Source organism: Bos taurus, chromosome 8 (genome assembly GCF_002263795.3).
Source record: "Bos taurus isolate L1 Dominette 01449 registration number 42190680 breed Hereford chromosome 8, ARS-UCD2.0, whole genome shotgun sequence".
NCBI lineage: Eukaryota > Metazoa > Chordata > Mammalia > Artiodactyla > Bovidae > Bos > Bos taurus.
This window is the reverse complement of record NC_037335.1, coordinates 85484037-85768852: the sequence shown is the minus strand read 5'-3', so window position 1 is coordinate 85768852 and position 284816 is coordinate 85484037. Positions and strand designations below refer to the sequence as shown.

Sequence of the window (284816 nt, the reverse complement as noted above, 5' to 3'; positions counted from 1 at the left end):
AGGGAGAAAATAAGGGAAGAAAATTCCAAGATGACAGCTGTGGGCAGGGCTAAGTGTGACTAGGCCAAATTGGATTAAAATGATGAAGGGCAGAAGGAATGGACCAAAGTAGGTCCAACATCAAGGAAAGAAAAAAAAACTGAAAAAAGAAAAATGTTGTAGAGATGAATCACTGTTTGGCTTGACAGTGAACAGTGTATAAAGTCATTTTGTAATAGAAACACTATGAATGAACTTCATTGAAAAATGGAAAGATTGCATTTGGTGAAATGTGTATGAGAGAGAATATAAGACACATTACCTGGAGGTAAGGTAAGCTCTTAACAAACAACAGCAAAATGAAAACATCATAGCAGAATAGCATGAATAAATAGCAGAACAGTATGCTGTTTAAAACCAGAAAGCAATTTTTAGAAATAACTTTGTCTTTTGGAAATGGGAATCTGGGGTGAGGAGGGGTGAACCAGGACTGATTTTTTTAAAAAATAAATCTTGTTCTTTTATCTGAATTCTCAAGATATAATGTACATGCTACTGCTGATGCTGCTAAGTCGCTTCAGTCGTGTCCAACTCTGTGCGACCCCAGAGATGGCAGCCCACTAGGCTCCTCTGTCCCTGGGATTCTCCAGGCAAGAATACTGGAGTGGGTTGCCATTTCCCTCTCCAATGCATGAAAGTGAAAAGTGAAGTGCAGTTGCTCAGTCGTGTCGGACTCTTAGCGACCCCATGGACTGCAGCCCACCAGGCTCCTCTGTCCATGGGATTTTCCAGGCAAGAGTACTGGAGTGGGGTGCCATTGCCTTCTCCGATAATATACATAAGCATGTATATAAGTATAGAAGATTATCTGGAGAGGGAATGGCACCCCACTCCAGTATTCTTACCTTGGAAATCCCATGGACAGAGGAGCCTGGTGGGCTATAGTCCATTGGGTCTGAAAGAGTCGAACACAACCAAACAACTGAGCACACACATACACACACGTATATATGAATATGTACTAAATTGGAAAAAGCAAAAAAGTTGTATCCTTAACTGTCCTTCACAATATTTTACCTAACATTTAGCATTATGTGTCAGTTGGTGTTTTTGGTAATTTCTGTGAATTGCACAGTGGAATATCTTATTTTGGGATGTAGAAAGATTGCTGTTTGTATCTAAAATCAAATAGATTTGTTGGCATAATGAAATTAACTCTGAAAATTCCTTAAATCTCATCATTCAAATAATTTGTGAGAAATTTAAAAAGTGAAGTTCAGGTCATCCCTGAATAGCTCTCGTCCTGTAACTCAATAAAGCCATTGAGGACTCTGATTTTTCTGAGACCCGTGTTCCACTATCCGGAGCAGAAATTCTTTGTAAGACCAGTATCAAGGTAATTTTAAGACCAGTATTCCTCACTGGTTATAAGACAGCAGCTGATGGTAATCAGTTCTGCGTGATTCCACATTCACATCCAGGCAAAGAAAGACTGGCTTCCTGAGGTTTTTTTTCTTACGGGCAAGGAAGCAACTTTTTCAGAGATCCTGAGAGCTCTGCTTGGCCCACACTGGCTTGGATCTGCCCACTCTTGAATAACTAGGTGTAAAGGAGCAAAGAGGTGATTCACTGGTACACAGTGGGAAGAACAGAATGGATATTGGAGTCAATCACAGTCCCTTTCACTGGTCTCCTCATTTTATCTTCTTTTTCACCAATCTATTCAATATAGTAGCTATCTGACTATGCCACTTATCACTTAAAATCCATAAACAGGATGGAAACTAGTCTTCAAAGATTACCTTCCTATTGAATTACACCTCCTGGTATTCACATCTTGAATCTGAGCTGGCTTTGCAATTTGACTTTGACCAGTGATTCCATGTAACATCTGAAGGTGCGTCATAAAGAGCTTTACTTTTTCAGCCTAAACCTCTAGGAACAGTCTTTTTTGAGAATACTCCCTGTAGGAAACCACTCTACTGTGAGTTTTTTAAGACCAGTATTCCTCACTGGTTATAAGACAGCAGCTGATGGTCATCAGTTCTGCATGATTCCATGTTCATATCCAAGCAAAGAAAGACTGGTTTCCTGAGGTTTTTTTCTTAAGAGCAGGGAAGCAACTTTGATTCCATGATGCTGAAGCCACATGTAGAGGTCATGGATGCTAAAGGTTCCGTGATGGTAAAGCCACATATAGAGGCATGATGGTTGACAGCCCCAGTTGAGCTCCCAGGCAACAGCACACCATTGAGCCACTTGGGGCAGCTGGCCCAGCTGAGCCTTCACATGACTGCAAGTCCCAGCTTCTAAACTTATGCAACCTCCTCTAAGGTCGCAAGTGATAACGGCCCAGCTGGGCACAATTAACCTACAAACTGTGAGATAATAATAAATTGGTGCTTTTTGCCATTAAGTTCTGAGGTGATTGATGACTTAACAACTGATTACTGAAACAAATGCCTTCCCAAACATATCAGTTTTGGTTGCATTTGGCTGTAAGTAAGAGGACTGACCAACAGTGACTTAAACGATGGCCTTAAATGATCCTACATATCATAAAGCCTGGGGGAGGCAGTTCCAGGATTTGCTCAGAGGCTCAGCAAAGTCAAGGACCCAGATGCTACTTTTCCATTCGGCCATCTTCAGCCTGGTGGCTTTGTGTTGTTAAGATTGTTATGGGTTCCAGATGACCAGTGTCACCCTGTCACATAGAGTCAGGACAAGAGGGGCAAGGTGAAAAGGACGTCTTCTCTTGACCTCTGAAGTTTTGCTTGAAAATCTGATTTTTCCCAGTGACCCTCCAGCATTCTTCCATTTTTTTCTTTATTGATTAGAACTGGTCACTTGCCAGCTCCTCACTGGTCACTGGGAAAGGAGGCATAGAATTAGCCAACCAATTATAACAAATATTTTGAACCTTGGACCTGGGCCTACCTTCACTGAGATCAAGGGGTCTCTCCCCATTGCCTCAATAAAATGGGGTTCTCTTTTTAGGAAATAAGGTATAGAATTGGATGTGCCATGGTACCTGCCACATCATTACATAAAGCCCAGTCCTCAACCATCCTTTGTTCTGTGCCCTATTCCCCACTAACCTTTTCCTTCTTCTTGTCCATATATCTTGGCAGGATGTAGCTAGAATGCTGTCTTCTCCCAGCAAGACATATATCCTTCAGATCTCAGCTCAAACACTACTTTCTCAGGGAGTTCCCCGCTCCCCGAGTTATATGGTCTCTACTTCTTTTTTATTTTTTCTTTTTAGAACTCTGCACTTCTTGATTCCTTGTAATAAAACCTAAGTATGTAGTTGTGTATGTTTGAATTAATGCCTGCCTTCTCCATTGACTAAAGAGCTGTGAAAATATTTTTGTCCCTGTTTTCCCAAGAATCTAGTGGATATTCAACACATAATTAAGAAATATGTGAAAGACTGTGTTTTACTCCCTCACCTGCACCCATACCTCCCTACACTGTTACTGTATAAACACTGAGTCATTTAAAAAATTATTCTGGATCCTAAATCCTGTAAAGCTTCAACAGGGTGATCTTAGATTGTCCCAACGGTAAGTTCCATTTTACTTAAACAAGAGTTTATTTTATGCTTGGTGAAATTATTGTTTCAGTTCAGGATACTATAAATAAACAATTCTTAATGTCATAGAATCCTATTTATCTTTCAAGTCTTAGATAACTATTACACATTTTTCTAAAAGTCCAGATTAACATAATTAGGAGAGTCCTCTTAAAGAAGGATAAATTAATTTTTTAGAAACTAATGTATTTTATCACATACTCAACCTAAGCATCCTGAGATGACCCTGTAACTTGAGTTTCTTAGGGAACAGAATCTTAGAGGAAGTCTTAAAGGGTAGATGATTTGGTAGGGAACAGTCTTCTGTGCCAATAGTCTACAGAGATACATGTGAAAAAACAGTATTTCCATACTGTATTTTAAAGGAGAAACCCTGTTTTAAGTTATTGTCTGTGCTTATGAATTTCCCTCCTATATATACCAACTCTTTAACCTTGGGTTGCTTAACTTCTCTGTGCCCTAGTTTCCCCAGTTGTGAAATGGGATGAGACTGTTGTGAGGATTAGGTGAGTTAGCATATGTAAAGTGCTTTGAACAGTGGGCTGGCCTGTGGTAACTGCTGTGCAACTGGGTTATTACTCCAGTGTCTAGCATAGTGGCAGGATCTCACTGCGGAGCCACCAAAAGCATACGTTTTCAAAGTTTGAACCCAAGCTCTACCACTTAACCAGCTCTAGGACCCTTGGTAAATCATTTATTCTCTTTAAACCTCTGTATTCTCATCTGTGTAATAGGAAGAATATCTAGCTTATGAGATACAGGTTAAGTTAAATTAAATCAAGTTGTGGCTGCAAGTACCTGGTAGACAATACTGCTCTATTTGATGTCTCAGCCACCAAGAAGCCATCATACCTGCGTAACAGGCCAGAGTGCCTAGGACTGCAGGGCACAAAGGGAATTAAGAAACCATTAAGCTCAAGTTTGATCATTTTTCAGAGGGAAAAAAATCCAGGCCGGAAGGAGAGGAGATAAAGTGACTTGTTCAAAGTCATCCAGGTAGTTAGAGACAGAGACCTGTTGTAAAAGAAAAACAATTGTGCACCTCTCTGTTTTATAATGACATACTTTTGTTTTATTATATTTACGTTGGGTTAATTTGTAATCACCTTCTTTTCTAGGAGTTGCAAATATCATTACTTCCTGTAGTCCAGCTGTTACCCATCAAGGTAAGAGAAGCAGGGATAAGTTAGTTGCATAAGCTGGGACCCCTTAACCCTTCACTGTTTTTTAGGAGACCTGTTACAGACAGGTCTTCTGAATAGGTGGAGTCGATGGATTAAAGCTAGTCTGGGGAACCCTGGGGAGAGGCTGTCCTGGTTCGGAGGCCAGTGTAAGGGCCCAGGGTCAAGAGTTAAATTCTATCTCTGTTCCCTATAATGAGCAAAACAGAAACATTTTTTCAAATGACTGTATTAGTTTTTAATGAGAATCAGCCTTCTCTTGGGCTTCCCAGGTGGCCCCAGTGGTAAAGAATCGTTTGCTAAAGCAGGAGATGTAAGAGGTGCCAGTTTGATTCCTGGGTCAGTAAGATCCCCTAGAGAAAGGAATGGCAATCCACTCCAGTATTCTTGCCTGGAAAATCCCATGGACAGAGGACCCTGGTGGGCTACAGTCCATGGGATCACAAAGAATCAGACATGACTGAGCACCCCTGTACACACACACACACATGTAAGGTCTTATCTTAATGGGTGATCTTTAATACTACCATTATGTACCTCTCAAAGGTCATATCAGATAAATATCCGGAAGGCAGAAAGTGATCCTATTGGCCTAATTTCTTGAAGGTTCATTGAGCCAAATGGGAGAGCCCTGAGTGGCCCCTCAGTGACTCCTGAGTGAGCTTGCTGTGTCTGAACTGGAAGCAGCTCCAGCACCCATTGCAGGGCAGTGTGTGGAGCTGCCAGGAGTGAACATTGGGCCAGACATGCATCTGGGCCATCAGGGGAGACTCACCCCAGCAGCAGTTGTGGGATTTTCATCTCTCAGACAGACAGTTGCTCAGCGTATTTGTCCCTGTATCAGGCACCAAGGGTGACCCAGTGCCAACCTAGAATTAGCCCAGATCTATGCTGGCTTCTACTGATGAACTTTTGTCCACTTCCTCTGAAGAATAGAATTTTACCCACTTAAAAGTGGTTTGGGAGAGAATGGATACAAGTATATGTGTGGCTGAATCCCTTCACTGTTCACCTGAAACTACCACAGCATTGTTAATAGGTATGTGCTGTGCTATGCTTGGTCACTCAGTCGTGTCTGACTCTTTGCGACCCCATGGGCTGTAGCTTGCCAGGCTCCTCTATGGGGATTCTCCAGGCCAGAATACTGGAGTGGGTTGTCATGCCCTCCTCCAGGGGATCTTCCCAACCCAGGGATCAAAGCCAGGTCTCCCACATTGCAGGCAGATTCTTTACCGTCTGAGCCACCAGGGAAGCCAAAGAATAGTTGAGTGGGTAGCCTAGCCCTTTTCCAGGGGATCTTTGTGACTCAGGAATCAAACTGGGGACCTCTGCATTGCAGGCGACTTCTTGACCAGCTGAGCTACCAGAGAAGCCCCATTAATAGGCTATATCCCAATACAAAATAAAAAGTTTAAAGCTTGGGGAAAAAAGGAAAAAATAAAAGAAAGTGTTTATTCTTTCACAGGAAACAAAATTTAACCAAAAACCTATTTCCAGAACAAAACAAAATAGAACATCAGTTCAGTCGCTCGGTCGTGTCCAACTCTGCGACCCAATGAATCTCAGCACGCCAGGCCTCCCTGTACATCACCAACTCCTGGAGTTTACTCAAACTCATGTCCATTGAGTCAGTGATGCCATCCAGCCATCTCATCCTCTGTTGTCCCCTTCTCCTCCTGCCCCCAATCCCTCCCAGCATCAGGGTCTTTTCCAATGAGTCAACTCTTCACATGAGGTGGCCAAAGTATTGGAGATTCAGCTTTAGCATAATTCCTCCCAATGAACACCCAGGACTGATCTCCCTTATAATGGAGTGGTTGGATCTCCTTGCAGTCCAAGGCACTCTCAAGAGTCTTCTCCAACACCACAGTTCAAAAGCATCAATTCTTCAGTGCTAGGGTTTCTTTACATTCCAACTCTCACATCCATACATGACCACAGGAAAAACCATAGCCTTGACTAGACGGGCCTTTGTTGGCAAAGTAATGTCTCTACTTTTTAATATGCTATCTAGGTTGATCATAACTTTCCTTCCAAGGAGTAAGCGGCTTTTAATTTCATGGCTGCAGTCACCATCTGCAGTGATTTTGGAGCCCCCCCGAAAATAAAATCTGACACTGTTTCCACTGTTTCCCCACTCTATTTGCCATGAAGTGATGGGACCAGATGCCATGATCTTAGTTTTCTGGATGTTGAGCTTTAGGCCAACTTTTTCACTCTCCTCTTTCACTTTCATCAAGAGGCTTTTGAGTTCCTCTTCACTTTCTGCCATAAGGGTGGTGTCATCTGCATATCTTAGGTTATTGATATTTCTCCCGGCAATCTTGATTCCTGCTTGTGCTTCTTCCAGCCCAGCGTTTCCATGATGTATTCTGCATATAAGTTAAACAAAGCAGGGTGACAATATACAGCCTTGACGTACTCCTTTCCCTATTTGGAACCAGTCTGTTGTTCCATGTCCAGTTCTAACTGTTGCTTCCTGACCTGCATATAGGTTTCTCAAGAGGCAGGTCAGGTGGTCTAGTATTCCCATCCCTTTCAGAATTTTCCACAGTTTATTGTGATCCACACAGTCAAAGGCTTTGGCATAGTCAATAAGGCAGAAATAAATGTTTTGCTGGAACTCTCTTGCTTTTTCAATGATCCATAGGACGTTGGCAATTTGATCTCTGGTTCCTCTGCCTTTTCTAAAACCAGCTTGAACATCTGGAAGTTCGTGGTTCACGTATTGCTAAAGCCTGGCTTGGAGAATTTTGAGCACTACTTTACTAGCGTGTGAGATGAGTGCAATTGTGCAGTAGTTTGAGCATTCTTTGGCATTGCCTTTCTTTGTGATTGGAATGAAAACTGACCTTTTCCAGTCCTGTGGCCACTGCTGAGTTTTCCAAATTTGCTGGCATATTGAGTGCAGCACTTCCACAGCATCATCTTCCAGGATTTGAAATAGCTCAACTGGAATTCCATCACCTCCACTAGCTTTGTTCGTAGCAATGCTTTCTAAGGCCCACTTGACTTCACATTCCAAGATGTCTGGCTCTAGGTGAGTGATCACACCATCGTGATTATCTGGATCATGAAGATCTTTTTTGTACAGTTCTTCTGTGTATTCTTGCCATCTCTTCTTAATATCTTCTGCTTCTGTTAGGTCCATACCATTTCTGTCCTTTATCGAGCCCATCTTTGCATGAAATGTTCCCTTGGTATCTCTGATTTTCTTGAAGAGATCTCTAGTCTTTCCCATTCTGTTGTTCTCCTCTATTTCTTTGCATTGATCGCTGAGGAAGGCTTTTTTATCTCTCCTTGCTATTCTTTGGAACTCTGCATTCAGATGCTTATATCTTTCCTTTTCTCCTTTGCTTTTCACTTCTCTTCTTTTCACAGCTATTTGTAAGGCTTCCTCAGACAGCCATTTTGCTTTTTTCCATTTGTTTTCCATGGGGATGGTCTTGATCCCTGTCTTCTGTATAATGTCACGAACCTCCATCTAGCAAATCTAATTTACTAGGGAAGAAAAAAAGAGTGAAGAGTTCATGTGAGGTCTGAGGAGTCAAATTTAACAAAGAAGCTGCTGGTAGGAAACTTGAAAATGAATATGAACCACTAAAATGAATATGCTCAAGAGAAAAAACCCTGTTGATAGTATTTGTTGCACTCTGGTGTTGTGTCTTTGTGTTAGGTGGTGGGAAGTGTGTTGTTTAGAGAGAAGTCCCAGGAACACTGCACTTCTCAGCTCTGCTGCTCATAAAAACAGAACCCTGAGCTTAAAACCACCAGGGGCCTTGGGCTTAGACAAAAGGAAGTTCTATTTTAGATGCAAACTATGGTGACTACAGCCATGAAATGAAAAGACGCTTACTCCTTGGAAGGAAAGTTATGACCAACCTAGATAGCATATTGAAAAGCAGAGACATTACTTTGCCAACAAAGGTCCGTCTAGTCAAGGCTATGGTTTTTCCTGTGGTCATGTATGGATGCGAGAGTTGGACTGTGAAGAAAGCTGAGCGTTGAAGAATTGATGCTTTTGAACTGTGTTGTTGGAGAAGACTCTTGAGAGTCTCTTGGACTGCAAGGAGATCCAACCAGTCCATTCTAAGGGAGATCAGCTCTGGGTGTTCATTGGAAGAAATGATGCTAAAGCTGAAACTCCAGTACTTTGGCCACCTCATGCGAAGAGTTGACTCATTGGAAAAGACTCTGATGCTGGGAGGAATTGGGGGCAGGAGGAGAAGGGGACGACAGAGGATGAGATGGCTGGATGCCATCACCAACTCGATGGATGTGAGTTTGCGTGAACTCCGGGAGTTGGTGATGGACAGGGAGGCCTGGTATGTTGTGATTCATGGGATCGCAAAGAGTCGGACGCGACTGAGCAACTGAACTGAACTGAACTTATTATATCTAGGATGGATAAACAACAAGATCCTACTTTTAGCACAGGGGATGGGTTGACCAGAAAAGTTCGTCTGAGTTTTCTATGTTACAGGAAAATCCGAACAAACTTTTTGGCCAACCCAGTATAGTTACTGTCCTATGATAAACTATAATGGAAAAGAATATGAAAAATAATATTTATATGTATAACTGAGTCACTTTGCTGTACAGCAGAAATTAAAGTTTGGGGGGAAAAGGAAGTTTGCCCAACACTGTAAATCCACAAAATTTGTAAAAATGTTTTTAAAAAGAAAAGGCTATCTTGCAAGTGAGGCTTCTGACCTTTTAAGATCTATGCTTAGTGTTGGGGAGATAAAGAGGGTGCAGGGTGGTTAGGAGGATGAGTTAAGCCCCACATACACCCTTCCTAGCTGTGTGCCTCATTTCCCTATCTGTCAAGCTGGGATGATGGTGGAAATCATTTCCATGGGTGACTGTGGAATAATAACTGGACAGAACAAGACAGAACATGCTAAGTGCTCAGAACTGTGCCTGGCACATAACCTAAATTCACTTAGACCCTGTTTTTGAGTACCTGTCATGTTTTAGACTTAGTGCTGGGAGCTTACCTCCAAACTCCTCATAGCAACCTCAACATAGTAACAGTAGAGAAGAGCTTATTGTATAGAGTTTCAGACAAGAGAAAAATTGTGAGCTTGTGTTGATCAGGGAAAATATTCCTGGAGTAGGAAGACTTAAGCTGGGCCACTTAAGGAGAAAGAGAATGAACTGAGGGGTTGAGTAGGCAGTTGGTGATGAGGTTTTCAGGAAATGGGAACATCATGGGCAGCGGCACAGGGGCAGGGATAGGGCACTTCCCACCCAGCACAGTTAGAGACATTCCTTGATGACAGGAAAGAAGAGAAGTCAGAGCTACTCAGATCCCACCAGGTAGTCACAGGATGCACAAGCATCCTCTCTTCCAGTTCTACTGGTTGAGATGGATGACTTGCATTTGTCATTCAGGAAGCATCTTTTCACATGCATTTAGTTTCAGTGACTCACAATCATGTACAACCAATCCTTATCAGTTTTATACATTAGAGTCACATATATACATTACCTATATATTTATGTCTGCACACTCCTGCATATATACATGCATTTGTGTGTATGTGTGTGTGTATACATGTATATATCTATACACTACTTTGCATTATTTTGAATACCCCCAGGGTAGTGAGATAAGCAGTATAGTTTCTTTTTTTCTCTCCCTTCCTCACTTCTCCTTTCTTCTGTTTTTCATCTATTACATTCTTTTATTAGATGAAGACTTGGAACCAAGTAATCATATCAGTCCTCTCTATTAGACAGTCAAGGATCCCTAGGCTGTGAATCCAGCTTGGGTTCCATGTGTGATGCATTCATGGAATAAAAAAAGATTTAAGTTTGATTCTTTGGGAGGGCTGCAGGCACATGTCTGAGAACGGGAATGGGGGCAGGAAGTGACAGTCCACAGAATGGGGGAATGACTGTAGTCCAAGCCCAGTTGAATGGATCTGGTCTCCTGTCTTAGCTTTCACACTCTCAGCACATTAAAACGAATCCCTCTGCTTTCTTAGTTTTCTTATCTGTACCATGGGAATAGTAATTTCCTCTTAGATTGTCATGAAGATAAGATGATTTCATAAATATGAAGCATCTAGCATAGTAATAGACAGTAATAACTGACATTTGCTATCATCATTGGGGAAGTTCCAGTTTCAGTGGGGACAAAGGGCAGGGACCCTTTACCAGGAAGTTGAAGTCTGCATTCAGAGGCAATGTAGAGGGTGACGAGATGACTCGCCAGGATTCCCAGCTGAGATGGACCAAACACATATACCTATAGCTTCATCTGGGTCATCTAGGGTGAAAAAAGCATTCATATGTACCCTGAACAAAAATATAATCAGGGCATAAGGCAAAAAGACTCTCCAAGCCATACTTATGATTTCACCTCCTTTCTTCCTCCCACGTCAACCACCAAAGTGAAAGGAAGGAGTTAGAGAATTGACGCAATTCATCTTGGCACAGTGAACAAGGGTGACCTATTGGTGACTGACCTCCCTTCTGTTCAGTTCAGTTCAGTCACTCAGTCGTGTCCTACTCTGTGACTCCGTGGACTGCAGCACGCCAGGCTTCCCTGTCCATCACCAGCTCCTGAAGCTTGCTCAAACTCATGTCCATCAAAGTCAGTGATGCCCTCCAACCATCTCATCCTCTGTCGTCCCCTTCTCCTCCTGCCTTCAATCTTTCCCAGCATAGGGTCTTTTCCAATGAGTCAGTTCTTTGCATCAGGTGGCCAAAGTATTGGAGTTTCAGCTTCAACATCAGTCCTTCCAATGAATACTCAGGACTGATTTCCTTTAGGATGGACTGGTTGGATCTCCTTGCAGTCCAAGGGACTCTCAAGAGTCTTCTACAACACCTTTTCCAACAACACTCCCTTCTGTACTTGTTACTTATTCAGTTGATGTCCTCAGGTGAGTCATTCGGCCTTTCCTGACCTCAGTTTCCTGATATGTATGCAAAAGGGTTTGACAAGGTGCTTACTATGATTGCTGGGGTCATTGGAAATAGTAAATAAACACATTTATGATAAGAATAGAGGAGAGTTTTATTCTACTCAAACTGGGGACAATAGCTCAGAAGACATCTTCTCAAATTGCTCTGAGCAAATCCTCCAGGGAAACGTAGTTTTCAGGACAGTTTTATATTTTGTCAGAACAAAACATCAGGCATGATGGGGGTATATTTCTTCAAGGTTTCAAAAAAGGCTGGCATATGCACAGTGAGTCAGTATGACCTCAGCGTCTGGGAAGGGAGAGCCCATTATGAGCTGCCATTGGTCCAAGTGCTAGGGACTCAGAGAGGAGCTCACAAAGGTGGTGGAATCAGGGCAGTGCCAAGTGGAGGCCAACGGGGGTGCTAAACTCCTTAGAGTCCCTATTCTCCTCACTTCTCATCATTACTTGATTTGAAAGTCAGCTTGTTCTCCACCTTGTACAAAGTGCCCTCCAAATGCACAGTCCAGGACCTCCTCGGTGGAACCACGAAACCCTTCCTTCACCCAAATTCTGGACCAAGTTAGGTTTAGTTAGATTCTTAAGATGAAATCCTACTTTGCTTTTTGTCTGCAACCTCAAGCTCTCAAACTGAGTTTGTTTGTTTTTTAATGTCACAGACTGGAGATCATTAATAACCACTCTTTCTTTATTTTAAACATGGAAGAGTTTAGGTGTGTGGTAATGCTAGTTCTGAGCCCAGAGTGCATCTTGTTTTGGTGGAAAATGGTGACAGAGCCAAGGAAAGTAGGCATGTTCTGTATCTTCTTGAAAATCTTGATTAAAATTAAGTGCCAGGTTTCTGGAGTCAAGCATTCAGGATCCACAAGAAGTAGGACAAGTTTGACAACATGTTGATCTCCTTTGCTGGATTTCTCTTAGCTGGATTTCTCAATGATAGGCTTGCACAATAGCATATCAGAGGTTTACCAGGCTACCCACTTTAATGCTGTGTTCCTTTTTATTTCTGTGATTAAATGTGGATTTAAGTCCTAAAACTGTATTTTGATGAAGAGTAAGTAGGTTTCCCAATGAGTTATAAAATCCCAAGGGAATGAGCAGGCGGTTAGAAATTTATTAACATATCTAAAACACGTCTTCACTCTCTATAAGGAAAATCAGCAATGTAATCACCATACAGATAACAGCAGAACACTGTTGTTCATGTCTTTGCTACTTGTGGTTGTTTTTGTTTGTTTTTTCAAGGAATATGCTATTTTTTAGAGTAGTTTTAGGTTCACAGCAAAACTGAGCAGAAAGTACAGAAATTTCACATTTACTCTCTGTTCATACAAGGCACAGTCTACTCCACTGTAAAAATCAATTATTAACACCCACCACCAGATAGGTATGTTTGTTGCAATTGATGAACCTACATGGATACATCATTATCACACAAAGCCAACAGGCTATATTAGAGTTCATTTTTGATGTAGATTCTATGGGTTTTGATGAATTTATAATAACATGTATACAGCATTATAGTATCATATAGAATAGCTTTACTGCTCTAAAAGTCTCTTGTGCTCGAAACTGTTCATCCATTGCTCTTTTCTAAACTTGGGCAGTTCCAGTTCATTTGCTCAGTCATGTCTGACTCTTTGTGACCCCATGAACTGCAGCACGCCAGGCTTCCCTGTCCATCACCAACTCCCAGAGTCCACCCAAACCCATGTCCATTGAGTCGGTGATGCCATCCAACCATCTCATCCTTTGTTGTCCCCTTCTCCCCCTGCCCTCAATCTTTCCCAGCATCAGGGTCTTTTCAAATGAGTCAGCTCTTTGCATCAAGTGGCCAAAGTATTGGAGTTTCAGCTCCATAGTTTTGCATTTCCAGAATGTCATAAAGTTGGAATCGTAGGGTTTGTGGCCTTTTCAGATTGCCTCCTTTCATTCAGTGTTATGCATTTAGGGTTCCTCAACATCTTTTCATAGCTTCATAGGTCATTTACCTTTAGTGCTGAATAATATTCCATTATCTGGATGTATCACAGTTTATTAATCTGTTCTCCTTCTTGAGGATGTCTTGATTGCTTCCAAGTTTTGGCAATTATGAATGATGGCCTTAGAAAGCATCACTACGAACAAAGCTAGTGGAGGCGATGGAATTCCAGTTGAGCTATTTCAAATCCTGAAAGATGATGCTGTGAAAGTGCTGCACTCAATATGCCAGCAAATTTGGAAAACTCAGCAATGGCCACAGGACTGGAAAAGGTCAGTTTTCATTCCAATCCCAAAGAAAGGCAATGCCAAAGAATGCTCAAACTACTGCACAATTGCACTCATCTCATACGCTAGTAAAGTAATGCTCAAAATTCTCCAAGCCAGGCTTCAGCTATACGTGAACTGTGAAATTCCAGATGTTCAAGCTGGTTTTAGAAAAGGCAGAGGAACCAGAGATCAACTTGCCAACATCCGCTGGATCATGGAAAAAGCAAGAGAGTTCCAGAAAAACATTTATTTCTGCTTTATTGATTATGCCAAAGCCTTTGACTGTGTGGATCACATAAACTGTGGAAAATTCTGAAAGAGATGCGAATACCAGACCACCTGACCTGCCTCTTGAGAAACCTATATGCAGGTCAGGAAGCAACAGTTAGAACTGGACATGGAACAACAAACTGGTTCCAAATAGGGAAAGGAGTACATCAAAGCTGTATATTGTCACCCTGTTTATTTAACTTATATGCAGAGTACATCATGGAAATGCTGGGCTGGATGAAGCTCAAGCTGGAATCAAGATTGCTGGGAGAAATGTCAATAACCTCAGATATGCAGATGACACCACCCTTATGGCAGAAAGAAAAGAAGAACTAAAGAGCCTCTTGATGAAAGTGAAAGAGGAGAGTGAAAAAGTTGGCTTCAAGCTCAACATTCAGAAAACTAAGATCTTGGCATCTGGTCCCATCACTTTATGGCAAATAAATGGGGAAACAGTGGAAACAGTGTCAGACTTTATTTTTTGGGGCTCCAAATTCACTGCAGAGGGTGACTTCAGCCATGAAATTAAAAGATGCTTACTCCTTGGAAGAAAAGCTACGACCAACCTAGACAGGATATTAAAAAGCAGAGACATTACTTTGCCAACAAAGGTCCTTGTTGTCAAGGCTATAGTTTTCCCAGTAGCCATATATGAATGTGAGAGTTGGACTACAAAGAAAGCTGAGCACCGAAGAATTGATGCTTTTGAACTGTGGTGTTGGAGAAGACTCTTGAGAGTCCCTTGGACTGCAAGGAGATCCAACCAGTCCATCCTAAAGGAAATCAGTCCTGAGTGTTCATTGGAAGGACTGATGTTGAAGTTGAAACTCCAATACTTTGGCCACTTGATGTGAAGACGTGACTCATTGGAAAAGACCCTGATGCTGGGAAAGATTGAAGGTGCGAGGAGAAGTGGACGACATAGGATGAGATGGTTGGATGGCATTACTGACTCGATGGACATGAGTTTGAGTAAACTCTGGGAGTTGGTGATGGACAGGGAGACCTGGCATGCTGCAGTCCATTGGGTCGCAGAGAATCGGACACAACTGAGAGGCTGAACTGAACTGAGGTGATATGTGGTAGGAAAAAGCTAAGGTCTGTCTAAAGGGGAATGATTGTGAATGATGCTGTAGCAGAGGCTGTTTGTACCTCCCCCCCCACTCCACAACACCCCGCACTTACCATTTCTCCGCCAGCGCCTGTGGGACTTCATCTGGTTTGCTTTGCCTGTTTTCAGGGCAGGCCAGAAGTGCCACGGAAGGAGCTGATTTGGCAACATGCCCTTCACCAACTTCCTTCTCTCTCTTGCCCACTTCCCCACTGCGATCAGGGGTTTATAGGGGTCATCTCCTAAATCAGCCACTTGAACCCTCATTCTGAGATGCACTCACATCTCAGGGTCTTCCTTGAAGGGATCTTCAATAAGACAGATGCATACTAGAATCTCACTTGGTTGCTAAAATATCCCCCCTCCACACACACTCAACATGGATATAACTTTAAAATTAAGTACTAGATGATAAAAGTAGGACATAAAACAAACTTTTAAAGCACATGCCATTTGTATAAACAAAAAAAATCTTACAAATAAAACTAAAAAACAGGATATACTTTTTGAGACTACATATATAACCAACTGCAAAGAGTCGGACATGACTGAGCAACTTCACTTTCACTTTTCACTTTCATGCGTTGGAGAAGGAAATGGCAACCCACTCCAGTGTTCTTGCCTGGAGAATTCCAGGGATGGGGGAGCCTGGTGGGCTGCCGTCTATGGGGTCGCACAGAGTCGGACACAACTGAAGCGACTTAGCAGCAGCAGTAGCAGCATATAACCAAACACTTATACTAAACACGTTATAGAAAGAAACAGGAGTTAAGCTATCAGGAATGAAATGTAAACACCATGCTGTGAACTGAAATTTACATTTATATATATATTTATTTCTATAAATATATGTTTTATATAGGGCTTCCTGGTGGTACAGTGGTAAAGAATCCACATGCCAATGAGGAGACACAAGAGACACAGGTTCGATCCCTGGGTCGGGAAGATCTCCTGGAGAAGAAAATGGCAATCCACTCCAATATTCTTGCCTGGAAAATTCCAGGGACAGAGGAGCCTAGTGGGCTAGAGTCCATGGGATCACAAAGAGTTGGACACAACTGAGCTACACACACACACATTTTATATAATACATATATTTATTTTTTGTATTAATATGCATTTATATACCATATTAATATAAAATATAAATATATATATTATATAAAACGTGTGTGTGTGTAGCTCAGTTGTGCATTTATATACCATATTGGAGAAGGAAATGGCAACCCACTCCAGTACTTCTTGCCTTGAAAATCCCATGGACGGAGGAGCTTGGTGCAGGCTACTATTCATGTGGTCGCAAAGAGTCGGGTACGACTGAGCGACTTCACTTCACTTCACTTATATACCATATTATATTTATATGGGCTACAAACTATTGTACATTTATATATAGTATATAATATACATGTATTTGTGGCTTCATTGATAGCTCAGTTGGTAAAGAATCCGCCTGCAATGCAGGAGACCCCGGTTCAATTCCTGGGTCGGGAAGATCCGCTAGAGAAGGGATAGGCTACCCACTCCAGTATTCTTGGATTTCCCTTGTTGGCTCAGCTGGTAAAGAATCTGCCTGCAATGCAGGAGACCCTGGTTCAATTCCTAGGTTGGGAAGATCCCCTGGAGAAGGGAAAGGCTACCCACTCTAGTATTCTGGCCTGGAGAATTCCATGGACTGTATAGTCCATGGGGTCGCAGAGTCAGACACGACTGAGTGACTTTCACTTTCATAAATTTATTCATATAAAACATATTTTATATAAGTTATGGATTTGTATATTATATACATTTGCATTTATGTATATTATGTATTTCCACATAAATAAACTTTTAATTTTTCAAGGGCTAAAGAAAAGATAAAAAGGGAAACATATATCCTTTTTCTTATTTCATGGTCTTTTTGATGATCAGCCTACTCTGCTGCTCTGACCCTTAATGCCCATGTCTCAGACACATATTCCAAACATGCAGCTTGGCACACAGCATAATTGCTTTAGTTCTGACTTAGGAGCCTGAGGGCTTCCCTGGTGGCTTGGATGGTAAAAAATCTGCCTGCAATGCAGGAGGCCCAGCTTTCGTCCCTGGGTCAGGAAGATCCCCTGGAGAAGGGAATGGCTACCCACTCCAGTATTCTTGCCTGGAGAATTCCATGGACAGAAGAGCCTGGCGGGCTACAATTCATGGGGTCACAAAAGAGTCAGACACAACTGAGCGACTTGCACTTTCACTTTGGGAGCCTGTGGGTGTGTTGTTTCACCATCCCTCCTCCTTGGCTCCTTGGATCTGCTTTACATGGCAGCTCACACTAACACTTTAGGGCTCCAGGGATCTAGTCCTCCAGCTCATCCTGCCATGTTATGCATGGCAAAATTGGGGTTCTGGTCTCCCCCATGTTGCCAACTTTGGGCAAACGCAGTGTGGGGGGAGACTGAAAGGTTGTTGTTGAATCACGCGAATACACCGGGATTCTTGGCCCCCGGGGGAGAAGAATTCAATCCAGGGCCAGAGACGAGGCTTGATCGCTCAGAGCTTTTGTGTAATAAAGTTTTATTTTTATTAAAGTATAAAGGAGATAGAGTAAGCTTCTGACATAGGCATCAGAAGGGGGTAGAAAGAGTACCCGCCTGCTAGTCTTCAGCTGGATGTTATATAGTCACTAGTAGTCTGTTAATAAAAGAAAGGAATGTCTTAAAATTCAGAATGGCACCAGGCCCCTCACCCATAAGATGCATTTTGGGATAATCTTGGCACCAAATGGTTTATCCTGGGCCATAAAATGATTAACTTGAATCTTGAAGAAGAGCAGACTACTATAAAAATAGTTTCATTTACATAGATTAGGGGAACAATATCCATACTGGTTTGTCAAGTAGGTTCTGGGCCAAGAGGCAGAACCGACTTGGAGACAGAGTTTGGGGTGAAGGCATAGTATATTAGCATAGCTTAAGATGAACATTTCCATAAGAAAAAGGCATTGGTTATCTCTCCGCGAAACCAGGTGTCATTATGGCAACACAGTATTTTAAGAGAAACCTCCCTTTAAATTTGTATAGAGAAGGAAAAAATATTGCTAGTTTGTTTCCTCCTGCCGCTTAAGAGAGATAAAAATGTCTGACACTTGCAGGCTATTTCCTTCATTTGGAGACCCCTGGCCTTCCTGCCTGTTACCCTCTCAAGACTATGGATGCAGTTTCCCGAGTTGCCTGTGTAAGTTCAAGTCCTGATTGCATCTCTTTCTAGTTGAACAGATGTGGTGAGCTAATTAACCCTGTGTCCCTTAGAAGAACTGGGGAGTCTGTATGTTCTACTACCCAGGGTAGCTGTGGGGATAGAACAAAACTAGCCTTGTAAAGTGTTTCCTGGTGCATGATACATGCTCAATAATACTCACCTCTTAGCCCAGGGCTTCTGAGATGTTCGCAGTGCTCTAGCCAATGCTTGGCCTGGACCCTGATCTGTTCTTGTCCTAACAAAGGTTTGCTTCAGTTTCTGTTACATGCACTCTGTAAGGAAAGGCTGAAAATGCTAACAGTGCCATAAACCGGTTAGGCCAGTGGGTACAGAACATTCTTTCGTCCATTTTGGCTTCAGTTTGAAAAATCACAGTGGAAGTCCCAGGTTTGTTTGTTTTTTTTTTTTTTTTTCAGGTTCCTAATGTTTAAAATGGAGAATTAAGGATCTACCTTCTTCACAGAGTGACTGTGAGGTCCAAGCAAAATCATCCACATGCAAGCACACAGAAGACTACACTCCAGAGTGCATACTTCTGAGCTCTGAAGGCTTGAGCAGTCCCATCACCCACACACCTATTTTCAGAAACTCAGCTACTCCCCTGCCCCTTTTTTATTATGGTAAAATACACATTATATAATTTTTGCCATCTCAGCCATTTTTGAAGTGTACCGTAGTCCAAAACTCTTTTCATCTTGCAAAATCAAAACTCTGTACCTACTAAACAATAAGTCCTCATTCCTCCTTTCTCTCAGGCCCCCAGGAACCCCATTCTACTTTCTGTTTTTGTGAATTTGACTGCTCTAGATACTTCATGAGTGGAATCACACAGAATTTGTCTTTCTGTGGCTGGCTTATTTCACTTAGAATAATGTCCTCTAGGTTCATCTATGTTGGAGCCTGTGTCAATACTTCCTTTTTAAGGCTGAAGAATTCCATTGTATGCATACACCGTGTTTTGTTTATCCATTCATCTTTCAGTGATCACAGTCGTGTTTCTTTCATGTTCTGTTTTCTTTGTGATTACCATGGTGATTACATTTAAAACCCTCACATTAAATCACTCTAATTTGAATTTGCCTGTGTGCCTGCCAAGTCGCTTCAGTTGTGTCCAACTCTTTGTGACTCTGTGGACCTTAGCCCACCAGGCTCCTCTGTCTATAGTATTCTCCAAGAAGACTGGAGTAGGTTGCCATGCCCTCCTCCAGGGGATCTTCTCCACTCAGGGATCAAATGGTTCTTTACCATTAGCACCACCCAGGAAGGCTTAATTTGAATTTATGTCAGCTTTAATTCAATAGCATAAAATAACTCTGCTCCTTTACAGCTCTGTCCCCACTATTTTCAGTTACTGATGTGAAAAAAATGTGTTAAAATACTTGTGATGTAAGATTTACCATCTTGACTACTTTTAAGTGTACAGTGAAGTGGTATTAAATCACGTTCACACTGATGTGTAACCAGCACATCATCCATTCCCACAAATCTTACAAATCTGAAACTCTGTGCCTACTAAATAACAGCTCCCTCTTTTCCCTTCCCTCTAGCCCCTGCCAACTGCTATTCTACTTTCTCCATGATTTTGGCAACTTTTAAGTACTTCATATGGGCTTCCCTGGTAGCTCAGCAGTAAAGAATCCACCTGCCAATGCAGGAGACCCACACTGGGATTTTCATAAATCCCAGTTGTCTGCTATTACTTTTGTTGCCTGTGCCTTTGCATCCCTAGGTCAGGAAGATCCCCTGGAGAAGGCAATGGCAACCCGCTCCGGTATTCTTGCGTGGGAAATCCCATGGACAGGGGAGCCTGGTGGGCTGCAGTCCATGGGGTTGCATAAGAGTTGGACCTGACTTTAGTGACTAAATAACAACAAGTACCTTATATAGGTGGGATCCTATGTTTATTTTTTTGTGACTGGCTTATTTTACTTAGCATAATATCCTTAACGCTCATCCATGTTGTAGCATATTGCAGAAGTTCCTTCCTTTTTAAGGCTGAAAAATATTTCACTGCATGTATATACCACATTTTGCTTATCCATTCATTGGTAATGGACATTTGAATTTCTTCCATATTTTAGCTATTGTGAATGGTGCTGCTGTGTACATGGATGTAAAAATATTCCTTTGAGACTCTGCTTTCATTTCTTTTGGGTATATACCCAAATATGATACTACCAGATCATATGCTAATTCTATTTTTCATTTTTTGAAGTACCCCCATAGTGTTTTCCTCAGTAACTTTCCCATTTTGCCCTCCCAGCAACACCGCCGTTCAGTTCAGTTGCTCAGTCGTGTCCAACTCTTTGCAACCCCATAAATCGCAGCACACCAGGCCTCCATGTCCATCACCAACTCCCAGAATTCACCCAGACTCACGTCCATCGAGTCAGTGATGCCATCCAGCCATCTCATCCTCTGTCGTCCCCTTCTCCTCCTGCCCCCAATCCCTCCCAACATCAGAGTCTTTTCCAATGAGTCAACTCTTCGCATGAGGTGGCCAAAGTACTGGAGTTTCAGCTTTAGCATCACTCCTTCCAAAGAAATCCCACGGCTGATCTCCTTCAGAATGGACTGGTTGGATCTCCTTGCAGTCCAAGGGACTCTCAAGAGTCTTCTCCAACACCACAGTTCAAAAGCATCAATTCTTTGGCACTCAGCTTTCTTCACAGTCCAACTCTCACATCCATACATGACCACAGGAAAAATGATAGCCTTGACTAGACGGACCTTTGTTGGCAAAGTGATGTCTCTGCTTTTCAATATGCTATCTAGGTTGATCATAACTTTTCTTCCAAGGAGTAAGCGTCTTTTAATTTCATGGCTGCAGTCACCATCTGCAGTGATTTTGGAGCCCCAAAAAATAAAGTCTGACACTGTTTCCACTGTTTCCCCATCTATTTCCCATGAAGTGATGGGACCAGATGCCATGATCTTCATTTTCTGAATGTTGAGTTTTAAGCCAACTTTTTCACTCTCCACTTTCACCTTCATCAAGAGGCTTTTTAGTTCCTCTTCACTTTCTGCCATAAGGGTGGTGTCATCTGCATATCTGAGGTGATTGATATTTCTCCCAGCAATCTTGATTCCAGCTTGTGCTTCTTCCAGCCCAGCATTTCTCATGATGTACTCTGCATATAAGTTAAATAAACAGGGTGACAATATACAGCCTTGATGTACTCCTTTTCCTATTTGGAACCAGTCTGTTGTTCCATGTCCAGTTCTAACTGTTGCTTCCTGACCTGCGTACAGGTTTCTCAAGAGGCAGGTCAGGTGGTCTGGTATTCCCATCTCTTTCAGAATTTTCCACAGTTTATTGTGATCCACACAGTCAAAGGCTTTGGCATAGTCAATAAGGCAGAAATAAATGTTTTTCTGGAACTCTCTTGCTTTTTCCATGATCCAACGGATATTGGCAATTTGATCTCTGGTTCCTCTGACTTTTCTAAAACCAGCTTGAACATCTGGAAGTTCATGGTTCACGTATTGCTGAAGCCTGGCTTGGAGAATTTTGAGCATTACTTTACTAGCGTGTGAGATGAGTGCAATTGTATGGTAGTTTGAGCATTTTTTGGCATTGCCTTTCTTTGGGATTGGAATAAAAACTGACCTTTTCCAGTCCTGTGGCCACTGCTGAGGTTTACAAATGTGCTGGCATATTGAGTGCAGCTCTTTCACAGCACCATCTTTCAGGATTTGAAATAGCTCAACTGGAATTCCATCAGCTCCACTAGCTTTGTTCGTAGTGATGCTTCCTAAGGCCCACTTGACTTCACATTCCAGGATGTCTGGCTCTAGGTCAGTGATCACATCATCGTGATTATCTGGGTCGTGAAGATCTTTTTTGTACAGTTCTTCTGTGTATTCTTGCCACCTCTTCTTAATATCTTCTGCTTCTGTTAGGTCCATACCATTTCTGTCCTTTATCGAGCCCATCTTTGCATGAAATGTTCCCTTGGTAGCTCTAATTTTCTTGAAGAGGTCTCTGCTCTTTCCCATTCTGTTGTTTTCCTCTATTTCTTTGCATTGATCGCTGAGGAAGGCTTTCTTATCTCTCCTTGCTATTCTTTGGAATTCTGCATTCAGATGCTTATATCTTTCCTTTTCTCCTTTGCTTTTCGTTTCTCTTCTTTTCACAGCTATTTGTAAGGTCTCCCCAGACAGCCATTTTCCTTTTTTGCATTTCTTTTCCATGGGGATGGTCTTGATCCCTGTCTCCTGTACAGTGTCACGAACCTCAGTCCATAGTTCATCAGGCACTCTATGTATCAGATCTGCTGTAATTTGTCTACTTCACCACGAAAACGTTGTCATTGTTGTTTTAGAATGTAGCCATGTTAATGAGTGTGGGGTGGCATCTCGGTGCAGTTTTTATTTGCGTTTCCTGAATGATTAGTGAAACTGATCACCTTTTCAGATGCTGATTGACCTTTTGTGTAGTTTTTTTTCAGAGAAATACCTGTTAAAGTCCTTTGCCCATTTTTAAAGCACGTTGTTTGTTTTTAGTTGTTGAGTTTTAGGAGTTATAGATGTATTCTGGATAATTATCCCTTATCAGATATATAATTTGCAAATATTTTTTCTGAATCTGTAGGCTGACTTTTTACTCTGTGAATAGTGTCTCTTGATATACAAATAAAAATAATTTAACATTTTCATAAATCCCAGTTGTCTGTTATTAACTTTTGTTGCCTGTGCCTTTGGTGTCATATCCAAGAAATCATTGACAAATATAACATTGTGAAGATTTTATTCTGTATATTTTTTCAGAGTTTCATTGTTTTGGGTCTTATATTAAATGTTTGATCCATTTGGAGCTAATTTTTATATATGGTGTTGAGTAAGGATCCAACTTTCCAACTTTATTCTTTTGCACATGGATATCCAGTTTTCCCAGGACTTTTAGTTGAAAAGACTTTTCTTTATTGAATGATTGGCACCATGGTCAAAAATCATTTGGCCAAATATAGAAGAGCTTATTTCTGGATCGTTATTCTGTTACACTGACCTGTGTGTCTGTGTTTATCCCTGTGACACACTGTTTGATTACCACGGCTTTGTCGTAAGTATTGAAATTAGGACATGTGAGTTCTCTAGTTTTGTTGTTGTTTTCAATATTGTTTTTGGTTATTTGGGCTCTGTTGAAACTCAATATGAATTTTAGGGTGAGTTTATCTAATTCTACAAACAATATCTTTGGGATTTAAATAGGGATTGCATTGAATTTGGGGAATACTGACATTTTAAAAATATTAAGTCTTCTAATCCATGAACATAGAATGTGTTTCCATTTATTTTTGTCATCTTCATTTCTATTTGCAATATTTTGCAGTTTTTCTTATATAAGTTTTTCACTTCCTTGGTGAAGATAGTTCCTAAGTATTTAATACTTTTTGATGTCAGTATAAATTTGCCTTTGTAATTTCCTTTTCATATTATTCCTTATTTGTATGTAGAGATGCAGTTAATTTTGTGTGTTGACTTTGTATCACTTTATTGAATTCATTTATTCTAACAGCTTTTTGGGAGAATCTTTAGGATTTTCTACATAAGATCATATCATCTGCAAACAGAGATAATTTTAATTTTCCCATTCCAATTTAGATGTTTTTTCCTTCTTTTTCTTGTCTATCTGCTCTAGCTAGAACTTCTAGTACTCTGTTGAATAGAAGTGGTGAAAGGGGGTGTCTTTGTCTTGTTTCTGATCTTGGAGAGAAAGCTTTCAGTCTTTAACCACATGTTTGCTGTGAGTTTTTCATATGTGGCTTTTATCATGTGGAGGTAGTTTCCTTATTTTGTTGAAGGTTATTTATCACAAAAGAATGTTCAATTACTTCCAAATAAATTTTCTGCATCAAATTAAATGATCATGTTTTTTCCTTCATTTTGTAATGTGACATATTACATTGATTTTCACATTTTGAGCCATCCTTGTGTGAGTGAAGTGAAGTTGCTCAGTCGTGTCTGACTCTTTGCGACCCCATGGACTGTAGCCTACAAGGCTTCTCTGTCCATGGGATTTTCCAGGTGAGAGTACCAGAGTGGGTTGCCTTTTCCTTCTCCAGGGGATCTTCCCGACCCAAGAATCGAACCGAGGTCTCCCGCATTGCGGGCAGACGCTTTACCCTCTGAACCACCAGGGAAGCCCTGAGCCATCCTTGTATTCCAAGGATAAATTTTGCCTGGTTAAGGTGTATAATCCATTTAGTGTGCTGCTGAATTGTGTTTGGTAGTATTTTGTTGATGATTTTGCATCAAGTTTCATAAGGGATATTGATCTATAGTTTTCTCTTCTGGTAGTATGCTTGTCTTGCTTTTGTGTCAAAGTTATGTTGTCCTCATAGAATGAGTTAGGAACTGTTCCCTCCTCTTTAATATTCTGATAAATTTGAGAAGGATTGGTATTAGTGCTTTCTTAAATGTTTGGCAGAATTCACAGTGGAGCCGTAAGATCCAGGGCTTTTATTTATTGGGAGATTTTTGATGCAGTCTCCTTACTAGTTACAGGTCTAATCTATTTCTATTACTTTGTGATTCAGTCTTGGTAGATTTTGTGTTTCTAGGAATTTTTATTTTAGGTTATTTAGTATTTCGGGGTATAATCATTCACAATACAATCTTTTTTATTTCTATAGAATTGGTAGTGATGTCTATACTTTCACTTCTGATTTTAGTAATTTGAGTTTTTTCTCTTTTTTAGTGGCCCATCTAGTTAGATCTTGCCAATTTTGTTGCTCTTGTCAAAGAATCAACTTTTGGTTTTATTAATTTTCTCCATTGTTTATATGTACTGTATTTCATTTATCTCACCTAATCTTTATTATTTCCTTCCTTCTGTTAGCTTTAATTTTAGCTTGTTCTGTTGATCATAGATCTTTCTTGTTTTTTAATGTAAGAACTTATAGCTATACATTTCCCCCTTAATACCACTTTTGTTGGGAACTATAAGTTTTAGTATGTTATGTTTCTGTTTTCATCTACCTCTAATTATTTTTGAATATCCCTTGTGATTTCTTATTTTATCCACTGATTGTTTAAAAGATTGTTGTTTAATTTCCACAGTTTTGTGAATTTTCCAACTTTGTTATTGATTTCTAACTTCATCCTCTTGCATTAGTCTCTAAATGTATAGAAAACAAAAAGTAAAGTTACAAACCAATGTTACAATAATACTAGCTTTTATATTTGTCCTTGTATTTTATATTTATTCATACAGCTTTGTGTTATGGTCTTTGTCCTTTCATTTTACCTCACAGGACTCCCTTGACCATTTCTTGCAGGGCAGGTCCTGTGGTCACAAACTTGCTAAGCTTTACTTTCTCTGGGAAGGTCTTGATTTTCACCTCGTTTATGAAGAACACTGTGCTTGAGAGATTTTTGGGGTTTTTTTTCCCCCCTTTTAACCCACTTTCTTCTGGCCTCCAGAGTTTCTGATGGGAAATCTGCTTATAAACTTATTGAGGATCACTTGGAACTGATGCTTCATTTCTCTCACTGCTTTCAAGATTTGCTTTTTATTTTTAGCTCTTGAAAGTTTGATTATAATATATCTTGGTGCGGGTCTCTTTGTGTTCATATTAGTTGTAGTATAGCATATTCTTGCCTTTCTTCAAATTTGAGATCTCAATCATTATTTCTCTGTTCATTTCTCTCTATTCTACTTCTTCCTCTAAGACTTCCCTGATGTTAATGTTTGTTATTTTGATGATGTTCCTATTTCTCCCAGGCTCTGTTTAATCTTTTTTTCTTTTTCTCCTCAGTCTTGATAATTTCCATTGTCCTGTTTTTAAGTTTACAGATTCTTTTTTCTGCCTGCTCAAAACTGTCTTTGAATCCTTCTAGTAAATTTTTAAATTTTAATTTTTGTACTGTTCATTTCCAGAATTTCTTTTTGGTTTCTTTTAGGTTTTCTCTTTATTACTATTTTTATTTTGTTCATACTTTGTTTTCTTGACTCTCTCCACATTTTCCTTTAGTTTCCTGTATGTACACTAGTTTTTGAATGTTTTAGTCTTTAATGTCTGACTTCTGAATGAAGAAAAGCAAAATATGTAGGGGTAGTAAAATGGCACCTGCCTTTGAAATCTCCCGGAAATCACATTAGTCAAAGGAGGGTTTTGCAACAATGGGAAGAGGTACAACAATGATGACTTGTACCTATTCATCTGTGCCTATGTGATCAGAAGCAGCAATTAATAATCAAAGCACAAATTATCCTGTAATTGGAGAATATAAACCTTTTTGCACATCCCATATCCCACAAGTTGTGTTCAGGTTGCTCAAAGAATACCTGCACAGCTGCCTGCCACATGGCTGGAGTTGGGGGGATGGGTAACTGCTACTGTGTTAAGAGCTGAAATTGGCCCAAATTGACTGCAATTTACTGTCCAAGACTTTCCGTGGAAGTTGCAAGCCTTCAATAGGCTCCAGATTTCCAAAATAGTTACATCAGACAGATTCTGTCAGTGCAATTTTTGTCTAGATAGAGAGACAGATTCCTGGCACATCCTAATTCTCTGTGTTCCCTGAAATCCCTCCTGCCAGAATTTTTTCTCCAGCTGCACCATTGCATATTCCCACTGGCAATGTATGAAGGTTCCAGTTTCTTCACATCCTTGCCAACACTTGTTATTATCTCTCTCAACAAGTGTCTTTTGATCAATGACCAAGTGACGGGAGGGAACTAAAGAAACAGAAAAGAACTGTTGAGAAGAAAAAGGCTTGAGTGAAAATTCTGAAAAAATTGAGTAGGGGAAATAGGGAGAAGTGCTAGAGACTGGGTAGGAAGAAGGTTGGAGGAAACCTAGTATGAATAGTGGGTTCAAACATAGTATGAACCCACTCCCACAAATATGAAGTAAGGAGAAAGACAAAGCAAATATGTGGGCTGGGAAAGGCCACAAAAGTGGGAATCACTGGCCAGATGTGAGTGTATGGGGTGCCAGCTGGGGGACTATGAGGACAGAAGCCTTGGCTGTAGCTACACTGGCAATGGTTTGGGATTTTATTAAGGAAACTCAAACCTGCTCTGTGTTCAGTTCCTTGGAAAATAACTCTTTACAGGACAAGATTTTTGGCCATTTGTGATGTAACAATTCTTTTATTACTGAAAAGATAGCTCTGCTAAGCTGTCACTTGAGAATTCCATGAGGCTGGACCATTGTTTTCCCCAAAGGGAATTTACATGAGTTATAAGAGGGAATAAAACCATAAGAGGCCTGATGAAATCCATATATCTGTTCTATGCTCTGTAAACTTTTATATGCTTCATTCAGTTCAGTTCACTTCAGTCACTCAGCCATGTCTGACTCTTTGCAATCCAATGGACTGCAGCACACCAGGCTTCCCTGTTAATCACCAAAACACAGAGCTTACTCAAACTCATGTCCATAGCGTCGGTGATGCCATCCAACCATCTCATCCTCTGTCATCCACTTCTCCTCCAGCCTTCAATTTTTCTCAGCATCAGGGTCTTTTCCAATGAGTCTGTTCTTCACATCAGGTGGCCAAAATATTGGAGTTTCAGCTTCAGCATCAGTCCTTCCAATGAATATTCAGGACTGATTTCCTTTAGGATGGGCTGGTTGGGTCATGAAGATCTTTTTTGTATAGTTCTTCTGTGTATTCTTGCCACCTCTTCTTAATATCTTCTGCTTCTGTTAGGCCCATACCATTTCTGTCTTTTATTGTGCTCTTTTCTGCATGAAATGTACCCTTGGTATCTCTAACTTTCTTGAAGAGATCTCTAGTCTTTCCCATTCTGTTGTTTTCCTCTATTTCTTTGCACTGATCACCGAGGAAGGCTTTCTTATCTCTCCTTTCTATTCTTTGGAACTCTGCACTCAAATGGATTTATCTTTCCTTTTCTCCTTTGCCTTTCACTTCTCTTCTTTTCTCAGCTATTTGTAAGGCCTCCTCAGACAACCATTTTGCCTTTTTGCATTCTTTTTCTTGGGGATGGTCTTGATCTCTGCCTCCTGTGCAATGTCACGAACCTCCATCCATAGTTCTTCAGGCACTCTGTCTATCAGATCTAATCTCTTGAGTCTATTTGTCACTTCCACTGTATAATCGTAAGGGATTTGGTTTAGGTCATACCTGAATGGTCAAGTGGCTTTCCCTACTTTCTTCAATTTAAGTCTGAATTTGATAATAAGGAATTCATGATCTGAGCCCCAGTCAGCTCCCAATCTTGTTTTTGCTGACTGTATAGAGCTTCTCCATCTTTAGCTGGAAAGAATATAATCAATCTGATTTTAGTATTGACCATCTGGTGATGCTTCCTACTTGGTGATATTTCTTTAATAGATGGCCCACTTCCCTGAGTGCCAAATGAGAAAGGAGTTAGAATCAGATGTCATTACTGTTTGTCATCTCAGACATGAATGAGTGAGGCAGGAGCCTGGTCTCCTCATCATGCTTACAGAGTTGTGTCAACACAGTCTGCCTCTTTGCCTGTCTCAGGATAGGTGAGTAGTGACTTTTACCATAAACCATTCAAGGGAGGAAATATCACCAATAGACTATCTGATGATTACTAATGTTGAGTTGAAAATTAAAGAAAGTTTTCCTGAAAAATTCTTGTGACACTGCCTGTCCTTTGCTGTACTTCATCTTTCACTCCTTACCTTACCAGGAGAAATGAACCTCTCTTACATATAGTCAGTTGATCTCAAACCTTCTGGTACCGTTGGGCTGCAGCAAAAGGCTCTGAGAGACCTTAGCACCTTAGCTGTGGGACTGGCCCTTCTATAAGTTGATGTTAGTGTGTAAAATATGGTGGGTGCACAGGTTAGTATGTTTCTCTTTTCTCCTTTCTTGTATTTAGTTTTCTTTTAGCACAGTAAAAATGTAAGACATTGGACAAGGTGAAAAGGAAAGTCCAATGAGAATTTCCATTTTCTAGTGGTCAATTATGAGATTGGTTCACTGAACGAGAAATGAGCCAAAAGGAGAATGATTCCTAGTTTACTCCCAAATGTAGGGAATTTTTTTTTTTAAAGAATTCAGAGAAGGACCAGGACAAAACACACACTATCAATTGAAAAGTCTTCAAAGAATCCTTTTACTTCTTGGCTACAACTGCATTTGCATTATTTATTTTAATTTATGCTATTTTAAAATTTTACATATAGTAAGTTAACTTTCTTTTGTGTACAGTTGTATGAGTTTGAATACTTGTAGAGTACTGTAAAAATGGAATCATATAGTGATTTTTTGAGGTTGGATTTTTGCACTCAGTGTAACGTCCTTATGCTTTATCAAAGTTCTTTTTTTAATATAAATTTATTTATTTTAATTAGAGGCTAATTACTTTACAATATTGTATTGCTTTTGCCATACATTGACATGAATCCACCACGGGTGTACACGTGTTCCCCATCCTGAACCACCCTCCCACCTCCCTCCCCATACCATCCCTCTGGGTCATCCCAGTGCACCAGCCCCGAGCATCCTGTATCATGCATTGAATCTGGACTGGCGATTCATTTCACATATGATAATATACATGTTTCAATGCCATTCTCCCAATCATCCCACCCTCGCCCTCTCCCACAGAGTCCATAAGACTGTTCTATATATCTATGTCTCTTTTGCTGTCTCGCATACAGGGTTATTGTTACCATCTTTCTAAATTCCATATATATGCGTTAGTATAATGTATTGGTGTTTTTCTTTCTGGCTTACTTCACTCCGTATAATAGGTTTCAGTTTCATCCACCTCATTAGAACTGATTCAAATGTATTCTTTTTAATAGCTGAGTAATACTCCATTGTGTATATGTACCACAGCTTTCTTATCCATTCGTCTGCTGATGGACATCTAGGTTGCTTCCATGTCCTGGCTATTATAAACAGTGCTGCGATGAACATTGGGGTACATGTGTCTCTTTCAATTCTGGTTTCCTCGGTGTGTATGCCCAGCAGTGGGATTGCTGGGTTGTGTGACAGTTCTATTTCCAGATTTTTAAGGAATCTCCACACTGTTGTCCATAGTGGCTCTACTAGTTTGCATTCCCACCAACAGTGTAAGAGGGTTCCTTTTTTTCCACACCCTCTCCAGCATTTATTGCTTGTAGACTTTTGGATAGCAGCCATTCTGACTGGTGTGAAATTGTACCTCAGAGTGGTTTTGATTTGCATTTCTCTGATAATGAGTGATGTTGAGCATCTTTTCATGTGTTTGTTAGCCATCTGTATGTCTTCTTTGGAGAAATATCTGTTTAGTTCTTTGGCCCATTTTTTGATTGGGTCATTTATTTTTCTGGAATTGAGCTGCAGGAGTTGCTTGTATATTTTTGAGATTAGTTGTTTGTCAGTTGCTTCATTTGCTATTATTTTCTCCCATTCTGAAGGCTGTCTTTTCACCTTGCTTATAGTTTCCTTTGTTGTGCAGAAGCTTTTAATTTTAATTAGGTCCCATTTGTTTATTTTTGCTTTTATTTCCAATATTCTGGGAGGTGGGTCATAGAGGATCCTGCTGTGATTTATGTCAGAGAGTGTTTTGCCTATGTTCTCCTCTAGGAGTTTTATAGTTTCTGGTCTTACATTTAAATCTTTAATCCATTTTGAGTTTATTTTTGTGTATGGTGTTAGAAAGTATTCTAGTTTCATTCCTTTACAAGTGGTTGACCAGTTTTCCCGGTTAAAGAGATTGTCTTTTCTCCATTGTATATTCTTGCCTCCTTTGTCAAAGATAAGGTGTTCATAGGTGCACGGGTTTATCTCTGGGCTTTCTATTTTGTTCCATTGATTTATATTTCTGTCTTTGTGCCAGTACCATACTGTCTTGATGACTGTGGCTTTGTAGTAGAGCCTGAAGTCAGGCAGGTTGATTCCTCCAGTTCCATTCTTCTTTCTCAAGATTGCTTTGGCTATTTGAGGTCTTTTGTATTTCCATACAAATTGTGAAATTATTTGTTCTAGCTCTGTGAAAAATACCGTTGGTAGCTTGATAGGGATTCCATTGAATCTATAGATTGCTTGGGTAGTATACTCATTTTCACTATATTGATTCTTCCAATCCATGAACACGGTATATTTTCCCATCTGTTTGGGACCCCATGGACTGCAGCCTACCAGGCTCCTCCGTCCATGGGATTTTCCAGGCAAAAGTACTGGAGTGGGGTGCCATTGCCGTCTCCCTCCATCTATTAGTGTCCTCTTTGATTTCTTTCACCAGTGTTTTATAGTTTCCTATATATAGGTCTTTTGTTTCTTTAGGTAGATATATTTCTAAGTATTTTATTCTTTTCATTGCAATGGTGAATGGAATTGTTTCCTTAATTTCTCTATTTTCTCATTATTAGTGTATAGGAATGCAAGGGATTTCTGTGTGTTGATTTTATATCCTGCAACTTTACTATAGTCATTGATTAGCTCTAGTAATTTTCTGGTGGAGTCTTTAGGGTTTTCTAGAGGACCATGTCATCTGCAAACAGTGAGAGTTTTACTTCTTCTTTTCCAATTTGGATTCCTTTTATTTCTTTTTCTGCTCTGATTGCTGTGGCCAAAACTTCCAAAACTATGTTGAATAGTAGTGGTGAAAGTGGGCACCCTTGTCTTGTTCCTGACTTTAGGGGAAATGCTTTCAATTTTTCACCATTGAGGATAATGTTTGCTGTGGGTTTGTCATATATAGCTTTTATTATGTTGAGGTATGTTCCTTCTATTCCTGCTTTCTGGAGAGTTTTTATCATAAATGGATGTTGAATTTTGTCAAAGGCTTTCTCTGCATCTATTGAGATAACCATGTGGCTTTTATTTTTCAATTTGTTAATGTGGTGTATTACATTGATTGATTTGAGGATATTGAAGAATCCTTGCATCCCTGGGATAAAGCCCACTTGGTCATGGTGTATGATCTTTTTAATATGTTGTTGGATTCTGATTGCTAGAATTTTGTTTAGGATTTTTGCATCTATGTTCATCAGTGATATTGGCCTGTAGTTTTCTTTTTTTGTGGGATCTTTGTCAGGTTTTGGTATTAGGGTGATGGTGGCCTCATAGAATGGGTTTGGAAGTTTACTTTCCTCTGCAATTTTCTGGAAGAGTTTGAGTAGCATAGGTGTTAGCTCTTCTATAAATTTTTGGTAGAATTTAGCTGTGAAGCCGTCTGGACCTGGGCTTTTGTTTCCCCAGGTCTGATTACAGTGTCAATTTCCGTGCTTGTGATGGGTCTGTTAAGATTGTCTATTTCTTCCTGGTTCAGTTTTGGAAAGTTGTACTTTTCTAAGAATTTGTCCATTTCTTCCAAGTTGTCCATTTTACTGGCATATAATTGCTGATAATAGTCTCTTATGATCCTTTGTATTTCTGTGTTGTCTGTTGTGATCTCTCCATTTTCATTTCTAATTTTATTGATTTGATTTTTCTCCCTTTGTTTCTTGATGAGTCTGGCTAATGGTTTGTCAATTTTATTTATCCTCTCAAAGAACCAGCTTTTGGCTTTGTTGATTTTTGCTATGGTCTCTTTTGTTTCTTTTGCATTTATTTCTGCCCTAATTTTTAAGATTTCTTTCCTTCTACTAACCCTGGGGTTCTTCATTTCTTCCTTTTCTAGTTGCTTTAGGTGTAGAGTTAGGTTATTTATTTGACTTTTTTCTTGTTTCTTGAGGTATGCCTGTATTGCTATGAACCTTCCCCTTAGCACTGCTTTTACAGTGTCCCACAGGTTTGGTGTTGTTGTGTTTTCATTTTCATTTCTATGCATATTTTGATTTCTTTTTTTTAAATTTTATTTTATTTTTAAACTTTACAATATTGTATTAGTTTTGCCAAATATCAAAATGAATCCGCCACAGGTAAACCTGTGTTCCTCATCCTGAACCCTCCTCCCTCCTCCCTCCCCATACCCTCCCTCTGGGTCGTCCCAGTAAACCAGCCCCAAGCATCCAGTATCGTGCATCGAACCTGGACTGGTGACTCGTTTCATACATGATATTGTACATGTTTCAATGCCATTCTCCCAAGTCTCCCCACCCTCTCCCTCTCCCACAGAGTCCATAAGACTGATCTATACATCAGTGTCTCTTTTGCTGTCTCGTACACAGGGTTATTGTTACCATCTTTCTAAATTCCATATATATGCGTTAGTATACTGTATTGGTGTTTTTCTTTCTGGCTTACTTCACTCCGTATAATAGGTTTCAGTTTCATCCACCTCATTAGAACTGATTCAAATGTATTCTTTTTAATGGCTGAGTAATACTCATTGTGTATATGTACCACAGCTTTCTTATCCATTCATCTGCTGATGGGCATCTAGGTTGCTTCCATGTCCTGGCTATTATAAACAGTGCTGCGATGAACATTGGGGTACATGTGTCTCTTTCAATTCTGGTTTCCTCGGTGTGTATGCCCAGCAGTGGGATTGCTGGGTTGTGTGACAGTTCTATTTCCAGATTTTTAAGGAATCTCCACACTGTTGTCCATAGTGGCTCTACTAGTTTGCATTCCCACCAACAGTGTAAGAGAGTTCCCTTTTCTCCACACCCTCTCCAGCATTTATTGTTTGTAGACTTATGGATTGCAGCCATTCTGACTGGCGTGAAATGAAACCTCAGAGTGGTTTTGATTTGCATTTTCTGATAATGAGTGATGTTGAGCATCTTTTCATGTGTTTGTTAGCCATCTGTATGTCTTCTTTGGAGAAATATCTGTTTAGTTCTTTGGCCCATTTTTTGATTGGGTCATTTATTTTTCTGGAATTGAGCTGCAGGAGTTGCTTGTATATTTTTGAGATTAGTTGTTGTCAGTTGCTTCATTTGCTATTATTTTCTCCCATTTTGAAGGCTGTCTTTTCACCTTGCTTATAGTTTCCTTTGTTGTGCAGAAGCTTTTAATTTTAATTAGGTCCCATTTGTTTATTTTTGCTTTTATTTCCAATATTCTGGGAGGTGGGTCATAGAGGATCCTGCTGTGATTTATGTCAGAGAGTGTTTTGCCTATGTTCTCCTCTAGGAGTTTTATAGTTTCTGGCCTTACGTTTAGATCTTTAATCCATTTTGAGTTTATTTTTGTGTATGGTGTTAGAAAGTGTTCTAGTTTCATTCTTTTACAAGTGGTTGACCAATTTTCCCATTCTTCTGTGATTTGTTGGTTATTCAGCAGCGTGTTGTTCAGCCTCCATATGTTGGAATTTTTAATAGTTTTTCTCCTGTAATTGAGATCTAATCTTACTGCATTGTGGTCAGAAAAGATGCTTGGAATGATTTCTATTTTTTTGAATTTACTAAGGCTAGATTTATGGCCCAGGATGTGATCTATCCTGGAGAAGGTTCCGTGTGCGCTTGAGAAAAAGGTGAAATTCATTGTTTTGGGGTGAAATGTTCTATAGATATCAATTAGGTCTAACTGGTCTGTTGTATCATTTAAAGTTTGTGTTTCCTTGTTAATTTTTTGTTTAGTTGATCTATCCATAAATGTGAGTGGGGTATTAAAGTCTCCCACTATTATTGTGTTATTGTAAATTTCCCCTTTTGTACTTATTAGCATTTGTCTTACATATTGCAGTGCTCTTATGTTGGGTGCATATATATTTATAATTGTTATATCTTCTTGGATTGATCCTTTGATCATTATGTAGTGTCCTTCTTTTTCTCTTTTCACAGCCTTTGTTTTAAAGTCTATTTTATCTGATATTAGTATTGCTACCCCTGCTTTCTTTTGGTCTCTATTTGCATGGAATCTTTTCCCAGCCCTTCACTTTCAGTCTGTATGTGTCCCTTGTTTTGATGTGGGTCTCTTGTAGACAACATATATAGGGGTCTTGTTTTTGTATCCATTCATCCAGTCTTTGTCTTTTGGTTGGGGCATTCAACCCATTTATGTTTAAGGTAATTATTTATAAGTATGATCCCATTGCCATGTACTTTATTATTTTGGATTCAAGTTTATACTTCCCTTTTGTATTTCCTGTCTAGAGAAGATCCTTTAGCATTTGTTTGAGAGCTGGTTTGGTGGTGCTGAATTCTCTCAGCTTTTGCTTGTCTGTAAAGCTTTGATTTCTCCTTCATATTTGAATGTGATCCTTGCTGGGTACAGTAATCTTGGCTGTAGGTTATTTTCTTTCATCACTTTAAGTATGTCCTGCCATTCCCTCCTGGCCTGAAGAATTTATATTGAAAGATCAGCTGTTATCCTTATGGGAATCCCCTTGTGTGTTATTTGTTGTTTTTCCCTTAGTGCCTTTAATATTTGTTCTTTGTGTTTGCTTTGTTAATTTGATTAATATGTGTCTTGGGGTGTTTTGTCTTGGGTTGATCCTGTTTGGGACTCTCTGGGTTTCTTGGACTTGGGTGATTATTTCCTTCCCCATTTTAGGGAAGTTTTCAACTATTATTTCCTTAAGTCTTTTCTCATAGTCTTTCTTTTTGTCTTCTTCTTCTGGGACTCCTATGATTCTGATGTTGGGGCATTTAACATTGTTCCAGAGGTCTCTGAAATTGTCCTCATTTCTTTTATTTGTTTTTTTTTTTTTTCTCTCTCTCTGCTTCATTTATTTCTACTATTCTGTCTTCTACCTCACTAATCTTATCTTCTGCCTCCATTATTCTACTATTTGTTCCCTCCAGAGTGTTTTTGATCTCATTTATTGCATTATTCATTATATATTGACTCTTTTTTTATTTCTTCTAGGTCTTTGTTAAACCTTTCTTGCATCTTAAAATCCTTGTCTCCAGGCTATTTAATCTGTGATTCCATTTTGTTTTCAAGATTTGGGATCATTTTCACTATCATTATTCAGAATTCTTTATCAGGTAGATTCCCTGTCTCTTCTTTTCATTGGTTTGGTGGGCATTTATCCTGTTCCTTTACCTGCTGGGTATTCCTCTGTCTCTTCATCTTGTTTATATTGCTGTGTTTGGGGTGGCCTTTCTGTATTCTGGCAGTTTGTGGAGTTCTCTTTATTGTGGAGTTTCCTTGCTGTAGGTGGAGTTGTACGGGTGGCTTGTCAAGGCTTCCTGGTTAGGGAAGCTTGTGTTGGTGTTCTGGTGGGTGGATCTGGATTTCTTCTCTCTGGAATGCAATTAAGTGTCCAGTAATGAGTTATGAGGTGTCAATGGGTTTGGAGTGACTTTGGGCAGCCTGTATATTGAAGTTCAGGGCTGTGTTCCTGTGTTGCTGGAGAATTTTCATGGTATGTCTTGCTCTGGAACTTGTTGGCCCTTGGGTGGTGCTTGGTTTCAGTGTAGGTATGGAGGCTTTTGGTGAGCTCCTCTCAGTTAATGTTCCCTGGAGTCAGGAGTTCTCTGGTGTTCTCAGGATTTGAACTTAAGCCTCCTGCTTCTGGTTTTCAGTCTTATTTTTACAGTAGTCTGAAGACTTCTCCATCTATACAGCACCATTGATAAAACATCTAGGTTAAAGATGAAAAGTTTCTCCACAGTGAGGGACACCCAGAGAGGTTCACAGAGTTACATGGAGATGAGAAGAGGGAGGAGGGAGATAGATGTGACCAGGATGAGACGAGGTGGAATCAAAAGAGGAGAGAGCAAGCTAGCCAGTTATCACTTCCTTATGTGCACTCCACAGTCTCGACCACTCAGAGATGTTCACAGAGAAGAGAAGAGGGAGGAAGGAAACTGAGGTGGCCAGGAGGATAAAGTGGGGAATCAAAAGGAGAGAGACAGATCCAGCCAGTAATCAGTTCCCTAAGTATTCTCCATCATATGGTACACACAAAGAGCTTCACAGAGTTGGGTAGAGAAGAGAAGGGGGAGGGAGGAGATAGAGGCGACCTGGTGGAGAAAAAGGAGAGTCCAAAGAGGAAGAAAGCAATCAGGCCAGTAATCTCGCTCCCAAGTAAAAGTGGGTACTGAAGATTGGGTTCTTAAAGGTACAAAATTGATAACAAATACCGAAAAGCAAAGATTGAAAATCTAGAGTGGAGGTTGGATTTTCAAAAATTCAATATTAAAGAAAAAAAGTCACAAAATTAGAAAAAAAATATACATATGAAGTTTGCTTTAAAAAATAGGGTGTCTCTCTCTCTTTTTTTTTTTTTTGCAAAGTAATAGTAGGTTATAAAAATGAAAATTAAAGGAGTAATAGAGGACTTAAATTTTTTTTTAAAGATTTAAAAAAAAGAATGATAGTAAAAATAGTAAAAATATATCTAGGACTTTCTCTGGTGGTGTTGTGGACAGTGTGGGGTCAGTTCATTTTCAGATAGTTCCTTGATCCGGCTTATATTTCTCAAGATCTATAGGCCCCTTCCTATGTAGTCAGCACTAACTACAGGGTTTTAATCTATTGCACCTGTCACTTCCAAGGCGGTTCCCTCTGTTTTAGCTGCTTCTGTTTGCTGGTCTCTTCTAATTTCTGTCCTGACACAAGGGGGAGGTGGTGGACACTTTTTCAGGCTCACTTGTTCAGTCGTGTTATGGGGAGGGAGGGACACAGCAAACAAATAACACTGGCGTGTGCTCGCAGTGTCTCGGCCACACTGGGTTTGCCCCTGCTCACGGCATGTGTGCTTTTCCTGTCTACACTGCTTTGCCGGGAACTGTCTGAGGCCGGCCCTGAGTTGTATGCACTTCCCAGGTCTAAGCTGCTCAGGTTCAGGTACTCAGGTACTCCTCAAGGGCGCAGACTTGGTTGGACCTGCGTTTTGTGCCCTTCCCAGGTCCGAGCAGCTCAGGTGACCAGGTGTTTGGCGAGCGCGGTCGCTGCGACTTATCGTGTCCCCGGTCCCTGCTGCTCGGTTTTCTGAGTGTACAACCGGCGCACCTTCTCAGGTGGATGTTGACTGTCCAGAATCCCAAGAAGTCTTTGTTAGCAATGAAGCCTGCCTGCAGTTTGGTAAATAATGCCTCTCTGGGGCCGTGATTGCCCCCTTCTGGCTCTGGCTGCCCTCGCCTGCCTGTCACTGGAGGGGGATGGGCCGGCCTGTAGCCATCTTGCTTGCTTACTTGCTAAGTCGCTTCAGTCGTGTCCAACTCTGTGCGACCCCATAGATGGCAGCCCACCAGGCTTCCCCATCCCTGGGATTCTCCAGGCAAGAACACGAGTGGGTTGCCATTTCCTTCTCCAATGCATGAAAGTGAAAAGTGAAAGTGAAGTCTCTCAGTCGTGTCCGACTCTAGCAACCCCATGGACTGCATCCTACCAAGCTCCTCCATCCTTGGGATTTTCTAGGCAAAAGTACTGGAGTGGGGTGCCATTGCCTTCTCCGTCTACCTCTGCTCAATCCTTTGTTCTGTGAGCAGGCCTGGCGGTGTCTTAGGTCAACGCTTTTTACATGGTAGCTATCCCACAGTCTGGTTTGCTATCCCAAGTTAGTTCCCTCAGATTGCCCTCGGGGCATTTAGGCCCATCCTTACTCTAAGCAATGCAGCCCACACCTGCCTGCCCAGCCCCGCTTGCTAGTGGTGGATGCAGGCATCTGTGCTGCTCCTCCGCTAGGGGAGTTACTGTTGGGCACATAATCTGTGGGTTTTAATTATTTATTTATTTTTCCTCCCAGTTACCCTCTGTGGTTCCAAGGCTCATCACAGACTCAGCAGTGAGAGTGTTTCCTGGTGTTTGGAAACATCTCTCTTTTGTAAGACTCCTTTCCTGGGACAGAGCTCCGTCCCTATCTCTTTTGTCTCTCTTTTTATCTTTTATATTTTTTCCTACCTCCTTTTGAAGACAATGGGCTGCTTTTCTGGGTGCCTAATGTTCTGTGCTGGCATTCAGAAGTTGTTTTGTGGAATTTACTCAGCATTCAAATGTTCTTTTGATGAATTTGTGGGGGAGAAAGTGGTCTCCCTGTCCTATTCCTCTGCTATCTTAGGACCGCCTCTATCAAAATTCTATATTTTGTAGCTTGTTTTCTTATTGCTATGCAATATTATATTATATGAATGTACCAGAATTTACTGAATAACCCATTAAAGGATATTTGACTAGTTGACAGCTTTTGATGATTTATAAAGAGTCCTGTTATAGACAATTGTGTGTAGATTTTCTGTCAACATGAATTTATTTATCAAAAGCGAATACATAGGAGTAGGATTATCAGATCATATAGTGTGTGTATATTTAATTTCATGAACTTGCCCAGCGATTTTCCACTGTGGTTGCATTATTTTTCATTCTTACTAATGCATGAGAGTTCCAGTTACTCAGTGTTCTTGCCAGACAAGGTATTGACTATTAAAAATATTTAAGCTATTATAATGTGTGAAATTGTATCTCATTAGAGGAGCCTGGTAGGCTGCAGTCCATGGGGTCACTAAGAGTTGGGCACGACTGAGCAACTTCGCTTTCACGTTTCACTCTCATGCATTGGAGAAGGAAATGGCAACCCACTCCAGTATTCTTGCCTGGAGAATCCTGGGGACAGAGGAACCTAGTGGGCTGCCATCTATGGGGTCACACAGAGTTGGACACGACTGAAGAGACTTAGCAGCAGCAGCAGCATGGTTTTAATTTGCATTTCCCAAATAGCTAATGGCTAATGCATTGAGCATGTTTTCATGAGCTTATTTGACAACAATACATCTTCTTTGATGAAATGTCTGTTCAAATGTTTTTCCATTTTAACAAGTTCCTTTGTTTTCTTATTGTTGAGATTTGGGAATTCTGGATACAAGTTCATTGTCAGATAAGTGTTTTGCAAATGTTTATCCCAGCCTGTACCTTGTTTCTTCATTCTCTTAATAGTGTCTTTAACAGGTTTTAATTTTGATGAAGTCCAGTTTATTATTTTTCTTTTGAAACATGCCAAGTATACTTTGCTCAACCAAGGTAATTAAATTTTCTCCTGTTTTCTTCTGTATGTTTTATAGTTTTATACCTTACAGTTAAATCTGTGATGCATTTTTGAGTTAATTTTGTATAAGGTGTGAAGTTTAGTTTGAGTCTTTTTTCTTTTGCATACAGATAAGGAATTGCTCTGGAACCATTTATAAAGATTTATTTCTTCATTAACGATTTGATAGAATCTTCCAGTGAAATTATTGGGACCTGCAGTTTTCTTTTGGATTAAATTTTAAATATTTAAATATTCTTAAAGTATACTTTTAATTTCCTTGCTAGATATAGTACTCTTTGACTTGTTTATTTTTTCTTGGGTGATCTTTGGTATAGTTTATGGCTTTCAGGGAAGTGGTCCATTTTATCTAAGTCTAATTTATGTGCCTAGAATGGTTATAGTTCTCTTATTATCCTTTTAATGTCTGTGAGGTCTGGGGTGATATCTTTTTTTTTCCATTTCTGATATTGGTAATTTATATATTTGTTTTTCTGGCTAGAGGTTTTATGAAGTTATTAATTTGAGATTTTACTTCTTTTCTTATATAAGCAGTTAAATCTATAAATTTCTCTCTACTGCTTTAGATCACAAATATTGATGAGCTATATTTTCATCTTCATTCAGTTCAAAATATTTTCTAATTTCCCTTGAGACTTCCTTTTTGGCACATATCTATTTAAAAGTATGGCTTTTGTTTCTAAGTATTTAAGAATTTTTAATTTATCTTTTTGTAAGTGATTTCTAGTTTACTTTCACTATGGTCAGAGAACACATTCTGTTTTAATTTTTTTTTTTTTAATTTGTCAAGGCTTGTTTTATGACCTAGGATATGATCTCTCTTGACAAATTATTCCATGTGTATTTGAAAACTATGAATTCTGCTTCTCTTGAATGAAGTGTTCTATAAATACTAGATGAAGTTGGTAGATGATGTTGTTCAGTTCTTTTGTATTCATACTGATTTTCTACCTGCCCATTGTATTGAGTATTGAGAACAGAATATTGAGGTTTTCATCTATAACTGTAGATCTGCCCATTCTTTCAGTTTCACTTCATGTAGTTTGAATCTCTGTTGTTTGGTGCATATACATTTAGAACTGTAATGTATCCTTGTTATTTGACACTTTCATCATTGTGTAATGTTCTTCTCTATCCACACTATTTTTTATTGCTCAGAGATTTAATTTGTCTGATGTCAGTGTAATGACTTCTGCTTTCACCAGTGTTGGCAAGGCTTATGTTTTTCCATCCTTTTCTATTTAACCTGTGTGTATCATTCATTTAAAGTGCACTTCTCACTAGCAGCATAAAGTCATTTGAAAATCCATTCTGACTATCTGTCTTTTAATATGTGTGTTTATACTATTAACATTTAACATAATATTGATAAGTGTGTATTTAGGCCTACAATCCTATTACTTGTTTTCTGTTTATTCACTCTGTTTTCTGTTCCTGCTTACTCTTTCTTAACTTCTTTTGGAGTATTTGAATTGTTTTTAGATTTCCATTTTTAATTATTTATTGATTTAAAAAATACTTAAATTGGTTGCTCTAGGTATCATGATGGGCTTCCCTAGTGGCCCACATGGTAAAGAATCTGCCTACAATACAGGAGACCTGGGTTCGATCCCTGGGTTGGGAAGATCCCCTGGAGAAGGGAATGGCTACTCACTCCAGTATTATGATACACATATTTACCTTTTCATATTATGCTAAAACTTTAATATTTCAACACTTCAAATTGAATATAGAAACTCTTTACCACCATATAAGCCCATTAACTCTTCCTCTTTATATTACTGACATCATCAAAATTCTTTAAGACAATGTTATAATTTCTGATTAGAGTTGTCACACATATTTAAAAGAACTTGAGAGAAAATGTAAAAATATTTAAATAGATACTATTTCTTTTTCTCTTTTTTGTATTCCTGAAATTCTACCTTTTTTGTCAGTTATTCTTTCGTAAAAATTTCTTTTAGCATTTATTTTAGAGCAATTTGCTAGAATGGATTCTCTTAGTTTTCCTTCATCTCCGAATATGTCTATGTTGCCTTTATTCCTGAATAACATTTTAAATGCACATAGATTTCTTTTCTCCCAGTTTAACATATGTTCCACCGTCTTCTGACCTCCATGGTTTTTGATGAAAAGCATCTCCTGATCCTGATTCAAATCACTATTCCTCTCCATGTAATGCCTGCTTTTTTTTTTTTTTTTTTTTTGGCATTTTGCTTATGATGTATTGGGGCATGGATTTATTTGGATTCACTGAGATTCTTGAATGTGGAAGTTTATGTTTTTGCCAATGTTGGGAAGGTTTTAGTATTTAAAATTTTTTTCCTCACATAGTCTCTTCTATGAATAAAGTGACACAAACATTTAACATTAAAGGTTTTGATGTATCCAGTAAGTCTGATACTCTGTTCCTTTTTTGTTTTCAAATCTATTTTTTCTCTGTTGTACAGTGCACTTCATTCCACTATGTTCAGTTTTCTACTTCTGCACAACCAATGGCCTTAAGTTTAGGGGCTAAAACACGACGTACATTTATTATCTCAGAGGTCATGTGAGTCAGAGGAATCTGGACACAATTTAGATGGGTCTTTGGCTTAGTGTCTTGCACATTTAATTTGTCTTGGCTTCTATTTTTTTAGTAGGCCACAGTAACACTAAATCTTTTTAAAATCCCAGTTTACTTTTATCTACCTTTCATATTTTATATATCTTCTTGAGCATGTGATGTGTACCCAGATTCCCTGTTCACTGAAAGGTTTGTTGGCTCCACTGCTGGGAATTCTGTCAGCAGACAACATTCAGCTCTCAGCAACTCCAGGGATTACCTCAGCTCCAGAAAGTCACTTTGTCAAGGTCTCGGCCCTTTTAAGGTAGCCCACATCTATTGACTGATGAAGAGCATAAAAGCCTACCCTTCTTTGCCCAAGGTGACATACGTTGGAAAGCTCATTCTTGCTCTAGAGTTCTTCATGTTGTCAGTTTAGACTATCATCAGGGATTCTTGCTGACTCAGCCTCTCTCTCTTCCCAGTCCTGTCTCTGTACCCTTCCTTCCATAAGTATTGCTCACAAGTGCATCTGAGTAAACTCTGACTCACAGTTGGCTTCTGGGAGATCCAGGGCATGACAGGGTATGGTTTACCTGTGGGTTTTTGCTCTTGTCTGTTTTTACTTTTGTATTTTCGATTACCTGACCATGTTTCCTCAATTTTTAGTTTACTAAATTTTCATTAAATGGCAGAACATTTGATAAGCAGTTATATAGGCTCAGGATGAAGTTGTTTTTCTTTAGATAGGTTTCTCTACTGGTAGGCAGATAGAGAGTGAGTAATTCCCCTGAATCTTGTTCAGATAGTATTTCCACATTGTTAAAACTGGTCTTTCTGGTTTGTTCTGAGTTCCATGGTGAAGACTTTCTGAAGTCTCAAATGAAAGCTTAGAATGTTAACCAGGATTTCTGCTCTTTGATAGGCTCTGAACTCCAGCTTCTATTACTCCAGCAATATTAGATAGCTGAAACTCTGCTTTTGTTTTATTAATCTCTTAAAAGTGCTTTTCTGCTTGTCTTATGCGAGACAGCAAAAGAGACACAGGTGTATAAAACAGTCTTTTGGACTCTGTGGGAGAGGGTGAGGGTGGGATGATTTGGGAGAATGGCATTGAAACATGTATATTATTATATGTGAAACAAATTGCCAGTCCAGGTTCGATGCATGATACAGGATGCTCAGGGTTGGTGCACTGGGATGACCCAGAGGGATGGTATGGGGAGGGAGGCAGGAGGGGGCTTCAGGATGGGGAACGCATGTACACCCATGGTGGATTCATGTCAATGTATGGCAAAACCAATACAATATTGTAAAGTAATTAGCCTCCAATTAAAATAAATAAATTTATTCTAAAAGAAAGAAAGAAAGAAAGAAACCTGCTTTTCTGCTTATCTTTTCATATGTATGCATCCAGCCTGTTTTTGTTCAGTTGCCAACTCTTAGTGACCTCATGGACTGCAGCACGCTAGGCTTCCCTATCCCTCACCATCTACCGGAGTTTGCCCAAGTTCATGTCTGTTGAATCAGTGATGCTATCCAGTCATCTCATACTCTGTTGCCCTATTCTCCTTCTGCCTTCAATCTTTCACAGCGTCAGGGTCTTTTCCAATGAGTTGGCTCTTCACATCAGGTGGACAAAGTATTGGAGCTTCAGCATCAGACTTTCCAAAGAGTATTCAGGGTTGATTTCTTTAAGATTGACTGGTTTGATCTTCTTGCTTTCCAAGGGACTCTCAAGAGTCTTTTCCAGCACCACAGTCCAAAAGCATTAATTATTCAGCTTCTGCCTTCTTTATTGTCCAGTTTTCACATCATACATGACTACTGGAGAGACAGTAACCTTGGCTATATGAACCTTTGTTGGCAAAGTGATATCTTTGCTTTTTAACACACTATTGTTGCTCAGATGGTAAAGAGTATGCCTGCAATGCAGGAGACCTGGGTTCAATCCCTGGGTCGGAAAGATCTCCTGGAGAAGATTCGGTAACCTACTCTAGCATTCTTGCCTAGGGAAGTCTGTGGACAGAGGAGTCTGGCGGGCTACAGTCCATGGGGTCACAAAGAGTCGAACATGACTCAGTGACTTTCACTTTCAGATTTATTATAGCTGTCCTGCCAAGAGCAATCATCTTCTAATTTCATGGCTGCAGTCACCATCTGCAGTGATTTTAGAGTCCAAGAAGAGGAAATGGGTCACTGGTTCTATCTTTTCCCCTTCTATTTGCCATGAAGTGATGGGACCAGATGCCATGATCTTAGTATTTTTAATATTTAGTTTTAAGCCAGCTTTTTCACTCTCCTCTTTCACCCTCATCAGGAGGCTCTTTAGTTCCTCTTCACCTTCTCCCATTAGGGTGGTATCATTCACATATCTGAAGTTGTTGATACTTCTCCTGGCAATCTTGATTCCAGTTTGTAACTCATCCAGCCTGGAATTTCACATGATGTGCTCTGCGTATAAGTTAAACACAGTGACAGTAACAGCCTTGTTGTACTCCTTTCTCAATTCTGAACCAGTCAGTTGTTCCATACAGGATTCTAACTCTTGCTTCTTGACCCGCATATAGGTTTCTCTGGAGACAGATAAGATGCTCTGGTATTCCCATCTCTTTAAGAGGTTTCCACAGTTTGTTATGATCCACACAGTCAAAGGCTTTAGCGCAGTCAATGAAAGAGAGGTAGATGTTATTCTGGAATTCCCTTGCTTTCTTTATGATCCAGCAAATGTTGGCAATTTGATCTCTGGTTCCTCTGACTTTTCCTAATTCCCAAGAAGGGCAATACTAAAGAATGTTCAAACTACTGGACAATTGCACTCATCTCCCATGCTAGTAAGGTTATGCTCAAAATCCTCCAAGCTAGGCTTCAGCATTACGTGAACCAAGAACTTCCAGATACTCAACCTGGGTTTAGAAAAGGCATCCAGCTTAGGAATTAACAAGTGCCCTTGTACCTCAGTTGGTAAAGAATCTGCCTGCAATGTAGGAGACCTGGGTTCAATTCCTGGGTTGGGAAGATCTCCTGGAGAAGGAAATTGCAACCCACTCCAGTATTCTACCCTGGGAAATCCCATGGACAGAGGAGCCTGGTGGGCTACAGTCCATGGGGTCTAAAGAGTTGGACACAACTTAGCTACTAAACTAACTAGCTAACTAACTATGAAGAAGGAAGTTGCAATGCAGAATGTCAGGTCCTTTTTGGCTGCCTTTCTTCTCAAATTTTGGCCATCATCTCCTTCAGTCCAGTGAGATTGCTATAAGCTCTGGGCTGCTAACTTTTTGTTCTGTGTGTGTCCAGCATGGCAAACTAACAAATTCTCTGAAGGGAAATGTTGCGGTGAACATAAGCCCCACTCTATGTATTTCCCTTTACTCTGGCATCTTGGTGGCCTTGGTTGACTGTCAAAGACGTAGGTTTTTGTTTTAGGTTATTTTAGTCTTATTTTATAGTCGTTCTGGGTAAACTTACCTGATAACTGAAGTCTTATCATTTTTCTTTTTGGTTTAAGATGGGAAGAAGCTTGAGCTTGTTGGAAGAGTTTAAAGGAATTTGTATAGGATTTCTATACAGGTCCTCTTATCCAGATGTGTTAGTGAAGACAGGATTCTGAAAATAAGGATTTTTAAATTTTTTTCAATAGTATTTTGTATGTGTGTGTGTATGTGTGTATGATCCTTCATTAATAACAAAAGTTCACATGGAGATACACAATCAGTTATCTTCCTTGAATTAAAGTAAACTTTCCTAAAACAGTTTGGTGTGTATAGAATATTTTCCAATTACACTTTCAAATTAACTGATCCTTATTTACCCTTGTCCTGGAAAACATCATCTGAAATGTCCCTGATCATCCAGTGCCCACATTGGATGACCCCATTGATGACATCCATCATTCAGCAAGCCTTGATACAGTATTCTGCCAAACTGCCTTCTAGTCTTCTCTTGGCATATTTCAGGAAATCCAATAAAAATTTATGAGTGTATCTATCCTGCTCTCAAAGGTTACATTGTAAAAAGAGTTATAATATAGAATACTTCCTATTAATTTAATATAGCTAGAAGAATTGAATGAACTGATATAATTTTCATATAGCTGAGAATTTCTACATGGTCCAGAGTTGAGATTAAGAGACTTGTTTGTGCCTTGTGGAGCCTTGCCTCCCCTTTGCCCCCTACTTGCTTTTTTCTACATTGTTCTGTATGTTGTTGTTTAGTAGCTGTAGTGTCTGACCATTTGCCACCCCATGGGCTGCAGCATGCCAGCCTTCCCTGTTCTTCTCTATCTCCCAGAGTTTGCTCAAACTCATGTCCATTGAGTTGGTGATTGTTCAGTATGAGCCCAACAAAATGAGGGCCCTGCAGCCTCTTTAATGAATGGTGCTGGGAACACTGGACAGCTACATGTAAAAGAATGAAATTAGAACACTTCCTAACATCATACACAAAGATAACTCAAAATGGATTAAAGACCCTAAATGTAAGACCAGAAACTATAAAACTCTTAGAGGAAAACATAGACAGAACACTCGATGACATAAATCAAAGCAAGATCCTCTATGACCCACCTCCTAGAGTAATGGAAATAAAAGTGAAAGTAAACATGTGGGATCTGATTAAACTTAAAAACTTTTGCACAGAAAAGGAAACTATAAACAAGGTGAAAAGACAACCCTCAGAATGGAAGAAAATTTTAGCAAATGAAACAACTGACAAAGGATTAATTTCCAAAATATACAAGCAGCTCATACAACTCAATACCAGAAAAACAAACAACCCAATCAAAAAGTGAGCAAAAGACCTAAACAGACATTTCTCCAAAGAAGACATACAGATTGCTAACAAACACATGAAAAGATGCTCAACATTGCTCATTAGTAGAGAAATGCAAATCAAAACTACAATGAGATATCACTTCACACCAGTCAGAATGGCCATCATCAAAATGTCTATAAACAATAAATGCTGGAGAGGGTGTGGAGAAAAGGGAACACCCTTGCAATATTGATGGGAATGTAAACTGATACAGGCACTATGTAAGATTCCTTTAAAAAATTCCTTTAAAAAATCAGAATAAAATCACCATATGACCCAGCAGTCCCACTCATAGGCACATATCCCAAGGAAACCAAAATTGAAAAAGACACATGTATCCCATTGTTCATTGGCACTATTTACAACAGCTGGAACATGAAAGCAACCTAGATGTCCATCGACAGATGAATGGATAAAGAAGTTGTGGTACATATACACAATGGAATATTTCTCAGCCATAAAAAGGAACACATTTGAGTCAGTTCTAATGAAGTGGATGAACCTAGAACCTATTATACAGAGTGAAGTAAGTCAGAAAGATAAATATTGTATTCTAACACATATATACAGAATCTAGAAAAATGGTACTGAAGAATTTATTTACAGGGCAGCAATGGAGAAACAGACCTAGAGAATAGACTTATTGGCATGAAGAGAGGGGAGAGGGTGAGATGTATGGGAAGAGTAACAGGGAAACTTACATTGCCATATGTATAATAGATAGCCAGCGGGAATTTGCTGTATGGCTCAGGAAACTCAAACAGGGGCTCTGTACCAATCTAAAGGGATGGGGTGGGGAGGGAGATGGGAGGGAGGTTCAAAAGGGAGGGGATGTATGTATACCTATGGCTGATTCATGTTGAGGTTTGACAGAAAACAACAAAATTCTGTAAAGCAATTATCCTTCACTTAATAAATTAAAACATAGTGGAAAAAAAAAAAAATGAGGGCCCTGAATAGCAAAGTCCTCATGGAAAGCAGGTATTCATCTCTGTTTTACAAACTAAGAATTGTTATTATATTTATTTATATTTATTCCAACATTAGAGTAAATGTGTATGACCTTTGTGACTTTAGGAATAGAGATTTTGAACACAGCACATTTAGGACTCAAGCTATTACTCAGAGATACAGCAGTCACTCAGTGTAGCATGCCCCATGGCTGTTTCTCAGGTGAACAGGTATGTAACGGACTGTAACTCCTGATTTTAAGAGCTTTGTGGGCCATGTTCCTTGACTCTTATTCCATTTCCTAAGAGGTAAGGTTCTGTGATGGTGTCAGGCACAAGAATATTAAAAATGTCTATTTTGTGTATTTTATTATTTTTACAAAGCTTGTATACATGTATATACGTTTGTGCCTCTGTGTCTGTGGATGTATGTGTGTGTTCATGTGTAGTATGTTTATAGGCATGTGTGTGAAGCATATGTGTATTTGTGTGGTATATGGATGTGTATATGTATGTATGTATGTGTATATGTATGTATGTGTCTGTATGGTCATTTAGTTCTTTCTGCCAAGAGGTCCTAGAAGCACTTATTAGCCAGTAGTAACGAGCACACAGTAGCATGCTGTTTTCTAAATACCACTCCCCATAAAATAAAAACAAAGGTCCTTGGAAAATTCTTGATTCCATGTTTCAGACAGTGAAAGAACAAGATGACCTTGGGATGTCTTATGCCAGAAAGCAAAAAAGTCTTCAAATAATACTGGAGCTTGTGAAAAGGACTTAAGAGTTGTTTTGAAGTCTTTCGCTTTGGCCAACAGGAGATGATTGTCTAGATGGAATGAACATTTTATCCCCTCCTAAATTCATATGAGGAAATTCTAACCACCAATGAGATGGGCTTTGAGGTGGGGCTTTTGAGAGGTAACTAGGTTTGATGAGATCGTGAGGGTGAAACACTTGCAAGAAACATTGAAACACCCCTCCTTTTTCCAAGTGCACATTAAGAAGAGCCCATATGAGCACACAGTGAGACAGCAGTAACCTACAAGCCCAGAGAATCCCCAGGATGAAACCTGCCTTTACAATGCCTTGTTCCTGAACTTGTAACTTCCAGAACTGTGAGAAATACATTTGTGTCATCCAAGTCAACCAACCTATGGTGTTTTGTTATAGTACCCTGCACTGACTAATAAAGGAGACAACTAAGCTTCAAAATAAGTAAGGAATAAAATTAAATAGGAGCCCATGAGTATATACTGATGTAAATAAATTAATGAATACATAATAAATGAGAGAAAAGGAAAAGCTGTTTCTTACAGTGAATGCTAATTAACAAATGTAGAAGAAATGATGGCATTGGAGATGTGTATTCAGAGCATTGGGCTTCCCAGGTGGCGCTAGTGGTAAAGAACCTTCCTGCAAATGCAGAAGTTCTAAGAGACTCAAGTTCGATCCTTGGGTCAGAAAGATCCCCTGGAGGAGAGCGTGGAAACCCACTCCAGTATCCTTACCTGGAGAATCCCTTGGACAGAGGAGCCTGGCGGGCTACAGCCCATAGCATCTCACAGAGTCAGACACAACTGAAGCAACTTAGCATGTACACTTACTTCAGAGCATATTAAGGATGACCAATGAGTGAAAGTTTTATGAAGAACAGGATAACTGCTTAGTTTTGAGATATTTTCCCTACCAAACAGCTTATTAGTTAGAAATGGAGACAAGAAAATTTATACTCAAGAAACAATCTGCTTACCCAAACAATGTTAATATCACCAACAATGAGGCAAATGGCCATTAAGTGTCCCTGGGGTTCTTGGTGTTGGAGTATGTGCCATCCTACAGGGTACTATAGGACATAACATCAGTTTTATGGAATTCCTCCCCAAGCTGCTAACATGTATCTAATCATGTGGAAACCAAACTAAAAATAATCGGTTCATCTTTTTCAAAGTTTCCAGGTCATGAAAGACAAAGACAGACTGAGGAAAGTCTCCAGACTAAATATATATGACTTAAATGAAATGAGCAGTCCCAGATTCTATCCTGAACCTAGAGAAACATAATTATGAAGGACATTATTAGGACAAATAACAAAATTTGAATATAGGATATGTTTTAGTTAAAAGTGTTGTGATGATGATGAATGTCCAGGTTTTTAGTTCTGTGGTTATGTAATAAGTGTATTCTTAAGTGTTTCAGTTCAGTTCAGTCGCTCAGTTGTGTCCGACTCTTTGCAACCCCATGGATTGCAGCACACCAGGCCTCCCTGTCCATCATCAACTCCCAGAGTCCACCCAAACCCATGTCCATTGAGTTGGTGATGCCATCCAACCATCTTATCCTCTGTCGTCCCCTTCTCCTGCCCCTAATCCCTCCCAGCATCAGAGTCTTTTCCAATGAGTCAACTCTTTGCATGAGGTGGCCAAAGTATTGGAGTTTCAGCTTTAGGATCAGTCCTTCCAATGAATATCTAGGACTGATCTCCTTTAGAATGGACTGGTTGGATCTCCTTGCAGTCCAAGGGACTCTCAAGAGTCTTCTCTAACACCACAGTTCAAAAGCATCAATTCTTTGGTGCTCAGCTTTCTTTATAGTCCAACTCTCAATGACCACTGGAAAAACCATACCCTTGACTAGATGGACCTTTGTTGACAAAGTAATATCTCTGCTTTTCAATATGCTGTCTAGGTTGGTCATAACTTTCCTTCCAAGGAGGAAGCATCTTTTAATAAAGTCTAGTGTCTTTGACTTATTTTCAGATGATTCAGGAAAAAAAAATGGAGAAAAAGAGAGTGAAAGAGAGATAAAGTATGTGGGACAAAATGTTTAAAATGTTAAATTTGATAAACAATTTACAGGACCTCTTTGTCTAGTCTTATGATTTTCTACAAGTTTCAAATTTTATCAAAATTGACAGTTACCAAAAGGAAGTATCTCAACAAAACAAAACAGAATAAAAAATTGTAAAACAACTTATAACAATTCCTTCTTATTATATATATATATATATTTGTGGGCTTCCCAGGTAGCGCTAGTGGTAAAGAACTCACCTGCCAATGCAGGAGACATGAGACGCGTGTTTGACCCCTGGGTCGGGAAGATCCCCTGGAGGAAGGGCATGGCAACCCGCTCCAGTATTCTTGCCTGGAGAATCCTATGGACAGAGCAGCCTGGTGGGCTACAGTCCATAGGGTCACACAGAGTTGGACACAACTGAAGTGACTTAGCACGCATACATATATATATTCATATATATATAAGGGCAGGAGGAGAACGGGGCAACAGAGTATGAAATGGTTGGATAACATCACTGATTCAATGGACATGAGTTTGAGCAAACTCTGGGAGATAGTGAAGGACAGGGCAGCCTGGAGTGTTGCAGTCCATGAGGTCACAAAGAATCAGACACAACTTAGTGACTGAACAACAACAATATAAATTCATATCTATTTCATATATGTGTGTTATATATGAAAGTTCAAGTCATAGATAATGTCTAATGATCTAATATCACAGTGTCATCACCAGAATACCCTCCTGGATGACTCTCATTCTGTGTTCCAGGGAATGATTTCCTCCTTTCTCACAGGCTGGACCATTACACATGGATGCCCATCAAGCCTGCACAGTTGAGTCTTCTCACTTAACTGCCACTGAAGTCAGAACTGACCTTGGAACCCTGGGGCAGGACCCTTCCAGCCCCAGGGAGCAGCAGTTGGCCTCACACCGGCAGATCCTTTGGACAAGTGGATGACTTAGAGCTAGACTTTCCGGCCTTTCTTCTCCATCAAGATCTCCAGGAGGGGAAACCCTGGGACTTTTCATGTCACTATGAGCAAAGACAGAACGTCCTTATTCTACAGGTTGAATGATTATAAGCCTTTAAAGAACGCATCAGGAAGGTATGTCAGGCCCATCTACAGTTTTTTTCCTGTTAATTTACCAGTTGTTGCTGAATCACTAAGTCGTGTCCAACTCTTTGCAACCACGTGGATAGTAGCACGCCAGACTCCATGGGGTTATCAAGGCAAGAATACTGGAGTGGGTTGCCATTTCCTTCTCCAAATTTACCAGTAATAACTCAATTATACTTTTTAAAAATATACACTATATAGCATTTATACTTAGAGCTGGATCTCTGGACTTCTGCTTTCAAAATGTTTTTTAAGCTAAATTTCTAATTTCTTTTCTCACTAATTATAACAAGAAATGGTGCTTAGAAATACAGGTCACACTATTTTTAAATACATCATGAAATTAATGAACTAGGAAACTAACTGTGTTTATCAAACATCCTTCAATTTATTTTCTTGATTTATCAAGTTTAAGGTTTTGAATGAGACTTAGAATTATGACACTTTCTGTGAACTCTTTTTTGGTGTATGTTTAAAAATAACAACAAAAAAGTTGTGTGTCCACAATACGCAAATATAAATATGTATACACAAACATACATACATATGTGTGTATATACAAACATACGTAAATATATTTTAGGGCAATTTTTTAAAATTTGAATATAGTCTATATTTTAGTTAATAGTGTGTCAATGTTGAATTTCTAGTTTTTTATTTTTGTACTGTGATTATATGAGAACTGTTCTTATATTTAAGTATTTAAGGGTAATAAATCCTTGTGTCTGCAACTTAATAATTTAGAAAAAAATATGGAGAGTGAGTGATAGACAAAGTAAATGAGGCAAAATTTATATATATATATATATATACACACACACACACACACATGTATATATGTATCTATATATCTTTTGAGGTTTGGGTATATTGTTCAGTTGCCAAGTCATGTCTGACTCTTTGCAACTCCATGAACTGCAGCATGCCAGGCTTCCCTGTCCTTTACTATCTCCTGGAGTTTGCTTAAATTCATGTCTATTGAGTCACTGATGCCATCCAACCATCTCATCCCTGTCTTCCCCTTCTCTTCTTGCCCTTAATCTTTCCCAGCATCAGGGTCTTTTCTAATGAGTCGGCTCTTCACATCAGGTGGCCAAAGTATTGGTGTTTTAGTTTCAGCATCAGTCCTTCCAGTGAATATTCAGGGTTGATTTCCCATAGGATTGACTGGTTTGATCTCCTTGCTGTCCAAGGGACTCTCAAGAGTCTTCTCCAGCACCACAATTTGAAAGCATCAATTTGGCACTCGGCCTTCTTTATGATCCAGCTCTCACATCCATTCATCACTACTGGCAAAAGCCATAGCTCAGACGATAAAGTGTCTGTCTACAATGCGGGAGACCCGGGTTCAATCCCTGGGTTGGGAAGATCCCCTGGAGAAGGAAATGGCAATCTACTCCAGTACTACTGCCTGGAAAAATCCCATGGACAGAGGAGCCTGGTAGGCTACAGTCCATGGGGTCGAAAAGAGTCGGACACGACTGAGGCACTTCACTATTGGCAAAATAATATGTTTTTTAATATGCTATCTGAGTTTGTCGTAGCTTTTCTTCCAAGGAGCAAATGTCTTTTCATTTCGTGGCTACAGTCACTGTTCTCAGTGATTTTGGAGCCCAAGAAAATAAAACCTGTTACTGTTTCCACTTTCCCCCCATTTATTTGTCATGATTTTTTGAATGTATATATTTCAGATGCTTTTAACTCCTCAGCCAGCTAAATAAATAATCATTTTCCATTTGTGTCTTAATTCTCAGATGCGTTTAATACATTTAGACTCACATTAGTCCTAGGAGGTAGAACCTAATTGGTTCCCAGGAATATGTAACCAGTGCCTACACTAGTCTCACTGTTATGTTTCTTCCTTGCACGTATTTTGGTTTGTGTGTTCTGTCTAAACTCTTTTCATTATGATTTGTTCGTTGGCAATTATTTCCTTTTAATTTCCCTAAGAATTTGTTCAAACATTGCATCCTGTTTGCTTCTTTGATTATTAACATGCAGGAAAGCCACACTAGAAAAAATTTTTTTTCTCTTAAAAGCCCTTCATATATATCATGCATCACATGTAAGTATATATGAGATGTATGCTTGTTTCAAAAAGTTCCACTATAAGTAAGTCAGAAAGAAAAACACCAATACAGTATATTAATGCATATATATGGAATTTAGAAAAAATGGTAATGATGACCCTATATGTGAGACAGCAAAAGAAACACAGATAGAAAAAACAGACTTTTGGACTCTATGGGAGAAGGCGAAGGTGGGATGATTTGAGAGAATAGAAGTGAAACATGTATATTACCATAAGTGAAATAGGTCACCAGTCCAAGTTTGATGCATGGAACAGGGCACTGAAAGCCAGTGCACTGGGACAACCCTGAGGGATGGGATGAGGAGAGAGCGGGGAGGAGGGTTCAGGATGGGGGACAACCATGTACACCTATGGCTGATTCATGTCAATGTATGGCAAAACCCACCATAATATTGTAAAGTAATTAGCCTCCAATTAAAATAAATAAATTAATTTTTTAAAAAGAATTCTGATAGTTCCACTCCAGTTCTAACTCTGGCATCATATGGGAGTTTAGATCCAGTTTATTATTTACTGACAATACTTTAGATGTAATCATAAGTTACTAATTATGTTTCCGTGTTCTTGTGTTTCCTGTCTTCCCTCTCTCTTTTTTATTTTTTTTTTATTTTTTTTTTCATTAATTTAAACTTCTTTTCTCCCAAATCTTCCCACCCTCTCCCTCTCCCACAGAGTCCATAAGCCTGTTCTATACATCAGTGTCTCTTTTGCTGTCTCGTATACAGGGTTATCGTTACCATCTTTCTAAATTCCATATATATGCATTAGTATACTGTATTGGTGTTTTTCCTTCTGGCTTACTTCACTCTGTATAATAGGCTCCAGTTTCATCCACCTCATTAGAACTGATTCAAATGTATTCTTTTTAATGGCTGAGTAATACTCCATTGTGTATATGTACCACTGCTTTCTTATCCATTCATCTGCTGATGGACATCTAGGTTGCTTCCATGTCCTGGCTATTATAAACAGTGCTGCGATGAACATTGGGGTACACGTGTCTCTTTCCCTTCTGGTTTCCTCAGTGTGTATGCCCAGCAGTGGGATTGCTGGATCATAAGGCAGTTCTATTTCCAGTTTTTTAAGGAATCTCCACACTGTTCTCCATAGTGGCTGTACTAGTTTGCATTCCCACCAACAGTGTAAGAGGGTTCCCTTTTCTCCACACCCTCTCCAGCATTTATTATTTGTAGACTTTTGGATCGCAGCCATTCTGACTGGTGTGAAATGGTATCTCATAGTGGTTTTGATTTGCATTTCTCTGATAATGAGTGACGTTGAGCATCTTTTCATGTGTTTGTTAGCCATCTGTATGTCTTCTTTGGAGAAATGTCTATTTAGATCTTTGGCCCATTTTTTGATTGGGTCATTTATTTTTCTGGAGTTGAGCTGTAGGAGTTGCTTGTATATTTTTGAGATTAGTTGTTTGTCGGTTGCTTCATTTGCTATTATTTTCTCCCATTCTGAAGGCTGTCTTTTCACCTTGCTAATAGTTTCCTTTGATGTGTAGAAGCTTTTAATTTTAATTAGGTCCCATTTGTTTATTTTTGCTTTTATTTCCAATATTCTGGGAGGTGGGTCATAGAGGATCCTGCTGTGATGTATGTCAGAGAGTGTTTTGCCTATGTTCTCCTCTAGGAGTTTTATAGTTTCTGGTCTTACGTTGAGATCTTTAATCCATTTTGAGTTTATTTTTGTATATGGTGTTAGAAAGTGTTCTAGTTTCATTCTTTTACAAGTGGTTAACCAGATTTCCCAGCACCACTTGTTAAAGAGATTGTCTTTAATCCATTGTATATTCTTGCCTCCTTTGTCAAAGATAAGGTGTCCATATGTGCGTGGATTTATCTCTGGGCTTTCTATTTTGTTCCATTGATCTATATTTCTGTCTTTGTGCCAGTACCATACTGTCTTGATAACTGTGGCTTTGTAGTAGAGCCTAAAGTCAGGTAGGTTGATTCCTCCAGTTCCATTTTTCTTTCTCAAGATCGCTTTGGCTATTCGAGGTTTTTTGTATTTCCATACAAATTGTGAAATTATTTGTTCTAGCTCTGTGAAGAATACTGTTGGTAGCTTGATAGGGATTGCACTGAATCTATAAATTGCTTTGGGTAGTATACTCATTTTCACTATATTGATTCTTCCAATCCATGGACATGGTATATTTCTCCATCTATTAGTGTCCTCTTTGATTTCTTTCACCAGTGTTTTATAGTTTTCTATATATAGGTCTTTAGTTTCTTTAGGTAGATATATTCCTAAGTATTTTATTCTTTTCATTGCAATGGTGAATGGAATTGTTTCCTTAATTTCTCTTTCTGTTTTCTCATTATTAGTGTATAGGAATGCAAGGGATTTCTGTGTGTTGATTTTATATCCTGCAACTTTACTATAATCATTGATTAGTTCTAGTAATTTTCTGGTGGAGTCTTTAGGGTTTTCTATGTAGAGGATCATGTCATCTGCAAACAGTGAGAGTTTTACTTCTTTTCCAATTTGGATTCCTTTTATTTCTTTTTCTGCTCTGATTGCTGTGGCCAAAACTTCCAAAACTATGTTGAATAGTAATGGTGAAAGTGGGCACCCTTGTCTTGTTCCTGACTTTAGGGGAAATGCTTTCAATTTTTCACCATTGAGGATAATGTTTGCTGTGGGTTTGTCATATATAGCTTTTATTATGTTGAGGTATGTTCCTTCTATTCCTGCTTTCTGGAGAGTTTTTATCATAAATGGGTATTGAATTTTGTCAAAGGCTTTCTCTGCATCTATTGAGATAATCATATGGTTTTTGTTTTTCAATTTGTTAATGTGGTGTATTACATTGATTGATTTGCGGATATTGAAGAATCCTTGCATCCCTGGGATAAAGCCCACTTGGTCATGCTGTATGATCTTTTTAATGTGTTGTTGGATTCTGATTGCTAGAATTTTGTTTAGGATTTTTGCATCTATATTCATCAGTGATATTGGCCTGTAGTTTTCTTTTTTTGTGGGATCTTTGTCAGGTTTTGGTATTAGGGTGATGGTGGCCTCATAGAATGAGTTTGGAAGTTTACCTTCCTCTGCAATTTTCTGGAAGAGTTTGAGCAGGATAGGTGTTAGCTCTTCTCTAAATTTTCGGTAGAATTCAGCTGTGAAGCCGTCTGGACCTGGGCTTTTGTTTGCTGGAAGATTTTTGATTACAGTTTCAATTTCCGTGCTTGTGATGGGTCTGTTAAGGTTTTCTATTTCTTCCTGGTCGAGTTTTGGAAAGTTGTACTTTTCTAAGAATTTGTCCATTTCTTCCTCGTTGTCCGTTTTATTGGCATATAATTGTTGATAATAGTCTCTTATGATCCTTTGTATTCCTGTGTTGTCTGTTGTGATCTCTCCATTTTCATTTCTAATTTTATTGATTTGATTTTTCTCCCTTTGTTTCTTGATGAGTCTGGCTAATGGTTTATCAATTTTATTTATCCTTTCAAAGAACCAGCTTTTGGCTTTGTTGATTTTTGCTATGGTCTCTTTTGTTTCTTTTGCATTTATTTCTGCTCTAATTTTTAAGATTTCTTTCCTTCTACTAACCCTGGGGTTCTTCATTTCTTCCTTTTCTAGTTGATTTAGGTGTAGAGTTAGGTTATTTATTTGACTTTTTTCTTGTTTCTTGAGGTGTGCCTGTATTGCTATGAACTTTCCCCTTAGGACTGCTTTTACCGTGTCCCACAGGTTTTGGGTTGTTGTGTTTTCATTTTCATTTGTTTCTATGCAAATTTTGATTTCTTTTTTGATTTCTTCTGTGATTTGTTGGTTATTCAGCAGGGTGTTGTTCAGCCTCCATATGTTGGAATTTTTAATAGTTTTTCTCCTGTAATTGAGGTCTAATCTTACTGCATTGTGGTCAGAAAAGATGCTTGGAATGATTTCTATTTTTTTGAATTTACCAAGGCTAGCTTTATGGCCCAGGATGTGATCTATCCTGGAGAAGGTTCCATGTGCGCTTGAGAAAAAGGTGAAATTCATTGTTTTGGGATGAAATGTCCTATAGATATCAATTAGGTCTAACTGGTCTATTGTATCGTTTAAAGTTTGTGTTTCCTTGTTAATTTTCTGTTTAGTTGATCTATCCATAGGTGTGAGTGGGGTATTAAAGTCTCCCACTATTATTGTGTTATTGTTAATTTCTCCTTTCATACTTGTTAGCATTTGTCTTACATACTGCGGTGCTCCCGTGTTGGGTGCATATATATTTATAATTGTTATGTCTTCTTCTTGGATTGATCCTTTGATCATTATGTAGTGACCTTCTTTGTCTCTTTTCACAGCCTTTGTTTTAAAGTCTATTTTATCTGATATGAGTATTGCTACTCCTGCTTTCTTTTGGTCCCTACCTCTCTCTTGAATTTAGTGTTTGTCTTGCACTAGAGAACATCCTGGAAGACTTCTTTCAGAAAAGTCTGTGTTGTACACTTCCTACCTCTTTGTATGTCCAAAATTTTCTTTCATTTGCTTTTATACTTGCATTTTTTATTTGCCAGCCTCAGCATTTCCTAGAGAGTGATAGGACTAACTATCCCATTAACTGAGTGATCCTCTGGGAATGGAGGTTTAATGCTGTTATATTAATAAAGTAGTGTAGACTGTATGTAATGCTTGTGTGTGTGTGTGCATGTTCAGTCGTGTCTGACTCTTTGGAATTTTCCAGTCAAGAATACTGGAGCAGGTTGCCATTTCTTTCTCCAAGTTATCTTTTTGACCCAGGGATCAAATCTGTTTTTTGTGTCTCCTGCATTAGCTGGCAGGTTCTTTACCAGCTTAGCCACCAAGGGACTCATACACTATGCTTACCAGTAAGCTATTTTACATATGGGCGTAGTGTGGATTTTCAATGATTACATTAATATTTTAATTAGTCTCTAAGAAGAAACAGTTTGAAATAGTGACCTTCCTTAACTAAGTCAGTAAAACTATAAGCTGAGCACCAAAGAACTGATGCTTTTGAACTGTGGTGTTGAAGACTCTTGAAAGTCCGTGGGACTGCAAAGAGAACAAACCAGTCCATCCTAAAAGAAATCAGTCCTGAATATTCACTGGAAGGACTGATGCTAAAGCTGAAACTCCAATACTTTGGTCACTTTGGCAAAGAACTGATTCATTTGAAAAGACCCTGATGCTGGGAAAGATTGAAGGTGGGAGGAGAAGGGGACGACAGAGGATGAGATGGTTGGATGGCATCACCGACTCAATCGACATGAGTTTGAGAAAACTCTGGGAGTTGGTGATGGACAGGGAGCCTTGGCATGCTGCAGTCCATGGGGTCACAAAGAGTCAGACACGACTGAGCGACTGAACTGAACTGACTGAAAACTATCTTTGCCTTGAATTAATTGTTTCTCCAACAACATGATCTGAACCTGGAAGAAGTCTACTGTTGTCCAGTGTGCCCTAAATCTGGTCAACCATTTCACATTTTTTAATGAGCATTATAAAAATCCAGGATAACATATATTTTAGAGGTATCTCTAGATTTTTACCCTTTTCTGTTGGTCAGAAATTATTTGTTATGACTCCTTAAATACTTTGTGCTAAGATTCACTGTCCTGTATCTTTCTTTATTCTCATTAGGTTGGTTAATTTTTTTCCATGTTTGCCATTATCTGTCTTTTACTTTCTATATTATAGCAGCAAGGATGAAAAAGAGGCTCAGGACTTGGTGTTAGAAAAAACCGAAGAAGAGGAGTCTTTAAGAAATTCCAGCTTGGTTTTAGGAGCAAGAGTGAGTGTCAATCACAGCCCAGAAAGGCTCATAAAATGGAAAAAAGGAAAGCTAAAATGATGATAATAAACTTGCTGAATAATCTCAGTTCATTGGATTTCAACCTGAAATATGCCTTTTCATATGAGATCAGTCCTACTTTTTTTGGAAAGGGAGGCAGTTACCAGAATTATAAGAATAAAAATGAGACTGTTCACATGAATTTTTAATACTATCCCCAAATTTATTGAAAAATAATACATTTTAACAGTCAGTTTTCTGTTTACTATTCAAGAAAACTAATAGTCCCCAGCACCTCCGAACTTTTTCTAGAGGTGATTTAAAATTTTGTAAACTTAAGATGGAACTCAAACCTACTTACCTGATTTTGTAGAAAATGCCAGGGGCAATGGAGCGATGTGATAAACTGGATATGTCAGCTATGATTATGTTGGAGTCAGCTTTGGACAGAGAGAAAATTTCCAGAAAGATCCTCCCAGAGGCTGTGCCAGTCACTCTAAACTGGTGAGACCAACTGATACCATTTTTTAAATGATTGTTTTATAATCTGGTTGCAAAGTGTTGTGTTTAGTTTCTTCCTAAGACAAGTCGGAGAAGGCAATGGCACCCCACTCCAGTACTCTTGCCTGGAAAATCCCATGGAGGGAGGAGCCTGGTAGGCTGCAGTCCACGGGGTCGCTAAGGGTCGGACACGACTGAGCGACTTCACTTTCACTTTTCACTTTCCTGCATTGGAGAAGGCAGTGGCACCCCACTCCGTGTTCTTGCCTGGAGAATCCCAGGGACGGGGGAGCCTCGTGGGCTGCCGTCTATGGGGTCGCACAGAGTCGGACACGACTGAGGCGACTTAGTAGTAGTAGTAGTAAGACATAAAGTATGGGTTTTTTTTAAAGAATAGATTTATTTCTATGAAAAATGATGAAAGTTTGAAACCAATTAGTTACTTTTAACATATGTACTTTCAACAGGCTTTAATTGATTCCAGTATCTCTACAAAATGATATCAATAATACTAAAAACTAAATCATCTGTGAATGAAATTTCTGTTGTTCTCTCCTTATTTGCAAAATTTCCTTGATTCACAGGTTCCCCAAATCCTCTAGTAAGAAATACCTTGTATACGTAGAAAAAAATCTTTTGAATAGTAATAGAATGAGGTAAACTCAAAATGAGGCATATTTCCCATGGACCTTTAACTATTAAATGACCTTTAACTTCTACTGAGGTTAGTTTCCATATATTTTTAATTATAGCTGTAACTTGCACATGGCAATATGTGTATTTTTTAAAGGCTGCCTCTCTCCATTCTGTTTGCTGGTCAGTAAAGCAGTTTGTTTTATTCTTACCACAAACATAGAGCAAATTAAACTCCAACAATGTGTATGCTGCTGCTGCTGCTAAGTCACTTCAGTCGTGTCTGACTCTCTGCGACTCCATAGATGGTAGCCCACCAGGCTCCCCCGTCCCTGGGATTCTCCAGGCAAGAACAATGTGTATGACAATATGATAATCATACAAATAGACAGTAAACATAGCTAATAAATACATCAGTGTATTTGAGGTGGTATAGTATCAGAGAGTGGAGAAGGCAATGGCACCCCACTCCAGTACTCTTGCCTGGAAAATCCCATGGATGGAGGAGCCTGGTAGGCTGTAGTCCGTGGGATCACTAAGAGTCGGGCACGACTGAGTGACTTCACTTTCACTTTTCACTTTCCTGCATTGGAGAAGAAAATGGCAGCCCGCTCCAGTGTTCTTGCCTGGAGAATCCCAGTGATGGGGGAGCCTGGTGGGCTGCCGTCTCTAGGGTCGCACAGAGTCGGACACGACTGAAGCAACTTAGCAGCAGCAGCAGCAGTATCAGAGAGTAAAAGGAAAAAAAGCAAGAAAATTCAAAACCAGTGTGAAAATATAAACATGACAGCAGTTTCCTACATCAGTGTGCTCAAAAAGAGTCATTTTAATGAGTCAAGAAGAAATATAAGCCTCTGAGGGCCTCTGAGGGCTTAAAGACTAATTCATTTAACTGTAGTTATTAACATTTGAATCAGTTTCAATGTAAAAGTTGAAATACTTAAAGTCAAAAGCTTCATATGTTACAAATGATCCAGTTATACAGTATACTTCATTTAAAAATGAAAAAGACATTCCTCAGTATGTGGATGATACAATGTAAACAGCTATCTGTATAATCTTCCAGAAAAAAACACATTATTTCATCTTATGCACAGAGCATCTCAGTTCACACATTTGCTTAAAAGTAGGCATGTAAATCAGACAGAAAATAGTATATGTATATACATTTATTTGCTCCACTATTTCAATTCCCTATGAAATAAATCCAGATACATTTTATCTGGAATGTTATAAGTAATAAATTCAGCTTGACTGAAGTCTCTAATTGCATTAGCCCTACATTCCAGTTAAGTGAGATCCACTTATAGGTCAGTCTCCTGCACTTTGCATTTAATGGTGTCTTCCCTTTTCTCTGCCTCTTTTAGTAAAATGAAAGCCAGAGAGAAGTACCAGTCTGATATGTGGTTAGAAATTGAACACCCGAATAAAGGTGAGACACTCAGATCTAAAAGGGTATGGGGCTAACTTTTGCCTAAATCAGTACCTATTGCACTCCATGTCCATGAGTCCAGTTAACTAGGCAACCAGTTTACTATGCAAGTGGAAGATTAGCTCTCATAAGCCAGCTTGGAGCCAAGGTTAAGGTTTGTGTGTGTGTCTACTCTTGTTTGATAAAATGTTCAAAGAGTCATTTTGTTTGGTTTTATTTTATACAACTTAAGAGATTTTTCTATCACAGTGGAAGCAAAGTATTTTATTTTAAGTGGAATTACCTTTTATAAAGACCTTTTGTAATACAATTTTTTTCATTTTGTTCCAGTCACATCCCAGTTTTGGGAAGCTCCCATGTGTCACAGCATAAGGCAAAGCCACTCTGGCAATGGGAAAATCTGCTATTCAAATTAAACAGAGTCAAGGCAGCGCATGTCTGTGTGTTTAGAGCTGTAGGAATCAAAGTGGGGAGATGGCGAAGTGCAGCTGAGAAGACATCATCATGGGAGATGCCTCAGATTTGCATCAGGATGCTCCTGATCCTCCTCCACTTTTTTCCCATGGTGCATTTTTAAAAATCTTTTAATTGGAGGATAATTGCATTATAATGTTATGTTGGTTTCTGCCATACAACAATGTAAATCAGCCATAAGTATCTCTGGTTCCTCTGCCTTTTCTAAAACCAGCTTGAACATCTGGAAGTTCACAGTTCACGTGTTGCTGAAGCCTGGCTTGGAGAATTTTGAGCATTACTTTGCTAGCATGTGAGATGAGTGCAATTGTGCGGTAGTTTGAGCATTCTTTGGCATTGCCTTTCTTTGGGATTGAAATGAAAACTGAACTTTTCCAGTCCTGTGGCCACTGCTGAGTTTTCCAAATTTGGTGGCATATTGAGTGCAGCACTTTCACAGCATCATCTTTTAGGATTTGAAATAGCTCAACTGGAATTCCATCACCTCCACTAGCTTTGTTCGTAGTGATACTTCCTAAGGCCCACTTGACTTCACATTGAGGATGTCTGGCTCTACGTGAGCACAGAAGAATTGATGCTTTTGATCTGTGGTCTTGGAGAAGATTCTTGAGAGTCCCTTGGACTGTAAGGAGATCCAACCAGTCCATCCTAAAGAAAATCAGTCCTGGGTGTTCATTAGAAGGACTGATGTTGAAGCTAAACTCCAATATTTTGGCCACCTGATGTGAAGAGCTGACTCATTTGAAAAGACCCTGGTGCTGGGAAAGATTGAGGGCAGGAGGAGAAGGGGACAACAGAGGATGAGATGAATGATAGATGGCATCACCAACTCAATGGCCATGAGTTTGGGTAAACTCTGGGAGTTGGTGATGGACAGGGAGGTCTGGCATACTGCGGTTCATGGGGTTGCAAAGAGTCGGACACGACTGAACGACTGAACTGAACTGAACTGATACATAAGGGGCTTCCCTCTAAAACCTTCCTCCCACTCCCCACCCCTCTAGGTTGTTACAGACCATCAGGTTGAGCTCCTGTGTTATACAGCGACTTCCTACTAGCTACCTTTTTTATACATAGAAGTGTATATATGTCAATGCTACTCTCTTAGTTCATCCCATCCTCTTCTTCCCCCACTGTGTCATCAAGTCTATTCTCTATGTCTACATCTCTATTCCTGCCCTGAAACTAGATTCATCAGTACCATTTTTCTAGATTCCATATATATGCATGAATATATATTTGCTTTTCTATTTCTGACTTACTTCACTCTGTATGACAGACTCTGGATTCATCCACATCACTACAAATGACCCAATTTCATTCTTTTTTATGGCTGAGTAATACTCCATTTTATATAGAATGTATTAAAAAAAAATACACTGTGGGTGTTACCTTTAATCCTTTGAAGGGATATTTCATTTTCTCAATAGAAGCTGCTTCTTATGCAAATATGTTAGTGGAGCTTCCGCCTGTCTGAGTTCACCATTCCTTTCATTCCACAGTTTTTTGGTTCACATTGGATTGTATCAGAGTGAGATGAACCTGCAAGAGCTGATCAACATTCTGGAGGGGAAGGAATAGGTGAATCAGGAATTCAAGATAGGCAAACTCTGGAAGTAAATATTTGTCTAATAAATATTTGTGGGTTGACTTTTTATGGACAGTAGAAGAAACAATTAAAAAGAACTTGAGTATCCTTATAAAGACAAGAACCAAGATAGGTCCTAATTCAAGAGAGAGGTAGAATAAGTGATGCACTGAATACAGAATAAGTGATATAGCAAGTTCAGATGGTAGTGGCCTCAGGGCAGATGCTCCAGCAAAGGAATCAAGGCAAGGGTATTGCTCACTACAGAGAACCAGTAGATGGGGTCCTTCAGGACCCCAAAACCTTGATAAGTGGGAGTAGTGCTAAGCTTGACATTTTTTTGAAGGAACCTAAAAACAAAGACTATATATTATCACAATACTTTATCAAGTTAACATTTTAAGCTTTACACATGAAGTTTTATTTCTCAGTTCAGTCACTCAGTCGTGTCCGACTCTTTGCAACCCCATGGACTGCAGCACACCAGGCCTCCCTGTCCATCATCAACTCCCAGAGTTTACTCAAACTCATGTCCATTGAGTCAGTGATGCCATCCAACCATCTCATCCTCTGTCGTCCCCTTCTCCTCCCACCTTCAATCTTTCCCAGCATCAGAGTCTTTCCCAATGAGTCAGTTCTTTGTATCAGGTGGCCAAAGTATTGGTTTCAGCTTCAACATCCGTCCTTCTAATGAATATTCAGGACTGATTTCTTTTAGGATGGACTGGTTGGATCTTCTTGCAGTCCCAGGGACTCTCAAGAGTCTTCTTCAACACCACAGTTCAAAAGCATCAATTCTTCAGCACTCAGCTTTCTTCACAGTCCAACTCTCACATCCGTACATAACTACTGGAAAAACCATAGCCTTGACTAGGCAGACCTTTGTTGGCAAAGTAACGTCTCTGCTTTTCAATATGCTGTCTAGCTTTGTTATAACTTTTCTTCCAAGGAGCAAGCGTCTTTTAATTTCATGGCTGCAGTCACCACCTGCAGTGATTTTGAAGCCCAAAAAAATGAAGTCTGTCATTGTTTCATTTTTATTTGTCACAGTTTTATTTTTACCATTATTTTTTCCCTGAATGCTGTAGAGCAGTACAATCCTTATGCAGTATTATGTGACATTTCTGAACACATTTCCTTACTTGACTATTAAGAAATTGTGTTGGCAATTTAGAGCTGGAAAATTCACACTCATGGCAATATCAGTTGTTAAATGTATGCTTATTGGAGAACGTCTAAATTCCTACTTTTTCTTCTCTTGTATTTAAATAAAGTTATACTCATACCATAAGGTTTTATTTTTTAGTATATTTAAAGTTCATACAATTGCTAAATGACAATGTATGGAATTTCTTTAAAATTCCTTTAAGGGAAAAAATAAACTTGTAGTTGGCTATTTTATTTTGTCTAAATAAATAAAGCCTTGATACTATCATAAAAGTTTTAAGTATAATTAATATTTGTTTTATATCTGCCTGTGTTCTTCTTATAGATAACTTAAGCTAAGAAATGCATACATTTGACCCTCCATATCTGTGAGTTCCATGTCTGTGGATTTGCCCAAACTCAGATAAAAAATACAAAACAAAAGATTTATGGAAAGTTCCAAAAAGGAAAACTTGACTTTGCTGTGCACCATTCTATTTACATAGAATTTATATTGAATTTGCCAGCTTCCAGCAACTATTAACATAGCATTTACATTTTATTCAGTACTATAAGTAACCTAGAGATGATTTAAAGCATAGAGGAGGATGTGGGTAGGTTATTACATGCAAATACTACATTACTTCATGTAAAGAACTCGAGCATCGGAGGACTTTGGTATCTGCAAGGGGTACTGGAAGCCATATCCTATGGATACTAACAGATAATTGTACTAGGTACCTGGGTTAGGAGGTTAGGAAATTGATTCCTGCTGTGGGGAGAAGCTAACATAGAAAAAGCATCTATCATTGGCATGACTATATTGCTGAAATCCCCTTGAGGCTTCTAAAAATGTTTCAAAATTTATTTAAATGTAATACTATTAAGGAAAAGAAAGCAATGACTTGACACGCAGGAGTTAATTCATGAAAACTTACATAATTTATTTATATAATTTCATTATAAGTTTGCATAAATTTGCTAAAATTATTTCATTTGAGATGCATAATTCTCAGATATATTTAATATATAAAAATAAATATAAACCTATTTTGATTTAAATATGTACACAAGGACTTCCCAGGTGGCACTAGTTTTAAAGAACCTGCCTGCCAATGCAGGAGACATAAGAGACGTGGTTTCCAGGGCATGGCAACCCACTCCAGTATTCTTGCCTGGAGAATTCCTCAGACAGGGAAACCTTGTGGGCTACAGCTCATAGGGTTGCACAGAGTCAGACACAACTGAAGCAACTTAGCACGCACACACTCACATAAATCAGGTTATCTCCAAAAATATGGTCTGAAAACAATTTTAAAGAGATTAAGGTTGAAAAAGGCATGAATGCTGGTTTCAGTTTTCTCATTTATAAACTGCTTGCTGTTGTCTTCCAGGTTTAGTGCTACAAGACCCAAGTTCGTCTTCCTTGGCACTTTTTAATACAACTTCTAATGCTGTGGCTCAGTGTGAAGTAAGTACTAAAATTCTTGGGTATGTGCTGCCGCCACTTCAGAAGTCACTGGTGCTTTCAGAGTAGCACTTCCGTTTGCAATAAAACTCTTTTTTTTTTTTTACTATAAATTTATTTATTTTAATTGGAGGTTAATTACTTTACAATATTGTACTGGTTTTGCCATACTTCAGCATGAATCCACCACAGGTATACACGTGTTCCCCATCCTGAACCCCCCTCCCTCCTCCCTCCCCGTACCATCCCTCTGGGTTGTCCCAGTGCACCAGCCCCAAGCATCCAGTATCATGCATCGAAAACTCTTTTAATATTCCGTGGGAGAGAACTGGAGGCTTGACATAAGCACATAACAAAGAAACAGTTTTCATGGAAATAAGGCTGCAAGGTTATGTAGGCTGTAAAGTCATCTATATTAGAATTAAAATAAAATATTTTACATCGTGAATTCTGACACACATAGAGAAAAGTACGTACCTCTGTTACCTGCTCTCAGGTGAAAATCGGAAACATGACTGATGCCCCACAAGTGTGTCCGTCCTCAGAAACAGCAAGCCCTCTCTTTCTGCTGGGGGCAATTGCTACTCTGCCACTCACCTTGCATTTTGTAATGTTTTTACACTCAGTGAATGTATGCATCCCTAAACAAGAGGATTTAATTTTAGTATATAAGTAGAATCACCCTGTACAGATTCTTTCGTATCACAGCTTTGAGTGGGTGAGTCTCATTTATGTGTAGTAATAATATGTTCAACTGTATTTCAATATATGTGATCATCCATTATGTGAATATACAGTAGTTTATTTACCCATTCTGTTTTTGGGGAATCCTTGGATATGTGTCTGGTTCCAGTCAGGAAACTAAGAACTGTAACAGTTAATGGAGATGTTTCACTTTATCTATTTATTTTTAAAACCTTTATTTAGGTGCAATTGATGTATAACTGATGTACATATTTAATGTATGTACAATTTGATGACTTTGTACATACTCATACACTCATGAAACTATCACCACAATCAAAGTAATACATACATCCATTACCTCAAAAAATTTCCTTGTGCTTCTTTTTATTGTTAAACACTTTTGTCCCCACATTGCTTGCTGGATCTTAGTTCTCTGACCAGGGATTGAACCGAGGCCCTCAGCAGTGGAAGCAGGGAGTCCTAACTACTGGACTGCCATCCCTGGCAGAAATATGGTCTCTTACTGCCATTCCTGTAAGAACACTTAACATAAACCCTCTTAACAAGTTTTCAAGTACACAATGCAATATGGCTAGCTATTAGCACAACTTTGTACAGCAGATCTCCAGAATTTATTCATCTTGCATAAGTGAAACTTTGTACTCATTGACCGATGTTTCCCCACTTTTCCTCTCCTCTAGTTATTGGCAACCAGCATTCCACTCTCTACTTCTATGAGTTTGACTTTAGAATTTTCCCATAAGTGGAATCATGTAGTATTTGTCTTCTGTAACTGGCTTATTTCACTTACCATAGTGTCCTATGGGTTCATTCATGTGAAAGTGGAAGTGTTAGTCACTCAGTCATGTCTGACTCTTTGTGACCCCACGGACTATGAAGGTCCAGGATTTGTTTCCTTTAGAATTGACTGGTTTGATCTCCTTGCAGTCCACGGGCCTCTCAAGAGTCTTCTCCAAGTCCACAGTTCAAAAGCATCAATTCTTTGGTGCTCAGCCTTCTTTATGGTCCAACTCTCACATCTATACATGACTACTGGAAAAACTATAGCTTTGACTATACGGACCATTGTTGGCAATGTCTCTGCTTTTTAATATGTTGTCTAGGTTTGTCATAGCTTTCCTTCCAAAGAGCAATTGGCTTTTAATTTCATGGCTGCAGTCACCATCTGCAGTGATTTTGGAGCCCCCCAAAATAAAATCTTTCACTGTTTCCATTGTTTCCCCATCTATTTGCCATGAAGTGATGGGTCTGGATGCCATGATCTTAGTTTTTTGAATGTTGAGTTTCAAGCCAGTTTTTTCACTCTCCTCTTTCACCTTCATCAAGAAGCTCTTTAGTTCCTCTTCACTTTCTGCCATAAGGGTGGTGTCATCTGCATATCTGAGGTTATTGATATTTCTCCTGGCAATCTTGATTCCAGCTTGTGCTTCATCCAGACAAGCATTTTGCATAATGTACTCTGCATATAAGTTAAATAAGCAGGGTAATAATATACAGCCTTGACATAATCCTTTCCCAATTTGGAACCAGTCTCTTCTCAGCACCAAAATCTGGTTTAAGGTTCTCCAGAGGAACAAAACCAACAGGGATTTATATCACTATCTATTTGTGTATCAATATCTCCTTCTGGTTATATTCCATAATCATGTGAGCCAATTCCTTGTATCTGTATCTTTTTATATGTCCTTATGTTTATATATATATATGTATATATTTTAATCTTTTATTTACTTAAGGAAATTATTTATGATCTATTTATGTGAGACAATTCCTTATAATGTCTGTATCTTTTTATCTATCCTTATGTATATTTATGGGCTTCCCAGGTGATGCTAGTGGTAAAGAACCCACTCATCAATGCAGGAACCATTAAGAGATGAGGGTTCAATCCCTGGGTCACAAAGATCCCCTGGCGGAGGGCATGGCAACCCACTCCAGTATTCTTGCCAGGACAGTCCCATAGACAGAGGAGCCTGGCAGGCTATAGTCCATAGGGTCAGAAAGAATTGAACACAACTAGCGACTAAACAGTTAAATGAGATTGTGAGAGTGAGACCCTTGTCTGATATTATTGGTGGCCTCTATGAGGGCACAGTGAGGAGCTGGCTGTCTGCAAGCTAGAAAGAAAATTCTTACCAGAAGCCAACCACACTGGCACCCTGATCTAAAACATCCAGCCTCCAGAACTATGAGAAATATATGCCTGCTGTTTAGTCACCTAATCCATGTATTTTGTTTTGACAGCAGTAGTTGACTAAGACACTCCCCAAATTATTTTATGTGGTTAGTGTAACCTGATACCTAAACCTGATAAGGAATATTTTAGAAGGAAGAAGTCTAATCTTACTGGTGAACATACAGAATTCTACTTTTGACATTAATGAGTATTTTGTTGGTTCTATACCTGTTATGAAAAATATAGGTTTTGTCTTAACTGAACACACAGCTTTAAATTTTAGCCACTCATTAAAAGATTATCGAGGGTAAGGCTAAGATAATGATGCTCATGTGTTTGTTAAAGACAAAGGTATACAATCCACTATTTTGGCTGAAGTTACAGAAGCATTCTTTGAACTTTAGTTTGAAATTTAACAAGAACATCCATGGCTTCAGCTGTGCTGATTGCCATGTCCTTGGAACAGTTCAAAGATTATATACACTGTTTTCATTATACTTCATCACTATTGCCCAGTAGTAAAACATCTGCACCATACACATGGCAAATCTGACCTTTTGTATACTCTTAGCTGTACAGTGGGAATTCTCATGAAATCCTGCAATTGTTGAAAAAATTTTTAAGTCTTTAAAAAAAGTTGCTAAACAGAATAAAAAGAATAACTCAGCATGACCATTTTGGTATAAGACCCTGATGCTGGAAAAGATTGAAGGCAGGAGGAGAAGGGGACGACAAAGGATGAGACAGTTGGATGGCATCACCAACTCGGACATGAGTTTGAGCTATGTCCGGGAGTGGATGTTGGACAGGGAAGCCTGGCAGGCTGCAGTCCATGGGGTTGCAAAGAGTCAGACACAACAGAGTGACTGAACTGAACTGAACAGATACACAAAGTTTCACTTTCAGTTCAGTTCAGTCCAGTCGTTCAGTCGTGTCCGACTCTTTGTGATCCCATGAATTGCAGCACGCCAGGCCTCCCTGTCCATCACCAACTCCCAGAGTTCACTCAAACTCATGTCCATCGAGTCGGTGATGCCATCCAGTACCGGGGTCCAGCCCCGGTGGATCCAGGGAATTCGAAGCGGGGACAGCGTCGGTGAGGATCAGGAAACAACTGCTTAATTAAATGTTAATTAAGGATATAAAGAGTAATAGAATAAGGATAGCTCAGTGAGGAAATTCAGGGGAGAAAAGAGGCTGAATAATTCAGCCAGAAGGTGAGAGAAAGAACGACATGGGGAGACCAAGTTTCTGTGAACAAGGCCCACACTTTATTTTCCAAAGTAGTTTTTATACCTTAAGTTATGCATAGAGGATAATGGGGGAAGGGATAGAGTCATGCAGTAAGCCAGGCTTTCTTCCTGCAAACTTATCATATGCAAAAGTTTAGGTGATTTGCATCATCTTCTGGCCCAGAGGCCTGTTAACATTTTAAGACCCTTTCTTCAGAAAACTTATTTTTCTCTAAAGGTGACTAGTCAGGCGCCACCCTCCAAAAGCATTAAAGTTGCATTCCTATAGGGCAAAGGTGTGGTGGGCTGTAACAAGAAAAAGAATTAATTCAAGGTTACAAGATTTCAAAAATTAAAGCTACTACTTACACCAATTATATTAATCAATACACTGCCAGGGACACAGCAGGTAAGGGATATGGAAACTTAGCAGCAAACGTTGTCCCAACAGGTGAAAATCCCTTCACCAATACAATTTCTAATCAATCTTTTAACTGCTCAAAGGAATCTGTATTCAGACAGTTTAGAACATCTCATGCCTCTCACAGTTGGAAGGCTCTGAACAATCACATGTGGCCGGAAAAACCTATTCAGGCAGGCTAGAGGACTTCCAAAGGAGTTTGTAGGTTGAAACACTGTCACACCCAGGAATTATTAACTGGAGCTGTAAGTTAACTTTTTTCAGAGAGAGGTAATGGGGGACAGCCCCCCGTAAAGTCAGAGGTGTAGGTGAGAGCACAAAGCAGAAAGTAGGCAGACTCTGGTTTTGGGGGTAGATGCTCGAGAATTTCCAGAGGGACTCCTGGGGCTCCATCCCGCCTTTGCGTATGCCGAACCTCCTTCCTCATGACCTTTGCCATGGGCGGAGTTCCTCACGCTGGCTCCCGGCAGTGATAGAATTCCAGTTGAGCTATTCCAGATCCTGAAAGATGATGCTGTGGAAAGTGCTGCACTCAATATGCAATATGCACTCAATATGCAATATGCCGGCTCCCGGCAATCCAGCCATCTCATCCTCTGTCATCCCCTTTTCCTTCTGGAAAATGAATCAACATAACACAGTAACACATTAAAAATATAACACAGTAACAGATTAAAAATATTAAAAGTCTGGCTCAGTCTCTTGTGGGGTCACTGCTCGTTTCTCCTGGGTCCTGGTGCGCACAAGGTATTGTTTGGCCCTCCAAGACTCTGTTTCCCCAGTCCTATGGAAGTTCTGTAATCAAATCCCACTGCCCTTCAAAGTCAAATTCTCAGAGGGTTCTCAGATCCCCAGGTTGGAAACTCTGTTTTGGGCCCTAGAACTTTTGCAACAGTGCAAGAAGGCAATGGCACCCCACTCCAGTACTCTTGCCTGGAAAATCCCATGGATGGAGGAGCCTGGTAGGCTGCAGTCCACGGGATCGCTAAGAGTCGGACACGACTGAGCGACTTCACTTTCACTTTTCACTTTCATGCATTGGAGAAGGAAATGGCAACCCACTCCAGTGTTCTTGCCTGGAGAATCCCAGGGACGGGGGAGCCTGGTGGGCTGCCATCTATGGGGTCATGCAGAGTCGGACACGACTGAAGTGACTTAGCAGTAGCAGCAAGAACTTCTTTGGTATAATTGTTCTCCAGTTTGTAGGCTCAGTGGCTCTATGGTGGGGCTAATGGCAACCTCCTCCAAGACGACTTATGCCACACAACTGTGCCTCCCAGGTCTGCGGCACCCAGAACCCCTGTCCCCACAGCAGGCCATTGCTGACCTGTGCCTCCACAGGAGACCCTCAAACACTCAAAGGCAGGTCTGGTTCAGTCTCTTGTGGGGGTCACTGCACCTTTCCCTGGGTCCTGGTGAGCATGAGGTTTTGTTTGTACCCTCTGAGCATCTCTAGCAGTTATGAGATTTGATTCTAAATGTGATTACACCACTCATACCATCTTGTTGGGACTTCTTTGCCCTTGGACATGGGGTATCTTTCTTTTGTGGGATCCAACATTATCCTGTTGATGGTTGTTCAGCAGCTAGTTGCAATTTCGGTGTTCTTGCAAGAGAAGATGAGCATACATCCCTCTAGTCCACCATCTTGATTTTCATGGATTAAAAATATAAATCATATCATTTCAATAAAAGCATAAGAACATCTGAAAAATTTCAACAGCCTTTTATGATAGAAAAGCAAAACCCTTCTTCCCAATCTAGAAATAGAAAACAACTTTCTTTATCTGATCAAAGATATCAGCACCAGCAACAAAAGTCATATATAATAATAGTATTTAATATTATATAATTATCATTATATGTTGTATAATATTATTATCCTCCATCCTAAGTCACTTCAGTCATGTCTGACTCTGCAACCCTATGGACCAAAGTCCACCAGGCTCCTCTGTCCATGGGATTCTCCAGGCAAGAATACTGAAGTGGGTTGCCATGCCCTCCTCCAGGGGCTTTTCCCAACCCAGGGATCAAACCCATGTCTCGTACCTTCTCCTGCACTGGCAGTTAGGTTCTTTACCACTAGCACCACCTGGGAAGCCCTCTTTACCAGTAGTGCCGCCATTATATATAATAATAATTATATACTCCAGTACTTTGGCCACGTCATGCGAAGAGTTGACTCATTGGAAAAGATTCTGATGCTGGAAGGGCTTGGGGGCAGGAGGAGAAGGGGACGACAGAGGATGAGATGGCTGGATGGCATCACTGACTCGATGGACCTGAGTCTGATGGACAGGGAGGCCTGGCGTGCTGTGATTCATGGGGTCGCAAAGAGTCGGACATGACTGAGCAACTGATCTGATCTGATGTATATAACTGTATAATGGTGAAATACTGAAGCTTTTCTATTTTTATATTTATGAACAAAGTATAAAAATGAAAAGTATGAAGTGCAAAAAAGTATAAAAATGAAAAAATAAAAAAATTTATGTTTATGAACATAAAATTCATTATGAAATTGAGGATCTTTTCAATAAATTATTAGAATTATTAATAGTTTAGCAAGGTGGTTGACTACCATATCAGTATATAAAAATCAATATACAGAGTATATTATATGTACAGAATATGTTGACTGCAATGTCAATATACAGAAACAAATATATGTCACATCAATATACTCAAATCAAATGCATCTCTCTATATGAATATTAAATAATATGAAGTAATTATATTAGAATATTAAATAATTATCTTTTGAAACATACACCATTTACAATAGCATAAGGAATCAAATATTTAGAAGCAAATCTAACAATAGCTAGAAGGCTTCTAGGAAGAAATATTATAAAATTTAAAGAGGGATATTTGAAAAGGCCTAAGTTAAATAGTCTATAACACTAGATTGAAAGACACAATATTATAAAGATATTAATTCATTTTTTTATTAATTTATTTTTTAATTGAAGGATAATTGCTTTACAGAATTTTGTTGTTTTCTGTCAAGCCTCAACATGAATCAGCCATAGATATACATATATCCCCCTCCCTTTTGAACCTCCCTCCCATCTCCCTCCCCACCCCACCCATCTAGGTTGATACAGAGCCCCTGTTTGAGTTTACTGATAATACATCAATTCAATCAAGATTCCATCAAGATTAAAGATCTAATATAAAATATCAAGATTAAATATAATCCTGATTAAATTCTATTCTCTTCATGAAATTTGCAATGTGGTCACACATCTCTTCTCTACGTCTGCATGTCCATTCCTTCCCTGCAAATAGGTTCATCAGTACTGTTTTTCTAGATTCCATATATATGCATTAACATACTATATTTGTTTTTCTCTTTCTGACTTACTTCACACTGTATAACAAGCTCTGGGTTCATCCACCTCACTACAATTGAGGTGTAGTTGTACAAACATAAAAATTTGTTCCTTTTTATGGCTGAGTAATAGTCCATTATATATATATATAATATATATATGTATGCATATATGTATATGTATCACATGTTCTTTATCCATTCATCTGTCAATGGACATCTAGGTTGCTTCCATGTCCTGGCTAGTATGAATAGTGTTGCAGTAAACACTGGGGTACATGTGTCTTTTTGAATTGTGATTTTCTCAGGGTATATGCCCATAGTGGGATTGCTGGGTGATATGGTAGTTTTATTTCTAGTTTGTTAAGGAATCTCCATGTTGTTCTCTGATGTTTTTGATGTGGACCATTTTTAAAGTCTTTATTGAATTTGTTACAATATTGCTTCTGTTTTATGTTTTTGGTGTTTTGGCCACAAGCCTTGTGGGATCTTAGCTGCTCAGCCCAGAGATGGAATAGGCACGTCTTGCACTAGAAGGTGAAGTCTTAACCACTGGACTGCCAGAGAAGTCCCAGAAATTCAGGATTTATTATAAAACTACAATCTGTAAATTAAAACAGTATGGTATTTGCAAAAACATAGATACATAGACCAGTGGTGTATGACAGTGCCCAGAAAAATTTGTATTAGAAATGCTTAATTTATTATAAAACTGGGACTATAGAACAGTGAAAAATGATCATCCAAACACAAGCCTTAGAGTAGAAATAGATGTTTACAACACTACAAATAACAAAAGCTCATATCTAGAATATATAAGGAATTTATAAGGCAATAATAAAAAGACAGTGAACCTGATGGGAAAGTGGCAAGAAATTTAACAGGCTATTCATAAAAGAGGAAATCCAAATAGACAATGAACATATTAAAAGTTCTAAACCTCATGAGATGCCACTAGAGAAAATAAATAGCTAACACAGAATGATTACAAAAGCAAGTGTTGGTGAGTATTTGAAGAAATATGAATCTGCATATTGTATAATTCCATTTCTAGAAATATATCCTGTAGGAATGCTTGCATATTTTATGCCGGGAGGTATGTAGAAGAATGATTGTAATAGCTAAAACACAAATGTCCATCAAAATGAATGAATAAAGAAATTAGGCTATATTAATGTAATGAAATACACTATATCAATAACAATGAATAAATTACAGCTATACACAACACCATGAATGAATCTCATTAGCATAATGTTGAGTGAAAAAGTCAAGCACAAAAGACAACACACTATGAGCAAAATTAAACTCTGTGTTTTGTAGTCTCAGCTGGTTGGTAGTGATGCTCTTGGATAGGAATGCCCAGAGCATTCACCTGAGCCATAGTACTGGTAGTGAGTGCCACACACAATCCTCTCCATCACCACAGGGACCACTGTATGTCTGGCCCGAGCCTAGTGATTCTTATTATGATAGCAGGATGCACTTAAGTAAAAACTATAAGGGAAATCTGAGGAACATGATTGATCACTCACAGGCCCTGGAGGGTACATGGCACACCCAAGGGCCACACAACAAGGTGGCAGATCGAGAGAATGGGAGAGAAAGGAGACTGAGAGCTCTGATTTTACTGGCATAGAGGGTGGGGTGTCTTGAGTTTCAAGGTTTCACTCTATGTTGCCTAATTTAAAGCTTAAAAGTGAGATTCAGGGGATGGGAGAGGACAGATGGGTCTCTCCAGTAGGCAGTTACCTAGGTTACTGAGAAGTTTCTGAAGGGAATCTTCATTGGTAGGAGTAAATTAACTCCTTATCTACTTGTTTTGCTGATAGCTGTGTCGTATAGCTAGCTTGCTTATGCCCACCGTAATGGTCATGGCCCTCCAGGGAACAGGTCTATTAGCCATGTTGTTCAGTCACACAGTCATATCCAACTCTTTGCGACCCAATGGACTGTAGCACACCAGGCTTCCCTGCCCCTCACCATCTCCCAAAGTTTGCCCAAGTTCACACCCATTGTGTCGGTGATGCCATCCAGCCATCTCATCCTCTGATGCCCTCTTCTCTTTCTGCCTTCAATCTTTCCCAGCATCAGGGACTCTTCCAATGAGCCAACTCTTCACATCAGATGACCAAAATACTGGAACTTCCGCTTCAGCAAAAGTCCTTCCAATGAGTATTCAGGATTGATTTCCTTTAAGATTGACTGGTTTGAGGTCCCTGCTGTCCAAAGGACTCTCAGGAGTATTCTCCAGCACCGCAGTTCGAAGGTGTCAATTCTCTAGCACTCTGCCTTCTTTATGGTCCAACTCTCACAACCATATGTGACCACTGGGAAGATCATAGCCTTGATTATATTATTAGCAATAAGTGACAGCCAATCTTGCCGGTTTTAAATTTCCAGCCTGGTGCCTCAGATGGTAAAGAATCTGTCTGCAGTGCAGGATACCTGAGGTTTGATCCCCAGGTCAGGAAGATCCCCTGGAGATGGGAATGGCTGCCCACTCCAGTATTCTTGCCTGGAAAATCCCATGAACAGAGTTGCCTGGTGAGCTACAGTCCATGGGGTTGCAAAGAGTTGGACAGGAGTGAACGACTAACACTTAGAGTGTTAGGCTCAAGTATTTTGTTGGGAGCCTTGTTGATCTCTAAAATATTAACCACATAGAAAACTGTGTGTGCATGCTCTGTTGCTCAATCATGGCCAACTCTTTGTGACCCCATGGTCTGTAACTGACAGGCTTCTCTGTACATGGAATTTTGCAGGCAAGAATACTGGAGTAGGTTGCCATTTCCTACTCCAGGGCATCTTCCTGATCCAGGGATCAAACTCACATCTCTTGGGTCTTCTGCACTGACAAGTGGATTCTTTACCACTGTGCCACATAGGAAAGAGAGACTTTTAAATTCTCCACACCAAAAAAAAAAAAAAAAAATCAATAAAATATACAAACAATAAGTCATATTTCACAGCAGTGTTCACGTGAATTAACAATGGAAGATACTGTATCCAACCTGAGAAAATGAACAGGGCATTTGGGGATTTAAGCCACGTGTCTGAATTTGCCTTGAACTGAAAACAAGCTTAAGATATAATTTACTAAGCAAAGCTCTTTGCTTTGCACATTGTCAATTATTTCTGCTCTTTATTATTTGGCTTTATTTTCTGAAAAGAGTTTGTTCTGTTAGCCCCAAAACGTGCTCATACAAATGCACAGGACATTTTGACAATTGTGGCTCTTGAGACTAAGGGGGGTGCTCAGGCAGGTTGGCCTTTCAATAATCTCTACCAGCTCCCCTACCCCTAAACCCCAGCTACTGCTGCTATCACCACCACAACCACCACCACCATCATCTCATGCATATTAAACATTATGTGTAGAGAAAACAGCAAAACGCTCTCTAGTACCATGTGAAACACTCACTGTGTTTATGCAACCCCCGGAAGGCTGACCTATAGCTTCACCTCATCTTCTGATTGCACCTCACTTATATAAAAATCCTGGAGCTGCCTCTGCATTTTAAGAAACTTGATAACTTTGGAAATCACTAAATTATGCACTACATGATCTTCCAAAGTAAAGTCACAAAAATTCTGACAATAATAGATGTTGACCTTTAGGTGCCAGTATTTCTATGCTATTAAATAAGCAGGGGTTTACATTGGTGCCATTAGTCATACAACCATGATCAGTTTCATTTACTTTCATTTAATGTCTAATTCACTGTGGGTGGGAAAAATTCTTGTCTTCCTTCTATTGGTCATAAGACAGAATAACAGGAGAAAAGCATATACATTTTATTAAATTTTTACATGTACATGGGAGCCTTCCCAAGAGAAGACCTTAAGTGACCAGAGTAAGGAAGATTTTATACTTTTTTAGGCAAAGGTACAATATATTTGTGAAGAAACGATAAAACAAAGAGGTTTGGGTTGAGTCACAAATGGTGAAGTAACAAGGAAAATATGGGTAGTTTAACAATCATATCTTTGTTTATGCAGCCTTCCTAGTCTTGAATTCCGTGTTTCTGGTGATAAAGTTTTTCCCTCCTCCTGGCACAGGGAGGGTGATTTTCGCAGAGATTTGTATCCTTCTTCCTTCAGGAGAACAAAGGAGGGCCAGATATACTTGCATGGCTGTTTCTCAAGTACTTTAATTCAAGTAATCAATATGCCAAAGTGACATACCTGGGGGTGACATATTCTGAACCTCTTCACCAGGTGCCCTCAGTGACAGAGTTCTTATCTGTAGTTTCTGATTCATTTCTCTATAACCCACTGTGAATGGAGTCCACCTGCTCTTTTTTTTTTTTTTATGTCATGGTACTTCCACATGGAATGGAATGATGGATGTGAAACAGCACATTCTGAAGAGAAGTGCTCAGAGGTGCAGGTGGGAACAGCTATGTCCACCACTGAAGGATTATGGCTGCAGTTTTGTGTGTTGACATAATTCTTACAAAAATACTAAAGTTACAGTTTTATCACCCATTATTGGAAAGTAGTGTTATGTTCATGACTTATGTTAAGAGTGCTGAATTCTATACAGTGATCTCTTGAATTTTTGTTTTCCCTAACTTGTTTTTCTAGGGCGATCCAGTTGACAATATATTTGAACAGAATCTAAAGATCAAGTTTTACATCAGTTCCAGGTCCACATCTCCATCTTCATATAGCGAAGACGAAGCAGACACAGTGAAGGTACCTCTCTTGGGTGGATTTGCTTCAGAACTTTTCACTTGTACCAAACAAAAGGAGACTGAATCCTGTTCAGAAACAGTGCCCTTTCTTTCTAATCAGAAGCATTGCTTAGATAGGAACAGTCTATAGAGAATATTAAGTTTATCAGGTGATAGTTAATATTAAGTTTAACTGATAACCATGTCCATGAGGGGACATGGTCTGGCAGGGAGAGAGCTCTCATTATTTTCATTGCTTTAATTAACATCAAGGAATTAAGCTGTAACAGGAATATTTTACATAATCTTACCACAACATAAAGTCTGGTATTAGGTAAGGCATAAAAATACATTTGCTGAACAGACTCACAAACTTTGAAAACAAACTTATGGTTACCAAAGGGGAAACTTGGGCAGGGCAGAGAAGGATAAACTAGGAGTTTGGGATTAACAAATACATGTGCTGTGCTGTGCTTAGTCGCTCAGTTTTGTCCAACCCTTTGGAATGACATGAACTGTAGCCCACAAGGCTCCTCTGTCCATGGGGATTCTCCAGGCAGGAATACTGGAGTGGGTTGCCATGCCCTCCTCTAGGGGATCTTCCCAGCCTGGGGATCCAACCCAGGTCTCCTGCATTTCAGGCAGATTCTTTAACATCTGAGGCACCATGGAAGCCCCAAAATACTGGAGTGGGTAGCCTATCCCTTCTCCAGGGGATCTTCCCAACCCGGGAGTCAAGCTGGGGTCTCCTGCACTGCAGGCAGATTCTACATCAGCTAAGTTACAGGGAAGCCCATAAATCACTATATTCTAACATTAAATTAAAACAAAACTGCAAATAGTCCTCCTGAGGCCATCCATCATGCAACAACAACAAAAAAATCCCACAAACAAAACAAGACAAAAAATACTTTGCTACTGTTCTTACTAAAATGTAGGATAATTTTATGTCTCACATAATGGTACACAAAATAGCTCTTTGTGGCCCTTTATGATAATCAGAGAACATGACTCTCTGCAAATGTTTCCTCCCGAAATCAAAGGGTTTGGTGTCTCCCAGCTCATATTTTCCATCTTCAGAAATGCTATTTCCCTCCTCTGCATTTCACTCACTCTGATTAATCTGGGTAGGGTTTCTTGCTACCCACTTTGGAATCCTGGGGACTAGGTGGTGAGTTCTCCCGGAGATCCCTGGTTTAGTTTGGAAAATTTTCAGTGTGGTTTATAGCCAGGTCAGACATTGTCTTCAAATTCTGCTCAGAACATTTAAATTTTTGATAACTATTTTATTTTATTGTTTTAAAATTTTAATAATATCTCTCTCATGGAGGAAGAAGGTACAAGGAATAATCTATCACAAGCCCATATACCTATTACCCACAAATTAAGAAAACAGTTTGCCATTTTTGTTCAGATAAAAAGAAAAATTGGGATGATACTGAACAGTTGAGCCCATCTAACTGCATTCTTTTGTCCTGGGAGGTGATCAGATATTTTGAAATGGTTTGCATTCTTCTGTCCACCCTCTTATATTTTATATCCTAGGCATGTGCTCTTCAATTTCAAAGGATTGCTTGGTCTGCTCAAAATACACAAATAATATCCCTATTGTGAAAATAATCTACTATTTTCACAGTATTTATTCATGTTAAGACAGTTCATCTTTAACTGCTGTGTAGTATTCCAGATAATAAATATACTTATTTATACATAACCATGATATATAATTATGTTACTTTTTATGTATTGATGTCTTTTTTCCTTATTACAATTTCTCTGTTACATAGAGCCTGTTGGGACCTGTTTGGGTATATACATATGGGAGAATTTGTTAGTTACTAGCTAGTAGAACACCTGATCTGCCTCTTGAGAAATTTGTATGCAGGTCAGGAAGCAACAGTTAGAACTGGACATGGAACAACAGACTGGTTCCAAATAGGAAAAGGAGTTCGTCAAGGCTGTATATTGTCACCCTGTTTATTTAACTTATATGCAGAGTACATCATGAGAAACGCTGGACTGGAAGAAGCACAAGCTGGAATCAAGATTGCCGGAAGAAATATCAATCACCTCAGATATGCAGATGACACCCCCTTATGGCAGAAAGTGAAGAGGAACTCAAAAGCCTCTTGATGAAAGTGAAAGTGGAGAGTGACAAAGTTGGCTTAAAGCTCAACATTCAGAAAACGAAGATCATGGCATCTGGTCCCACCACTTCATGGGAAATAGATGGGGAAACAGTGGAAACAGTGTCAGACTTTATTTTTCTGGGCTCCAAAATCACTGCAGATGGTGACTGCAGCCATGAAATTAAAAGACGCTTACTCCGTGGAAGGAAAGTTATGACCAACCTAGATAGCATATTGAAAAGCAGAGACATTACTTTGCCAACAAAGGTTCGTCTAGTCAAGGCTATGGTTTTTCCTGTGGTCATGTATGGATGTGAGAGTTGGCCTGTGAAGAAGGCTGAGCGCCGAAGAATTGATGCTTTTGAACTGTGGTGTTGGAGAAGACTCTTGAGAGTCCCTTGGACTGCAAGGAGATCCAACCAGTCCTGAAGGAGATCAGCCCTGGGATTTCTTTGGAAGGAATGATGCTAAAGCTGAAAATCCAGTACTCTGGCCACCTCATGTGAAGAGTTGACTCATTGGAAAAGACTCTGATGCTGGGAGGGATTGAGGGCAGGAGGAGAAGGGGATGACAGAGGATGAGATGGCTGGATGGCATCACTGACTCAATGGACGTGAGTCTGAGTGAACTCCGGGAGTTGGTGATGGACAGGGAGGCCTGGCGTGCTGCGATTCACGGGGTCGCAAAGAGTCAGACACGACTGAGCGACTGATCTGATCTGAGCTAGTAGAAATGCATATTTCCAATGCATAATTTTGCCAACTGTTTTAATTTTTTGAAACAGTCACACACTTTACAGAAATACTATAAGTGCAGTATATATTAATTTTTCCTAGACTATTTTAAAGTTGTCATTTGATTTTCCATCACCTTGAATACTTAATCTTGTACTTCTTACAGATAAGAATGTTCTCCTACATCTTATACATATACAGTACCATCATCACTAACATTGATGCATCACTACCATCTAATCGTCAGACCCCTTCAGGTGTCACCAACTGCCCCCTCATGTCCATTATTGCAAAAAAAAAAAAAGCAGTTCAAAATTGTACTTTGCTCTTGGTTGTCGTCTCTCAATAGTTTCTTGCCATATGGAAGTCTCTTGCCATATTAGTCTCTTGCTAAAGTCTGTCTTTAACTTCATTACCTTGATACTCTCAAAAATCATGCAGGTTTAGAATAGAATATCCCTCATTTTACAAATGCTTTCTCGTGACTTGATTCAAGTTATTCATGTTTGTCAAAAATATCACAGAAGTGATGCTGTGGTCTTCTCCTTACATGCTATCAGGTGGTTCATGACTTTAATGTTTTCCATTGCTGATCATGCTTACTTGACCTCTGCACTAAGGTGGGAATTTCCAGGCCTGTTCACTGTGAAATTACTTTTTTCCCTTTGTAATTAATAAGTATTTTGTATAGAGGTACTCTGAAGCAGTAAGTACCACATTTCTTAACAGTTTGCAATTTACTTGTATCTGTATGGACACATAGTTTTTCATTTTACTTCATTGTTTACAATCCATTATAGTCATAATTTATTCTAGTATTCAAATGATTGTATAGCTCATCTTGTATTTTGCCAGCCATGGATTTAGCCATCTCTCCAAGCAGTACTGATTGCTTTCAGTGGAAAATGGTATTTAGAAGACAAGATCTGGGTGTTAGGTATGCTCATTGCTATGGGATACCACTATTCCAGAATGCTTGTTGGATAGAGATAGAGAAAAATATATTTATATATCAGTCTCTAGGTAGAAATCTATGTATCTGTGTATCTGTCATCTATCTGTTCATCTATCATCTCTACTCTCCTACTCACCTACCTACTTATCTAACTACTTACCTGTAAAAACTATGAGTTCATACACACATTTATACCGCTAATTCCAAACCAACATTATAGGTTTCATTCTAGTTTTCTCCTTTTCTATGTTGGTAACTTCCTTCTGTGACAGTGAGAAACTTGCCTCTTTATACTCTCAGTGAAGTTAAGTCGCTCAGTCGTGTCCGACTCTTTGTGACTTCATGGACTGTAGCCTGTCAGCCTCCTCCATCCATGGGATTTTCCAGGCAAGAGTGCTGGAGTGCATTGCCATTTCCTTCTCCAGGGGATCTTCCCGACCCAGGAATCGAACCCGGGTCTCCCACATTGCAGGCAGACACTTTACGGTCTGAGCCACCAGGGAAGCTATTCTGTCACCTCTGTTCTCTGTGAGCAGTCTGCCATCTCCGCAGCTACCTCATCACTTCTCACACGGGATGGACTCTGTGTCGCTATCTTAGATTGCCCTCCTTGTGCACACTCATCTCACCTTGCTGGGAATAGAGTTTTTAAAAACCAGTTTCTACTCTCACTTAGCAGCACATAAGAGTTCTCATTTCCTTATACCTATGTTGACACTTGCCAATACTAGACCGTTGAAATTTTGTAATTCTGATGGGTATGAAGTGATATCTAATATTGCTTTCATTTTGTCATGTAGAGGTTTTTCATTCTATTAGTAAAATATATCTCCTTTTACTGCTTGAGGTTTTTAATGGTTTTCTAAGAATTCCATTTCTACCGTATTCTTCTGTCCTCAAAGTGCCAAAAAGATTTAAAGTTTTGCTTTTTGCATTTAGGTCCTTAAATCAACAGGAAATTATATCTTTGTTTGTTCTGAAGTAGGAATCTGACTTTTGCCACCATGATACCATGATAGTTACTTGTCCCAGGCCGAATTCATTGACTAATCTATCAACTCCTAATAATTTGTAATGTCACTTCTATCACTTATCAGCTTTATTTAGTTATTTACTTACTTATTTGGTTGTAAAATATACATGCTTTTGAACTGTGGTGTTCAAGAAGACTCTTGCAAGTCCCTTAGACTGCAAGGAGATCAAACCAGTCAAGCTTAAAGTAAATCAGTCCTGAATATTCATTGGAAGGACTGATGCTGAAGCTGAAGCTCCAATACTTTGGCCACCTGATGCAAAGACCTGACTCATTGGAAAAGAACCTGATGCTGGGAAAGATTGAAGGCAGGAAGAGAAAGGGGCTACCGATGATGAGATGGTTGGATGGCATCACTGACTCAATGGACGTGAGCTTGAGCAAGCTCTGGGAGTTGGTGATGGACAGGGAAGCCTGGCGGGCTGCAGTCCATGGGGTTGCAGAGTTGGACACGACTGAGCAACTGAACTGAAAATATACATAAGGGCTTCCCAGGTGGCTCAGTGGTAAAGAATTTGCCTGCCAATTCAGGAGACATGAGTTCAATCTCTGGGTCTAAAAGATCTCCTGGAGAAGGAAATGGCAACCTGCTCTGGTATTTTTGCCTGGGAAGTCCCATGGATAGAGGAGCTTGGCAGGCTACAGTCCATGGGGTCACAAATGAGTTGGACACAACTTAGTGAGCAACAACAACAAAATTGGCATAACATAAAATATTGCATTTATTCATTTTTAAGTGTAGAGTTCAGTGGAATAAATTACTTTCACAGTGTTCTGCAAATGGTAACTATTACATTATTTATTTCTCAAAATTTTCCATCTCCACAAACAGAAGTTTTATCTTCATTAAACCATAACTTGACATTTCCTTTCCCCTCCATCCCTGGTAAACTCTCATCTACTTTGCATCTCTATGAATTTGCCTATTCTATATATTTTATATAAGTAGAGTCATATAATATTTTCCCCTTTTTGTCTGGCTAATTTCACTTGGCATAGTATCTTCATATTTCATCCATGTTATAGTGTGTGTCAGAATTTCAATTGTTTTTAAGGCAAAAGAATGGACAAATAGACCAATGAAATATAATAAAATCCCCAGAACCATACAGAGGAACAAAGATAGTCTCTTCAACAAATGCTGCTTGAAGAACTGAACTTTCACATGCAAAAAATATAAACCTTAGACACAGACCTCACACTCTTCAAAAAATTAATTCAAAATGGATCATAAGCCTACATTTAAAATGCAAAACTACAACATAGGTGAAAGTCTCAGCAACCTTGCGTTAGATAATGACTTCTTAAATATAAAATCAAAAGCAAGAGCCACAAAATAAATTTTTGATAAGTTGCACTTCATTAAAATTAAAAACTTTTGCTCTGTAAAAGAGACTAAGAAGACTAGCCACAGACAGGGAGAAAATATTTGCAAAAGATAAATATGATAAAAAAAAAAAAAACCTGTCATCCAAAATATACAAAAACTGCTAAAACTCAAGAAAAAACTCATAAGAAAACAAAAAACTTGATTAAAAATGGGTCAAAGACTAAACAGAGACCTCAATAAAAAGAAGATACATAGATTGCAAATAAGTACAGGAAAAGATGTCCATATATATGTCATCAGAAAATGCAAGTTAAAATGATGCAATACCTCTACACATCAAAATCTGGGACACGGACAACATCAAGTGCTGGCAAAATGTAGAGCAATAGGAACTCTCACTCATTGCTGGTGCAAATGCAAAATGGTTCAGCTACTTTGGAAGACAGTTTAGCCATTTCTTACAAAATTAAACACTTTCAATACAGTCCTGGAATCATGTACCTTGATATTATTCAAATGAAATGAAAACTTATCTCCACACAAAATGCTGTACATGGATATATTTAGAAACTTTATTTATAACTGCCCAAGCTTGGAAGCAACCTTCTTCAGTTCAGTTCAGATCAGTCGCTCAGTCTTGTCCGACTCTGCGACCCCATGGACTTGCAGCACGCCAGGCCTCCCGGTCCATCGCCAACTCCTGGAGTTTACTCAAACTCATGTCCATTGAGTTGGTAATGCCATCCAACCATCTCATCCTCTGTTGTCCGCTTCTCCTCCTGCCCTCAGTCTTTCCCTAGCATCAGGGTCCTTTCAAACGAGTCAGCTCTTCATATTAGGTGGCCAAAGTATTGGAGTTTCAGCTTCAGCATCAGTCCTTCCAGTGAATATTCAGGACTGATTTCTTTTAGGATGGACTGGTTGGATTTCCTTGCAGTAAAGAGACTCTTAAGAGTCTTCTCCAACACCACAGTTCAAAAGCATCAATTCTTCAATGCTCAGCCTTTATGGTCCAACTCTCACATCCATACATGACTACTGGAAAATCATAGCTTTGACTAGAGGGACCTCTGTTGGCAAAGTAATGTCTCTGCTTTTTAATATGGTGTCAAGTTTGGTCATAACTTTTCTTCCAAGGAGCAAGCGTCTTTTAATTTCATTGCTGCAGTCACCATCTGCAGTGATTTTGGAGCCCCCCAAAATAAAGTCAGCAACTGTTTCCACTGTTTCCCCATCTATTTGCCGTGAAGTGACAGGACCAGTTCATCAGGCACTCTATCTATCAGATCTAGTCCCTTAAATCTATTTCCCACTTCCTCTGTATAATCTTAAGGGATTTGATTTAGATCATACCTGAATGGTCTAGTGGTTTTCCCCACTTTCTTCAATTTAAGTCTGAATTTGGCAATAAGGAGTTCATGATCTGAGCCACAGTCAGCTCCTGGTCTTGTTTTTGCTGACTGTATAGAGCTTCTCCATCTTTGGCTGCAAAGAATATAATCAATATGATTTCATTGATTCATTCATTCATTCATTCGTTCATATGATTCATTCATTCTACACATTGACCATCTGGTGATGTCCATGTGTAGAGTCTTCTCTTGTGTTGTTGGAAGAGGGTGTTTGCTATGACCAGTGTGTTCTCTTAGCAAAATTCTATTAGCCTTTGCTCTTCTTCATGCCGTACTCCATGGCCAAATTTGCCTGTTATCCAGGTGTTTCTTGACTTCCTACTTTTGCATTCCAGTCCCCTATAATGAAAAGGACATCTTTTGGGGGTATTAGTTCTGAAAGGTCTTGTAGGTCTTCATAGAACCGTTCAACTTCAGCTTCTTCAGCGTTACTGGTTGAGGCATAGGCTTGGATTACTGTGATATTGAGTGGTTTGCCTTGGAAATGAACAGATATCATTCTGTCGTTTTTGAGATTGCATCCAAGTACTGCATTTCGGACTCTTTTCTTGACCATGATGGCCCTTATGATTATACAGTGGAAATGAGAAATAGATTTAAGGGACTAGATCTGATAGACAGAGTGCCTGATGAACTATGGACAGAGGTTTGTGACATTGTACAGGAGACAGGGATCAAGACCATCCCCATGGAAAAGAAATGAAAAAAGCAAAATGGCTGTCTGGTGAAGCCTTACAAATAGCTGTGAATAAAAGAGAAGCAAAAAGCAAAGAAGAAAAGGGAAGATATAAGCATCTGAATGCAGAGTTCCAAAGAATAGCAAGGAGAGATAATAAAGCCTTCCTCAGTGATCAATGCAAAGAAATAGAGGAAAACAACAGAAAGGGAAAGACAAGAGATCTCTTCAAGAAAATTAGAGATACCAAGGGAACATTTCATACAAAGATGGGCTCGATAAAGGACAGAAATGGTATGGACCTAACAGAAGCAGAAGATATTAAGAAAAAGTGGCAAGAATACACAGAAGAACTGTACAAAAAAGATCTTCACAACCAAGATAATCACGATGGTGTGGTCACTCACCTAGAGCCAGACATCCTGGAATGTGAAGTCAAGTGAGTCTTAGAAAGCATCACTATGAACAAATCTAGTGGAGGTGGTGGAATTCCAGTTGAGCTATTTCAAATCCTGGAAGGTGATGTTGTAAAAGTGCTGCACTCAATATGCCACCAAATTTGGAAAAGTCAGCAGTGGCCACAGGACTGGAAAAGGTCAGTTTTCATTCCAATCCCAAAGAAAGGCAATCTCAAAGAATATTCAAACTATCACACAATTGCACTCATCTCACATGCTAGTAAAGTAATGCTCAAAATTCTCCAAGCCAGGCCTCATCAATACGTGAACCATGAACTTCCAGATGTTCAAGCTGGTTTTAGAAAAGGCAGAGGAATCAGAGATCAAATTGCCAACATCCTCTGGATCATCGAAAAAGCAAGAGAATTCCAGAAAAACATCTATTTCTGCATTATTGACTATGTCAAAGCCTTTGACTGTGTGGATCACAATAAACTGTGGAAAATTCTGAAAGAGATGCAAATACCAGACCACCTGACCTGCCTCTTGAGAAACCTATATGCAGGTTAGAAAGCAACAGTTAGAACTGGACATGGAACAAAAGGTTGGTTCCAAATAAGAAAAGGAGTATGTCAAGGCTGTATATTGTCATCCTGCTTATTTAACTTATATGCAGAGTACATCATGAGAAACGCTGGACTGGAAGAAGCTCAAGCTGGAATCAAGATTGCTGGGAGAAATATCAATAACCTCAGATATGCAGATGACACCACCCTTATGGCAGAAAGTGAAGAGGAATTAAAAAGCCTCTTGATGAAAGTGAAAGAGGAGAGTGCACAAGTTGGCTTAAAGCTCAACATTCAGAAAATGAAGATCATGGCATCTGGTCCCATCACTTCATGGCAAATAGATGGGGAAACTGTGGGAACAGTGTCAAACTTTATTTTTTTGAGCTCCAAAATCACTGCAGATGGTGATTGCAGCCATGAAATTAAAAGATGCTTACTCCTTGGAAGGAAAGTTATGACCAACCTAGATAGCATATTAAAAAGCAGAGACATTAATTTGCCAACAAAAGGTCTGTCTAGTCAAGGCTATGGTTTTTCCAGTAGTCATATATGGATGTGAGAGTTGGACTGTGAAGAAAGCTGAGCACTGAAGAATTGATGCTTTTGAACTGTGGTGTTGGAGTAGACTTGAGAGTCCCTTGAACTGCAAGGAAATGCAACTAGTCCATCCTAAAGGAGATCAGTCCTGGGTGTTCATTGGAAGGACTGATGCTGAAGCTGAAACTCCAGTACTTTGGCCACCTCATGCAAAGAGTTGACTCATTGGAAAACACCCTGATGCTGGGAGGGATTGGGGGCAGGAGGAGAAGCGGACAACAGAGGATGAGATGGCTGGATGGCATCACTGACTCGATGGATGTGAGTCTGAGTGAACTCCGGGAGTTGGTGATGGACAGGGAGGTCTGGCGTGCTGTGATTCATGGGGTCGCAAAGAGTCAGACATGACTGAGCGACTGAACTGAACTGACCAGATGCCATGATCTTAGTTTTCTGAATGTTGAGTTTTAAGCCAATTTTTTCACTCTCCTCTTTCACCTTCATCAAGAAGTTCTTTAGTTCAGCTTCACTTTCTCCCATAAGAGTGGTGTCTTCTGCATATCTGAGGTTATTGATATTTTTCCTGGCAATCTTGATTCCAGCTTGTGCTTCATCCAGCCCAGCATTTCTCATGATGTACTCTGCATATAAGTTAAATAAGAAGGGTGACAATATACATCCTTGATATACTCCTTTCCCTATTTGGAACTAATCGCTGTCCGTGTCCAGTTCAAACTGTTGCTTCCTGACCAGCATGTAGATTTCTCAAGAGGCAGATCAGGTGGTCTGGTTTTCCCATCTCTTTAAGAATTTTCCACAGTTTGTTGTGACCCACACAGTCAAAGGCTGTGGCATAGTCAATAATGCAGAAGTAGATATTTTTCTAGAACTCTCTTGTTGTTGTTGTTGTTTTTATAATACAACGGATGTTGGCAATTTGATCTCTGGTTCCTCTGCCTTTTCTAAAACCAGCTCGAACATCTGGAAGTTTATGGTTCATGTACTGTTGAAGCCTGGCTTGGAAATTTTGAGCATTACTTTGCTAGCATGTGCTGCTGCTGCAGCTGCTAAGTCTCTTCAGTCGTGTCTGACTCTTTGCGACCCTGTAGACGGCAGCCCACCAGGCTCCCCGTCCCTGGGATTCTCCAGGCAAGAACACTGGAGTGGCTGCCATTTCCTTCTCCAATGCATGAAAGTGAAAAGTGAAAGTGAAGTCTCAGTCGTGTCTGACTCTTAGCGACCCCACTGACTGTAGCCCACCAGGCTCTTCCGTCCATGGGATTTTCCAGGCAAGGGTACTGCTGTGGGGTGCCATTGCCTTCTCCGTGCTAGCGTGTGAGATGAGTGCAATTGTGTGATAGTTGTGCATTTTTTGGCATTACTTTTCTTTGGGATTGGAATGAAAACTGACATTTTCCAGTCCTGTGACCACTGCTGAGTTTTCCAAATTTGCTGGCATATTGAGTGTAGCACTTTCACAGCATCATCTTTTAGGATTTGAAATAGCTCAGCTGGAATTCCATCACCTCCATTAGCTTTGTTCATAGTGATGCTTCCTAAGGCCCACTTGACTTTGCATTCCAGGATGTCTGGCTCTAGGTTGGTGATCACACCATCATGATTATCTGGTTCATGTCGGTGTCTGGATAAATAAACTGTGGTACATGAAGACAATGGAACATTCAATTCAGTTCAGTCGCTCAGTTGTGTCCGACTCTTTGCAAGCCCATGAATCCCAGCACGCCAGGCCTCCCTGTCCATCACCATCTCCCGGAGTTCACTCTAACTCACATCCGTCGAGTCAGTGATGCCATCCAGGCATTTCATCCTCTGTCGTCCCCTTTTCCTTTTGCCCCCAATCCCTCTGAGCATCAGAGTCTTTTCCAATGAGTCAGCTCTTCATATCAGGTGGCCAAAGTATTGAAATTTCAGCTTCAGCCTCAGTCCTTCCAATGAATATTCAGGACTGATTTCCTTTAGGATGGACTGGTTGGATCTCCTTGCTGTCCAAGAGACTCTTAAGAGTCTTCTCCAACACCACAGTTGCAAAGCATCAGTTCTTCGGTGCTCAGCTTTCTTCACAGTCCAACTCTCACATCCATACATGACTACTGGAAAAACAATAGCCTTGACTAGATGGACCTTTGTTGGCAAAGTAATGTTTCTGCTTTTTAATATGGTGTCAAGGTTGGTCATAACTTTCCTTCCAAGGAGTAAGTGTCTTTTTAGTTCATCGCTGCAGTCACCATCTGCAGTGATTTTGGAGGCCAAAAAAGTCTCTCACTTTTTCCACTGTTTCCCCATCTATTTGCCATGAAGTGATGGGACCAGATGCCATGATCTTAGTTTTCTGAATGTTGAGCTTTAAGCCAACTTGTGCACTCTCCTCTTTCACTTTCATCAGAGGCTCTTTAGTTCCTCTACACTTTCTGCCATAAGGGTGGTGTCATCTGCATATCTGAGGTTATTGATATTTCTCCTGGCAATCTTGATTCCAGCTTGTGCTTCCTCCAGCCCAGCGTTTCTCATGATGTACTCTGCATATAAGTTAAATAAGCAAGGCGACAATATACAGCCTTGACGTACTCCTTTTCCTATTTGGAACCAGCCTGTTGTTCCATGTCCAGTTCTAACTGTGGCTTCCTGACCTGCATACAGGTTTCTCAGGAGGAAGATCAGGTGGTCTGGTATTTGCATCTCTTTCAGAACTTTCCACAGTTTATTGTGATCCACACAGTCAAAGGCTTTGGCATAGTCAACAAAGCAGAAATAGATGTTTTTCTGGAACTCTCTTGCTTTTTCAATGATCCAGAGGATGTTGGCAATTTGATCTCTGGTTCCTCTTCCTTTTCTAAAACCAGCTTGAACATCTGGAAGTTCACAGTTCACGTATTGCTGAAGCCTGGCTTGTAGAATTTTGAGCGTTACTTTACTAGTGTTTGAGATGAGTGCAATTGTGCAGTAGTTTGAGCATTCCTTGGCTTTACCTTTCTTTGGGATTGGAATGAAAACTTATCTTTTCCAATCACATAGATAGCTGTATTTTATATGACTTTGAAGTCTGTTTAAGATACTTAATCTAAATTATCTGAACCTATTTTTAGATTATTAGTATTCACATAATCTTGCTGAACCCTCTATAATTATTTTAGTATATTTCTACAGAATTTAAATAATAAATTACTTCTACATTTAAAAAATTAGTAGTTCAAAAATCTTTTGAAGATTCTGATCATATATCTACTTGCTAAAATTATCTTTCAAATATTTTTAGGATTACTATTTTTCTTTTGGACTTCCCAGATGGCCCAGTGGTTAAGACTCCATACTTCCACTGCAGTTGTCATATGTTCAGTACCTGCTAGAGGGAGTTCCACATGCTGCAGGGCTCAGCCAAAAAATAAAATTCTTCTTTAGTATAGTCTACATGTTATGACACACATTTTAAAATAGCCAAATTGAAATAAAGTATATGAAATAAGTATATTTTTATAGAAACTAAAAGCATAGATTTAAATTACTTAAAATATATATATTGCCCTGTGAGAATTTTATTTTTACTGTCTTTTTGTATAGCAAATATAATTCTTTTACTTTACTTGAGAAATAATTTAATTCTTATAATTTTGGTGATATGGGTGACTTACCTATCTTTATTTTTGTCTCTTTGTTTCAGATCACAGATTCTGCTCACCTTCCCGTCCACACACCAACAATAAAGAGAAAGGAATGTCATAGTAGAATCTTCTTTCCAACTAAGGTACTTGATTTAGTTATAAATTTAGCAAGTCTTTGAAAAATGACAAGTTGGTTTTGGTCTCTAACCTACCCCTTACCTTACCTTCTTTTCCCTTCCTTCCTTCCTTCTTATTTTCCTTGGAAACTTCTGGTTAAACATAGCAGATTTAAAAATGCATACTTTTCTTTTTCTTTTTTTGCTTTCTAATGAAACTTACTAACCCAACCAAAGAGAGAGAAAAAGTAGAAAAATAAGCCAATGTAATTTTGGAAGATGGAAGAACCTGAGTGAGAGGTTAGGATGGCTGAAAAATCTGAATGTCAAGGGTTTAGAAAGGTCTTACTAAGTCACAAGATAATTAAGATTTTGCACACCTAGAAAGATTCAGGAACTAGAGACACCAGATTCTTCAGGAGGCAGGGGTGACTTGCAGTGCTGAAGAGAGGAATAAATTAATCATCTGAGAAAGAGCAAGTAGCCCCTATACACACACTACCCATTGCACATGGTAGGGAGTGCAAGTCTGTCCCCTCACAGATTGGGAAATATACACAAGGAAGGTGAGAAAACTGGCCAACTAGTGTTTAGGAAGGCCAGCTTTTGTTATAATTTTGTTATACATATTGCTATTTTATGACGATAATTTCAGGTCAAAAAGATATGATACAGAAATGGAAAATCTATAGTGGGTTGTCAACTTGATAATTCTGTGAAAACATCTACAGTTTTAGGTATTGAGGTTTCAGTGAGAAATTTCAGGGTGCCTTCGGTCTTGAAGGTATAATAGGTCTTGCTTAACTTAATAGAAGTGTTCCATTTCCTGGAGCACATTCTTTTTTATTGATAGTAGAAAATGAAACACATAATTTGCTATAGAGATAAAATTTTGAGATTATTCTTTCTTCTAAAGAAGGTTTTAAAAACCATATTATTTTTGCTACCCCTCCCCATAAAAATATGTGTACATAGGCAATTTGACTCCATTTGTTATAAAGGAATGATTTGAAGAATTTGTCAATCTAGAATTTTTTAAATGTTCAGAGCATATCAGCTCAAATAGAAGTCAGGCTTTATTGCTACTACTTCCAAGTAGTAACAATGTACATTTGGTCACCACTTAAATAGTTCTCTTTCTTCTTCTCCTCCTCCTCCACACCCCCTTTCTCTTCTTGGTATTTTTTTTAAATCAGAATTTTCCAATTATGAAGTACTTAGGGGCAAGAATCTTAAATGCTGGTGAAAAAGGGAAAGCTGCTTTTCTTTGGGGCAGGAGGGGTTGAAGGAATCACCAGAATCACCTATTCAAAGTTACTTAACCATCAGTGTGCATTTGGTCTCTTTGTTTTACAGCATAAGGCCCACCGGTTTTTCCTCACATCCTTTACTGCTCCCACCAAATGTCACCAGTGCACGTCTCTGATGGTGGGTTTGATAAGACAAGGCTGCACCTGTGACGGTGAGATCTGAGGAAGGGATACATGGAGTCAGACTCATAATCCTTGTATCTAAGTGTTTTAGCCAACTCAGCGCCATAACAAAGTACAGAGACTGGGTGACTTCCAAACACAGTAATATGTTCCTCACTGGCTGGAAGTCTCAAATCAGAATGTCAGTATGGCCCAGTTCTGGGGAGGCCTTCTTGCAGGCTGCAGACGGCTGCCTGCTTGCTGTGTCTTCAACTGGTGGAGGAGCCAAGGAGCTCTGTGCAGTCTTTTTTGTAACGGTGCTGATCCCATTCTCGAGGGCTCCACTCCCATGTCCTCTCACGGACCCCATCTCCAAATACCATCACAAGGGGATTATGATTTCGATATATCATTTATGAAGGAACGCGAGCATTCAATCAGAAATTTCGTTCTCTTTGAATTGTGGAAGCATGACAGTGAACTGATCGCTTTACTAAAAATCCCTCTGAATCTATTTCATATGGGGGCTTCTGAAGAGACATCTGCACTGTGCAGCTCCAAAGAGCCTCATACGCTCACAGCCCACGTGAAAGCACCCCAGGGAGGTGTGCTATGTAGTCTTCAGACAGGGCCACAGTTATTAGGAAAATGTGTTTAGATAAATTTTGTTCTTTATAGCAATAGTAGAGTGTGAGGACCACATTCACCAGCTTATGTGACAGAAAAATAGAATGCTAGCCTTGAGTTGTAATCCTTTTATTTTACTCATTGAATTTATTATGACATCATTGAAAGAAAGAAATATAGTTTTGGAAATATCAAACAGTATATCACAGTGGAAAAATCCCATGGATGGAGGAGCCTGGTAGGCTGCAGTCCATGGGATCGCTAAGAGTCAGACATGACTGAGCGACTTCACTTTCACTTTTCACTTTCATGCGTTGGAGAAGGAAATGGCAACCCACTCCAGTGTTCTTGCCTGGAGAATCACAGGAACAGGGGAGCCTGGTGGGCTGCCGTCTATGGGGTCGCATAGAGTTGGACACGACTGAAGCGACTTAGCAGCAGCAGCAGCAGCAGCATATCACAATGCCGCACAGACACTTCATACCTCATCCTAGGGAACAGACTCTGTATTAATAGCCAGTCTCTCGAGTGCCCACTCAGGAACACATGGTGTGGAGTAGGACAGCTTTCTTGTCCTCAGCACTATGACAATCAGAGATGCCTTAACCATAAATACATCCCAGCATATTAAACAAAGTAGGACTTTACAGGGGGAATTATGTGCCCATGCAATCCTCCTAGGGCAGCAGAGGCAGCTTCTGAGCTGAGCTCCCAGAGCATTTCCTGCTACCAGCATCACTCAGTCTCTGCTGAGCCTGGAACAGCTCCCACCAGTGTCATAAGAAGATGGTGAGTCTGGAAGCTGCCACTACTGCTGCAGCCCTTAAAACCTGCAACTTCTGCCAGTAGCAAGAAACACCCTGCTGCTGCGGAGTTAAGAGAGCTTCCATCAAATCAGAAGCCATTCCTGCAGCTGTCACTCCCTGTCACTATCCAAGCCAGTTAATTGATGTGCTGCGTTTTGCAGCTCTCCTAGCTTGACTCAATTCAGAGTCTCACAGAAGGTTATCTTACCCGCAGAATTTACGTCAGGTCCAAAATTTAGTTCCAAGGGAGTCTGGGACAGATAGTTTTTAGCATTTTGATCTCTAGGATAGAGTAGGCAGAATTGCAGTGGGGGTTGAGGGAGTCAACCCATTTTACCCCCTACAATCACATCTCTCTATTTCCTTCAAAAAGCATGTGGGTTCTCATGTCACACAGCCTGTGTAGAAAAAGCTCCAAGAGCTTGTCCCGTGCCTTTTCATCAGAAGAAAGGTGCCTTCTGTCTAGACCCACAGAAAGGCTTGGGAACAGTCTATGAAGGCCATGTCTGGGTAAGTGGCAATGTTCTGGGTTCCCATGAACTCTTAAAGAGTTTATTAATCACTTTTCAAAATGCATGTACAGTATTTGTCAGAAGTATTTACGATATGTTATACAATATTAATTATATTAAATTGAAAATATTTTTTGCATCTTAAGAATATGGTTTCAAAACTAAGTGTAGCTGCCCCCAATACAGTATTTTCAAATTTCCCAAAGTTTTCTGTTTAGACATTACCTTGCAATGAACAAATGCTAAAATCTGTCCTGATGATGTAACTTTGACTTCCAGTCAGCAATAATAACTTATGAGATTAAAAGTGAAAAAAATATTCCTGAGAAATATTTAAAATCTGAGGTGATTTTGGAGTTACCAAATTTGAATTTAATGTTACCTTAGAGGCAAAGCTGTGACTGTTATTTGAATGAATTGCTTGTGCTAATTGAAATAGTATTAATATATTTTTCACATGTATGAATTATTCAGTAATTAAAAGAATTGCCTTGCTTTTAAATCTCAATCATGTTATGTCATTGGGTTCCAATCTTTTAACAAGAAACATGATAGGTTTATAACACATTTGTATTGTTTTAATTTTATATGTAATAATTGTGTAGTGTTTGATGTTTCAGCTTGGATTGCTTTTATTTGTTTCTTGAAAAATAAAACCTAAAGATTCCAAAGAAAGCAGGCATGAAAAAAGGATGGCAGAGGGCCTTGGCCATAGTTTGTGACTTCAAACTCTTCCTATTTGATATGAATGAAGAAGACTCAAAACCCAATGTTGTAGTGAGTCAAGTAATTGACATGAGGTAAGCTTTGAAAGGGAGAATGTTTTTTTTATCAAAACAAGATCTGGAATAAAAATGGTTTCTGATATTCTTTTAAGTAGTGTTGTCACAACTTTACTTAAGTTCCCAATTTTCACCATTTCCATGAGGACTTTAAAAACGATATTTCCTAAAGTTTGCATCATTACCTCTTAGATGTGGATTATAACTGTGTAATATTTGTAAGAGTTTTTTGGGTTTTTTTTTTTAGTCAGAAGTTTATTTTCTTATTATGTTTGCATGTGTTTATAGCGGGGCTTCCCTGTTAGCTCGGTAGTAAAGAATCTGCCTGCAATGCAGGAGCTGCAAGTTCGATCCCTGGGTCAGGAAGATCCCCTGGAGGAGGGCATGGCAACCCACTCCAGTATTCTTACCTGGGGAATCCCATGAACAGAGGAGCCTGGTGGGCTATAGTCTACGGGGTCACAAAGAGTCAGACATGACTGAAGTGATTTAACACAGAACAGCACATGTGTATAGCAGGAAAGGAAATAACAACCTCAAAACCAAAAGTTCTTTACATTGAGATATTATTTATGTATTATAAAATTCACTATTTAAAAATGTGGAATCCACTGGTTTTTAGTATATCACAAGCTTGTAAAACCATCACCATAACCTAATTTCAGATTTTCATCACATCAAAAAAAAAAAAAACCCTTATTAATTAGCAGTCACTCTACATTCACCACTGCCCCCAGCCCCTGACAACCATTAACCTGTTTCTGTCTCTATGGATTTGCCTATTTTAAATTTTTATATAGATGAAATCATAAAATATGTGGAATTTTGTAACTGGCTTCTTTCACTAAGCATAATTTTTCAAGACTCACCCATGGAGCATGTATCAGTACTTCATTTTTCATGGCTGATGCCCTTTGTCAGATCGAGAAACTGGTCTTCTCTTCCTGGTTTGTTGAGTCTTTTTATCTGGAAAGGTGTTGTTGGATATTGGCAGATGGTTTTTTGGGTCTCTTGAGATCACTGTTGTTTTTCCCTTAACTCCCATGATTTATTACATTATTTTTTTATTTATTTTTTAATTGGAGGAAAATTACTTAACAAAGTTGTGTTGCTGTATGACGACATAAATCAACCATAATTATACATATATACCTTCCTTCTTGAGCCTCCTTCTTCCCTGCCCCCGCCAATCCCACCCCTCTAGGTTGTCATAGAGCTCCAGACTGGGCTTCCTGTGTTACATAGCAACTTCTCACCGGTTACCTATGTTACACAAAATAGTGTACATATGTTGACACTACTTCTCCATTCATCCCACTCTGTCCCCACTGTGTCCACAAGTCCATTTTCTACACCTGTGTCTCCATTCAGTTCAGTTCAGCTCAGTGGCTCAGTCATGTCCGACTCTTTGAGACCCCATGAATTACAGCACGCCAGGCCTCCCTGTCCATCACCAACTCCCGGCGTTCACCCAAACTCATGAAGTGATGAGACCAGATGCAATGATCTTAGTTTTCTGAATATTGAGCTTTAAGCCAACATTTTCACTCTCCTCTTTCACTTTCATCAAGAGGCTTTTTAGTTCTTCTTCACTTTCTGCCATAAGGGTGGTGTCATCTGCGTATCTGATGTTATTGATATTTCTCTCAGCAATCTTGATTCCAGCGTGAGCTTCTTCCAGCCCAGCGTGTCTCTATTAGTTCAGTTCAGTCACTCAGTCATGTCCGACTCTTTGCGACCCCATGAATCACAGCACGCCAAGCCTCCCTGTCCATCACCAACTCCTGGAGTTCACTCAGACTCACGTCCATCAAGTCAGTGATGCCATCCAGCCATCTCATCCTCTGTCATCCCCTTCTCCTCCTGCCCCCAATCCCTCCCAGCATCAGAGTCTTTTCCAGTGAGTCAACTTTTCACATGAGGTGGCCAAAGTACTGGAGTTTCAGCTTTAGCATCATTCCTTCCAAAGAAATCCCAGGCTGATCTCCTTCAGAATGGACTGGTTGGATCTCCTTGCAGTCCAAGGCACTCTCAAGAGTCTACTCCAACATCACAGTTCAAAAGCATCAATTCTTCGGCACTCAGCCTTCTTCACAGTCCAACTCTCACATCCATACATGACTACTGGAAAAACAATAGCCTTGACTAGATGGACCTTTGTTGGCAAAGTAATGTCTCTGCTTTTGAATATGCTATCTAGGTTGGTCATAACTTTCCTTCCAAGGAGTAAGCGTCTTTTAATTTCATGGCTGCAGTCACCATCTGCAGTGATTTTGAAGCCCCCAAAAATAAAGTCTGATACTGTTTCCACTGTTTCCCATCACCATGAAGTGATGGGACCAGATGCCATGATCTTCATTTTCTGAATGTTGAGCTTTAAGCCAGCTTTCTCACTCTCCTCTTTCACTCTCATCAAGAGGCTTTTTAGTTCCTCTTCACTTTCTGCCATAAGGGTGGTTTCATCTGCATATCTGAGATTATTGATATTTCTCCCGGCAATCTTGATCCAGCTTGTGCTTCATCCAGCCCAGCATTTCTCATGATGTACTCTGCATATAAGTTAAATAAGAAGGATGACAAAATACAGCCTTGATGTACTCCTTCTCCTATTTGGAACTAGTCTGTTGTTCCATGTCCAGTTCTAACTGTTGCTTCCTGACCTGCATACAGGTTTCTCAAGAGGCATGTCAGGTGGTCTGGTATTCCCATCTCTTTCAGAATTTTCCACAGTTTATTGTGATCCACACAGTCAAAGGCTTTGGCATAGTCAATAAAGCAGAAATAGATGTTTTTCTGGAACTCTCTTGCTTTCTCGATGATCCAGCAGATGTTGGCAATTTGATCCCTGGTTCCTCTGCCTTTTCTAAAACCAGCTTGAACATCAGGAAGTTCATGGTTCACGTATTGCTGAAGCCTGGCTTGGAGAATTTTGAGCATTACTTTACTAGCGTGTGAAATGAGTGCAACTGTGCGGTAGTTTGAGCATTCTTTGGCATTGCCTTTCTTTGGGATTGGAATGAAAACTGACCTTTTCCAGTCCTGTAGCCACTGCTGACTTTTCCAAATGTGTTGGCATATTGAGTGCAGCACTTTCACAGCATCATCTTTCAGGATTTGAAAGAGCTCAACTGGAATTGCATCACCTCCACTAGCTTTGTTCATAGTAATGCTTTCTAAGGCCCACTCGACTTCACATTCCAGGATGTCTGGCTCTAGGTCAGTGATCACACCATCATGATTATCTTGGTCGTGAAGATCTTTTTTGTACAGTTCTTCTGTGTATTCTTGCCATCTCTTCTTAATATCTTCTGCTTCTGTTAGGTCCATACCATTTCTGTCCTTTATTGAGCCCATCTTTGCATGAAATGTTCCCCTGGTATCTCTAACTTTCTTGAAGAGATCTCTAGTCTTTCCCATTCTGTTGTTCTCCTCTATTTCTTTGCATTAATTGCTAAGGAAGTCTTTCTTATCTCTCCTTGCTATTCTTGGAACTCTGCATTCAGATGCTTGTATCTTTCCTTTTCTCCTTTGCTTTTCACTTCTCTTCTTTTCACAGCTATTTGTAAGGCCTCCCCAGACAGCCATTTTGCTTTTTTGCATTTCTTTTCCATGGGGATGGTCTTGATCCCTGTCTCCTGTACAATGTCACGAACCTCAGTCCATAGATCATCAGGCACTCTATCTATCAGATCTAGTCCCTTAAATCTATTTGCCACTTCCAGGGTATAATCATAAGGGATTTGATTAGGTCATACCTGAATGGTCTAGTGGTTTTCCCTACTTTCTTCAAATATATGTAAATATATTTCTATATTTTCTATTCTGCTACTTTAATATGTACAGTATTTTCAACATCTTACAATAGCTACCAACAAATGGTATGGAACTTTCAGTTCAGTTCAGTTCAGTTGCTCAGTCATGTCCGACTCTTTGAGACCCCATGAATTGCAGCACACCAGGCCTCCCTGTCCATCACCAACTCCTGGAGTTCACTCAGACTCACGTCCATCAAGTCAGTGATGCCATCCAGCCATCTCATCCTCTGTCGTCCCCTTCTCCTCCTGCCCCCAACCCCTCCCAGCATCAGAGTCTTTTCCAGTGAGTCAACTCTTCGCATGAGGTGGCCAAAGTACTGGAGTTTCAGCCTTAGCATCATTCCTTCCAAAGAAATCCCAGGCTGATCTCCTTCAGAATGGACTGGTTGGATCTCCTTGCAGTCCAAGGCACTCTCAAGAGTCTTCTCCAATACCACAGTTCAAAAGCATCAGTTTTCAGGGTTCAGCCTTCTTCACAGTCCAACTCTCACATCCATACATGACTACTGGAAAAACAATAGCCTTGACTAGATGGACCTTTGTTGGCAAAGTAATGTTTCTGCTTTTTAATATGGTGTCAAGGTTGGTCATAACTTTCCTTCCTAGGAGTAAGTGTCTTTTTAGTTCATTGCTGCAGTCACCATCTGCAGTGATTTTGGAGGCCAAAAAAATAAACTTTGACACTGTTTCCACTGTTTCCTCATCTATTTCCCATGAAGTGATGAGACCGGATGCCATGATCTTCGTTTTCTGAATTTTGAGCTTTAAGCCAACTTTTTCACTCTCCACTTTCACTTTCATCAAGAGGCTTTTGAGTTCCTCTTCACTTTCTGCCATAAGGGTGTTGTCATCTGCATATCTGAGGTTATTGATATTTCTCCCGGCAATCTTGATTCCAGCTTGTGTTTCTTCCAGTCCAGCATTTCTCATGAGGTACTGGAACTTTAGATATCCGTATATTTAAAAATCAACTTTGATCTATACTTTTTGCAATGTATAAAAATTAACTCAAAATATACCATAGAACTAAATGTAAAACCTAAAGCTGTAATGTACCTAGAAGTAAACTTAGGAGAAAGCCTGATCTTGTATAAGACAAATAATTTTTAGATATAACATCAAAGCACAATAGGTACAATTTAAAAATTGATAAATTGAACTTCATCAAAATTTAGAACTTCTGCTCTTTGAAATACTCTGTTAAGAGAATTAATAGAAACTGTGGACTGGTGGCAAATCAAATATCTGAAAAAGAACTTACATACCAAATATATAAAAATGTTCTTTAAACTCAATAATAAGAAAATAGCTCAATTTAAAAAAAGGGCAAAGAATTCGGAAAGATACTTCAATAGAGAAGATGATACATATGTCAAATAAGCACATTAACAGATGTTCAATGTCGTTAATTATTCAGTTCAGTTCAGTTTAGTTGCTCAGTTGTGTCCAACTCTTCGTGACCCCATGAATCACAGCATACCAGGCCTCCCTGTCCATCACCACCTCCCAGAGTTCACCCAAACTCATGTGCATCAAGTCAGTGATGCCATTCAGCCATCTCATCCTCTGTCATCCTCTTCTCCTCCTGCCCCCAATCCTTCCCAGCATTAGGGTCTTTTCCAGTGGGAATTCAGATAAAACAACCATGAGATATCACTCTACATCCATAAGAAAAGCTAAAATTAAAGACTATTTCAAGTATTGGAGGACCTAGATGTGGAAGACCTAAATCTCTCATACATTGCTTTGTAAATCATATAATCACTTTGAAAAATATTTAAAAAGTTAAACGCACACTTAATATATAAAAGAGGAGAGTGAAAAAGTTGGCTTAAGGCTTAACATTTAGAAAACAAAGATCATGGCGTCTGGTCCCATCACTTCATGGCAAATAGATGGAGAAATACTGAAAACAGTGACAGACTTTATTTGGGGGGGCTCCAAAATCACTGCAGATGGTGACTTCAGCTATGAAATAAAAAGACACCTACTCCTTGGAAGAAAAATTATGACCAACCTAGACAGCATATTAAAAAGCAGAAACGTTACTTTGCCAACAAAGGTCCGTCTAATCAAGGCTATGGTTTTTCCAGTAGTCATGTATGGATGTGAGAGTTGGACTATAAAGAAAGCTGAGCGCCAAAGAATTGATGCTTTTGAACTGTGGTCTTGGAGAAGACCCTTGAGAGTCCCTCGGACTGCAAGAAAACCCAACCAGTCCATCCTAAAGGAAATCAGTCCTGAATATTCATTGAAAGGACTGATGTTGAAGCTGAAACTCTGATACTTTGGCAACCTAATGCAAAGAACTGACTCATTTGAAAAGACCCTGATACTAGGAAAGATTGAAGGCGAGAGGAGAAGGGAATGACAGAGGATGAGATGGTTGGATGGCATCATTGACTCAATCAACATGAGTTCGAATAAACTCTGGGAGTTGGTGATGGACAGGAGGCCTGGCGTGCTGCAGTCCATGGGGTCGCAAAGAATTGGACACATGAGTGACTAAACTGAACTGAATATATAATCTAGTCATTCTACTCCTAGGTATTTCCCTAAGAGAACACATATGTCCACAAAGACAGACATGAACATTCATAACACCTTTATTTAAAACACCCCAAACTTGAAATAAGCCAAATGTTCATTAATGGATGAATGGATACACTGTGGCATATCCATACAATGAAATATTATTCATCAATAAATAGAAATGAAGTATTCATCCATGCAGCAACACTAATGCATCTCAAAATTATTATGCTAAGAAAAAGTCAGACAAAAAGAATATATAGTGTACCTTTCCATTTCTATAAGGTGCTAGAAAATGCAAATTAATCTAGAGTGACAGGAAGCAGATCAGTGGGGGAGTGAGGAAGAGTTCTAAGGAGGGAGAGGGGTAAGGGTTACACAGCTGTTCCAAGAAACTTGCGGGTGATGGGCACATTCATTATCTCCACTGTGGTGATGGTCTCACATAAATCAAAACTTATCTAACTGTCCACTTTAAATATGTGCAGTTGATTACATGCCAAGTGTATCTCAGTAACACTGACAAAATACACAAGCAAGCTGATCTGTGGGCATATGGCCCTTACTCTAGGGCCAGTGGCTTTGCAGTCAGACACGTGCTCCTTTCTTAGTTCCCTGTGAACAGGGAGTCACAGGGGGTTGACTCCTCCATGAACAGCCCAGAGTTAACTTGGGTTTTCTGATAATATGTAACTGGCTGAGAACTGCTGTTATAATATTTTGATCACTGTCAGTTCCTACAAAAAAGAATGTTAAAAGTTAGGGAAATTAAGTTTGAGGATTATGTTTATGTATCATTTTACTCACTTTCAGGTGATTCTACTCACTCCCAGAGTCTTGCTTTTCCTTCAGGGATGGAGCGTTTTCTGTCAGTTCAGTCTGGCCCTCTGATTTTGTTCCTGCGAAGAGAAAGGAAATGCCTCGTATGTTTAAGGTAAGTGTCCGTGCTGCTGTTGGATCCCTTATACATTTTGCTTCATCCCTTTCTTGTATGGTCATAGGGGTCAAGCCTCCTTGGGCTGGTAAAGGTATTCGTACCTAAAGGTTAAGATTTTAGAAGGGCTGTGGAATTGTTCCCCGCTCCATCCCACTTGCCACAAGAAATCTAGCCCCCTTATTCTTATTCAAACATACTATAAATAGGTTTTTGCAAGTATCACTGTCTTTCATCCTACAGTTAAACTTAAGATTTAAAATACAAATATTCCGTAGGGTGTCCATTCACTCCACACTAAGGTAATCAGACAGATATGATTCATAGCTGAAAACAGGGAAAGCTTACAAAACAGAACAGTGCTGGGGCAGAAGATGTGAAAGAAGAGGGGGAAACGATGACAGAGGAAGAGTGATAATATTCTTCCAGGTCCGATGTACAGGGAGGTCAGTTCATGGACCTGCAGTAACTTGAGTATGCAGCTTCTAAAACTATAGTCACTTTGTAAAATAAGTCTTCTCTGAGGCAACATATTGAAGCCATAATTCAGGTTCAAACCAAGAGTACAAAATGGAAAAATTGGGGGAAGATGTTATTTTGCAATCTAAAAAATAGACACTTTGCTCTTCAAAACTCATGTAAAAATTAAAGTGATTCTGGAATGGGTATAAGGTGACAGAAAGAGCAAAGGTTTGTTATCCCCTTGAGACCCTTGTGGTTAGTCAGCCTAGAAATCTTGGCCTTAAGAAAGGCCACACAGGAGTATTCTTAGTTCCTTAACCCAAAGATAGACATTTATTTAGATATTACTCAATTCCCAAGCAGAGAAGGCAATGGCAACCCACTCCAGTACTCTTGCCTGGAAAATCCCATGGACGGAAGAGTCTGGTAGGCTGCAGTCCATGGGCTCTTGAACAGTCGGACACGACTGAGTGACTTCACTTTCACTTTTCACTTTCATGCATTGGAGAAGGAAATGGCAATCCCAGGGACGGGGGAGCCTGGTGGGCTGCCGTTTATGGGGTCACATAGAGTTGAACACGACTGAAGTGACTTAGCAGCAGCAGCAGCAGCAACTGCCAAGAGCCCCTACAAAGTTCTGGCTATTTGGAACTGACTTAGAGTGGTAGCTTATTATATCACTGATGCTTACTTGATGATCACAAAAGAAAGTTTTATATAGAAATGTAGACTTAAAGATTAATTATACATCTTAAAATTTAAATTTGATTTGCCATTTACTAGTAATAATATAAATTATAGACATGTAGCAGACAGGAAAGCATGAGTGTTTCTGAACACTTCTAATGTAACAACAAAAACTACTGAGCATTCTGTAGCATCACAATTGATTGTGATGATTGCAATTACACAAAGCATTGCCATTGCAGAGATAATCTACAGTGCAAAGGTGTGTCTTAGAACTGAAGGAATAGAGACTCAGAGTGGAGGGTCTAGCATCAGATTGCCTGCATTCTACCCAGCTGTGCTCTTGTCCTCACACCCACAAAATGGAGAGAAGAGTCCTAACTACCCACCGAGTTTTCTGTGAGGATTCATTCAATTAGCACATGTAAATTTCTTAGAGCAGTTCCTGGTACAGCGACAGCATACAATGAAAGTGAAGATGTTAGTCACTCAGGCATGCTTGACTTTTTGCCATGACCCCATGGCCTGTAGCCAGTGCGTGGAATTCTCCAGGCAAGAATATCAGAGTGGGTTGCCATTTCCTCCTGCAGGGAATCTTCCCGACCCAGGAATCGAACCCACGTCTCCTGCATTGCAGGCAGATTCTTCACAGTCTGAGCCACCAGGGAATAAATAGTAGTTATTTTCATTTGATGAAGTAAAAGATCTTAGGTAGTCAGATAACACTGGTGGTTTTATGAGGATCGAAATAGAAGTGATTCTGACACTTTCCTTCTGGCCTGGCTCTGAGGGCTCACATCACCTATTTTACTACTAGGAAGAGGGTAATATTATTAGAAGTGTCATTTACCAGTTGTGAGTGTAATGGAAAAATGTTAGACAGGCTGGCATAGAGAATGTCTGCTTTCTTATAACCTAGATATTCCTTACATTGTTCTAGGTCACAGCTTCCCAGCTCTCAGCACCTAGTAATAGATATTCAATCCCAATCTTAGCAGATAGCGAGAATAAGAAGAGTGAGTGGGTGGGCGTGCTGAGTGAATTGCACAAGATACTGAGAAAAAGTCATTCCAGAGACCGGTCAATCTATGTTCTGAAAGAGGCTTATGACAGCGATCTACCCCTGATCAAAACCACCCAGACAGCTGCAATCATAGGTATGGATTTACAACATTATCCTGCTAGGTTCACACCCCTCACCACAGTCCCAGTGTCGAAATCTGAAAACGTTAACTTTATCCACAACTCATTTGTCAGCAAAACCTGATTGAATGAGGCTCTATGGGTGGCAGGGGGTGGGAGTGAGGGAAAAGGTCCTTCTTCCTCCATCCCATGGCTATTCATCAGATTCTCTGCAAAAATATATTTGATTATATTATGGTTCTCTGCCTAAAGCGGTGTTTCTTTAATCTACAGCTATACCTTTTCAAGCCTGAAAGATTCTTAGTTTCCAAACACATCTGGCCACAAACACACAAGGAGTGTTACCCTGTGTGTAACTGTGAACTACTTATCTTGAGGGCAGGGACTGTCCTTCAAATCCCAACACCCAATACTCAATAAATAAGTGAAAGGCAAAGGAATCAATGAATGAATTGCCAAGATTGATACTGAAAGTTTTATCAGTAAACAAGAATACTTGCCTTTCTTAAACAGTATATTTCTGCATTAGATAATGGTGACAATAAGAGCCACTTAGCTATTGCCTCCTTGGTGACATGGAGCTAGTTACTAAGCTTTTATGTGTACATGAAGATAATTCCAGCTTTTCAGTTATGGAGAGGATTAAATGAACTTGTATATGTTAAGTTCTGTGCTCTGTATTCAAAGCCTTCACTTAATGTGTTATCTGCATTTTTTAGTTCTCACTGTGTTCTGACACACACCCCCATGCTGTTGTAGCTCAAATTATGGTCACTGACAAATTATTTTATAAAATTTTTTCATTTGTGAAACATCACTTACAGCAAATCTGAAAGCATATCATTACTTGACTATTATGCTTTCTTCAAGTATTCATAAAGATTACCTTATAAAATGAAATTTCTATTGAGAAAAACCATGTTTTATTGTGCTTACTTGTGTAATCTGGATCATAGTATAAATTATTAGTTCTTATTATGTTTCTTTTCATTGAATATTTCTAATTATATATTTAATTTGACTTCTAAAATTTTTCAACATTAATAAATTGGTTCACTTAGCTTGCCCCCAAATTCCTTGATGTTTTTATTTATGTGTCAAATATAGATCACAAAAGAATTGCTCTGGGAAATGAAGAAGGGTTATTTGTTGTCCACGTTATCATAGATGGTAAGGAGAGTCTTTAATGTTCTGAAATAACTTTAAAGTTTAATAATAATATTATCAAATTTGTTCTCTTTTGTCCACATCTGGTTTGATGTGTTTTCAAGTCACAGGATGACTTGCCTACTTTCAGAGATCCATAATCCTCCAGAGTTCAAACATGTTTTTAAAAAATTTCTTATTGGAGTATAACTGACTTACAATGTTGTGTTAGTTTCAGGGGTACTGTGAAGTGATTCAATTATACCTATTCATTCTTTTCCAGATTATTTACCCATGTAATTATTACAGAATACTGAATAGAGTTCCCTGTGCTATACAGTAGGCCCTTGTTAATTATTTTATATGTAGTAGGGTGTCCATATATATTCACAAGGGATTTTACCTAGTAAGTGTGCTGTAAGAACTTAATGTATCATCTTCCAGTTGATGCATGGAGGAGAACACTTCTGCTTGAATGCCCCTGCCCTCACTAGTACATTGGCACCATGAAGAGTAATCACATAAATTTAATCTTTCCCAAATAAGACAGCAGAATTCTCTGTTTGTTTTGTTTGGTTCTCAGTTGCTTGAGGGAGAAGTGGGTGAATAGCTGATGTGAAGAAGAGCCGTTCTCATACAGCTGTTCCAGTGAATGTCTTGCATTCAAATAAGTTAGATAAACGAGAATCTCTATTTGAAGGCCATTAGCTATTCTCCAGGAAAGGCTTCCCAGTCCTGGTGAGGAGACCCAGGAAAGGTCAGCAGGTGCCAGCATGAGAGCAGGGCCTTGTGTCTTTTTGTTCAGCACTGTATCCCATGCACTTAAAAGTGCCTGGCACGTAGTGGCCACTCGACAAATATTTGTGCAATAAAGGAATAAAATTAGTGCCAGGAAAAAAGAGGACAGTTTTGTTTTTCTTTTTTTCCCCTGGCTGTCCAGTGGTTAGGACTTGGCGCTTTCATTGCCAAGACCCTAAGTTCTATCCCTGGTGATATCTAGATCCCTCAAGCCTCGCAGCAAGGCAAAAAAAAAGAAAGAAAGAAAAGCAGCATATTTCTTTCTATTCGTCAGACACTGAGGGATGTTTGTGTTGCCATCTGAAATATCAGGATTAAGTTGAGTGCTTTATTTATGCTAATTTTATGATTAAGGTAATTACATTATCTCTGGAATAATTATCTGTTTTTAACATATAATTGTTGATCTCTTCTCTTCTTATCCTTTTTTGCCATGAAATCTATCCTCTAAGTTTATGTCTGTGATTTTATTAGAAAATGACTTAAACCCAATGGAGTAATAATTAGAAAGAATTTAAAAATACAAAAACATTCTTTTTCACAGCAAAGGAAACCATCAATAAAAGGTAAAAGCAGCCTAACAATGGGAGAAAATATTTGCAGATCATAGCTTATAAGGGGTTAATATCCAAAATACATAAAGAACTTGTGCAACTCAATAGCAAAAAAAGCTAAGCAATCTGATTTAAAAATGGGCAGAAGATCTGAATAGACATTTTCCCAAAGAAGACATACAGATGGCCAACAGGTACAAGAAAGGTGCTCAAGATCACTAGGAGAATGCAAATCAGAGCCACAGTAAGATATCACCCCACACCTGTTAACACGGCTATTATTCAAAAGCCAAGAAATAATAAATATTGGTGAGGATGTGGAGAAAAGAGAAACTTTGTACTCTGTTCTTGGGAATGTATATTGCTACAGGCACATAGAAAACAGTATTGAAGTTCCTCAAAAATTAAAAATAAAACCACTGTATGATCCAATAGCTTCACTTCTGGATATTTTATCAAAGAAAACAAAAGTACTAACTCAAAAATGTATCTGTACCTCCATGTTCACTGCAGCTTTATTTGTACCAGTCAAGATATAAAAACAACCTAATGTTTACCAACAGATAAACAAATCAAGATGTGAGATAGATATACATATAAATAGATTCAAGGGATTAAATCTGATAGACAGCCCTGAAGAACTATGGACAGAGGTTTGAAACATTGTACAGGAGGCGATGATCAAACCATCCCCAAGAAAATGAAAAGCAAAAAGGCAAAATGGCTGTCTGAGGAGGCCTTACAAATAGCTGCGAAAAGAAGAGAAGGGAAAGGCAAAGGAGAAAAGGAAAGATATACCTATCTGAATGCTGAGTTCCAAAACATAGCAAGGAGAGATAAGAAAGCCTCAGTGATCAATTCAAAGAAATAGAGGAAAACAATAGAATGGGAAAGACTAGAGATCTCTTCAAGAAAATTAGAGATACCAAGGGTAGATTTCATGCAAAGATGGGCACAATAAAGGACAGAAATGGTATGGACCTAACAGAAGCAGAAGATATTAAGAAGAGGTAGCAAGAATACACAGAAGAACTGTACAAAAAAGGTCTTCACGACCCAGATAACCATGATGGTGTGGTCACTCACTTAGAGCCGGACATCCTGGAGTGCGAAGTTAAGTGGGCTTTAGGAAGCATCACTATGAACAAAGCTAGTGGAGGTGATGGCATTCCAGTGGAGCTATTTCAAATCCTAAAAGATGATGCTGTGAAAGTGCTTCACTCAATATGCCAGAAAATTTGGAAAAGTCAGCAGTGGCCACAGGACTGGAAAAGGTCAGCTTTCATTCCAAAGAAAGGTAATGCCAAAGAATGCTCAAACTACCCCACAATTGCACTCATTTCACACGCTAGTAAAGTAATGCTCAAAATTCTCCAAGCCAGGCTTCAACAGTAGGTGAACCATGGACTCCCAGATATTCAAGTTGGTTTTAGAAAACACAGAGGAACTAGAGGACAAATTGTCGACATCTGTTGGATCATAGAAAAAGCAACAGAATTCCAGAAAAAAAAAAAAACTGCTTCATTGGCTACACTAAAGCTTTTGACTGTGTGGATCACAACATAATGTGGAAAATTCTTAAAGAGATGGGAATACCAGGCCACCTTACCTGCCTCCTGAGAAGTCTGTATCCAGGTCAAGAAGCAGCAGTTATAACCGGACATGAAACAATGGACTGGTTCCATATTGGAAAGGGAGTACATCAAGGCTGTATATTGTCAGCCTGCTTATTTAACTTATATGCAGAGTACATCATGAAAAATGCTGGACTGGATGAAGCACAAGCTGGAATCAAGATTGCTGAGATAAATATCAATAACTTCACATATGCAGATGACACCACCCTTATGGCAGAAAGTGAAGAGAAACTAAAGAGCCTGTTGATGAAGGTGAAAGAGTAGACTGAAAAATCTGGCTTAAAACTCAACATTCAAAAAACAAAGGTCATGGCATGTAGTCCCATCACTTCATGGCAAATAGATGGGAAAACAATGGAACAGTGACAGACTTTATTTTCTTGGGCCCAAGATCACTGCAGAGGGTGACTGCAGCCTTGAAATGAAAAGACATTTGCTCCTTGGAAGAAAAGCTATGACCAACCTAGACAGCATATTAAAAAGCAAAGACATTATTTTGCCAACAAAATCTGTATAAGCTATGGTTTTTCCAGTAGTCATGTATGGATGTGAGAGTTGGACTGTGAAGAAAGCTGAGCACTGAAGAATTGATGCTTTTGAACTGTGGTGTTGAAGAAGACTCTTGAGAATCCTTTGGACTGCAAGGAGATTAAATCAGTGAATCCTAAAGGAAATCAGTCCTGAATATTCATTGGAAGGACTGATGCTGAAGCTGAAGCTCCAGTACTTTGGGCACCTGATGCAAAGAGCTGACTCACTAGAAAAGACTCTGATGCTGGGAAAGATAGAAGGCAGGAGGAGAAGGGGATGACAGAGGACGAGATGGTTGGATGGCATCACCAACTCAATGGACATGAGTTTGAGCAAGGTCTGGGAGTTGGTGAAGGACAGGGAAGCCTGGTGTGCTGAAGTCCATGGGATCACAAAGCGTTGGACATGACTGAGCAACTGAACAATAACAATTATATATATTTAACAGGCAAATTTGGCCTTGGAATACGGAATGAAACAGGGCAAAGACTAATAGAGTTTTGCCAAGAAAATGCACTGGTCATAACAAACACCCTCTTCCAACAACACAAGAGAAGACTGTATACATGGACATCACCAGATGGTCAACACCGAAATCAGATTGATTATATTCTTTGCAGCCAAAGATGGAGAAGCTCTATACAGTCAGCAAAAACAAGACCAGGAGCTGACTGTGGCTCAGACCATGAACTCCTTATTGCCAAATTCAGACTTAAATTGAAGAAAGTGGGGAAAACCACTAGACCATTCAGGTATGACCTAAATCAAATCCCTTATGATTATACAGTGGAAGTGAGAAATAGATTTAAGGGCCTAGATCTGATAGATAGAGTGCCTGATGAACTATGGACTGAGGTTCATGACATTGTACAGGAGACAGGGATCAAGACCATCCCCATGGAAAAGAAATGCAAAAAAGCAAAATGGCTGTCTGGGGAGGCCTTACAAATAGCTGTGAAAAGAAGAGAAGCGAAAAGCAAAGGAGAAAAGGAAAGATACAAACATCTGAATGCAAAGTTCCAAAGAATAGCAAGAAGAGATAAGAAAGCCTTCTTCAGCGATCAATGCAAAGAAATAGAGGAAAACAACACAATGGGAAAGAGTAGGGATCTCTTCAAGAAAATCAGAAATACCAAAGGAACATTTCATACAAAGATGAGCTCGATAAAGGACAGAAATGGTATGGACCTAACAGAAGCAGAAGATATTAAGAAGAGGTGGCAAGAATACACAGAAGAACTGTACAAAAAAGATCTTCACGACCCAGATAATCATGATGGTGTAATCACTCACCTAGAGCCAGACATCCTGGAATGTGAAGTCAAGTGGGCCTTAGAAAGCATCACTACGAACAAAGCTAGTGGAGGTGATGGAATTCCAGTTGAGCTATTCCAAATCCTAAAAGATGATGCTGTGAAAGTGCTTTACTCAATATGCCAGAAAATTTGGAAGAGTCAGCAGTGGCCACAGGACTGGAAAAGGTCAGTTTTCATTCCAATCCCAAAGAAAGGCAATGCCAAAGAATGCTCAAACTACTGCACAATTGCACTCATCTCACACGCTAGTAAAGTAATGCTCAAAATTCTCCAAGCCAGGCTTCAGTAATATGTGAACCATGAACTTCCTGATGTTCAAGCTGGTTTTAGAAAAGGCAGAGGAACCAGAGATCAAATTGCCAACATTCGCTGGATCATGGAAAAAGCAAGAGAGTTCCAGAAAAACATCTATTTCTGCTTTATTGACTATGCCAAAGCCTTTGAGTGGATCACAATAAACTATGGACAATTCTGAAAGAGATGGGAATATCAGAACACCTACCTGATCTGCCTCTTGAGAAATTTGTATGCAGGTCAGGAGGCAACAGTTAGAACTGGACATGGAACAACAGACTGGTTCCAAATAGGAAAAGAAGTATGTCAAGGCTGTATATTGTCACCCTGCTTATTTAACTTATATGCAGAGTACATCATGAGAAACACTGGACTGGAAGAAACACAAGCTGGAATCAAGATTGCCAGGAGAAATATCAATAACCTCAGATATGCAGATGATAACACCCTTATGGCAGAAAGTGAAGAGGAACTCAAAAGCCTCTTGATGAAAGTGAAAGAGGAGAGTGAAAAAGTTGGCTTAAAGCTCAACATTCAGAAAATGAAGATCATGGCATCCGGTCCCACCACTTCATGGGAAATAGATGGGGAAACAGTGGGAACAGTGTCAGACTTTATTTTTCTGGGCTCCAAAATCACTGCAGATGGTGACTGCAGCCATGAAATTAAAAGACGCTTACTCCTTGGAAGGAAAGTTATGACCAACCTAGATAGCACATTCGAAAGCAGAGCCATTACTTTGCCAACAAAGGTCCGTCTAGTCAAGGCTATGATTTTTCCTGTGGTCATGTATGGATGTGAGAGTTAGACTGTGAAGAAGGCTGAGCGCCGAAGAATTGATGCTTTTGAACTGTGGTGTTGGAGAAGACTCTTGAGAGTCCCTTGGACTGCAAGGAGATCCATCCAGTCCATTCTGAAGGAGATCAGCCCTGGGATTTCTTTGGAAGGAATGATGCTAAAGCTGAAACTCCAGTACTTTGGCCACCTCATGCGAAGAGCTGACTCATTGGAAAAGACTCTGATGCTGGGAGGAATTGGGGACAGGAGGAGAAGGGGATGACAGAGGATGAGATGGCTGGATGGCATCACTGACTCGATGGACGTGAGTCTGAGTGAACTTCGGGAGTTGGTGATGGACGGGGAGGCCTGGCGTGCTGTGATTCATGGGGTCTCAAAGAGTAGGACACGACTGAGCGACTGATCTGATCTCTGATCTGAATTCAGCCATAAGAAAGAAAGAACTCTTCCTATTTTCAACAGTATGAATGACCCTCGAGGGTGTTACTCGAAGTGAAAAATGTCAAAGAAAGATAAATAGCGTATGGTCTCACTTATGTGGAATCCAAACACAAACACATTCACAGATATGGAGAACAACTGAGGTTGTTGAAGGTGGGGATAATGGGCAAAATGGATGAAGGGGGTTTAAAGGTGTAAACTGCCCATCATCAGTAAGTCTTGGGTATGTCATGTACAGGCAAGTGGTATGGTTAATAATAAGCATATTTGAGAATTGCTAACAAAGTTTATTGCAAAAAGTTTTTTAATTAGTTTATTTATTTTAATTGGAGGCTAATTACTTTACAATATTGTGGTGGGTTTTGCCATACATTGACATGAATCAGCCACAGGTGTACAAGTCTCCCCCTGTTCTGAACTCCCCTCCCACCTCCTTCCCCATCTCATCCCTCTGGGTTGTCCCAGTGCACCGGCTTTGAGTGCCCTGCTTCATACATCAAACTTGGACCGGTGATCTATTTCACATATGGTAATATACATGTTTCAATGCTATTCTCTCAAATCATCCCACCCTCGCCTCCTGTTCTTTATATCTGTGTCTCTTTTGCTGTCTCACATATAGGGTCATCATTACTGTTCTTTCTAAATTCCATATATATGCATTAATATTGATGTTTTTCTTTCTGACTTACTTCACTCTGTGTAATAGGCTCCAGTTTCATCCACCTCATTAGAACTGATTTAACTGTGTTCTTTTTAATACCTGAGTAATATTCCATTGTGTATACGTACCAGTTTTCTTATCCACTCATCTGCCGATAGACATCTAGGTTGCTTCCATGTCCTAGCTATTGTAAACAGTGCTGCAATGTACACTGGAGTACACGTATCTCTTTCAATTCTGGTTTCCTCGGTGTATATGCCCAGCAACGGGATTGCTGGGTCATATGGTTTTTCTAGTTTTTAAGGAATCTCCACACTGTTCTCCACAGTGGCTGTACTAGTTTGCATTCCCACCAACAGTGTAAGAGGGTTCCCTTTTCTCCACACCCTCTTCAGTATTTATTGTTTGTAGACTGCAAAAGTTTTTATTACAAGAAAAAAATTATAATTATATATGGTGTTGGCTACTGACTAGATTTATTTTGGTGACCATTTCTCAATACATACAAATATTGAATCATTATGTTGTACACCTGAAACTAATATATTGTTATATATCCATTATACCTCAATAAAGAGATTTTTTAAAAATAAGAAAACATTTCTAATTTGAAGGAGACTTGACATTTTATTTGTATAGAAAATAGTCAAGTTAATGACATTAAGAAGATTTATTACATCATTTTTATTAGGACCTTTCTTAATTGTTTGGGGGGAAATTTGGAGACTTTTGAAATAAGTAAATACAAATTATTTTGAATTTGAAAATGACTTACAAATATGTTTAAATGTGTAGAAATTATTCGCGTTGGTGACATAAAGAGGATTCACCAGATTGAGCTTATCCCCCACGGCCAGATGGTTGCAGTGATCTCAGGGCGGAGTCACCACGTGCAGCTATTTCCCATGTCAGTTTTGGATGGAGAAAAGACTGATAGTCACAGGCTGGCAGAAACCAAAGGGTGCCACACCATGACTTCTGGAACAGTGTGCCAAGGGGCCCATACATGCCTCTGTGTGGCTAGGAAAAGCCAAGTCTTCTGTTACGAGCTGTTTCAGAGCAATACAATTTCTCACAAAAAATTTAAACAACTCCAAATCCCAACCACTGTCCAGTGGATGGGCATCTTCAGTGAACAGCTCTGTGTAGGATTTCAGTCGGGATTCCTCAGATACCCCTTGAAGAGAGAAGGAGTTCCATACAGGATGCTGCACTTCCATGACCCTACACTGTCATTTATCACTCATCAACCAGTGGATGCTCTCTGTGCAGTTGAGATCTCTAGTATTGAGTATCTGTTGTGTTTCAAGAGCATTGGAATTTACACTGACAGCAGGGGCCTCAGATCTAGGCCAGTTGAACTAATGTGGCCAGCACCTCCAACTTATTGCTGTAAGGCTATCTTACAATTTATTTTCTTGTCTTTCTGTACCTTTCTGTCCTTGTTGTTACAGTTTTATATCCTACGACTAAATATTGTTCATGACAGCTTTAATTTTTGAAAGCATCACTGAAGATTTTTCCTGAGTTGTCTATGTCTCTTCAAGTAGAAGAGCTCTAAAGAAGTTATATTTAAGTCAAACATGTGAAATAACTTAGCCTTTAATGTTTACTATATTCATTAGATAACTTACCTTGAATATATTCTTAACCCAAGTTGTTGCTTTTTGTAAGATCCTAAATAGATGTCTTCAAGATCACTGAAAATCACATAAGCATTAACTGTAAGAAATAGTTACTAAATAAATTACTTTTTGCCTTTTGGGTTTAGCTTATGTAAAGTCTAACCCCGCCGTCCCTGGGATTCTCCAGGCAAGAACACTGGAGTGGGTTGCCATTTCCTTCTCCAATGCATGAAAGTGAAAAGTGAAAGTGAAGTCGCTCAGTCGTGTCCGACTCTTAGCAAACCCATGGACTGCAGCCTACCAGGCTCCTCCGTCCATGGGATTTTCCAGCCAAGAGTACTGGAGTGGGGTGCCATTGCCTTCACCCTATGTAAAGTCTACATAGAATGTTCAAATAATTTTATATTAAATAATTTTAAATTATTTAAATTAAAATAAAATGATTTTAGCTTATTTGATATTTTATTGATGCAGGCTATCATTTTATAATTTTAATACAGCTCTTTTTTATTCACTTAGAGCATACTAATTGAGCACTTAATATGACCAACTTGCTATGCTAAAGGTTAAGGGCACAATATTAAACCTGGTAAAACAGACAGAGTGAATCCTTATGGAGATTATAATCATGGTATGAGATCAATAATTAAGCAAGTGCTGTGACAGGGAGTATAGTATTCTATAGGAGCATGAAGGAGGAAAGCTTAATGTAAACTAGTGAGTCTGGGAAGGTCAGCTAAAAAACTGAGTCATTTTTTTTCTTTCAACACTTTAAAAATGTCATTCTACTGCTTTCTAACATCCATCATTTCTGATGAGAAATCAACTGTTTTTATTATTCATTGATTTCACTCCCCACATATACTTTTCTAATCTTATGCCATACTCTTTCAGTGAGCTGACATGGTTTAGGATTCATAGATTTTGAAAAGTTATGAAATTACTTAATGATGCTGCTATTATCTAATAGCATTAGAAAGATCATGGTCAGATTTTACATATGTGTTTTAATCTACAATTTGACACATGTGCATCATTTATTTGCCATTTTAATTTGTTAATCATGTTTATTAAAAAAGATTTTAAGGCAGCTACTATATAATAATTAAAATATTATTGAGGGATTCTCTTTGGTTTCCAATCTGAAGTTTTTCTTAAAATGTATTTGGGCTTAGCAGATATAATTAATCATGAATACGGTATGATTCCATTTACATAACGTTTTTGAAATGACAAAATTTTAGAAATGGAGTAAGAGATTAAGGAAGGAGAGGAAGATGGAGAGGAAGTGAGTGGGATTATAAAAGGGCATCAGGGGAGATCTTTGGAACTATTCCGTATCTTTGGTGGTGGACACATAAACCTATACAAGTGGCACAATTGTATAGACCTTGACACACACACACATGTGCACGAGTGTTAGTAAAATGGGAAATCTGCTTAAGATGGATAGGCCAGCTCTATCAATGTCAATATGCTAGTTCTGCAAAATGTTACATTGGGGAAAACTGGGCAGAATGTGCAAGAGATCTTTCTGTGTTAATTACAATTGCATGTGAATTTATAATTATCCTAATAACAAATTCTAATTGAATAATGAATCCTGAAGCCCACACTTGCTGTTACCTCCTCCCCTTCTCCCAGGTTACAATGCCCCATATCTCTCAGTGTACAGTGAAAATGCAGTGGACATCTTTGATGTGAACACCATGGACTGGATCCAGACCATCCCCCTCAAGAAGGTGACTCGACACTGAGATCATGTGACTGATGGATTACTGACTGAATATGGAAACTCAGTTGTGCATTTGCTAGACTTTCTAATGTGTACTTGGTAATTTAGAGGCTTAGCTAAGACTAAAAATAACCAACAGACACCAAATTGGTTAATTTCGCTACAAGAACTCTCTTGTGATATTTAGTTGCATTATATAAAGTAGGATTTTCATGATATAAATGTGTGCTGTTTATTTATATAGATAAAATATGCATATTGGGGGCTTCCCAGGTGACTCAGTGGGTAAAGAATCCACGTGCCGTACAGGAGATGCAGGCAGATGCAAGTTCGATCCCCAGGTCCAAAAGATCCTCTGGAGAAGGGCACAGCAGCCCACTCCAGTATTCTTGCCTGGAGAATCCCATGGACAGAGAAGCCTGGTGGGCAACTGTTCATAGGGTTGCAAAGAGTCAAACACAACTGAAGCGACTGAGCACACACATGCATATTTATATCATACATACAGATATTAACTTCCCACTTTCATTTTAGTCACTTGTATTTATCACTAATTTTCACTTAGTATAATTTTTCATCCTGTGAAGGAAAATTTTAGTGGCAAAAAAAGGAACAGTATATAACCAAAGCTGTGCTTCAGCTCTGATTTTCAATTAGAATTTCAGATTCATAATAAAATAAAAATTTTGTATCTATACTGTAAATAATTTGAAATATACATTAAAATTTTAAAGTGAAAATACTGCTATTTTGTTAAGAGAAGCCCATGCTTGAAGATTTAAGAACAATTAATTCTTACATATGTGGAGTATACATAGCTTGAGCCATCAAAAAGGAATTTTATATAGGAAAGGATGAAGGAAATATTCACAATTATATGTGAGATTTTGCCCCACTTTAAACAATATCAGCAGCAACACAAAAACTTTTTTAAGTACTGTTCCACTACATAAAATATACTTTTCCAGCATTCTGAATGTGAACAAGTCACACTTAGTTTGATAAAATGAATCCACAAGACAGATGTATCTTCTCAGGAAAATCTTTTAGTTACTAATAACTGTCAAAAAGTTAATAGAAGAATGAAATATATATATATATTTAAGTTAGTAATATTCAGATTTTTTAAATCTGTAATATTCATGTTTCTGAAATTTTATCAATATGAGTTTGTAACACCATTTATTTCCTGTAATTGGTTTTTTTTTTGAGACTATGTTACTCTAAGGGGGCAATTTAAATAGAATATATTTATTCTTAATTCTTTATATGTAACTTAATTTTTAAAAGCATTCATTGAAATGGTAATCTTTTTTTATTATTATTTTAGGTTCGACCCTTGAATAGTGAAGGATCCCTAAATATTTTTCTTTTGGAGACAATTAGATTAATATATTTCAAAAATAAGAAGACAAGTAAGAAATAACTTCTTCTTACTAAAACTTTTTCTAAGAAACCATGTCTCTAGCTGAATGCCCCAAGTCGCAGAGCCAGTGAGTGGAGAGGGTCTGACGTGAATGTCTGTGCCCTTTACACACAGTCTTGGGATGTGCTCCTGACAAAGTATTTCTCTTTCATCCTCACATAGCAGTAGAGATAAAAACATTTACTTGTGGCACACTCCAGCTATTTTTAAAGCAGGACTGCTGGTTGGACATAAACACCTGGAAACACTAATCAACCATTTGAACGCTCACTGTGAAAAGCCATTCATTTCCCAGCAGGCTCTGCGACCAGACGTGCGTCAAGCTTTAGTGCACAGGTGGGAAGCAGAGGTAGTCCGCTGCATCACCCTGCTCCAACTTCTTCCGCCCACGTTATAAACAGTAGCAGATATGAAGTGTGAGACAAGTCATAGGGATTCATTTCTCTCTCTTTTTTTTCTTGTTTAATTTATAGGATGGAATATCTAGCACAGCAGAGAATTAGTTTGTTGTGACTTCCATACACTGGGTGGCTTAAACCACAGAAATGTATTGTCTCAGTCCTGGCGACCAGAATCGGAGATCAGGGTGTCAGCAGGGCTGGCTCCTTTTCAGGGCTGTGAGAAAAAACCTTTTCCCTGTCTCTCTGCTAACTTCTGGTGACTTGCTGGAAATCTGTGTTCCTTGGTTTTCAGATACATCACCCTTGATATGGGCCTTCACCTTCATGTGGTGTACTCCCTGTGCTTGTCTGTGTCCAAATATCCTCTTTTTATAAGGACACAATCAGATTAGGGCCCACCCCAATGATTTCATCTTAACTTAATCATCTGCAAAGGGTAGGGGGGTGGTTAGGATAACATCTTCTAGGGGGACACCATTTAATCCATAGAAGAACTCATATTTTCTTTTTGGAGTCTAATAAGACAGTTTTGAGGGTTTCTGGGTGACAGTTTATTGACTGCTAGATATGAAAAGCTGAAACAGAGTTAAGTCCTAGATTCTTAGGATGCATCCTTCCCCAAAGATCAGAAGCAGCAGCAAGTAGAGATTGACTCTCACCTCCAGGAGAAGGGACGTGGGGTCCCCTTACTCCACCTCAGTACCTCTTCCTCCTGCAGGGAGCCTCAGATATGCTTTGCTCAGTTACAATCATTAGAATTGTTTTCAACATAAACAACTATTTTGATACCCTTTAGCCACAGAAATCTGGTAGGAGAAAAACAGCAAAGTGAAAAGACACCAATATGATTGCCCTCTCCTTCCAGTGAAATGATGTCATTTTGTAGATAAAAGTCACAATAGATCTCTTTTTAAGTATTGCTTACATTGAACATTAAATTCTCTTCGTTAATGCTCTGTTACTATTCTTGAGAAATTTGCCATGTTCATCCACTATGAACTTTAAGAAATCAGAGCAATATGATATTTGTGCAGTTCATTAACAGTTGTGAAATTAACAAGAGGAAATGTGACATTAATGGATGGGATCTCTTAACATTTTAAAAAATGATGTTGTTTTGTTTTAAAATATGTGTAGATGGAGAGGAGCTGGTATCTTCTGAAACACCAGATAATCAAGAGAAGCAAATGGTTCAGCACCTTAGCAGCAAGCGGCGTTATTCCTTCAGGGTTCCCAGAGCAAAAGCAGTGCTACCAAAGGGGCTGTGACGACCATCTCTTCACACATGGTGCAGAGAGACTACTCAAGGACCATGTGATATTTGATGTGGTTTGGAAGAAAAGGAAATAAATCTGTGAAACTCGGGCAGAGACATCTGTTTGCAGTGGTGTTATGCTTATTTTTCTGTGCAACTTTATTTTGAAAATTTTCCCCAGTTTTATTGAAATATAATTGACATGTAACAATGTGTAACTTCAAGGTGTATAGCATAATGGTTTAAACATTTATTGTGAAATGATTACTACAAATAGTTGAATTAGCCTCCATCATCTCATATATATATATACAATAAAGAGAAAACATTTTTTCTTTGTGAGAACTCTTAGATTTACTCTTTTAACAACTTTCATATATACCATACAGCAGTGTTAACTATTTCATAAAGTTGTACATTACAACCCAAGGACTTATAACTGGAAGTTTATACCTTCCCACCACCTTCCTCCTGTATGCAACTTTAAAGAATACCTTCATGTAATGAGTATGAATAGACATGTAATACATCGATACGTTTCTCTGTGAAGGTGGAATAATTGAAAATCGGTATGTAAGGCTTCTACATAATGCATTTAAATATAGAACAAACATGTATACACATCATAATGTGGATCACTGAGGCGTTTTGCAAAGGAATAAATAATACTGAGCTGTATGTGGATTGATTACTCTCTGATGCAGGAGATGCCTTTCTTTGACTTGAAGAGAATCTTCACTACCTTACTTGGCTATTTTTTGGTGGTAATTTCTATACTGAATAAGTAGAAAAATAAGCTGATCATCTTTGAATTACAAACAAAAATATATCTAGAGTAGTGCTGATCCTTTTAAAAGAGCTATAAGTATACGGCATCACCGACGCAATGGACATGAGTTTGAGCAAGCTCCAGGAATTGGTGATGGACAGGGAAGCCTGGCGTGCTGCAGTCCATGGGATCGCAAAGAGTCAGACACGACTGAGTGACTGAACTAAACTGAATTTTATGGAAAATACATCATAGGGCTGAGCTTCTTTGATGTCTGGGGCTGTTAAGGGCCATGTGATTTCTACCAAAAACATTTAAGATACTTAAGTTTAAGGAGTATCTAGAAAGCACAGAATAACTGAGTATTCATTCTTCACCAAATTTTTATTTGGACATGTTTATCAGCTGCCCATGAAAAAGTCATCAATACAATTTTGTCTTTGTCTTTTAAAGTTGATTGCAGTAGCATCTTTGTTGATTAATAATTTTTAATAAAGTAAGATTTTCCAAAATGAAGTTGAAAATCTTCTGATTTAAACATGGGAATTCATGAAGTATTCATCTAATTTGACTGCCGTCTGTTCTTTGCCTTTTCCATCACCAAAGAGAAGAGGCTCTGGGGAGGGCAGCCCCACCCTAGCCTGTTTGCATGCCCAAGGACTGAAATATGCCTTTGTTTCCAGGCATGTATTTTATATAGTTATTTCTTTAAAATTTCTTAAAATTAATTTTTACTGGTATATATTTGATTTCAGTTCACTTCAGTTGCGTGTCTGACTCTGCGACCTCATGAACCGCAGCATGCCAGGCTTCCCTGTCCATCACCAACTCCCGGAGTTTATAATCAAATTCATGTCCACCAAGTCAGTGATGCCATCCAACCATCTCATCCTCTGTCATCCTCTTCTCCTCCTGCCCTCAATCTTTCCCAGCATCAGGAAATTATTTGATTTACAGTGTTGTATTACTTTCTGCGACATGTTTCTGCTTTGGCTTAGCTTCTTCATAACTTCATTCCTTCTGGAGCTCTTTCTTCACTCTTCTCCAGCAGCATATTGGATACCTACTAATCTGGGGAGTTCACCTTTCAGTGTCATATATTTTTGCCTTTTCATACTGTTCGTGGGGTTCTCAAGGCAAGAATGCCAAGTGGTTTGCCATTCCCTTCTCCAGTGGACCACTTAGCTACTAAACAGCTTTTTAGGGTTGCTGTGTGATGAAGCATTCAGACACTAGGGGGCGGTGTTATACAATGCAGACCTGGTCCAGAGTCTGGTAACACTGAAATCAAATTGGGATGCTATGGAAGTGACCACTTTTGAATATGTCCATGTTAAAGCTCTGCAGCAGTAAATATGATCAAAACACTCAAGATATAAAATAAAAATAAATTACTCCAATAGGAGTTATTCACTGTTCTTTGTTAATGTTTAATATTTTTAGTTTTAAATTCCATGTATTTGTACAATATATTAAAAATATTAAAAGATTTCATAACTATCCAGAATCAAAGGACATACATATATGTATACACCCATAACTAGATAAATTTTACTGTAGTAGTTCCAGCAGGAAAAAATGACCTCTGTTATAAAACAGCACTTGACTTTTCCACACATATTTCTCTCTTTTCCTCAGATACCAAAAAAGTATCAATGAAGTTTATTTACTTATTTATTTTGTCTACAGAGTTGCTAATTACAAAATTGATAACTTGGACTGTCAAGAAAGATTAAATTGCCAGTCAAAATGGCTTTTGAAAGTTCTGTCTTAATATAACTCTTTTGTCATGCAAGACTTAAAAAGCCTTTGCTCTCAATAGATTTTATTGGTATCTATTTTCTTGTATATTTATTTTAAATATAATCCACCAAATCAAACACTTTTTATGTGTTTATTTTAAAGGACAATGCTACCTATGATATGTCTGTGGGAATTCAGAGCAGTTATTAGTCAGTGAAAATCAGGTTCGTAGGTGCCATTTCCCTGAATAGGGAATGAATGATGGGTGCTGTCCTTCTCTGGCTGTGGCAACCACTGATAACATTGCTCTGATAGCATCTGGGGCCAGCATGGAGAGCTCCAATACTTATGTGGGAAGGAATGAGATGGCTTCATTTCTCAAACAAAGTTATTCTCTCTCTGCCAGTGGGTCGACAGTGGAAGAATGGTTCTCTGCAAGTACCCGGGAAGCACACGAGACGGGAATGAACTTTTCTTCACCAACCACTCTGCGATGATGTGCAGATTCAGAAAAACTTTGGGAACTGGTTTCCCAGGCCCAGAGGGACAATGCTATGCCCAGCAGAGCTGGGGTGGGGTCTCCTGAGTGGTCCTGCAGAGGTCAATGCCCATCAGGCTTGGAAGAGCTGCCCAGAGTCCTGGTGTGCTTAGAACCTTGGTCATCCGTTCCTTATCCATTCGTCCAGCTGTCCCTCCGACTCACATTTACAGAGTGCCTGTGTGTTCTGTGTCTTCTCCTTACAGAGGAGGGGACCAAGCAAGGGTGTGGATGGAGGGTGAGCCCAGGACTGAACTCTGGAGGGAACTTAGGCTCCGTGGTCTGTGGGAGGTGAAATATTCCTGCCTTAAGAATGAGTGAGCCATCACAAGTGTTCCTGCTGCTGAGATGTCAAGCACGAGGTGCCTGGAATCTACCTACTAGGAATGGCATATGAGGCTAGGGCACCGTCATAAGGGCTGTTCAGTGGAGGGGGTATATATGCATTGTGAGTGGGTGGAGTGGTGAGTGGAAGATGGGGAAGACTTTTTAACTGTGCATAGTGGGAGAGAGATGGGTGCTGCAGCAAGAAGGTGACTCAGGTTGGAAAAGGAAAGTAACTGCAGGTACCTTATGACATCTGCAAAGTCAAAGAGCTTACACACTCGGAAAAAAAGAAGGCCATCTTCCCTCACTCTAATGGAAAACTCCACATAACACCTGGAGCTAGGATCCTGTTGTCCAAATCCACATTCACTTCCAGGAATTTTCACCTGGGCTCAGGAGAGAGATGCTAGTTCCCAGTCATGGTGCTCCCCATGTTCTTGTCTACAAAATGAATATGTACTATGAAATACCAACACAAAGAAAATAAGAGTCATTGCAAAAAAAAAGATGAAAATGAACCCAACTCAAGGAAGGCAGGGATAGAGAAGGTAAGACCTGATACGAGCTATTGTTTTTCCCCTGAATACAGCTGTACCTGAAGCTAAATACTGAGCATATCGGTTACCCTAGGTGAGATGCCCCTCCTGCTAAAGCAGGTTTGAATTGCATCTGTCATCCATATTCAAAATAGTCCATGTTCACTGATGTATCTATTCTTTGGAAATTCAGGAACATCCCTACAGTTGCCAGGCCTGTAATATATCAATTTCAGGAAAAGAAATATTGAATTCCAATGGCATTGTTTTTCTGAAAATTATCTGTGACACCAAGAAATAAAGGAACTAAATAGAATCAGGGAATTAGTTTATGCAGAATCAAACATAATCTTCAGGAAGGAAAAACACAATTACTTTGTTATCCATTTAATAAGCTATTGTCATCAATGATGACCTGCAGCTTTTCATAATTTTCTCCAAACAAAATCAGTCCACTATAACTCTGTTACTAGATATTGTGGCATTTATTTCATTATCCCCTATTTTACTTTTGCCATTCCTTAATCCTGACTCATTAATAAAAAGATTTTTGTATTTGTTTTTTGCATTTTTTGCATTTGTTTGCCAACACCCTGCATACAACAGCTGGCTTTCTTCCCACTTCCATTTTTAATAACTCAGAAAATGTGGTGAAGATCAGAGGTCCCATAGTCTTAACATGAAAGTGTTACAAGAATGACTGTCTTCTGCTCTCACCTTTGTGAACACAAAATGCCAGATCTCTGTTTTGTATCCGTTTTCAAGCTCGAGTTCCTGACATATTGTTTCCATTGTTAGGTCTGAGATTCAAAACTCAACAAGGTTAGGGATGATAAGAGCAGAAAGCCCTGTAGAGAACAAACCTTGTCCCAAGATCCGTGGTTATCAGGAATCTTTGTTTTCTCTTTCACAGCACACACTCTCTCATTTCTTTAGAAATGGTTTGTATTTTTCCCTTCAAGGGAAATAATATTATGGTTCACTTTTCAGGTATAAATCATGTGGCTGATGCAGATTGTGAATTTAGTGTTGAATTTCAAAAGATGCGGTTTCTATCTAGGCTTTAAATTTGAGTCTTTTTCACTAATTTTGGAAACCCTTAAGTCTTAACTCTCTCCATCAAACTGAGGAAGAGACAGAGGGTCCTGAGTCAAAGAAAAGACTGAGGATGGGAAAAGGAAGAGCAGAAAAATTTTACCTTCAAGAAGCGAGTGTGTTGGGACCCCTGACTAGATGGGGGGAGGTCTAGGGACTAGCTTGGTAGTGATCCTGCCCACTTATTCCCTCCCCTGCTTTGGCAGATGGATCATTAACTGTTTGTACACTATTCCTAGACACATTTACTTATTTAATTCTAAAGTTCATGAAAGGATGAACTTTTTAATTAACTTAAAAGGAAGGACTGTGAGGACCACAGACGTGAGACGATGGTTAATTTTCCTTCCCTGGGTCTAAGAGATATGAGCTTTTTACATTTTTCAGTGAGTTGATCTTACTACAAACCAGCCCCTCCCTCCCAAAAAAGGGCTGTAGTGGAATGAGATAACTGTAGTAAATACTTCTGGTGTGTCTAAAAGTAAGAAAGTGAAAGTGGTTTAGTCCTGTTCGACTCTTTGTGATCCCATGTACTGTAGCCCACCAGGATCCTCTGTTCATGGAATTCTTCAGGCCAGAATACTGGGGTGAGTAGCCATTCCCCTCTCCAGTGGATCTTCCCAACCCAGGGATCGAACCCAGGTCCTCCTCATTGCAGGCATGTTCTTCACTGTTTGAGCCACTAGGGAAGCCTGCTCTGTTCCAATTCTCTAACTCTGAAGCCTGCTCCACCCCCACCTCCAGGTTGCCTACATTTGTATGGCTTGATCCTGTGTCAGCCAGAGGTGGGGTCAAAGAGGAACTGTCTCTAACTGGGGCAACCACGTTCTCTCTCCAGAACTTGGGAATTGGGATTGGGAGATGCTGGTCTGTCCTTGTAGATTATTTTAGAATATTTAAATTGGGGACCTCTCAGTTGCCATATTGGCCAAATACATAGAAAAACGGATAGATTGAGTCTATAAAGAAAAGAAAAGCCACATTGGGAGAGGACCTGGGAGGATAGGGCAGAGGCCCCAGGGGAGAATTACTTAGAGCAGCTGGGTCAGATCCTGAGCTCTTCCAGCTTCTGGTTCTGGTTCTTCTGGAAGCTTCCATGCCATTACAATGATGCCATCAGAAAAATCTCTCCCTTTTTGGATTAAATCACTGTGAGTAAATGTTCATTGCTCTCAAACAAAAGAACATTAGTTAGGATAGTAATATGGGTAGAACATTGTATTAAACAGAAAAAGAATGGAAAAGTATTTCTGGGCAGAGATGACTTTTACCCATCTCCTCTACCTTCCTCTGTGAAAAATCACTTAAATAGCCCCTTAATATTAAGTCTTAATAATAAGAGGTAGTCAGCCATTTCAAAGTTAAACTAGTTATTGTTTATTAGATAGTGTGGTTAAAATAACCAAAAGTTAAATCTGGGGGATTGCAAGACAAGACGTGGTGAGACCACACTTGGGGATTTCATGACAAGATGTGGTAAGATCACAGGATCTTAGTGCTGAAAGATCCATGCACCTGTGCTCGAATCTGCCTGCCATGTCCCCTGAGTGCACCCCCCATGTGGAGTGAGTCCCACGCATTGTCCCCCTTATTTTCTCAGTGTCTCAGATGAGGAAGAATCAACCCAATCTCACTGCAAGCCACTGCTGTGGAGCTGCTTTTTGCCGTCTTTGGACCCAGTCACCTGTAAACACACATTCAGTAGTCGTGATGCTGAAACTGTCCCCAACATGATGCACGAGGCCAAGGTGAGCAAGTTCTACTCTCAGGGAGCTTCAGTGTGGGCACCCAGACATTCAGCCGCTTAGTTGTGGCTCCACAGTTTTGAGCCGGTTTCAGTCCCTTAGGAATTCCTGAGATTTCAAGTGTTCCTGTAGTTACCCACACCTAGGTCAGCTCTAAATGGGGTTGACTTGGGTCAGATGTGACTTCAAATCAACTCAGAAAGCAAATTCTTGTAATTATTTGCAAAAGCATCTCCATACTACAAATTCCTTCAATCCTGCCTCCATAGCAAACCATCAAAAGCCAGGTCTTGCTAAAGTACTTTTTTAACCCTTCTTGTCTTTCTTTATATTTTTAAAAAGATATGTGTGCCCTTCTGCAATTTGCATTTGTATAAGCCCCCAAATCTGAACTGGTCTACTTTTGCACATTTACAGTGATGCCAATTTTTTCAAACAGACAAATATGCAAATGTTTAAATTGGGTTTTAAAATTCAGAAACTTTTTTTTAACTGAGATAGGAATGAAAATAAATTGTAGCAGGTGTAATAAAATGAATTTTGCTGGGCTTCCCTGGTGGTCCAGTGGCTAGGACTCCACACTTCCAATGTAGGCTGCCCAAGTTCAATCCCTGGTCAGGGAACTATAACAAATCTCACCCGCCATAACTAAGAGTTCACATCCTGAAAAGATCCCACATACTCAAGGAGGATATGTCTTGCATGCCCACAATTAAGACCTGGGAGAGCTGAATAAATAAATATTATTAAAAAATCTTTTTCCAATCTTAGTGTCATTTTAAGCTTAGACACTTCAACAGTGACACCAATAATCAGTCATGCATTGATATAGCTGTTTCCTTTACCAGAAAAATCAAAATAGTTCAGAAAAAGCGAAGTTTTGAGTCTTTGGAGGAAGATCTGAAACAAGTTGAACCTTTGAATGACATCAGAATAGAATTCCCTGTCATTGTCATTGGAGAGCTGTGTAAACCAGCTGGATCTATAAATGTACGAGATTTGGCAGAAGATGCTATCCTATAAGGAATGTGCTAGAATCCTGTTATTCCTACTAACTTGACAAATTGTACTAAGCATCCAGAAGGGAATTCTCCTGTCATATCCTGTTATGGACATGGATTATGTCCCTGCTGATATTAATATGTTGAAGTCATAACCCCCAGGAACTCAGAATGTGACCTCATAGGGAAGAAAGTTCTTTACAGAGATTACCAAGTTAAACTCAAGTCATTATAGTGGGCCTTACTCCGATATGACTGGTGTCTTTATAAAAAGGGGAAATTTGGACACTTGACACGTGCACACACACCTAGAGGGAAAAAAATATGAAGACCCAGGAAGAAGATGGCCATCTACAAGCCAAGAAGGGAAGCCTGAAACACATCCTTCTGTCACTGTCCCTGCTGCTGCTGCTGCTGCTAAGTCGCTTCAGTCGTGTCCGACTCCGTGCGACCCCATGGACTGCAGCCTACCAGGCTCCTCCGTCCATGGGATTTTCCAGCCAAGAGTACTGGAGTGGGGTGCCATTGCCTTCTCCAGTCACTGTCCCTAGAAGGAATCAATTCTGTCTACACCTTGACTTTGGACTTCTGGCCTCCAGAACTGTGAGACAGTGAAATTTTGTTATTTAAGCCCCTCTGTCTGTGATGCTTTGTTATGGAGCCTCAGCAGACTGATACACGTCTTATCACAATAGCACAATAGAACCATAGGGTGGCAGAGCTGGGAGGGTTTGGGGTCTCCATTTAGACTAGAGCTGTGCAGAAAAACCACAGCGCAAGCCTAGAATGTGAATACATACATAATTCTAAATTTCTTAGTGGGCACATTTTTAAAAAATAAACAAGTGAAATTAATTTTGATAATGTGTATATAATTTTGATAATACATTTTATTTAACCCAATATATTCAAATATTATTCTTACGAGTTATCTTATATACTAACAAGACATTTAATCTTCTGTTCAATGTCTTATGTCTTTGACATATAGTATGTGTACTTTGGAGGTTTCTACAGTAGCTCTGTGGTAAAGAATCCAACTGCCAATCCAGGAGATATGGGTTTGATCCCCAGGAAGATCCCCTGGAGAAGGAAATGGCTCCTTGCCTGGAAAATCCCATGACAGAGGAGCCTGGCAGGCTACAGTACATGATGGAGCTGCAAAATAGTCAAACATAATTTAGTGACTAAAAACAACAAATGTGAAGTTTATGCTTATAAAGCATCTAAATGGTAGTAAAAGTTAGAGATATGTTGGCCAATCAAGTTTATTTTGAAAGAAAACTTGAGAATGAAATAGTTTCTCCCTGCACCATTCTTCCTAAAGTTTAGTTTTGTGTTTTCAATATTTGCTATGGATTCACGCTCTTTCTTTTTTGTGTGTGTGCTAATATCTCATCTTGGTAATATTATCCTTCCTGATATTAGGGGGACTGGTCACTAGATAATCAGAAGCACATGACAAGCCTATTATCTTTCATTTTATCGTGAACAGTAAAGAGGTTTCTAAAAAGGTAATGCCAGGAAGAGGATCAGATCACAGCATTTGACACAGTGAGGACCTCAGCCCTGCTTCACACCTCACTGCCTGTATCACTGATCATCCTGCTCACAGCGCCAATCTTCTTGCTGTTCGTTGAACCCAGGGTAAGCAAAACACAAGCTAAGAGGCTGAAAGGAGGCTCGAGGAGGCAGAGAAACTCCAGACACATTTATTCTCTTCTGGCAACAGTCATGGCATAACCTAACACAACACAACCTCTCTCCTGGCTGACGCAGCAGCCTCAACTGTAGACACGCTATATTCTCTGCTGGGGCCCAGCCCTAGCAGGATCCAGGGGTACCCTCAGGATGACGGCATAGGCAAAAGGATAGCAAAGCAAAGAGAACAGAGGTTTGATCTTCCTTGATTAACACAGAAAGCCAATAAAGCTCCTGTGTTCCAAGGAGTCATCCTGAAAGAAGAACAGAGAGAGAAAAGGAGAGAAAAGGAAAAAAGAATGACATGGGGAGACCAAGCTTCGGTGAGCGAGGCCCATAACTTTATCTTCAAAAGGAACTTTTATACTTTGACTTGTACATAGAGGGAAATGAAAGATGCAAAGTCATACAGAGTCAGCGCAAACATTACATCTGTTTTGTCTTTATCAAAACCAGGATTTTTTTCTGCATACCTTTCCCATAAACAATGTTGTGTACATTATCTTCTGGCCTTGGAGGCCTATGGACATTTTATGACCCTTTTTTTGATAAAGGTTTCTCAACCAGAAAACTTATTTTCCCTTGAAGTGTTTTTTCTTTATACTTCTAATCTATGTCGGCTTCAGAAAGTGCTAAACAGAGTTACATTCTCCTGGAGCAAAGGTGCAGTGAGTTACAACAAAGAAAGAACCAATCAGCTCAAAGGTCTGATGTGGTTAATTCCAAGGCTGCTACTTGTTTTTCTTACATTCCAACTATGTTAACCAATGCACTCCCAGGTGCACAATGGATAAGGGATATGGGAACTTGGCAGCAAGCATTGGCCTAGTAATGAAGCCCTTTACTAGCCTTTTACCTTTATACTATCTATTCTAGTAATTTTTCATCCCTTAAAGGACTCTATACTCATTAGGACTTTTAGAATGTTTTGGCTTCCCGTGCCTTTCAAGGTTAGGGAGTTGTGAACAATCATGTGTGTTAATTGCAAGAGTATGAATAAACCTGTCAGGCAAGCTAAAATGCCAACAGAGGGGTTAAAATAGAAATATTCCTTTCATGCCCAGGAGACTTATTAACTAAAGCCCTAAGTTGACTTTTTCCAGAGAAAGGTGGTCGGGGGTAGCCCCCTGTTAATGTCAGAAGAGTTGGTGAAAGGCACAAAATAGTAAGACAGACAGATTCTGGTTTTGGGGTAGATGCTCAAGCAGATTCAGGGGGTCCCTTGAGCCATGATCCACCTTGCTCGTCATGGCTCTTCCACATGACCTTGTCATGGGTGGGATCTCCCGTGGTGGCTCCAGGCAATTCTCCCCTCGCCTCTGGAGGCAGACGCAGCAGACACAGCCTGGTCACAGCAGCAGTAGTGCCCACGACTACATGGGTGGAATCCATACAGGTGTACTGCACACTGTAACCCAAGATCGAGTGAGCGCCTCCTGATGGGCATGCGCAGTGCTATAATGATCTCAGCTGTTACAAGGTTGAGTTCTGTTCAGTTCCTCGCTCAGTCATGTCTGACTCTTTGCGACCCCATGGACTGCAGCACGCCAGGCCTCCCTGTCCTTCACCAACTCCTGGAGTTTACTCAAACTCATGTCCATTGAGTGATGCCATCCAACCATCTCATCCTCTGTCCTCTCCTCCAGCCTTCAATCTTTCCCAGCATCAAGGTCTTTTCAAATGAGTCAGTTCTTCCCATTAGGTGGCCAAAGTATCAGAGTTTCAACATCAGTCCTTTCAATGAACACCCAAGGCTGATCTCCTTTAGGATGGACTGGTTGGATCTCCTTGCAGTCCAAGGGACTCTCAAGAGTCTTCTCAACACCACAGTTCAAAAGCATCAGTTCTTTGGTGCTCAGCTTTCTTTATAGTCCAACTCTCACATCCATACATGACCACTGGAAAAACCATAGCTTTGACTAGAAGGACCTTTGTCGTGTGTGTGAAGTCATTCAATCATGTCCAACTCTTTGCGACCCCATGAACTGTAGCCTACCAGGCTCCTCCGTCCATGGGATTTTCCAGACGAGAGAACTGGAGTGGGTTGCCATTTCCTTCTCCAGGGGATCTTTCCAATCCAGGGATCGAACCTGGGTCTCCGCATTGTAGGCAGACACTTTACTGTCTGAGCCACCAGGGAGCCAGACCTTTGTTACAAGGTCCTTATTTACAAAACATGAACAGGCCACCTTGGCTAATTTGCTGTCTCTCCACGATGCCTGTTCCTCTTTCATTTTGAAGTATATTCTTTCCACTTTGGTCCTAAAAGGGATGATGAGAATGCAAGCGTGGCCCTGAGTGGCCTAAGCAGCAAAAGTTTTTGCAGGTCTACATGAGCTGAAACCTTTTGATTATTCTGTTCAGAGGCAATGGTTACAAAAGGACAGAAAAGCGTGGCCATTTCTACAAGCAGAGAACCCAGTCTGGGGCAATGCTGACAATATCTGGGTGCCGTGGCATTCTGGGGGTGTGGGGACGGAGTGTTGTCACTGGTCTTTCCCCTGTGCTGCCAGTTTGTTAAGTGACATCAGACCCACCTTGAAGGACCTGTCAGTGGGTGGATACTCAGATCATAAAGAACACCTGTGAGGTGTGTGTGGGAAGGCCCAGAGAGAGGTCTCTGTGGGATGCCCTGAAAGGTCTCTGGGTGAGATTTCTCAGAGTGGGTGTATAGGAGGTCCCCATGTGGGGCCAGTGTGGGTCTGTGTGGGGACTCCTAGTGGGAGATACCCGATTACTGACTTTTCTGCCCATGAAAGCAGGAGAAGGGCTCAGAGACTTTCTCCTTCTGGTTTCTTGCTGCTCTGTAGGTGTCCCTCTGTGTCACTTCTCTGGACAGGTGTCTAGGGGGTCCAGATCCCCCCCACTTCAGCACTCAGCTCTCAATGCCTCTGAGAGGACCGGGCAGCAGCCAGGCTCAAGGTTCCTCCTCTGTGCCCCCCTCTCCTGAGCTCTGGAAATCACTCTGTGGCCTAGGTCTCCATCCCCCGACTCCACAGGCCCCAAATGGGGCCCAACTGTGTGTCTGCCCTGGAGAATTAGACACAGAGTCAGGGAAAAACCACAACATAAGCAGGCCTATCCCCGCTGCCCCACCCCACCCTGGTCCTGGTCTCACATGTTGGCATCCTGGCAAGCATGAGGGCAGAACCAGTCCTTCTGTATCCAGGACCAGGGGCACCTCCTGGAGCAGGATTCCCCACCATGGGAATGTCTGTGACACAGAGCCCTGAATTGCTCTAGGGAATTGCTCCCATCTGCCCACTTTCCCATGTCAGCAGGCCTGGGGAGGAAAGCTGACAGCACCTTCCACCGATAGGTCACTTCCCACCCACTGGGTGACACTATCTGCTAGCCTCTTCTACCCTGGGCTCTGGAGTGAGCAAGGCTGAGGGCAGGGGAGACTTGCTATGACCCCTGCACAGTTCCTGGACCTGTCGAGCCTCACCTTTTCCCTGGGAGCCTCCTTGGGCCACACATGTAGGGAGAGGTCACAGACTACAAGTCAGTCCAAAGCTCCCAGTTTTGTGAAAGCTGATTATTTACACTGTGGAGAAGTGAGGCTTCCCTTCTCGGAGGCTCCACTCCTCTGGGAGCCTGACCCTCTGGGGAGGAGCTCCAGGTGGCTTCACACAATCTGGACTCTGAGAGCTGGAGTAGGGGGGAGACTCTGGGCTGCCAGGAGCCGCCGGGCCCCTAATTTCCTTCCTCTGGGCCTGTAGTTGTGGTGGGATGCCAGGGGCTCCTTGGTCACTGCACCATCTGTGGACATCTATGCCACCTGCCTCCTTCCCCTGCATCCCACCCTAGGGGCACAGCGTCCCACTCTCAGATAATGAGGTGACTGCACACAGTCATGCCCCTGCTCTTACCCCAGGGGAGGTGGGCGCTGTGAGCAGGGCTGTCCTCTCCTCCAGGACAGAGATGTACTGGCCCTCGGGGGCCTCCATGCTGCACACTGCATACCCTCAGAGCTGAGACTGTGGTCCTCATCCTCGGCTCTGCTCCAGAGCATGAGAAAGACAAAGGGAGGGTGACGCTCCTGGCCCATCTCAATCCCAGCTCCTTCTAGGAGAGAAGGGGCTTCGAGGGCAGCGTCATGTAATCCCACCTTGACATGGGAAAAAGATTTCTCTGTCCTCTGGACTCGGGCCAGCACTACCCCCAAGCTCCCCTTCTTATTCCAACATATGAACTTGTCTCTAATACTTTCTGAGCATGCAGGGAATTTCAGCCTCTGCAAAGCTCTTCCCACAGCCACACAAGTTCAAGGTAGACAGAGAGATGGAGAGGACTGAGCTGGATCCTGAGGAGGAGGAGGTCTTTAGGTTCAGTTCACCTTGGCGTGTCCTGAATGCCGTTTCTTGTTTCTGTAACGCTGGTGTTGTGGACACTGAAGGTGCAGTGAGAGAACCGGGGTGAGGGTGAGCATCCTACTGAGGTCCACCTCCCTCCAAGGCCCTGTCCATCTGGAAATCACAGCAGGCACCTGGGAAGAAAGGCTCCTCATCACTTCCGCCCAGCAGGACACTACAGATCACCATTTCTCATGAGGGAAAACTGATTGCAGAAGAGAATAAAACTTTTGGTAGGAAGAAGCCATTAGCACACAGAGGGCACGCTAACATGAGAGGAAAAAAAATGGTTTTTTTTCTTCAAGACATGCTTTTTCTCTTGGAGAAGAAGATTCCTACCAGGAATACTTTAACAAGCATGTCTGATTGACCAGAAGAGGTGGATTTCTGAAAGAGACATTTCCTTGGAGAGTGGAGGGGACAGCTTGGGAGACTTGTCACTCTGATCCATGCTGGCAGGCTCTGCCTGGTGGGGGAACCTGGCTCTCTGGGTGGGACGGCCACTTGCTGTCCCTGGGACCGGCCCACTTATTCCTTTTTGGACAGATGTGGCCAATGAGGGTAGCTTGGTGATCACCGGCTGTATTTCTCACTATCCTTTGCTCCTGGAAGCAGAGCAACCTATGTTGGCAGCAATGTGGACTTAGTCAGTTCTGCTTTTCACCAATTTAACTCCAAGGCCTGAGGTCCATGGTGAAACACTGTCTTCTTTAGGATTCGTCCAACAGCTGTCAGGAGAGTCTGAGCCTCAGCAGTCCTGCTGTCCATAATCAATCTACTTTTGCTGGTTCCTGGCTCTGGGCAGTGGCTGCTGCAGGCTTGCCTTTTTGCAGGGGCTCTTCTGATCCTTTGCATTTATTGGAGAAAATCCACTGCAGAAGCTGCTTAATTATTTTTTTAAGTGGCTTTCTGAAAGAACCTGTCCCTTCTTCTGGATTAACTGTCACAACTTGCTTCTTAGGGACTCAGCTGATTCCTGTTTCTGGCCAGGGTGGCTCATCCTATGGGTCTGGTAGGTGCTCCGTTCTGCCAGTCCTTCTGTATGCTGTCCTAGTTTGTGCCTCCTCTAAATCTCTCGCCCATCAGTGGGGACAAACTTCTTGCTCAGGCTCTTATATTTGGGACTGCCATCTCAGGGCCACCTGCTTCCCTGGCTGCTCCCTCCACTCGATGCAACATCTTAGTCTTTCTGGGAATTGGACACATCTCCACTGGACAAGGTCTGGGAACAGGACAGAGGAATGATGTTTGCGGCAAGGAACATATTCCAGTGACAGTCTTGGAGAAACGTATCAGTTGCACAGTCTGGAAGGAGCACAGCAATGGCACAGCCTTGAGCCTGTTTCTGCTGGTCTGTGAACCCTTGGAACGACACTGCCTCAAAGCGTAAGTCTTCTGGATTTGAGGCAATGGACTTTGTATTGAACTTGGAGACCGTGATCTCCTCAAATCCATATTAATGATTAGGGATTTGATCAGCACACTAGGTCCCAAAGTACCTTTCCAAGCACAGTCCCCCTCCACAACCTCTTGTTCTGTGGAAGGATGGGAACACTCATCAAGTCCCATGACTGTCACACTAGAGCAAGATTCTGGGGAGGCTCATCTCTCAGATTCTGCCTGTTGTTCATTCCTGACCTTTGCTGGATTTGAACTGGGCTCCAGGCTGCCTTTGTCAGTCCCCACAACAGATTCACATACCAAATTCTGCCCACAAAGTTGTATATGGAAGCCTACGAATGTGGCTTGTCTTCCTGTCCAGTTAGAGGGACCTCTGAGTGCTTACGCATGTCACCAGGTGGGGGTCCTCCCAGAGGCCCCTGGGTTTCCTCACTCACCTGTGGGTGAGCTCAGAGGGGACTCTCAGAATCGACGTGGGGGCACTCTTATCACTTTCTCTCCTGAATGGAGCTGAGCAGATTTCCCCAAGCCCTCAGTTAACTGGGCTTTTGAGTGGTCCCAGATTCACAGGTGGCCTTCAACATGGACCCTTGAGCCTTTTTTAACTTCCAGCTAAGTATGAACTGGAGGACCTTGGAGGATAGGTCCCGCCTGTGCCTCACCTGAAACGTTATTTTATGTGCTTCCAGCTCCTGTTGAACATAAGGACAGAGAACAGTAACTCATGGGAGGAGTTCACGGAGGCTTCCCCATCCTAGGAGGAGTCTGGGATTTTCTGTCTCTGTGGGAGCATGTGTCTCTCCAAGAATGTCTAAAACAAGCTTGGCAGCAAGCCTCAAACAATGGATATTCACAGGTATCTCACTCTCACAGATTTGCTCTGACATCCTCTCTATAAGGACTCCTGAGACTTCTGGATGCCTCGTGCCTGGGCTCAACTCTCTTCCTGACTCAGGTTTCACTCTTGAATCCTTCACTGGGGGTTGACTGAGATCATGTACAGATTTCTTAGGATCCTCCCCCGTGCTCTGCCCTACATCATGGCACAGTCTGTCCCTGGTGGCATCTGTGCTGGGCACCTCCAACCTCATCTTCTGTATGTCTTGGCTACTTTTTCCTGGACCTGCCGAGGGCCTTGAAGGCTCCTTCTTGCCCTGTGCCTGCCAAGGTTTTGGGAATTGATCCTGAGGCGGTATCAGCTTCTGAGGTGCTTGGACTTTTCAGGGCACACCACTCTGTTCCTGTATGAACCTTTTGGAAAGATGGTGCTCCAGTTCCTCCAAAAAATTAGGGCTAGTCAAATCCTCAGGAAGGATGGAGACAGAACTGTGGGCCTGGGAAGACCTGTTCTCCTGGGAAAGGTTGGGAGTGACCTGGCTAAACACCTGCTGAAATCTTTTGACCAAATCAGGTAAATTTCTTCCACTCTCTAGTTGCTTTTATAAAAAAGTGACATTCCAGGCTTTGAGCTGCATTTGAGATGAAAGATTGTGCCTTATTTTTTTGGACTGCAAAATATTTCACAGGTCCTAATCTGGTATTATAAAGAAGATAGTTGGACTGGGAGACAGGTGAGAGATGGGCAGTGCTCTCTAACTGAGCTTGAGGTTGTGGTTGACATCAGGGCATGGTTAGGAGCCAAGGGTACAGGTCAAACCTGAGTCTCCACCTGAGCTTAAGTTGGTGGTTGTTGACACTGAAGCATGGTTGGAGCCATGAGGTGTGGGTGGGCCTGGGTCTCCATGGAAGCCTCAGATGATGGCTGACATTGGGCATGGTTGGAGGCAAGGGTAGGGGTCAGCCCTGAGTATCCATATGACCTAGAGGTGATGGTTGCAATGGGGCGTGATTGGAGTCAAGGACTGAGTTTGAGCCTGGACCACAGGGTGACGAAAGGCTTGACCATTGATGAGTTTTGAAGGTAAATTTAGCTTGAATTTGAAATGGCTCAGCCTTAGAGCACTCATTAAATAGGATAGGGTATAACTCTAGAGGGGACCCAGGTACTGTGACAGTAGCCACCAGAAACTGTGCAGAAAAGGTAGACCCCAGAAGAGCTAGCTGCCTGTCTTCTGTAGATTGTCCCCCAAAATGTCAGAATATGGGGGCTTCTCAGGACCAAGCAACTGTTCAGGTTTCCCTTTTAGCTCCAGAAGTGTTGGCACCCAAGGTGTCCTTCATGTCATCTGGTGACTGAATCTTCTTTTCCAAAGTATTCAGGTAGTAGCCTGACTCCTCCTCTTTTTCATTCTCTTTCCAAATCTTCAGTTTTACTCTCTTGTGATTAGTATCTCCAGCAGTTTCTGGACATCCACGTTGACATGGTATCTGCCTGCCTGTTTGTGGGGTCTTCCCCAAATGAAGCATCTGATGGGTGGAGCGGAAGGTGTTCTTGCCTGAATTCAAAGTGTGTCAAGGTGGAGAAGCTCCAGGGCTACCAGCAAGAGAGGGTTGAAAAGGGACAACTTGAATGGACATGTGCTGAGATGACTGGTCTCCAAGAGGAGAGTGATGACCTGTGTGGCATGGAGCTCAGTGGCAGTGCCACCGGGTCACCCTGAGTGAGATTCAGCATGGCACCTGATGGAGGTGAGGCAGAGAAGGCTGTCAGAGGTGGAGGGCAGGGCCCTACATGGGGTGGGGAGGGGAAAGAGCAAGTGACCATGGTGAAAGCTGTCCAGGAAGAAGAAACTCTCTAGTGTTGGAGAGGCACTAAGGGATGAATTTGAATGAATGGAAGAATGCAATCACTGAGCCTGGATAAATGGTAGAAGCTCAAGGTAGTGGCCGCTTGGCCAGAGGAGTTGGGGACATGTTGGACGAGCCTCTTCCCTGCATTGTTGATGGGCTCCAGCAGATACTGCTTTGCACATCTAACCAAATGTCTTCACAGGACACCTGATGAAAGCTGTACGATCAGCAATCCTCTCCAGGTGGCTGAAGGAGACATAAGGAACAAGTTGTAGCCAGGAGCTGCCCGGGCCAGATGAGCCGGGCAGGCCAGGCAGGGGTGGGCACCTGCATCCCATGGCTCTCCACAGCCCCCAAGCTGCCATCACAATATTACTGCTGTCCGTCACACCCGGGCTTTTACCATACCCAGCCCCCAAGACTCCCCCTCCCAGCTCAGCCCCAGGCTCCCAGCAGCCCTGTGCTCATAGCGGAAACTCTGGGAAGAAGAACCCAGGAGACAAGGGGAAGATTCTCTACATTTGCAGAAGTGAAATCAGGCCCCGGACTCATTCCAGTTCTTCCAGACCATTTTGGCAACCTGGAAATTGGCAGATTGGGGCATGGTTGTGAAGGCAGCAGCCTAGGGGTCTTATAGGAGGCTGAGTGCACTGTCCCTTTAAGTGGGGGGATACTGGAGCCCAAGCACCAGCATCTAAGGCCACAGGATCCCTAAGAGTAATGATGAAACTCATGAAAGCATGTATGATTTACAAAGTGCTTCCTCATCCTTCACCCCTTGCTGATCTCGCAACCCCTGCTGTGCAGGAGAATGGACCAGGGGCACTGCACAGATGAATCTGAGCAAAGTTGAACAACTTGTCCTGGTCGAACCCCGCAGTCTCACCTCCCAAACCAGGGTTACTGGTGCAATGCGTTCCACATGCACCTGCTGGGCCACACCCTTTTCCAGCTCCCTCACAGCTTCATCCTACACATGGAATCTGGGAAGTATTTGGGTTCTGCTCTCCTACCCAGAAGCATCCCTGGCGGTTCTATTTCCTGAGTGACAGGCCCTGCTACCTGTGTTCTCAGAGACCATGGACCTGGGCCCTCAGGGCCACAGTCAGTTCAGTTCAGTCACTCAACTGTGTCTGACTTTTTGTGACCCCATGGACTGCAGCATGCCAGGCCTCCTTGTCCATCACCAACTCCCAGAGCTTGCTCAAACTCATGTCCATTGCGTCGGTGCTGCCATCCAACCGTCTCATCCTCTGTTGTCCCCTTCTCATCCCGCCTTCAATCTTCCCCAGCATCAGGGTCTTTTCAAAGGAACTGGTTCTTCGCATAAGGTGGCCAAAGTATTGGAGTTTCAGCTTCAGCATCAGTCCTTCCAATTAATATTCAGGACTGGTTTCCATTAGGATTGACTAGTTGGATCTCCTTACAGTCCAAGGGTCTCTCAGAGTCTTCTCCAACACCACACTTCAAAAGCATCCATTCTTCAGTGCTCACCTTTCTTTATAGTGCAACTCTCACATCCATACATGACTCATGGAAAAACCATAGCTTTGACCAGACGAACCTTTGTTGGCAAAGTAATGTCTCTGCTTTTTAATATGCTATCTATGTTGGGCATAGTTTTTTTCCAAGGAGCAAGCGTCTTAATTTCATGGCAGCATTCATGATCTGCAGTGATTTTGGAGCCCCCCAAAATAAAGTCTCTGTTTCCACTGTTCCCCAATCTATTTGCCATGAAATGATGGGACTGTATGCCATGATCTTAGTTTTCTGAATGTTGAGTTTTAAGCCAACTTTTTTGCTCTCCTCTTTCACTTTCATCAAGAGGCTCTTTAGTTCTTCTTCACTTTTTGCCATAAGGGTGCTGTCATCTGCATATCTAAGGTTATTGATATTCCTTGCAGCAATCTTGATTCCAGCTTGTGCATCATCCAGCCCGGTATTTCACATGATGTACTCTGCATATAAGTTAAATAAGCAGGGTGACAATATACAGCCTTGACTTACTCCTTTTGCTATTTGGTACCAGCCTGTTGTTTCATGTCCACTCTGACTGTTGCTTCTTGACCTGTATATAGATTTCTCAGAAGGCAGGTCAGATGCTCTGGTATTCCCATCTCTTTCAGAATTTTTCACAGTTTCTTGTGAATCCCACAGTCAAAGGCTTTGGCATAGTCAATAATGCAGAAACAGATGTTTTTCTGGAACTCTCTCGCTTTTTCGATGATCCATCGATGTTGGCAATTTGATCTCTGGTTCCTCTGCCTTTTCTAAAACCAGCTTGAACATCTGGAAGTTCACGGTTCACATATTGCTGAAGCCTGGCTTGGAGAATTTTGAGCATAACTTTGCTGGCTCTGTCAGTAAAGAATTTGCCTGCAATGCAGACCTGGGTTTTATCCATGGGTTGGGAAGATCCCCTGGAGAAGGGAAAGGCTACCAACTCCTGTATTCTGGCCTGGAGAATTCCATGGACTGTGTAGTTCATGGGGTCACAAAGAGTCAGATACAACTGATCAACTTCCACTTTGCTAGCATGTGAGATGAGTGCAATTGTGCGGTAGTTGGAATATACTTTGGCAATGCCTTTCTTTGGGATTGGAATGAAAACTGATCTTTTCCAGGGCCAGAGAGGTGGAGAATAATGCTTAAAGCACACAGGGCCGAAGGTGAGAACTCACCTTTTAAAGCTTCATTTCTCTTCCTGCTCCTGCTTCTCTCCCTCAGCTCCATTTGATGCTGAGAGAAAAGAAAAAAAGGACAGGGGATCCACTTTCTCTCTCCCTTCTCTAGGCAAGCATCAGACACTCAGTGGCCACTCATAATATGATTTTCTATGTTTAACAGAGCTCTGTAGGTTTTCTTTCCTTTCACTCATTTTTAAAGCAGATACAAATATTTTCTGTTTTCCTTCTGTGAAGAACATAAAGAAGGATTTTCAACATGAGATTCACGCTGAACTTCTTTCATCACTGTTCCTCAGCTTAAGAAATGCACACGTTCTCAGACCTAAGGGTGAGTGTGAGCGCTGTCAGTTAGGTCTCTGCTTCCTGAGACCAGGGCCCCTCCAATCCCTGCTCTGAGGCTCTCGGCACCTCAGCAGTGACCTCAGATTAGTCCTGGTCAGAGACACCTGTTCACATCTGGCGAACTGGTATCAAAGTCTGTCCTATGCTAAGGCTGAACTCAGTGTCCAGTCCTCAGACCCTGTATCTGGGGACTTGCCTGGGAGGCCTCCACCACCCCTGGAAACTAGTTTGAGATCTTTGGATTGAAATCGCAGTGTTCATGGTATGCCCTCCCATCCTGGTTTGTACCTAAAGGGATGATGCTCTATTCTTCCTTGAGAATAGATGTCCTGTTCTTTACCATCCCAGGAGTCTTTCTAGTCGATTCAGAAATTTGGAAATAATAATAGTAAAGAAGAGAGCATCTTATGCTTGTGAGTCTGGGCCAAGGGTCCCTTACCTTCCTGATCAATCATTAATCACCTCCAAAATGGAACTGGGGCCAAGTATCAAACTTCAGCCAAGTATCAGAAGTGCTTTTCAGAGCACAGAGAGGATTCTCCATCATTTGACGCACACAGCTGCCTTCAGGAAACTGAGCAAAAGGTGTGCCCTGGGGGCTAAAGCCCTGGACCCCATCACAGAGCTGTGGTCTGGTCAGAGAGGGGTCCTGAGGGTGGGGAGGGAGGAATAGGGGAGGAGGCTGGACTGTGGTCCCTCCCAAAACATCCAGCCACACTCTTTGTCCTTGGTATCTCTCAGTCACTGAGGACGTTCAAGTGCCCATCAGTGTCCCAAAGGTGGGATCACAGTCCCCACCTGGAATTGGGTTAAATGGAAGCTGGGAAAATATGTAGTCAAGCTCCTTACAGGGATAAAATGGAAAGTTGACATTTTGCCTATTCCTTTCCTGCTTGTACAGTTGTGAGGTGGTAGGAGGCGCTGCTGCTATGCCCATGAAGAACTGCACCTTTGTTAGCTACAGTTCTGTGGGATATGAAAGCAAACCCCATTCAGTGTCAAAAAATCCAGTGGCCTGTCCATTGGGCGGCAGCCACAATAGCTGGAGCATATGTGGACAAGCATAAGATGACTTAACAAGTTTATTCTGGAAGATTACAGACATTTTTGGTAGCTCTTTACACTGCATCACTCACACACTGAGGAATGTCATATCCTTTAACAGTGAGCAAAATGTTCACAAAAATTAAACTGGTCTCATATCTGGATAATCTGTAACATAGAAAACTTCTTAAGTAATTCAGTCCTTGCATGAAAGTTGATCCAAATGTTAATGATTACACTTACGTGAATGAGACTTTAGGCATGAAATTCGCCCAAGGTTTATATTTTTCCTCATCTCACTAAAACACTCTTTTAGGGCCAGACGATGTCGGAAACATTTATTTTTATTCTCCAGTAGTATACCACCTCACCTGCACTGGGTTCCAACATCCTCCTTTCGATGATTGTTCGGCAGCTAGTTGCAATTTTGGTGTTCTTGCAGGATATCATACACACATGTGCTTCTACTCCACCATCTTGCCACAACGAGCTGCTGAACAACCATCAACAGGAGGATGTTGGAACCCACCAGAAAAAGATTCCCCACATCCAAGGATAAAAGAGATATCTGTATGCAGGTCAAAAAGCAACAGTCAGAACTGGACATGGAAAAATGGAGTGGTTCCAAACTGGAAAAGGGGTACATCAAAGCTGTATACTGTCACCCTGCTTCTTTAACTTATATGTAGAGTACATCATATGAAATGCAAGGCTAGGTGAAGCACAAGCTGGAATTAAGATTGCTAGGAGAAATATCAGTAACTTCAGATACTCAGATGACATCACCCTTATGGCAGAAAGCGAAGAAGAACTAAAAAGCCTCTTGATGAAAGTGAAAGAGGTAAGTGAAAAAGTTGGCTTAAAACATAACATTCAAAATGGCATCCAGTTCCATCACTTCATGGCAAATAGAGGGGAAACAATGGAAACAGTGACAGAATGTACTTTCTTGGGCTCTAAAATCACTGCAGATGGTGACTGCTGCCATGAAATTAAAAGATGCTTGCTCCTTGGAAGAAGAGTTAAGACCAACTTAGACAGCATATTAAAAAGCAGAGACATTACTTTGCCAACAAAGGTCCATCTAGTCAAACCTATGGTTTTTACAGTGTTAATGTATGAATGTGACAGTTGGACTATAAAGAAAGCTGAGCACCAAAGAATTGATATTTTGAGCTGTGGTGTTGGAGAAGACTCTTGAGAGTCCCTTGGACTGCAAAGAGATCCAACCAGTCCATTCTGAAGGAAATCAGTCCTGAATATTCATTGGAAGGATGGATGATGACGCTGAAGCTCCAATACTTTGGCCACCTGATGTGAACAGCCGACTCACTGGAAAAGTTTCTGATGCTGGAAAACATTGAGGGCAGCAGGATAAGAGGGTGACAGAGGATGAGATGGCTGGACGGCATCACCGACTCAATGACCATGGGTTTGAGCAAACTCAAAGAGATAGTGAAAGACAGGGAAACCTGTCCTGAGCTTGCAAAGAATCAGACATGACTGAATGACTGAACAACCAAACAACATCTGCACTGATGTGCTCACCAGCTGTGTTTATTGTCTACTCTCTTACTTTGCCAACAAAGATCCGTCTAGTCAAGACTATGGTTTTTCCAGTCGTCATGTATGGATGTGAGAGTTGGACTGTGAAGAAAGCTGAGTGCCAAAGAATTGATGCTTTTGAATTGTGGTGTTGGAGAAGACTCTTGAGAGTCCCTTGGACTGCAAGGAGACCCAACCAGTCCATCCTAAAGATCAGTCCTGGGTGTTCATTGGAAGGACTGATGTTCAAGCTGAAACTCCAATACCTTGGCCACCTGATGTGAAGAGCTGACTCATTTGAAAAGACCCTGATGCTGGGAAAGACTGGGGGCAGGAGGAGAAGGGGACAACAGAGGATGAGATAGTTGAGTGGCATCACCGACTCGATGGACATGGGTTTCGTTGGACTCCGGGAGTTGGTGATGGACAGGGAGGCCTGGCATGCTGCAGTTCATGGGGTTGCAAAGAGTTGGACACAACTGAGTGACTGAACTGAACTGAACTGAACTAGTGGTAAAGAACCTGCCTGCCAATGCAGGAGATGTAAGAGACCTGGGTTCGATCCCTGGTAGGGATGATCCCTGGAGAAAGGCATGGAAACCCACTCCTGTATTCTTGCCTGGAAATTCCATGGACAGAGGAGCCTGGTGGGCTATGGTCCAGTGGGTCATAAAGAGTTGGACACGAATGATGCAACTTAGCACACACGCAAGCCTCATTATCATATTCTTATCCAAATTATTGAGGTATGATTCACTCGGTTTGTGGTAAGAATGAAACAAACTGCTTCACTAACTAACAAACAGAATGGAGAGACGCACCCTTTAAAACACACCCATATTGCCATATACAATTCACAATTTGTAACTAAAAATGTGTGGAAACCAATCTTAGTAGACTGTTTAGACATTAAAGAGCTATGGGAAATAGACTGCATTTTGAGTTTGCCTTATTCTATTTTCATTCAAAAATTTCTTGTCTACATATACCATATCTCTTACTAGAGGATTTTGGGTGCCTGTGAATCAAGGAAAATTTGCAAATAAGTCAAAATGTAACAGAAACTTCATTCACAGATGCTTCAGTTTTCTGTTTTATTGATACCACTTTATAGATGGACTGGAATCAACTAAAGCCTGTTGAAAATACATATGTAAATAGTAACTAATGGCTTTCATATTTTCATTACATTGAGAAAATTTATTCTCTTTTTTAAAAAGTACTTTGCAAGCAGATCATAAATCAATTTTTAAAAATGGCATCAGTCAGTCTCACCAGTTAAGAGTGACTGGAGCAGCCTCTGGGAGGACCTTTCAGGAAATTCACCCAAGTACAAAGAGGACTCCAACGTAAGCATAGCTGACATATCCAGTTTCTATCACTCCATTGCCCCTGACATTTTCTACAATATAAGTAGGTTTTGATTTCCATCTTCTATTTACAAAAATTTAAATCACATATAGAAAAACTTAGGAGATTCTGTGGACTATTACTTTTCATGAAGAGTGAATAGAAAAACAAATTAATATGTTATTTCTGATTCAATTTGGAAATGGAATTTAAGATTCATGTGAATAGTCTCAGGCTTTCCAGGTGGCACTAGTGGTAAAGAAACCGCCTGCCAATCCAAAGACATAAGAGATGTGGGTTCCATTCCTAAGTCAGAAAGATCCCCTGGAGGAGGCCATGGCAACTCATTCCAGTATTCTTTCCTGAAGAACCCCATGGACAGAGAAGCCTGGCAGGCAACAGTCTATAGGGTCGCAAAGAGTCGGACATGACTGAACCTCCTTAGTACACTTATACCTGAATAGTCACATTTTCACCCTTTATAACTATGATAGCTGCCTCCTCACCCAAAAAAGTCACAGCTGATCTCTTATGAAAAAGCATTCTTTAGGTTTAGATCTATATAAACTAGTATTATTCAGCAACTTTATTATCACTGATTTTAAGTTTTTTTTTTTTTAATTCTATGAGCCTTCCTGGTATGTAATTGAAACTCACTCCTGCTTCTAAAACCAAGCTGGAATTTCTTAAAAACTCCACTTCTTTGGTTTTTTCCTAAGATCACGTCCCGGGCATCCTGTTCATCAATGATGCTACAATATAGAAAGTATGATCCTCACATGCTCAATTACATCCAACTCTGTGAACTCATGGACACTAGCCTGCCATGCTCCTCTGTCCATGGAATTTTCCAGGCAAGAATACTGGAGTGGGTTGCCATTTCCTTCTCCAGCGGATCATCTTGAACCAGTGACTGAACACGCCTCTCTTGGGTCTCCTGCTTTGGGAGGTGGATTTTTTGCTCCTTCACCACTAGTGAAGACCTCTTAAAAGTAGAAGATAGATGTAAAATGCAAACATCAAAAAAATTAATCAATCTAAATAAGGATATAAGCAAGACACATGACAGCAAATCTTAACATAAGACTATTTAATTAGTCATAACAAATAATTTATGACCAACAGAAAAGAATAAAAACCAAAATCATCTAGAGATGCTACCAAAATATGTAGCTGTGGATTTTCACAATGCTCTTAGAAAATGTTAAGTGACAGGCTGGATTTAAGACACATTGGACAGGAGACGAATTACTAGTTTCAGATCACGTAGTAGGAGAAATCATTAATTCTATGTAAAGGCAGTGTTACTGACTTAGTTAAAAAGGTCATTATTCCCAACCATTTATTTTTTCATTTCTTATTTTTTTTTTCAGCTTCACCACACAGCATAAGGGGTCTTCATTTCCCAATCAGGGGTTGACACTGTGCCCCCTGCAGGTGGAAGTGGGGAGTCTTAATCACTGGACCACCAGGGAAGTCCCCCAAACTGTTTATTCTTAATTAGAGATTAATTTAAATATTAACATAGGCATTGAAAATCCACACTAGACCCATCTTTGGAATAGATTACTGGTAAGCATTATGTTCATGGGGTTCTTAAGAATGCTGAAGTGGTTTGCCCCCTGAGAAAACCTGTATGCAGGTCAAGAAGCAACAGAACCAGACATGGAACAATGGACTGGTTCCAAATTGGGAAAGAAGTACGTCAAGGCTCTCCTGCAAAATGCCAGGCTAGATGAAGCACATCTTGGATTCAAGATTGCCGAGAGAAACATCAATAACCTCAGATATGCAGAACACCACCCTTTCAGCAGAAAGTGAAGAACTCAAGAGTCTCTCGATGAAAGAGAAGAGCAAAAAAGCTGGCTTATAACTCAACATTCAAAAAACAAAGATTACAGCATCGGGTCCCATCACTTCATGGCAAATAGATGGAGAAACAGTAACAGACTATTTTCTTGGACTGCAGAATCACTGCAATGGTGATTACAGCCATGAAATTAAAGACGCTTGTTCCTTGGAAGAAAAGCTATGACAAAGCTAGACAGCATATTAAAAAGCAGGGACATTACTTTGTCAACAAAGGTCTACATAGTCAAAGCTATGGTTTTTTAGGTAGTCACGTATGGATGTGAGAGTTGGACCATAGAGAAAGCTGAGCACCGAAAAATTGATTCTTTTGAACTGTGGTGCTGGAGAAGACTCTTGAGAGTTCCCTTGGATTGCAAGGAGATCAAACCAGTCAATCCTAAAGGAAATCAATCCTGAAGGACCCTTGCTGAAGCTGAAACTCCAATCCTTGGCCACCTGATGCAAAGAGCCAACTCACTGGAAAAGACCCTGATCTGGGGAAGACTGAAGGCAGGAGAAGGGGAAGACAGAGGATGAGACGGTTGGATGGCATCACCAACTCAATGGACATGAGTTTGAGCAAGCTCTGGGAGATGGTGAAGGACAGAGAAGCCTGGACTGCTGAAGTCCATGGGGTCTCTAAGAGTTGGGCACGACTGAACAAAAACTACAAAGCATTATGTACAATCTATACCACTTATTGGGGTCCCTCCTGGCTCAGATGGTAAAGAATCTGTCTGCAATGCAGGAGACCCAGGTTTGAACCCTGGGTCGGGAAGACCCCCTGGAAAAGGGAATGGCAACACACTCCAGTATTTTTCCCTGGAAGAATTCCATGGACAGAGGAACCTGGCAGGCTACAGTTCATGGGGTCGCAAAGAGTCAGGCAATACTGAGAGATTAACACTTCGACTTTTCACACCACTTAGTAATGTAACAGCATTAAACCTCCATTCCTAGAAGGCTAGCTCAGTCAATGGGATGGTAAGTCCCATCAGACTCTAGCAAGCTCTGAGGCTGGCAAATATTCAGGTAAGAAAGCTAATGAAAGAAACATTTGGATATACAAAGACATAGAAAGTATAGGAAACTTAGACTTTCCTAAAAGAATTCCTCCAGCATATTCTCTAGTGCAAACACACACTAAATTCAAGAGACTGGGAAACACAAGACCCAAGAACAGTGGCAGCATCACTAGTAACACACGATTGAGTCTAAACCACTGTCAATAAGTAATAACCTGGATCTAAACTCCCATATGAAACCAGCAGTAGGACTGCAGTGGGACTATTAAAGCTCTTGGCCAAATGCAGGGAGAATAATAGAGCCCTACTCTCAGTGTCTCCACTGTCCATTCATTATTGGTGAAACAGCAGTCCTTAGAGAATAATACCCCTGCTTGATCAAACTCAGTGCCTACCAGTACGTACACAAACTCCTTGAGGACTTTTGGGACTTCCCTGGTGACTTAGACAGTAAAGATTCTGCCTGCAGTAGAGGAGATCGGGGCTCAACCTCTGGGTTGGGAAGATCCCTTGAAGTAGGAAATGGTAACCCACTCCAGTATTCTTGCCTGGAGAATCCCACAGACAGAGGAGCCTGGCAGGCTACGGTCCAAGGGGTTGCAAGAGTCAGACACAACTTAGCGAAGATCATGGCTAAGTTCATGGTTCAACAGTATGTGAACCATGAACTTCCAGATGTTCAAGCTGGATTTAGAAAAGGCAGAGGAACCAGAGATCAAATTGCCAACATCACTGGATCATGAAAAAAGCAGAGTTCCAGAAAAATATCTATTTCTGCTTTATTGACTATGCCAAAGCCGTCAAAAAATATTTTGATTTCTGTCATACATCAGCATGAATTAACAATAGGTGTACATATGTCCCCTACTTCTTGAATCTCCCTCCCACCTCTTGCCCATTCCCACCCCTCTAGGTTATTATAGAGCCCCAGTTTGAATTCCTTGAGTCATATAGCAAATTCCCATTGACTATCTATTTACCTGCTTTTTTACTGAGTGGAATTTAGGTGGAATTTGTTGAAATGAGGCTGTATCTCACATATACGCACATGTGATACCTGGTACGAAGTGCTTTTAGGTGAAAAAAATATGTTCCAGAGTTGGCTTTCCTGCATATTAATAATCAAAAAAGCAAACTTTGTGCAACATTTGAACAAATTCTTATGGAAATTAAAAGGAAATAACTGCCTATGAACAAAACACAAAACACAACTAAAAGAGCTTTGAGAAGACACAAGACAAACACAAATCAAAATATGTCCTGAGAAGTAACAACTTTGAAACTAGTGTTGGCACTGGGTCACATTCCTGGGAACCAATTTGGTTCTAGCTTCTAGAATTGATGGCAACAAGAGTATATTAAGAGCATCTCTGATTTAGGACACAAAATGGAAGATTAGTATATATTTCACTGTACATTCAGAAAACTGTGTTTGTGTGTGTGTGTATACAAACATGTTGTTGCTGCTGTTGTTGAAGTCATCAAATCATGAATCATTCTTTTGCAACCTCATGGACTATAGCCACCAGGCTCCTCTGTCCTACAGACTCTCCAGGCAAGGATACTGGAGAGGCTTGCAATTTCCTTCCACAGGGAATCTTCCTGATCCAGGGATCAAACTCAGGTCTCATGCATTGACAGGTGGTTTTCTTTACCCCTGAGTCAACTGGGAAGCCCCTATACAAACATGAGGATATTGTATCTGTAGAGTATGGGCACTTTGTTATTATTGTTAAATATACAGCAAAAAAAGAGTTAGCTTTCAGAAATTGTCATTATTTTAAACCTCAGTCAAAATTTTACACTTGACAAATCAGAAGAATGAGCTGAAGAATATTTAAGAGTAATAAACAGAGTTAATTTCCTAATTCATTCATTTCATCATGTATTTAAACATAGCAGAAGTTGTGTTTCAAAGTACCACTTCCTGTTATAATTTGTAAGAAAACAAAATATAAACTTAGCTAAAGAATATTCTTTTTGAAAGTAGAATCCCTGAAATCCAGCTCTAAGTATGTCTCTAAGTTGATATAAAAATTGAGTTATTACTGATAAATGAATAAGAAAAGAACTACAGATGATGCAGGCCTTACATACCTTCTTGAAATGTTTTGTGGGCGCTTAGAATCATTCACCCTACAGAATAAGGTAGTTCTGTTTTTGCTCATAGTGACAGGAACAGTCCCAGGGTTTCCCCTCCTGGAGATCGTGGTGGAGCAGAGAGGCCTGAAAGTCTAGCTCCAAGTCCTCCAACTGTCCAAAGAAACTGCCGGTGTGAGGCCAACTGCTGCTCCTCGGGGATGGAAGGGTCCTGCCCCAGGATTCCAAGGATGGTACTGGCCTCAGCGGCAGTTAAATGAGAAGACTCTACTGTGCAGGCTTGATGGGCATCCATGTGTCATGGCCCAGCCTGTGGGAAAGGAGAAAATCCTTCCCTGGAACATACAGGGGGAGACATCCAGAAGGGCATTCTGCTGAGGACACTGAGAGTGGATCATTCAACATAGCCTTTAAAAAATTCTTTTTAACTAGAGGATGATTGCTTTACTATGTTGTGGGGGTTTCTGCTGTACAGCCATGTGAATCACTCATAACTATAATATTTCTGCCATACAATTATGTGTATGTATGTACAATGTATATATATGATATAATGTATATACATTATATATTCCCTCCCTCGTGAGCCTCCCTCCTACCTCCTACACCCCGCCCCTCTAGGTCCTCGTAGAGCACCAGGCTAGGCTTCCTGTGATACATAGCAGCTTCCCATTAGCTATCTATTTTACACATGGTGTTATATATATATATGTCAATATGACTTTCTAAATCAGCCCAACGTCTCCTTCCCCTGCTGTGTCCACAAGCCTGTTTGCTATGTCTACATCTCTGTTGCTTACCTGCAAAAACATCAATCAGTACCATTTTTCTAGATTCCATATGTATGCATTATCCATATATAGGCATTAATATTGATATGTGTTTTTCTCTTTTCTGACTTACTTAAGTCTATGTTCATTCTCCTCGCTACAATAGACTCAATTTCATTCCTTTTTATGGCTGAATAATGTTCCACTGTACATATGTACCCCAACATCTTTATCCATTCATCTGTCAATGGATGTCTAAGTTAACTTCCACATCCTGGCTACTGTAAATAGTGCTTCAGTGAGCATTGGAGTACATGCGTCTTTTTGAATTGTGGTTTTCTCAAGGTATATGCCCAGTTATGGGATTACTGGGTCATATGGTAGTTTTATTCCTAATTTTTTAAGGAATCGCCATACTGCTGTGCATAGTGGCTGGATCAGTTTACATTCTCACCAACAGTGCAGTGCACGAGGGTTCCCTTGCCTCCACATTCTCTATAGCCATTCTGACTTGTGTGAGGTGATACCTCATTGTAGTTTTGATTTGTATTTCTCTAATAATGAGTGATGTTGAGTATTTTTTCATGTGTTTATTGGCCATCTGTATGTCTTCTTTGGAGAAATGTCTGTTTAGGTCTTCTGCCTGTTTTTTGATTGGGTTGTTAGTTCTTTCTGATATTGAGCTGCATGAGTTGTTTATATATTTTGGAGATTAATCCTCTGTCAATTGTTTTCTTTGCAATTATTTTCTCCCATTCTTACAGTTGTCTTTTAGTCTTGTTTATAGTTTCCTTTGTTGTGCAAATGCTTTTAAATTTAATTCGATCCCATTTGTTTATTTTTGTTTTTATTTCCATTACTCTATGAGGTGGATCAGAGAGGATCTTGCTATTATGTAGTCAAAGACTGTTCTGCATATGTTTTCCTCTAAGAGTTTTACAGTTTCTGGCCTTATATTTAAGTCTTTAAGCCATTTTGAGTTTGTTTTTGTGTATGTGCTAGAAATTGTTCTAATTTCAAAGAGTCCTTCATCCATCATTCTCCAGGCATTCTGTCTATGAGATCAAATCCCTTGAATCTACTTCTCACTTCCTCTGTATAATCCTAAGGGATTTGATTTAGGTCATGTCTGAATGGCCTAGTGTTTTTCTCTGCTTTCTTCAATTTAAGTTTCAATTTTGCAATAAGGAGTTCATGATCTGAGCCACAGTCAGCTCCTGGTCTTGTTTTTGCTGACTGTATGAGCTTCTCCATCTTTGACTGCAAATAATATCATCAATCTGATTTCAGTATTGACCCTTTGGTCATGTCCATGTGTAGAGTCGTCTCTTGTGTTGTTGCAAGAGGGTTCTCTTGGCAAGAACCAGTGCATTCTCTTGGCAAAACTCTATTAGATTTTGCCCTGCTTCATTTTGTACTCCAAGCCCAAACTTGCCTGTTACTCCAGGTATCTCTTGACTTCCTACCTTCGCATTCCAGTCCCCTGTGATGAAAAGGACCTCTCTTTTTGGTATTAGTTCTAGAAGCTCTCATAGGTCTTCATAGAATGGTTCAACTTTAGCTTCTTCAGCATCAGTGTTTGGGGCATAGACTTGGATTACTGTGATGGGGAGTGCTTTGTTCTGGAAAGGAACCAAGATCATTCTGCCGTTTTGAGATTGTACCCAAGTACTGCATTTTGGACTCTTGTTGATTATGAGGGCTACTTAATTTCTTCTAAGGGATTCTTGTCCATGGTAGCAGATATAATGGTCATCTGAATTAAACTCACCCATTCTCATCCATTTTAGTTCACTGATTCCTAAGATATCCATGTTCACTCTTGCCATCTCCTGCTTGACCACTTTCAATTTACCTTGACTCAAAGACCTAACATTCCAGATTCCAATGCAGTATTGTTCTTTATAGAATCAGACTTGACTCTTACCACCAGACACATCCACAACTCAGTGTCTGGCTCAGGCACAACTTTGTCTCAGGCTCTTCATTCCTTCTGGAGCTATTTTCTGCTTTTCTCCAGTAGCATATTGAACACCTACTGACCTAGGGGGTTCATCTTTCAGTGTAATATCATTTTGCCTTTTCATACTGTTCATGGGATTCTCAGGGCAAGACTGCTGAAGTGGTTTGCCATTCCCTTCTCCAGTGGACCACATTTTGTCAGAACTCTCCACCATGACTTATCTGTGGGTGGCCCTACAGGGCGTGGCTCAACATTTCATTGAATTACACAGGCTGTGAACCATGTGATATTTGTATGTATAGTAAAAAAAAAATTTTTTTCTTAATATCTTTGAAATTTTGGCAAATTTCCTGAAACTCCTGCACTTACTATTAATTTCTTGCTGTATTTTTTCTCCATGGTATTTGCCATTATCAAGTCTATATACTTATAAGCTCTGCTCAACTGTGCAGCACCTTCACTTACAATCAAGTGTTATTCCTCAGTAGCATCTATAAGCATCCGATTCTTTCCATTTCAAAATGTGTTTTCTACTATTTTCTAGGGAAGAAAATTTTTATATCCTACACTGTTAAACTTTACATGCTTTTGAAGTCTAATTTAAGAAATGTAATTTAAATCACCTGAGCTTTTTTTTAGATTATTATTAATAAAATTTTGTTGAATCCTCTATAACTGATTTAACGTATTTCTACATAGTCATATATACTTTCTACAACATTTATAAGACAAGCAGTTCAGAGAATTTTTTACATCTACTTATTGAATATACCTTTCAAATCTATTGATGACTAATATTCTCCTTTTAATGTGGTCTACATGGTATAACTCAGAGCTTAAAATAGCAAAATTGAAATGAAGTATATGAAATACATATATTATTTTGTTTGTAGAAACTGAAAACATAGATTTAAATTATTGAAAATAGTTTTATTAATTATGTAACTAATAATTAAATAATTTGTTATTAACTATTTAAAATAATAATTTTCAGCTGTGAGAATTTTAGTTTTAGTGTATCTTTTTAATGAGTAGAATTCCTTTGCCTTACTCAAGAAATAATTTAATTCTTATAATTTTAGTGATATGAGTAACTTGTCCATATATTTTCATCTCTTTGATTCAGATCCCAGATTCTGTTTACCTTCAGGTTCACACACCAACAATAAGGAGAAAGGAATATCATAGTAGAATCCTCTTTCCAAACTAAGATACTTGATAAGGTACAAATTTAGCAGGTCCTTGAAAAATTACAGTAAGTTGGTTTTGGTCACTAATTCACCCCTTCCTCCCTCCCTCCCTCCAATCTTTCCTTCTCCCCTCCTTCCCTCCTTGCCTCGCTCCTGCTTTCCTTCCACCCCTACTTCTGTCTCTCCCTCCTCCCCTCCCTCTTTTCCATCCTGCCTTCTTTCTTTCATTTTCTCCTAGAGACTTCTGGCTAAAGATAGCAGATTCAAAAATACATATTTTTTATTTCTAATGAAATTCATTAAACCAACTAAAGAGAGAGAAAGGGTGCACAAATAAGTCAACATAATTTTGCAAGATAGAAGAGCCTGAGTGAAGGGTTACGAGGGCTGAAAAATCTGACTATCAGGTATTTAAAAGGAATGGCCAAAAAGTCACAAGATAATTAATATTTTGGGAACCTAGAAGGATTCAGGGATTAGGGACACCAGATTATGAAACTGACCAACTTCCAAGAGCCAGAGACAGTTTTGAAGCTTCTGGATCATCCAGATCTTGACTCTCCCTGCTGTGACTATGGCAGAAATTATATATATGTGTGAACACTACCAAAACACTTCCTGCGGGAGTTTGTTATGAAGTAAAAGTATATGAGACTGAACACAGCATTGTAACCTATTAAGGGGAGTTGCAGAATTAAGTACAGACTGACTACTTTTTCTTTTTTCTTTCTTGTCCATTTGGTAAAAAAAAAAAATATGTATATATATACACACACATATATTTTTACCCTTTGGAGTATTAATAAGTCATCAGCTCAGATGGTTAAGAATCCATCTGCAATGCAGGAGACCCTGGTTTGATTCCTGAGTCAGGAAGATCCGCTGGAGAAGGGATAGGCTATCACTCCAGTATTCTTAGGCTCCCCTGGTGGCTCAGCTGGTAAAGAATCTGCCTGCAATGTGGGAGACCTGCATTCCATCCTTGGGTTAGGAATATCCTCTGGAGCAGGGAAAGGCTACCCACTCCAGTATTCTGGTCTGGAGAATTCCATGGACTGTATAGTCCATGGGGTCACAAAGACTCAGACACAATTGAGCCATTTTCATTTTCATGGTTTTCTTAGAATGTCTGGTTCATTATAATCAGTGCGAGAATCATTTTAAATATAATCAACTTCAAAACCAAACTTTTTGAATATTAATATTATATATATTAATTTCTCTGTAGATTAAAATCACATGTTTTTCTGAAAAATGTCAAAAGCAAAGGAATTATTATTTTCTCCATTATCTTATTTTGGTATTCCTTTCTGTTGATATATGTATACATATATATATATATAATATATATGGTAAGACGTTTATAAGATCTTCTGTAATTAAATATTTTAAGGAAGAAAAACTACAGGTGACCATAAAGTCTGGCAATAGTGACAATGTGTTTAAAATAGAATCCTCTTAACTGCTTCATCTAGGATAAAGGGCAAGTTTATGCTATGGAAACTGAACCCACAAGTCACTTGAAGCAACATATGACAGATGCAGGTGCAATGACTGATGAGAATGCTGCTTTGCTGCACCCTGTTCATTACAATTGTGCAGTTTATTGAACTATGCATCGCTAGTGAGGGACAATGCATTCATACGAGAAAAGCAATAAACTATTTATCATGGATATTTGTTTATGTTCTCTGTTTTCAGTTTGTTCAACTTAAATTAAAAAAAAAACTGAATAATAATCAAATTGAAAAGGAAATAGCACACTTTGCAAACCATTTCCTGTATGGAATTTTCCCCAATTTGTCCCATTGTGTTAATATGAAACTCACCTGTATAACTTTCACTGCAAAAAAATACCACCCTGTAGAACTACAGGACAACCACGACACATTCCATCACGCTGTGATTCAATGAAGTTATAAGGAAGTAAGATTGAAAATTAATTATAAATTCTGTTGTTGAAATATTTAGGCCCAAAGGGGGCCTAAATGATGGGATGATACTGTCATCTGATAGATAATCTAACTCAACAATGATAAATGTGCAACAGCTATGATTAATGTAAATTTTAGCAAGGCAAGGAAAACTAGTTGTTTCTGAGCAGTGAGAAACATTATGAGGTGTAAGTAAAGGGTCCCCTTTGGACAGGGCTGGATACACAACGTGAGGATTTTGATGACTGTTGGGCATTTTGGGTACGTTCAATGCACACTTTGATTATTATGTGCATTTTCTTCCAATCTGATATGAAGAAGTTCCTTCAGGTAATTTTATTAGGCCATGTGTATATATCAAGCATAGGTGAAAAGATATCTTCTATAAAATTCGACACTATTTGAAGCCAAGTGTCATTTTTAGCCCCGTAATGAACATAAAATGGAGCTTTCCTGCATCTTGGAAACTGTATGTTTTAAAAGAATTATTTTAAAAATGAAAACTCCTGTATAGTTCGTTTAAACTATGTTACCTGAACATATGAACCTTATTACATCTTGGAAATATGCATAATACTATTTGAGGGCATTACTACATTTTAAGAAAAAATGTATATTTTGGCCAGAGGACAAAAAAGGAGTATTGCTAGATATGATTCATTTGAAAAATCTTCTGATATTTTTAGCCTGTTTCACTTAAAAATAAAACAGAACCCACACAGTTGACACAAACTGTATGTCCAAAATAATGTGTTAGTTGCACAGTCCCCTGGCAAGTGAGTGAGACGCCACCTGCCTTATTATTGCTGCTTTATTTCATCCCAAAACCCATTTACTGCAGTTTTTTACTTTGTTTCCAAAGTAAAGTAATCTGCATCTTGAAATCAGATCTTTTCCCCAAAGAAGTTTTTAAAAATATGATATGGCACCCTCTGACTGGATATGAATAAAATAAGACAATATTTGACTCTCATTGCAGGTTGGCAGCATTTCACTCGTGTTTAAACTTTGTGACTCTCTAATCCCTGGGGCAGAGCTCAAGCTACTGAAGATCTGTGGAGGAAAGACTTTGGCAGGCCTGCAGGTGGTGAACGCTGGGATTCTTCTGTTCAGGTACAATGGTTACAAAGAGACAAGAGCATGATCCTTTCTCCAAGCAGAGGACCCCATCTGGGGCAATGCTGAAAATGTCTGGATGTCTTAGAGTTCTGGGGCGGCTCAGGGCACCGTCACTGGTCCTTCCCCTGTGCTGCTGGTTTATGGTGTGACATCAGACCCACCTTGAAAGACCTGTCAGTGGGGGGATACTCAGATCCTGAAGAACACTTGTGAGGGGTGTGTGTGGGAGGGCTCGGAGAGAGGTTTCTGTGGGACGCTCTGAGAGGTCTCTGGGTGGGATTTCTCAGAGTGGGTGTTTGGGAAGTCCCCATGTGGGGTCACTGTGGGTCTCTGCATGGGGACACAGTGGGGGACACCACATTGCTGACCTTTCTGCCCATGAAGGCAGGCGAAGGGCTCAGGGACTTGCTCCCTCCTGTTGCTTGTTGTTCTGTCAGTGTTTGTGGGGAGGGAGCAAATTGGCCAAGACTGTGTGTTCAGGCTCTCTCGCCCCACATTTTGTAAATAATGACTATATAACAGCTGAGATCATTTATAGCACTGCGTATGCCCATCACGAGACACTTGCTTGGTCATGGACTACTTTATGCAGTACATCTGAATAAGCTTCACCTGGAAAAGCCTGGAAGGGTGGTTGTGTGTGATTATGCTATGTTAGGTTATGCTATGGCTGCTGCTATGGCTGCTGCATCAGCCAGGAGAGAATAAACGTGTCGACAGTTCCGACAGCTCCTTGAGTCTTCTTCCAGCATCTCAGCTCATGCCTTGCCGACCCTGGGTTCAACGAACAGTACGGACAGTGTGAACAGCAAGACAATTGGCATCACGAACAGAATCAGCGGTACAGTGTCCTTCTGTGTCACTTCTCTGGGCAGGAGCCTAGTGGGGCCAGAACCCACCCCCCACCCCAAGCACTCCCCTCTCGATGCCTCTCAGAGGCCCAGGCAGCAGCCAGGCTCGAGGTTCCTGCTCTGCGCCCCGCTCTCCTGAGCTCTCGCCGTCACTCTGTAACCTGGTCCCAGCCCTGCCATCTGGCCCCAGAGGAGCCCCCACTTCTGCCACATGCCACCAGGTCCTGGTCCCACCTGTGGGGTCCTGACAGGCATGGGGGCAGGGCCATTCCTGCTGCCTCCTGGGTCAGGGTATCCCCCTGGAGCAGGAGTGACTGACACAGAGCCCTGAATTGCTCTAGGGAATTGCGCCTGTCTCCCTGCTTTCTCATGTGAAAAGGCCTGGGGAAGAAAGCTGACTGTATGCTTGTTCCCCACAGGTCACTTCCTGCCCGCTGGCTGACACATCCAGTCTGCTAGTCTCTTCTCCATCTGGGCTCTGCAGTGAGCAAGGCTGAGGGCAGGCGAGACTTGCCAAACTCTAGCACAGTCGCTGGGCCTGTTGAGTCCCACCTGTTGAGTTCCCTGGGAGCCTCCTTGGGCCTCATGTGTAAGGTAGGTCAGGGACCGCAAGTCTGTCCTAAGCTCCCAGTCTTGTGAGAGCTGATTGTTTACACTGTGGAGAAGTGAAGCTTCCCTGCTCAGAGGCTCCACTGCCTCTGGGAGCCTGGACCTCTGTGGAGGAGCTCCAGGTGGCTTCACACAATCTGGGTTCTGAGAGCTGGAGTAGGGGGGAGACTCTGGGGTGGGGCCACTAGGAGCCACCAGGCCCCTAATTTCCTTCCTCTGGGCCTGTAGTTGTGGTGGGATGCCAGGGCTCCTTGGTCACTACACCATCCATGGACACCTCTGCCACCTGCCTCCTTCCCCTGCATCCCACCCTAGGGGCACAGCATCCCACTCTCAGACAATGAGGTGACTGCACACAATCATGCCCCTGCTCTTACCCCAGGGGAGGTGGGTGCTGTGAGCAGGGCTGTCCTCTCCTCTGGGACAGAGGTGGACCGGCCCTCGGGGGCCTCCATGCTCCACACTGCACACCCTCAGAGCGGAGAATGGGCCTCATCCTCGGCTCTGCTCCAGAGCACGAGAAAGACGAAGGGAGGACGACGCTCCTGGCCATCTCAATCCCAGCTCCTTCTAGGAGAGAAGGGGCTTCGAGGGCATTGTCGTGTAATCCCACCTTGACATGGGAAAGAGGTTTCTCCCTCCTCTGGACTCGGGCCAGCAATACCCCCAAGCTCCCCTTCTTGTTCCAACATGTGAACTTCTCTCTAATACTTTCTGAGCCTGCGGGGAATTTCAGCCTCTGCAAAGCCCTTCCCCACAGCCACACAAGTTCAAGGTAGAGAGAGAGATGGAGAGAGGACTGAGCTGGATCCTGAGAAGGAGGAGGTCTTTAGGTTCAGTTCACCTTGGCGTGTCCTGAATGCTGTTGCTTGTTTCTGTAATGCTGCTTTTATGGAAACTGAAGGTGCAGTGAGGAGATGTGGTGAGGATGAGTATCCATCGGGATCCACCTCCCTCCATGTCTCTGTCCCATCTGACAGTCAGAGCAGGCACCTGCGAACAGTGGACCCTGATCCCTTCCCTTCCCCCTAGTAGGGCGCAGAGAGGCCATCACCTTTCATGAGAAAAAAGTTTCACTTCGGGAAACAATAAAATCTGCGGTACGAAGAAGTCATTATCACAGAGAAGATGTGCTAAACTTGAGAGAAAAAATTTTTTTCTCTGCTAGGCATGCATTTTTTCTTATAGAAAAGTTTTCCCACCAGGAAAGCTGTGACAATCGTGTTTTGATTAACCAGAAGAGGTTTATTTCTGAGAGAGACAATGCCTTGGACAGTGGAGGGAATAGCCTGGAACACCTGTCACTCTTGATCCATGTTGCTAGCCTCTGCCTAGGGGGGGACCTGGCTCCCTGGAACTGGTCCACTGACTCTTTGTGGGACAGCTGTGGCCCATGGGGGTAGCTTGGTGATGGAAGGCATCTACCATCACTCTCCTTTGCTCTTAGTTGGAGAGAAACCTATGGGAGCAGTAATGTGGACCTAATGGGTCCCAGAACTCTCCTTTGCACCAGCTTAACTCTGAGGCATGAGGTCCACAGTGAAGCACCACCTTCTCCTTTAGGATCCATCCAACAGCTGTCATGAGAGCCTGAGCCTCAGAAGTTCTTGTATCATAAGCAATCTGCTTTTGCCTTGTCCCTGGCTCTGGGCAGTGGCTGTTGCAGGCTTGCCTTTTTGCAGTGTCTCTTCCAATCCTTTGCCTTTATTAAGGAAAATCTACTGCAGATGTTGCTTAATCTTTTTTCTCATCCAATGCCCCGGTAGACTCCCCACTCTGCCAAACATTTTTCATGCTGTAATTCTCTCTCTGACCAGTGGGGACAACTTCTTGCTCTGATGTTGGGGCTGCTGCTTCAGGGCCTCCAGCTGCCCCTGCTCTTTCCCTCCACTGGAACAACTGGTCATAGGGCATCTGGGAATTGGAAGTGTCTCCTCTGGACAGGACAGAAATTCCTGCAAATCCCAAGTGTTTGTAGAAGTTAACATATCCGAGTGATAGTCTTTGAGGAGTATGTTAGTGGCCCAGTCTTGAAGGAGCACTCCCCTGGTCCAGCCTTTTCTTCTGGTCTCTGAACCCTTGAAACTCAAGCTTACAACACTGTGAATCAGCATGTAGATTGTCTGTTTGAGGAAACAGACTTTTTAAAAAATTATTTTATTTATTTTAATTGGAGGCTAATTACTTTACAGTATTGTAGTGGGTTTTGCCAAACATCGACATGAATCAGCCATGGGCGCACATGTGTTCCCCCTCCAGAACCCCCTTCCCACCTCCCTCCCCATCCCATCCCCCAGGGTCATCCCAGTGCGCCATCCCTGAGCACCCTGTGTTCATGCATAGAACCTGGACTGGTGATCCGCTACACATATGATAATATACCCATTTCAACACTGCCCTTTCAAATCATCCCACCCTCACCTTCTCCCACAGATTCCAAAAGACTGTTCTTTACATCTGTGTCTCTTTTGCTGTCTTGCATGTAGGGTCATTGTTACCATCTTTCTAAATTCCATATATATGCATTAGTATACTGTATTGGTGTTTTTCTTTCTGACACACTTCACTCTGTACAATAGGCTCCAGTTTCATCCACCTCATTAGAACTGATTCAAATGCATTCTTTTTAATGGCTGAGTAATATTCCGTTGTGTATATGTACCACAGCTTTCTTATCCATTCATCTGCTGATGGACATCTAGGTTGCTTCCATGTCCTGGCTATTGTAAACAGTGTTGTGATGAACATTGTCTCTTTCAATTCTGAGGAACAGACTTTGTATTCGAGGAGAGGCTTTTATTGCAACTTAGAGACTGTGATCTCCTCAAATCCATATTAATACTTTAGGAGTTTATTAGCACACTTGGTTCAAAAGTACCTTTCCAACCAGGGTCCTCCTCCATGGCCTCTTGTTCCCTGGAAGATTGGGAACATGTGTCAAAATCCAGTACTGTCACACTAGAGCAGGAGCCTGGGGAGGCCCACCCTGGCTTCCTCCTGTGGCTCATCGATGGCCTTGGACTGGCTGCCTCTGTTAGCTCCCATGACAAACTCATTGTCCCAGATTCTGCCCACAAAGTTATGTTTGTGGGCCTGAGGTGGCTTTCTTCTTGACCAGTCAGAGGGACCTCTGAAGGCTTGTGGACCTTGCCAGGTGGGGGCCCTCCCACAGCCCACAGCAGGCAGGGAGGGGACTTTCCATGGGGAAAACTGCCTCTGTTGTTATCACTTTCTATCCTGAGAGGGGCTGAGGAGGTTCTCCCAAGACCTTGGTTAACTAGGCTTTTGAGTGGTCCCCAGATTCACAGGTGGCTTTCAAGTTGGATCCTGGAAGGGGTATTCAGTGAACCTTTGTCAACTTCAAGCTAAGTATGGACTTGAGGACATTGAGGGTAGGCCCCATACCTGTGCCTCACCTGAAACATTATTATATGTGCCTTCAGATCCTGCTGAATATAAGGACTGAGTTATATGGGACAAGAGACCATGGGAGGTATTCATGAAGGCCTCACTATTCTGAGAGAAATCTGGATTTTCTGTTCACTGAGGAGCATTTGACTGTCCGGGAGAATCTGAGACAAGGTTGTCATCTAGTCTCGAACAATGTACATCCACAGGGTTTGGACACTCAGGGATCTGCTCTGCCTTCCTTTCCATAAGGACTCCCAAATCTTATTCTGGATGCTTCCTGCCTGAGCCCAACTCTCTTTGACTCGAGCCTCACTCTTGGAACCTTTGCTGTGGTGCTGGCTGAGGTCATGTACAGATCTTTTAGGATCCTCCCCAAATTCTCATGTATATCCTGGTGAAGGTCCTTCCCTGGTGGGATCTTTGCTGGGCACTTGAACTGTGCATCCTGGCTGCTTTTGCCTGGACCTAGAGAGGTCCTTGAGGGCCACTTCTTTCCCTGTACCTGCCAAGGTCTTGGGAATTGATCCTGAGGCTGTATCCAATCCAAGGCTTGCATTCTGTAGGGCAGCCCACTCTGTTGCTACATGAACCTTTTGGAAAGGTAGTGCTCTAGTTTCTCCCAAACCTCAAGGTTGATCAAATCCCGAGAAGGATGGAGACAGAACTGTGGGCCTGGGAAGACCTGTTCTCCTAGGGAAGGTTGGGAGTTACCTGGCTAAACACCTGCTGAGATCTTTTAACCAAAGAGGGTAAAGTTCTTCCACTTTCTAGTTGCTTTTACAAAAAAGTGACATTCCAGGATTTGAATTGCATTTGGACAAATGATTGTGCCTTAGTTTGGACTCTAGGGCAAGATACTTCACAATACCTAATCTGTGGCTGAGAAGAGATGGTCAGTTTGGGAAATAGGGTTGGAAATGGTCAGGGGTCTCTAACTGAACCCAAAGTGGTGGTTGACATTGGGGCATGGTTTGAGTCAAGGATTGAAGTTGAGCCTGGGTCACAGGGTGAGTCAAGAGCCGGGCAAATGACAGCTGTGGTTACTTTAGCTTGAATTTGGAATGGTTCAGCACTAGAGAGTTCATTGAATAAGATAGGGTGTAGCTCTAGAGGAGACCCAGGAACTGTGACAGTAGCCACCAGAGACTCACTGTACAGAAAGAGATCCCAGAAGAGCTGGCTGCCTGTCTTCTGTAGATGGTCCCCCAAAATGTCAGGATACAGGGGCTTCTCAGGACCAGGCAGTTGTTCTGCTTTGCCTTTTATGCTCCAGAAGTGTTGGCGACCCAACGTGTCCTGCTTGTCACCAAGTGACTTGATTCTCTTCTCCAAATAAGTCAGATGGTAGCCTGCCTGCACCTCCTTTTCGTTCTCCTTCCAAATCTTCAGTTCTGCTCTCTTGGTGATTAGCATCTCCAACAGCTTCTGGACATCCAGGTTGACAAAAGAGAGGCTACCAGCCTCTACCTGTCTGTTTGTGGGGTCTCCCCAAAATGAGGCCTCTGACAGGTGGCGGGGAAGGTGTTCTTGCTGGGACTCAAGTGTGCCAAGGTAGAGAAACTTCAGGCTTTGGCAGTCCCCTGCCACCAAGACAGGGCTGAAAGGGGACAGTTTGAAAGAACAAGGCCTGAGATGGCTGGTCTCCAAGGGGAGAGGGTATGAACTGTGTGAGATGGTGCTCAGTGGGAGTGCTAAGGAGTAGCCCTAGTGAGACACATCATGGAGCCTGTTGGGGAGGGGGTTCAGAGGAGTCTGTTATAGGTGCAGGGCAGCCCCTGGGTCAGGAGGGCATGGCAGGGAAGGGGAAAGAGCAGGTGGCCGAAGTGAAAGTCTGTCCAGGGGAAGGAAAAGCTTTGGTGCTGAGAGAGAGTCAGGAAGGAATCTGAGTGAACAGAAACTGAGGTCACTGATCTTGGAGAAACTGTGGAGGCCTGAGATGGAGGCTGCTCAGTCAGTGGAGGTGGGGACATGGTGGGAGCAGCCTCTTGCCTACATGGCTAGTGGGCTCCAGCAGGGGCTTGCTTGTATACCTCGCCAGGGGTTTCTTGAGAGGAGAGCTGATGAATGGTGCCCTTGTCAGTAGTCCTCCCCAGGTGTCTGCAGGAGACAGGAGGCACAAGCTGTAGCCAGGAGCCCCTGTGGCCAGGAGGGATGGGCAGGCCAAGCAAGGGTGGGCACCTGCAGCCCACAGCCCTCCCTGGCCCCCAGGCAACTTCACAATGCTCCTGCTGTCCTCACCCCAGGTCTTTAGACTTTCCCACTCCCTAGAACTCCCCCTCCCAACTCAGCCCCAGGCTGCCTGTCTCCCTGGGATAACACCAGAAGTTCTGGGAGGAAGAGGAACCCAGGAGAGATGGGGAAGGTTCTTTACCTTTGCAGATGGGAAGCCAAGTCCCGGACCTCTTCCAGTTCTTTCAGGCAATCTCTGCAAGCTTGAAATCAGCAGACTGGGTCATGAGGGTGAAGACAGGGGCCTAGGGGTCTTATAGGCGGTTAAGTACACTGTCTCTTTAAGGGGACACCCCTGGGAGATTGGAGCCCAAGCACTAGCACCCAACGCCACAGAATGCCTGACAATGATGGTGAAGCTCAGGAAAGGGTTTATCATTTACAAACTGCTTCCACATCCTTGATCCTTTTCTGCCTTTACAATGCCCTTGGGGAAGAATGGGCAGGGGTCACTTTACAGAGGAATCTGAATGATGTTAAACCTTGTGTTCAGGCTCAGAACTAGAGGTCCCACTCCTAATCCAGGGGCTACTGTTCAATGCAGCCCACACACCCCTGCTGGGCCACACCCTTTTCCAAGCCCCTCAGGACTTCATTCTGCAGGGGAATCTGGGAAGTATTTGCATTCTGCTCTCTTCCCAGGAGCTTCCCTGGGGGTTCTGTTTACCGAGGGACAGGAACTACCACTGACCTCCTTGGAGCCTGCAGAGCTGGGTCCTCAGGGCCCTGAGAGATACAGGGCCAAACATCAGAACCTACCTTTCAAAGCTCTATCTGTCTTCCTATCCCTGCATCTCCCGCTCGGCTGCATTTGATGCTGAGGGACAAAAAACGAGGACCTTGAACACAATTCTCATTCTCCCCTCTCTAGACAAGCATCAGCTAGCTACTCAGGGTCCATATATATAATAAGACTTTCTACATTTAACTAATGGAGCTCTGTGGTTTTTCTTTCTTTTTACTCATTTTTTTGAAGGGGACAAAAATATTTTGTTTTCCTTCTTGTAGAACATAAAGTAGGATTTTCAATGTGAGGTTCACCCTGGATTTCTTTTCTCACTCTTCCACTGCTCAAGAAACAAGTACATTTTCAGACGTGTGGGGGAATCCGATCTCCCTTCGGTAGATCTCTGCTTCCCAATCCAGAGCCCCACCCCAGCCCCTGCTCTGAGGCTCTCAGGGCTTCAGCACTGCCCTCGTTCAGCCCTCGTCCAAGACACTTATCCTGTGACTGGTGAACCGGTGCTCAGAGTCCTGTGCTGCAGTTGAGATGAACTGAGTATCCAGTCCTCATCCCCTGGTCACTGTGTTTGGGACCTTTCCTGAAGCCCTCTTCCACACTTGGACAACTGGTCTGAAATATTTGGATAGAAATCATAGTGTTCACTGTGTCCCCTGCCCAGTCTAATTTGTCCCTAGAGGGGTGATGTTTTATTCTTCCTTGAGAATAGTTCTATTCTTTCCCATCTCAAGAGTCTCTCCAGTTGATTCAGAAAATTGGAAATAATAGGAAAAAAGAGAGAATCATGTGTTTGTTGATCAGGGCCAAGGGTTCCTTACCTTCCTGGTGTTTCTGTGTTTCCTAAGAGGTGGTAAAGTTGGTTTATTCTGGAAATAGGGAAAGAACAGGAAAAAGAGCCCCAGTCCAAACAGAGTAACAAGGATGGTTTCAGTCACCCAGGAAGTGGAATCGGAGTCCAGCCAAGGACCAAAGGTGCTTTTAAGAGAGCCGAAGAGAGTCTCCATCATCTGAACCACACTGCTGTCCTCAGGCAACTAAGCACAGGGTGTATGCTGGGGGACTAAAGTCCTAGGTCCCCATCATAGAGCTGTGCTCTGGTCACAAAGGGCTCCTGAGTGTGGGCAGGGACTACAGTAGAGAAGGCAGCACAGCCCCTCCCCAACCATCCAACCCTGTAGCTCTACTCACCAGCTTCTCATCCTGTTAGAGACAGACATTAATCACGTTTCGATTCTTTATACTTGGAGCTCAGACAATGCTTGGTTCCTCTGAGATCTCTGCTCAAGCCCCATCAGTACCTTTTCAAAATCTGGAGTTGTCCTGGTAGTTTTGGTTAATCCCAGGAATTTGTACTCTCAGGATGCCCTTGTGTGTAACTCCAAATTTTCCACATAGGATTTTGTGCCTTCCATCAACCTAGGCATAGAACTTAAATTTCTTTTATACTTCTTCAGCCATGAGATTTTGGAAAATATTAAAAATTTTTTAAACTTTTAGTTAATATTCTGATATAAGAACTACTCAATAATGGGACTGGGACAACTAATTATGGTATCATGCTGGCAAAAGATAGATTCCTACTTTATAGCAAGCAAAAATATCATTTCCTATTGATTTAAGAATGCACATACAAAAAGCAAAACTTTAATTTTTTTTGGCACTTGGAAACAGAAGGATATATAGAAATGGATTTTTTAAAAAAACAATGAGAAAGCTTAAGCAATAAAAATAGAGAAAAAATTACCAAGGCTTGATTTGTGATGTGAGATGTGATCTATGCTAGAAAATATTTCATGTGCACTTGAGAAAAATGTGTATTCTGATGATTTTAGATGGCATGTCCTATAGATAGCAATTACAGCCATCTGGTCATTTAAGGCTTGTGATTTTTATTAATTTTCTGTCTGAATGAGCTGTCCACTCATGTGAGTGGGGTGTTAAAGTCCCCCACTATTATTGTGTTCCTGTTGATTTCCCTTTTTATAGCTGTTAGCATTTGCCTCGTGTACTGAGGTGTTCCTATGTTGCATGCATATGTAATTGTTATAGCTTCTTCTTGAACACTTGATCATTATGCAGTGTCCTTCCTTGTCTTTTATAAAAGTTTTAATGTTAAAATCTATTTTATCTAATATGAGTATTACTTCTGCTTCCTTTTGATTTCCATTTGCATGAAATATCTTTTTCCAGCCCCTCACTTTCAGTCTGTATGTGTCCCTAGGCCCAAAGTGGGTCTTTTCTAGACAGTATACTTAGGGGTCTTGTTTTTGGATTCATTCAGCAATCTGCATCTTTTCATTGGAGGATTTAATACATTTACAATTAAAGCAGTTGTCGATACGTATGATTCAATTACCCTTTAGTTTATTGTTTTGAGTTTGTTTCTGTTGATCTTATCCTTCCCATGAGTTTCCTGCCTAAAGAAGTTCCTTTAACATTTTCATTACAAAGCTGATGTAGTGGTGCTGAATTTTCTTCACATTTGCTTATCTCTTCACACTTGTAATGCTTTTGATTTCTCTGTGGAATCTGAATGTGATTTTTGCTGGGTAGAGTTATCTTGTTTGTAGGTTTCTTTCCTTTCATCACTTCAAGTATATCCTGATACTCCCTTCTGGCCTACAGAGTTTCTGCTGAAAGATCAGCCAGCTGTTAACCTTATGGAGATCCCCTTGTACATCATGTGTTGCTTGTCCCTTGCTTCTTTTAATAATTTTTCCTTTGTGTTTAAGTTGTTAGTTTGATTAATATGTATCTTGGCATATTTCTCCTTGGGTTTATTCAAGGAGATATGTATGTACCTCTCTAGGTTTCATGGACTTTGGTGACTATTTTCTTTTCGATGTTAGGGAAGTTTTGACTATAACTTTCTCAAATATTTGATCACATCCTTTCTTTTTTTCTTCTTCTTCTGGGACTGCTATAATTAAAGAAGAGTTCCTCTTGATAGGTTACAATGCTGTGTTCAGTCTCATACACTTTTACTTTATAATAACAAACTCCCACAGGAAGTGTTCTGGCAGTGATCCCACATATATAGAGGCATACACTTTCTGCCATAGTCACAGCAGCGACACAGTAGGGAACATCAAGATCTGAATGATCCAGAATCTTCATAACTGCTTCTGCCTCTTTGAAATCAGTCAGATTCATGATCTGATGTCCCTCATCACCGAATCCTTCTAGGTTTCCAAAATATTAATTATAGTGTGACTTTTTGGCAAGTCTTATCTAAGCACATGACATTTAGATTTCTCAGCCCTCCTGACTTCTTGCTCAGGCTTTTCCATCTTCAAAATTATGTTGACTTATTTGTCTGCTCTCTTCTCTGTCTAATTGATTTAGTGAGTTTCATTAGAAAGCAAAAATGTATGATGTGTTTAATCAGAAGTCTCCAAGGAAAAAAGGAAGGAAGGTAAGAGAGGAAGGAGAGAGAGCGCAATGGAGAGAGAGGGGGAGGAAAGAAGAGCTGGGTTAGAGACCAAAACCAACTTATTGCCGTTTATCAAGGAACTGCTAAGTTTATAACTAAACCAAGTACCTTAATTTGAAAGAAGATTCTACCATACTATTCCTTTCTCTTTATTTTTGGTGTGTGAACCTGAAAATGAGCAGAATCTTTATGATCTGAATTACAGAGATAAAAATAAATACAAGCCAGTTACCCATATCACTAAAATTATAAGAATTGTATTATTTCTTGAGTAAGGCAAAAAAATTATACATGTTAAACCAAAGCATAATAAAACAAAATCCTCACAGTGCTGAAAATATATCTTCAGTAATTTAAATCTATACTTTCAGTTTCTACAAACAAACAAGTGTGTGTGTGTATATATATACATATATATCTATATATAGATATATATATCTTTCATACACTTTATTTCAATTTTGCTATTTTAAAGATCTGAGTCATAGCATGTAGATCACATTAAAAGGAGAATATTAATCATAAACATATTTGAAACAAATTTTCAATAAGTAGATATATGATCAGAATCTTCAAAAGATTCTTTGAACTACTTGTCTTATAAATATTGTTGAAGAAATGTATGCCTTTAAATATGTATAAATATAATTAAATCAATTACAGAGAGTTCAACAAGGTTTTGTTAATACTAATGATCTAAAAATAGGCTTAGACAGCCTAGATGTGTGGCAGGGATGTGGGGAGGGAGGGAGGGAAGTTCAAAAGAGAGGGGAGATATATATATATATATATATATATATATATATAGCATAAACCAACACAATATTGTAAAGCAATTATCCTCAAATTAAAAATAAATTTAAAACTAAAATTTAAAATAGGCTCAGGTAATTTAAATCACATTTCTTAAATTAGACTTCAAAAGATATAAAATTTCACAGTCTTTATGATAAAAAATTTTTCTTTCCTAGGCAACAGTAGAAAATATATTTTGAAATTGAAAGAACTGGATGCTTACAGAAATTACTGGGAAATAAAGTTAGATTGTAAGTGAAGATGCTACACAGTTGAGCAGAACTTACACGTATATAGACTTGAAGAATGGCAAACACCGTGGAGAAAAAATGCAACTAGAAATTGATAGTAAATGCAAGAGATTTGGGACATTTGTCAAATTTTCAAAGATATTAAGAAAAAGTTACATCTTTAATATGCATCCCAATAAACAGACTTTTTCATGTAGACTTATAAAATCACCAAAGTGATTCATTTGTACATATGTATATAACCATTCTTTTTCAGATTCTTTTCCCATATAGGTTATTACAGAGTATTGAGTAGAGTTCTCTGTGCTATATAGTAGGTCCTTGTTGATTATTTTATATATGCTGCTGCTGCTGCTAAGTCACTTCAGTCATGTCCGACTCTGTGCAACCCCATGGACGGAAGCCCACCAGGCTCCCCCGTCCCTGGGATTCTCCAGGCAAGAACACTGGAGTGGGTTGCCATTTCCTTCTCCAATGCAGGAAAGTGAAACGTGAAAGTGAAGTTGCTCAGTCGTGTCTGACCCTCAGTGACCCCATGGACTGCAGCCTACCAGGCTCCCCTGTCCCTGGGATTCTCCAGGCAAGAACACTGAAGTGGGTTGCCATTTCCTTCTTCAATGCAAGAAAGTGAAAAGTGAAAGTGAAGTCACTCAGTCGTGTCCGACCCTTCGCGACCCATGAACTGCAGCCTATCAGGCTCCTCCGTCCCTGGGATTTTCCAGGCAAGAGTACTGGAGTAGGGTGTTATCACCTTCTCCGATTTTATATATAGCACTGTGTATTTGTTAATCCCAAACTCCTAGTTTATCCCACCTTACCATTTTTCCCCTCTGGTAATGGTAAGTTTGTTTCTAAAGTCTGTGAGTCTGCTTGGCAAATGTATTTTAATGCCTTACTTAATACCAGACTTGATGTTATGATTTATGTAAAACACTCCTGTTATAGCATGACTCCTTTACATTAATTAAAGCAATGAAAATAATGTCCCTGTCCGTATCATGTCTTCTCATGGTTTGTACCACAAGTTTTACTGACCATTTCGTCATTCACCTAACTGTGCTTTCTCCTCCTTCAGATCTTCACTTCATAATAGACCCCATCATTAAGCTCTTTGTTCAAGTGCAGGGAGACTTGTCCTCTTTCACTGATTTTCAGGAGCAGTTTTCTCATTTGAGTTTCAAATCTTTCTGTGTTATCAGTTTCCCCACCAAAGAAAGAGATTCCTTTACATACTCTAGGTACACAATTACACATTTTATGATTTTTATAGTTATTTGTAGTACAAGGAGATCAAACCAGTCAATCCTAAAGGAAATCAACTGTAAATATTCATCAGAAGGACTAATGCTGAAGCTGGAGCTCCAGTACTTTGGCCACCTGATGCAAAGAACCAACTCATTGGAAAAGAGTCTGATGCTGGGAAAGATTGAAGGCAAGAGGAAAAGGGGACAACACAGGACGAGATGGTTGAATGGCATCACTGACTCAATGCACATGAGTTTGAGCAAACTCTGAGAGATAGTGAAGGACAGGGAAGCCTGGCATGCTGCAGTCCATGGGGTCACAAAGAGTTGGACATGACTGAGTGACTGACAACAACGAAGTGCTCAGAGTAGAAACCACACTTACAGAGAAACTCACAGCCAAGCAAAAGTCTCCTTGTACTGAGCTGGAGACTCGGGAGTTAATGAAGGACCTGTTTTATGGGACCTTTGGTCCAAAGGCCTATGCAAGCATCTTTTTCTTCATTAGTCACAATTTTCCACCACTGCCATCGACAACCAATACATTTAAAGTGTAATATCTCACAAGAGCTAAAGGGTAGTAGGAAAGCACATTATCCTTTTGCAGATTTATCCTCTCGATTCAGTTGCAAGGAATACCAAACACATTTTTTCTGTATTATAGAAAGCTATGAACTTAATATGCATAGAACTTAAAGTGCATAGGGTTAATTAATGCACATTGTGAAATGTGAAACATTGAAAATGAGAAGGATTTTCTCACAAAATTTGGAAATAATACTCATAAAATTTAAGTTTGCTGTTTTTCTTAACATTGGATTTCTTTATAAGTTTAAAATTAAGCTTAATTTTAATTAAACTTAATTAATTTGTAGGCTCGTTTGAGCAGAGGGATCTTCAGCCTGTGAGCTCTATGTATGGTTTATGATGTGTGTATGTAGAGTCTATGTGGCATGTGTCTGTACGTGTGCATGAGTGTGTACACAATGAGTCTCTATCTGTATATGTGTGAGTGTGTATGGTGTTAGAGACTGTGTGTGAGTGTGTGTGTGTCTGTGTCTATGTGTGTGTGCAGTGTATGGGTGTATTTATGGTTTTGTCCTTGTTTCCACCAGGCTCCTAGGCTTCTCAGTCCAGGATCAGGTTCTATAGTGATTCAGAGCTCCTGCCCCCTGGGGATGCTGGGGACACCACAGACCAGCATTGGCTTGGTTCGGATCTTGGTCAGGGGTCTGGTCTTTGAATCCTTGCTTCTCTCATCAGTGGTTCCATAGAAGCTGCAGGCTCAGATGGCATCAGTAACTTTTCTTCTTATTCCAGGAGTGAAAAGTCCCACTTCAGGTTCTGGTTTCAAGAGCTGAACACTGTTCTGCAAAACACATTCCCCCTGTTCCCTGCAGGTGTTGACCTCATGCCCAGAACCTGGCAGCATTAGCTTCATGACTTCAGGCTCACTCACTGCTTTCCGCCCCATTCTTGTCCATGGTATTGTGGATTTTGCTTAAGAGCTTATTTCTCTTTGCTTTTCTCTTATGTATTTTATCCATAAAATATTGGCATATTGGGAACAGAAGATTTGGATCTGTGTGGTAATCTATTGAACCACTTTTACTGGAATTTCCTCTAAACTCTCTAAAAATATAGGATTACAGTTATGCTGCTAAGTCGCTTCAGTCGTGTCCAACTCTGTGCGACCCCATAGATGGCAGCTCACCAGGCTCCCCCGTCCCTGGGATTCTCCAGGCAAGAACACTGGAGTGGGTTGCCATTTCCTTCTCCAGATAACAGTTATAACCTTGCTTAAAAGCTCTCAGACTCTGTTGCTTTGAATAGAAAGACTACACTTCATATAATGATATAAAAGGGCATCTATAATTTTACATTTCAAGAAGCTTCTCTAAACTTTTTGTGTCTCTCATGTTTTAGGAAAGTATTTAAGACAAATCTCCTGACTATATATAACACATGAATAGATGGGGAAATATCAAGGATAATTTCTGGTACATAATGATCAGTCAATATATGTTCCTGGCTATTGCTCTTTTCACAGCTAGCCAATGTCATATTCCATCATTTAATCCTTAAGACCTATTAGCAGTAAAACATTTTTTAATTTTGTACTTGATGAGATTGAAATACTATTTGAAGAGTTCTTCGTGAAAATGAAAAATGTCTTTTATTTTTATTTTAAAAACCAACGGAATTTTTGTTGTTGTTCAGTCAGTAAATTTTGTCTGACTCTTTGCGATCCCATGGACTACAGCACACCAGGCTCCTCTTTCCTCCACTATCTCCTGGCGTTTGCTCAATTCATGTCCATTGAGTCGGTGATGCTATTTTTTTTACTTTATTATTTGCGTTATTTTATTATTATTAATAGAATGTATTATAAGAAACAATATATAGCAATGGAGAAGAGAAAATAAAAACAAAAAGAAAATAAAAAGTAATAACTGTGCTTGTGGTAAATTTAGTAAGTGAAAAGATGATATCTCAATCATTATACCATAAATGTTTTGTCCATAAATTGCACTGTAAACCAAATTTAAACTATTGCATAAAATAATATTTATACTCCTTAATGTACTTAGCCATTTCTTATTTGGGTTATTAAGATTTTTATTAGTATGAGCAACACCCTAGTAAATTGTTTGTATATAACTCTTACATCATAATTTTCATTGTGTGTTTGGGGATAAATTTCTGAAAGCAAAACTATTGATTGAAAAGTTATACACACTTTAGGATTTAATTTACTCATCTACCAGTAGTGTACAAGAATACATGCTTACTGAATCTGTAACAATAACTATTTTACTGCTGCTGCTAAGTCACTTCAGTCGTGTCCGACTCTGTGCGACCCCATAGACAGCAGCCCACCAGGCTCCTCTGTCCCTGGGATTCTCTAGGCAAGAATACTGGAGTGGGTTGCCATTTCCTTCTCTGAACTATTTTACAGATCCATGTAAATTGGATATGTAAATATATTTGTAATGTTTACTTCTTTGGTTACAGTGATTGGGCATTAAATATTGCTTCTGGGCTCCAAGGTCACTCTTCCACACCTGGCTTGGAAACACTGATTGGGGCTGGTACTCTGCAAACTCTTTCCCTTTGGCCACTTGTTTCCTTGTTAAGTCCTGTGACTAGTGGGCATCAGAGTGAGGCTGTCAAGCAAGAGGAAATGACAAAAGACCCTCCTTGTTCATCTGTTTCTGTCTTTCCAGCATCAGCTCTTCTCCCTGGTAGCAATAGTGGATTCTAACAGCAGCTGATTCTATCTTTTTTCCATTCACTCCCAGAATAATGCATTCCATTCAGTGGTATCAACACCAAGAAAGCAACGCCCTTTTCTCAGAGGTCTGGATCTCAACTCTTTAGGGTCCTCTTACAAGCTTTCTGATTGTGAAAACAGCAACCTCTTCCTTTGTTCCTGCTCCTCTCAGGGGAGTCAGTGATGCTATTTAACCATTCTATCCTCTGCTGCTCCCGTCTCCTTTTGCCTTCAAGTTTCCCCAGCATGAGGGTCTTTTCTAATGAGTCGGCACTTCACATCAGGTAGCCAAAGTATTGGAGCTTCAGCTTCAGCATCAGTCCTTCCAATGAATATTCAGGACTGATCTCCTTTAGGATTGACTGGTTTGATCTCCTTGTTGTCCAAGGGACTCTGAGGAGTATTCTCCAGCATCACAATTCAAAAGCATCAATTCTTCGGTGCTCAGTGTTCTTTATAGTCCAACTCTCACATCCATACATGACTATTGGAAAAACCATAGCTTTGACTAGACAGACATTTGGTGGCAAAGTAGTATCTCTGCTTCTGAATACACTGTTTAGGTTTGTCATAGCTTTCATTTCAAGGACCAAGCGTCTTTTAATTTCATAACTGCAGTCATCATTCCACAGTGATTTTGGAGCCTAAGAAAGTAAAACCTGATTCCACTTTTTCCCCTTCTATTTGCCTTGAAGTGATGGGACTGGATGCCATAATCTTTGTTTTTTGCATGTTGAGTTTTAAGCCAACTTTTTCACTCTCCTCTTTCACTTTCATCAAGAGGCTCTTTAGTTCCTCTTCACTTTCTGCCATAAGGGTGGTGTTATCTGAGGTTATTGATATTTCTCCTGGCAATCTTGATTCCAGCTTGTGCTTCATCCAGCCTGGCCTTTCACGTAATGATAAGTTAAATAAGCAGAGTGACAATATACAGCCTTTACGTACTACTTTCCCTACTTTGAACCAGTCTGTTGTTCCATGCCTGGTTCTAACTGTTGCTTCTTGATCTCACAGGTTTCTCAGGAGACAGGTAAGGTGGTCTGGTATTCCCATCTCTTTAAGAATTTTCCATAGTTTGTTGTGATCCACATAGTCAAAGGCTTTTGCATAGTCAGTGAAGCAGAAATAGATGCTTTTCTAGAATTCCCTTGCTTTCTCTATGATCCAATGAATGTTGACAAATTGATATCTGGTTCCTCTGCCTTTTCTAAACTCAGCTTGAACATCTGGAAGTTTTCAGTTCATATACTGCTGAAGCCTAGTTTGAAGGATTTTGAGCTTAATGTTAATAGCACTGAAATGAATGCAATTGTACTGTAGTTAAGACATTCTTTGGCATTGCCTCTCTTTGGCATTGGAATGGAAACTGACCTTTTCCAGTCCTGTGGCCATTGCTGAGTTTTCCAAATTTGCTGACATATTGAGTGCAGCACCTTTAAGAGCATCATCTTTTAGGATTTAAAATAGCTTAGCTAGAATTTCATCACTTCCACTAGCTTTGTTTGTAGGAATGCTTCTTAAGGCCCACTTGACTTCACACTCCAGGATGTCTGACTCTAGGTGAGTGATCACTCCATCGTGGTTATCTGGGTCATGAAGGGCTTTCTTGTATAGAACTTTTGTGTATTCTTGCCACCTCTTCTTACTATCTTCTGCTTCTGTTAGGTCCTTACCGCTTCTGTCATTTATCAAATCCATTCTTGTATGATGTATTCCCTTGATAACTCCAGTTTTGTTGAAGAGTTTTCTGGTCTTTTCCATTCTACTCATTTCCTCTATTTCTTTGCATTGTTCACTTAAGAAGGCCTTGTTTTTTCTCCTGATATCTTCTGGAAGCCACATTCAGTTGGGTATATCTTTCACTTTATCTCTTGCCTTTCACTTCTCTTCTTTCCTCAGCTATTTGTAAAGCCTCCTCAGACAACCACTTTGCCTTCTTGTATTTCTTTTTCTTGGTAATGGTCTTGGTCACTGCGTCCTGTACAATGTTATGAACCTCTGTCCATAGTTCTCCAGGCACTCTGTCTACCATGTCTAATCCCTGGAATCTATGTGTCACTTTCACTGTATAATCATAAGGGATTCAATTTAGGTCATACCTGAAAGGCCTAGGGGTTTTCCCTACTTTATTCAATTTAAGTCTGGATTTTGCAATAAGTTGATGATCTCAGCCACAGACAGCTCCAGGTTTTATTTTTTCTGACTGTATAGAGCTTCACCATCTTCAGCTGGCAAAGAATACAATCAACCTGATTTCGGTATTGACCACCTGGTGATGTCGTTTTTTGCCAACCCAATAAAACAGGGAATACTGAAGTCAGTTTTCATTCCAACCCCAAAGAAGGGCAATGCCAAAGAATGCTCCAACTACCACACAATTGCACTCATCTCACACACTAGTAAAGTAATGCTCAAAATTCTCTGAGCCAGGCTTCAACAATACGTGAACGTGAACTTCCAGATGTTCAGGCTGGTTTTAGAAAAGGCAGAGGGACCAGAGATCAAATTACCAACATCCGCTGGATCATGGAAAAAGCAAGACAGTTCCAGAAAAACATCTATTTCTGCTTTATTGACTATGCCAAAGCCTTTGACTGTGTGGATCACAACAAACTGGAAAATTCTTCAAGAAATGGGAATACCAAACCACCTGACCTGCCTCTTGAAAAATCTGTATGCAGGTCAGGAAGCAACAGTTGGAACTGGACATGGAAAAACATGCTGGTTCCAAATAGGAAAAGGAGTACATCAAGGCTGTATATTGTCACCCTGCTTATTTAACTTATATTCAGAGTACATCATGAGAAATGCTGGGCTGGAGGAAGAACAAGCTGGAAGCAATATGGCCAGGAGAAACATCAATAACCTAAGATATGCAGATGACACCACTCTTATGGCAGAAAGTGAAGAAGAACTAAAAAGCCTCTTCATGAAAGTGAAAGAGGAAAGTGAAAAAGTTGACTTAAAGCTCAACATTCAGAAAGCTAAGATCATGGCATCTGGTCCCATCACTTCATGGCAAATAGACATGGAAACAGTGACAGACCTTTTGGGGGGTGGCTCCAAAATCACTGCAGATGGTGACTGCAGCAATGAAATTAAAAGATTCTTATTCCTTGGAAGAAAAGTTATGACCAAGCTCGACAGCATATTAAAAAACAGAGACATTTCTTTGCCAAGAAGAGTTCATCTAGTCAAGGCTATGGCTTTTCCAGTAGTCATGTATGGATGTAAGAGTTGGACTACAAAGAAAGCTGAGCACCGAAGACTTGATGTATTTGAACTGTGGTATTGGAGAAGACTCTTGAGAGTCCCTTGGACTGCAAGGAGATCCAACCAGTCCATCCTAAAGGAAATTGGTCCTGAATATTCACTGGAAGGACTGATGTTGAAACTGAAACTCCAGTACTTTGGCCACCTGATGCAAAGAGCCAACTCATTTGAAAAGACCCTGATACTGGGAAAGATTGAAAGTGGGAGGAGAAGGGATGATGGAGGATGAGGTGGTTTGATGGCATCACCGACTCAATGGACATGAGTTTGAGTAAACTCTGGAGTTGATGATGGACAGGGAGGCCTGGTGTGCTGCAGTTCATGGGGTCAGAAAGAGTCAGACACAACTGAGTGACTGAACTGAACTGAATGAATGAAATAAGCACATACAGATAACCTAGTAACAGATTCATAGTACATGAATTTATTTGGAGAAAATTATGAAAATCTGCAGGTCATCATTGTTACTAGTAGTTTATTCAATGGATTATTAAGCAATTGTCTTTTTCCATCTTAAACATTATGTTTGGTCCTGTCATAATTTTTTCATTCTGTTCAGTTCCCTTATTTATGTTATGAATAAACTTCAGAAAAAAACAATACTAGAGGAGTTCAACATTTCTTTTCTTGAAACTGATGTATTAAAAGTCCAGGCAACCATAGAAATGTTCCTAAATTTTCAAAGAATAGATACATCTGTGAACACAGGCTATTTTGAATACAGAGGTGAAGATGAAGTCACTCAGTCGTGTCTGACTCTTTGCGACCCCATACACTGTAGCTTAACCAAGCTCCTCCATCCATGGGATTTTCCAGGCAAGAGTACTGGAGTGGGTTGCCATTTCCTTCTCCAGAGGATCTTCCCGACACAGGGTTCGAACCCAGGTCTACCGCATTGTAGGCAGACACTTTACCATCTGAGCCACCAGGGAAATTTTGAATATAGAGGACAGATGCAATTCAAACCTCCTGCTCTAGCAGGAAGGACAGTCTCAACTTGTGTAACCAATATAATCAATATCAAGCATCAGACACAGCGGCACCAAGGGACAAACATTATTTTAGATCAGGTTTCATCCTCTCTATTCCTGTCTTACTTGGGTTGGTTTCATTTTTCTTCTGGTGTTTTTTTTTTGTTTTTTTTTTTTTTTTGCAATGACTGTTTTGGGCTTCCCTGGTGGCTTAGAGGGTAAAGCATCTGCCTGCAATGCAGGAGACCTGGGTTCAATCCCTGGGTCGGGAAGATCCCCTGGAGAAGGAAATCACAACCCACTCCAGTACTCTTGCCTGGAAAATCCCATGGATGGAGGAGCCTGGTAGGCTACAGTCCATGGGGTCGAAAAGAGTTGGACACGACTGAGCAACTTCACTTTCTTTTCACTTTAATGACCCTTTTCTTATTTTCTTTGTGTTGGTATTTCATAGTTCATATTCATTTTGTAGACAAGAACATGGGGAATGCCATGACTGGGAACTAGCATCTCTCTCCTGAGCCCAGGTGAAAATTCCTGGAAGTGAATGTGGATTTGGACAACAGGATCCTAGCTCCAGGTGTTATGTGGAGTTTTCCATTAGAGTGAGGGAAGATGGCCTTCTTTTTTCCGAGTGTGTAAGCTGTCTGACTGTGGATGTCATAAGGTACCTGCAGTTACTTTCCTTTTCCAACCTGAGTCACCTTCTTGCTGCAGCACCCATCTCTCTCCCACTATGCACAGTCAAAGTCTTCCCCATCTTCCACTCACCACTCCACCCACTCACAATGCATATATACCCCCTCCACTGAACAGCCCTTATGACGGTGCCCTAGCCTTGAATGCCATTCCCAGTAGGCAGATTCCAGGCACCTTGTGCTTGACATCTCAGCAGCAGGGACACTTGTGATGGCTCACTCAGTCTTAAGGCAGGAATATTTCAACTCCCACAGACCATGGAGCCTAAGTTCCCTCCAGAGCCCAGTCCTGGGCTCATCCTCCATACACACCCTTGCTTGGTCTCCTCCTCTGTAAGCAGAAGACACAGAACACACAGGCACTCCATAAATGTGAGTCAGAGGGACAGCTGGACGAATGGATAAGGAATAGATGACCAAGGTTCTAAGCACTCCAGGACTCTGGGCAGCTCTTCCAAGCCTGATGGGCATTGACCTCTGCAGGACCACTCAGGAGGCCCCACCCCAGCTCTGCTGGGCATGGCATCGTCGCTCTGGGCCTGGAAAACCAGTTCCCAAAGCTTTTCTGAGTCTGCACATCATCACAGAGTGGTTTGGTGAAGAAAAGCTCATTCTCGGGTCCTGTGCTTCCTGGGTACTTGCAGAGAACCTTTCTTCCTACAGCAGCCCACTGGCAGAGTGAGAATAACCTTGTTTGAGGAGCAAAGTTAACTCATTCCTTCCCACATAAGTATCCATGCTGGCCCCAGATGATATCAGAGCAATGTTATCAATTGTCTTCACAGCCAGAGAAGGACAGCACCCATCATTCATTCCCTATTCAGGGAAATGGCACCTAAGAACCTGATTTTCACTGACTAGTTTAGTAACTGCTCTGAATTCCCACAGATATAGCATAGATAGCACTTTTCTTAAAAATAAACACCACAAAAAATGTGTATGATTTTTGAGGGTTATTTTTAATTTAAATAAACAAGCAAATAAATACTAACACAATGTACTCAGAGCAAGGGTTTTTAAGTTTTGCATTACAACAGAACTATAATTAACACGACAACTTTCAAAAGACATTTTGACATGTAATTTTACCTTTCTTGAAGGTCCAAGTTATCAATTTTGCAATTAGCAACTGTATAGACAAAAAAAAAATAAGTAAATAAACTTCATTGCTACTTTTTTGATAGCTGAGAAAAAGATAAATACATGTGGAAAGGTCAAATGCCATCTTATGGCAAAAGAGTCATTGTTTCCTGCTGTAACTACAACAGAAAGATTTATATATTTATGTGTGTATGCATATATGTGTGTTCTTTGATTTTGGATAGTACTGAAACCTCCTTTTAATATAATTTTTATATACTGTATATATACTTTACTTGGAATTTGAAACTAAAAATATTAAACATTAACAAAGAAGAATGGATAACTCCTATTTGGATATTTTATTTTTATTTTATTTTTTGTCTTGCGTGTTTTGTTCATATTTACTGCTGTAGAGCTTTAACATGAACATATTCCAGGGTGTTCACTTCCACGGAATCCCAATTTGATTTTCGGTTTTTAGTCTCATCAACGGAGAAGGCAATGGCACCCCACTCCAGTACTTTTGCCTGGAAAATCCCATGGACGGAGGAGCCTGGTAGGCTGCAGTCCATGGGGTCGCTAAGAGTCGGGCAAGACTGAGCGACTTCACTTTCACTTTTCACTTTCATGCATTGGAGAAGGAAATGGCAACCCACTCCAGTGTTCTTGCCTGGAGAATCCCAGTGACGGGAAGCCTAATGGGCTGCCGTCTATGGGGTCGCACAGAGTCGGACACGACTGAAGCGATTTAGCAGCAGTAGCAGCAGCAGTCTCATCAGAACCTAGACCAGATCTGCATTGTGTAACACCGCCACCTTGTGGCTAAATACTTCATTACACAGTAATCCCAAATTAAATTCCCACATCAGATCAGATCAATCGCTCAGTCGTGTCCGACTCTTTGCCACCCCATGAATCGCAGCAGGCCAGGCCTCCCTGTCCATCACCAACTCCCAGAGTTCACTCAGACTCATGTCCATCGAGTCAGTGATGCCATCCAGCCATCTCATCCTCTGTCGGCCCCTTCTCTTCCTGCCCCCAATCCCTCCCAGCATCAGAGTCTTTTCCAATGAGTCAACTCTTTGCATGAGGTGGCCAAAGTACTGGAGTTTCAGCTTTAGTATCATTCCTTCCAAAGAAATCCCAGGGCTGATTGCCTTCAGAATGGACTGGTTGGATCTCCTTGCACTCCAAGGGACTCTCAAGAGTCTTCTCCAACACCACAGTTCAAAAGCATCAATTCTTTGGCGCTCAACCTTCTTCACAGTCCAACTCTCACATCCATACGTGACCACAGGAAAAACTATAGCCTTGACTAGACGGACCTTTGTTGGCAAAGTAATGTCTCTGCTTTTCAATATGCTATCTAGGTTGGTCATAACTTTCCTTCCAAGGAGTAAGCATCTTTTAATTTCATGGCTGCAGTCACCATCTGCAGTGATTTTGGAGCCCAGAAAAATAAAGTCTGACACTGTTTCCACTGTTTCCCCATCTATTTCCCATGAAGTGATGGGACCGGATGCCATGATCTTCGTTTTCTGAATGTTGAGCTTTAAGCCAACTTTTTCACTCTCCACTTTCACTTTCATCAAGAGGCTGTTTAGTTCCTCTTCACTTTCTGCCATAAGGGTGGTGTCATCGAGGTTATTGATATTTCTCCCGGCAATCTTGATTCCAGCTTGTGTTTCTTCCAGTCCAGCGTTTCTCATGATGTACTCTGCATATAAGTTAAATAAACAGGGTGACAATATACAGCCTTGACGTACTCCTTTTCCTATTTGGAACCAGTCTGTTGTTCCATGTCCAGTTCTAACTGTTGCTTCCTGACCTGCATACAAATTTCTCAAGAGGCAGATCAGGTGGTCTGGTATTCCCATCTCTTTCAGAATTTTCCACAGTTTATTGTGATCTACACAGTCAAAGGCTTTGGCATAGTCAATAAAGCAGAAATAGATGTTTTTCTGGAACTCTCTTGCTTTTTCAATGATCCAGCGGATGTTGGCAATTTGATCTCTGGTTCCCCTGCCTTTTCTAAAACCAGCTTGAACATCAGGAAGTTCACGGTTCACATATTGCTGAAGCCTGGCTGGAGAATTTTGAGCATTACTTTACTAGCGTGTGAGATGAGTGCAATTGTGCGGTAGTTTGAGCATTCTTTGGCATTGCCTTTCTTTGGTATTGGAATGAAAAGTGACCTTTTCCAGTCCTGTGTCCACTGCTGAGTTTTCCAAATTTGCTGACATATTGAGTGCAGCACCTTCACAGCATCATATTTCAGGATTTGGAATAGCTCAACTGGAATTCCATCACCTCCACTAGCTTTGTTCATAGTGATGCTTTCTAAGGCCCACTCGACTTCACATTCCAGGATGTCTGGCTCTAGGTCAGTGATCACACCATCGTGATTATCTGGGTCGTGAAGATCTTTTTTGTACAGTTCTTCTGTGTATTCTTGCCATCTCTTCTTAACATCTTCTGCTTCTGTTAGGTCCATACCATAGATCTTTCAAAAAATCATTAACTTTGAGTCAGTTCCAATGAGGTGGATGAACCTAGAGCCTATTTTACAGAGTGAAGTAAGTCAGAAAGGGAAAGATAAATACCATATATTAATGCATATGTATGGAATCTAGAAAGATGGTACCCATGATCTTACGTGCAGGGCGGCAAAGAAGATACAGACATAAAGAATAGACTTATGGACTCAGTGGGAGAAGGAGAGGGTGGGATGATTTGAAAGAATAGCATTGAAACATATACCTTAGGATATGTAAAATAGATGACCAGTGCAAGTTTGATGTATGATGCAGAGCACCCAAAATCGGTGCTCTGTGACAACCTTGAGGGATGGGGCGGGGAGGGAGGTGAGAAGCGGGTCCAAGATGGAGGGGACACATGTATACCTGTGGCTGATTCATACTGATATATGGCAAAACCATCACAATATTGTAAAGTAACTATCCTCCAATTAAAATAAATACAATTTTTAAAAAAATCATTAACAACCATTAAAACAATCAAATATATACAACCCATAACCAAAGACACAAGGACTGAGATATTCATATGTTCATCACACATCAAATACATTTTAATACTTTACGATGTGTGAATCTTCACATTCCTGAACAAACTAAAGCATTCCATTTCCTGAAGGTAAATTCTGACAGGTTTTTAAAAAACATTAACTAAGTCACATAGGAAAAAAAAATCAAATACCTCTTAACCTTCCTGCCAACTCTGCTTTCTGAAGACTCACAGGATGCTGTGTGTCTGGTGTGTTTTAACCATTGTTTTTTTGTTTATAAAGCTATGCATGTTCATTTCAGAAAACTTAAAGATTGCAGAATTTTATTCTTCTGGTTCCAAATCCATCAGGAGCATTTCCTGTATTAACAGAGATGGGAAGTGATGATTTCAGGACGCCCTGGACACTGGTGTTTCTCACTGTGAGTCTCAAGGCCCTGGCTGGGCAGAGGAGACTGGAGATGCTCCCTGCCTCAGTCCCACGACATGCTCCACACTGCCCTCCACCTCAGTCCTGCATCTGAGCCTGGCCCGTTCACCTAATAAACGAGGAGTGACAGTGACTTCCAAAGCACAAGGGAGAGGCTGTTCCAAACTTGGCCTGTTGGCCCCAAACTAGGACACTGGGTCTATGCAGGACTCAGTGAGGAAAGGCACAGACCACTAGACCAGAGCTGGCAAGAAGCTGAAGTGGGATTCATTCACTCATTCAACAAATATTTGGTGAGTTCCTAGCAAACTGTGTCTAAGATACAGATGGATAAGACGGTTGGGGTCTAGAGTTGTAATCGCTAAGGTGGTTCAATGATCATTAACCCCAAGTATCAGAGACAAAGTGAACACTAACATATAACAAAAAGAAGAAATATAAACTTCTGATTTATCTTGCAAACTGATATTATTCAGTGATTTGCTTGCCATGAAGCATAACAATTACCACACACACCTACACTTTCACCCAGTCCAAATTTAATTTTGCTAAAAGCACTGCATAATGAGTATTTCATTCATGCCTGCTCAGGCTTTCTTTTGGGCTTCCCTCGTAGCTCAGTTGGTAAAGAATCCACCTGCAATGCACAAGACCCTGGCTCAATTCCTGGGTCAGGAAGATCCACTGGAGAAGGGATGGGTTACCCACTCCAGTTTCCCTTGTGGATCAGCTGGTAAAGAATTTGTTTGCAATCCTGGAGACCTGGGTTCAATCCCTGGATTGGGAAGATCCCCTGGAGAAAGGAAAGGCTACCCACTCCAGTATTCTAGCCTGGAGAATTCCATGGACTGCAATTGTCATGGGGTGGTAAAGAGTCAGGCACCTTTCACTTTCACTGCTCAGGCTTTACTGGGTCATATTCATGGGGCAGTGTTGTCTTTTCCAAATTAAAAGAGAGCTAAAGCTGCCACCGGTGCTATTGCTTAGAGTCCAGGAAATAACACATTTGAGTAGCAGCCAAGAGCATAATATCTAACTGTAGATCTTTTTTAAATTTAATTTAATTTTTAAAAATGTATTTTTTTAATTGAAGGAGAATTACTTTACAGAATTTTATTGTTTCCTGTCAAACATCAACATGAATCAGCCATAGGTATACATATGTCTAACTGTAACTCTTAGGAGTGAAAATATTGTTTATGTCAAAGATGATGTTACTAGACCTACAATGGTCATAGCCCCATTTACCTTAGCAAACAGGCTGTTAGCACTCTTGGTACAGCTTAGAATTTTAAAAAGCCATGTTGACAATTATTGCCTAGGCAACCTAAGATCTCCCTGAGACTAGCTCTTGAAGATGATGTCGCGAAGTCCCCAGCAAGTTCTCACTGGCAATAGGAATGACTCCCACGTTTGGGGATTTCTGGGTCCAGCCACAGTGGGACTATGCGAACACATTCCCACCCTGACTAGCACCCAGATAACCACCTTTTAAACATGCAACTGAGCTAGAAAGTGAGCAAAGGGAGCCACCCAGGCCAGGTGGCCAAGAGAAGTTAAAACATGACCACATACTCTGCTGACCACACAAAACTTCACTAAGCACAAAATTCCTTCCCATGGGGAGACAGAAAAGCAAACAAATAAGTAAAGCACACAGATGTTGATGGTGAGTTCTACAAAGAAAAGAAGACAGGAAGGGGTGGATATGTAGTGAGGCTTAGAAGTCTAAGTAGACAGCTTGGCAAAAGTAGCTGAAAACTGACATTTGAGCCAAAACATATGCAGAATAAGGAAAGTGTGAGGCGGGAATCTGTAAAGTGTGCCGGGAAGGTCACAGCAGGGATCAATGCTGGGGTGGAAGGCCGGGCGGGGGCGGGGAGGGGGCTCCCAGAAGCAGGAAGTGGCTGCTGGCTAGGGAGAGAAGACCCAGGAGAGCTCTCAGCAGAGCACATGACTTAGGTGTCAGGCTCCTTGTGGCTGCCAATATTGGTTGTCCGAGCACAACCCTATGGGGCCCTCCCAGATACAAAAGCATTTCTGTGCTCTTGTTTCTTATTTGAGGGAAAAAAGTTTTAGCCTCCTTGACCTTCTCTGAGTTCCAAAGGGCAGATGGAGGGAATGCAGGAATACAAAAGAAGTCAATGTATTGGTTTGAGAGTTGGATAATAAAGAAGGCTGATTAAAGAGTTGATGCTTTCAAATTATAGAGCTGGAGAAGATTCTTGAGAGATTGATGCTGAAGCTGAAGCTCCAATACTTTGGCCACCTGATGCAAAGAGCTGACTCATCAAAGACCCTGATGCTGGGAAAGATTGAGGGCAGGAGGAGAAAAGAACCACAGAGGACTACAATTTCTTTTTGTAATTTTTTTCTCCATGGTGTTTGCCATTCTTCAAGTCTATATACTTATATGCTCTGCTCAACTGTGCAGAACCTTCATTTACAGTCAAACTTCATTCCTCAGTAACATCTGTAAGCTCCCAATTCTTTCCATTTCAAAATGTGTTTTCCACTATTTCCTAGGAAATATAAATTTTATATCATATAGACTGCTAAATCTTATATGCTTGTCAAGTCTAATTTAAGAAATGTAATCTAAATTACCTGAGCCTATTTTTAGATTATTAGTATTCACAAAATCTTACTGAACCCTCTAAAATTAATATATTTCTACATATTTATAGTCATACATCCCTTCTACTACATTTCTAGCACAAGTCAGAAAGAATCTTTTGAAGATTCTGTTCATATATCTATTTACTGAAAATATCTTTTGAATTCATGATTCATGTTCATGATTAATATTCTCCGTTTATGCAGTCTATATGCTATGGCTCAGATTTTAAAATAACCAAATTGATGTAAAGTATATGAACTATACCTATATTTTGTTTGTAGAAACTGAGAGTATAGATTTAAATTACTAAAAATATTTTTTACAGCACTGTGAGAATTTAAGTTTTACTATGTTTCTAACAAGTATAATTTTTTTGGCCTTACTTAAGAAATAATTTAATTCTTGTAATTTTAGTGATATGGGTAACTTTATTTTTGTCTTTTTGATTCAGATCACAGATTCTGCTCTCTTCAGATTCACACACCAATAATAAGAAGACAGGAATAGCATTGTAGAACCCTCTTTCCAACTAAGGTATTGATTTAGTTGTAAACTTACCAGATCCTTGAAAAGTGACAAGAGCCGGTTTTGGTCTCTCACCCACCCCTCCCTCCCTCCCCCCCTCACCTCCCTTCTCTCCTTCCTTTCCTACTTTCTCAGTCTCTCCCTCTTTCCCTTCCTTCCTTCTCTTCTTCCTCCCTTCCTTCCTTTTTCCCTAGAGACTTCGAGTTTACATTGCAGTATCAAGAATGTGTAAATTTTGCATGTTAATGAAACTTGCTAAGCCAACTAAAAAGAGAAAGAGTAGACAGCTTTTGGAAGGTGGGAGAGCATGAGTTAGGAGACCTGAAAAACTTGAATGTCAGGTGTTTAGAAAGGACTTACTAAAAAGTCACAACATAATTAATATTTTGGAAACCCAGAAGGATTTGGGGATTAAGGCCACCAGATTATGAATCTGACTGACCTCAAAGAGGCAGTCCTTTTGCTTCTGGATCATCCAGAACTTGATGTTCTCTATTGTATCCATGGTGTGAGTATAGCAGAAAATGTGCTTGTATGTATTTGGAAACATGGCCAAAACTACTTCTTGTGGGAGTTCATTATAAAATAAAAGTATGAAACTGAAAATAGCATTGCAGTCAATCAAGGGGAGCTCTTCAGGGTTAATATGATAGACTGACTACTTTTCTTTTTTTTCTTTTCTGCCAATTTGGGGGAAAAAATTTACCCCTTGGAATATTAAGAAGTCATTGCATAGTTGCCACCCTCCATGCTTTTTTTTCCCCCTAGAATTCCTGGTTCATTATAATAAGCATGAGAATTGTTTTAAATATCAATCAATTTTAAAACCAAACTTTTAAGAGTTTCTAAATATCGTGGAGACAGCCTTTTATCTGTAGATTAGAAATCATGTTTTCATGTGAAAAATGTCGAAAACAAAAGACTTGTTATCTTCTCCATTATCTTACCTTTTGGCACCGCTTTCAGTTTGGTATATATAAATGGTAAAACATTTATAATATTTGCTGTAGGTGAATCTTGTTAAAAATAAAATATGGGTGACCATAAAGTCTGGAAATACTGACAGTTTTTTTAATTGATAAAATCCCCTTGAAGGTTTCATCCAGGGTAAATGTGCCAGTTTATGAACTGGACATGGAACAACAGACTGGTTCCAAATAGGAAAAGGAGTACGTCAAGGCTATATATTGTCACCCTGCTTACTTAACTTATATGCAGAGTACATCATGAGAAATGCTGGGCTGGAAGAAGCACAAGCTGGAATCAAGATTGCCAGGAGAAATATCAATAACCTCAGATATGCAGATGACACCACCCTTATGGCAGAAAGTGAAGAGGAACTAAAAAGCCTCTTGATGAAGGTGAAAGAGGAGAGTGAAAAAGTTGGCTTAAAACTCAACTTTCAGAAAACGAAGATCATGACATCTGGTCCCATCACTTCATAGCAAATAGATGGGGAAACAGTGGAAACAGTGTCAGACTTTATTTTTTTGGGCTCCAAAATCACTGCAGATGGTGACTGCAGCCATGAAATTAAAAGACAATTACTCCTTGGAAGGAAAGTTATGACCAACCTAGATAGCATATTCAAAAGCAGAGACATTACTTTGCCAACAAAGGTCCGTCTAGTCAAGGCTATGGTTTTTCCTGTGGTCATGTATGGATGTGAGAGTTGGACTGTGAAGAAAGCTGAGCGCCGAAGAATTGATGCTTTTGAACTGTGGTGTTGGAGAAGACTCTTGAGAGTCCCTTGGACTGCAAGGAGATCCAACCAGTCCCTTCTGAAGGAGATCAGCCCTGGGATTCCTTTGGAAGGAATGATGCTAAAGCTGAAACTCCAGTACTTTGGCCACGTCATGTGAAGAGTTGACTCATTGGAAAAGACTCTGATGCTGGGAGGGATTGGGGGCAGGAGGAGAAGGGGACGACAGAGGATGAGATGGCTGGATGGCATCACTGATTCGATGGATGTGAGTCTGAGTGAACTCCGGGAGTTGGTGATGGACAGGGAGGCCTGGTGTGCTGCGATTCATGGGGTCGCAAAGAGTCGGACATGACTGAGTGACTGAACTGAACTGAACTGACGCCATGGAAGTCGGACACACAAATCATCTAAAGCAACATATGACAGATGTACATGCAATTATTGATGGGAATGTTTCTTTACTGCACAACTGTTCATTGCAGTTTTGCACAGTTTATTGAACTGTGAATTACCAAGGGGGGGAAAATCACATTCACACATCATTGCAATGAACTATTTAATATGAACATTTATCTGTTTTCAGTTTTCAGTTTATTCAACTTAAATTCAAAGAACTGAATAATAATCAGTCTAATAATGTTAAGACAGTCAACTTGAAAAGGAAATAATATACTTTGTAAGAATTCCCGTATGCAATTTTTTCCAATTGGTCCCATTTTATTATGAAACTTAACTGTATAATTTTCACTACAAAAAAAAATACCACCCAGTAGAATACTAAAGGACATCAACAACCACATTCCATCATGCTCTGATTCAATGCGATAGTAAGGAAGTAAAATAGAAAATTAGTTATAAATTTGTAAATCATAGAAAATACAAGAAGGGAATTTTTGTTGAAATAAATGGGCCAAAAGAGCCCTCATGTCAGCTCTGCTTCTCTTAGAGGAAGGACTGTGATATTGTGATATTGTCATCCTGATGGATAATCTGCCTTAACCAACGACTAATGCTCTTCAGCTATCATTAAAGTAGATTTTAACAAGGCAAAGAAATCTAGTTGCTTATAAGCAACAAGAATACGTATGTATTATCACTAACATGCTCTCTTTGGAAAGGGCTGAATATACAAAGTAAGAATTTTGATTATCTATGTACACTTTGTTTACTATAATGCACACTTTGATTATTTACGTACATTTTCTTCAATTCAGAAGTGAAGTCCCTTCTAGCAATTTTATCAGGTCATGTGTATACATCAAGCATATGATTCCCAGATGGCGCACTGGTAAAGAATCCACTCGCCAATGCAGGAGATGCAGGAGATACAGATTCAATCCCTGTGTGGGGGGAGATCCCCGGTAGAAGGAAATGGCAACCCACTCCAGTATTCTAGCCTGGAAAATCCCATGGACAGAGGAGCCTGACAATCTACAGAACATGGGGTTGCAAATAGTCAGACATGACTGAGCACATACACACAGATATCAAGCATAGATTAAATGATACCTTTTGTAAGATTCCACACAATTTAAAGGAAAACATCTTTTTTTAGCCCTATAGTGAACATAAAATGGTGCCTGCTTCACTTTTGGAAACTGTACACTTTAAAAGAATTATTTTTAAAAATGAATCTTTCTAAATAGTTCATCAGTTTAATCTATGTTACCTGGACATTAGGACCTTGCCGTATCTTGGAAATATGCCTAATTCCATTTGAGGGCATTAGCATATTTTAAGGAAAAAAAAGTATATTCTTGCCAGAGGGAAAAAAAAAATAATATAGCCAGATACATAATTCATTTGAAAAATCTTCACATAATCTTTAGCCTGTTTCATTTAAAAATACAACAAAACTCAAGCCTGACACAGCTGTTATATTGTGTTAGTCGCACAGCCCCCTTGGAGGTGTGAGACTCCACATGCTTTGTTGGTTTATTTTAATCCTAGAGCCCATTTGGTGCAAGTCTTTACCTTGTTTCCAAGTAAGGAAATCTGCCAAATTCAGTTCAGATATCCCAAGAAATAATATGTATATACATATATATTGACCCCATCTGCCTGGAAGTGACTAAGATACTTTCTCTCATTGGAGTTTGACAGCATTTTATTCATATTTAAAATCTGTGATTCACTAAGCAGTGGGGCAGGCTTCTGTGGTGGCTCAGTGACTGTCAATGCAGGAGACTTGGTTTCAGTTCCTGGATCAGGAAGATCCCCTGGAGAAGGAAATGGCAACCCATTCCAGTATTCTTGCCTGGGAAATCCCATGGACAGAGGAGCCTGGCAGGTTGTAGTACATGGGGTTGCAAAGAGTCGGACATGACTTAGTGACTAGACAACAACAACAACAAGCCTTGGGGTAGAGCTCTAGCTGATGAAGATCTGCGGAAAGACTTGCAGGTCTGCTGCAACTTTTCTATTCAGAGGCAGTGGTCACAAAAGGTCAAAAGTCATGAGCATGATTTCTCCAGGCAGAGAAGCCCATCTGGGGAAATGCTCACAATGCCTGGATGTCTTAGAGTTTGGGGAAGGGGTGTCAGGGAACAGTTGATGGGCCTTCTTCTGTGCTGCCAGTTTGTTGAGTGACATCAGACCTACCATGAAGGACCTGTCAGGGGTGGATACTCAGGGCCTAAAGAACACTTGTGAGGTGTGTGGGGGAGGCCTCAGAGAGGTCTCTGTGGGATGAGCTGAGAAGTTTCTGGGTGAGATTTCTCAGAGTGGGTACGTGGGAGGTCCCCGTGTGGGGTCAATGTGGGGACTCTTAGTGGGGGGACCTCCACTGGTCGCCTTTCTTCCCCTAAAACAGCAGAAGTGTGAAGGGACTTGCCCCTGGTTGTTTTTTGCTCTTCTGTGTTCCTTCTGTGTCACTTCTCTGGACAAGTGCCTTGGGGGTCCAGCTCCCGCAACACCCAGCCCTCATGTTTTGGTGCCCATGAGAGGACCCAGCAGCAGCCAGACAAGGTCCATGCTGGGGAACTCTGGACTGTCTCCTGAGCTCCAGCGTTGGAAGCAGCATTCTGTAGCCTGGGTCCCAGCCCCTCCCTCAGGCACTGGCTAAGTCCCCACTGCTGTGCTCTCCCTAAAGGATGGGACCCAGAGGCAGGACCTGGCTTCTGGGAGAAACCAGAGCACAAGTAGGCCTGTTCCCAATGATCCCCACACCTTAGGTCCAGGTCCCACATGTTGGGGTCCTGACAGGCATAAGTGCAGGGCCATTCCTGCTGTCTCAAGGATCAGGGGCCTCTCCTGGAGCAGGTCTCTCCATCGCAGGAATGACTGTGACACAGTCATGACAGGAGCTCTAGGGAACTGCTCCTGTCTCCCCACTTTCCCGTGTGGACAGGCCCAAGGAAGTAAGCTGATGGCACCCTTCTACCTACAAGTCACTTTCCACCCAATGGTGACACATCCTGTCTGCTGGCCTCTTCCCTCTCCGGGCTCTGGGGTGAGCAAGGCTGATAGCAGGTGAGACTTCCTATGACCCTTGCATGGTCCCTGGGCCTGTTGAGTCCCACCTCTCCCCTGGAAGCCTCCTTGGGGCACACATGTAGGAGAGGTCACAGACCACGAGTCTGTCCCAAGCTTCCGATCTTGTGAAAGCTGATAATTTATACTTGTGGAGAAGTGAAGCTTCCCTTCCCGGAGGCTCCACTGCCTCTGGGAGCCTGGCCCTCTGTGGAGGAGCTCCACATGTTCTCCCTCTGTCTGGGCTCCGGGAGCTAGAGTAGGGGGAGACTCGGGTGGGGCCACCAGGAGCCACCAGGCTCCTAACTTCTTTCCTCCGGGCCTGTAGGCAGTGATAGAATGCCAGGGCTCTTTGATCACTGCATGTGGGGAAATTAACAAGATGGTACCAATCAGGTTCTCTCACCCCATGCTCTCATGCCCTCTTACCCCATGTTCTATAAACAATGACTTTGCATGGTTATATAATGGCTGAGATCACTTACAGCCCTGAGCATGCACATCATGAGGTACTTGCTTAGTCATGGGCTGCTTTGTGCAGTACACTCATATGAGCTTTACCATGAACACGCTGGATGCTACTGTACAAGGGCTAGACTAGAGTGACACCGTGGTTATGTTACATGAGGGTGTGTGTGGTACACCAGTATGAGCTTCACTGCAAGCCCTGGATGCTGCTGTACTGGAGCTCCACTGGAGTGGTATCATGGTTATGTTATATCAAGTTATGTTATGGCAATGTTACTGTTATGTTATGGCTGCCACTACAGCTGCCAGGAGAGAGGCTGTGTTATGGCTTCCATTCCAGCCAGGAGAGAATAAACGTGTCTGCAGTCCCTATGGCTCCTCGAGTCTTCTTCCAACCTCTTAGCTCAAGCTTTGCCTACCCTGGGTTCAATAAACAGTGTGAACAGCAAAAGAATTGGCACTGTGAGCAGGATCAGCGATACACTGCACACTATGGGCATCTCTGCCACCAGCCTCCTACCTCTCTATCCACCCTAGGGGCACAGTGTCCCACCCCCAGACTGTGAGGTGACTGCACACACAGTGACACTCCTTCCCTCCCCCCAGGGGAGGTGGGTCCTGTGAGCAGGGTTGTCCTCTCCTCCAGGGCAGGGGTGGATGAACCCTCAGGAGCGTGCACGCTCCCCACCACACTCCCTCAGAGCTGGGAACGTATGATCTTTGTCCTCACCACAGCTCCAGGGTAAAAGAAGGGCAGAGGGAGGGTGACACTCCTGGCCAATCTCAATCCCAGCTCCTTCCAGGAAAGAAGGGGATTTCAGGGCAGTGTCATCTATCCCCCCATAACATGGGGAAGAGGTTTCTCACACCCTGGACTCAGGGCCAGCACTGCCCCCAAATTCCTCTCTTATTCTGACATGTGAACTTATCTCTGACACTTTCTGGAGCCTGAGGGGAATTTCAGCCTCCGCCAAGCCCTCCCCTACAGCTGCACAAGTTCAAGGTAGAGAGAGAGATGGAGAGAGGACTGAGCTGGATCCTGAGAAGGAGGAGGTCTTTAGGTTTCGTTCACCTTGGCATGTGCTGAATGCTGTCACTTGTTTCCATAATGCTGGTTTTATGGAAACTGAAGGTGCAGTGAGGGAACCGGGGTGAGGGTGAGCATCCACATTGGGGTCACCCTCCCTCCATGTCCCTGTCCCATCTGGAAGATAAAGCTGGCACCTGGGAAGAGTGGACCCTGATCCCTTTCCTTCCCTCAATGGCATAGACAGGCTACCCCTTCTCATGAGAAACAATAATTATTTCAGGAAGCAATAAAATTTGTGGTAGGAAGAAGCCATTAGCACATGGATGATGTGCTAACATGAGAGAAAAAATTTTTATCTGAATGGTATGCATTTTTTTTTTCTTGGAGAAGAGATTTCCTACCAGGAAAGCTGTGACAAGCCTGTTCTGATTGACCAGAAGAGGTTTATTTCTGAAAAAGACAGTGCCTTGGACAGTGGAGGCTATGGCTGGAGACACTTGTCACTCCTGATCTATGCTGGCAAGCTCTGCCTAGAGGGGGACCTGGCTCCCTAGGTAGGACAGCCCATTTGATGCCCCTGGCACTGGTCCACTCACTGTTTTTAGAACAGCTGTGGCCCATGGGGGTAGCCTGGTGATGGCAGGATGTATCTCCCACCACTCTCCTTTGCTCTTTGTAGGAGGAAAACCTATGGTAGCAGTAACGTGGACCGAATGGGGCCCAGAGTTCTCCTTGGCACCAATGTAACTCCGAGGCATGAGGTCTATAGTGTAACACCATCTTCTCCTTTAGGATCTTTCCAACAGCTGTCATGAGAACCTGAGCCTCAGCAGCCCTGCCCTCCGTTGTCAATCTACTTTGGACTGGTTCCTGGGTCTGGTGGCTGCTATAGTGGCTACTGTAGCCTGTAGTGGCTGCTGCAGGCTTGCCTTGTTGCAGGTGCTCTTCTGGTCTTTTGCTTTTATTGGGGAAAATCCACTGCAGAAGCTGCTTAATCCATATTCTGAAGTGGCTTTCTAAAGGAACCTGTCCTTTCTTCAAGGTAAACTGGCGGGACTTGCTTAGTGACTCTGCTGATTCCTTTTTCTGGCCAGAGTGGTTCATCCTGCGGGCCTGGTAGGCCCTCCATTCTGCCAATCTTTTTTTACGCTGTCCTAGTTTGGACCTTCTGTAATTCCCTCTCCCATCAGTGGGGACAAACTTCTTGCTCTGGCACGTACGTTGGGGCTGCCATCTTAGGACTTCCTGCTGCCCCTGGCTGCTCCCTCCAGTTGATGAAGCATCATAGAGCATCTGGGAATTGGTCGTGCCTCCACTGGACAAGGTCTGGGAACAGGACAGGGATTCCTGAGAAGCCAAGTTGTTTGCAGCAATGAACATATCTGAGCGACAGTTTTTGAGAAGCGTGCCAGTGGCCCCAGTTTCACAGTCTTGAAGGAGCATGCCAACGGCCTGGCCTTGAGCCTGTTTCTGCCCATCTGTAAAACCTTGGCACTCAAGCTTACGAAACTGTGCATCAAAGTGTAGATCTAGACTTGAGGCAACAGACTTTGTATTAAATGAGAAGCATTTATTGAATTTTTGAGACTGTGATCTCCTCAAATCCATATTATTACTTTGTGATTTGATCAGCAAACAAGGTTCAAAAGTACTTTTCCAACCAGAGTCCCCCTCTATGGCTTCTTGTTCCATGGGAGATTGGGACCTTTCATCAAGTTCCACTACTGTCACGCTAGAGTAGGAGTCTGGGAAAGCCCATTCCCCAGCTTCCTCCTGTGGCACATTCCTGACCATTGCTGGACTTGGACTGCTCAAAGGCTCCAGACTGCCTTTGTCAGCCCCCATGATACATTCATTGTGCCAGATTCTGCCCACAAAGGTGTACATAGGTGTCTGAGAAGGTGGCTTGTCTCCCTGTCTAGTCAGAGGGACCTCTGAGGGCTTAAGGATGCCACCAGGCAGGGGTCCTCCCATGACTCCCTGGGTTTCCTCGCTGGTCCATGAGGGAGTGGAGAAGGCAGTCACCATGGGGGAAGCTGCCTCAGCTGTTATCATTCTCTTTCCAGCTTGGGGCTGAGGAGGCTTTCCAAAGATCTTTGTAGACTGGGCTTTTGAGTGGTCCCCAGATTCACAAGTAGCTTTCAAGGTGGATCCTGGAAGGGGTATGCGGTGGGCCTTTCTCAAATTCAAGCTAAGTATGAACTTGAAGACCTTGAGGAGTAAGCCCCACATATGCGTCACCCGAAATTTTAGTATATATGCTTCCAACTCCTGTCGGACACAAGGACTCAGGACAAGAGACTCATGGAAGGTGTTCATGGAGGCTTCCCCATTCTGAGAGGAATCTAGATTTTCTGTTTCTTGATAAGCCTTTGACTCTCCAGAAAGGTCTACGATGCGGTTGGCAGCAAGTCTCAAACAATGGACACCCACAGGGATTGGACTCTCTTGAATCTGCTTAGTGTTCATGCCCATAAGGACTCCCAAATCTTCTGGATGCTTCCTGTCTGGGCTCAACTCTCTTTGTGACTCAGGCTTCACTCTTGGAACCGTCACTGTGGTGTTGGCTGAGATCACGTACAGGTCTTTTACGATCTTCCCCACACTTTGTTCTATATCCTGGCAAAGGTCCTTCTCTGGTGGGATCCTTGCTGAGGATCTGGACCTCATCTTCTGTGTGTCCTGGCTGCTTTTGTCTAGAACTGCAGAGGGTATTGAGGGCCCCTTCTTAGCCTGTACCTCACAAAGCTTTGGGAATTCGCCCTGAAGCTGCATAACTTTCTGAGAAGCTTGGATTCTGCAGGGCAGGTCACTCTGTTGCTGCATGAACCTTTTAGAAAGGTGGTGCTCCAGTTTCTCCCAAACCTCAGGCCTGATCAAATCCCCAAAAGGGGTGGCGACAGAGATGTGGGCCTGGGAAGGCCTGCTCTCCTGGGAATGGTTGTGGGTGACTTGACTAAAGACATGCTGATATCTTTTAACCAAAGAGGGTATAATTTTCCTACTTTCTAATTGCTTTATCAAAAAGTGATGTTCCAGGTTTTGAATTGCATTTGGGACAGAAGTTTGTCCCTTACTTTGGACTGTTGCATGAGATACTTCACCGTACCTAATCTGTGGTTTAGAAGAAGATGGTTGGATTGGAAGAGATGGTGAGATATGAGCAGCGGTCTCTAACTGAAACCTAGGTGACGGTTGACATTGGGGCATGATTGGAGTCAAGGGTAGGGGTTGAACCTGGGTTTCCATGTGAGCCCGAGGTGATGGTTGACATTGGGGTATGGTTGTAGACAAGGGTTGGGGTTGGGCCTGGGTCTTAATGTGAGCCCGAGTTTGTGCTTGACAATGGGGCATAGTTGGAGTCAAGGGTAGGGGTCGGGTCTGAATCTCCACGCGAGCCCGAGATGATGGTTGACATTGGGGTATGGTTGTAGACAAGGGTCGGGGTTGGGCCTGGGTCTGAATGTGAGCCTGAGTTTGTGCTTGACAATGGGGCATAGTTGGAGTCAAGGGTAGGGGTTGGACCTTGGTCTTCATGTAAGCCCAAGATGATGGTTGACATTGGGGTATGGTTGTAGACAAGGGTTGGGGTTGGGCCTGGGTCTGAATGTGAGCCCGAGTTTGTGCTTGACAATGGGGCATAGTTGGAGTCAAGGGTAGGGGTTGGGTCTGAGTCTCCAAGTAAACCCGAGGTTGTGGCTGATATTGGGGCAGGATTGAAGTCAAGGGTAAGTGTTGGGCCTGGGTCTCCATGTGACCCTGAGGTGGTGGTTGAAACTGGGCCATGGTTGGAATCAAGGGTCTGGGTTGTACCTGGGCCACAGTGGAGGTCAAGGGCTGGGCCAATGACAGCTGTGATGTTGCTTTGGCTGGAATTTGGAGTGGTTTGGTCTTAGAGCATTTGTTAAATAAGATAGGGTGTAACTCTAAAGGGGACCCAGGTACTGTGACAGTAGCCACCAGAGACTCACTGTGCAGAAAAGGGAGACCCCAGAAGAGGTGGCTGCATGTCTTCTGTAGATGGTCCCCCAAAGTGCCAGCATATGGGGCCCTCTCGGGACCAAGCAGTTGTTCTGGTTTGCCTTTTATGATCCAAAAGCTTGCCTCCACCTCCTTTCCTTTCTTCTTCCAAATCTTTAATTCTACTCTCTTGGTGATTAGTATCTCCAGCAGCTTCTGGACATCTGGGTTCACAAAAGAGAGGCTACCAGGCTCCACCTGTCTGTTTGTGAGGTCTCCCCAAAACGAGGCCTCCGCTGGGTGACTGGAAAGGTGTTCTTGCTGGGACTCAAAGTGTGTCACAGTTGAGGAACTCCAGGTTTTTTCAGCCCCCTGCCACCAAGACAGGCCTGAAAGGGGGCAGCTTGAATGGAGTAGGCCTGAGATGGCTGGTCTCCATGGGGAGGGTAGAGATGACCTGTGTGAGACGGTGCCCAATGGGAGTGCCACAGATTCACCCTGACTGAGATTCAGCATGGCGGCTGGTGGCTGTGGGACAGAGGAGGCTGTCGGAGGTGCAGGGCAGGCCACTGCATCAGGAGAGCATGGCGGTGTAGGAGAAACAGCCAGTGGCTGGGGTGAAAGGCTGTCCAGGGGAAGGAAAGGCTCTGGTATTTGAGAAGCACTCAAGGAGGAATCTGAGTGAACAGAAAATGAGGAGGGAACTGAATCTGAAGAAAGGGTGGAGGCCTGAGGTAGAGGCTGCTCAGTCAGAGGAGCCGGGGACACGGTGGGAGCAGTCTCTTCCCTGTGTGGCTGGTGGGCTCCAGCAGGTGCTGCTTTGCTCACCTTCCCAGGGGCATCTTGAGAGGAGAGTTGATGAAAGTTGCCCTTTTCAGGGAACCTCCCCAGGTGTCTGCAGGAGACAGGAGGCACAAGCTGCAGCCAGGAGCCCCTAGGGCCAGGAGGACTGGGCAGGCCAGGCAAGGGTGGGCGCTTGCAGCCCACAGCCTTCCCTGGCCCCTGCTGTCCCTCACACCAGGGTTTTTGCCAAACCCCCACCCTAGGACTCCCCCTCCCAGCTCAGCCCCAGACTGCCTGTAGCCCTGGGATCCACCATAGGATCTGGGAGGAATAAGAACCCAGGAGAGAAGGGGAAGAGTCATTACGTTTGCAGAAGTGAAGTCAGGTCCCGTACCTCTTCCAATTCTTTCTGGCAATCTCTGCAAGCTGAAAATCAGCAGAGTGGGTTATGGTGGTGAAGGCAGCAGCCTAGGGGTCTTAAAGGAGGCTGACCCCTCCTTTAAAGGGACACCACTGGGAGACTGGAGTCCAGGCAGCAGGGTCCAAGGCTGTCTAAGGGTCCGTGACAGTGATGGTGAACCTCAGGAAAGGGTTTATCATTGACAAAGTGCTTCCACATCCATTGCCTCCTGCTGCCCTCACAACCCCTGAGTGGAGGAGAATGGGCAGGGGTCACCTCACAGATGAATCTGAGCAAAGTTAACATGTCCACACTTGGACCTGGAGGTCCCACCTCCCAATCCAGGTGCTATTGGTCCAACGCAGCCCACACAGCCCTGCTGGGCCACACCCATTTTCAGGACCCTCACAGCTTCATTCTGCACATGGAATCTGGGAAGGATCTGTGTTCTGCTCTGCTCCTCAGGAGCTCCATGGGGGTTCTGTTTCCTGAGGGGCGGGCCCGGCCACTGGTCTCCTCAGAACCCATTGAGCTGGGCCTTCAGGGCCAGAGAGGGTGGGGGCTAACACCCAGGGCACACAGGGCTGAATGGCATAACCTACCTTTCACAGCTGCATTTTTCTTCCGACTCCTCCTTCTTCTCCTTGGCTCAGTTTGAGGCTGAGAGACAGAAAAAGTGAGGACCTGGGACCCCATTCTCACTTTCCCCTTTCTAGACCAGCATCAGACACTCAGTGTCCATACATAATGTGACTTTATACATTTAACTAGCAGAGTTTGTGTTTTTTCTTTGTGTTTGTGTTTTTTGTTTGTTTGTTTTTTCTTTCCTTTTACTCATTTTTAAAGGGAATAAGAATAATTTTTTTGAAGAACATAAAGAAGGATTTTCAATGTGAGATTCACCGTGGTTCCTTTGTCACTGTTCCTCTACTCAAGAAACACGCATTCTCAGACCCACTGGTGAATTTGAGCTCCATCAGGTAGGTCTCTGCTTCCCAAGTCCAGGGCCCTACTCCAGCCCCATCTCTGAGGCTCTCAGAGCCTCAGCACTGCCCTCAGATCAGCCCTCATCCAAGATACCTGTTCATGGGGGATAAACTGGTGCTCAGGAGTCTGTCTTCTGGCTTAGAGTAAACTCAGTATCCAATCCTCAGCCCCTGGTCGTTGTGTTTGGGACTTGCCCTGGATCCCTCTACCACACCTGCGCAACTGGTCTGAGACCTTTTGGCTAGAAATCCTAGTGTTCACTGTATCCCCTTCCCAGCCTGGTTTGTCCCTAGAGGGATGATGTTGTATACTTCCTAGAGAATAGATGTCATATTCTTTCCCATCTCAGGGGTCTCTCTATTGATTCAGAAAAGTGAAAATAATAATAGAAGAGAGAACCATGTGCTTGTGAAGCTGTGCCAAGGGTTCCTTACCTTTATGTCTCCATGTTTCCTGGGAGGTGGAAAGGATGGATTATTTTCCAGATAGGGAAGGAACAGGAAAAAGAGCCCCAGTCCAAATAGAAAGGCAAGGATGGTATCAGTCACCCAGTAAGTGGAACAGGAGTTCAGCCAAATATCAAAAGTGCTTTTCAGAGAAAAGAGAAAACTCTCCATCATCTATATCACACTGCTGCCCTCAGGCAACTGAGCACAGGGTGTCCACTTGAGGACTTAAGTCCTAGGCCCACATCATAGAGCTGTGGTCTGGTCACAAAGGGCTCCTGAAGGTGAGGAGGGAGTGATAGAGGAGGAGGCTGGATCCTGGTCCCTCCCCAAACATTGAGACTTTCAGCTTTATTTATCTGCCTTCTCTGAGCCTTCCCATCCTACCTTCTCATCCTGTTAGGCAGAGATTTTAGTCAAGTGTCAGTTCATCCCATCTAGAACTCAGACAGGGTTCCCAGATATTTTTACTCTCAGGATGCCCTTGTTTGTAACTCCAAATTTTCCACATGGTAATATTAGTGCTTTGCATCAACCCAGACATAGAACTTAAATTTCTATCATACTTCTTTCAGTTCAGGCCAGTTCAGTCGCTCAGTCATGTCCAACTTTTGCGACCCCATGGACTGCAGCATGCCAGGCTTCCCTGCCCATCACCAACTTCTGGAGCTTGCTCAAACTCATGTCCATCGAGTTGGTTATGCCATCCAACCATCTCATCCTCTGTTGTCCCCTTCTCCTCCTGCCTTCAATCTTTCCAAGCATCAGGGTCTTTTCAAATGAGTCAGTTCTTTGCATCAGGTAGCCAAAGTATTGGAGCTTCAGCTTCAGCATCAGTCCTTCCAATGACTACTCAGGACTGATTTCCTTTAGGATTGACTGGTTGGATCTCCCTGCAGTCCAAGGACTCTCAAGAGTCTTCTCCAACAACACAGTTCAAAAGCATCAATTCTTCAGCACTCAGCTTTCTTTATATTTATAGTCCAACTCTCACATCCATACATGACTACTGGAAAAATCATAGCTTTGACTAGACAGACCTTTGTCAGTACTTTTTAATATGCTGTCTAGTTTGGTGATAATTTTTCTTCCAAGAAGTAAAAGTATTTTAATTTCATGGCTGCAGTCACCATAAGGGTGGTGTCATCTGCATATCTGAGGTTATTGATATTTCTCCCTGCAATCTTGATTCCAGCTTGTGCTTCATCCAGCTCAGCATTTCACATGATGTACTCTGCATATAAGTTAAATAAGCAGGGTGACAATATACAGCCTTGACGTACTCCTTTCCCAATTTGGAACCAGTCTGTTGTTCCATGTCTGGTTCTAACTATTGCTTCTTGACCTGCATACAGATTTCTCAGGGGGCAGGTCAGGCGGTCTGGTATTCCTATCTCTTGAAGAATTTTCCCCAGTTTGTTGTGATCCACACAGTTAAAGGTTTTGGCATAGTCAATAAAGCAGAAATAGATGTTTTTCTGGAACTCTCTTGCTTTTTCCATGATCCAGTGGATGTTGGCAATTTGATCTCTGGTTCCTTTGCCTTTCCTAAATCCAGCTTGAACATCTGGAAGTTCACAGTTCATGTGCTGTTGAAGCCTGGCTTGGAGAATTTTGAGCATTACTTTGCTAGTGTGTGAGATGAGTGCAGTTGTGTGGTAGTTTGAACATTCTTTGGCATTGCCTTTCCTTGGGTTTGGTCTTATGGACTCTACGGGAGAGGGAGAGGGTGGGAAGATTTGGGAGAATGGCATTGAAACGTGTATAATACCATATATGAAACGAGGCACCAGTCCAGGTTTGATGCACGATGCTGGATGCTTGGGGCTGGTGCACTGGGACGACCCAGAGGGATGGTATGGGGAGGGAGGAGGGAGGAGGGTTCAGGATGGGGAACACATGTATACCTGTGGCGGATTCATTTCGATATTTGGCAAAACTAATACAATATTGTAAAGTTTAAAAATAAAATAAAATTAAAAAAAAAAAAAGAAAACTGACCTTTTCCAGTCCTGTGGCCACTGCTGAGTTTTCCAAATATGCTGGCATATTGAGTGCAGCACTTTCACAGCATCATCTTTCAGGATTTGAAATAGCTCAACTGGAATTCCATCATCTCCACTAACTTTCTTCATAGCGATGCTTCCTAAGGCCCACTTGACTTCGAATTCCAGGATATCTGGCTCTAGGTGAGTGATCACACCATTGTGGTTATCTGGGTCATGAAGATCTTTTTTGTATAGTTCTTCTGTGTATTCTGGCCACCTCTTCTTAATATCTTCTACTTCTGGTATCCATTTCTGGTATGGATCTAAATCATACTTCTTCAGCCGTGTGAATTTTGAAAACATTAAATTTTTTTTAATCTTCACTATATTCAGCCAAAGGAACTTAAAAATTAAACCAAAAAAATACTTGAAATTTACAAAGCTATGAAGTATAAAATAAATTAAAATAGTTAAGCTTTCAAATAAATTTTTCATACATTTCCAACATCCTTATTTCTAAAATTAATAAAGTCCACAAAAACTTTTGGAACATTCTCTACTGATATACACGTGCTGCTGCTAAGTCGCTTCAGTCGTGTCCGACTCTGTGTGACCCCATAGACGGCAGCCCACCAGGCTCCCCCATCCCTGGGTTTCTCCAGGCAAGAACACTGGAGTGGATTGCCATTTCCTTCCTCAAGATTTTTAAAACACACACATATAAACCTGGCAGTCTTCATCAAAGTGAAAGTGAAAGTGAAGTCGCTCAGTCGTGTCCGACTCTTTGCGACCCATGGACTGTAGCCCACCAAGCTCCTCTGTCCATGGGATTCTCCAGGCAAGAATACTGGAGTGGGTTGCCATTTCCTTCTCCAGGGGATCTTCCTGACCCAGGGATCGAACCCAGGTCTCCCACATTGCAGGCAGATGCTTTAACCTCTGGGCCACCAGGGAAGCCCTTAAGGACATACACATATCCTTTAATAAATCAAGCTATCATTTTCTTTTTTCTAATAATTTTCTTTACTTGCTTATTCATTTTTGTCTGTGCTGAGTCTTTGTTCCTGCGTGGGCTTTTCTCTAGCTGCAGCAGGTAGGGGCCGCTCTCTAGTTGCATTGCACAGGTGTCTCATTGTGGTGGCTTCTCTTGTGGTGGAGCACAGGCTGTAGGGCACTCAGGTTTCAGTTTCATTGTGTGGGCTCAGTAGTCGTGGTTCCTGGGCTCTAGAGAACAGGGTTAATAGGTTGTCATGGGCTTAGTTGATCCATGGTATGTGGGATCTTCCTGGAGCAGGGATCGAATCTGTATCCCATGCACTGGTAGGCAGATTCTTTACCAGAGCTATCAGGGAAGCCTAATCCAGCATTTTCAAATCTAAGAATCAACCTTCTTTTTTTCTTTTTCAGTTCAAAAAGCTTTCTTCAGTAGTATTTATAAGTAGGACTGCTAGCTTCGAATTCTCCAGCTCTTTTTTTATCTGGGAATATTTGTATTTTTCCTTCTTTTTTTGAAGGATAGATTTTCTAGACATGCCATCCTAGGTTGACAATATTTTTCTTTCAGCTCTTTGAATATGTCATCACACAGCCTTCCCTCTACTCTTTCTGATTGTCAGTGTTTAATTTTACTGTGGTTCTCTTGTATATGGAGAACAGTTTTTCTCTTGCTCCAAGAGTTTACCTTGGTTTTTCCACACTTTGACCAGGATGTGTCTTAGATGTATCTTTTTGCTTTCATTTTACTAGACATAAACATTGAGTCTGTAGATTAATGTTTTCCATCAGATTTGGTAAGACTTCAGTCATGTCTCCAAGTATTTTTTCTTCTTCCTCTTTCTCTCCCTGCTTTTTGAGATTGTTTCCATGTTTGCTAGTGTGCTTAATGGGTCCCATAGCTCATTTTTCCTCAATCTTTTCTCTTTGTTTTTTACATTGATTTCTATTAATCCATCTTCAAATTTATGGATTCTTTATTCTACCATCTCAAATGCACTGTTGAACCCCTAGTCAATTTTCCATTTCAATTATTTTGTAGTTTTGAATTCCAGAATTTATATTTGTTTCCTTTTTTTATAATTTGTAGTTCCTCATTGAGTTACTCTATTTGTTGACTTTATCATGTGCTCAGTCATGCCTGACTCTTGGCAACACCATGGAGTGTAGCCCACCAGGTTCCTCCATCCATGAGATTTCCCAAGCGAGAACACTGAAGTCGGGATGCCATTTCCTACTACAGGGAATCTTTTTGACTCAGGGATCAAACCCACGTCTACTACATTGGCAGATGGATTCTTTACCACTGAGCACCAGGGAAGCCATAGTGGTGGCTGCACATGTTATTAAATACACATGTTATAAACCACACACATATATTGTCCCAATATCAGTCTCCTAGCTTTAATAGTGTCTTATTGTTACATAAAATGTAACCAATTAGGAAAACTAGATGAAGATTACCTGGGGCCTTTCTGTCCTAATTTTGCAACTTCCTGTCTATCTACAATTATTCCAAAACAAATCATTAAAAAATACTGTGCTCGAATAAGAAAAAAATCTATATAGAAGCATGGGTTTTTTTTTTTGTTTTTTTTTTTTTGAGAGTGCTCAACCATTCAAGACAACTTCAACTTTGAGGCAGTCATTTTATCATTGGTAACATAATGCAACTGAAAGTGGGGTCCAGCTCCATTCAAAAGCCAATAAAGGTGCAACATGAGTGTGAAGGAAAGTTTGCTCTGTTTTGGATGCCAGCAACCAGGGTGGGGGTTGGGGGAGAGGGGTAGGAGAAGGTGGACTCCTGTCTGAAGGCTGGCATCCCCACCCACAGACAACCTGTAGACAACAGCTTTCATAGACAGAGGCAGGGGGCTACAAGCAGAAACAGCACAGTCAGCTCTGACAGTCATCTTCAAATTTGTCATGTGGTTGTCTGACCAGAGTCATCTTGATTATTTTAAGAGCAGTTAATCTTCAGTTACAGCATCAGTTTGTTCCCGTTTCCTTCAGGCCAATTCTTGGAAATGTGGCAGCTTATGTAATGGCCACAGTCTGGTCATCATGTAGCTGACTTCTTCTACCTGGTAGTGGTTTCAGTATTTATAAGACAGCTCACAGGATATGGCTCAGAGTATTATCTATGGCCCTTGAGAAGAAACTAAAGGTCCTTGACTGACTATAGTTACTGACTATAGTTAATTTGGATTAGTTTTTATAACTATAACTATAGTTATTTTGGATCCTTTTTTTTTATTACTTTCCTTTGTTTCTGCATTTTCTCACTTCTCTGATTAAACTTATTATTTAGCTCAAGCTTTTTTTTTTTTTTACAGAAAAAAAAATGCAGGTGGAGGACATGAGGCCTTGCTCAAGCTCAATAATAACAGAATATATATATATATATATATATATATATATATATATATATATATATAAGGGGACTTCCATGGTGGTCGAGTGGTTAAGAATTTACCTTGCAATGCAGGGACTTGGGGTCAACCCCTGGCTGGGTATCTAAGATCCCTCATTCGAGGAGCAATTAAACCTGTGCTCCACAACTACTGAGCCCTCATACCACAGCTAGAGTCCATGTACCATAATGAAAGATCCTGCATGATGTAACAGGGATCTTGTGTGCCACAACTAAGACCCAATAAAGCCAAATAAATAAATATTTTTAAATAATTATACCAGGAGACTATACCTTAATTTAATTTAAGGTATAAATTATACCTTAAGGTATAAATTTAAGGTATAAGGTGGAAATTTAATGTAATTTTTGAAGCACTGTATTAGAAACATTGTGTGTGTGTGTGTGTTAGTTGCTCAGTCGTATCAAACTCTTTGCAACCCCATAGACCATAGCCCACCAGGCCCCTCTGCCCATGGGATTCTCCAGGCAAGAACACTGGAGTGCGTTGCCATTTCCTTCTCCAAAAGGAACTATAGAAAGAAAGAAAGTGAAGTCGCTCAGTCGTGTCCGACTCTTTGCAACCCCATGGACTGTATGTAGCATACCAGGCTCCTCCATCCATGGAATTCTCCAGGCAAGAGTACCGGAGTGGGTTGAGATTTCCTTCTCCATTAGAAACATTATTTTCTGCTAAATAATATTTGCTACCGTTGACAAGGTTAACCACAGGTAGATAAGTTTAGTAATCGATGAATAACATTAAGATAGAAAGGCAGTCTCTTAAGATACCTGCTATCATACTATATGGACTTTTTCATTAATTAGACAACTTTGTAGAGCTCTGATGTCAAGGTAAGTGAAAAGTTCAAAGCTACTGAAACCTAATGAGGATTGCAAAAGGTCACACAATAAATTGTGGCAAACTGATTAAACAATGTAAATAAAGAATTACAGAGCTGGTATAGAATTGAAAGACTTCACAGAGCACCAGGTTGAGCTCCCTGTGCCTACAGAACAACTTCCCACTGGCTATGTTACATATGGTAGTGTAAATACGTCAGTGCTACTCTCCCAATATGCCCCACCCTCTCCTTACCCCACTGTGTCCAAAGTCTGTTCTCTGTGTCTCATCTCTATTCCAGCCCCTCATATAGGTTCATCAGTACAATTTTTCTACGTTATATATTCCATATATATGTGCTAACATGTGAAATTTGTTTTGCTCTGTTTGACTTACTTCACTCTGTATAACAGAAGCCAACATAATATTGTAAAGCAATTATCCTCCAACTAAAAATAAATATAAAATAAGAATTTAAAGACTTCTTAACAACATATTATTTGAGAGACTCTGTGATGTTTCCAAACTTGCTCAGGACTGGGGACCAGGCCAAATCCAGACTATTTGGCCCCTGAAATGTGATCGTCCCTAAGAGCCATGCTCTGTTGCTTTCTTGCACACACTCCTCTCCTCATAAGTTGTCTTCAAAGCACTGTGAAGCTTTAGCCATATTTCAGGGCACAGAGAGCCTGGCTTGAACTGAGAGCATCTCTCCTACACATGCATTTGAGGGCAGGCAGGGCCCTGCTCATTTCTGAATAATCTGCCTTCAATGAGCCCTATTATAGTTAACAAGCTTCTCTGTAGCTTAAAATACTTCAGAAAGAAGAAAGAAAAATATTTCTGAAAGTACCTAATTAGCGCTATCCCAATCACATGTTTTTTACCATCAGCCTTTATGATTCCAGGCTTTTATAACCCAAATTATTCTGACACATTTTTAGGGAGAAAGGAAATATTTTTTCCTACCTTAATCATACTACTTAAGTCATCGTAGTTTCATATTATTGAATGTACAAGATCAAAAACATTCACATATTCATAATCACATTTCGGAAGATTTACTTTAAAAATGCTCTTTAAATGCAAGCTCACTATCAAAGTCACAAGAATACCTTCTGCAATAGGGATGTTAATGTGATTATTATTTCTCTGTAAAATCAAATACGATATTGAGCAAGTGGTAGGCATTCAGTGTGACCGCTCCAAGACCACGCATGGTGGTGATAATGCCCCTGGGATAGGAGTGCTGGCCAAGTCCTTGGTCTCTGAGTGAGTTTTCTCACTCTGGGCCAGAAGAGGCCCTGACAGGGGTGGGGCTCAGGCCCAGGACCCTGGCAGTCTCACTGGGGCCTGAGCAGTCTGGGGGAGCCACTTTCCATGTTCCGCTCTGATCCCCACAACTCCGCCAGAGTCCCTCTCCCTCCCTGCTGACCCCCTTGCTGTGAGAAGGCCCCTCTGGGTGTGGGAGCCTCTCTTCCTCCCCAGCACCACTCAGGGGCACCGATCCTGTCTTGCCTCCACTTTTCTTCCCCCTCTTTCCCCGCCATGTCCTAGCTGGTTGTGCAGGGATTCCTCCCACTCCCTTAGGTGCTTGAGGTCCCCACTCTAGCGCCTAATAGGTGCTCTGTGAGAATTGCTCCGATGCATTCATGTTGTAGTTGTGAGGAGACACAAACTCCACATCCTCCTACTCTGCCATCTTCTATTTGGAGTGAAATGAGGCTGGTTTTTTCTTTAAAGATATAATTCATACTAAAACTTGCATTGACACAGTAAACTAAAAGTAACTTGAGGAGAGGGTTTATTATTTGACTGATTAAATCAACCATTTTAACTTGTTAAATGGCTTCAAGTACATTCACAGTGTTGTGTGCTGCTGCTGCTAAGTCGCTTCAGTCGTGTCTGACTCTGTGCGACCCCATAGACGGCAGCCCATCAGGCTCCACCGTCCCTGGGATTCTCCAGGCAAGAACACTGGAGTGGGTTGCCATTTCCTTCTCCAATGTATGAAAGTGAAAAGTGAAAGTGAACTCGCTCAGTCATGCCCGACTCTTAGCGACCCCATGGACTGCAGCCTACCAGGCTCCTCCGTCCATGGGATTTTCCAGGCAAGAGTACTGGAGTGGGGTGCCATTGCCTTCTCCTCACAGTGTTGTGTAATCCTTACTTTTTTCTAGTTCAAAACCATTTTTATTGCCTTAGAGGAAACCTGCTCATAGAGCAGTTACACTCTGTTCCTTCTTTCACCTAACATCTGGGCAATCACCAATCTGTTTTCTGTCTATGCAAATACATCTATTTGGATATTTCATATATCAATAAATGTAATTACATAGTATGTGACTGTTTATGTCTGACTTCTTTCCCAGCATAATTTTCAGTGTTCATCCTGTAATAACAGGATAAATCAGTACCTCATTTCTTTTTTATTCCTATCTTTCAGTCCAGTTCAGTTCAGTTGCTCAGTCATGTCCGACTCTTTGTGACCCCATGAATCACAGCACGCCAGGCCTCCCTGTCCATCACCAACTCCCGGAGTTCACTTAAACTCATGTGCATCGAGTCAGTGATGCCATCCAGCCATCTCATCGTCTGTCGTACCCTTCTCTTCCTGCCCCCAATCCCTCCAAGCATCAGAGTCTTTTCCAATGAGTCAGCTGTTCACATGAGATGGCCAAAGTACTGGAGTTTCAGCTTTAGCATCATTCCTTCCAAAGAAATCCCAGGGCTGATCTCCTTAATAATGGACTTGTTGTGAGGTATAACAGACAAATAAATATATATATCTAAGACACACAACTTGATGTTTTGATGTACACATACATTTTTAAAATAATTGTCACAATCAAGCCAATTAATCTCATATAGTCACCATTTCTTTATTTTTGGTGCAAACATTTAAGATCTACTGTCTTAGAAAATTATAAGTATACGATACAGTATTGTTTACCATTCATTGTACAATAGATTTTTAGAACCTATTCTTTTTTTCTAAAACTTTGTACTTCTTGATCAATACCTGCCCATATTGCCACCCCCTATCTCCTGTCAACTACCATCCTGCACTCCACTTCTTATGACTGTTTTGTATTCCATATTAAAGTGATATCATGCCACCTGACCTGCCTCTTGAGAAATCTGTATGCAGTTCAGGAAGCAACAGTTAGAATTGGACATGGAACAACAGACTGGTTCCAAATAGGAAAAGGAGTATGTCAAGGCTGTCTATTGTCACCCTGCTTATTTAACTTATATGCAGAGTACATCATGAGAAACGCTGGACTTGAAGAAACACAAGCTGGAATCAAGATTGCCCAGAGAAATATCAATAACCTCAGATATGCAGATGACACCACCCTTATGGCAGAAAGTGAAGAGGAACTAAAAAGCCTCTTGATGAAAGTAAAAGTGGAGAGTGAAAAAGTTGGCTTAAAGCTCAACATTCAGAAAACGAAGATCATGGCATCCGGTCCCATCACTTCATGGGATTGGAAAGTGTCAGACTTTATTTTTTGGGGCCCCAAAATCACTGCAGATGGTGACTGCAGCCATGAAATTAAAAGACGCTTACTCCTTGGAAGGAAAGTTATGACCAACCTAGATAGCATATTCAAAAGCAGAGACATTACTTTGCCAACAAAGGTCCCTCTAGTCAAGGCTATGGTTTTTCCAGTGGTCATGTATGGATGTGAGAGTTGGACTGTGAAGAAGGCTGAGTGCCAAAGAATTGATGCTTTTGAACTGTGGTGTTGGAAAAGACTCTTGAGAGTCCCTTGGACTGCAAGGAGATCCAACCAGTCCATTCTGAAGGAGATCAGCCCTGGGATTTCTTTGGAAGGAATGATGCTAAAGCTGAAACTCCAATACTTTGGCCACCTCATGTGAAGAGTTGACTCACTGGAAAAGACTCTGATGCTGGGAGGGATTGGGGGCAGGAAGAGAAGGGAATGACAGAGGATGAGATGGCTGGATGGCATCACTGACTCGATGGACGTGAGTCTGAGTGAACTCCGGGAGTTGGTGATGGACAGGGAGGCCTGGCGTGCTGCAATTCATGGGATCACAAAGAGTTGGACACGACTGAGCGACTGAACTGAACTGATGCAGTATTTGTATTTGTCTTTCTGTATCTGGCTTATTTCACTTAATATAATCTGTGTCAGTTTCATCCATGCTGTCACAAATAACAGGATTTTCTTCTTTTTAAAGTAGGGTTTCCCAACCCCAGGCCACAAACCAGACAGTCTGTGGCCTGTTAGGAACAAGTCACATAGCAGGAGGTAAGTGGCAGGTGAGTGAGAGAAACTTTATCAGTATTTACAGCTGCTGCTTATTGTTCACATTACTGCCTGAGCTCTGCCTCCTGTCAGACCAGTGGCGGCATTAGATTCCCATAGGAGCGAGAACCCTACTGTGAACTGCACATGCGAGGGATCTACATCGCATGCTCCTTATGAGAAGCCAATACCTGATGATCCAAGGTGGTGATGCTAGTGCTGGGGAGCAGCTACAAACACAGACTATCATTAGCAGAGAGGTTTGACTGCACAGAGGCCATAATAAATCAATTGCTTGCAGACTCATGCCAAAACCCTATTAGTGAGCAGCAAGGGACAATTAAGCTGTGGCAAATGAGCTGATGTACTTCAGTTATACAGCTGCATCTGGTGGCAGGTTTAAGTCAGAATCCGACACTGATTTTAGTTCATGTGGATCCCACCTATTATTTTATTTACCACTTCTGTCCATGCCTCTTTCCCACACTCCACACTTGTCTCAGTCACAGTTTTTTTTTCCCAGATAAGCCCTGAAGCTAACCCTAGCCAAAATGAGAAAAAAAAAAAAAAAACAAATTTTCTGGGGAGTTTCTTTGAAGGGGGAAGATCCAATGATGAAATGGCAGAAGAGAATAGAATTGCCAAGAAAAAGAAAGCTACATTTAAAAGAAAATACCAAGAGTCCTACTTAAATTACAGGTTCATTGCAACAGGCAGTCCAAATTCTTCAAGCCTGCTTTGTATAATATATAGTGGCCGGCCATCCAAAGAAGCTATGAAACCCTCAAAATTGCTTTGCCACATGCAGACTGAGTACTCTGCATTAAAAGACAAGCCTTTGGAATTTTTCAAAAGAAAAAAAAAATGTGAGCATGAAGAACAGAAGCAATTATCAAAGGCCATCACTTCATCAAATGTGTCTGCACTGAGAGCATCATTCTTAGTGGCTAAAGCTATGAGGCCCTTTACTATTGGTGAAGAATTGATCATGCCTGCTGCTAAGGACATTTGTCATGAACTTTGAGGAGAGGCTGCAGTTCAAAACGTGGCACATATTCCTCTTCGTTTAGCACCATAACTAGATGAATTGATGAAATAGCAGAGGATATTGAGGTACATTTGTTAGAGAGAGTTAATGAGTCACTGTGGTATACAATCCAGGTTAACAAGTCTACCGATATTAACAAATAGGCAACAACATTTGTTTTTGCACAGTTTCTCAGGAAAATGTGCAACAGAATATGCTATGTGCCCTTTAGTTGCAAATGAACACCACAGCTACAGAACTATTCAAGTCTCTGATTGATTATGTATTAGGAAAACTGAATTGGTCATTTTCTGTCTGTATTTGCACAGACAGATGGAGTAGAAAATGGCAACCCACTCCAGTATTCTTGCCTGGGAATCCCATGGATAGAGAAGCCTGGCAGGCTATGGGCCATGGGATTGCAAAGAGCTGGACACAACTGAGCGACTAAGCACTCATGTATGCAGGCACAGACAGAGTGGCTGCCATGACTGGATGGCAAAAAGGTCACTTCTTAATGTGACCCTACGCATTGTGTCATGCATAAAGAAATACTGTCTAGCTGAAAAATGTCACCTGAACTTAACAATGTTTTTCAGGATGTGATTAAAATTATCAACCATATTAAAATAAATGCTCTTAACTCACATCACACACCTCTGTGAGGAGATGGACACAGAGCACACACGTGTTCTCTTAAACACAAATGTGAGGTTGTTTTCTAAAGGTATATCACTGGCTAGAGTTTTTGAGTTATGAGAGCTTCTCGAAATAATTCTTTTAGAAAAAATGGTCACCACTGGCAGCATGTTTCACTGACACAGAATGGACCACAAAACTTGCTCACTTGTGTGACATATTCAACCTGCTCAATGAACTCAATCTGTCCCTTCAGGGGAGCATGACAACTTGTTCAAGTCAGCAGATAAAGTGGCTGCATTCAAAGTTAAACAGTAGTTATGGGGGTGAAAAGTTTGGGTTTTGTTTTTGTTTTTTTTTTTTAAATATGTTTCAAACATTAGCAGAGATTTTGAAAGAGATTGAGCAAGAGCTTCTTTCTCCCAAATGGTGCATGATCACCTATCTCAGCTTTCAAAAGGGTTTGAGCATTATTTCCCAACCACAGATGATCCCCAAACTGGGAAGGAATGGATCTGCAGCCCATTTGTGAATAAACCAGGTGAATTGACTTTGGCCATGCTAGGAGAAGATTAGTTGCTTGAGATCACAAATGACAGTGGCCTTAAAAGTATGTTTGTGGCAGTTAAGGGCTCTGGCCAGCATGTGGGGATGAGAGGATCCCTGAGCCAGTCAGGTCTCTGCTTCTCTGGGGGCACAGCGTGGATGATGGCCTGTAGGGCCCCAGGTGTGCAGGTGGTGAGCTTAGGTGGCAGCAGCTCATCGGAGCACCTGGACACATTGGGGAAGGACAAGGTGGTGGTCTTCCTGAAGGGGATGCCAGAGCAGCCCCAGTGCCGCTTCAGCAATGCCATGGAACAGATCCCACAACCTACAATGTGCTAGACAACCCCCAGCTCCCACAAGGCATTAAAGACTATTCCAACCAGCCCCCCATCCCACAAGTGTACCTCAACTGCAAGTTCATGGGGGAGGTGGTGACATTCTTCTGCAGATGCACCAGAACCAGGGAGCTGATGGAAGAACTGAAAAAGCTGGGGATCTGCTCTGCCCTCTTAGATGAAACAGAAGACCAGGACTCAAAGTGAGGGTGACTGAGCCAGGACCACTGGTGTCAGAATCACACTGCCAGAGAAGCCTTACCAATTCTGGTTTTCACTCTTCAGATGACTCCTTGCACTGATACCTCCAGTGTATAAGCAACAGGGTGATTTTAGTGATTTATCATGAATGTAATTGTAACCACTGGACTGTCATAATCAATGTTGTATTATAAGATTGCTGTTAACAAAATTCCTTCTTATGTTGTTCTTTGTTCTTTGCTCTTTTCCTGATTCAGGAGTAAACCTAGGAGCTTTTGAATCATCGTCATTGTTTGGGAGTCCTCTGCAAGTATGTCAGTCTGCAAAGATAATTTATACCCTCTCCCCAGTTTTTTGTAACTTGTTCTGTTAAGAAAAATAATGGACAAGGAAGACAATGAGATAACTGGGGTGCTTTTTTTTTTAAATAAACTTCCAACCCAGAGGGGGGAAAAACTATGTTTGAGACAACTTCAAATCTCTATACATTTTGGATTAAAGTCAAGGCAGAATATACTGAGATTGCCACAAAAGCACTGAAAAGTCTGCTTCCATTTCCAACATCCTATCTTTGTGACTCAGGGCTTTCTGCAGTGACAGCGACCAAAACAAGATTGTGGAGTAGACTGGACATAAGCAACACACTTTCAGGTGTCTCTGTCTCCCATCACCCCCGGATAGGATCATCTAGCTGCAGGAAAACAAGCTCAGGGCTCCCACTGATTCTATGTTATGGTGAGTTGTATAATTATTTCATTATATATCATAATGTAATCATAGAAATAAAGTGCATAGTAAATGTAATGTGTTTAAATCATCCTGAAACCAACCCCCACTCAGCCTGTGAAAAAACTGTCTTCCACAAAATTGGTGCCAAAAAGATTGGGCACTGCTGTTTTAAAGGTTGAATAATATTCCACTGTGTACAGGCATACCTTGGAGATATTGCAGGTGTGGTTTCAGACAACAAAAATATAGTGAATATTGCGACAAAACATTCCACATGAATTTTTGGGTTCCCCAGTGCATATTAAAGAAATGTTTATACAATATTGTAGTCTCTTAATATGCAATAGACTTATATCTGAAAAACCAATATACATACCATAATTTTAAAAAAACAGCTCTTAGTTTCAGTAGTCTTTCCTTTTGTATTTTTAGTCCTTTTTTTTTTTTTTCATTTATAGCTGCCCTAATTTTTATTTCTTTCTTTCTGATAACATTCAACTTATATTCATTGTTTAGTTCCTTGATGTTCTTAGTTGTTGTAAGGTTGCTTATTTGAGAGCTTTCTTTTTTCTTAATGTATACTATTATCATTATAATCTTGCTTTCTAGAACTTCTCATAAGTTTTAGTATGTTGTATTTCATTTTTATTTGTCTCAAAATATCTTTCCTATTTCCTTTTGATTTCTCTTTTAACCCTTTTGTCATTCAGGAACATGTTTTCTTAATCTCCATATATTTGTGATGAGCTTCCCTAGTGGTTCAGCAGTAAAGAATCCACCTATAATGTACAAGACATGGATTTGATTCCTGGGTCAGGAATATCCCCTTGAGAAGGAAATGGCAACTCACTCCAGTTATTATTGCCTGAGAAATCTCATGAACAGAGGAGCCTGCCAGGCTACAGTTCATGGGGTCACAAGTGTTGGACATGACTTAGCAACTAAACAACAAAAACATTTGTGATATGTCTGGCTTTCCTACTGTTATGGATTGTCATATCATTGTGGTTGGAAAAGAAAGTTAGAGTAATTTCAATTATATTAAATTTGTTAAGACTTGTTTTGTGACCTAACACATTAACTATCATGGTGAGCATTCCATGTATGCTTGAGAAGAATGTGTATTCCAGGGGTATTGGATGAAATGTTCTGCATATTTCTGTTAGGTTCATCTGATCTGATGTGTAGTTTAAGTCCAATATTTCTCTATTGATTTTCTTTGGGGATGTTCTCTCCATTGTTGAAAGTTGGGTATTGAAGTCCCACGGTATTATATTGCTGCCTATTTCCTGCTTCAAGTCAGGAAATAATATTTGTTTTCTATATTTAGGGTACTCTGATGTTGGATGAATAAAAATTTATAATTCTATTAATATATCCTCTTTGTAAATTTATTCTTTATCATTATGTAATGTGGAAAATTCTGAAAGAGATGGGAATACCAGACCACCTGTCCTGCCTCTTGAGAAACCTGTATGCAGGTCAGGAAGCAACAGTTAGAACTGGACATGGAACAACAGACTGGTTCCAAATAGGAAAAGGAGTACGTCAAGGCTGTCTATTGTCACCCTGCTTATTTAACTTATATGCAGAGTACATCATGAGAAATTCTGGGCTGGAGGAAGCACAAGCTGGAATCAAGATTGCTGGGAGAAATATCAATAACCTCAGATATGCAGATGACACCACCCTTATGGCAGAAAGTGAAGAGGAACTCAAAAGCCTCTTGATGAAAGTGAAAGTGGAGAGTGAAAAAGTTGGCTTAAAGCTCAACATTCAGAAAACGAAGATCATGGCATCTGGTCCCATCACTTCATAGCAAATAGATGGGGAAACAGTGGAAACAGTGTCAGACTTTATTTGGGGGGGCTCCAAAATCACTACAGATGGTGATTGCAGCCATGAAATTAAAAGACGCTTACTCCTTGGATGGAAAGTTAGGACCAACCTAGATAGCATATTCAAAAGCAGAGACATTACTTTGCCAACAAAGGTCTGTCTAGTCAAGGCTATGGTTTTTCCAGTGGTCATGTATGGATGTGAGAGTTGGACTGTGAAGAAAGCTGAGCGCCAAAGAATTGATGCTTTTGAACTATGGTGTTGGAGAAGACTCTTGAGAGTCCCTTGGACTGCAAGGAGATCCAACCAATCCATTATAAAGGAGATCAGTCCTGGTATTTCTTTGGAAGGAATGATGCTAAAGCTGAAAACTCCAGTACTTTGGCCACCTCATGCGAAGAGTTGGCTCATTGAGAAAGACTCTGATGCTGGGAGGGATTGGGGGCAGGAGGAGAAGGGGACGACAGAGGATGAGATGGCTGGATGGCATCACCGACTCGATGGACATGAGTCTGAGTGAACTCCGGGAGTTGGTGATGGACAGGGAGGCCTGGTGTGCTGCAATTCTCGGACATGACTGAGTGACTGAACTGAACTGAATGACCTTCTTTGTCTCTTGTTACAGTGTTTGACTTCAAGTGTATAGAATTATAGCTATCAAATCTATATAATTATAGCTATTGCTGCTTTCTTTTATTTCTCATTACAATAGTGTATCTTTTTCCATTCCTTTACTGTTATTAAAGTTGAAAGTGAGTCTTTGTTATCATTGTACAGTTGGGTCTTGATTTTTAATTCATAAAACAACTCTACATTTTTTAATGGAAGAATTTAATCTATTTGCATACAGAGGAATTACTGATAGGTAAGGGCTTATGCCATTATTTTAATTGCTTCTGGGTTTTTGTAATTCTTTTACTCTTCTATTGCTGTCTTTCTTTGTGAATTGATGATTTTGTTGTCATATGCCTTGATTCTTGTCCCTGTCTTTTGGGTATCTACTAAAGGTTTTTGATTCTTTGTTATCATGAGGCTTACATACAACATCTTATATTTATGACAGGCTAAGATGATAAGCTTAATTTTGAAAATTAATACATAAAAAAGATCTACATGTTTACACTTTTATGCTTTTGATGTCACAATTTACATCTTTTTTATACTGTGTATTTATTAACAAAGTATTACAGTTTTAGTTGTTCTTGTATTTCAACCTTTAAAATTTTAAGAAATTTAACCATCACCATCACAATATCATTCTGAATTTAACTATTTATTTGCCCATGAGCTTTATACTTTCATATTCCTAACTTACATGCTTTCATTTCAGAATAAAGAATTCCCTTTAACAACTTTCATATAAGCTCCTTCAGCTTTTGTTTGTTTATGAAAATTCTCCCTCTCTCCAATTCTGAAGCACAAGTTTACTGGGTAGAGTATTCTTAGCAGTTTTTTTTTTTTTTTTTTTAATCATCCCATTCCCAATGGCCTGCAACATTCCTGCTGAAAAATCTAATAGGCTTAATGAGGATTCCCTTGTATAAAGTCACTTTTCTCTTGTTGCTTTTAAGATTCTCTCCATCTTTAACTTTTGATAATTTCATTATAGTGTGTCTCTGGGTAGATCTCTTTGAATTAATCTTGTTTGAAGTTTTTTGGACTTCCTTAATCTGGATATCTCTTTCTTTTTCCATATTAAGTAAGTTTTCAGGCACTATTTCTTTGAATATGCTTTCTGCCCTTTCTCTCTTTTTCTTCCTTGGAGACCTAGAATACCTACATTGGTTCACTAAACAGTGACCCTTAAGTTATCTTTGATTTCTTCCATTCTTTCTTTTCGCTCTTTTGATTGGATGATTTCCACTGCCTTGTCTGATTCTTTTCTTCCACTTGATCTGGTCTACTTATGAACATCTCTGTTGAGTTCTTCATTTATTGTGTTTTTCATGTCTACAATTTATGTTTGGTACTTTTAAAAAACATTTGCTGTCTTTTTGTTGAAATTCGTACCTTGTTCATGCATTATTCTCCTGACCTCAATAAGCATCTTTATTACCATTATTTTGAACTCTCTATTGGGTAAAACACTTACATCTGCTTCATTAAGATGAGTTCCTAGAGATTTGTTATTTTGTTTGAAACATCCTCATTTCTTTACTTTTCTTGATTTTCTGTGTTGGTTTCTGTATAAAACACTTTCCCCAGTATTGACACATTGGCCTTGTGTAGGAGATGAACCTCCATAATCAGCCTGGAGCTCCTGATTGTCTCTAAAAGTTTTGTGATCAAATCCTGTCTTTTTCCTTAGTGGCTTCCTATAGCTGAGGGTGTGCCAATACTCATCAGTGTCCCCAAAGATGTGGGAAACATTCTTATGCCTGTTTAGGCTCCTGGACCCTTTAACTCCCCAATGCAGGTTAATTGGAAGCCCAATTATGGGGCAGGAACTGGGAAATCAGGACATTATATATGCAGTCTATCCTCTATCAAGAAGAATCCAGGAATTGGGCGTTTTTGCTTACTTACTTTTTGCTGAACCAGGGGAAATGGTTGCTGCAAGTGCTTTTGTGTCCAAATAAAATAGCCTTTGTTTTTAAGAAGTAAATGGCAACCCACTCCAGTACTCTTGCCTGGAAAATTCCATGGACTGAGGAGCCTGGTAGGCTACAGTCCATGGGGTCGCAAAGGGTCAGACACGGCTGAGAGACTTCACTTTCACTTTAGTTTTTGCTGAACCAGGGGAAATGGTTGCTGCAAGTGCTTCTGTGTCCAAATAAAATAGCCTGTGTTTTTAGTGGTCCCAGGGACTCATAAATGATGAGCCCTGTCAGCTCCCAGAGCTACATGATTTGTGGGTAGTCCCTTAGGTGGTAGTTGAAAATCGGGGTGTGAGATGTGTGGACCAGCTTTCAGGAGTGAAAATAAACACTTGGTCTTACTGTTGGAGCTGGGGGAGATAGCCCACCAGCTTTACCAGGCTTACAGGAGGATGCCAGTCAGCTCCTACATGCAGACTGACTAGAAGCCAGAACCACAGGCAGCAGCTAGAAAAATACACAAATTCCTTCCAGGGACTAACTGGGAGATGTGCATTTTTGTTTTCTCCCTCCATACTGGGCCTGGGTGTATAAACTACAGGGAGTCTTCAAGCATCCTTTCAAAAACTGTTTCTTTGCTACAATACTGTAGGATTCATGAATGTAAGCTCCATTGGCTTTCAGAGGTAGGTTATTTTGGAGTCTATCTATCCCTCAGGTGGCAGTTTTAAAAGTCAGGATTGTAAACATGTAGAAAGTTCCTTTTAGGGACATGCAGGAGATTTTGTTTCATTGTTGGAGCAAAATGGAAGGAGAGGGCAGGTAAGTACCCACTGGCTCTTCGGGGCTCTGGGGAGGATTCAGCTGAAATGCAATCTGCTCCCTCTGCCCTAAGCTTCAGGAAATAGCCACAGGGAGTGCTCAAGCACCTAATAACAATTGCTTCTTTGCTATAACACTGTGGGACTTGTGAATGGAAGCCCTTTGGTTCTCAGAGCTAGAAGATTTGAGGGCCCAGCCCTCAGGTGACAGGCTTAAAATCTGGGGCATTAGAAATGTGCCCAAACACTTTACTGATCAGGAAGGGGCTGGGAGTTGATGGTTTCAGAAAGATTATAAGGTATTATTCTGGGGTGGGGTTTGTAGTAAGTGTCTCACCCCTCACTATACATTTTCATGTGGGTATTTTCTCAGTTACCCAATGTGTAGGAGTCACTCAAGCAATTTCTAAACTTCTCTCAGAGGGAACTGATCTGTGTGTAGCTGTAAATTCAGTGCATCCATGGAAGGAGGGAAATTCAAGAGTCTCTTGTGTCACAATCTTGAGGTACCTGTTGACACTTTCTCAGAACCAACTCTTGGTTTCATTGACTTTTACTATTTTCTGTTTTGCTTATGTATGCTGTATTATTTATTATTTTTTCCCATCTGCTGGCCTTGGATTAAGTATTTTCTATTTTGTTAAGGCATACTGTTTTCCACAGTGGCTGCACTAACTTACATTCCCACCTACACTATAGGAGGGTTCCCTTTTCTCCACACCACCTCCAGAAGTTGCTATTTGTAGACATTTTAATAATGGTCTAATTCTGGGTGGTGGGAGGTGGGTATGTCATTGTAGTTTTAGTTAGAATTTCTCTAATAATTTGTGATGTTGAGCATCTTTTTATGTGTTTTTAGACCATCTGTATATCTTTGGAGAAATATCTGTTTAGATCTTTTGCCCATTTTTTGATTGGGGTGTATTTTTGATATTGAGCAGCATGAGTTATTCGTTATCTTTTGGAAATTAATCCCTTGTCGGTTGCTTCATTTGCAAATATTTTCTCCCATTCTGAGAGCTGTCTTTTCATTTTGTTTACAGTTTCCTTTGCTGTATAAAGGCTTTTAAGTTTAATTAAGTCCCATTTGCTTTTATTTTCATTAGTCTAGGAGGTGGGTCAAAAAAAGATCTTGCTATGATTTACATCAGAGTGTTCTGCCTCTGTTTTCCTCTAAGAGTTTCATAGTATCCAGCCTTAAATTTAGATCTTTCATCCATTTTGACTTTACTTTTGTGTATGGTATTAGGGAATGTCCTGATTTCATTCTTTTACATGGTGCTGGCCAGTTTCCCTAGCACCATTTATTAAAGAGACTGCTTTTTGTTTTTTTCCCATTTATACGCTTGCCTCCTTTGTCATAGATTAGGTGACCATAGGTGTGTGGGTTTACCTCTGAGCTTTCTATCTTGTTGCATTGATTTATTTCTGTTTTTTGTGCCAGTACAAAATAATTTTGATTACTGCAGCTCGGTAGTATAATGTGAGGGCAGGAAGCCTGATTCTTCCAGCACAATTTTTCTTTCTCAAGATTACTTTGGCTCTTTGGGTTCTTTTGTGCTTCCCTACATATCATAAATTTTTTGTTCTAATTCTGCTAAAAAATGCCATTGGTAATTTGATAGGGATTGTACTTGAAGAGTGCTTTGGATAGTGTAGTCATTTTGACAATACTGATTCTTCTAACCCAAGAACATGGTATATCTCTCCACCTATTTGTCATCTTTGATTTCTTTCATCAATATCTTATAGTTTTCTGAACACAGGTCTTTTGCCTCCTTAGGCAGGTTTATTCTGAGGTATTTTATTCTTTTTGATGCAATGGTAAATGAAATTGTTTCCTTAATTTCTTTTTCTGATTTTTCATTGTTAGTGTATAGGATTGCAAGGGATTTCTGTGTATTAAATTTATATCCTGAGACTTTACTAAATTCATTACTTAGCTCTAGTAATTTTCTGGTGGCATCTTTACGGTTTTCTATGTATAGTATAAGTACATCTGCAAACAGTGAGAGGTTTACTTATTTTCTAATCTGGATGCCTTTTATTTCTTTTTCATTTCTGATTGCTGTGGCTAGTACTTCCAAAATTAGATTGAATAATAGTCTTGTGCTTTCTCTGCATCTATAGAGATGATCATGTTTTTTATTTTTTTCCAGTTTGTTAATATGGTGTATCACATTGATTGATTTGCATATATTGAAGTATCCTTACATCCCTGGGATAAACCCCATCTGATCATGGTAAATGATCCTTTTAATGTGTTGTTGGCTTTTGTTGCTAGTATTTTGTTGAGGATTTTTGCATCTATGTTCATCATGGATGAAATTGATCTGTAATTTTCTTTTTTTGTGATATCTTTATCTGGTTTTGTAATCAGAGTGATATTGGCCTCGCAGACTGAGTTTTGGAATGTTTGTCCCTCTGCAAATGTTTGGAACAGTTTGAGCAGGATAGGTGTTATCTCTTCTCTAAATGTTTGATAGAATTTGCCTGTGAAGCCATCTGGCCCTGGACTTTTGTTTGCTGGAAGATTTTTGATCAGAGTTTCAATTTCAGTGCTTGTGATTGGTCTGTTCATGTTTTCCATTTCTTCCTGGTTCAGTCTTGGAAGGTTGCACTTTCTGGGAATTTGTCCATTTCTTCCAGGTTGTCTATTTTATTGGCATATAGTTGCTTGTAGTAGTCTCTTATTAAAGCCTTCCCTGGTGGCTTAGAGGGTAAAGCGTCTGCCTGCAATGCAGGAGACCTGGGTTCAATCCCTAAGTTGGGAAGATCCCCTGGAGAAGGCAATGGCAACCCACTCCAGTACTCATGCCTGGAAAATCCCATGGACGGAGGAGCCTGGGAGGCTGCAGTCCATGGGCTCGCAAAGAGTCGGACACAACTGAGCGACTTCACTTTCACTTTTCAGTCTCTTATTATCCTTTGTATTTCTGCCTTTTCTGTTGTAACTTCTTTTTCATTTCTAATTTTATTGTCTTCTCCCTTTTTGCCTTGATGAGTCTGGCTAACGTTTTGTCAATATTGTTTATCATCTCAAAGAACTGTCTTTAGATTTATCGATCTTTGTTAATGTTTCCTTCATTTCTTCATTTATCTCTGCTCTGATATTTATGATTTCTTTCCTGATACTAACTTTGGGGGTTTTTTGCTCTTCTTTTTCTAGTTGCTTTAGGGTTTTGTTGTTGTTGTTTTTCTAGTTGCTTTAGGTATAAAGTTAGGTTGTCTATTTGACATTTTTCTCATTTCCTGAGGTAGGCTTTTATTGCTTAAACGTCCCTCTTAGCATTGCTTTTACTGCATCCCTTACGTTTTGAGTTGTAATGTTTTCATTGTCATTTGTTTCTCAGTACTTTTTAAATTTCCTCTTTGATTTCTTCAGTGACCACTGGATTATTTAGAAGTGTATTGTCTAGCCTCCATATGTTTGTGTTTTTTACAGTCTTTTCCCCCCTATTATTGATATCTAATCTTATATTGTTGTGGTCAGAAAAAAATGCTTGATACAATTTCAATTTTCTTAAATTTACCAAGGCTTGATTTGTGACCCAAGATGTAATCTATCTTGGAGAATGTTCAATGTGTACTTGAGAAAAAAATGTATTCTACAGTTTTTGGATGGAATATACTGAAAACACCAATTAGGTTCTCTGGACCAATGTGTCATTTAAGGCTTGTGTTTCCTTATTAGTTTTCTGTCTAGATGATATATTAGTGTGAGTAGGGTGTTAAAGTCCCCCACTATGATTGTGTTACTGCCAATTTCCCCTTTTAGCATTCCCCTGCTAGCATTTGAGGTGCTCCTGTGCATATATAATTGTTATATCTTCTTCTTGTATTGATCCCTTGATCATTATGTAGTGTCCTTCATTATCTTTTGTAATGATCTTTAAAGTCAGTTTTATCTGAGTATCACTACTCTCCTCTTTTTTTGACTTCCATTTGCATGGAATATCTTTTTCCAGTTCCTCACTTTCAGTCTGCATGGGTCCCTAGCTCTGAAATGGGTCTCTTGTAGAGAGCATATATAGGAGTCTTGTTTTTGTGTTCATTCAGCCAGACTGTGTCTTTTGGTTGGAACATTTAATTCATTTATGTTCAAGGAATTCTTGATATGTATGATCCCATTAGCATTTACTTTATTGTTTTGTGTTTGTTTTTGTAGGTCTTTTCTATTATGTGTCCCGTCTAGAGAAGTTCCTCTAGCATTTGTTGTAAAGCTGGTTTTGTAGTGCTGAATTCTTTTAATTTTTGATCATCTGTAAAGCTTTTGATTTCTCCATCAAATCCAAATGAATCGTTGCTGGGTAATCTTGGTTGTAGATATTTTTGTTTCATCACTCTAAGTATACCCCTTTTGCCTTGAATAGTTTCTGCTGAAATATCAGCTATTAACCTTCTGGGCATTCCCTTGTATGCTATTTGTTCTTTCCCTTGCTGATTTTTAACATTTTTGCATTTAATTTTTGTTAGTTTGATTAATATGTGTCTTGGCATGTGTCTCCTTGGGTATACCCTTTATAGGACTCTCTGGGTTTCCTAGACTTAAGCTGGCTGTTTCCTTTCTTATGTTAGATAAGTTTTCAATTCTAATCTCCTCAAATATTTTCTCATACTCTTTTTCTCTCCTTCTGGGACCCCTGTAATTTGAATATTGGTGTACTTAATGTTGTCCCAGAGGTCTCTGAGACTGTCCTCATTTTTTTTTCATTCTTTTTTCTTTATTCTATTCTGTTTCAGTTATTTCCATCATTCTATCTTCCAGGTCAATTAACCATTCTTTTACCACATTCTGCTATTGGTTCCCTCTAATGTATTTTTTTATTTCAGTCATTTTGTTGTTCATTGCTGATTGTCTGTTATTTCTTCTTCTGCTGCTGCTGCTGCTAAGTCGCTTCAGTCATGTCTGACTCTGTGCAACCCCATAGACGGCACCCCATCAGGCTCCCCCTTCCCTGGGATTCTCCAGGCAAGAACACTGGAGTGGGTTATTTCTTCTAGGTCCTTGCTAAACATGTCTTGTATCTCTTCAACCCATCACAGTATCTCCATTTTAATACCAAGGCTTTGGATCATCTTTACTATCGTTACTCTGAATTCTTTTTCAGGTAGACTGCCTAGTTCCTCTTCATCTGTTTGGTCTGGTGGGCTTTTACCATGTTCCTTCATCTGTTGCATGTTTCTCCAATACTTTGGCTGCCTGATGTGAACAGCTGACTCATTAGAATAGAGTTTGGGAAAGATGCTGGGAAAGATTGAGAGCAGGAGGAGAAGAGGATGACAGAAGATGAGATGGTTGGATGGCATCACCGACACAATGGATATGAGTTTGAGCAAGCTTCCAGGAGTTGGTGACGGACAGGGAAGCCTGGTGTGCAGTCCATGGGGTCACAAAGAGTCAGACACGATGGAGTGACTGAACTAAACTGAACAACAATGATCTCTTGCCTTTCTGGCAGGCCAAGCTTTTTCCTAGACTTCCTCAAACGTGCTGTACTAGCCCCCTCAGACTGTCTTCAAGGTAGTCAACCCCAGCCTTCTCCCTGGAGTCTGACCTCTGAAGCCTAAGTCTCGTTACCCAGCCCTCACTGGCCATGGTCAGTGTGCATACAAGCGTCTCAGGATGGGAAGTGCCAATGCAAGCATCTCAGGCTGGGAACTCCTAACTCTCCAGTATTTGGACATAGGGCTTATAAGGAGGTAATTAAGATTAAACAGTGGCATAGGATGAGGTATTTATCCAACAGGGCTGGTGTCCTTATAAGAGTAAGAGATACTAGAGCTCACTTTCTCTCTCCAGCACATGTACAGAAGAAAGCCTGTATAATGACACAGCAAGAAGGCAGCCATCTGCAAGCCAAGGAGAGGGACTTAAATAGAAAACAACCCTGTCAACACCTTATGGACTTGCAGTCTCCATAACTGAGAAAATAAATTTCTGTCACTTAGTCATTCCAGCCTCTGGTATTATAATGGCAGTCTTAGCAAACAAATACAATTTTGGTATTGAGGGTAATATCTGAAAATACGGAATAGCTTTGGAACTGGGTGATGGGCAGAGGCTGGAAGAGGTTTGAGGCACTTGTTACAAAAAGCCTTAATTGTCTAAAAGAGACTGTTGGTAGGAATATGGACATTAAAAGTGATTCTGGTGCAGTCTCAGAAATAAGGAACATATTACTGGAAATTGGAGGAAAGACAATCCTTGTTATAAAGTGGCAAAGAACCTGGCCTGTGTTTCAGTGTTTGTGGAAAGTAGAAATTGTGACATAAGCAACAAATTTTTAGCTAAGGAGATTTATAAGCAAAATGTTACAAGTGCAACCTTGTTTCTCCCTCCTTACAGTAAAATGTGAGAGTAGAAAGATAAATTGAAGGAACTGTTAAACAAAATTCGGAGAACTAGAATTTGGAGATTTGGAAAATTCTCAGCCTGTGGATATCTATTTTGCAGAAAATGAGAAGCATGTTCTGGAAAGAATACTATGGTGTAGTTAGACATGGTTTAATAAAGAGCTAAGTTTGGAAGCAATCAATCATCTCAGATGTAGAACTAAAGGTGACATAGACGGTACAAAATGAAGGCAGGCTGTTAGACGTCTGGGATTCTACAAGACGGGAGAATAGAGCTAACTATCTGACTATATTATCCATCAAGAAGAGGAAAGAATGACCCCAAAGGTGAAACAGAGACCAGCAGGTCTGCCATTTCCAAAATAAGCCCAGACAGTAAAAGTTTGGGGAGCCAGTATGGTTCTTCCATGGTTTCAGTGGGCCCCATACACCAGCCAGACCAGAGGGCAGAAGATACAACCAGAGATCATTCTCATGCCTTAAAAACTAATAGAATTTGCCTTGTAACATTTTAAACTTGCTTGGGACCAATCAATCCTTTCCACTTTTAGAATGGGAATGTGAATTCTCTGCCTGTCCCATCACTGTATTTTGGAAGCAAATAACTTGTCTGGTTCACAGGTTCACAGTTGGAAAGGATTAAATGCACTTCTAGTCTCATCCACACTCGACTTAGATGAAACTTAGGTGAGATTTTGAATGTAGAGATGAAGTTGAAATGGGCTAAGACTTTTGCTGCTGTTAATTTGGGGTGAATGTATTTTGTACTTGAAGAATGTGAATATAGGGGGTCCAGAGGACTGAGTTGTTAAGACTGAATTGTTCCCCCAAATTAACATACTGAAGTCATAACATAACATATAAAGTCATGACTTTATTTGATGACAGGGCCTTTACAAGGTCATAGGGTGAAGTCCTAATCCAGTATGGCTGGTGTCCTCAGAAAGAAGAGAGAGAGTTACCAGGAAAGTACATACACAGGGTAAAAAAATATCCATTTCAGGACTCAGCAAGAATGCAATCATCTGCAAGCCAAGGGGAAAGACTTCAATAAAAACCAAACTGCCTACACATTGATCTTGGACCTCTAGTCTCCAGAACTATGAGAAAATAAACTTCTGTTCTTTGAGCTACCAAGTCTGGTATTTTGTTATGGCAGCCCTGGCAAAGTAAAACACACTGCCAGTTAGGAAGTAAACCATAAATCAACTATCTTATGATCACTGAAAAAATACAACTTTTTTTTTCTCAACTGCATTTTAAGAGAAGTGGAACATTTCCTAGTGATTTCTACCACCTAGACACTCATAGGGAAGGAAAGGAAATGTCAAGAGAACAGTTCCTGTGGCAGGAGGTGATGGCCAGACTTGGTTTTCCTATGCCTGTGGAGGTGAGACTTTTGGCTAAAGCCACGACCACAGTCCCTGCACACATATGGCTTCTCTCCTGAATGTGTCCGCTGGTGTCTGATGAGGGCTGACTTGAAGCCAAAGCCGCGTCCACACTCATCACACACACATGGCTTTTCTCCTGAGTGTGTCCTCTGGTCAGAGGTGAGTTGGATCTTCAGACCAAGTCTTTGCTCACATACTCTGTACACATCAGCCTCCTCCCCTGAATGTATCCTCTTGTGTCTGGTGAGAAGTGACTTGAAGCCAAAGGTACGTCCACATTCAGGACACAGAAAAGGCTTCTCCCCTGTGTGCGTCCTCTGGTGTCTGATGAGGGTAACCTTCTGACCAAAGCCACGCCCACACTCAGAGCACACATAAGGCTTCTCACCTGTGTGCGTCCTCTGGTGGCCCATAAGGGAGACTTTCTGGCTAAAGCCACGCCCACACTCGGAGCACAGGTAAGGCTTCTCCCCTGTGTGTGTCCTCTGGTGTCTGATGAGGGTGACTTTCTGGCGAAAGCTGTGCCCACACTCAGCACAGACATAAGGCTTCTCACCTGAGTGTGTGACCTGGTGACTGAGGAGCAGAGACTGCTGCCTGAAGCCACGCCCACACTCCAGGCACACGAAGGGCCTCTCGCCTGAATGCGAGCTACGGTGTTGAAGGAGTGATGCCTTCTGGCAAAAGCCTCTTCCACACTCTGGACACACAAAGGGCTTCTCTTCCAAGTGTGTCCTCTGGTGCAGGATGAGGGCGATCTTCTGGCGAAAGCCTCTCCCACACTGCTGACATACAAAGGGTCTCTCCCCGGAGTGTATCCTCTTGTGGTTAGTTAAGGAGGATGTGTACCTGAAGTGTCGCCCACACTCCCGGCACACGTAGGGCTTTTCCCCTGAGTGCTTCCTCTGGTGTACGGTGAGGGAGGACCTGCGGCCAAAGCCTCGCCCGCACTCTCTGCAACTAAACGGCTTCTCTCCCGAGTGAGTCCTCTGGTGTTTGACGAGGTCTGACTTCTGGCAGAAGTTTCTGCCACATTCAGGGCACACATGATGCTTCTGGAGGCTAAAGAGGCTTGATTTTCTGCTAAATCCTAGTCTATAGTTTTCACATATGACTGCTCCAGATTCTGAGATGTTTGTCTCTGTTAATACTGCATCTGCCTCGTCAGAGATCATCCCCTGGTCTATTCTTCCACTGCTACTGCCTCCCTGGTCTACTGGCTGACCTTGAGATGAGCTGAAAAATGCCCTTGAAGTCCCACTCAGCTGCAGCCTCCCAAACACAGTGCCAGAGCCTTCTCTCTCTCCATCTTTTGCTTTTTCATTCAAGCAGCTTGGAGCATCTAGTAGGAAGTGGCTTTCTGCAGATGAACCTGGGAAGATCTGAAGGGCATGACCACAGAGCATATAGTGATGGAGGATCTGTGGACTGGAAAAAGTCACCGGGCAGGAGAGACAGGGTTGGAATTCTTTTCTTCCTTCTGCTGGAGAGAAAGTGTCAGTCAAAATCACCAAAGGTATCTTGTGGATGGTTAACACTTGTCTAGTTCTCATTCCTCAGATGCTCCCGCACAAAGACTTCCTTCAAAGACCTTCGTTCCAACCCATGGTGACATATTGATGCATACCTTTTACAACACATAAAACCCACATAATGAGCCAGCTCTAAGTATCAGCCCAGCTTAAGGAGGTTTAAGAAAGCATCACAGGCAGCTCTAGCCCTATAAATCACTGCCATCAGAGTTATACATGTGCCCCAAATACAATTATCCTACAAGCCACAGACATTAACACCAGTGTAAACAATATCTACAAATACATGCTTTTACTGAGAGTTAAAATACATAACATTACAAATTTCTTTAGGGACTTTTCCTATAAGAAAAGATGGGGTCAAAAAAGGGAGTCCCTCTACAGTTGGACTATAAAGAAAGCTGAGCGTCAAAGAATTAATGCTTTTCAACTGTGGTGTTGGAGAAGACTCTTAAGAGTCTCTTGGACAGCAAGGAGATGCAACCAGTCCATCCTAAAGGAAATCAGTCCTGAATACTCATTGGAAGGACTGATGTTGAAGCTGAAACTCCAATACTTCGGCCACTTGATGCAAAGAACTGACTCATTTGAAAAGACCCTGATGCTGGGAAAGATTGAAGGCAGGAAGGGAAGGGGGATGACAGAGGATAAGATGGTTGGATGGCATCACTGACTCAATGGACATGAGTCTGAGTGAACTCCGGGAGTTGGTGATGGACAGGGAGGCCTGGCGTGCTGCAGTCCATGGGGTCGCAGAGTCGGACACGACTGAGCAACTGAACTGAACTAACTAGTGGAGGCAGTACAGAGGACAGGTCAGAGATCCATGTGGGAAGTTAAACAAGTATTTCCTAGAGGATTATGTGCTGGGTCCTCTAACATGGTGTGTGGATTTGCAAGTGAAACACAGAGACATAGTCTAGGCCTACAACCCCTTAAGTGATTTTGGCTCCCAGTGACCCCAATCAATCTAAGACCTGCTCTTCTCAGTGTTTTGCTTTTTTTTTTTTAATACAAATTGTTGTACATGGAAACTTTCCACCTAAAATAACTTGTAGATATCAAATTTGGATGCCTTGTTCTATCACCCTGCTTCTATCCACCTGAAGCTGATGAAAAATACCATGAACCTTAAATAAACTCAGTACACCAGGCCTTTCCAGACATACATGTTTCTTTCTTCACCAATCAAAACTGAGATGTATTTTATGAACAATCAACAACATTGGTCAGCAAACTACAGCCAAACACGTGTTCTGTAAAGAAGTCTATTGGACACAGCCACATTCAATCTTTATGTTGTGTCTATAGCAGCTTTCATATACAAAGGCAAAGGTGAGTAGTTGCAACAAAAAACATAAAGACTACAAAGCCTAAAATATTTACTATCTAACCCTTTTACAGGAAGTTATTCATTCTGTCTTGTCTAAGATGCCAGCTTTTAATACTAACAATAATAGCTACCATGAAAACCCTTCCTAACACTTAAAAGGCCCTACACTTCCTCCTCAGCAAACTATTCAGTAAACTTCATTGTGTGTGTGTGTGGTGCTAAATCTAGAGGATCCTGTGAAGTAGCCCTGATTAATGAGATCTCTTCAAGAAAATTAGAGATACCAAGGGAACATTTCATGCAAAGATGGGCTCGATAAAGGATAGAAATGGTATGTACTTAACAGAAGCAGAAGATATTAAGAAGAGGTGGCAAGAATACACAGAAGAACTATACAAAAAAGATCTTCATGACCCAGATAACCACAATGGTGTGATCACTCACCTAGAGCCAAACATCCTGGAATGTGAAGTCAAGTGGGCCTTAGAAAGCATCACTATGAACAAAGCTAGTGGAGGTGATGGCATTCCAGTTGAGCTATTTCAAATCCTGAAAGATGATGCTGTGAAAGTGCTGCACTCAATATGCCAGAAAATTTGGAAAACTCAGCAGTGGCCACAGGACTGGAAAAGGTCACTTTTCATTCCAATGCCAAAGAAAGGCAATGCCAAAGAATGCTCAAATTACCACACAACTGCACTCATCTCACACGCTAGCAAAGTAACACTCAAAATTCTCCAAGCCAGGCTTTAGCAATATGTGAACCGTGACCTTCCAAAAGTTCAAGCTGATTTTAGAAAAGGCAGAGGAACCAGAGATCAAATTGCCAACATCTGTTGGATCATGGAAAAAGCAAAAGAGTTCCAGAAAAACATCTATTTCTGCTTTATTGACTATGTCAAAGCCTTTGACTGTGTGAATCACAATAAACTGTGGAAAATTCTGAAAGAGATGGGAATACCAGACCACCTGACCTGCCTCTTGAGAAACCTGTATGCAGGTCAGGAAGCAACAATTAGACCTGGACATGGAACAACAGACTGGTTCCAAATAGGAAAAGGAGTACGTCAAGGCTGTATACTGTCACCCTGCTTATTTAACGTCTATGCAGAGTACATCATGAGAAACGCTGGGCTGGAAGAAGCACAGGCTGGAATCAAGATTGCCGGGAGAAATACCAATAACTTCAGATATGCAGATGACAGCACCCTTATGGCAGAAAGTGAAGAGGAACTAAAAAGCCTCAAAGAGGAGAGTGACAAAGTTGGCTTAAAGCTCAACATTCAGAAAATGAAGATCATGGCATCTTGTCCCATCACTTCATGGCAAATAGACAGGGAAACAGTGGGAACAGTGTCAGACTTTATTTTGGGGGGCTCCAAAATCACTGCAGATGGTGATTGCAGCCATGAAATTCAAAGACACTTACTCCTTGGAAGGAAAGTTATGACCAACCTAGATAGCATATTCAAAAGCAGAGATATTACTTTGCCACAAAGGTTTGTCTAGTCAAGGCTATGGTTTTTCCAGTGGTCATGTATGGATGTGAGAGTTGGACTGAGAAGAAAGCTAAGTGCCGAAGAATTGATGCTTTTGAACTGTGGTGCTAGAGAAGACTCTTGAGAGTCCCTTGGACTGCAAGGAAATCCAACCAGTCCATCCTAAAGGAGACCAGTCCTGGGTGTTCATTGGAAGGACTGATGCTGAGGCTGAAACTCCAATACTTTGGCCACTTCATGCGAAGAGTTGACCCATTAGAAAAGACTCTGATGATGGGAGGGCTTGGGGGCAGGAGGAGAAAGGGACGAGAGAGGATGAGATGGCTGGATGGCATCACTGACTCGATGCACATGAGTTTGGGTGATCTCCAGCAGTTGATGATGGACAGGGAGGCCTGGCATGCTGCGATTCATGGGGTCGCAAAGAGTCAGACACGACCGAGCAACTGAACTGAACTGAATCACTCAACTGTTGACCCTACTGGACTTCCAATGAAAGTGAATATCCTTTCAGTCTTTGTATACAGTTCTGGCCATCAGGGGTCCCATCATGGTTGGTCTTTAGCTCAGTCCATTGAACCATGAGTGAGTTTATTTTGTTAAGCTAGGCTATCCACATTTTCAAAACTCATGGCAGGCATGTACATTTCTGGCTAGCAGTTTCCAAGAAATACTTTTGTTGTAATTCTAAAGCTCTGAAAGCTAAGCTTTCAGTATTGCATTATTGTCTCCTTATCTATGAGAAAAGCAGGAAGAGAAAAGCAGCCGCTGCCTTCTCCTTGACCTGTTTTACTCCCAGCTAGGCAAAAAGTCTAAGGCCAGTGGTAAACTACTCCATTACAGGTATGCTGTTCAGTGTCTTTTGTATTAAATACAATGACTGATTTAAATACAGTTAACACTGTCCTTATGGGAGCCTTAGTCTCTACTAAGGCTGTTCACTCATCATCATTTTTATGCTATCTGGTAATGTGACAAATTTTAACTAAAAATGATTAAGAGTTACAGTGTTCACTGTGGCTTTAAGCATCCAAGTTCCTCAATAAAAGAAGAAATAAATTTTACCAAGGTAATTCTTTTCAGTTAATCATAAAAGTTGCCAAGATATATAAAAAAATGGTCAATTTATAAACTCATTTATAACCTACAGCTATGCTCATGCCAATTGATTTTTCAGACCAATAAGTATTTCAACAACTGTCCATATTGGGATGTTCAACAAACATCCTGAAGGAAACAGAAAAAAAATCCACGCCTAATGGCTTCTTAAAGAAATTTTCCCTTCTGCAGCTGTAATTGTAAGGAATAAAATTATAGCAGTGAGTTAAACAGATACCATACAATAGAAGAAAGAATGCTTGGCATTCACTGCTTTTAAACAATTAAAAGAATTTTAAGACTTGGTCCACATGTGAAAAAAGAGAACACTTTTGATAAGAATCTGAATTAATCCCTGGAAACTAGACAACTTTCATAATATGCCATCTCCATGATTTTAAGACAATATAAAAGAAATATTAAAATATGTGACAGTTAATTTTACGCATTAACTGCTCTGGCCACAGGCTGCCCAAACATTTAAACACTATTCTGGGCGTCTATGGGGTCGCACAGAGTCGGACACGACTGAAGCAACTTAGCAGCAGCAGCAGCAGCTGGGTGTTTCTGTGAGGGTGTTTTGGGAAGACTTTAACACTTAAATAGGAAGACTGAGTAAAGCAGTTGAAAGACCTTAGTAGAACAAAAGACTGACTCTCTCCCAAGGTAATGGCTCTAAATCCTTCAAGTTAGGCTTCAGCAGTACATGAACCGAGAACTTCCAGATGTACAAGCTGGACTTAGAAAAGGCAGAGGAATCAGATATCAAATTGCCAACATCTGTTGGATCATAGAAAGAGCAAAGGAATTCCAAAAAAATATCTACTCTGCTTCATTGACTACATTAAAGCCTCTGACTGTGTGGATCACAACGAACTGTGGAGATTCTTAAAAAGATGGAAATACCAGACCACCTTACCTGTCTCCTGAGAAACCTGTATGTAGGTCAAGAAGAAACAGTCAGAACCAGACATGGAACAACAGACTGGTTCAAAATTGAGAAAGCAGTACGTCAAGGCTGTATATTGTCACCCTACTTATTTAACTTACATGCAGAGGACATCATGCAAAATGCTGGACTGGATGACTCAACAAGATGTAATCAAGATTGCCAGAAGAAACATCAACAACCTCAGATATGCAGATACCACTCTAATGGCAGAAAGTGAAGAGGCACTAAAGAGCCTCTTGATCAGGGTGAAAGAGGAGAGTGAAAAAGCAGGCTTAAAACTCAACATTCAAAAAACTAAGATCACGGCTTCTGGTCCCATTACTTCATGGCAAATAGATGGGGCAAATGTGGAAATAGTAACACATCTTATTTTGGAGGCTCCAAAATCACTGCAGACAGTGACAAAATTAAATGAGGCTCGCTCCTTGGAAAAAAGCAATGACAAACCTAAACAGCATATTAAAAACCAGAGACATCATTTTGCTGACATTAAAGCTATGGTTTTTCTAGTAGTCGTGCACGAATGTGAGAGCTGGACCATAAAGAAGGCTGAGCACTGAAGAACTGATGCTTTTTAACTGTGGTGTTGGAGAAGACTCTTGAGAGTCCCTTGGACAGCAAGGAGATCAAACCAGTCAATCCTAAAGGAAATCAATCCTGAATATTCAGTAGAAGGACTGATGCTGAAGCTGAAGCTCCAATACTTTGGCCACCTGACGCGAAGAGCTGATCCACTGGAAAAGACTCTGATGGTAGGAAAGACTGAAGGCAGGAGAAGGTGGTGACAGAGAATGAGATGGGTGGATGGCATCACCGACTCAATGGACATGAGTGCGAGGAAACTCTGGGAGACAGTGAAGGACAGGGAAGCTTGGTGTGCTGCATTCCATGGGGTCTCAAAGAGTCAGACATGACTTAGTGACTGAACAACAACTCCAAAATAAGAGGGAATTCTTCCAGGCTAGTTGCCTTCTGGCTGAGACATGGGAGGGTGGGTGGTGGAGAGGAGACAGATGGAGTTGTTTTTGTTTTTCCTGCTATCACACTTGATCTGATATACTAGTTCTTACTGGGTGTTGAGACTGAGAGCCTGAGAGAACCATGGGCTCTCATATGTCTTCATTTTGCTAACTGCAGATCTTGGAACTTCTCAGCCTCCATAGTCACATGAGCCAATTCTTCATAATACATCTTGTGTTTGTGTGTGTGTATGTGTGTGTGTGTATACAAATACATCCAAAGGGTTCTGTTACTCAATAACCCTAAGACTGATTTTGATACCAAAAGTGGGATGCTGCTATAGCCAGTACCTAAAATTTGGGGAAGTGGCTTTGGAACTAGATGACAGTTAGAGGCTGAAAGAGTTGAGGTACATACTAGAAAAAGCAAGAAGAGACTGCTGGTAGAAATATGGATGGTAAATGTGACTTTGCTGAGGACTTAAAAAGAAAGGAAGAGAGCTGGAGAGAAAGCTTCTATCAGAGGATATATAAATTGACTAATCTGTAGTACAGAGTTTCTAATGCTGAGCTTTGCATAAGTAGAATAAATTTCATTTGGGCATGGTGTGTAATTCTTTTAAAATATGGAATGTTTTTATCAGTTGCGCAGGTTCGGGGATCCTTAATTACTTTAAAAATGTACTATATTCAGATTTTGTCCCATTCCGTATCTGTAGTATTTTTCAAAAATTCATTCATTTCATATAAGGTGTTAAACTTGTTAGTATAAACTTGTTCATAATATCCCCTTAGTATCCTTTTAAAGTATCAAGAAGATGTAGTAACTTCCCCTTCACTCTTGAATTATTTATGTCTTCTTTTTCTCTTGATTAGTCTATGCAGTAATATATAATTTAGTAGCAATATATAATATTCTTTTCAGACATTCAACATTTTCTTGGCAAATTTTCCTGCTAATAAAGTGTTATATTTCACAGATTTTTGTTCTTATTTTCTTTATTCCATTCCTTGCACTCACTTTGCATTTACTTTGTTCTTTTTCTAGCTTCTTAAGTCACTGATCATAGACCTTTTCTAAAAATAAGCACTTAAGGCTATAAATTTCCTTCTAAACTCCTCTTTAGCTGCATCTCACAAATGTTTATTTTGCTGAGATGAATTTGAAAAGATTTAGGTAGTGGCTTGTAAGAGTTGATATTGGTAAGATGCAATTTCTACCTCAAGTTATCTATCAGATGAGATCAGTCGCTCAGTCGTGTCTGACTCTTTGTGACCCCATGAATCGCAGCACGCCAGGCCTCCCTGTCCATCACCAACTCCCGGAGTTCACTCAGACTCACGTCCATCGAGTCAGTGATGCCATCCAGCCATCTCATACTCTGTTGTCCCCTTCTCTTCCTGCCCCCAGTCCCTCCCAGCATCAGAGTCTTTTCCAATGAGTCAACTCTTCGCATGAGGTGGCCAAAGTACTGGAGTTTCAGCTTTAGCATCATTCCTTCCAAAGAAATCCCAGGGCTGATCTCCTTCAGAATGGACTGGTTGGATCTCCTTGCAGTCCAAGGGACTCTCAAGAGTCTTTTCCAACACCATAGTTCAAAAGCATCAATTCTTCAGCGCTCAGCCTTCTTCACAGTCCAACTCTCACATCCATACATGACCACTGGAAAAACCATAGCCTTGACTAGACGAACCTTTGTTGGCAAAGTAATGTCTCTGCTTTTGAATATGCTATCTAGGTTGGTCATAACTTTCCTTCCAAGGAGTAAGCGTTTTTTAATTTCATGGCTGCAGTCACCATCTGCAGTGATTCTGGAGCCCCCCAAAATAAAGCCTGACACTGTTTCCACTGTTTCCCCATCTATTTCCCATGAGTGATGGGACCAGATGCCATGATCTTCGTTTTCTGAATGTTGAGCTTTAAGCCAACTTTTTCACTCTCCATTTTCACTTTCATCAAGAGGCTTTTTAGTTCCTTTTCACTTTTGCCATAAGGGTGGTGTCATCTGCATATCTGAAGTTATTGGTATTTTTCCCGGCAATCTTGATTCCAGCTTGTGTTTCTTCCAGCCCAGCATTTTTCATGATGTACTCTGCATGTAAGTTAAATAAACAGGGTGACAATATACAGCCTTGACGTACTCCTTTTCCTATTTGGAACCAGTCTGTTGTTCCATGTCCAGTTCTAACTGTTGCTTCCTGACCTGCATACAAATTTCTCAAGAGGCAGATCAGGTGGTCTGGTATTCCCATCTCTTTCAGAATTTTCCACATATAGAGTAAAATCTCAAAATAAACACTACCCAGGTTTTCTTTTTTTCTTTCTTTTTGCAAATGAGAAAGTGATCCTAAAATTTAAGTGGAAATGCAGAGGACTATCCAAAGCAACCTTGAAAAAGAAAAAAAAAAAAAGGAGAAGACTTACACTACCTGACTTCAAGATTTTCAGTGATCCTACAGTAGCACAGACAGTATGGTTTGGTTTAAGGATAGACATACTAATCAAAGGAATAGAACAGAGAGAGTGTAAAATAAACCCAATCTTAGCCAGCGATTAGATATTCAACAAAGCAATCCAATGAGAGAAATACAAGACTTTTCAACAAATGGGGCTGGAGCCACTGTGTAGCCACATGGGAAAAAAAAAAACAACACAACAAAACCTTGATTCCTGCCTCACACCATATACAAAAGTTAACTCAAGATGAGCTGTAAATCTAAGTATAAAAGCAGCTATAACTAAACAGCATTTAAAAGAAAATATAGATGACAAAAAAATTTAAGAAAAGAAAAAGACTTCCTCGATATTAAAATATCAGAAGTTATTATTAAGAAAATGAGCACAAAAGCTTCAGACTGAGAGGATATTTGCAAAATGTACAAATGACAATGGACTAGTATCAAGGATTAATAAAGAATTCATAACACTCAATAATGAAAAATAACATGGGTGGTGGGGGGCGGTAAGGAGAGGTGGAATGTATTGAGAGAGTACCATGGAAACAAATACATTACCATATGTAAAATAGATAGCCAATGGGAATTTGTTGTGTGATTCAGGGAACTCAAAATGGAGCACTGTAACAACCTAGAGGGGTGAGATAGGGAGGGAGGTGAGAGGGAGGTTCAAGACAGGGGACATAGGTATATCAATGGCTGATTCATGTTGATGTTTGGCAGAAACCAAGACAATATTGTACAGCAATTATCCTTCAGTTAAAAATAAATAAATTTAATTATAAAAATCAATGCAGAAAAACTGGAAGAAATATTTGAATGTATACTTCACAAAGTACATGATATATATAAAACATCAAAAAGCACACAGAAGGACTCAACGTCATTAACCATGAGCAAAATGGAAACCCCCTATGAGATAACTCAACACATCCATCACCAAAGATAAAATGAAAACTGTTGGGGAGGATGTGAAGTGACAAGAACTCTTACATGTCTGTTGATCATGGAAATGAGAAACTGTACAACCACTTTGGAAAAGGTCTAGTCATTTCTTATAAAACTACACGTAGTTACCCTATGACTCAGTGTACTGCACTAAATAGTATCCCACCAAAATGAATGTCAACCTGGAACATATGAATGTGGCCTTATTTTGAAAGAGTCTTTGCACATGTTATCAAGTTAAGATGAGGTTATACTCCAATTAGACTGAGTTTTGATCCAATGACTGGTATCCTTACAAGGAGAGGGAGATCTGGATACACAGACACTTAGACGGAAGAAGGCTGTATAACCACAGAGGCAGAGATTAGACTGATGCTGCTATAAGACAAGGAACACTAAGGATTGCCAACAACCACCAGAAGCGAAGAGAGAGGCACAGAATAGACTCCCTTTCAGAACCTCCAGAAAGAACCAACCCCACCAACAAGTTGATTTTGAACTGTGAAAGAATAAATTTCTTTTTTTAAGCTTCTCAGTTTGTGGTAATTAATTAAATCAACTCTAGGAAACTAATTCATCCTAGGTATGTATCCAAAGCAAATGGAAAACAAAAGTTTGTTGAAAACAAGCAAAAAATTACCATAAGAATATTAACAGCAGCTTTTTCAAAACAACTTAAAACTGGAAGCCATCAAGGTGTTTCTCAAGGAGAATGGATAAACAGTCATATATATATATTCATATGATGGTACCTTATTTGATGTTAAAGAAATAACAGACTACTGATGTATGCCACAGCATGGATGACACTTAAAAAATATACTGAGTGAAAGAAGCCTTACACAAAAAAGAAAGTATTATATGATTCCATTTATGCAAAATTGTACAGCAGGCAAAACTAATCTATGGTGAAATAAAATCAAAAAACAGTGGTACCTCTGAGGGGTGGGAGCAGGGGTTTACTGGGATGGGCCACAAGGGAACTATCTGGATAACAGTAATGTGCATTTTGATAAAGTTTGTGTTATAGAGATGTATGCATTATTTGAATTCACAGACTAGTATACTTAAAATGTTGCATTTCCAGTAAATTCTACCTTAAAAGAAACAAACAACTCTAGTTAATAATATTCATGCTACCCATTATTCCTGGGGCCAATCAACTTTCATGGTACCCACCAAGCTGAAATGAACTATCAGAAGTTGGCCCTTTTAAAACTGCAGTGTTCAAAGATGCTGAAGTGGACACCCTGGACTTGAGTCTGTATGTCCCTGCCTGCCCATCACCAGTATGAGCTAACCTAGGAAGAAACTATGTCTTTCCTCTCACCACTTGTTAGACTGTCTTTGCCCGAACCACTTGGTGATCAGATTAGATTAGATCTTAAGACACACTCACACCTGCCAACCACTCAGGGAAAATGATTGTCTGAGGAGAATAAGTAGATGCTAAGGACATGCCAGGAAGACCTCACAAAATGACAGCAATAACCACCTATGAACAGGTCCTCATAAGCTCTTAATCTATCCATGTGGAGAATGCAAGTCTCTTTGCAAGAAGAATAAAGCCTTGCTGCTGCTGCTGCTGCTGCTAAGTCGCTTCAGTCGTGTCCGACTCTGTGCGACCCCATAGACAGCAGCCCACCAGGCTCCCCCGACCCTGGGATTCTCCAGGCAAGAACACTGGAGTGGGTTGCCATTTCCTTCTCCAATGCATGAAAATGAAAAGTGAAAGTGAAGTCACTCAGTCGTGTCCTACTCTTAGCGACCCCATGGACTGCAGCCTACCAGGCTCCTCCACCCATGGGATTTTCCAGGCAAGAGTACTGGAGTGGGGTGCCATTGCCTTCTCCGAAAGCCTTGCTACAGTGAACTTACTCAGATACACTGAGCAACTCAGCTCTCCTCAGAGAAGAACTGCTTGTACTAAACTTCTTACTCCCACCAACTAAGGAGATACTGCTAGATATCTGATAGGATGGCTACAATTAAAAAAAAAAAATAGTGTTAACACCAAATCCTGACACAAATGCAGAAAAACCAGATCACTCAAACACTGCTGATGGGAATATAAAATGGTATAGCCATTCTGGAAATTGAGTATGGCATTTTATTATAAAACTAAACCTATATTTACCATATAGGCCAGCAACTTGCACTTTTGGGCATGTATGCCAGAAACAAAAACCATACATTCACACAAAAACCTACACACAAATGTCCACAGCAACTTTATTCTTAATAGCCAAAAATATAAAGAACTCAAATGTTCCTGAATGGTTTAACAAACTGTAGTATTGATACATTCATACCATGGACTACTACTCAGCAATAAAAGGAATAAAATACTAATACATACAACAATTTGTATGGATATCAAAAGGAAAAAAAAACAATCTCCAAAGGTAACATATGATGTGACTTCTTTTATATAACATTCTTGAAATGACAAAACTATAGAGACAGAGAACAGATTAGTGGTTGCCAGATGAAGAGAGGGGAAGAGTGAGGGTGTAGGCTCTGACTATAAAAGGGTAGCAGAAGGGGGATTCTTGTGATGGAACTGTCCTGTATCTTGGAATACAGTGGTAGTTACAGAAATGTACATATATAAAATTTCAAAGAACTAAAAAAATATACACATACACACAAAATGAAGGTAAAACTGATGAAATATGAATGTCAGTGCATTGTATTAACAGGAATAAAAGGCTGATTTAACAACAAAAATGTATAATTTACTAAATTATAATAAAAGATTAAAAAAGAAAAACACAATGATCATCTGTAAAGATGCCACAAAAAAATGACAAAATCCAACACCCATTCCCAGTAAAAACTCATCAACAAGGAATAGAAAGGAAGCTTGTCAAGCTGATAAAGAGTAGCTATAAAACTTACACTTAGGAGGAAAGCATTCCCCATAAGATCAGGAGCAAGGAAAGGATGTCCCCTTTCACCACCATTTAAATTTATCATTGCACTCATGTTCTCGCCTGTGCAATGAGGCAAGAAAAAGAAATTAAAGACACAAAGAATGGAAAGAAGTGAAGTATACTTACTTACAAATAATTAGTCATTTGTGTAGAAAATCATATAGAACCTACAAAGCTACTAGGATGAAGTTTTGCAAGTTTACCAGACACAAGATCAGTATAGATAAATTAATTTTATTTCTATATGCTATCAACAAAAAATTGAAATTTTAAAGTACTTTAAATAGCATGAAAAATATGAAACAGAGAGGGATAAATCTGATAAGATGCATAAGACCTTTGTATGAAAAACTACAAAACAATGCTGACAAATATTAAGTCCCATAAAAATAGAGGGACTGCATTCATGTACTGGATGACAGAGTATATGATTTACATGTAAATTCTCCTCAAATTGATGTAGATTCAATTCAATCCTAATCAATATTCCAACAGGCATTTTGTTGAAAACTGTCAAGCTGATTCTAAAATCCATGTGGAAATGCAAAGAATCCAGCACAAGTAAAACGACTTTAAAAAAGAAAAAACGTTTGAGGATGTATACTAAGTTCCAGACTTCTTACAAAGCTGCAGTAATCAAGACTATGTGGTACTGGCATCAAGATGGATGAAGAGAAGAGTGGAAAAAAATAGAGTTTATAGTAGATATAGACCCATACACAATTAATTTACACAAAGGTGCACAGGAAATTCAAAGAAAGGGTTGTCTTTTCAATAAATAGTGCTAGAAAAATAGGATATTTGTATACAAAAGAAGAAGAAAAAACAAAAATTGTACTTAAATCCAGACCTGGTATCAAGTAAAAAAATTTACTCAAAATAAGACTTAGATCTAAATGAAAAGTAAAAATTATAAAACTTTTAAAAGGAAAAATATACGAAACTTTTTTGGCCTTCATTTTGGAAAGATTTCCTAAATAAATCACCAAAAGTGAAATTCATGAAAGAAAAACTTACACTTGGACTTCACCAAAATTAAGAAATTCTCATTGAAAAACACTACTAAGAAGATAATAGCTCAGTTGGTAAATCATCTGCCTGTAATGCAGGAGACCTGGGTTTGATCCCTGGGTCGGGAAGATCCCCTGGAGAAGGAAATAGAAACCCACTCCAGTATTCTTGCCTGGAGAATCCCATGGACAGAGAAGCCTGGCAGGCTACAGTCCATCACAGGAGTCGGACACAACTTAGTGACTAAACAACCAACAACAACCAAGAAGATAAAAAGCAAGCCACAAAGAAAATACTTACAAATCAAATAATGGACTTCTATACAGACTATATGAAGAACTTGCAAAATTCAATAAAAACATAAGAAACCAGCTTTTCAAATTGGCCAAAGATTTGAGATGACATTTCACCAAAGAAAATATACAGACAGCAAATAAGCACTTGAAAAGACTATCAAGATCACAAGTCATTAAGAAAATGTCAGGTAAAACCACATAAGATGCTATTACACAGTTATAAAAATGTCTAAAATTAAAATCATAATACCAAGTGTTGACAAATATGTGAAGCATTCAGAACTCACACACTGCTGGTGGGAATGTGAAATAGTGCAGCTACTTGGTGAGTTTTGTTAAAAATTAAATATCCCCTGTATCATTCATCCCAGCCACTCCACTCCTGGGTGCTTATCCAAAAGAAATGAAAGCATATGCTTACACAAATACTTTTCATGAATGTTCATATAGTCTTTATTTGTATTCATCAAAACTAGAGACTACTGAAATTTCTTTAGCCCATGAATGGCTAAATAATTGTGATATCTAAATTACTACTCAGCAATCAAAAGAAATGAACTGTTGACACACCCAACATTATGGATAAAATTCAAAATAATTATACTGGGTGAAAGAATTAACATGATTAATTATATGAATTCTAAAAATGCAAACAAATTTATGACAGAAAGCAGTCAGTGGCTACCTGGGTAAGGGAGGGAGGAGGGGACAGGGAAGGGCAGGAGACAGAAGTTATAGTAAGGCACAAGGAAACTCTGCAGTGATAGGTATGCTCAGAATTTGGATTATCATGATGGTTTTATGACTGTGCAGATATCAAAACTTAACAAATTTAACCTTATACCTCCTAGCATAAGGTATGATACCTTATACCTCCTAGCATAAGGCATCATACCTTATACCTCCTAGTATAAGGTATCATACCTTATACCATAATAATATTTTTCTATTGTATTATAATTATAGTTTAATAATAGTTCTTTTTTTAAAAGAAAAAAGCATTGAGTCTGCTATAAAGTATAATTATAGATATATGGTTGTATTTAGAAGCAAAAATAAATAACAAAAAATAAAATGCCAAGAATATTGAAAATAAAAGGATGAAAAAAAAGGCAGAAATTTATCCTTACCTCCCAACATTCACATAAAATTAATTCCACCTGGATTAAAGATCTAAATATTCCCAGAATGTATATTGAATTTCTACAGCTCAATAACAGAAATAGCCCAAATCAAAAGTAGGAACATATCCTGAACAGACAAGTCACAGAAAAGGAAACACCAATGACCAAGTCAACACAGGAAAAGATGCTCATGCTCTCTGGAAAGCAAAATCCCTATGATATTTCACCACAAACCAAACAGATGGGTGAAAAATGTGAGGATGTGGAACAAGAACTCATCACTGCTGCTGGGAGTGTAATATGGCATTGAACAGCTTCAGAACACATGTGGTATAACCTAATCAGGTTGAGGCTACCCACACCCATGAACTAGTCTCTGTGCTCCTAGGTATGCATCTTGAGAGAAACCCTTGCATGCATTTCCAAAGAAGAAATAAGAATATACAGCAACATTATTTCATAGACAAAAATTAGAAATAACTCAAATGTCCAAAAGAAGAGAAATGATAATTCAACTGCATTAAAATATCCATATAATGAAATCAATATATAACAAATGTTAAAAGTATAAACTAAACTTGCACATTTTAATACGAATCTCACATATAGCTGGTGAAGGAGGTATACAATATGGTATTATGTGCAGAAAAGTTTACCAACATGCAAAAGAACTCTCTATATGGTTAAAAGATCCACTGAAGGGATAAAAAAGCTAAGGGCAGTCACAGGCATGCTAATGCACAAGTCGAATTCCCAGAGGCGGAGCGAAGGAGCAGGACACAACCAGGAAAGGTATCGGCTATCACCTGGTCTTATATAATGGTATATTTCTTAGTCTGCAAGCTTCCCTGGTAGCTCAGTCAGTAAAGAATCTGCCTGCAGTGCAGGAGACCCATGTTCAGTCCCTGGGTCAAGAAGATTCTCTAGAGAAAGAAATGGCAACCCACTTGTTAGAGAAATAAAATAGAAGTAGTCTTGTCCAGGCTTTAGAGGCAAAAGAGCAGAGCGGGCCTCTGACCTGGCTTCTGACCTACCTGGACACTGCCCTGACTGCTGCTGTGGGTGTCAGCCACACCTGCGGTGAGTGTCAGAAGAGAAACACAATAGATATCTATAGGGAGCAGATCTTGGAATTTATTAAGCTCCTGGAGGGGGCCTGGCCAACCAAGCCCTGACCTTAACAACACTCCAAGTTTTACATGACAAAACAAACAGCATAACATGCAATTTGCTCACAGATTGATGATGAGCATCCTGTTTGCATCCTGGGATTATAAACGGGAACCCCAAACTGCAATCTCTGAAGTCTCACCCACAGAGCAGACACTCTACCTGGGACCTTTTCCCAACTGGGACTCCAGATGTGCTGTGACATGGGACTTCCTAGCACTGTTTAAGTCTGAATGTTGGTGAAAATCCAAACTGGTGATGTATTCTCTGCTCTCTTTCATTTTTCTTTCAATGTTAGTATATTGAAAGTAAGCCAGATAATTCTCTAATAAATATTTTTATTATTTATTTGCGTATAATGCATGGCTTATTTTGTTAAGAAATCCTTTGAACCTGAGACAAAAGTGAAAACTTTCAGCAGAACACCACTGCAGTATTCTTGACTGGAAAATCCCATGGACAGAGGAGCCTGGTGGGCTACAGTCCATGGAGTCGCAAGAGTCAGACATGACTTAGCGACTAAATCACCACCACCACTTAGGCTGCATGGAAGGCAAACTGGCACTCATTGTGTAATTCTTCACTCTCTGTTATAATCTTAAATAACACATCATAAAAGAAACAAAGTTATGGGAACTTATGGGGTAGAACTGCTACATGAAAACATTACCAGTTTAAAAACAAAAACTGGACAGAATCTAGCAGGGATAGATGACTTAGCCTCAGAGGACAAGTGTTATGTTCAAGATCAGGTCAGCTAACAAAAGTTCAAGAATGGGAAGATCTTAGAAGTGTTGGACAAGGGACACCAAGTGAGTGGATGTTGCTCTGTTGGGAAGGAAAGAGGGGGTGGCCAGGGAAGCCCTCTCTGGGCCAAGTAGGATGGCATGGAAGGCAGGCCTGAGGAAGAGCTTCCTCCTGAGAAGCTTACAAATGCTCCTCTTTCCTTACCTGCTGAGCACCTCACTGCCCTGATCCTTGTCTGCCTGCTGTTTTCCACTTACCTGCACAAAGGTCCAGAAGACATTCACTCTCCTCTCTCCAGGGCTCGTCTCCTTGTTCCAGTTGTATAATGAGTTTTGGTTTAGGAAAGGCAATTCCTACCCACAGGGGAAAAAAATCAAGGTGACCTTCGGTTAGTGACTTAAGAGGCTATCACAGAATTCAGTCAGGGAATGCAATGACTCAGAAGCGGGTAGGAAAGCCAGGCAGGGGGCATGGATGGGGACAAAGATTCTCTGAATGCTGAGAAAAGATGACTAAGGGGCGGGAGGAATCCCAGATCTAACGGCAGTATATGATTCTCCCCTGTGCTTGAATGAATATAAATACTCTGCCGTCTGAAGTAAGATCACTTTATTTATTTTTTTTTTTTATTTAACTGGACTACATTTATTGTGGTTGGTTATTTTTTTTTTATGATATTGTACATGTTTTAATTGAAGTAAGATCACTTTAAAGGAGGGCCTGGCCTTAGAAGGGGCCTAGAAATGCAGTGTCATATCACACAAATACACACACATGCACAACTTCACCATTTCCAACTCTACAGAATCCAGACATTCTCTGAGGTATAGAGAAAACACATGTTGCTTTCTGAGCCAAAAGCATGGTGGCTACTCCATTAAATCTTAAGAGGCCTACAGGCAGAGTCTGAGACATGGGACAGGTCATCCTTACCCAGCGACACCATATGGCTGTAGTTCTCCAGCATTACATCCCGATACAGGGTCCTCTGAGCAGGACTCAGTAGCTTCCATTCCTTCTGGGTGAAGGCCACAGCCACATCCCTGAAGGCCATTAATGCCTATAACACAAACACATCCTTGCTCACCCAGAAAACACACAGGCTCACCAGTCAACTTAACCTAAGTTACCAACCAGGGCTGAGGCAGCAATAAGGCTGGCATGGAACATCAGGTGAGATCCATAGACCCTGCTTTCAACCAGAATCCTTTGCCACGTATTTAAGACTACTAAACCTCTTCCCACATTGCTGGGGGTCTATTCAGGGGTTCTCTATTCTGTTCTATCAATCTCTAAATCTATGATGCTGTGGAAAACACTGTTTTGATTAATGTAGCTATACCATAGGTCTTGAAATCAGATAAATGGATTCTTCCTCCTTTAGTCTTCATTTTAAAAGATTATTTTAGCTATTCTAAGCCATATGCTTTTTCACAAAAAATTTTAGAATAATCTCACCTGTATCTACAAAAAAATGTTTCTGGAATTTGGACAAGATTTGCATTAAAGCTGTATATCAATTTAGGAAGAACCAACATCTTTATCATGTTGACTCTTCAAATCTATGAACATGAGATGAGATGTCTTTCTATTTACCGAGATGTTCTTTGATTTCTTTCAACAGCTATTGTGGTTTTCAGTATACAAATCCACATATGCTTTGTTAAAAAACTGATACCTAAAAATTCTTTTGTTTTTCTTTTTTTAGTGATTTTAATGATACTGTATTTTTAGTTCAGTGACCAATTGTTCATGATACAGAACAACTGCCAGGATACAGTAATAAACTGTATGCTTATCCTGAATCTGGCAACCTGGTGGAACTCACTAACTCTCGGGGGGTTTTTTTCTCCTAGATTCCTTAAGATTTCCTACGTAGACAATCAGAGGATTTGCATACAGGGGCAGATTTCTTTCCTTATAATCTATATGTATTTTATTTCCTGTTCTTGCCTCTAGCACAATAATGAATAAGAGTGGTAAGAACAGACATCCTTGCCTTGTACTTGATATGAGAAGGAAACATAATGTCTCAAAGCATTAAAAAAACTGCTCCACAAAGATACCACATCACACTCATTAGGATAGCTATTACCAAAGAAACAGGAAAGAACATTTGGGGAGGATGTGGAGAAACTGGAGTAGAAATTGGAGTAGGAAATGGCAACCCACTCCAGTATTTCTGCCTGGAAAATTACATGGACAGAGGAGCCAGGCAGGCTACAGTCCATGGGGTCACAAAGAGTCGGACATGACTGAGCACACACACATGGAGAAACTAGAACCTCTATTTATTGTTGTGGGAAAAGTAAATGATGTGGTTTCTGTGGGAAAGAGCTTAGCAGTTCCTCAAAAAGTTAAATATATCAATTTAAAAAAATTTCAATTTATCATATGATCTAGCAATTTGAATCGTGGGTGTATACCCCCAAAGAATCAAAAGCAAGAATTCAATAGACTCATACACCAATGTCCATAACAGCATTATTCACAATAGCCCAAAGGTAGAAACAACCCTAATGTCCACCAACAGACAAACAGATAAGAAAATGCAGTACATATATACACATAACTGTACATAATTCAGCCTTAAAAAGCAAAGAAATTCTGATACATGTTAAATCAAGAGATTAGCCCTAAAAACATTATGCTAAGTGAAATAAGCCAGTCACAAATGACAAATATTGTTTGATTCCACTTACAGCAGGTACCTGAAATAGGCAAATTCATGGAGACAAAGTAAAACAGAGGTTACCAGGAGCTGGGAGGGGGAGTGGGCTAGGAACAGGTAGTTATTATATAATGGATAGTTTTATCCTGGGAAGATGAAAAAGTTCTGGAAATGAATGGTGATAACTGCATAATGGTGTGAATAAACAATGCCACTGAACTGGACATTTTAAAATGGTGAAAATTTTATATTAAGTATATGTTTATGGAGGGTTCAGGATGGGGAGCACATGTATACCTGTGATGGATTCATTTTGATATTTGGCAAAACTAATACAATTATGTAAAGTTTAAAAATAAAATTAAATTAAAAAAAAATAAGAATAATCCTACTTACAGATTTTTTTGTAGATGTCCCTAATCAAGTAAAGGAGTTCCCGTTTCTATCTTAAGGTGTTTTTTACATTTCCCACAAATGTTTATTGTATTCTGCCAAATGACTATAATGCATCAACTGATATAATCACATGCTTTTTCTTCTTTAGCCTGTTAATATGGGGGATTATACTGATTAAGTTACAAATACAGAACCAGTCTTGTGTCCCTGGAATAAACCATGCTTGATAACGGTGTACAATTATTTCTACATATTGTTGAATTTAATCTGCATAATAATTTAAGGATTTTCATGTCTATATTCATGAGAAATGTTGACCTGTAGTTTTCTTTTTTCTATTGTTCTTGTCCGATTTTATTACCAGCATAATATCTGCTCCACAAAGTGAATTAGGAAGTGTTCCTCCCTATTTTCTGAAAAAAAATCATGTAGCATTTGTGTTTAAGACTCCTTTGAAAATTTGGCAGATTCTGCATTAAATCACCTGGGCCTATAAATTTCTTTTGTAGGAGTTTTTAAAATTATAAATTGGATTATCTTTTTTCTTTTATCATATTTTTAATTGAGGTATAACTGATATATCACATTATATTAGTTTCAGGTGTACAACGTGACTTGATCTTTGTAGACATTGCAGAATGATCACTACAGTAAGTCTAGTTAACATGCATCACCATACATAATTACAAAACTCTTTTTCTTGTGATGAGAACTTTTAAGATCTATTCTCTTAGCAACTTTCATATATACAACATAACTAACTGTAGTCACCATGATGTACAGTACATTCCCATGACATTCATTTTCTAACTGGAAGTTTATACCTTTTCACCCCCCTTACTCATTTCAGCCCCCCCCCCCCACCTCCTGCTACCACCAACACCTGTCTGTTCTCTATATGTAACCTTTTCTTCTTTTCTAAAGATATATAACAGCATATAGTATTTGTCTTTCTCTGACTTATTTTCTTTTAGCACGATGCCCCCAAGATCCATCTATGTTGTTGCAAGTGACAAGATTTCTTATGGCTGAAAATAATATTTCATTGTATGTATGTACACATATACATACATTCATACATATATACATATATTCATCAATGGATGTCCATTCATCCATTGATGGACATTTAGATTGTCAACAACTTAGGTTGTTTCTGTGGTTTGGCTAATAATTATAGCCCTGTTCAAATTATCTATTCCATATTGGTCGAGTTAAAGTACAATAGTTTATGTTTTTCAAGGAAACCAGTCCCTTTTCATCTAAGTTGCCAAATGTATGGGTGGATATTCTGTTGATGGCTACAGAGTATGTAGTAATAACTTCTGTTTCACTTCTGATACTGGCATTTTGTGCCTTCTCCTTTAGTCTTCTTTACAAGTTTTGTCAATTTTATTATTTTCAAAGAATCAGCTCTTTATTTCACTGATTTTTCTCTATTCTTTTTATTTCCAATTTCATTGATTTCTGCCTTTATCACTATTATTTCCTTCTATTTGCTCCTCTGAGTTTATTTTGCTCTCATTTTTCTAAGTTCTTGAGGCAGAAGCCTAGATTCAGTTCAGTTCAGTCGCTCAGTCGTGTCCAATTCTTTGCGACCCCATGAACTGCAGCATGCCAGGCCTCCCTGTCCATCACCAACTGCTGGAGTTTACCCAAATTCATGTCCATTGAGTTGGTGATGCCATCTAACCATCTCATCCTCTGTCATCCCCTTCTCCTCCTGCTTTCAATCCTTCCCAGCATCAGGGTCTTTTCAAACGAGTCAGCTCTTCGTATCAAGTGGCCAAAATACTGGAGTTTCAGCTTCAGCATCAGTCCTTCCAATGAACACCTAGGACTGATCTCCTTTAGGATGGACTGGTTGGATCTCCTTGCAGTCCAAGGGATTCTCAAGAGTCTTCTCCAACACCACAGTTCAAAGCATCAATTCTTCAGTGCTCAGCTTTCTTTATAGTCCAACTTTCACATACATACATTACCACTGGAAAAACCATAGCCTTGACTAGATGGACCTTTGTTGGCAAAGTAATGTCTCTGATTTTCAATATGCTAACTAGGTTGGTCATAACTTTCCTTCCAAGGAGTAAGCATCTTTTAATTTCATGGCTGCAGTCACCATCTGCAGTGATTTTGGAGCCCAGAAAAATAAAGTCAGCCACCGTTTCCTCATCTATTTGCCATGAAGTGATGGGACCAGATGCCATGATCTTAGTTTTCTGAATGTTGAGCTTTAAGCCAACTTTTTCACTCTCCTCTTTCACTTTCATCAAGAGGCTCTTTAGTTCTTCTTCGCTTTCTGCCACAAGGGTGGTGTCATCTGCATATCTGAAGTTATTGATATTTCTCCCGGCAATCTTGATTCCAGCTTGTGCTTCATCCAGCCCAGCATTTCTCATGATGTACTCTGAATATAAGTTAAGTAAGCAGGGTGACAATATACAGCCTTAATTTACTCCTTTTCTTATTTGGAACCAGTCTATTGTTCCATGTCTAGTTCTAACTGTTGCTTCCTGACCTGCATATAGGTTTCTCAAGAGGCAGGTCAGGTGGTCTAGTATTCCCCTTTCAGAACTTTCCACAGTTTATTGTGATCCACACAGTCAAAGGCTTTGGCATAGTCAATAAAGCAGAAATAAATGTTTTTCTGGAACTCTCTTGCTTTTTCAATGATCCAGATGATGTTGGCAATTTGATCTCTGGTTCCTCTGCCTTTTCTAAAATCAGCTTGAACATCTGGAAGTTCATGGTTCACGTATTGCTGAAGCCTGGCTTGGAGAATTTTGAGCACTACTTTACTAGCGTGTGAGACGAGTGCAATTGTGCGATAGTTTGAGCATTCTTTGGCATTGCCTTTCTTTGGGATTGGAATGAAAACTGACCTTTTCCAGTCCTGTGGCTACTGCTGAGTTTTCCAAATTTGCTGGCATATTGAGTGCAGCACTTTCACAGCATCATTTTTCAGGATTTGAAATAGCTCAACTTGAATGCCATCACCTCCACTAGCTTTGTTCATAGTGATGCTTCCTAAGGCCCACTTGACTTCACATTCCAGGATGTCTGGCTCTAGGTGAGTCATCACACCATCATGATTATCTGGGTCGTGAAGATCTTTTTTGTACAGTTCTTCTATGTATTCTTGCCACCTCTTCTTAATATCTTCTGCTTCTGTTAGGTCCATACCATTTCTGTCCTTTATCGAGCCCATCTTTGCATGAAATGTTCCCTTGGTATCTCTAATTTTCTTGAAGAGATCTCTAGTATTTCCCATTCTGTTGTTTTCCTCTATTTCTTTGCATTGATTGCTGAGGAAGGCTTTCTTATCTCTCCTTGCTATTCTTTGGAACTCTGCATTCAAATGGGTATATCTTTCCTTTTCTCCTTTGCTCTTCGCTTCTCTTCTTTTCACAACTATTTGTAAGGCCTCCTCAGACAGCCATTTTGAAGCCTAGATTGCTGACTTGAGATTTCCTGTTTTTCACATATAGATTTAATGCTACAAGTTTTTCTCTCATGACTGCTTTAGCTGCATCCCACATACTTTGATATCTCATATTTTCCTTTTCATTCACTTTTATGCATGTTTTGATTTCTCCTGGGACATCATTTTTGGTGAACAGATTATTTAGAAGTCTGTTATTTTCTAAGTGTTTATAGAGATTTTTCTGTTAACTTTCTCTTATTGATGTCAAATTTGATTCCATTGTGGTCAAACAACATATTTTGTTCAACTTAAATTTTTAAAAATTTCTTAAGGTAAACAAATTATTGTGTCTTATGTGTTGTTTTGAGCCCAGGAAATGTCTATGTTGGTACAGTCATCCCTCAGCACCCATGGAGAAGTGGTTCCAGAACTCCCCTCAAAATCTACAGATGCCCAAGTCCCCTAATATAAAACAGCATGGTATTTGCATGTAACCTACACACATCCTCCTATATACTTCAAGTCATCTCTAGATTACTTTTAATGCTTAACATAATGTCAATGCTATGTAAGCAGTTGCTAGTCACAGAAAATTCCAATTTTGCTTTTTGGAACTTTCCAAAATTTTTTTTTTTTTTTTTTTTTTACCTTTTTGATCAGCAATTGGTTGAATCTGCAGATATGGAACCCTTGGAAATGCCAGGTTAACTTTATGAATATGCATTTTGCTATTGTGCTAAGGTGAAATGCTCTATAAATGTTGATTCGATTCTATTGGTTGACAGCGTGGAGCTCTTACTGATTTGGGCCTAATTATTCTCTAACTTTGACAGAAAAGTGTTGAAATCTCTTATTGTTGATTTGTCTATTTCTCCTTTCAGTTTTCTCTTCACGTCTTTTGAAGCTCAGTTATTTGATGCATATACATTGGTGCTTAGTCACTCAGTTGTGTCCAACTCTTTCCAACCCCTTGGACTATAGCCCACCAGGCTCCTCTGCCCATGGGGTGTTTCAGGCAAGAATACTGGAGTGGGATGCCATTTCCTCCTCCAGGGGATCTTCCCAACTCAGGGATCAAACTGGTATCTCCACTGCATTGCAGGTGGATTCTTTACCACTGAGCCATGGGGGAAGCCCATGCACACACATTAAGGACCCCAATGTCTTCCTGGTGAAGTGACCCACTTACCGTTCTTTGTGTCTGAGAATTTTCTTTGAAGTTTATCTTACTTTATATTAATATAGGAACCCGTGCTTTCCTTTGACTAATGTCTGCATCTTCTTTTTAATCTTTTAAAATCTTTATTAAAATTAAAATCTTCATTATCTTTATTAAAATCTTTTAAATCTTTTTAATCCTTCTTTTTCTAATCTGCCTATGCTGTTACATTTGATGCTTCACTTAGATAGCATATAGAGTCTTTTTTTGATGTCAGTCTCTCTTCAGTTCAGTTCAGTCGCTCAGTCGTGTCCGACTCTTTGCGACCCCACGAACTGCAGCACGCCAGGCCTCCCTGTCCATCACCAACTCCCGGAGTTCACTCAGACTCACGTCCATTGAATCAGTGATGCCATCCAGCCACCTCATCCTCTGTCATCCCCTTCTCCTCCTGCCCCCAATCCCTCCCAGCATCAGAGTCTTTTCCAATGAGTCAACTCTTCGCATGAGGTGGCCAAAGTACTGGAGTTTCAGCTTCAGCATCATTCCCTCCAAAGAAATCCCAGGGCTGATCTCCTTCAGAATGGACTGGTTGGATCTCCTTGCAGTCCAAGGGACTCTTAAGAGTCTTCTTCAACACCACAGTTCAAAAGCATTAATTCTTCGGCACTCAGCCTTCTTCACAGTCCAACTCTCACATCCATACATGACCACAGGAAAAACCATAGCCTTGACTAGATGGACCTTTGTTGGCAAAATAATGTCTCTGCTTTTGAATATGCTATCTAGGTTGGTCATAACTTTCCTTCCAAGGAGTAAGCGTCCTTTAATTTCGTGGCTGCAGTCACCATCTGCAGTGATTTTGGAGCCCAAAAAAACAAAGTCTGACACTGTTTCCACTGTTTCCCCATCTATTTCCCATGAAGTGATGGGATCGGATGCCATGATCTTCGTTTTCTGAATGTTGAGCTTTAAGCCAACTTTTTCACTCTCCACTTTCACTTGCATCAAGAGGCTTTTTAGTTCCTCTTCACTTTCTGCCATAAGGGTGGTGTCATCTGCATATCTGAGGTTATTGATATTTCTCCCGGCAATCTTGATTCCAGCTTGTGTTTCTTCCAGTCCAGTCTCTCTTAGTTGGTGTATTTAGACCATTTTAATTTTGTTCCCTCTGCTTATGTTTTCTTATTACTGACTTACTGTTAGTTACTTGAATTTTTTTTAACATTCTCTTTTATCTATATTGTTTTTTAGTGTACCTCTTTGTATAGATTTTTTAGTAGTTGCTCTAGGTGCTACATTATATATATATATATATATATATATATATATATATATATATATATACACACATACACACACATAACTTATTGGTCTACTTGTATTGTCATTTTACCAATTTGAAGTATGGAAACTTTACCTCCCATTACATCCTCTTGTCCTTTCTGTTTAAATTGTCATTTTCTTAAGTGTTTACTTCTATATACATTTAGAATCACCTCAGGCTGTGTAATAATTTTTACTTTAACCATCAAAATAGGTTTAGAAAAATTCATACATAAGCAAAGTGCTTATTTTTCATTATGATATTTACTCTCTTCCTGATTGTGCCAAGGGTCATCAAGACCACCCCCAAGTTTGATATTTACTAGGAAGATGCACAAAACCTATCACAAGTGGCTATAATTACAACAAAATGATACAAAGCAAAATTAGCAAAGGGAAATGATACAAGAGATTAAATCCAGAGGAAACCAGGAATAAACACCCCAAATCTTCTTTCTCCCATTGGAGTCCCCACATGACCCCACTTAATTCTTTCAAAAAGGATTTATAACAACATGTGCTAAATGTTTTCACAAAGAAGCTCATTAGCAGCTCACTGCCCAGCTTTTTAAATGGTGGGCTGGTCACACAGGCACCTTCTGCCTAGCACATACCAAAATTCAAGATACTAGAAGAAAAGCATAAACCCATTGTTTGCATAGTTTTAGGCACAGAGAGCCATTCTTATTAGCTCCGGGAATGGTGCCAATCCACCTAAAATACAAGATTCCCATTCTAGCCAAAAGATAGTCTTACCAGCAGGACTTTCTAAGGACAGACTGCTATGTTAACTTTTTACTGCACACAGATGTTCCAAGGTTCCCTCTTTTATTGTTTCCTTTTTGTTTATAAAATTGCCTTTCCTCATCTGCTGGAGACAAATTCTGAGTTTTCCTTTAAGTATGCCCTGATTTCCCTTCATTTCTGAAAAATATTTTTATTTCATATAGGATTCAGGGTTTGTAATTATTTTCTTTCAGCACCTGGAAAATTGCATCACTTTCCATCTAGCCTCTGTCATTTCTGATGAGAAATTCACTACCATTCTAACGGTTTTCTTCCCCTGTAAGAAATGTGTTATTTTTCTCCAGTTGATTTCAAGATGTTTTCTTCATTTTTAGTCTTCAACAGTTTCATTATAATGTGTCTTGGCATGGATTTCAGTGGGCTTATCACGTTTGGGATATACTAAGCTTTTTGAATCTGTAGGTCCCTTGCCAAATTTAGGAACTTTTCAGCCATTAATTATTCTAATACTTTTTCAACCCTGCCCTTCTTTGCTTCTTCTTCTAGAACTGTGGTAACACAAATGTTAAGATACTTTGTTATACTCTCACAGTTCTTGAGGCTGTTCATCTTTTTCCCACTACATTTTCTCCCTGTTGCACAGACTGGGTAATTTATATTATTCTGTCTTCTAATTCAATAATTTCTCTGTTACCTCTAACCTGCTGTTAAGTCGATCTATTGAGCTTTTTCTTTTAGGTACATATGTCTCAGTTCTGAAATTTCTACATGTTGATTCATTGTATCTTCTATTTCTTTGCAGAGGATTTTTAATTTTTCATTTATCTCAAGTGTGTTCTTTTAGTTGTGGATATCCAGTTGTCCAAGCACCACTTGTATAGACTGTTCTTTTTCAACTGAATAGTCTTGGCATCCTTGTCAAAAATCAATCGACCATATATAAGAGATATTTTGCTAAGCTCTCAGTTCTATTCCACTAATCTATATGTTTATACTTATGGCAGTTTGACACTTTTGTCACTGTCTGTAGCTTGGTACTAAGTACTGAAACCAAGCAGAGTGAGTCCTCCAACTTTCTTTTCCTTTTTCAAGATTCTTTTGACTTCAGGGTCCTATGAGATTCCAAATGAATTTTAGGGTTTTTTTTTCTATTTATATAAAACATGAAAGATATTTTGAGAGGGACTGTACTGAATCCATAGATCACTTTGGATATTACTGTCTTTGCAGGAATATTGTCTTCCAATCCATAAGCATGGTAAGTCTTTCCATTTACTTAGGTCTTCTTTAATTTTAGCAATGTTTTGCACTTCTCAGTGAACATTTATTTTGACTCCTTGGTTAAGTTTATAGCAGAACATTATTTTTGATGCCATTACAAATGGAATTAAAAAAATATATATTTCCTGTTTGAATAGGTCTTTGGAAACAAATAGATACAACTGTCATTTTTGTGTTGATTTTGTGTCCTGAAACTGCTGAATTAATTTATCAGCTCTAACAACGTTTTGTGGATTGTTGTATAGATTTGAGATAATGTCTTCAGTGAAGATATAATTTTGCTTCTTTTCCAACTTGGATCTTTTCTTTTTCTGCCTAATTATGGCTAGAACTGTCAGTACTATGATGAACAGAAGTGGCAAAAGCTGAAATCCTTATCTTGCACTGTTCTTCAGGGAAAAGTTTTCAGTCTTTCACCAGTAAGAATAATATTAGTGTAGATTTTTTCATATAAGGCCTTTATCATGTTGAGGAAGTTTACATCTATTCCTAGTTTACTCAATATTTTTATCATGAAAAGAATGCTGAATTTTGTCAAATGCTTTTTTGTCATCAACTAAAATGTTCATGCAGTTTTTATACTTTATTCTCTGAATGCAGTATTACAGGATATTAATATTCTAAAACACATTGTAAACCTCTATTGGTCTAATATGCTGCTGGATTCACTTTGAGAGCATCTTGGTGAGGACTTTTGTCCCTATATTAATAAGGAATATTAGCTTGTAGTTTTCTTTTCTTGAAGACTGTTTGTCTGAGACCTCTGGAGTCAGAGCAATTTGTCACAGAATTAGATAGGAAGTGTCCTCTCCAATATTTTCGAATAGCTTGAGAAAGATTTGTCTTAACTCTTCTTTATATATTTAGTAGAATTAATAACTGAAGCCATCTCACTGTAAGCTTTTCTCTGTTGAGAGTTTTTTTTTTAATTACTGATCCAATATTCTCATTAATTATAGATCTATTCATAATTTCTATTCTTTACTGAGGAAGTTTAGATAGAAATGTGTATGCCTCAAAATGTGTTAATTTCACCTTGGGCAGCATATCTGTTGATAGTATTCCCTTACAATCCTTTATATCTTTAAAAAATTGATAATAAAGTTTTCAATTTCTGATTTCTGATTAGAGTAACTTGAGTTTTATTTTTTTGTTAGTCAATTTAGATGATCATTTTAACAAACCAACTTTAGGTTTTCTTGATTTCTCTGTCATTTTTCTATTCTCTATTTGTCTTTGCTCTAACTTTTGTTATTTCTCTTCCTTCTGCTAGCCTGGGTTTACTTGGTGCTTCTTTTTCTAGTTATACAGGTTATACAGTTAGGTTATTAAGTTCTCCTTTAATATGTGCATTTACAGTTATAAATTTCCCTCTAAGCACTGCTTTCACCATATTCCATAAGTTTTGGTATGTCATGTTTTAATTTCCATTTTTTTCCCAAAGTATTTTCTTTATGTGACTTTTCTTCTTTGATACATTAGTTGTTTAAGAGTGTCCTACTTAGTTTCCACATATTTGTGAATTTTCCAAAATTGTTATTCATTTCTAGTTTCATTCCACTGTGAACAGAAAAGTTACTCTGTAAGATTTTAATCATTTCAAACTTAAGAGTTACTGACTTACCTGTGGCCTAAGATATGGTCTGTCCTGGAAAATGTTTGATGTGCACTTAAGTGGAATATATATTTTATTGTTGTTGGGTGGTGTGTTCTGTACATGTTAGGTGCAATTGATTTATAGTGTGATTCAAGTTCTATTTTTCCTTGTTGATCTCCTATCTGGCTGCCCTATGCAGTATATAAAGCTGAGTATTAAACTAATCAACCATTATTGTATAACTATTTTCTCTCTCAATTCTGTCCATTGTCATTCCATATGTTTTTTATATATTGATATATATTATAATCATTATATCTTCTTTCTGTAGTAAGCTTTTTATCAATATATGATATCTTTCTTCATCTTGTTATCTTTTCCTAATTTAAAATCTACTTTGTCTCAGTACAGCTATCTCAACTCTTTTTTGGTTACTATTAGTATGAAACATCTTTTCCATTCTTTCTTTCACTCTTACTTTCACTTCTTTCCATTCTTACTTTCAACCTCTTTATATCTATATATCTAAAGTAAGTCTCCTATAGACAACCACACACAGATCTTGTTTTTCTTTTTAAAATCCAAACTGCTAACCTAGGCCTTTTGACTGGGGATTTTATACTACTTACATTGAATGTGTTTATTGAAAAGGAAGGATTTACCTTTGCCATTTAGCCATTTGTTTTCTGTGTATGTCTTTTGTTTCTCAATTCCTCCATTGCTGCCTTTTAAAATATTTCTTTCCCTTGTGGTTTTTTTTCACCTTTATCCCCTTCTTTAATTTTCTGTGTATTTTTAAGTAGTTTCTTAGTGGTTAACATGTTAACATTTTTAACTTGTAAAAGTCTACTAACTTAGTTTCAATAGTATACCAGCACTCTTGCTCCTATATTTTTCCATCCCACTCCCCTTATTTTCTAATTGTCCAAGATTACATCTTTATACCGTGTATGCTCACTAATATAGATGTATACTTTCTGTGTTTGCCTGAAACCACATAGAAAAAGCAGAAGTTATAAACTACACAAAAAAGCACAATAATATTGGCTTTTATACTAGCTTATGCACTAGCATTCACTTCTCTTTCTAATGGTTTAGAGTAACTACCTAATGTATTTTCAGTTCAGCCTGAAGTTTTGTTTTTTTGGTTCAGGGTTTTTATAGAGCAGGTCTATCATTAATGAGCTCTCTCAGGTTTTGTTTAAATTAACATCTTGATTTATCCTTCATTTTTCAAGAATAACTTGCCAGATATAGAATTCTTAGTTCACAGTGTTTCTTCCAAGATTTAAAATATGTGATCCCACTGACTGGTGGCCTCCATGGGCTCTGATGAAAAATTGTCTGTTAATCTATTTTAGGGTCTTTTGCAGGTAACAAACAACTTCTTACTTGCTGTTTTCAAAATTCTGTCTTTGGGTTTTGACAATTTGACTAATATGTCCTAATGTGGATTTTTTTTTAGTTTATCTTACTTGGAGTTTGTTGAGTGTCTTGGATGTATAGATTTATGCCTTTCATCAAACATGGGAAGTTTCTGGATATTATTTCTTGGAATTTTCTTTCTTCTTTCCTTCTGCAATTTCCATTATGTGTATGTAAAGTAAACCTGATGGTGTCGCACAGGTCTTTCAAGAACTGTTCACATTTTACTAATCTTTTCTTTCTGTTCCTCAGAATGGGTAACTTCAATTGAAGTATTTCCAAGTGGCACAGACTTAATTTTCCTTGTTTAAATATGTTGTTGAATCCCTATAATGAATTTTTCAGTTCAGTTACTGAGCTTGCAGCACCAAGACTTCTATATGGTCCTCTTTTATAAATTCTCTTTATTGATACTCTATTTGTTCAAATATTGTTGACTTAGTTCTTTTCATTCCATGTCCTCATTTTCCTTTAGGTCTTCATGCATATTTAAGATATTTGATTTAAAGTTTTTGTGCCAGGGCTTCCTCATGGATAGTCAGTAGGCAGGCAGTTTAAAATGGGATGGGATAAGAAGAATGTGAATATGCATTATCCTTCAAGGAAAGAAAGTGAAGAGAAGTCGCTCAGTTGTGTCCGACTCTTTGAGACTCCATGGACTATAGCCCACCAGGCTCCTCTGTCCATGGAATTTTCCAGGCAAGAATACTGGAGTGGGTTGCCATTTCCTTCTCCAGGGGATCTTCCCAACCCAAGGATCAAACCTGGATCTCCCGCATTGCAGGCAGACGCTTTACTGTCTGAGCCATGGGGAATGATTAGGCTATCATTAGGCTAAGGAAAGAAAGGCTATTCATAAGTTGTCAGGGCTGCCAATTCCACCACAGGCCAAGGGACAAGGCTGCCACTCTTTGCTTACATCAGAGGCTCTCAAAGAGTCACAGAGGCAGGGTCACCCCTCTGAGCTCAAGGGGCCCTGCCAACCCAGTGCTGAAAGAGATCTGGGATGGATTTGAATCCTTTCTTTTCCTACACTGTGACATCCATAGGGTTTCTCTCTGGTGTGAAATTGCTAATGTGAAAGATCAGAATTTTGACTGATGCTTTTAAAATATTCAGTACACTTGTAAAGTTTCTCTCTTTACAAGTGAGAATGAATCCTCTGATATTGAGTAAGTTTTGAGCTTTCAATGAAGCATTTACTTCCATTATCCTACATATAAGGTTCTCACCAGAATGAATTTTCTGATGTTGCCTGAGCTCATAACTGAATCTGAAGCCTCTGCCATAAACGACACATTTCCACAAATGTGGGTTCTTCTTCCTGAAGTATCACTCTCTTTGTAGGAAATTCTGAGTTTAGACTGATCTTATACTCATCAAATCCCTTGGTTCTTGTTACTGAAGAATTTTGGGAGACATGGTCACCTGCCAGAAATAAATGAGTTTCTCAGGGAAGGTATTGGAGAAACCTAACCTAAGCCAGGGAGAAGGCAATGGCAACCCACTTCAGTTCTCTTGCCTGGAAAATCCCATGGATGGAAGAGCTTGGTAGGCTGCAGTCCATGGGGTCTCGAAGAGTCAGACACGACTGAACGACTTCACTTTCACTTTTCACTTTCATGCATTGGAGAAGGAAATGGCAACCCACTCCAGTGTTCTTGCCTGGAGAATCCCAGGGACGGGGGAGCCTGGTGGGCTGCAGTCTCTGGGGTCACACAGAGTCAGACTCGACTGAAGTGACTTAGCAGCAGCAACCTAAGCCAGTGTTACAAGCTTTCCCCAAACCGGGCTCCCAAGGACAATGCCGCAAGAGCATTCCCAGTACCATGAAGAAACCCAATATCTGAGATTTCTTCTTTCACAAAATAAGATGGTTTGTCTTCATTTTATTGCAGAATTTCCTGTTTTATGTTATATACATGAATTTTCTATTCAACATTAGTCCATTAAAGGCAGAGCCTATGATGTTTCTGTCCTGAAGTTATCTTCCTCATTAAGCAAAGGAGACCTTGGGTTTTGGCCCAATGTGCCTGATAACAAGAAATATAGATAAAGTCCAAAGTGGCTTATCAGCCAATTGGCAAGGTAGCACTGTAGCTACAATAAGCTGCCTCTATCCAAGTCTAAGAACGCAAGCAGGTGATAGCTCTGGGGTATTTGTTTCAGTAAATTCCCAACTACTAAGCCTACTTGCATGTCCTCAGTGCTTATTACAGACCCTGAGCTTCCACAATAAGGAACAGAAAGTGAAATGGAAGAGAAAATATGTGGGCCCAATCGGCAATACTGTCTTCCTCTCAGGCCCTCTAGGGACACTTCATGGGTCAAGTTGGACACTAGGCATGGGTTAGCCCCAAGAGTGATGGATGACACTGCTGGAAGGCTGGCAAGGCAGAACTACTCAGTTAGCCTCCCACAAGTTTTGGTAAGTTGTATTTCCATCATCAGTCTGTTTGAAATATTCTCTGCTGCTGCTGCTGCTAAGTCGCTTCAGTCGTGTCCGACTCTGTGCAACCCCATAGACGGCAGCCCACCAGGCCTCCCTATCCCTGGGATTCTCCAGGCAAGAACACTGGAGTGGGTTGCCATTTCCTTCTCCAATGCATGAAAGTAAAAAGTGAAAGTGAAGTCGTTCAGTCGTGTCTGACTCTTCGAGACCCCATGGACTGCAGCCTACCAGGCTCCTCTGCCCATGGGATTTTCTAGGCAATTTCTTCTTTGGTGTAAGGATAGTAAGGACTGTATTGTTTAATTTCCAATATTTGAAATTTACTTAGATATTTTACTGTTGACTTCTAACACAATTCTCTTAGTCACAAAATATATACTTTGTATTCTTTGCATCTTTTTAAATTTGTTAAGACTTCCTTTACAGAACCCCATGTAGTCTATTTTGGTGAGCATACCAAATGTACTCGAAAAGAATGTGTATTCCACAGTTGTAGGGTGGTGTGTTCTATAACTATCAACCAGGATAACACAGTTGCTAGTTTTCTTCAGATTATCTACCTCTTTACTAAATTTTACCTCGTTGTCCTATCAATTACTCAGAGGGGAGTCTTTTTTTCCCTTTAATTCTGGCAATTATTTTGAAGTTTTGCTATTTTGAATAAGTATATACACACCTAACTGTTATGTCCTCCTGATGACGTGACCTCTTTATCATTCCAAAATGTTCTTCTTTCCCTTTGTCTAGCAGTTGATTTTATCTGATAGTTGATAATGCTATTTTCCTTTCCTCACTGAGTATAGCTAATATTAGAGAGTTTAAAGTCCTTGTCTGGAAATTTAATCCACAGGGTGAATTATGGTTTGTAACACCAAAAAAAAAAAAAAAAATTAAACTTTAGGGACTTCCCTGGTGGTCTAGTAGAAATCTAGAGATTTCCCTGGTTATAAATCTGCCTTCCAATGCAGGGGACACAAGTTTGATCCCTGGTTGGGGAACTAAGCTCCCACAAGCCTCAGGGCAACTAAGCCCATGCTCTGCAACTAGAGAAAGCCAATGCACCAAACAGCCTGTGTACCACAATAAAATCCATGTACAGCCAAAACAAAAATTTTTTAAGTAAAAGAAAAATTAAATTTAAAACATGAGTAAGATTCAGAATAGACATGAAAAAATCAGAGGGCTAAAAATCAAGATGAGGCATGTAGAGAGAAAGGGAACACAGATGCCATAAGAAGGAAAGGGGGAAAGCCTATGATACAGGAAGGTACAAACATCTGGCAGGAGGGAAAGGAAAGCTAGTGGTAGCAGAATAGAGAGCAAAGATGTTAGAGCATCTTGTCAATGGTTTTAAAAGCAGACAAAAACCCACAGATGCTCTACTATAGAATTGTAACTCACATGATCTAAAACACTCATCTCTCTTCACCTGGCCATATTTGGTGGCATCTTTCTTCACTTGGCCATATTCTGTGGTAAGTCCAAAATTCACTTCATGAATAAAATTTCCCATAGAAACAATTCTGAAACATTGAGAACAGGTTAAATTTCTAATGACTGAGAAACACAGCGGGATGGAATAGTGAAAATCTATTAATGATTTAACCAGTAGAGTTACTGATTTGAATGTAAATGTTTGTGATTTTTTTCATTTTTTAAAGTGAAAAAAGGTACGATAGTGGTGTAGTCACTAGTTTTAAAATACTATAATTTTATCATTAAAACTTGTCAGATGCACACAGACAGACCAAAAATCTTAATTAAATTATAGTGACAGGAATAATTGAAATATCCATCAATTGATAAATGAGTAAACAAAATGGCTTATATCCAAACAATGGAATATTATTCAACCTTAAAGAAGAATAAAGTATTACTGGTTTGGGCTACAGTGTGGATGAATCTTGAAAATATTATGCCAAGTGAAAGAAAACAGCCACAAAACACCATATATTACATGATTCCATTTATATGCAACATCCAGAACAACCAAATGTATACAAATAGATTAGTAGTTGTCAAGAGCTGGGGGAGGGGAGAATGGGGAGTGACTCCTAATGAGTGCAGGATTTCTCTGGAGTGCTGCTGCTAAGTTGCTTCACTCATGTCTGACCCTGTGCAACCCCACAGATGGCAGCCCACCAGGCTCCTCTGTGCCTGGGATTCTCCAGGCAAGACTACTGGAGTGGGTTGCCGTTTCCTTCTCCAATGCATGCATGCATGCTAAGTCGCTTCAGTCGTGTCCGACTCTGTGTGACCCTATGGACAGCAGCCCACCAGGCTCCTCCATCCACAGGATTCTCTAGGCAAGAATACTGGAGTGAGTTGCCATTTCCTTCTCCACCTCTAGGGTGGGAGGGGTCTGAAAACATTATGGAATTAGAAAGTGGTGAACAAAGCTAGTGGAAGTGATGGAATTCCAGTTGAGCTATTTCAAATCCTGAAAGATGATGCTGTCAAAGTGCTGCACTCAATATGCCAGCAAATTTGGAAAACTCAGCAGTGGCCACAGGACTGAAAAATGTCAGTTTTCATTCCAATCCCAAAGAAAGGCAATGCCAAAGAATGCTCAAACTACTGCACAATTGCACTCATCTCACGCTAGTAAAGTAATGCTCAAAATTCTCCAAGCCAGGCTTCAGCAATACGTGAACCGTGAACTTCCAGATGTTCAAGCTGGTTTTAGAGAAGGCAGAGGAACCAGAGATCAAATTACTAACATCCGCAGGATCATGGAAAAAGCAAGGGAGTTCCAGAAAAACATCTACTTCTGCTTTATTGACTATGCCAAAGCCTTTGACTGTGTGGATCACAATAAACTGTGGAAAATTCTGAAAGAGATGGGAATACCAGACTACCTGACCTGCCTCTTGAGAAACCTATATGCAGGTCAGGAAGCAACAGTTAGAACTGGACGTGGAACAACAGACTGGTTCCAAATTGGGAAAGAAGTACATCAAGGCTGTATATTGTCACCCTGTTTATTTAACTTATATGCAGAGTACATCATGTGAAATGCTGGGATGGATGAAGCACAAGCTGGAATCAAGATTGCTGGGAGAAATATCAGTAACCTCAGTTTTGCAGATGACACCACACTTATGGCAGAAAGCGAAGAACTAAAGAGCCTCCTGATGAAAGTGAAAGAGGGGAGTGAAAAAGTTGGCTTAAAACTCTACATACAAAAAACCAAGATCATGTCATCCAGTCACATCACTCCATGGCAAATAGATAGGGAAACAATGGAAACAGTGAGAGACTATTTTGGGGGGCTCCAAAGTCACTGCAGATGGTGACTGCAGCCATGAAATTAAAAGACACTTGCTCCTTGGAAGAAAAGTTTTGACCAAACTAGACAGCATATTAAAAAGCAGAGACATTACTTGCCCGACAAAGGTCCATCTAGTCAAAGCTATGGTTTTTCCAGTAGTCATGTATGGATGTGAGAGTTGGACTATAAAGAAAGCTGAGTGCCAAAGAATTGACACTTTCGAACTGTGGTTTTGAAGAAAATTCTTTAGAGTCTCTTGGACTGCAAGGAGATCAAACCAGTCAGTTCTAAAGGAAATCAGTCCTGAATATTCACTGAAGGACTGATGCTGAAACTGACACTCCAATACTTTGGCCATCTGATGCAAAGAACTGACTCCTTGGAAAAGACCCTGATGCTGGGAAAGATTGAAGGTAGGAGAAGGGGTGAAAGAGGATGAGATGGTTGGATGGTATCACCAACTCAATAGACATGAGTTTGAGTAAGCTCTGAGAGTTGTTGATGGACAGGGAAGTTTGGCATGCTGCAGTCCATGGGGTCGTAAAGAGTCGTATATGACTGAGCGACTGAACTGAACTGAAAATACGTAAATTTCTATGTCTCAAATAACTAACAGCAAAACAAACAAACCTAACAAATCCATTGTTCTGTTTTCTTTCAGAGTAAGTTAAGATCGTGTCCCTTTATGAAACAAGTATGTTATGAGTACCGTATATCTGCAAGTATGGAAACTTCTTAAAAGCAAAGCTACTCAGTCCTGCCAAAGCACCAAAATCACAACTAGCTGTTGAACAACCATCAATAGGAGGATGTTGGAACTCACCAAAAAAGATATCCCATGTCCAGAGACAAAGAAGAAGCCGCAACTAGATGGTAGGAAGAGCACAAACACAAAATCAAATCCCATACCCATTAGGTGGGCAGCCAACAATCAGGAGAATGATATTATCAAAGAAGTTTTCCCATTGTTGTGACAGTTCTGAGCCCCACATCCAGCTTCCCAGCCTGGGGATCCAGCAAAGGAACTGGGAATCCCCAGCGAATCGGATTTTGAAGGTCAGTGGGATTCAATTACAGGACTTCCACAGGATTGGAGGATTCAAAGACTCCACTCTGGGAGGACACAAACAAAATCTTGTACATGCCAAAACCCAGGGAAAAGGAGCAGTGACTTGCTTGTGTTGAAGGGTCTGCTGTGGAGGTGTGGGTTAGCAGTGGCTAACCATAAGGATGGGGGCAAAGGCAGCAGCAGTCCTGGAAGAGGTTCTTTGGCCTAAGTCCTCTTGGAGGTCTCCATTAACCCTACAATAGAGTCCACAGACCCCAGGGCTGAGCTGCCTCAGGCCAAACCCCACCCATCAGCAGATAATTGGATTAAAGTTTTACTAAGCATACCTCTTATGGAGAAGGCAATAGCACCCCACTCCAGTACTCTTGCCTGGAAAATCCCATGGAGGGAGGAGCCTGGTAGGCTGCAGTCCATGGGGTCCCTAGGAGTTGGACATGACTGAGCGACTTCACTTTCACTTTTCACTTTCAATGCACTGGAGAAGGAAATGGCAATCCACTCCAGTGTTCTTGCCTGGAGAATCCCAGGGACGGGGAAGCCTGGTGGGCTGCCATCTCTGGGGTCGCACAGAGTCGGACATGACTGAAGCATCTTAGCAGCAGCAGCAGCATGCATACCTCTGCCCACCAGAGCAAGACCCAGTTTTTCTCACCACCAGTCTCTCCCATCAGGAAGCTTATACAAGCCTCTCAACCTCTTCCATCAGAGGGCAGACAGAAGAAGCAAGAAGAACTACAATCCCACAGTAGCTAGAAAACCACTAGTAGCTAGAAAGTTAACCAGGATGAAAAAGCAGAGGGTTTTGTCCCAGATGAAGGGACAAGATAAAGTTCCAGAAAAACAACCAAATGAAGGAGATAGGCAACCTTTCTTCTCTGCAATCATCCTCTGTGTTTTTTTTTCAGTCTAACTTTATTGAGGCTCTTGATGGCTAAGTCGAAGATCTATCCTGATAAATGTCACATGGCACCTGAAAATATGCTATTTTCAAATATCTTTGATATCAATTTCTAATATAATTTCACAGTGATAAGAGAATAGACTGCATGATTTCAACATTTTTAGACCATGAAATTTTGGCACCTTGTTGCATGTCCCTGGATATGTTCCAGTGTCTCCTAGTTTACAGTCTATAGGAACTTGAATAGAATTTGTATCCTACTATTGTGTGAAAATTGTATAAATTTTAATTATGCTGAATTCATTCACAGTGCTTTTCAGGTCTACTAAACCCTTCTACTTCTCTATATTCTATTAATTTATGAGAGTTTGAAACTCCAACTAAAAATCTTAACTTTTCTACTTAAAAAAATAATTATAATATACTGGAACTATATGTAACATTGTTCTGTATTTTCCAAGTCTCCTGTGAATATGTTATCACACTTTCACAATTTAAAAAAATTAAATATTAAAAAATAAAAACAAAGCTACTCAGATGCTCATGCCCTGGGTTCAATTTTTAATTAATGAATAAAAGGGAAAAAATGTATATTGAGAGATGATGGTCATAGACAGGATATGGTTCAGGGTGTGCCAAGGATCCCACAGGAAGGGGCAGGAAAATAATGTTTCATTTTGGCCAAGAATGTCTCTCTATTAATATCAGTAATGGTAAAGAGAAACCTATAAAAGAAATTCCCCCCACAAATACCTTAGGAAACATTCTGAATTGCATGTACTGCATAAACACTTTCTCTCAAATAAAAGATTTGACAACTGAGGGACATACAGCCCTCAATGTTATCTGATAACATCAAAATCAAGTATTTTTAACTTATACAGTAACAGGCAAATACCTACCATATGAGCTCAGCAGTTCAGATCTAACAAAAAAATTTTATACTTGTCATATTTTTTATTACAGGCAACACAAAATTTAATTAGACCAACTGACACTATTTTTTGTAAATGATAATAATCAATAGAAGTATCCCACCTGGCGTCTGTTTAGGCAGTCAGTAAACGTTAACTCCATTTGATTATGTCAAGGTCACAAGCTGCCTAGTCTTAGGGATTAGAAAATCTTTCCTTTAGGACATATATTCATTCAGTTACTACTTATGGCAAACTTCTCAAAATCCTTCAAACCTAACTTGTTCCAAGTTCAAGCCCAAACTCCTCAGCCTGGATTTCAGGATTCTGGTTGAACTATCTCCATTCAGACTCAGAGTGGGTAAAAGCAAAACCTTCAGAGCCGAGGCAAGTAATGAATGAATGAAGCAGGCACTTCAGCCATGGGGTCAAGGGGCACGAGAGGCTGTGACTACACCATGGGGATGCTGTTTGGTTCCAGCTACTTGTCATATGCACCAAGAATGTGGACTCAGGACTTAGGTGTATTCTTCCAATTTTTAAGTGTGGAAAACTCGTTTAAATATAAAGCATGGGGCCAGCCAAATTATAGCTACCCATGAATCACCAGCAGACAGCAAGTCAGCATCCTCACCTCTACACAGAGAAAACTGATGTAACAAAAGGCCACGGACGGCTCCAAGCTTCCCATATGACGAGGGACAGCCTGCAGATCCCCTGGTCTCAGAGACGTGCTAGGCTTCCAGTCACATTCTCACAGAAATACATTCCTTCAGCTCTTCAACTTGCCATATCTGTCAGGGTCAGCTCAGGCAGCTCCTCCTTTGAAAGCCTTCCTTCACTCTTTTAGGCCCTGGAATCACTGGGCACATAACCATAATTGTGTTTCAACTGTGCTGATGACAATTTACTACTTGATGAATGTATAGCTCATGAATGGACCAGAGGAGTCCAAGAAAAGGCTCCAGGTAAGACAAGTCACACCTCCAAGATCAGAGGTAGGTACAGCCTAACACCATCAAGGCAGCTCCGGTACACGACAAAAGAAATGGGTCCATCCTATAAGAGCTAGGAAGAAATTTTAGGACTCACCTCATCCCTAGTAGTCAGGAGCCCTGGGGCCATGTTCTTAGTCTGGTGAGTGCTCTTCCTAGAGAAGACTCGTCGCATAGGCAGAGCTGGAGAAAGAGAAGAAAGGGATGTGTAGGAGGAGTACCCATCTATCCAGCCTCACAGTTTAGCAGAGGCAAGAAGGAGGTAAGGAAAGCAGGTTGAAGATGGTACCAGAGGCCTCCCTTCTTTTTTTAATTTAAAAAACTATATCTTATTGGCATATATTAGACACACAATTATACACGTATTTAAAGTATACAGCTTAGTAAGTTTGAAATACTTATACACCTGTGAAAACATCACAACACCGAAGAGAGTAAATTTATTAGTCATTTCCAAAAATGACTAATGTGCTCCTTTGTAATCTTTCACTCCCCTCCCCAACAGCCATTGATCTGCATTTTGTCATCAAAGATTTCTTACATTTACATTTTCCAGTTTTTTTTTAATTTGTTTAAATTGGAGGATAATTGCTTTACAATATTGTGTTGATTTCGTCCATACATCAACATGAATCAGCCATAGGTATATATATGTCCCCTCTCTCTTGAACCTCCTCCCACATCCCACCCCATCCCATCCTTTTAGGTTGTCACAGATTATGTTTGAGCTTGATGAGTCACACTGCAAACTCCCACTGCGTATCTATTTTATATATGGTAATGTGCATGTTTCAGTGCTACTCTCTCAATTTGCCCCACCCTCTCCTTCCCCCACTCTGTCCACAAGTCTGTTCTTTATGTCAATGTCTCCACTGCTGCCCTGCAAACAGATACATCAGTGTCATCTTTCTAGATTTCATATACACACATTAATATGTAACATTTGTTTTTCTCTTTCTGACTTACTTCACTGTGCATAATAGGTTCAAGGTTCAACCACATCATTAGAACTGACTCAAATGCATTCCTTTATACAGTTGAATAATATTCCATTGTATATATGTACCACAACTTCATTATCCATTCATCTGTCGATGGACATCTACTTTGCTTCCATGTCCAAGCTACTGTAAATAGTGCTCAATGAACACTGGGGTACATGTGTCTTTTTCAACTATGGCTTTCTCACACTGTATGTCCAATAGTGGGATTGTTGGGTCATATGGTAATTTTATTCCTAGTTTTTAAGGAAAAACAATATGGAAAACAATTTCCATATTGTTCTCCATAATGGCTATATCAATTTATATTCCTATCAACAGTACAAGAGAGTTCTTTTTTCTCCACATCCTCTCCACCATTTACTGACTGAAGATTTTTTTGATGACCAGTGTGAGATGATACCTCATCATAGTTTTGATTTCTCATCTAATAATGAGGGATGTTGAGCATCTTTCCATGTGTTTATTAGCCACCCAGTTGTCTTCTTTGGAGAAATGTCTGTTTAGGTCTTCTGCCCACTTTTTGATTGGGCTGTTTGCTTTTCTAATACTGAGCTGTTTGAGCTGCTTATACATTTTGGAGATTAATCCTTTATTAGTTACTTCATCTGCAGTTATTTTCTCCCATTCTGAGGGTTGTCTTCTCATCTTATTTATTGTTTCCTTTGCTGTGAAAAGCTTTTAAGTTTAATTAGGCCCCACTTGTTTATTTTTTTCTTTTAATTTCCATTACTCTAGAAGATGGGTCATGGAGGATCTTGCTGTGATTTACATCATAGAGCATTCTGCCTATGTTTTCAAGTTTTATAGTTTTTGGTCTTACCTTAAGATTTTTGATCCATTTCAAGTTTATCTTTGTGTATGGTGTTAGGAAGTGTTCTAATGTCATTCTTTTACACATAGCTGTCCAGTTTTCCCAGCTCCACTTATTGAAGAAACTGTCTCTTCTCCACTGTACACTCTTGCCTCCTTTATCAAAATTAAGGTGCCCATGCTGCTACTGCTCAGTCACTTCAGTCGTGTCTGACTCTGTGCGACTCCATAGACGGCAGCCCACCAGGCTCTGCTGTCCCTGAGATTCTACAGGCAAGAACACTGGAGTGGGTTGCCATTTCCTTCTCCAATGCATGAAAGTGAAAAGTGAAAGTGAAGTCGCTCAGTCGTGTCTGACTCTTAGCGACCCCATGGACTGTAGCCCACCAGGCTCCTCCATCCATGGGATTTTCCAGGCAAGAGTACTGGAGTAGGGTGCCATAGGTGCATGGATTTATTTCTGGGCTTTCTATCTTGTGCCATTGGTCTGTATTTCTGTTTTTGTGCCGCACGATACTGTCTTGATGACTATAGCTTTGTAGTATAGTCTGAAGTCAGGAAGATTGATTCCTCCAGCTCCATTCTTCTTTCTCAAGATTGCTTTGGCTATTCAGGGTCTTCTGTGTTTGCATATGAATTGTGAGACATTTTGTTCTACTTCTGTGAAAAATGCCATTGGTAGTTTGATCAGAATTGCACTGAATCTGTAGATTGCTTTGGGTAGTATAGTCACTATCACAATATTGATTCTTCCAATCCAGGAGCATGGCATCTCTCTCCATCTGTCTAGGTCATCTTTGATTTCTTTCATCAGTGTCTTACAGTTTTCTGTATACAGCTCTTTTGTCTTCCTAGGTAGGTTTGTTCCTAGGTATTTTGTTCTTTTTGTTGCAATGTAAATGGGATTGATCCCTTAATTTCGTTCTGACTTTTCATTGTTAGTGTATAGGAATACAACTGACTTCTGTGTCTTAATTTTATATCCTGCAAATTTACTAATTTCACTGATTAGGTCTAGCAATTTTCTGATAGTATCTTTAGGCTTTTCTATGTATAGTATCATGTCATCTTCAAACAGTAAGTGTTTGACTTCTTTTCCAATTCTAGATTCATTTCTTTTTCTTCTCTGTTTGCCACAGCTAGGACTTCCAAAACTATGTTGAATATTAGTGGCTAGAGTGGGCCCCCTTGTCTTGTTCCTAGTCTTAGAGGAAATGCTTTCAGTTTTTCACCATTGAGGATAATGGTGAAAATGGTTTGCTGTGGGTTTATCATATGTGGATATTATTATGTTGAGGATTTTTATATCTATGTTCATCAGTGATATTGGCCTATAATTTTCTGTGTGATGTCATTATCTAGTTTTGGTATCAAGGTATTGGTGGCCTCATAGAATGAGTTTGTACGTTTTCTTCCTCTGCAATTTTTTGGAAGAGTTTAAGGACAGGCATTAGCTGTTCTCTAAATATTCGACAGAATTCACTTGTGAAGTCATCTGGCCTTAGGCTTTTGTTTTTTGGGAGATTCTTCTCACAGTCTCAATTTCAGTGCTTGTGATAGGTTGTCCATAATTTTCTATTTCTTCCTGGTTCAGTCTTGGAAAGTTAAATTTTTCTAAGAATCTGTCCATTTCTTCAGGTTGTCCATTTTACTGGCATATAGCTGTTTGTAATAGTCTCTTATAATTCTTTGTATTTCTGCATTGTCTGCTGTAACCTCTCCTTTCTCATTTCTAATTTTGTTGATTTGAGGCTTCTCCCTTTTTTTCTTGATGAGTCTGGCTTGTGGGTTTGTAAAATTCATTTATCTTCTCTAAGAATCAGCTTTTAGTTTTATTAATCTTTACTATTGTTTCCTTCTTTTCATTAATTTCTGCTCTGATCTTTATGACTTCTCTCCTTCTACTAACTTGGGAGGTTTTTGGTTCTTCTTTGTGTAAATTAGGTTGTCTATTTGATGTTTTTATTATTTCTTGAGGTAAGACTGTATTGCTATAAACTTCCTTCTTAGAATTGCTTTTGTTACATACCATAGATTTTGAGTCATGTCTTTGTTGTTATTTGTTTCTAGGGATTGTTTTACTTCCCCTTTTATTTCTTCAGTAACCTGTTGGTTATTTAGAAATATATTCTTTAATCTGAATATATTTGTGCTTTTTACAGTTTCCCCCCTGTAATTAGTATCTAGTTTCATAGCAGTGTGATCAAAAAAGATGCTTGATACTATATCAATTTTCTTAAATTTACAAAGGCTTGATTGTTGACCCAAGATGTGGTCTATCCTGGAAAATGTTCCATGTACACTTGAGAAGAAAATGTATTCTTCTGCATGTAGATACAACGTCCTAGAGATTTCAATCAGGTACATCTGGTCTAATGTGTCATTTAAGGCTTATATTTCCTTATTAATTTTCTGTTTGATGATCTGTCCATTGGCGTAAGTGGGGTGTTAAAGTCCCCTACAATTATTGTATTACTGTCAATTTCCCCTTTTATGTCTGTTCAGTTCAGTCACTCAGTCATGTCCGACTCTTTGTGACCCCATGAATCACAGCACGCCAGGCCTCCCTATCCATCACCAACTCCTGGAGTTCACCCAAACTCATGTGCATTGAGTCGGTGATGCCATCCAGCCATCTCATCCTCTGTCGTCCCCTTCTCCTCCTGCCCCCAATCCCTCCCAGCATCAGGGTCTTTTCCAGAGTCAACTCTTTGCACAAGGTGGCCAAAGTATTGGAATTTCAGCCTCAGCATCAGTCCTTCCAATGAACACCCAGGAATGGTCTCTTTTAGGATGGACTGGTTGGATCTCCTTGTAGTCCAACGGACTCTCAAGAGTCTTCTCCAACACCACAGTTCAAAAGCATCAATTCTTTGGCGCTCAGCTTTCTTCACAGTCCAACTCTCACATCCATACATGACAACTGGAAAAACCATAGCCTTGACTAGACGGACCTTTGTTGGCAAAGTAATATCTCTGCTGTTTAATATGCTATCTAGGTTGGTCATAACAACATTCCAAGGAGTAAGCAACTTTTAATTTCTGTTAGTGTTCATCTTATGTATTGATATGCTCCTATGTTGGGTGCATAAATACTTACAATTGTTATGTCTTCTTGGATTGATCCCTTGATCATCATATAGTGTCCTTCCTTATCTCTTCTATTAATAATATTCTTTATTTCATGGTTTATTTGATTTGAGAATTGCTACTCTTCTTTTGATTTCCATTGGCATGAAATATCTTTTTCCATCCTCTCACTTTCAGTCTGTATGTGTTTCCAGGTCCAAAGTGGGTCTCCTATAGACAGCATACATATGAGTCTTGTTTTTGTGTCCATTTAGCCAGTCTGTGTGTTTTGGGTGGAGCATTTAATCCATTTACACTTAAAGTAATTGTTGATATATATATGTTCCCGTTGGCATTTTCTTAACTGTTTTGGGTTTGTTTTTGTAGGCTTCCTTCCCTCATGTTTCCTGCCTATAGAAGTCCCTTTAACATTTGCTGTGAAGCTAGTTTGGTGGTGCTAAATTCTCTTAACTTTTCCTTGTCTTTAGCTTTTGATTTCTCCATCAATATTCAATGAGATCCTTGCTGGGTAAAGTAATCTTGGTTGTATATTTTTCCCTTTCAGCACTTTAAATGTATCCTGTCATTCCTTTCTGGCCTGCAGAGTTTCTGCTGAAAGATCAGCTGTTAATCATATGGAGTTTCCTTTGTATGTTACTCACTGCTTTTCCCTTGTTGCTTTTGTGTTTAATCTTTGTTAGTATGATTAGTATATGTCTTGGTATGTTTCTCCTTGGGTTTAGCCTCAATGGGACTCTCTGGGCTTCTTAGACTTGATGGACTATTTCCTTTCCCATGTTAGGACAATTTTCAACTATAATCATTTCAAAAATTTTCTCAGACCCTTTCTTTTTCTCTTCTTCTTCTGGGACCCCTATAATTTGAATGTTGATGCAGTTACTATTTGACCAGATGTCTCTGAGACTATCCTTTATTCATTTCATTCTTTTTCCTTTACTCTGCTCTTCAGCAGTTATTTCTACCATTCTACCTTCCAATTTACTTATCTATTGTTCTGCCTCAGTTATTCTGCTATTGATCCCTTCCTGAGTATTTTTAATTTCAGTAATTGTTTTGTTTGAATGTGTTAACTGATTCTTGCATTTTCTCCATTCTATTTCCAAAGTTTTGGATCATCTTTATTACCATTACTCTGAAATCTTTTCAGGTAGTTTGCTTATTTCCTCTTTGTTTATTTGAGTTTTGAACTTGCTCCTTCATTTGTGTAATATTTCTCTGTCTTTTCATTTTTTTTTTTCTAATTTACTAGTTTGAAGTCTCCTTTCCCCAGGTTTTAGGGTCATAGTTCTTCCTTTTGGTCTCTGCCCTTGGTGGTTGAGATTGGTCCATTAGTTTGGACAAGCTTCTTATTTGGAGGGACTTGTACCTACATTCTAGTGGGAGGAGGTGAGTTTTTTTTCCCTCTGATGGGAAGGGCTATGTGAAATGCCTTTTGGGGGAGTGTCTGTGGGAAGTCTGTCTGCTGATGACTGGGTTTGTGTTTTCGTCATGCTTCTTATTTGGGTGAGGCATCCTGCACTGTGTGTTGCCAGCAGCTTGGTGGCATCAGGTCTTGGACAGAAGTGGAAGCCTTCGTGGGAGTTCTCAGTAATTAGTACTCTCTGGGATCAGGAGTTCTCTGTCAGTCTAGTGTCCTGGACTCAGTGCTCCCACTCCAGAGAGAGTTGCCCATTCTTAACCAGTGTCCTGTACATAAGGCCCCCAGAGCTGGACCAGTAGCAGGTTCAGCCCCAATCTCTAGTTGGCAAATGAAGCCCACAGCCCCACCAACTGGGTAAGACTCTATTAAATCACTGAATGGACTCTATTAATAGGAAAGGGTCTCATAGTGCCCACAAGTGAGCATTCATGGTGAGAAATGGTGACTTATCATAGTAAAAACAGAAGTTCTCCATCTACATCAGCCCTAAGGACAAGGCCTAGGAAATTCAAAACAGAAAGGGCACTACAGTTCAAACAGAATGTAGATTTGGAGAGAAATCTGAAGCTGGATAGAAGCCATAACCTGGCTCTTCCTTCCCCTCCACTTATATACCCAAGATTTGAAATGTGATATTTGAAAGTAAGAATGGACAGTCATAAAATACCCTAGGTCTTCAGCAAGTCAATTTCATGACAAAATTTTTTAGAGGGGAGATTTTCCTTAACACAAATCCACTTAAGAAATAAACATCATTCTTCAGGTGTCATCTATTAGCTTCAACTGACTAATCTGCACAAGTGAAAGTGAATGTGTTAGTGGCTCAGTCGTGTCTGACTCTTTGTGACTCCATGGACTGCAGCCCGCCAGGCTCCTCTGTACCTGGGATTTCCCAGGCAAGAATACTGGAGTGGGTTGCCATTCCCTTCTCCAGGCAGTCTTCCCAACCCAGGTATCAAACCCAGTCTCCTTCACTGAAAGCAGATTCTTTACCATCTGAGCCACTAGGAATCTGCACAAACGAACTGAAAAACATTTTGGGAACTATGAAGGCCAATTCAAATCAACTGGGTATTAGGTGACATTAGAGAATTACTGTGAATATTGTTAGGTAAGATCATGATATTCTGGATACAGAGAAAAATCATTATTAAGAAATGAAGCTGAAGTGCTGAGAGTAAAATGACATAATTTGCAATTTTTTTTGTTGTTGTTGTTAAGACTTCAACAAGTTAATAGTATAAAAAGAGAAAGGTCTTATGGAATAAAAGGAGACTGAAGAGATATTCAAATGCCATGTGTGGACCTTATTTAGACATTTTGGAGGCAATCAAGGAAATATGAACACTGATGAGATATTAGATGACATTAAAGAATCAATGTTAATTTTGTTAGGCTTAGGTTAAAGATAGGCTGTGCTGATACTCTCTGCAAACAATTGTTGCTGTGCCTAAAAACGTTAAAATCTACAATTAACAGCATTTGAAAGTGTACATTTGAATCAGTTCTAATGAGGTGGATGAAACTGGAGCCTATTATACACAGTGAAGTAAGCCAGAAAGAAAAACACCAATACAGTATACTAATGCATATATATGGAATTTAGAAAGATGGTAACAACCCTGTATACAAGACAGCAAAAGAGACACTGATGTATAGAATAGTCTTTTGGACTCTGTGGGAGAGGGAGAGGGTGAGATGATTTGGGAGAATGGCATTGAAATATGTATAATATCATATATGAAACGAGTTGCCAGTCCAGGCTCGATGCACGATACTGGATGCTTGGGGCTGGTGCACTGGGATGACCCAGAGGGATGGTATGGGGAGGGAGGAGGGAGGAGGGTTCAGGATGGGGAACACATGTATGCCTGTGGCAGATTCATTTCGATATACGGCAGAACCAATACAATATTGTAAAGTTTAAAAAATAAAATTTAAAAAAAAAGTGAGAACCTATATGCTATCCCATTAAGATCAGAAACGAGGCAAGAATGTCACCTTTCACCACTCCTATTCGACATCAAGCTGGAATTCCAGGATAATGTAAGGAGACAAGAAAAGGAAATAACAGGTATACTGACTAGGAAAGAAGAAATAAAACTGTCTTTTCTGAAGATGACTTGATTGTCTATGTGGTGGTGGCGTTCAGTCACTAAGTCGTGTCTGACTCTTTGTGACCCCATGTACTATAGCCCACAGGTTCCTCTGTCCATGGAATTTTCCAGGCAAGAATACTAGAATGGGTTGCAATTGCCTTCTCCAGAGGATCTTCCTGACCCCAGGGATCAAGCCCAGGTTTCCTGCATTGCAGGTGGATTCTTTACTGACTGAGCCACCAGGGAAGTCCAACTGTCTATGTAGAAAATCCAAGATTTCTTTCTAGAACATGTGATTATATAAAAGCTTCAGGACACAAGGTTAATATACAAAAATCAACTGCTTTCCTATATACCAGCCATGAACAGATGGAATTTGAAATCAAAAACATTACAGTAGCACCCAGAAAAATGAAATACTTAGATATAAGTCTTTTAAAAATTTGTAGAAGATATACATGAGGAAAACTACAAAACTCTGCTGAAAAAAATCAAAGGTCTAAAACAATGGTCGTCCATATTATGGATAGGTAGACTTGATATTCGGAGAAGGCAATGGCACCCCACTCCAGTACTCTTGCCTGGAGAATCCCATGGATGGAGGAGCCTGGTAGGCTGCAGTCCATGGGGTCACTAGAGTCGGACACGACTGAGCGACTTCACTTTCACTTTTCACTTTCATGCATTGGAGAAGGAAATGGCAACCCACTCCAGTGTTCTTGCCTGGAGAATCCCAGGGATGGTGGAGCCTGGTGGGCTGCCATCTATGGGATCGCACAGAGTCGGACATGACTGAAGCGACTTAGCAGCAGCAGCAGCAGACTTGATATTGTTAAAATGTCAGTTCTTTCCAACTTGATCTATACATTCAATCCATCAAAATTCCAGCAAGTTACTTTGAAGGTATCAACAAACTGGTTCTAAAGTGTATATGGAGGAGAAGGAAATGTCAACCCACTCCAGTATTCTTGCCTGGAGAATCCCATAGACAGAGGAGCCTGGCAGGCTACAGTCCGTGGGGTTGCAAGAGTCAGACACGATTTAGTGCACTGTCTTACCCTAGAGATCCTGCCACATATACCACAAAACCCAAACATCCCCCAGTGACCTTGGCCCCACTGTTCCAATCACTCCCAGGTGGGAATTCAGGCACATGTCCACAGAGGTCACAGACAACATACATACGGTTCTGTTATGTCCCGTATATTACCCTTTCATGTCCCAAGGAAGACATTTTCTCTTAGAGATTTTCATTTAGTGTATCTTTAAAAAATCTTGTGTTAAACTTGCCTCCATCTTTTTCTTGGGTAAGGACAACCCAGAAATGGCCCTTTTGTGTCTGTGATGTTGCCATTCACAGCTTTCTTGATAGGCCTAGTACAATCTTGAGAACAGGGTTGCTGTATGCTGAATGTCAGACAGTAGCTCTTAGCTTTGCCTATCTTAGGTAGTTATGCTGTGCATTTTTTATTGGTGTACCATGTTTGATTTGTCCCTAATACCTTTGAAGTTTTTCTGAGAAATGAAATAATGCAACATGAACTTATTAAAATACATTTTAAGCCTTAATAAATAAAGTGTATATGGAAAGGCAAGTGACCAAGAAGAGACAACACAATACTAAAGAATAACAAAATCAGAAGACTGACATGACTAGATTCTAAACTTACTATAAAGCTACAAGAATTAAATGTGTGGTATTGGCAAAAAAATAAATTTAAAAAAATAGACAAACAGATCAATGGAACAGAATAGAGCACACAGAAATAGACACGCATAAATAAAGTCAACAGAGCAAGAAAAAAATCAGTGGAGAACAGACTGTCTTTTCATTAAATGGCAGTACTGGAACAACTGAACTTCCACATACACAGACCTTATGTCTTCCACAAAAATCAACTTAAAATGGATAACAGACTTAAAGGCAAAGCATGAAACTATAAAACTCCTGGAAAATAACATGGGAAAAAATTTAGATGACCGGGGACTTGGCAATGTCTCTTCACATATGACAGCAAAAACACAATTCATGAAAAAAAAAAAGGTAAGCTGGATTCTGTTAAGATTTTTAAAATTCTGTTCTGTAAAAGATACTAGCAAGAAAATAAAAAGTCAAGTCACAGTCTGGAAAAAATACATGAAGTAAAAAATATGACAGAGTAGAAAAGAGACAAAGAAGCATAATCACTAAGTTAAATCATTTTAACTTAATCATTAAACTAAAAAAAAAAAAACTTGGGCTTCCCTGGTGGCTCAGATGGTAAAGAATCTGCCTGCAATGCAGGAGACCCGGGTTTGATCCCTGGTTTGGGAAGATTCTAGAGAAGGGAACTGCTACCCACTCCAATATTCTTGCCTGGAGAATTCCATGGACAGAGGAGCCTGGAGGGCTACAGTCCATGGGGTCGCAAAGAGTCGGACACAGCTGAGCAACTAACACTAACTTAGAAAGCACACTGACCACACAGGACTCTTGCTCTAAAAACAGTACTTCTCACCATCACTGTTTTGCCACCACTCCAAGGCCCTGAGAATACAACAGTGTGAATGGATATGGAGAGAAACAATGCAGGAACAACTGCGAAGATGGAAAGACCTGATGAGGGCAGAGGAATGTGCCCTAGGACAGCTGTGCAGGAATGTACTCCATCAAAAACAAAACTCTCTTCCTGGGAAATCACTTGCAGCTCTGTGCCCAAGAGGAGATATGACTTAGGCATAAGATATCAAAGTCACACCCTCATTTAGTACCAAAGACACCATAAGAATATAACAAGGAAGTGCTATCATCTGAGGCAGGTCGGCCAGGCCCCTAGGAACCCTCTCCTCCCTAACAGGCAGTTGCCTCTGAATGTGAGGGAGCAGACTGCTCCAAGGCAAAACCTGGTATGAGAGAAGTAGTTCCAGCTTCAGTGTTCTCTCCCAGTTCTTGGAAACCCCCAAGCCTGCAGTTGAGGAGCACTTCTCTAAAGTAAGGTATCAGATACAGGCATGGAAAGAAGAACAATACAAGGAACAGAATTGGGAAGTGGGTTTTAGAACAAGCCTTCTCTAACGTTATGCTGATAATCCAGCATGACATTAATCTTCTATGTGCCTATAAAGGTTAGTAAAAACAGGAATGAACACTATATTAACACATACCAGACCCCTGTTTTACCTCTTTCCACACTCCCAACAGCTCCAGGAGATTCAGTACTTTGCCCAAGGACACTCACATACAGGCAGACCTGTATGTGAACTCTCCCTACGGAGGCCAGGGCTCCCACAACAGGCTTGACATAGGCCCCCAGGGAGAGGAAATGCCCAAAGAGATATACACCTGAGGTTGCAGATTTGGGGGAGAAAGAACATGGCTCTTGTTGAGAAGTGGTGAATCTGTGTGATGAATCCAGGAGACCTCACAGCTACTTCTGTGCATGTTTACAACGTTTTCATAAAGCAAAATTTAAAATAAAACTTAAGTCTGGACGTCTTACCACCCTCTTCTCATTCTCTCATCCCCATTACTTCAGGGAGTCAGCCCACCAGTCCCCTATGGCTTGAACAAAGCTTTCTGCCCTGTGGGCTCCACTCCAAGCTGCTGGAAGAGCCCCAGCACCAGAGGAGTCAGACAACTTCGGGAGGAGTCGCAGATGTGAGCACAAGGGTGCCCCACGCAAACCCGGGGTGTCTGACTCCCACCAGGCCCTTCCAACTCCCCCATGAGCCCGTGGGGCCCGAGGCCGCTGACCCAAGTTTCCCCCACCACCATTGTCAGTCAAGGTAAGTCTGAGTGTCTGCCCCATGCGAGTCCTCCCTGCAAAACCTAGGGACCAAGCGCTGCCTCCACCGCCAGGTAGGAATCATCCAGCTACACTCCCCCAGTTAACACCCAGGAAGAATGTCCAAGGCACGCGCTCAGCAATGGGGATGTCTGCCCCGGACAAAGGTTACTTGTGTCCCCCAAGCCACCCGCACTAGTCTTGACCCCTCAGGAAGGGCGCTGAGTACCCAGCACCGCTGGACACTGAGCGACCCGAGACCTCTGCCAACAGCTCCTCTGAGGTGGACCGCGCCTGACCCCGGGGGAAAAATAAAATCAAACCTCAAAGACCCCACGGACAGGGCGTACCAAACCCGCCCGCCCTCTCCCGGCTTTCCGGAGCCTCTCTCTCTTGGACTCAGCAGCCAGAGGCGGGATAGCTCACCACAAGCACTGAAAAACTGTCACCACGTCCAAAAATACGACAGCGCGGCTCAGAAGTACGCTACCCACAACACCTCGGGGTGGGTACTACAATACCCAAAATTCCCCGGGGCGCGAGATCGCACAACCCTAAACGCTCCAGAGCTCAAGACCGCGCTCAGTGAGCTAGGGGCGCGGGACTACACTACCCACAATGCCCCGGGGAGAGGGCATGCCTCCCAACTGGACCTGACTCTTCATCTGTAGTACTCTCTCGCTCAAGTTTCAGAATTACAGTCACTTGTGCCCTTGGAGAAATTGTGAAAAATTAGACAAGAGCTTCCCTGGTGGCTCAGGCGGTAAAGAATCCGCCTGCAATGCGGGAAGACCTGGGTTCGATTCCTGGGTTGGGAAGATCGCCTGGAAAAGGGCATGGCATCCCACTCCAGTATTCTGGTCTGGAGAATCTACGTGGACAGAGGAGCTTGGCGCGCTACGGTCCATGGGGTCGCAAAGAATCGGACACGACTGAGCGACTTAGCACAGCACGTAAGTTTACAGAGTAGACAAGATGTGGGGGTGGTAGTTCATGGCTTTGTGGTGGAGTGTGTGTTTCGCATTTATGAGATCCCTGTTTCAATCCCTGGCACCTCCATCTTCATGGGGTTTCCCAGGTGGCGCTAGTGGTAAAGAACCCTCTGTCAGTGCAGGTTAGATGTAAGAGGCGTGTATTTCATCCCGAGGTTAGGAAGATTCCCTGGAGAAGGGCACGGGACAACCCACTCCAGTATTCTTGACTGGAGAATTCCATGGACAGAGGAGCCTGGCGGGCTGCAGGCCATAGTGTCGCACAGAGTTCGCCTGACGATTTAGCACAATTAAAGTCAAAGTGACTTTCAGGTAGATGAGAAGGGTTGTTCAAGTGAGCACTAAAATCTTCCTTTTTTAACTTTGTTTTTTTAAACGAAGGGTCCTGTTAGTTTTTAGTCACCTGGATGTGTACCTGTCCTTCATACTACAGATTCACCCAACTGTTTTTATATTTTAATAACAGCATGTAATGAATGTACTTCTAAAATATGCCAAAAGTCTTGGGATTTTTCCTTTTTTAAACAGGAAAATTCTGGTTTATTAATAATAATTATTAAAAGAAAACGAAGAAAAACTAAGCTTGAAGACATTTAAGGCTATAATAACTAAAATTAAAATTATTTTACTAATACAAAAAAATCTGATTAGATGTAACAGAGTAGGAAGCTTAAAAACATTTTGAAGTATTTATAAATAGACATACTGTTTTTCTAGACATTTGACAAAAATGTTTTCAAATTACTTCCTATTTACTCAATACTCAAAATGAAGTAATGGGAACCAGATTTAACCTTTTGCCTAAAACAACTTTAAAAAGAATGAAATATGTGAAATAACACTTCTGAAGACATTGGACATAAGACAATGAAGAGCAATGGACCCTGAGAAACGGGTAAGGAGCCAGGTGAGCCTTAAGAAATTTCAGGTAACAGGACAGAAAAGGGCACTCAGAGTGGAGGAACTTCTTCCTCAAGTATCAGTTGAGTGCCTACCAACAGTTGAGTGCAACTCCCAGGAAAGAAACTGAAAAAGATTAGTGGAAAATGCCTGAGCACACATAAGGCCAGGAATAGTGCCTGTACCTGCCAGACAGAATGGAAATCTTCATAGTCACATGGCGAGGAATCAAAGTACTCACAAGTATTTTTGCCTCAATTAGAGGGGCAAAATTAGGCCAAAATGCTTGATTGAGAAAATCTTTATGTTAAATTTAGGGGAGAAGTATGTAAAATATGTTTCAAAAATCTTAAAAGTCACTTTCATTTTTACATGACTCCTATAAGCAGAAATATACATATTCTTATATAAATAAAATCTCAAAGAAGGCTAAATTCAAGGTTTTCCATAAAATAAGCAGTAACTTTAAAGTAATTCAAAGAGTATTTGCATATATTTCAACACCACAAAGTAATTCTAATATTTATTTGGATAACTATACTGATGAT

General features: G+C 40.6%; 4 protein-coding genes, 1 long non-coding RNA gene and 1 pseudogene across 18 annotated transcripts; 2 read left to right on the top strand and 4 right to left on the bottom strand.

The window, feature by feature from the left end:
• Positions 1 to 52123: 52123 nt before the first annotated feature.
• Positions 52124 to 122135, top strand: LOC787410 (CDC42 binding protein kinase alpha (DMPK-like)). Of its 8 annotated transcripts, XM_024996010.2 has the most exons (17): positions 52129 to 52530; positions 60293 to 60386; positions 60760 to 60890; positions 62888 to 62952; positions 67555 to 67631; positions 80090 to 80200; positions 93629 to 93712; positions 95042 to 95147; positions 96904 to 97040; positions 97706 to 97842; positions 105024 to 105105; positions 107195 to 107411; positions 108505 to 108567; positions 116372 to 116968; positions 118846 to 118943; positions 120267 to 120351; positions 121901 to 122135. In XM_024996010.2, the coding sequence occupies exons 1-17, from the start codon at positions 52460 to 52462 to the stop codon at positions 122029 to 122031; spliced, it is 2286 nt and encodes a 761-aa protein (XP_024851778.1). In that variant the 5' UTR covers positions 52129 to 52459; the 3' UTR covers positions 122032 to 122135.
• Positions 122136 to 131470: 9335 nt separating this feature from the next.
• LOC132345993 (uncharacterized) lies at positions 131471 to 154509 on the bottom strand. Its single transcript, XR_009495652.1, has 2 exons — positions 151862 to 154509; positions 131471 to 142659 (listed from the first exon to the last, which is right to left on the bottom strand). It is a non-coding gene; the product is annotated as an uncharacterized lncRNA (long non-coding RNA).
• Positions 154510 to 162604: 8095 nt separating this feature from the next.
• LOC100141230 (spermatogenesis-associated protein 31E1) lies at positions 162605 to 167945 on the bottom strand. Its single transcript, XM_024996287.2, has 5 exons — positions 167501 to 167945; positions 166700 to 166757; positions 166083 to 166143; positions 165742 to 165808; positions 162605 to 165308 (listed from the first exon to the last, which is right to left on the bottom strand). The coding sequence occupies exons 1-5, from the start codon at positions 167687 to 167689 to the stop codon at positions 165249 to 165251; spliced, it is 435 nt and encodes a 144-aa protein (XP_024852055.2). The 5' UTR covers positions 167690 to 167945; the 3' UTR covers positions 162605 to 165248.
• A 24155-nt stretch (positions 167946 to 192100) lies between these two features.
• Positions 192101 to 205887, bottom strand: LOC101907893 (spermatogenesis-associated protein 31E1-like). 3 transcript variants are annotated; one of them, XM_024996285.2, is made up of 4 exons: positions 203558 to 205887; positions 200726 to 200783; positions 200089 to 200149; positions 192101 to 199835 (listed from the first exon to the last, which is right to left on the bottom strand). In XM_024996285.2, exons 1-4 carry the CDS (start codon positions 203603 to 203605, stop codon positions 195425 to 195427), a joined length of 4578 nt encoding a protein of 1525 aa, XP_024852053.1. In that variant the 5' UTR covers positions 203606 to 205887; the 3' UTR covers positions 192101 to 195424. The 3 variants fall into 3 exon arrangements, with proteins under 3 accessions (XP_024852053.1, XP_024852052.1, XP_024852054.1); XM_024996284.2 differs by lacking the exon at positions 203558 to 205887 and adding an exon at positions 201545 to 203486; XM_024996286.2 differs by lacking the exon at positions 203558 to 205887 and adding an exon at positions 201545 to 203536 and having other exon boundaries at positions 199795 to 199835; positions 200118 to 200149.
• An 8192-nt stretch (positions 205888 to 214079) lies between these two features.
• LOC101908010 (glutaredoxin-related protein 5, mitochondrial-like) lies at positions 214080 to 226635 on the top strand (annotated as a pseudogene).
• A 1324-nt stretch (positions 226636 to 227959) lies between these two features.
• ZNF169 (zinc finger protein 169) lies at positions 227960 to 284455 on the bottom strand. Of its 5 annotated transcripts, XM_010808188.4 has the most exons (6): positions 282803 to 284455; positions 270287 to 270372; positions 264441 to 264562; positions 247495 to 247621; positions 246819 to 246914; positions 227960 to 229982 (listed from the first exon to the last, which is right to left on the bottom strand). In XM_010808188.4, the coding sequence occupies exons 3-6, from the start codon at positions 264456 to 264458 to the stop codon at positions 228433 to 228435; spliced, it is 1791 nt and encodes a 596-aa protein (XP_010806490.1). In that variant the 5' UTR covers positions 264459 to 264562; positions 270287 to 270372; positions 282803 to 284455; the 3' UTR covers positions 227960 to 228432. The 5 variants fall into 5 exon arrangements, with proteins under 5 accessions (XP_010806490.1, XP_005210512.1, XP_005210511.1 ...); XM_005210455.5 differs by lacking the exon at positions 264441 to 264562; XM_005210454.5 differs by lacking the exon at positions 264441 to 264562 and having other exon boundaries at positions 282700 to 283001.
• Between the last annotated feature and the right edge of the window lie 361 nt (positions 284456 to 284816).

Coding starts and splice junctions, on each gene's coding strand:
- LOC787410 (XM_024996010.2), top strand. CDS start 52,460: ATGAGCAAAGACAGAACGTCCTTATTCTACAGGTTGAATGATTATAAG. Junction 67,632..80,089: donor ATGCTGTGGCTCAGTGTGAA/GTAAGTACTAAA, acceptor TTGTTTTTCTAG/GGCGATCCAGTTGACAATAT. Junction 80,201..93,628: donor ACGAAGCAGACACAGTGAAG/GTACCTCTCTTG, acceptor TCTTTGTTTCAG/ATCACAGATTCTGCTCACCT.
- LOC100141230 (XM_024996287.2), bottom strand. CDS start 167,689: ATGATGGAGACTCTCTTCGGCTCTCTTAAAAGCACCTTTGGTCCTTGG. Junction 166,144..166,699: donor GACAGATAGAGCTTTGAAAG/GTAGGTTCTGAT, acceptor GCTGATTTCAAG/CTTGCAGAGATTGCCTGAAA. Junction 165,809..166,082: donor TTGGCTTCCCATCTGCAAAG/GTAAAGAACCTT, acceptor TGTCTCCTGCAG/ACACCTGGGGAGGACTACTG.
- LOC101907893 (XM_024996284.2), bottom strand. CDS start 201,730: ATGATGGAGAGTTTTCTCTTTTCTCTGAAAAGCACTTTTGATATTTGG. Junction 200,784..201,544: donor GGAAACATGGAGACATAAAG/GTAAGGAACCCT, acceptor TCTGTCTCTCAG/CCTCAAACTGAGCCAAGGAG. Junction 199,836..200,088: donor CTGACTTCACTTCTGCAAAC/GTAATGACTCTT, acceptor TGTCTCCTGCAG/ACACCTGGGGAGGTTCCCTG.
- ZNF169 (XM_005210455.5), bottom strand. CDS start 270,364: ATGCGACGAGTCTTCTCTAGGAAGAGCACTCACCAGACTAAGAACATG. Junction 247,622..270,286: donor TCCTGACTACTAGGGATGAG/GTGAGTCCTAAA, acceptor TTTGTGTTATAG/GCATTAATGGCCTTCAGGGA. Junction 246,915..247,494: donor CAGCCATATGGTGTCGCTGG/GTAAGGATGACC, acceptor CCCTGTGGGTAG/GAATTGCCTTTCCTAAACCA.